Source organism: Cavia porcellus, unplaced genomic scaffold (genome assembly GCF_034190915.1).
Source record: "Cavia porcellus strain 051 isolate PalLab524CR breed Dunkin Hartley unplaced genomic scaffold, mCavPor4.1 scaffold_7, whole genome shotgun sequence".
NCBI lineage: Eukaryota > Metazoa > Chordata > Mammalia > Rodentia > Caviidae > Cavia > Cavia porcellus.
The window spans coordinates 51,272,371-51,560,728 of record NW_026947490.1 but is presented as its reverse complement, the minus strand read 5'-3'; the positions used below and the strand labels follow the sequence as shown (position 1 = coordinate 51,560,728).

Here is a 288,358-nt window from a genome sequence, read left to right as displayed (position 1 = left end):
ATTTACATTGCCACCAAAAGTGTGCAAAAGTTCCTTTGTGTCCATATTCCCATCAAGTTTTGATTTTTTAATAATACACATTCTAACTAGAGTGTGATGTGGCTCACTGCATTTCCTGAATGGATACTGACAATGAAATTTTTTTCCGCTTATGCTTTCCTCTTCAAATCATTTGCCCACTTTTAATTGGATTACTTGTGGTAAGGTGTTTTACAATTTTTGAATTCTATATAGATTCTGGATATATTCGCCATCTGTCAAGTGAATAGCAGACAATTATTTTCTCTCATTTTGCAAAAATATCAGGAAGTAAAAGAGCTGAGACATTTCCTTATTAAGGTGTTGTTATTGCCAATATTCCTGAATATTCTTACATACATTCTTTTGAAGAAGAGATAAAAATGTTATAACATTAAAATTTTATGAGAATATGCAGATTCTACATAGATCCTTGTATGAGAAAATTATTTTAATGAAGTAAATTTTCTTTTAATTTCATCAACAGATTCTGCTTAATTAATCTTTATATATTTATATGTCAATTAGTCCACCAAACTTAGCCCGCATTTATTCATTCAAATGTGTCTTCAGTTTGATTAAATTTGGACAGAAGGCATTTTGACAATGTTCAACAAATCTTTAGTTTCAAGTCACTGAAAGTGGATTTAATTGCCTTGTACTAGAAAAGGAAACATAGGTGGATTATTAGGCTTAGAACTTCATTTTGTACCTAGCATCTCTCAGGTCCCTTGGAGAACAACATTACTACCACTCTGTGCTCAATCCAGAGTCACGTATACCTGTTTTACATTGTTAATCATCAACCACACATGATCTCAGAAATTTGTAGAAATATAATGTTTTAAAAAGACATAATAATTCATTTTTGGATAGTGTTTTTGAGAAGCAATTAGGCTATAATAAACTACATATATTTAAAATGTACAATTTGACTTATGTGATCATAAAAATATTTACTAAAATCATATAAATGGACCTTTTTGCACCTTATATGCCCCTTCTCATTCCTATTTTATCCCTTCTTATCCTCATATAACCATGGATCTACTGTCATTACAGGTTATTATGCACAGTTTGTTTAAATAATCGTATTATATGTTATCTGCTTTTGTACTCATTATGATTATATTGAAATTATTTAATGCTGCATGTGTCATTTTGTATTGCTGCATATTCATTATTTCTTATCACTGAGTTGCATACTATTGTTTGATTATACCACAATTTGTTCATTCATTTTTTATGGCAGTTTGAGTTTTTCCACGTTATGGGTATTAAAAATAAGCATTTCTGTGAATGCTAGTGGAAAATCTTTAAGAACATATATATTATTTTCTTTCTTTTTCTTTTTTTTTTTTTTTTTTGTCTTTTTCATTTTTATCGGTACCAGGGATCGAACTCACGACTGCCTGCTTGCAAGGCAGGCGCTTATGCCGCTGAGCTAAATCTCCAGCCCCATATGTATTATTTTCTGTAGATCAAATATCCCAGAGTGGAATGACTAGATCATATGGCATGTATTTGCTTGACTTTGCATTAAAACAAACAAACAGAACTGTTGACATGTATAAATTCATGTTCCTAACAGCAGTGCATGAAAGTTCTACTTCTCCCTTAGTCATTTTAATACAAATATAGTGTACGTCACTAAGGCTTTTGTTTATGTTTACCCAATGAATAATGATGCCAAATATTTTTAAATGTCCTTAGTTTCTTCTTTAGCAAAGTATTTTCAAATATGTTGGTCATTTTTCTATTCATTTTGAAAATCTTTCATGTAGTTGAATTTTGAAAGTTTTCTGTATTTTGTATTTAAGTCCTTAATCATATATACGTTTTGCAAATAATTTGTTCATATTGTGGCTTTCCATTTCATATTCCCTTATACAAAGAGAAAACTTGCATTTTAATGAATTCTGTTTAATCAATTTGCTCTTGTATTGGTGTGATTCAAGTGTTATTTTGAAGGAATATTTTCTTATCCAATGTTTCTAAATTTTCTATAGGCAATCTTACAGAATGATTACAGATTAATTGAATTCTGAATCTATAGATTAGTTTGGAGAGAACAGGAATCTTAGTAAAATTGATTCTTTCAACCCATTACTATATTGTAATTCTTTTACTTAGATTTTCCTTAATGTTGCTCAACCATAGCTTTTAGCATATAGATTTTTTGTCAGATTTAGCATGTGTATTTTCTCAGATTTATCCTTTAAAGTCTGGATATTTTTATAAATGACATGCAATAATTTCTGATTTTTCACTGTGGATATTTAGAGTACAGGTGATTTTTGCATAGTGATCTTAAAAGTTGCAACACTGTTTATTTCAATCATTAGTTCTAGTAGTTTTCACAATAGATGTCATTGAGTTTTCTAATTTTATCTTTCTAATGTAGTTTTTTTCTTGTCTTATACCATTGGCTAGAACTTAAAATACAATGTTAAATATATATAGTGAGAGCAGATATTCTTACCATTGACCTATCTTTGAGGAAAATATTCAGCTTTTGACCATTCAATTTGTTAACTGTAGGTTACTAAAAAGTAGTGAAAGTTTGTGCACCTGTGTTTATGATGGATATCAGTCAACTAGCTTCTCATTTTGCAATGTTTTTGGTTTTATATTGCTTTGATATCAGGGTAATATTATTGTTAAATGAGTCAGGGATTGTTATAGTTTAAGTTTAGAATGTCACATGCAGTCAAAGGAAAAATTTTGGAGAGTGATTGGGTCACAGATGTATTATACTCACTGGAGATTGATCCACCATGAGTGCAGGGTCTGAGTGTGCTGGTGGGAAGCATTGACTGGTGGGGGGAAACAAGTCTCTGGGGTCACTAAAAGGATGCATCTCTTTCCCTACTCACTCTGCTTCTCGGCTACTGTAACATGAGAAACTTTACTGTGTGGCAGGACCCTCTACTATGTCCTTCCTGCTTTGGGCCAGCAGACTGTAGACTGAATCATCTAAATACTTGTATCAAAAGAGACCTCCCTTCCTTTAAATTGTAGGTGTCAGGCGTAATATCTGACAAGGAAGAAAATGACTAAGAATGGGAGACATTTTCATCTCTTAAACTCTCTGGAACTTTTTGTATAGAGTTGCCAGATATTGTGTATTTTACCTTGTTAGATATATTAGCATATATATACATCTCAGATAATCTTAATTCTTGTTATTGTCATCCTCATGTTTTTAGATAAATAATATGCATTACAAATAGGTGGAATGGCTTGCCTAGAGTCATGTATTCATAAATGATGGATCCAAGATGGAAGACTGACCCCAGAATTCACGCTCTGAACTCTGTAATATCCTTTTTCCAAGAAAGCAAAATTTCCAAGTCCATCTAACACCTAAGGTTTTAAATAGTGCAATATTGTCTTTCCCAGAATGATACAATGCCATAAAGACTAGTCACAGAAATATTTCTTTTTTTAAAGAGAAAAAAATGAAATAAAACTAATGATAAAATAGAGTTTCAAAACAGGAAAATAAGAGAGTTACAACAATTAATACATTGTGTATTGTTGTATTCCTGGTAGTTATTCAGAGTACAAGTTATAGACCTGAAATCTTGTACAAACAATACTAGCACAAACTTTTCTTTTCAATGCACTAAAAGAAACTAGTTGTATAACTATCTGAACTCTGTGTGTGTGTGTGTGTGTGTGTATTTTGGAGTGCAGGTACCAGAAATTGAACTCAGGACCTTGCACTTACCAGAAAGGTGCTGTGTCACTGAGCTAAATTTCTAGCCCATATTATATATATATATATATATATATATATATATATATATATATAATTTTTAGCCCATATAATATATATATATATATATATAATTATATATTATATATATATTATAAATATATATATATATAATTTCTAGCCCATATAATATATATATAATTATATATTTATATATATATATATATATATAAAATTATATATATATATAATTTTTTTCCTTTCCTTCTTTTCCCCTTCCTATTCCCCCCAATCCAAACATGGGCATCTGAGATGAACACACTTCACAGATAAAGAAACACAAATGGCAAATAAATACCTGAAAAAAATGTTTCAAATCATTGGTCATTCAAGAGATGCAAATTAAAACAACACTGACATTCCATCTCACTCCAAAAAGAATGGTTATCATCAAGAAATTACCTGATAACAAATGCTGGTAGGGCTGTGGGGAAAAAGGAACCCTTCCCCACTATTGGAGGGAGTGTTGACTGGTGCAGCCACTGGTGCAATGTGGAAATCATTACAGAGATTCTTAAAAACTAGGCTTAGAGGTTCATACCTTGCTTTTCACTGACTTCTTATCTCCTCCCTCATACTTTTCATTCATTATATTGAAGTTGGGAAGAGCTCCTTTGAGGTTAACATTACACATTTTTTGAAGATTAACTATGTTCTGTGCTTACGCTGTCTGTCATGTAAGTCATAGGCAGATACTGAAGTAATTAATAGTTTTGCTTTCTATATATTTTTCTTGTAAATGAGATCTCTTTGGAGAGGGAGGCATCTGTTAAGTTCAACTGCTATGTTTCCTCCTTTTATTTCTGAATACACTAGATTTCTACCCACAGGCTTTACTCCAAAGTGATCTTTAGATAGATAAAAACTGGAACAGTGTCATGTTACTCAGCTGTCATTCTCATGGACACCATGGTCTAGCTTTGGCAACTGAATTCCTGCTATGCTCCTTTATTGATAAGGAATTTTTTTTGGATTTCCTTTAAAAATACACCTGATTTTGCCAATCTCATTCCACTTTTCACAGACCATCCACTTTTAGGATTGGAAATCTCAGAAGTAACAACCAATCCCATAGAAGACATTGGATAATGTTGTGAATGGAGTCCTCTCTGTGGTACACATTTCTGTGCTGGTGGTTCACCATCTTCTCAGACACTTCCAGATGCCAAGTGTTTGCTTAGTGCTTGGCATTTGAAAGTCTTTGGCTTTATCAGCCTGACCTTCACATAATTATATGCCTGAATTGATACTTGCAGCTTGTGCCAAGCTTTCTTTTGGTTACTTTTCTTTTGTCGCTGAGACAAAATACAAGACATTAAATTAAGAAAGAAGGGTTTATTTACCTCACAGTTTATGGAGGTTTCAGTCCATAGTCTGCTGGGTCCCAGGTAGGGTGGCATGGCAGAGGAGCAATGGTTCTTGGCAGCTGGAAGACTGCAAAAGCAGCAAGACCAAAAAGGGAGGAACACCAGAGAAGACTCTTTCTGTCGTTTATAAGTAGGCTATCTACCCCAGGGTGGGTGTAACACCCATTCCCACACCCAGCGTTGGACCAATTGGACCAAGAATGAGTCACAAACTCTATAAGCCTGCCACCATGACTGCATGAAACTTTCAGGGGACATCTAGCCACAAACCATAACAGGTCATAACATTTGTGTTATGAAAGTGTAATTCTATTGACTATAAGATATTTAATCATGTGTTATACAGGCTGAGATTACAATGATCTTTTGTCTATTAGTTGATAACCCAAGAAAGTTAGCAGTGTGGTTCAAAGTTTGAAAGCCCAAGACTCTAAGGTGTAGATTCCAGTATAAGCCTATTTGTTTGAGAACCAAGAGCACCTAGGGAAAGAGAAGAAACATCCCAGCTCCAGGGTTACTCAGAGTTCTTTTAGCATTCTTTCACCATTTTCTGCTATTTAGGTCTGGAAAGAACTAGACAGTGACCCTCTGCGAACACATACATCCTTTTCTTTACTCAGTCTATCAATTAATGTCTTCTGGAAACCTCACAAATACAACCAGGAAAAGGTTTTTAAACAGCTATCTGGACATAATGTGCTTCAGCCAATTTGACATATAAAGTGATTCAGCACAATGTGACCCTAAATGGCTTTGAATAGAAAGGTGTAAACAGCCTTAAGGTATAGCTTGGTTCATATATAGTAAATGGATCCAGAATATAGAAGTAAAATGTATTCCTCAAAATTAGAATATCAATTGCTTAATTTTCTTTTCAACTGCCACCTTTAAATTATAGTGTAAAACTTACTATTTTTAGAAAGGTACTTCTGGTTGACATTCATGTATTCAGATTACCACTGACTTCCAGGCACAAAGCTTGTAAGAAATCAGTTCATGCTTGTTGATTCGTACGTACACATGCTCATCCTTCCTTCTAGCCAGACTCATCAGAGGTAAGAACCTGCAAGACTCAGTGTGCCTAGAATAGAGCTCTGAGCACAGGAGGACTCACATAACATTCACTCTTATAATTCCTGTATTTTCCACTTTACTAATTGACTGATGTTTTTTCCCTTCTGAGCAATTTCTTCCCTAAGACTATTTAGTGTCATGATTTTTAGGAACCGATATTTGCAATTGCTTTAATCATCCCAGTCAATCCTCTAAATTGTTCAAAAGATGAGTTGAACTTTAGGTGATATTATTTTCTAGAGAGAACTTTAGTCTCTTTTAATATCATATCCCAGGAAAAATATGCCATGCCATTTCAGACAGATCTCAAACTTCCTGTTTATCCCTCCTCTAGGGTGCCAGCTTCTCTGCAGAATGAAATGTCTCCAAATCGCTGAGACTGTAATTTCCATGACAGTGTCGTCCATCTCATTTCTTGCCTGTCCTTTCAGTTTTATGAAGGTTACAGACACTCTTCCTGGGTGTTTGTCAAATTGTTTATCTATCCTGGAACCAGCTACCCATGTTCCGCTCAGAATATTTTATGCAGATTCCTCTTTCTCTTGTTGCCGGGCACCTCTGGAAGCCTGCAAGCACTAAGTCAGGAAGAGCAGCATCTTTGATGACTGCTTTATTCGTTTTTAACCGTATTCACTCATGCAAGATTCTGCTGCTTACTGGTGGGGTTCAGAATGACGCTGTGTCAACAAACTGGAGCATTTCCTGTTTGGTCATGAGTTTACTGTGTTTTTCTGTCTCTCTCCAGTTCAGTGCACACAGTGATCTGAGGTTGCACTTCACCAATATTCAAACCTGTTGTTTGCCTGAGGAGACCACACATATATTCATATATCCTCCCTCTCTCCCACTCTTAGAAGATATTTTGTAAGACTTAGACATTGTTTTACCTATCAAATCTTTCCAGATGTTTACAAAAATGTGAATTTACACAGTTATTTAGTGATGTATGCACTGGACAAAGGGTTATTGAACTTTAATGTGTACCAGCCATTTCATTTGGTGGTAGAAACCAAAAGATAAATAAAAAAACATTTTTGATCATTAGTTTTGTTTGAGAAAATTCATATGGCAGCAAAAGAAAAAAAAAAGATTTTCTAGTGAATGAGACTCGATCTTTTAAAAAAAATCTTTATGGCTAAGAAAGATAAGCTTAATATTTCATATTTAACAGCAATTCTTCCATTTCCAGAAAGGAGAGAGTCAAATTCTCTGAAAGTAACTGCTCTCTTGTGTTTGAGTAAATGTCATTATGCATTTTGGACATGCAGGGTTAAAGCTGTGCTATTATTTAGAAAAGTAAAAATCCAAAATCCAGGCTAAAACATTCTCATACAAAAATTCATATTCTTGTAAGCAATAGAACTATCTTCATTGCGGTAGAGCTACATGCCTGCAAAATATAGGTAACCTTTCTTTTAACTCAGAGTAAAAATAAGATTGGGATTTTTCCCGTCTTTTGGACAGTAGAAATAGACTTCTTCATAGGGGACCATATTTAACAACCAGTCATACTATAGATCAGTGACAGGGTTTTGTTGTTCTTGGTGGTGGTTTTGTTTTGTTTTCCTTTATTTGAATTTCCTTTCCATTATTCCACTCTATTCATCAAATTTTGACCATTGACAAGTGTTAAGAAGAATCCCTTTAGTTTGTGGTTTGAAACCTTAAGGAATGGAAGTATGTTCTCATTTGGTTAAAACAGATCATGAAGAGGCGCATCATGTCATTAAGGAATGGCTTCAGGTGATCTTAGGAGCTGGGCAGGGGCTGGTTGCCTGTTCATCCTATAAGATTAAGCACCTGCAAAACTCCTGCAAAAAGCAGCTGGATCTGTGCAGCATGAAAATATTCCTCAGAAATGCCCTGAGATATTTAGGGAGCTCAAAACATAAAGGATTTGGGGCCACATGCCAGTAGTTAGCAGACTGCTATTGTTTGGAAAATGAAAGAAAATACAACCATTTCAGAAGAAAGGTCTGGAAAACTATGGATATTTTTGGTACAGTGTATTTAAAGGTATTTCAACTACCTTGTGCATTGTAGGTAGGTCACAAATATATTACAACAAAGTATTTTTTGATGCATTTCTGGACCCAAATGCAAGCAGAGGGAAACCTTAAAGGCTAAAATCAAACAAACAAACAAACAAACAAATAAACAAAAACTGAGAACCATAATTGTTTTTGGAACACAGTGAGATGAAGCTACAAAGGGTAGCAAAGAGTGATGAGCAATAGCAAAAACAAGCCAGCGTTTCAGGTGCTGGGATTATAAGAGGAAGTCTTGGACCCATCTCAAAATGAGGCAATTGAATCCGGTACTAAAATGCCTTCCAGATCAGCAGTCTTTACGCTCTCAGGAGAAGGCAATACAATTGATCTCCATATGAAAATATCTATTTAGACCTTCACAGTTCTTCCAGACCATATTCAGTGATATGAGCGCATAATAAAGGTATCTAAAGCGCAAAGAAGCAAAATACCATGAAAGTCATCAGAATATTTGTGTGTATTTAAAAAAGTAATAAAAAATGTAAGACAAAAAGTTCATAAAACCAGACAAGAAAGTATACTAATTCAGAAGCAGTATTAGAGCTTTCAATATATATAGCTTTATAAAATTAAAAATGACATAAATTAGACAAAATTATTCAAATTACTGAATTTTTAAAAAACAAATTTAGCAAGTTTGATTTAATGGGCATATTAAAACCTTACATGTAATGAAAGTAAAAAGCATTTATGAAATATATAAAGTTTTTAATAGGTATTAGATGATAAATCAGTTTGACAAATATACAGGAAGTGGTCATAGGAATTTTTTTCTTTCACAACAATGTAATTAAGAAAGGAATAACAAAAGACACAAGTAAAAATCCCTATGTTTGAAAATAAATTGCAAAATATTTCAAATTAGTTTGTGGGTTAAAGAAGAAATGACATTAGAAATTAAATTATAAGAACTAACTTAAATTATAAGAATCAAATAATAAAAACCTTTTGTATAATAAAAATATAAAAGTTGGGAAGGATTTCAAAGTGATACATCAAATTATACATACAAGCTAGTGATTATTAGCAAGAAGGGAAAATAATGTGTGTGCTAAGTTTCTGAGTTATGAGGTTCAGGAAACAATTATAGAATAGGCAAAGAAAAGAGAACAAAGGATAAAATAAAGTTAAGTGCAGAAATAAATGAAATAGAATAATATAATACAGAGACAAGCAAATCAGACAAGCCACTGGCATTACTAATAAAAAAATTGTGCAAGAAATGCCACCAAATTTTCATGGACTCCTGATTTTAAAAAGTGTCTTCAAAAGAATTTAAGGCTTGCCCTCTTCACTGATCTTAGCCATTTTAAATAAAAATGTGCACATTTAGTTTAAAACTAGATACAACTGTAACTTTTATAAATTACTTAACAAAAGGGTAATTTTCAATCTGCAATGCTACAAGTATCGCATGGCTATACCATCCTACTTGCAGTGTATTGGATATTCTCATTTTTCATTATAGAAACAACAACTAATATTACACTACATTACTTTATTACTACTAAGTTTGAACATTTTATCTGTTTAGAATTTTTCTTCCTTTTGAAAATTGCCTGATTTATAGAAATACATGTTAAGACTCATGCATGTGTAGGACCTATAAACAGTTTATGAGAACTGATCATATGACACATGATGAAATGAACAAATACTTTGAAGAAAAAAGACACTAGAGTACCCAGTGCAGATCCCGTAGTGTCATGATGTGAAATCCAGCAATACTATTATTCTTTGTTCAGAGTGATTGTAGCCTGCTTTGGCTTGTTTAAGGATAACATAAATGAAGATATGGATAACTGCATGTATGTTTAAGTGTACAGGATTGATAACCATATTACTAAAGTTTTTATGGGATAGTTAAACAGAACTGTTTGCAGTCTCGCTGTTTGAATACTCACTTTATATGTTCCACTTTCGTATCTTGAACAACTATTTGTAAGAGGACAGTATGTAAACATCAACTAGTGATTTCTTACAGTTTATTTTTTCTTTGAAAGTATGTATCGTTTCTACCCATTTTCTGTTTTGTTTAGTCTTTCTTTAAATAAAATTTAAAAAAAAAGAAAGAAAATGTTCTCCCTGCCAATTAATAAAAAGATTATTATGTATATTAAGATTGCAAAAGGTGCAATACAAAATCTAGCAACAATTTGTGAAAACAACAAAATAAAACATGCAGCAAGGTAATGTAGACATAGTCTTTCTTAAGCTGGCAAATGATGCTTATAAAAAGGACCATAAATTTTAAATTGAAGCATTAGAAATCTTCTCTCAAAATTAAATCAGGAACAAAATATGGATTGATAGTTTACAAAAGGCCTTAACCGGCAAAATAATGGAAATATAAATGTAAAAAACATAAATAGTTGAGATTTTTTGTTTGTTTTTGAGACAAAGTTTCACTATATAATTCAGACTAACTTTAAACTCAGTATGGAGCCATGGATGGCCTCAAATTCATGGCAATCTTCCTGAATCAGCCTCTCAATTGCCTGGATTACAGGCACATAATCCAATTACAGGCACTGGTGGCAATGGATTCATGACCATGAAATTCACAGTTATTATAATATTTCTTTTCATTTTGAAGAAACTGGCATGGGAGTATGGTGAAATAAACTTTCAAAGCTCACCTACAATGTCAAATGCTTCCTAAATGTTTTAATTGCTATGAAATAGTACTAAATATAATGCTATTTTTCTCACATCCAAAATTCATGGATTCAAGAATCAAGGCATGTACACCTACATGCCATAGGTGTACACAACCTATTATATTATATTATATTATATTTGAACTTCAGTCTCATCCTCAAGATAAGTCACTTGTGCATGAAATTTTTAAAAAACCCTCAAAAACTTGAAATGCAAAACTCTTCTTGTTTCAAGTATGTCCAATCTCTTTAAAAATAAAAAGGTCAGTGCATAACGGTACACATCTGCAATCCTACCATTTTAGGAGGCTGAGGCAGGAGGGTCACAAAAAGGCAACTGGAGATGTGGCTCAGTGTGAAAGCTGCGAGTTCAACCCCTAGTACTGGAAAACAAAACAAGAGAAAACAAAACCAAAATTTTTCTGCAGTGAAACTCCTAAAAATCAACCGTGTTGCAAGGATGTTATTCCCTCTTAGTAGTTAGGATCAGTCACCTGAATATTAGCCATCCCCTTATTTGTTAATTTAGGGACCTAAAGAACATGGAATTGCCAGGTGGCAGTTGCAAGGTTCCTGTGCAGTGGGTACATTCTTGTGTTCCTTGGTAGATACGTACTTCTTTTTGAAACTCAGATCTCTAGTCCAGAAAAATTGAAGGCCTTAGGCATAGGAAGCAAAACTTTTGTTAGCGAATTAAGAGAGGTAACAGTGGAAGTAGCTATTCACAATTTTATAAACAGCTTGATTATTGAATCCATGAATTTTAGATATGAGAAAAATAGCATCATATATTAAGTACTATTTCATAGCAATTAAAACATTTAGGAAACATTTGACATTGTAGGTGAGCCTTTGAAAGTTTATTTCACCATACTCCAGTGCCAGTTTCTTCAAAATGAAAAGAAATATTATCATAACTGTGAATTTCATGGTCATAAATCCATTGCCACAATTTGTATGCAATGAAGTGAATTCCTTGTTTGGAAACAATGCAATATGGAATATTATACAATGGAAAAATATCCTCTAAGTACATAAGGGGTAGATTTGGAAGGTGGACTGTAGGCAGGGTGAGAAAACCCCTATGTAGAGCAAACTCTTATTTTAATAAAGGCAAAGTTCTACCCTTTAATAACCTTACACCAGATAAACAGTTTATTTCCTAGGTTCTGTTACCATGTTAAGTGATCAGTGTTGATCTTTGACACTGGTAGATTAGACACTCATCAGAGGCTATAGCCAAGTGACCTTGTTAAATGACATCCTTTGATGGTGAGTTAGTATATAACTTTCATTATTGCTATCATGCCCACTTTATTCATGAGCCTCTTCGACAACAATAGAAGTAGCTGAAAAAGTACTGATATTCACAAAGAGGGCATTCAGTCAATATGATTATTAGCATCCTCTACTAACTCACTGTGTGTGGTAAGCATTCACATGGATTGGAAGACTATTCATAAGACATGTATCCATTTTACACACACACACACACACACACACACACACACACACACACACACACATGCCCTCCTTGTCAAGGATTTTCAGTTGCATTCTTTCTGTGATTCTGATCAATCAGCTAAATCATTGGACCACTAACCATGAAAGGGTGTGGACTAATAACTATAGTCATTTCTTCTTCCAAGCAATATGAATAATCAGGTCTTTTGTATAAAGTTCTGCTTGATGAAGAATTTGCTTTCACCTTTGTTCTCCTTGGTATCCTAAAAAGGAACTACAGTCCTGTTTCAGACATGTTGTTTGTATCATGCAGAACTACCAATAAACAGGGCCTAATGTTTTTTTTTTTTTTCCTTCTTCCTTGTTAGTCAACTCTTGATACCAGGATAAACAATCTCTAGTAAAGCACAGGTACAATTCGACAGAGAGAAGAGAGTATGGAGCAAGAGTCAGGCATGGATATTTGTGACACTTTCTCATGAAATTTATTCATACATTAGAATGCCCTCCAGCTCAATTACGTAATATCAATTTTACTTGATAATGGACATCAGCTGTGCATGCTCAGTTTTATGGCTGGTGTATCAAATAAAATGTACTTCATGATGTGTGTCTCAAGTTGCAGGGTAACTTTGTGGCCCATGGTTAAAGTGGTTGATCTGTACTAAAGGCCAGAAGTGAGCCAAAAATCATTTCTTAAAATAAGACTAGTTATTCATAAATGACACTAACTTGCTGCAGAATCTGGATTTGTGCTATAATTTGTGTTGGAAGTGGTTTTTAAGACCTCGATACACTGCCATTTCAAGCACAATTATATCTGCTTTATCACACAGCCAGAGTATAAGAATGTCTGGGCAATCTGACCCTGTTGGAAGGTATTTTCTTACTCTGAATTCCTTTGAAACTTAGCAGATTTCATGTCTCTTTGTCATAGTGATACAGAATGGTATATCTAAATGAGTTTTACTCAAGAGCCCATTGCAGGAAGAGTTGGATACAAGGATTAGCCTATGTTCCTGGAAGGAATATTTCGGTATGTCCCAGATCACTAAACTCCTGCAAACTCTAGTGGAGCATGACAATTCTGAACCAGAGAACCAGAGAAATTCATAATTTTCAACATCATGTCCTCAATCTTTTCTGGGAATAGATATCAAGACATGAGGAGGAAAATAAGTTGTTAAGCAACAATAAGAGACTAATGTGCCTAAAATTGGAACATAACAAACAAAAATATTAAAAACAGGATGAAGTGTGATAAGACCTGAAAAATTCAACTTAAAAAATTAAAAATGAGCAAAGTAGCTATGAAACATTGTTAGTTTGACTAGAAATAAGCGTTTGCAATTACAATAAAAATCTTTCTTGAACTAAAAAAATCACAATGTACAGTTTAGCAAGGGTCAATTAATATATGAAAAAAATTCTGACACAGAATGTTTCACTCTAGGACTAAATTTAGTAAGCTATTAGCCAAAGAAAAATCTCCAAACCATAAACATGAAAAAATTCATGGAATATTGCTTTCATAAATAATATGCAAACTGCTATAGGATGAGAATAATCCAACCAAGAGAGGAGGGGCAGAAATATATAATGTGAGCACTAATCACATACAATTGTAGATGCACAATTAAATCAAGGGTAAGAAAAAGATTAAATAGAGCAAAATAATTACAGTTAATAGATGGGAGTTGTGATGGTTAATTTTGATTTTCACTGTGGTTTTGGATTAAAAGATTTCTAGGGAAAAGATTGGATTATGAAGATGCTAATCTCACCAACCAGGATAACCAATAATGAGTTCATAGCTCAGAGGGTAATTAGGAATTTGGGCTTAATAAAGAAATTAAGTTATTAAGGGCTTTATGCTGAAAGTTATAACTTTTCTCTGGTTCTTTTCATCTCTTTTCCTTGGCTACCATGAGGTGAACAGCATTCCTCTACCATATACTGCTGCTGTGATGTTTTTACCTCATAACAGGCCTCAAAGCAATTAAATGAGATGACCATGAACTGAAATCATGAGCCAAAATAAATTTCTCCTTAAATCTTTGTATGTCAAATGTCTGTCCTAATAAGAGGAAGCTGTCTAATCCAAGAGCCAAAGAAAACTATGCATGACAAATGAGTAATAGACTATATAAGTAAAAAGATAATGAGTGGAACAGAGCCACTACAAAAATGTACAGCCTTAATTATAACTATTAGAACTAAAAGCAAATCTTAAGTATGAAAAAAGAGACATAGGAATTAAATTGAGCAGAGAAGCCAAACTAGTTCGTGATTTAGTAAATAAAATGTCTACACAATAATCATCATAAAAATAATGAGAAAATTTGAGACTGAATATTTTAAGCTCATCAATAAGACTAGATGAACTTCCCTGTTGAAAGGAAAATACTTTTAATTTGTTGACAAACAAAATAAAATTTAAATTGTATACAGATATACCTAAAATAAAATAATTCAGAACACCTAAAACTAAGAGGAAATGCAAAAATAATTGGAGAGAATATGAAAGCAAATTTCATCATATTATTATCAGACAAAGGAAACTACTGACTGAAAAATAGCTAAAGTTACAATTTTCAACAACTAACAGTAATTACTACAAAAATTTCCATTCCATACCATTGCAAGAGCCTAAAGCAGAAAATGCATGAGATTTAAGGAAAAATCAAAAGAAACATATTAATTTAAAAAAGGACCTGAATGCCACTGTCAGTCTAACACAAGTCAAGTGGATGATAAAACCACTTGAAAATATTAAACACATAAATGACTTCAAGTGGACCTTATGGATGTGAGTGACTGTATGTATATGAAGCTCTACAAAAACAGAACATACCTTTATCTCATTTGCATTTAGAAAAATCAGAAGAATTTATTACAAGAGAAAACTGCTAATATCCATGAAACAAAAAATATTATAAATGATTACTTGCTATCACAATGCACAAAATTAAAAAAAAAACCTTCACAAACTATGAGTTAAATAAACTTTTCCTCCTTTAATTTTGAGTGTCAGATATCTTGTCTCAAAAATGAGAGAAAAGTAAGCAGCACAAAATTTGGTACCAGAGCAGTGAGGTCATCGCTGTGACTATATCTGACCATCTGGCTTTATCGAGAATGGCCTTTGAGAATGGCTTGTGGGAAGAGTTTGGGAAAGCACAGAGATGTCAGCTGAAAAAATAGAGCTGGGATGGTGTAGGTTCTTCTACATAGAGATTCTTGTCAGAGTTCTGGAGACCTGAGGTTGATAGAAATCCTACTGGTAACGACCAGCATTGGCAGATTTCTACTGGAGAGGACTGCATTGGCTGTTGAGACTCAAGATGAAGTGTGTCATGGGTTCATTAGAAAGTTTGTCTGCATTTTGTACATGTCCAGAGACTGCCTGACTCTGAGATTAAGGGTAGTAGACTAATTAAACTGGCTCAAGAAATTTCATGGCAGTTGAACATTTAGGCAGTGACATGGCTACTGCTAGGGGATGTTAACCAGAATTATGTTGATAATCAAGAGCAGAGAGCTCATCAGAATGATTTAAAATATTCTGAGCTGACCAGAAAGAAGGATCTAATAAACCTGTGAGCTGCAAAACTGGAGCAGAGGAGATATTGATTGCTGAGAAGGAAAAAGAGTATAGAAGAGATGTCATGAGGGCATTACAAGAAGCACCAGGACTCAACTCTTTGCAGCCTCAAAATTGCAAAATGAAAGACTACTTTGAGGAGACAGTCACTTCCAGAATGGTTGCAGCCTAGAAAATTTGTTTCTCAGAACTGGATTCAGAGTGCTCAGTGATCCAGGCAGTTGACCCCTATAACCAAGAGACACAGAAGCCTGATTACTGCTCTAGCTGGAGCAGACCTTTATATCACCCATGTGGCACTGGTTTTAGGTGTAAGCAGAATACATGAGTCATGGGATTAAGAAGGCTTCCACCCAGATTTCAGAAGAAGGCTTAGTATTCCAGGCAGTGTGCCTTTGAGAGAGCACTGTGTGAAGCCAAAGATACAGTGGAGACCCCAGAAGTTTGGAAAAGCCAGGAATGTGGATAATCTAAGAAAAGTTGCAAGGAGGGAGCAAAGTAGGCTCAAGAGAGAAATCATGGGAGCTACCACCACTAGGAGTGCTATAGGGGAGGAGCCACCCAAGTCTTTTGGAGCACACAACTTGACGCAGATTGCTTCAGATATTACACATGGAATTATTGGATTCAATGGTTTACTCTGCTGGATTTTGGACTTCTTTGGTTTCATTCCTTTGTGTCCCTTTGTTTTTAATTTTTGGAATGAAAGGGTTTATTTTGTGCCATTGAATGTTGGAAATAATTAGCTTTTTTTTTTTTTTCATTTGTATAGGAACTCACAGCTAAGAGTATGCCTTACATTGTGGAGGAGACATGAGACTTGGACTTTCCAATAAGGCTGAAACTATTAGGACTTTGGAAACTCTTAGAGATGGAATAAATTCCTTTTGCATAAAGGAATGTGTTGGAGTCTTTAGATGACCAGGCGTGGAATGTTATGGTTTGTGTCTTGATAACCCCACAGAACCTCATGCAGTCATGGGAGGTAGGTGTTTTTTTTTTTTTTTTTTTGTTTTGTTTTTTTGATAGTTGAATCTAGAATTTGTGTCTGATTTTTAGTGCAATGCTACGGTTAAAGATTGCTGGGTCAATACATTGGATTGGCACCATTCTAATGTCAGAAGTCTGGTTAACATAAAAAAGGGGCAGAAAGAGTTTGTTTCCACATTTGTTCTTGTTGCTTTTGCTGTCTTTGATGGTCATAAATATTCCCCTACTGTGCCACCCAGTCTTGGTGTCAGTTGATTATGGACTTAAATCTTCACAAACTGTGAACTAAATAAACCTTTCCTTCTTTGACTTTGAGTGTTGGGTATTTTGTTCCAGCAATTAAAGAACAGTAACCAAGACAGTACTCAAAACTAGAGAAAAACAATGAGGACAACCTAACAGAGCACAAAAGAATGACCACATCTACCATTTTGAATGAAAGTAAAAAATAAAGAAATAGACTTCAGAAAAATAATTCAATGAGAGGTGTCATGGTTTACGTCAGTAGCCTCCAAGCTTCATGCAATTGGACCAAATCCAGCATTTGTGATTGGTTCATTGTCTAGCACTCAGATTGTGGTGGAAGTGTTTCACTCACCCCGGGGTGGAGCCAGGATATGATGTAATGATAGGAAGAAGATGTGTCGCTGTCTCTTGCTGGTTCACACCGTTCAGTTTGCAGTTCCCATGAACCTTCGCCCCACCATGCCATCCTGCCTTGGAGCCAACTGAGTATGGACTGAAACCTCCAAGAACTGTAAGAAATAAACCCTGCCTTCACTTTGTGTGTTGGGTGTTTTGTCCCAGAAACAAGAGGAAAAAGTAACTAAGATTAGCAGGAATCCATAAATGCCTTTAGTATTATCTCTCAGTGTAAGTGGTCTTCACTTCCTAATCCAAAATCACAGATTGGCAGATTGGATCAAGAAGCAAAAACCAAATATATTTGCCTAGAAAAGACACATCTTATTATTTAAAGAAACACATTCACTGAGGGGGGAAAATAGAAGATGATATTTTATGCAACAACATCCAGAAAGAAAACAGGAGAAGCTATTCTATTTTCAATGAAAATGGACTTCAAGTCAAAACTGACTGGAAGAGACAAAGGTCATTATATACTGGTAAATGAAATAATTCCATTTTGTATTTTTAAATTTTGTTAGCATGTGTTGTAGTATGTGAAGTTTAAATTCATCTTGGGGAGTGGGTACATGTATGTAACACCGTTTGTTTCTTTTCAAATCTCCTTTCCCTTCCCACCCACCTCAGTGCCTGCATCACCAGATCACATTATCACTCTTGATGTTACTATTATTCTTAGCTCATGCTTATAATGTATAGTGTTTACATTCATTTGATACCTGTGCATGATGTATTTTAATTCTTTATACACGATTTTAAATATATATACACCAAATACCAATATACTCAGTTTCATAAAACAAACTATTGTACATAAGAGGTCTGATAAACAGCAACATAATCACAGTTGGAGGCTTCAGAAAACTACTCTCACATATAGATGGATCAATCAAACAGAACAATAACAACAGCAACAAAAAATCAGAATTGAATCACACGATCAAAAAATACTTAAAAGTTATCTTCTAAAGTAAAGTTTTCTGAAGAATATTTTTTCAAACAGAATACACATTTTTCTTAGCAGTGCACAGAAGATTCCCCTAAATGGATCACACATTGGCAATAAAATTTAAATAAATGAGAAAGAATTGAAAAAGTCACATATATTCCTTCAGATCATAGGACAATAAAGAGACACTAGCAAAGGAAATCACAGAAACTATGCAAACATATGGAGACTAAACATACACTTTTGAATAATCAGTGTGTCACAAAGAAATAAAGCAAGATGTTAAAATGTTCCTGAATCAAACGGCAATGCCACTACAACACAGAAAAGATTATGAGGATTACTTTCCTATTAGGAAAGTTTAGGCTGTGAATGCCCTCCTTAGAAAAATAGAGCAAATCCAAGTAAATAAGAAAATGATGCACCTCAAATTCACAGAAAATAAGAGCATTCCAAATCCAAAACATGTGTGAGGAATAATAATTTAAATATCAAAGTCGATATTAGTGAAATTGAGACAAAAAATCGTACAAAGATCAATGAGTCAAAGAGTTCTCGGAAAAGATCAATAAAATTGATAAAACCTATGCTAAATATACAAAAAGGACAGAAAGAAAACATCCATATAAATGCAATTAGAAGTGAAAGGGGAAAATCATAATGCACTCTAAAAAACAATAAAAAATAGAGTGTTCTGGAAGAGGAGATTGAAGATGACATTAGAAAATGTAATCACATCACCTATTCTTGTATAGTCAGAACTACTGTTGACAAAATGGCCAATTTTTCAAAGCTGATGTAGATACAATGCAATTTCAATCAAAATTCTCTCAGCTTTTGTCACAAAATCATAAAAAATTGTAAAATTTATATGTAATCAGAAAAATCTCCAGAAGAAAAGCAATCAATTGTAACAAGAGAAAATCAGTGGCATGACAATCCCAGACTTTGAGTTATGCTACAAAGATACAGGAGCAAAAACAGTGTGTTATTGGCAGAATAACAGATATAGAGACCAATGGAATAAAGTAGAGGATGTAGAAACATCCCAAGTGCCTACAGCCATCTGATTTTTGCAAAAGAGACAATACTTATTCAAGAGAAAAGAGAGTCTCTTTAACAAATGATCCAGGAATAGTGGTTATCCACATGCAAAAGAATAAAAACTAGATTCATATCATTAATCCCACACTAAGATTAAGTCAAACTGGATTAAAGATTTATATATAAAAAGAGAAACACTAAATCTGCAAGAAGAAACTACTGTAAAACTCCTGATGACCTAGACGCAAGCAAGGACTTCCTTAATAGAATTCCAACTGCACAAGATATAATATCAAGAATCAACAAATGATATTAAATCAAATTAAAAGCATCTTCACAGAAAAGGAAACAAAATAAACAGGCACTGTACAAGATGGAAAGAAATTTCCCAGTTTTTCCTCAGACAGCGGATTATATCTAGAATATGTAAAGAATTGAAAAGTATTAGGCCACCAAAAAATAAAAAAACTCAATAAAAATTGGCAGTTGAAATGAATAGATACTTCTCAGAAGATGAAATGCAAATGGACAATAAATACCTGAAAAAATATTCAGCATCTTTTCATCAGATGCAAATACTAGGCAAAAATGGAACTACAAATCAAAACAAAACAATGTCTAACTTACTCTAGTAAGAATGGTCATTATCAAAGAAAAAGGACTCAAAAACCAACAAATGCAGAAAAAAATACAGTCTTCCCCATTCTTTGTTGGAATATAAACTAGCATATCATATGGAAATAAACATAGAAATGCCTCACTACACTAAAAATAGAAATTCCATTTGACTCAGCTATTCTTCTGGTTAGCTACTTGAAATATCTGTTCATCATATTACATTGATGCATGCCTACCCAGGTTTTTAGTACCAACACACACGACTGGTAAATCAAGGATGTGGCTTGTGTGTCCATTAACAGGTGAATGGATAAAGAAACAATGTAATCATGCTACAAGGGAGAAAGCCCAAAATGAGAAAATGAAAAGTTTGCAAAGAGAAGCAGCTATTAATATCTGGTAAAAGTTTTGTCTCATTCATTAAGAATATTTGTCTGCAATAAAGGGAACCTAAAAAATTAGAAGCTTGTTTGTACTTTGTTAATATAGTTGATTTTCTAGGAAAATATTCCAAACCTGGCTGTGTTAGAGGTAGGAAACTTAGAAAACTATTTTCCACATAAAAAAACAGAGAATACTATCAAGTAGCTATTCTACCAAAAGCAAAAACAAACAGAAACAAATATACAAATAAAGCCTGAGGTTCAGATAGTTTCAAAATAATTCTATCCAAACTTTAGCTTGCTCCAATGCAACACACACGATTTTAAAATACACACAATAATACTTATATAACTAACTGAGTAAATGTGACTAAATAAAAGAATATTGTAGAACACTACAAATTTGACATTCATGTAACAATCGCAAATAAAGTGTTAGTGATGAGACTTCAACACCAAAATTTATATATGCTTTGTAGTATAACTTTAAGACCAGGATTGATTTTGCTATTCCGGGTCTCTTGTGGTTCACCATGAATTGTAGGATTGTTTTCTCTAGTTCTATGAAGAATGATGATAGAATTTTTATTGATGGAAACAGCATGAATAAAAATACACATGAATATCAATGGAACAGAGTAGAGGATGCAGACACAACCCTAAGAATGTTCAACTATTTGTTCTCCGATAAACGGGCCCAATACATACCCTGGAGGACAGATAGCCTCTTTAGTAAGTGGCTTTGAGGAAAAATGGCCATCCATCGGCAGAAGATTGAATGTAGACCCATATTACTCACTATTAACTGAAATAAAAATGGACCAAAGAATTAAATATGAAACCATTTAGTTGAGTTAAACATTTAAGTTAAATACTTCACTTTTTGGAAAATATAATACATAAAAGCCTTGATATTATATAAGGACTCTCAGCAGGACCACAGTTGCATAAGAAATAGTACTGAAAATTAATAAATGAGATATTACTAGATTAAAAACTACACAATAAAAGAAACAATCAACAAAATGAAAATGTCTACAGAATGGGAGAAAAAAATGGTCAGTTATTCCTTAGAGCAAAGCCTGCCACCTAGACCGTATAAAGAACACACAGATACACACACACACACAGAGAGAGAGAGAGAGAGAGAGAGAGAGAGAGAGAGAGAGAGAGACAGAGAGACAGAGACAGAGACAGAGAGACAGAGAGAGAATCTGCAAATTTAAACACTCAGTGAAAAAATGGGCAAGATGCATGGACGTTTCACAGAAGAAGGACAGGTAGCCAATAAATGCATGAAGAAATGTTTAACATCATTGGTCACTAGAGAATGCAAGTACAAACATCAGTGGGATTTCATTTTACCCTCAGAAGGAATGGCCATCATTAAGAAGTGAAATAATAACAGGTGCTAGTGAGGCGGTGGGCAAAAAGGAACTTTGTACATTGTTGTTGGGAGTGTAAAATAGTACAGCCACTGTGGAAATCAGTACAGAAATTCCTCAAAAAGCTAAAACTAGGAATTCCATTGAACTCAGCTATCCTTTTCTATGTATCATCCCAGAACAGTTAAAGTGATACATGTATGCACGTTTATTACAGCACAATCCATACTAGCTAAATCTTGCAAGAAGCTTCCATTCATTAGCTGATGAAAGAATAAAGAAAACGTGGTATTTATACATAGTGAAGTACTCCTCTACTACAAAGAAGGATAAAGTTATTTGTAGGAAATGGAAGCATCTTAAAACGATTATGCTAAAAGAAATAAATCAAGCAATCAAGTTTAAATATTGCATGGTTTCTTTTATATGACAAGTCAAGTTGTAAATAAAGAGCAAAACAAAAGATAGGTATTAGGAAGAAGGGAAATAGATCTTTCTCAAGTGGACAGGGAATAGTGGTGGAGGAAGTGGGGAGAGGTAGAAAAGGGGATGCAAAAAAGGAATTATCATGGGTTATATGCATGTACCACCTCCACATAAGGACATTATGCACTGAAAACATATTTGAATAAAAAGTAAGCAACAAATTAAAATATAATACTTCATAGATGAATGAAATTTAAACACAAAATATAAACATAGTTTAGCATTAGGATATTTAGCAGATACTATCTTAGAAGAAAAAAATCATTGTTATCCTCCAAAGATAAGGCTTTAGAGTAATTCAACATTTTTCTTACAAAGATGTTTGAAGAAATGGTCCTGGATAGATATGTAATTAATAATAAAGTCAGCATGTTAATAGGAATACAGTAGGAACATTCACATTTGTATAAGGAAAAATGCAAATATGATCACTATCTGTATTATTAAGTAAGTGTGTGTTGGGACACTTGCAGTAATAAAGGGAAAATCATTAAGAGTGTAAAACTTCTAAGGATAGAGAAACTCTATTTATTTGCAGATAATTTGATATTCCCTGGAGATTGGGGAACAGGGAACTAGATCTTGATAATCAATGATAAATCTTATCTTTGATTATCAATGATAAATCTTAACAAAAACCAAAAAAATGAGTGAGATATGAAAATATAAACTTATATGTAAAAGTTAGAAGTTATCATGGAAGAGAAAATTCTCATTTAAAATAGGAAAATTTAAAATATTAAAATGATTTAGAAATGTTTCTTAAGAAACATTTCTTTAAAAAAGTATTCCTATGTTTTATTAAAAACCATTGAAACATCCTTGAACAGACAAATGAAAGATAATTCTTTCTTGCTTGAATAAAATATCTAAGCTCTCTCAGAATGTCAGTCACCCTTAAGTTTCAGATGACCCCAATATGGAATACCACACTTATGAAACTACATAGCTAATATTAAAATATATATAGAAAATAGACACCCAATGATTTCTTGAGAACTCTGAAAAGGAAGAGATGTCAGGTACTAAATATTATATAAAATCTTAATAATTAAACTTAATAATCAACTGGCCTATCTATTCATAGTCAATGACTTAGAAGATACAGAAAGTGTTTGTGAACAGAAATAAGTGCTTAGGGCCTTCAGAATATGCTAAATGTAATAGCTCTATCAATGGAGAAAAGTCAGAATTTTTTCATAACTGTTTTAGCATGCTTGAATATCTGCTCTAAAGAAATTGTATGGAGAGCTGGGAATATAGCTCAGCAGCATAAGCCCCTGTCCAGCAAGTGCAAGGTCCTGAGTTTTTGCCAGTACTCCCAAAAATAATTTAAAAAATTGTATAGAGGTGTTCATCACACTACACACAAGAATAGGCTTTAAGGAGATTATATCACAATTTTAAAAGTGAAAATATAATAAACTAATAAGTAAGAGGTAAATTCTTTTATAACTAAGTAGAAGAGATGCTAACGAGGTGTAATGGTTGATACATTATGTCAATTTGAGAATTCTAGAAGCTTAAAGAAGTAATTGATCAGCTCTACATCTTTGGGCGTAGAGGACATGCCCTTACCACTCTGGAACACTGTTCACTGTGTCAATTTGAGAAGTTTAATTAAGTGATTCAGCAGGCAATCGGGGTCCCTGATTTGTACATATCTTCCATCTGTGCAAGAGGAGGGCATGGAGATGGTGTGGATGTAAAAGAACCCCCACCCACGGCAGGTAGCCTGCATACAACAACAGGAAATGAGGAAGGATTGATTGCTGGTTCTTAAGAGGATCTCTAGTCTTCTCCTTTAGCTTTGACATCCTCTCCTGGCTTCCAGTGCAAACTATTTGTCTTCCACCTGAGACTCTTCAGCCTTCTATCGAAGACTCCTCGGTCTCCTGATGTGAACTTACATGGAACACTGCGGTGAGCTCCAGAATTTGGACTGAATCCTCTAGCCTTCAGCATGCAGACACCCTCTGCATGTTTCGTTATCCAACTCTGGCTGATCATCATAAGCCAATCTTGTAATTTCTTAAATATTTGTATATCTTGTATTATATTTCTTTCTCTAGTAAACCCTAACTGATACACTGGTATTTAAAATCAAAATGCAACTGCATAAAAGATTAATAAATTTGAGTACATGTGAACAAATGTGAAGAAAAAACTGTAAATAACTAGAAAACATTCTAAAAATGCCAGTAGGCAAGTCAGAAATTGAGAAGACATTTGTGTAATCTAGACTATGACTATAGGGTCAATATCATATATGCTAATCATGTATATTATATATATATATATATATCTTTATTATATTATACTATATATATATCATATATATATATATATATCTTTATTATATTATACTATATATATCATATATATATATATATATATATATATATATATATCTTTAGAAAATAGGTCTATTAGATTTTTACTGCTATTAGCAAACATTTGAGAAAATCTATTTAGAGGAAGAGATGTTTTTTCGGTTCAGTTTCAAAGATTTCAGTACTTGGTCAGCTCATCTCACAGTAGCAGCTTTATGCCATAAAGGCATCATGGAAAATTCTTACCTTGTGGTGGCTTGGAAACGACACAGAAGGCTGCAGAGATCCAGAAAGAAGGGTACCACTGACTAGATATTGTCCTCTGTCTAGGTCACAACCTTATGATCCATCCAAACACAGCCAGAAATGTATTTCCATAATCTCCTGGGAAACTCTCATACCAAAGAAGTCTATAATAATGATTAACTGTCACTCTGGAAGCATATGCGTGTGTACATGTGTGTGTGCACGTTTGTTAATTTCTGTCTTGTTGACCAATTTTAGATAGAAATTTTTGATATTTTTCTTCTGACTGTTACTGGGAAAAATACACTTCAAATGTATTTATACCTTTTATTTTTAAAAGAAAATGTCTTTTATTAAATGTATTTTAAAAACTAAAAGTAGTTAAGGGGAAAAAAGCCATTTGATTAAATAGAAAAGGTAGCTGGGTAGTGTAAGCATTAGGTGTTTTATTTATGTCTTAAATTCCCATACAGCTTTTAAGGAAACTAAATCTTAACAAGTTTTTACTAATTTACTGGATGCCAATTATGTTTTCTATCTTCATCTTAAGTGTAATGCATTGATAACTGGTGGTCAATTTAAACATGAGCTGAACTGAATCAGCATGGTTCACTCTTCAGGAGACCTGGAGAGGAAGGGTAGCATTATGGGTTCTCCTAAGTGTTGCTGTTGGGAGTTGTTGATTCTCCTTGAGGAGCTTGCATGCTGGCACCCCTGATATGAACTAGGCGGTTATCGAAGGAGCTTGGGACCTTGTTGCTGATGGTGGCCATGGTTCACTTTGGAAAAGCTTTGGTCCTTAATTTGGGCATCTCTTCTTGGATCAGGAAGAGAAGATGTGTGATGTTTAACCTCCAGCAGAAGTTGGCTGCTCTAGCTTCTTGATATATACTTGGCTGTTCTCATTGTTGGGGCAACTTGGGACCTCATTGTTGCTAAGAATGACTGTGGTAATCTTTAGCGAAGCCCTAGTCCTTATTTTGAGTGTCACTTCTTGGCTCTAATACATAATACTTGGCCTGCTGGCACAGATCCTTCTTCAGTTGGCATAGACTTTCAGGTTCCATGGCTGACCCTTGGACCTTCCCAGTGCAGATCTATGGGGTGGACTTTCATGTGTCATTATAGTGGGTTCTAGGTTTTCAGCTGAACCCATGTAGGTTATTGCCTTGGGATTCAGGCCCTGGACTAAATATTCTAGGTCTTTAGTATTATGGACAGACTTTCTGCACTTTCTTGGGTGGGACCACTATAAATAATACTATAAGTTTGGGTGCTGTATGTAATTTCTCTCCTTGCAACCCCTGACTGTAACAATGAGAAATCAGGAAAGAGGCAAAAAAAAGTGTTAAAATAATGTGAGTAATATCTCAGGGGATAGAATGCCAGTATCATTTGCTGAGACAACATAATAGGCTATAAAATCTGTCCTTTACGACCCTATCCCAACTTATCTTGAAAGCCAACAATATCCTCACAAACCCAATGTCCAGCACTATAAAAGTTTGTATGAATCCAGAGAGTTTGTGAATTATCTCACTTGGGTAACTTTTGTGATCCTAGTAACAGTGTTTAGTCTACAGGAACATAGCTGAGAGCCCCACTGTTATGATTTGCATCTTGATGTCCCCCCAAGGCCTCATGCAGTTATAGGTGGGGTTTTTTCAGTGGTATCTTAATCTGGATTATGTGATGCTGAGATTACGGGTGTCTGATTACTAAATCAGTCCACTGATTGATTTGCTACCACCCTAATTCTGGTAGCCTGGAGATAATATAAGGGACAGAAAGAGCTTTGTCTTTTCCCTCTCTTTCTTGCTTTTGCTATTGTCTACTTGCCATGCACTGATTTGCTCCTGTGTTGCCTCTTGGCCATGCCACTCTGCCTTGGAATCAGCTGATTATGGATGGAAAATTCTGCAAACCATGAGTTAAATAAACATTTTCCTGTTTAACTTTAGGTGTCAGGTATTTTGTCTCAGCAATGAGAGAAAAGTAATTAAGACAGTCACTGTCACTTCTAGATTGTTCCACCTCTACCTAACTGCATGTCAATTTCTCACTTAAGATATTTTTACTTTCTCTGGTCTCTAGGGCTCACCATTTATGCTTTTAAATTTAGTCACCTTATTGCTGTCATTATTTATGAGTATGATTTGTCTAGGACAACTGAAAACTACAATTGTGTGGGGCACAATACTTGACCCTAATAAAGGCTTCACAAATGCTCATTGGATGGTAATTGTAAGTAAATATTCTCAAATGCTATACAATTTATAACACTTTCATGAACAAACCTTATGAGTTCATTTCAATAGTTTCAGTAGTTCTTATATGTCTCCTAATGAGGAAAACAAATGCTTACATTGGAGTCTACCTGTAACTGTAATTCCTTCCAAATATTTAGGAACAGATGGGTGGCTACTGCCGCCATCCCACTTACACACACAGTTTCCTCAGTAAACTCAGCCCTGTGGGATTCCAGAAAACATCAGGCTTAAAGAGGAGGTTCAGTGAGCAACTAAAACTAAATTAGTTGTGGTGCTTAGGGTGAGTTTTCAACTTGGTTTTTTTGGGGACCCATTCTGGTAATGCACACTTTGGAGTGTATCTAGATGGATCATAGAGGCATCGCCTTGGGTCTCTGTCTGGTCCTGAGCCCTTCTGCTTCATCTCTGTTCACTGTGACCAGTGGCCAACTAAGGGTCTTAGCTTTGCCGCTCTCTTCCTCCTTGATGTTTCTCTCCTAGAGCCATGGACTGCATCTGTGAAACAGATTAAATATCTTTTCCCTTAACTTTTGGGTATCAGATACAGGGTGAAGGGTTGGAAACCTGATGAATAAACTAGTTAACTGACTGATAAACCATTTCAATCATAAATACATTAAAGACATCATATGATGTGCTTTGCATCTTATTATTTTCATTACTCTCATTCTACACATGTGATTATTGAGCTACAGAAAAGTTAATGAACTGGTTAAGAGTCCGACTTGGTAGTTCAACCCAACCGGATCTTCAAGATCCGGTTGTCAACCATTCCTCCTCTTCTTCCTCTCAAAATTAAACTTAATTTTGTCTCATGACTCCCTTCAAAATCCAGAAATATTTGTTTCCAATTTAATGGGCTAGATTTTTATAAAATATTTGTCATTACATGCCAAATTTCTAAACAATCCTATTGCTGATTACACAGTACAGAATAGTTATTCTAGTCTCTCACCATTAAAAACACCATGGGAAAGAGAAAAAGCAGAATGAGACTGTTCAATAATTTAGAATTTCAAACTGCTCTCCCAGCACAATGTCAGGCAGTGCCCTTGGGGGTGTGACATCATCATATCTGCCACCTCCACTAAGCACAAGATTAGACTTTCAATAGTCTAAGTCTTTAACAGGCCAAGGAAAAAGAGTACTAAGACCTCATGATCTCATTTCAACACATATGCCAGCAAGTGATAAAAACCCGAGAAGTGAAATAGAGAACTATCAATTGATAAAGAAATGAAATTGTCTCTAAATGCTATGTCTTTCAAAGTTTTCCAGGATACATCCCTGTGTCTTTCAAGACAGCCTTCCCTTCTCTAAAGACAGGGTCAGTCAAGGGCAGGCATTCATTTATCTCAGAGGTGGCAGAAGTGTATAACTTAAGAACACCCCACTTGAAAATGACAGTCATCGGGAGGTCCCTTTTATGATAGCTCCTTCTTTCAGGCTGATAATAGAGCGGAACCTGGTAAGGGCCACTCCGTGCCATGAATCAAATCGTACTTCACAAAAGTCATCTCCTATTGATGTTCTGCTTCTCATTTATATTGATCAGTGAGCATTTGTTTGCCAAGATAAAACTAAAAGAGATTGCCTGGATGCCCTGTGACATTTTCAAGGGGGAAATGCATTTTTCCCCTGCATTCTTTATATGACTGTGTTTCAGAAAGAGGGAGTTACAAATCTTCTAGTTCAGAGATGTCTGGGATGGAATGAGGAAGATAATGTTCTTAGGTCACTTCTTGTTTCCCCAGGGCCATTTTTATGAAGTTAGGGTAGTATCATTTTTTTAAAATGAAATCAGGGCCATCTATTCATCCAATTCAGTGAGGTCTAGGATTGGGATATTTGGAACCAAACACACAGGAAGAATAGGTGGGTTTCAGAACTTAATATTGTACAACAGTTACGAATGAAAGACTCACTTTACATAGTGAAAATCTTTGCCTGTCTACTGTGTCCACACATGTACACATAGAACTGTTTATCTTTCTCCAGAGAGAGAGCTGGGCAGCAGTTTGTTGTGCAGTAGCTACTGAAGCTGAGTAGAAGACTGAAATTTGACTTGGGGAAAATACTATTTTTTTCAGTGCATAAAACAATCCATCTAATCTGCTGTATTCAAATGTTGGTAATCCATACACCAGTTATATCTCAACAAAGTTCCTTTCATAAACGATTTATCAAAATCAAGTATTTGCTTTAATTACAAAGAGGTTACTTTAAGAAAGAAGCTAAAAGTCATGGATTAATGCATTCAGAAATGAAGGTTCAAATAAAATGCCCATTAAACAACAGTTCTTGTATTTCATCTTGACAATAAAATGTAAAAGGGCATTGAGAAATTGACCTTTGTGGTAGTATTGTATGACAACAGTTTCCTCCAATTGATTTTAGTGATACTTCGGGTCACACACAATTTTTTATGACCACCTGAAGAGGCTAGGAATCAACCTCAGTAACCAAATTGAGAAGAACAAGATGCTACTTTGAAGGTCATCACTAATGTTCTGGTTATGAAAATCTATGACCTTTTCTATATTTTCACGATTTCTGCATTTTCTTAGTATCTGAAACTAAATATAACTCTTTACCCAAAGGCCCTTTGTTTCACTTATGTTCCTTGATAATATATTTTTCTCTTGATATTCAAACATTTGTTTTCTCTTTGTCTCCTCCCAATTAAAACTGAGATTTTTCTAACATTCACTCTGTAGCTTCCTTTTATTTCTGCAAGTTTTCATGCAGTGATTTTATTAGTTCCCTTAAGTAAATATGTGTATTGATTGGCTTTCTAGTCATTTGAGTCATAATGTTAAATGCCTACAATTTAAAGGATTTTATTTGAACCTTCATTTCTGAACGCATTAATCCATAACTTTCAGCTTCTTTCTTAAAGTAACCTCTTTGTAATTAAAGCAATTAAAGGTTTAATCTGGCTCTCAGCTTCAGGAGATTCCATCATGGCAGTGTCTAAGGGGAATGGGCAAGGGACACCTAAGAGATGTGATACCTAAGACCACGCCTCCATGATCCTTCCAGACACTCTTAGAATTGTACCTTGCTAATTCTCTAAGTGTTGCTTAACCCGATGTATTTGATATATGAAGATTAATAGACGTAATGCCTAGTTTTACTACAAATAGTCACAAATGGCTTTCAGACAATGTTAAGAAAGCTGAAAATACTGAGTTCAAATGTATGTATACAGGCAAGCAACAAGATTTCAAAATATTGAAGCAAGATGATTTGGTGGTTAATATATGTCTGAATGAAGTCTGAAGCTAATGAAAAGTGTAGCAATAACATAAAGAAAGAAGATATTATGTTTTAATGATAAAGAATATTATGCCTATACCAGCTCTCTTGTTACTTCTTTAAAAAGTAATTTGTTTCCCAAAGTTTTCTTCAATATCACAAAATTCAAAAATTAGGCAATCAAAGTTAAAATATAAATTCATTTTGACCCAGCTACAACTGTCCTGGGTATCTTCCTGAAAGAGTTAAGGTGACTGTGCTATAGTAATACACACACACACACACACACACACACACACACACGCACGCACGCACGCACAGTGCACAATACACAAATTATATAAGCATCCAACAAGTACTTCAACAGATGAATAAGTGAGGAAAACCACATATGCACACACTCACACACAGATTATTACTTGGTTGTAAAGAAGGATCAATTTCAGTCATTTGTAGGAAAATGGATGTTTTTTGTGACCACAGTGACATTTGAAATACATCAGTCACAGGAGGTTAAATGTTGCATGGTTTCTCTTACACGAGAAACTCAATTTTAAATCTTTTAAATAGTAAAGAAATACAGTAAGAAACAAAGAAGTAACTTTGTGGAGGTGAGAAGGGGATTCAGAGAATGGGAAAGAGGGGAAGGCATAGAGAGAAAGGGACTAGAAGAGGGCATAAAATGACCAAAATGTAATATACATAAGTACCAATTTTAAAAGATAAATATAATTATTTTATATCACGACACAAACAACTAGTAGAAAACTCCACAGTTATTTAATATTGATGGATTTTCTTCTGTAAAAAGATAAAATAAAATTTCATAGGAAAATAATAAGAGAATAATAATAGTTAATACATTACATGTTGTTATCTTTAAAGTAGTTGCTCAGGGTACAAAATATGGGCACAAAAATTCTATAATCAGTATTACCTTAATTTTTAATAAATTAATGATACTGATATTATAGTTGACTTACTTTTTTTTCTCTTTTTTTCCTACAGTTCTTTTCCCCTTCACCTACCCTAATTCTTTTTTCCTTTTGAAAAATGTATGCTAATTTTACAGTAACTGTTGTGCATTTTAGAACTTATTTACTCTTTCAGTTTCTCATAGCAGGGAAACAATATGATGTTTATACATGTGAGTCTGATTTATTTCATTTATGAGTATGACCTCAAATTGCATCCATTTACCTATAAAGGTCTCAAGTTTATTCTTCTTAATAGCTCAATAGTACACATTGTATAAAAATATCACAACTTTTTTATTCATTCCTCGGTTGATGGGCACTTGGGTTGTTTGCACATTTTAGCTAATAAAAAGTGTGCTGCTATAAACATGAGTGTATATATATATCACTGTGGTATGAGGTTTAAGTTCTTCTGGGAGGATACCCAGAAAGGGAATAGCTGGTTGGAATCAGACCTTTAATCCTAGTTTTTGAGGAATCTCCACACTGATTTCCACAGCAGTTGTGCCAATCTACACACCCACCACCAGTGGAGAAGGGTTCCTTTGCTCCCATGGCCCTTCCAAAACCTATGTTCTCAAGATTTCTACCTACTTTCTCTTCCAGTAGATTTAGTGTTTCTGTTTTAATGTTTAGATCTTTGATCCATTTTGACTTTAGCTTAGTTCATGGTGATAGGCATAGGTCTAGTTTTAGTCTTTGGCATGTAGAGAGCCAATTTTTCCAACACCACTTATTAGAGAGTTTCTTCCAGAAAATATGTCTGGATACTTTGTCAAAGATAAGGAGACTAAGTGCATTTGTAGTTGTGTCTACATCTTCTAATATGTTCCATCAGTCCTCAGTTCTGTTTTTGCCAGTACCATGCTAAGTTTATCTCAGTAGATTCGTAGTATAACTCCAAGTCAGGGATTGTGATGCTTTCTGCTTGCCTTTGTTGCCCAGGATTGCCTTTGTTATTATAGGTCTCTCCTGGTTCTAGATGAATTTTAGAGATGCTTTTCTCTAGTTCTATGAGGAATGCTAATGATATCTTGATTGGGAGTGCATTGAATCTGCATAGCAATTGTGGGAGTTTGGCCATTTTCATTATGTTGGCTCTTCCTATCCATGAGCAAGAGATATCTTTCCTTTTTCTGATAAGCTCTTCAATCTCCTTTTTCAGAGTACTACAATTTTCAATGCAGATTCTTTACTTCTTTTATTAGACAGATTCCTAAGTATTTCATTTATTTGGATGCTGTTATGTTCCTTGATTTTTCTCTCAGTAGGTTTATTCTTTGTGTATAAAAATGCTACTGATTTTTTAGCATTGACTTAGTTTTCAGCTCTACTATTGAATTTGGTTATTAAATCTAGAAATCTTTTATTGGCATTTTGGGGGTCTTCTATTAGAGTACCATGTCTTCTGTTAATAATGATAATTAAATTTCTTTCTTTCCTATTCTTATTCCTTTTATTTCTTTCTTTTATCTAATTTCTCTGCATAATGCTTTCAGAACTATCTTGAAAAGGAGTGATGATAGTGGATATCCTTGTCTTTTACCTGATTTTAGAGTGAAAGCTTTTAGTTTTCATTCATTTAATATGGTGTTGGCTATTGATTGTCTTAGATAACTTTTATAAGATTGAGGAAAGACCATTAATTCTGATTTTCTGTGGAGTTCTAATCATGAATGAGTGTAGAACTTGTCAGAAGATTTTTCTTCATCTATTGAGATGATCATGTAATATTTGTCTTTGACTATGTTGATATGTGATATTACATTTATTGATTCGCACATGTTGAACCATCCCTGCATTCCTGGGATGGATTCCCCTTGGTCGTGGTGTGTAACTTCTTGGTGCTTTGCTACATTGTGTTTAGTAGTATTTTATTGAGAATTTTTGCGTCTATGTTCATTAGGGAGATTGGCCTCTAGTTTTCTTTTTTTTGTTTGTGAATTTCTATAGTTTTGGTATCAGCATAATACTTGCCTCCAGGAATTAGGGAGTATTTTTTCTCTTTCAATTGCATTAAAGACTTTGAGAAGTATTGGTACTAAATCCTCTGTAAATTTCTTCTAGAATTCAGCTATGGATCAATCCAAAAGGACCTGGGAATTTCTTTGTTGGTAAGTTTTTAATTACATTTTCAATTTCAATGATTATATTGGATTATTCATAATTTTTATAACTTCTTGATTCAACTGCAGTAATTCATACATATTTATGAATCTGTCCATTTCTTCTGTGTTTTCCTTCCTTTGAGAGTAAAGTTTTCCAAAGTAGGTATTGATCTTCTGAACTTCTACGTGATCTGTAGTGATTTCACCCTTTTTATTCTTCATTGCATGAATTTTAATCTATTTTTCCTTTTTTGATAACATTGTCTAAGGGTTTATCAATTGTATTTATTATTTCAAAGAATCAATTGTTCAATTCATTAATTATTGTTTTAGACTCCACTGCATTAACTTCTGCTGTGGTCTTTATAATTTCGTTCATTGTATGAATTTTGGGTTTAACTTACTTTTCTTTTTCTAGAAGCTTGATGTGCAGCATTAGGTTCTTTGTGCTTATTCTGTTTCCTGATGTGAGAATCCATTGCTATCAATTTCCTCCTTAGGTCTGCTTTCTTTGTGTCCCACAAGTGCTGTTATGCTGTATCTGCATTTTCATTTGATTGCAGATATTGTTTAATTTCTTCTTTAATTTCATCTGTGATTCATTGGCTGTCCAGGAGAGTTTTATTTAATTTTCATTTGTTTATGGAGGTTTTCTAGCTTCTTTCTTTCTTTCTTTTTTTTTTTTTTTTTTTGGTACTGGGGATTGAACTCATGACCTCACGCTTACCAGGCAGGCATTTAAGCTGCTGAGTTAAATCTCTGGCCCTATAGTTTCTTTTGCCATTGTTTCCCAATTTCATTGCACTATGGTCAGATAATATACGAGTGATAATTTCAATTCTTTTGAATTTATTTAAGCATATTCTAGGGGCTATTATATGCTCTTATTTTAGAGAACATCCTATGTGCTATGAGACAGAAAATGTATTCTGACATTGTGTGGAACACTCTGCAAACATCTATTAAGTCTGTTTGTTTACAGGTGTGGCTCAGTTGTGGTATTTCTTTGCTGATTTTTTGTCTGCTTGATCTGTTTATTTGTGGCAGTGGGGAATTAAGGTCCCCATTATAATTGTGTTAGTGTTCATTTAATTTTTTTATGTCTGCTAATATTTGTCTTACATTGTTGGGTATTCCTGGTTTGGGGCATATATATTTATGATTGTTCTGTCCTTTTCATGAAGCTTTCCCCTAACAAGTATGTAGTGATCTTCTGTATCTATTTAGATTATTCTTGATTTGATGTTCACACTGTCTGCAAACAGGATAGCTACCCCTTCTGTTTTCTTAGTTTGTGTTACATGCACTACTGTTTTTCATCCTTTGACTTCCAGTCTATGAGCTTCTTTCTGAGTTACATGTGTTTCTTGTATACAACATATTGTTGGATTTCGTTTCTTGACCTATTCTGCCAGCCAGTCTCTCTCTGTCTCTCTCTGTCTCTCTCTCTCTCTCTCTCACTCTCTTTCTTTCTTTCTTTCTTTCTTTCTTTCTTTCTTTTTGGTGAATTAAGTCTATTTACATTGATGGTTATAAATGATATATATTGGCTTATTTTTGTCATGTTATTTTCCTGTTGTTGGTTCCTTACTTGTCCCCTCTGTTTAATTGTTTGTCCTGCTTGGTAGTTTTTATTTTTTCTATAGTTGTGCTTTCTTGGAATTGTGCTCATTTATATCTTTGTCTAGAATATCTTTCAGTACCCTTTGAAGTGTTGGTTTTGTGGTCATGAATTTCTTCAGTTGTTCTTTGTCATGGCAGTATCTTATTTTTCCATTAAATTTGAAAGATAGCTTTGCAGTTGCATCAATCTGAGTTGCAATTTGCTTTCTTTCATGACTTGAAATACTTCACTCCAATCTCTTCTTGACTTGAGGAATTACACTGAGAAGTTTTCTGTGATTCTGATGGACTTTTCTTTATAGGTCATCTATTTTGTTTTCTCTAGCTGCTGTTAGTATTCTGTTCTTGTGTGGAATTTCTGGGATTTTGATTATTATGTCTGAGTGTGGATTAATTTTGGATATGTTTAATTGGGATCTATATGCTTCACTACTCAGTACATCAGATTCCTTTCCCATGCTTGGGAAACTTTCTGATATTACTTCTGCAAGTAATTTTTAATGCCATTTTGTTGACTCTTGCTTTTTAATTGACACCAATTAACCTTTTATCCTTTTTCTTTGCATTTTCTGACAGCTGCTGGATTGTTATTTTCAGATCTCTTGTTATTTTCAACAGATCTTCCTTTCATGCTCAGTAGACATGATCTTGTCTCTAAGGTCTGAATGTCTGTCTTCAGTTTTACTCAAGCAGTTTTACCAGCTTTCAGTGGAATTTTTAATTTCCTGGGTATCTGTTTGAATCTGTTATATGTATTCTATTTTTTCCTCCATTGATCCTTCAGTTTCCATTTCCATTCTCTTACTATGAACATCTATTTTTTTAAAATCTATCCGTACTCTAGAGTTGCTGAGAAATTCCTTCATGAATGTTGACTTTTTTTTAACCTGTGAGATAATTTCCGATCTGATTTCCTGTGTAGCTTCATGGATTTGTTTCTTTCCTTCAGTTGCTATCATTTCAGAAATATCAAGTGTGTTTCTTCCATTTTCCTCTATCTCATTGTCTCCTGGATTTGTTCTGGATGGGCTGGAGGTGTGAGGTTGCATTTTGCTTCTGTGTCTTTTCATTCTCTATTTCAATGTTTTTGTTTTGTTTTCGGTGTTTATCCTTTTAAGATTTTGTAGTAGGTAGTTTTATCACTAGTATCAAAGCCTCTCTTAGCAAACTTTGTTCTGAAGGAGTATCTTCAGTGTGTATTGTAGGAGGTTCTTTGCTTGTGTCTGTCCCAAGATCCTACTTTCCTAGTTAATTCAGAATATGATGTTGATGTCTGTTTTGCTCAGTCCTCAGACCTTGGTGACCAGGTGTGGTGAGGTTTTTTAACTCCAGAACTTCCCAGCATTGTTATAGAAATGAGAGCAACTAATAAAAACAGATATGAGATCCCAGCTAACAAATATAATTAGCACTAACAATAATATCGAGCACAGTTTAGAAACTGATAAACTGTGGTAACTATTAATTTTGTACCTTTAACCATGGAAGCAAAATCTACAGTAATATAACAGAATTAATTGTAAATTAGGAACTTATATGCAAAGTGTTTTCCCTGGTAGAGTGGTTTTTACCCTGTGGTGGAGAAATTTAAGAAGTAGGTGGGCAGGACAGAGATAACTAAAAAGAAATATAAAAAGTGGAAGCTAGGCTGAAGGATGATCACACAAACTTTGGGAAAGTAGAGAAGAGGACAGAAGTGAAAGAATGAAGTAGTCAGCAAGGGATTGTTGAAGTTGGTCAGAAAAATTAGACTATTCACTCCTATGAAAATATTACTAAGTTTAAAGAGGTAAATTGAGGAAAGGAGGTAAAAAATGAATAGAACAAGAATATAGGTAAAAGACCAAAAAAAAAAAAAAAAAAAAAAAAAAGGAATGGGAAACAAATCAGAAAAAAAGGGAAAAAATAAAATTAAATTAAAAACCCACATTCTTCTGGTGTCCACCAAGAGTTCAAAACTACTGATAAATCTGACAAGCCTGAAGGAGAGTTTGTGCTGGATTTGAGGCTGTTCTTGGCCTCCAGATGTGGGGGCCTGGGACCAGTGTCTTCTGCCAGTACTTTCTGTATGTCCCTCTGTTGCCTCTCTCTCCTTACCCTGTTGCTTTTGGTGGCATCTCTCTCAGTTGCTGCAATGTTTTCAGACAGAGACAGGGAGCTGTTCCCAGTCCCGTGCAACTTTGGCTCCTCCTGGTCCTCTGTTCTTTCACTGGCAAATCTCTGTCCTCTCTGGTCATGTGTTGAAGGATATGATGGCAGGCGGGGATATGGTCTGGTCCCTGATGATCCTCTTGTAGTCCCAGGCTGTTGAGTCCCCATTCTTATGCCTCTCCCATGGTGGGGTGCTAACTCTGCATTCAGTTGCTTTACAAGTTCCTTTGCCACTGTTACCCACTTCTGTCCGCATCTGTAAATTCCTCAGGTGAGACGGGAGAGTTCTTTGGGGTGCCTTTCCTCTCCTGCCCCCAGGGCTGCACAGTTCTAAACTGTAAGGCTGTTTAATTTCCCTCACTACTCTATCCACAGGTCATGGCAGGAAGGTTTAGCTGTCCTATTTCCTCTGCACACACTCCTGTAGTTTTTAATTTTATTATTGATGGTTCCAGTTAGTATTCTAGTGCACAAAAGGAACAGAAAGAAAAGAAAACAGAAAAAGAATAGAAATACAAAGAGAGGAAAAGATGGAAAGGGAAAAACAACAACAAAAAAGAAAAACTGGCTTACTGCTGGGGAGTATATTGAAAATATGTATCTGCTCTTGTGTTGAACAGGCTTCTTCTGACTTAGGTTACCTAGAGCTATCTGACTATTATCTATCCAGCTGTCTTTAGGACATTATCCCTGTTTGTATGTATTTATTATATAATTAATTAATAATTTTATTCAAATATTTTAATATACAATATTTTCTGATTTCTCTAGTTTTACTTGGATGTCATGGTTTAGATTTTTAAAAACATTTTCTGAAACCTAATTATGGCAAAGCATTTTCTGGGGGAAATCTTTCATATTGCAATACTTTCAGTATTGTTATTTAAACTTCAACTATTATATGCCCCTTTTATATTTCATCTTTCTAACATTTACTCATATTTATATGACTTTCCATTCACTCATTAATTTATAGGAATTAGGTGTCTGTATATGTTTTAGGTGATGGGCCAGGTAGAATAATACTCCTCCTGTCAAGAAGTTTGGTCTATGGAGTGGAGAAGCAAATAAATTGATAGAATGTGGTGCCATGAGGGATAAATCAAAGTCAACTGGAGTGATACATGAGGCTCAAAAAACTGTGTCATTTAAATAAGTGCACAACAGAAAAGTTAAGTGTCTTTCCTAGGTCAAGGGACATTGGAGCTGGTTTTGAAAAATTTAAATTAGAGTTTAGTGAAATTAAGCAGTCTGGAGTTTACTGGGGCATTTTGTGTGGAGCATGCCCCATGTGCAAAAATTTGAGACTTAAAACTCATGCTTATACTTTTGAATAGCTGGAGGAGAAAGTAGTTATTGAAAATCTGCAGGAGAAAGTTTAGAGAGGAAAGCTTGAACCACACTGTGAATGACCCCACCCTTGACAACTATGCTACAGATGCCATCTTTCTCTTGTCAGTTGTTGGGAGCCGTGGTATGATTTAAAACAGAGGAGTGGTATAGATCTTAAAGGTAAGCATTCTGCAAAGATCAATCTGATGGACTTGTGTGGAATAGGTTACAAGCAGACAAAACAAAGACAGAGAAGTTCATTCGATTAACGTGGTATTAATTGAAAAAATGTGCTGAGATCCTGCATTCAGGTTATGAGAGCAAAATGGAGAAGGACAGACTTGAGGGTCAGTTAACTGGCAGAGTTAAGAGTGTTGAAGAGTAACTGGATTTAGGAGTTGAAAGAGTGGAAGAAGGAGGAAATTCTGTGATGAATTTCATCTTTCCAATGTGTATGATTGGATGTGCTATGACTACCTATGGAAATCGATGTATCTAAATGAGTATCTGGAAGCCCACTCAGCATTAGAGTTAACGGGAGACCTAGCCAGCAGATATTACATTAGAAGTCACTAACACATCTATGACAAGTTAAGTCATGAGATGAGATAAAGTCACACAAAGAATGTACACAGAATGAAATAAGATGCAGAGTTGGACCTCACAAATCTTATAACGTTTTAGGATTAGTTGAAGAAAACGTAAGTCATGACAGATAGGAAGGAAGGATGAGATGGAAGAAAGGAACAAAGAAGAAAGAGAAAAAAATCTAGAAAGGAAAATTTTCCCCTCAAAATGTCAGCTATAAAATATAAAAATGAAATAGCTTATAGCTAAAATTAGTGGGCAGTTTTGGCCAAGACAAGAATATTACAGTTGCAAAATAACTTTTTGCAACTTATTTAAATCACAAAAGTGAATTTACAATGTCAAACCTAATGGACACTATCTTCACTATGTAGTCAAAATTGGAAATACCAATATTGCTGCATATCAACATGATATGCTTTATAGTCTAATAAACTGAGAGCCACACCATAGCATTCTGTACTGTAGTTGCAGAAATATGTAACCTGAATCTTCAATGGAGACCTTTCCAAAGACCTGAATGGGGGACTTTCTCTAGAACAGTTAGTACATACTCTTTATATATAAACATCGACGAAAGCAAAATGCTGAGCAAACATTCTCTAATAAATGGGTCTATAGAAAGTTTATAATTACAATTTATAGACAATGACAACAGCACGCTGTAATTATTCATGTATTCAACTCCTAGACTAGGGAAATAAAATGGTTCCAAAGGTGTTAATTCATAAAAGTTTAATATAGAAATTGGCTGAGATAAAATTTTTACTTGGATTTTTTGAACTTCATAATAATTCTGTAGTTACATAGGTCAGTGATATATTGGGAAATCCACACTAAATTATTTAGGAGCAAACAAACATGTCATTTGAGTGAATTTTAAATGATTCATAAAAATAAAGGAATGATAGATGATATATAGATAAATAATGATAAAACAGAGTGTCTATAATATTAAAAAATCACTGTATCTCTGTAAAGGCCTGCGGAAATTTCTTGTACTGATTTTTCTGTTTTGCTATTTTCCTCCAAGTGTGAACTTGCAATAAAATAAAAATACCTCAAAATATGCAATAAAATGTTGATTCACTAATAATGAGTCAAAGTATTTTTATTTAGTTTAGTAATGATGCCCTTTCTTTTCCCCATTTCTCCTAGGCTCAGTTCATCCTTTTAACTGCTTTCTCTATTCTCATGTATTCTCTCTCAATTTTGGCTTTTGTGCCAAAGCAGGGCCATATGGAAGTTAAGAAGGAGAACTCTAGATCTGGACAATCAGGTGTGTGTTTATCATCTTGGACAAGACATTTAATACCTCTTCTCATTTGTGGTTGTTGTTTAATGTACAAAACAGGAGCAGTAGAAATACATTAATGATATAGTTATTATGAAGTTCTTAAAACATTGCCTCATATATGGTAAGCACTCTTTAATTTAAATCCTTAGTATGTGGTTTTCTTTTTTCTACTTTCTTTCATTTCTTCTCAACAAATATGCTGATGGAGGGAGACAAGCTTCTCATGCCTTGGGTACAAAATTTATTTCCTACTAATGAGCTCAAAAAGTTATAAAATTTGTTAATATAGTTCTAACTCTGAAAATGTTATTAGTTTAAATATGTCAGGAGACTACGTATAAAAGTTTATCCCTTTGTAAGATACCAAAATTAAATGATGTCTGCTTTGAATTTTTCTCTGTATCAAAAAGAAATATAAATGACACTTGCATAAATATGCTTAAAAAGGATATACATTTTAAAACTTGAAACTGTAGTTAGTGAGCATAAGAAAGCAAATATTGCAGCTATGTTCAGGGAAATAATTCAATGCCACAATGTTAATAGTTTGTATTTATGCTGTGACTTGAATGAATTTACTAAGGAGACCCAAGGAACTGGAATAAAAACGTTTCAACTAGGCTTTGGGATTGAGGGACTCACTAGACAATGTCACTAGTTAGTGACATGAAAACCAAAATGAACAAGTTTGAGTGTTAGGAAGATAAAACTTTTTTTTTTTTAATTGGTACCGGGGATCAAACTCATGACAGTGCACTTGCAAGGCAGGCACTTATGCCCGCTGAGCTAACTCCCCAGCCCCAAAACTTCCTTGAGTTTGTGTTATTTGACCATAGTTCAAATGATATCCACGTTCTTAAACCTGTGGGATTGAATCCAGAGACTTATAATGCCCACCAAACATTCTACCACTGAGCCATATCTGCAGCCCAGTGTTTGCTTTTTTGACAAATGTATCTGAAAGTAAATTAGTATATACTATTGTTAATTCTGTGATAATTTAATTTAACATCCTTGTGTGAGTATGTAAAAGTTAACAGATATGGCTGGTTTAGGAGGAAAACAAAAAGTAACAACTCACCATGTGTTGGGGGCCCTGGCCGGGTGATATGAGGCCTGTAGGAAAGAGTGAAGCCTGAGCTAGATTACCCCTCCCACCGAGTGTGCCAAGATGGCGCTTATATCCTGCTTCCTGCTTAGTAAACAACACACCCTGTAAGACAGTCCGCCCAGCAACAACTGCCGTTAGCCAATCAGCTTGCCTTGCCTACTTTAATATGATTGGACACTGTATCCGTATATATACTGGTGCCACCCTTGGGGAGAGGCAGAATAGGAAGGAGATATAGGAGAGAATAGAGTAAGAGAGAAGAAGCGCAGAGAGAAGCACGCAAGGAGCCGCGGAGGGCGGACCAGAGGAGGCTTCCCTCGGGCGGGATCGGGGATCCCGGAGCAGGCTGTACGGAGAGAGAGAATAAACGGAAAGGTTGTCCGCCAACAACTCTTGTCGTGTGCTTTTCCTGCCGGCCGGGACCGACACCGACAATTGGTGGCCCGTACGGGGAACTGATCACCCCCGAGACGAGGCGGACAACGCTCCAGTAATGCACTGCAGGACAGGTGAGTAGGGGATAAACCTGGGCTCTGGGTGGCGCGCACCTACAGGGCTTTTTAGACTCCCCTCAGGCTCACGTGTACGTGGCAGACTAGCCTCACACGGTGAGAACAAACTTCTCAGTGACAGGCATGGGCAACTTACCCACTAAGAGTTCCAAGTCACTGGTAAGAGCAGTGAAAGACCTGCTCAAGATTTCAGGCATATCAATAAGTTCCAAGACACTTGCAGAATTCCTCCAACAAATAGATGAGGCGGCACCCTGGTTCCTGCCGACGGGACATTTGTCCCTGCCTTGTTGGGAGAAATTGGGTAAAGATTTAGAACGAGCAGAAGCGGAGTGCCGGCTTCCACTTTCGGTTCGGCCGCTCTGGGAGATGATTCATTCCTGCCTCAAAGGGGAGAGGAACGGGGCTAAAGATAGCGCGGACGGGCTCTCTCGGGCCCGCCGAGCTTTTGAGGGGGCCCGCTCGGAGTCCTCCCGGGAGGGGTCCATCGCAGGGAGCGTGCGAGGGCGCTCGCGAGAGCGAGGCAAGAGAGAGGCGCCCCCTGCCTCGGATTCCTCAGACTCAGATACCTCGGAGGGCGAGGACAATGAGGTAAGTGACTCCCCTAATCCCTTCGCAGCTTTACGTAGAGATCTAGTCAAGATGCAGACAGACCTAAAAAAGGGAAAAGAACTCTTGAGCACTCCCCAACGGAAGGTCATAGAGCCTTCCGCGCCACCCTGGGGGGTCCCAAACGCCAGTTCCTATGGTGAGATGGCAGCCTGGGGCCCACCTCCGTTGCCACCCCCATGGAGGGAGTGGCCTGGACCGTTGTCACATGCAGAGCCGCCATCTTATTTGCCTGGCGACCCGCCATCTTGTGCCCTAAAGGCTGGTCGGCCATGTTGTAAAGAGGCGCCATTTTGTGATAGGGAGAGACAGTCATCTCACAGGGAGACACCGTCTTGTGAGAGAATACCAAGGTCCCAAGAAAAGTACTTTCGTAGATGGACATTTAAGATGGAACAAATCCCCCATGGGGCAAATGAGTACGAACAATGTGGGTTCTATCCGGTACACCTGGCGCAAGGCCAGGGACCCAATTACTGGGAACCGCTGGAGATTAAGCAAATTAAGGAGCTCAAAACTGCGGTTGCCACGTTTGGCCCTACTGCTCCTTACACTATAACAATGTTGGAAAATCTGTCCGCCGGTGGTTTCCTGACACCCAGTGATTGGACCCAGTTGGCTAAAGCCTGCCTGGCCCCCGGGGCTTTTCTGGACTGGCGCGCCTGGTATACTGAGTTTGCTGCCGAGCAGGCCGAGAGAAATGCGGCTAGGGGCCATAGGGGACAAAATGAGGACATGCTTATGGGTAAGGGTCAATATGCCCAAGATCAAACCAGATTCCCTCCAGGTGTATATGAGCAAATACACAACATAGGTATTCGTGCCTGGAAGCAGGTAAACAACACAGGAGCGGCCTCACAATGCCTCTCTAAAATTGTTCAGGGCAACGCAGAACCTTTTGTGGATTTTGTGGCCAGAATGCAGGAGGCAGCCGATAGACTCTTTTCAGATCCGATTGCTGCTGCTCCTCTTGTTAAACAGTTGATCTTTGAGCAGTGCACCAAGGACTGCAGGGCAGCCATAGCGCCCCACAAGGGTAAAGACATAGAAGCTTGGATCAAGATTTGCAGAGAAATAGGAGGGCCACTGTCCAACTCAGGCGTGGCTGCCCTTTTAGCTGCCGCTTTACGACAGACAAGGCCTCAGAAGGCTAATGACCCTGGTAAGCCCAGGGGATGCTTCCAGTGTGGGGATCCTAACCACATAAGAAAAAACTGCCCCAAGACTGGACGGGGGGAATTTATACCCAGAAGACAGGAATCAGACAAACAAACGGGGACCTGCGAAAGGTGCGGTAAAGGTTCTCACAAAGCAAAAGATTGCAGATCAGTTTTTGATGCCCAGGGAAACCGTATTAGTGGCAGGGAGATTCCGGAGCCAAAAAACGGCCAGAGGGGGCCCTCCCTACGGATGGGCCCCCACCCCCTAGACAGGACAGCACAAGGTGGCAGCCCCCCACAAGGGCTACCCCTGGGTCAGCAGGCGTGGACCTCTGTGTCGCCTCCAGACTCCTATTAACACCCGATATGGGCGTTCAGGTGGTCGGGACCACCTTCAAAGGACCGCTACCTGAAAAGTCAGTTGGTTTAGTGATTGGACGGTCCTCCACAGCCCTCCGGGGCCTTACCGTGATCCCTGGAGTTATAGACTCAGACTACACAGGAAACATTAAGATTATGGTCCAATCTCATGTAGGGACCATGGTGATTAATGAGGGGGATAAGATAGCACAACTTTTATTGCTCCCCAGTCTCCATGAGAGATTCCAGTCTAGACAACGGGTTAGAAGGGATCAGGGTTTTGGCTCCTCTGGAGAAATTTTTGAAGGACTTCATATGACTCTTGATAAAAGACCCATGCTCTCGCTCAGGGTTAATGGTAAAAAAATAACAGGACTCCTGGATACAGGGGCAGACCGCTCCATTGTCTCCAAGAAAGACTGGCCTTCTAGCTGGCCCACCAATACAGCTGATAACACACTCCAGGGGTTGGGGATGGTGGCTGCCCCCCAGGTTAGTGCCGTGACCCTGCCTTGGTGTGATGAGGAAGGTCACCAAGGACATTTTCAACCTTTTGTTCTACAGCTGCCGATATCCTTGTGGGGAAGAGACATCCTCACTCAGATGGATGTCACTCTTACATCCACCTGTTCTCCCCAAGCTAAAGGCATACTTAGAAATCAGGGATATGTCCCTGGCAAGGGCTTGGGCTCTGCCCTGCAGGGCCGGACATCTCCCGTATCTGTAGAAAAAAAGAAAGATAGACATGGGCTGGGTTTTTCCTAGGGGCCACTGAGAAAGTTCTCCTGCCCACTCCAATTAAGATCACTTGGAAATCCCAAAATCCGGTTTGGGTACCTCAGTGGCCCCTACCCAGGGAGAAGCTTTTAGCATTAACCGAGATAGTCAAAACCCAGTTTCAGGCAGGGCACATAAAGCCATCAACCTCCCCTTGGAATACCCCTGTTTTTGTTATTAGAAAGAAATCAGGTAAGTGGAGGCTGCTCCATGATCTAAGGGCAGTCAACGCGCAGATGCAACCCCTGGGGGCAATCCAGAGGGGGCTGCCAGCTCTCTCGGCCATCCCTCAGTCCTGGCCAGTTTATGTTATAGATCTTAGAGACTGTTTCTTCTCAATCCCCCTGCATCCAGAGGACACCCATAGATTCGCCTTTACCCTACCCACCATTAACCAAGAAAGTCCTGATCAGAGGTACGAGTGGGTCACATTACCCCAGGGTATGGCCAACAGTCCCACCATGTGTCAGATTTACCTTGATTCTCTACTGGCCCCCCTACGCGAGGCCTTCCCCAGAGTTAGGTGTATCCATTACATGGATGATCTGCTGATCAGTGCAAAAGATGTAAATAGGTTAGAGGATATGCTAGGCCAACTGGTCAAGGCCCTGAGAAAGGCCAATTTACATATTGCCCCTGACAAGATTCAGGGAGGAGACATAGTAACCTACTTGGGTACCAAAGTCTCCCCTACATCGATTTCTCCACAGAAGGTAACCATCAGAACAGATAATCTTACAACCCTAAATGACATGCAAAAGTTATTGGGAGATATAAATTGGATCAGACCTTACTTGCACATCCCTAATTCGGACTTAAAGCCCCTGTTTGATCTCCTGAGAGGAGATCCGGATATTGCCTCCCCTAGAGAGTTCACCCCAGAAGCCAGAGTTGCTCTAAAAAAGATAGAAGAGGCCCTAAGCAAAGCTACATTACAGAGAATTGACCCAGAACAGCCTTTTGAGGTCTGCTTGTTGCAGACCAGTTCTCAGCCCACGGCAGTGATTTGGCAGAAAGGACCACTTCTGTGGGTGCACCCTAAGGTTTCACCTGCCAAGATTATTGAACATTACCCGGAAACAGTTGCTTCCCTGGCTCTGGAGGCACATGGTAGAGCCATTCAGCATTTTGGCTCCACGCCTCACGCTATTCGGGTGCCTTATACCGCTTCTCAAATAAAAATCCTGACTGCTTGCATAGATACTTGGGCCATCCTGAGATGTGTTTTTCTTGGGGAGATAGACAATCAGTTCCCCAAGGACCCTATACTACAGTTTGTTACTCAACATCCGGTGATATTTCCAAAAATCACCGCCCCTGCACCCCTTACTCCTGCAACAACGGTCTATACTGATGGGTCAAAAACCGGGATAGGGGCCTATGTGGTTTCAGGTATGCCTCCGATCAGCATACAATTTGAACCAGATCAACCACAAGTGGTAGAGTTACAAATTGTACAAACCGTCCTCGAGAAGTTCCCAGGAGCCCTTAATATTGTTTCTGATTCAAAATATGTGATCAATGCCATACAGGTCCTTGAGACTGCAGGCCCAATTAAGCCAACCTCCAAAGTGACTAATTTGTTTCTGTCTATCCAGACATTGCTCATAAATAGACACAACAAAATATACATCACTCACATAAGAGCACATACACGCCTACCAGGGCCCATGGTACAGGGCAATGCGGCTGCTGACGCGGCCACTCGCCCGTTGTGGATTTTCAATATGTTATCTCCAATAGAGCAAGCCCGTCAGTTCCATGACAAATTCCATGTCAACGCCAGGACGCTAGCCAAACAGTACCACATCTCCAGGGCTGACGCGCGGGACATCGTGCGACTGTGCGGCTCATGCACCACATACACGCCTGCCGTATCAAAGGGGGTTAACCCCAGGGGGTTGATCTCTGGCGATACTTGGCAAATGGATGTCACACACATGACAGAATTTGGATCTCTTAAATATGTCCATGTCTCCACGGACACCTGTTCTCATATTATATTCGCGACTGCGGAGACAGGCGAAAAGGTGTCTAATGTGATAAACCATTGCTTGGCGGCCTGGGCCGCATGGGACAAACCAAAAATATTAAAAACTGATAATGGACCAGCCTATATAGGCAAAGCCTTTAATGAGTTCTGCAAAAAAATGGGGGTTCAATTAAAACATGGTATTCCATACAATCCCCAAGGTCAAGGAATCATTGAAAGGGCTCATAGAAGCCTTAAAGAAATTCTACAAAAACAAAAAGGGGGAGTAAGCCAGGGCCTGCCCCCAAAGGCACGGCTCTCCATGGCACTATTCACATACAATTTTTTGAACCTGAACAACAACAACCACTCCCCGGCTATGGAACATTGTAATCCATCTCCTAGCAATAGGGGATGGGTGAAATGGAAAGATGTCCTGACGGGACAATGGATGGGCCCGGATCCAGTAGTCAGCTGGAACCGAGGTGCGGTTTGTGTTTTCCCACAGGAACCAGGAAGAGAACCATTGTGGGTTCCAGAACGGCTGACGCGCGTAGCGAATCCAACGGAGCGCAATGCAGGGGACACTCCAAAACTCAACGGCAACGAACAGCCCGGTCAAGATCGGTCCGACCAGGATACTGCTGCTCGACCGAGCGATACCGTATGACTTCTGGAGCACAATAATGATTATGCTCTCTATAGTAATTGGTTCTCTTTTAGGGTACGGCGCAGCCAGAATGGCTAGGCCACGCCGCCTCCCGGCAACCCCTTTCCTCCTGGCTCTGATGCTCACCACCACCACTGAAATAGGAGCAGACCTGGTATGGGCGGCAATACACCATCCGCCAGCGCTGGCCATGATTTCTACTACAGCCCCCTCTCTCCCAAAGCTGTACGCAAAAAGCTGCTCCGCCAGATTGCCCTGCATACCAGATATACCGCTAACCATCAAACCCATACGTTTTGACCTCCCCATCACTAATGATGTGGTCATCTTTTCCACTGTTAGCTACCCCTCATGTCATCTGGGATCATGCATAGGCTTCCTGCCCTTTTTTATAAAATGGCACGACACCTCCCTGACGGTAAAGTTGTCCGCCCCGTTTCTGTATCCGCCTGAATGTTCGGGTAAACACGCTAGCCAACTAGCCTGTAGACCCCGTGCAGCCATGCACACCCGTCCCGATTTTCCCACATGCCCGTACCGTGTATCCCCAAGCCGTAAAAGACAGATGGTGGATCTGTCACAACTTTCGTGGCAGCCCTGCACTGTCGATGGCGTGGGAGTTACTTATCTAAACATGTCTTGGTGGTCCCGGTTCTCTCTTCCACGCAGTACAGACATACTCACTGTGACTGGGTGGGAGTCACAGCAACACCAATATTTTGATGGCGCTGTGACTTGGTGGGAGCCCTACAAGGAAATAAGCAACAATTTGGCAACAAGTTTCCCCTTCCCCCTTAATGAAAATTGGTTATGCCTCTCCACGGGAGCCTGCATGGACTTAAGACCTGTGCTTGCTATTAACGCCTCTGCCTCTAATGGAACCACCAATGTCACCCTTAACTCTGAGGCCGCATGTGTAAAACCGCCCTACTTATGGGTGTTCTCTGTTGACATCACCTTCAAGTGCAGTAACCAATCTTGTTTTACAGGGAACTGCTGGAATGGGTCTTTCCCGTATGCTATGCTGGCTCTTCGACCCCCACTGATGTGGGTTCCCTTTAACGAATCTGTTTGGGTTCATCCCGTCTACCAACAGGACCAGCTACCCATGCTCAGGCATAAGAGGGATTTTGGGATCACAGCGGCCTTGGCAGCACTGTTCGTGACTCTGACTGCAACGGCTGTGACGGCTGCCGTTGCTCTGACTCAGTCCACGCTGACGGCGCAGGCCTTTGCCAATCTTACAGACACCACCTCCTTGGCGCTGAGGGAACAGCAAGAAGTTAACCTCCTCCAGCACAACGCCATAATGGCACTACAGCAACAGATCGACCTAATTGCCCAAGAAGTCCAAGGACTTTGGGAGGTGGCTAACAATTTGTGTGACGCCAGATGGGCATTCACCCAGTTATGCGTTACCCCCATTCAGGTCAACCGTTCGGCCTACAAGCAATTTCAGGATTATGTTCTCACCACCTACAATTCCTCCTTTTGGAATGCTAGCGTGCGCCTAGATATGACCATCCGGCAGCTAGATCAGATAGAAGTACCTATACTTACAGCCTCCTTTTTTGATGATGTCCTAGGCCAGATAGGCTCTTTCTTCAAACCCTCATCACTTCTTGTGTATGGGATCATTCTTGTTCTCATGGTTGTCGCTCTCGTGACCCTCAGGTGCCTGCGGTCGATAAGGACGACCCAAAAGACACATATGGCACTGATGATATTGCTGGCCCAGAGTCAAGGGGATTCCACTCCTAGTGCTTTCTGGGCTCAGGCCAGGAAGGCACGACTCCAATGGTGATTACTTAGTTCCTCAGTGTCACTCGGCGGACCCCTTCGTATCTCCCCCAAACATCAGCTCTAAGAGTTGAGTGGACAAGCCAATGACGGGTAAGACGGGAGAAGTTCTCCTGATCAACCTAAGACAGGCTCCACTCCGATATACTTGGCCTGTAAGGCCGAGGGTCCCTCCGGGAGTAAAGTTAATGGCATTGAGATGCGAGACCAAGGGTACTGCACTGCCATCCGCCTCAAAGGTTGGGGGGAAGACAGGAATGAATGTCTATATGCATCCAGGTTCGGTTCACAAAAGCCTGGCCCTGCAAAAAAATGAACCACTCACCTTGAGCATGGTCCTGGGCCAAGGATATGCACAAAACAAGGTGATGCACAGCAGGTTATAGACCTCTACATTCTCTCATGCCTCGGCCTACAAAGTAGGCCCACTCCTAGACACCTTAAATGGACCCACAGACCACTCTATCTTAATAAATAAAGAAGGGGGAGATGTTGGGGGCCCTGGCCGGGTGATATGAGGCCTGTAGGAAAGAGTGAAGCCTGAGCTAGATTACCCCTCCCACCGAGTGTGCCAAGATGGCGCTTATATCCTGCTTCCTGCTTAGTAAACAACACACCCTGTAAGACAGTCCGCCCAGCAACAACTGCCGTTAGCCAATCAGCTTGCCTTGCCTACTTTAATATGATTGGACACTGTATCCGTATATATACTGGTGCCACCCTTGGGGAGAGGCAGAATAGGAAGGAGATATAGGAGAGAATAGAGTAAGAGAGAAGAAGCGCAGAGAGAAGCACGCAAGGAGCCGCGGAGGGCGGACCAGAGGAGGCTTCCCTCGGGCGGGATCGGGGATCCCGGAGCAGGCTGTACGGAGAGAGAGAATAAACGGAAAGGTTGTCCGCCAACAACTCTTGTCGTGTGCTTTTCCTGCCGGCCGGGACCGACACCGACAACCATGATAGCTCGTATAATGTCTCCAACTCGTACTAGTTGTTTTGAGTGGACTGGACTCTTAGTGACCCAACTACATCCCCTTCTTTAATGTCCAGCACTTGAGTTCAGGAAGGGATCCAAGTCACAAACTGACCCTATTACATAGACCATTAATTAAAGAGGCTATCAACTATCCTCGTCTTCAAAATAAATACTAGAATATAATGGATTTGTGACACTGTCAAAGCAGGTGTCCGGAGCTCCCTATCTGCTGAGACAGTTGGCTCCAGAAGCTGTTACTTCCTCCCACCTTGGGTTTAGACTTCAGTGCCAGAGGATGGAGAGCCCCAGGCTGTGTTGGCCTCGTAGAGCAGCAATATCAATGATCTCTACTGTTTTATTAGGTTTATCAAACAGCAGTCTATCTGGTCTGCTGGCCAGGATGTGCTGATCTGTTATCATAACTCTCCCCCACTTTATCTCACAACAGTGATCTCCAAATAGCATCCCGCAGTCATGCTTAAAATATGACTGACATTCCATTAAAGAGACCCAAGTACAATGGACATAGGCGATGGTTTGATTCCCCTTAAGTAGTAATAAAATCAAGTTCTGGGCTTTTTTCTCCTTGCTAGGAAAGCAACCATTACATTTGATAATTTTTGTGTAGGAAAAGAAAATACATTACTGGCATTTTTGAGTATATCTTATGTTTCAAAAACTACTTTATATTTTTACTATATTTTACAAATGGGTTGAGTTGAACTAGTATTAATATCTATTTTTCTCATGAAATTACAGTGTTAATCAATTAACCCACTCAAGTGAGGACAGTTAGGGTGAATTACAGTGGCTTTATTATATTTAATACTATAATGTCCAGCAAGTTATTCAACTAGCATATTGTTCATGGACATGCTGAGTTTTCTGGTGCAACAAATTTCTTTCTTAAATATATAAAATATCTAGTCATAGATAATGTTCAGCATAACTGCCAACTTTATCAAATGCTAAATTTAAGGCAAATGGAAAGAGGATTTAAAGTACATGGTAGTTTGCTAGTTTCTTCTCTTCAGGTTTTTATTTTCTATGGGATTATGTGAAAAATCTAGAAAAAAACCAACTAGCAACCATCATTATCAATCCATTCATGAGATTTTCCTTTAGATATAACTTCTAAACATCACAAAATAACACATGACACATCTTTTTTATTTCCTCTAAAGAAGGCTTTTTTATTCCTTCTCAGCAGATTTGCTTGTTCCTTTGGTAGTATTAATTTGGTTCTCCTGCTGGGGATGGTGGAGCATACCTGTAATCCTAGCACTTGGGAGGCTGAGGCAGGAGGATCACTATGAGTCTGAGGCCGGTTGGCGCTACATAATGAGACCTTGTATCACAACTAAGTAACTAACTAACTAACTAACTAACTAACCAACTCACTCAATAACTAACTAACTAACTAAATAAATTTGCTGCTCCTGTATCCCTGTCTTAACACATGTGACACACTGTCTTATAAAAAGCTATAGGGAGAATTTTTCTTCTCCACTAGACTCTGAAATCCTTGACAATGTTTAGCTTTGAGTTCCAGAAAGTTAATGTGATGACTTGGCAAAAAGTAGCTAATCAGATGCAGCCTAAAACATCTTTGTTGAATTTAATAGGATAGATATCAAGATGAAATCTCAATTTTGCCCGTGAAAGCAGTATAGCAGAAATTGGGTGCCAAAGTAATTGGGAAAAAGACCTTTCTCAGTGCCTTCCAATCTCCAAGCTGTGTAGAATTCGCAAGGGGAAGAATGTAGGCCTTTAGAAGATTTAGAAAGCAATTAATTCTTCTTTACCTTTTAAAAATTAAAGAAATTAAGCAGAGAAAAGGTTTTGAAGGACATTTCTCCAGAGAATACCTGTAATTGGACCCCCATGAGGTTGGGGTGTGCTAGTCGAGGGCTACTCCTTCATCTGACATAGTGCAGCATCAGGTTAAGCAACAGGAAAAGGTGGCGAGCAAACTACCTAGAAAGAGCAACCACATGCCTCAGATTTTCCAGGACAGTTCTCATGTCAAATAGCCTGTCTTGCTGCCCCGTAACTACAGCCATGCCTTCAGACCACATGTTACTATATAGTCGCTCTACCTAAGCATGATTCAGATCCTTTAGAAGGGTATAAGACCTTCTGATTTCATGTCTGAGAAACTTGAGAGAGATGATTAACAAGAACACAGTTTGCCAAATCCGAAAACGTTAGGTCTTTAAGAGATATTTCTTCTTACTCAAAGAGGTTTAGAATATTTGGGGACATCTCTTTGCTTGGACAATCACCCTAAAGTTCCACTGAGTCTGAAGTAATTTAAATATATATTTGCTTTTATTAGAATCAATCAAAACTAAAAATAGAATAGTAGCATGAGGTGGATGACTGAAAATGTGCCAGGCAACTCAAAGCAAGTCCTATGGCTGCAGATGAGGAAGCTGGACCAACACCCGTTCGGTTCTTCATTTTAACTTGATCCACACACTCTCACCCCACCATCACTATTCTCTTGCTCCATGGCTGCTCTGTAGGGCAAGGATAAACTGACTGTGGCCAGTTTCTTTCACCTCTAGTTTCCAAGTCCAATTATCTTCCAGTCAGGTCTTCGTTTTGAGAAACATGGGCAGGAACAAGTTTGATGTCCAAACAACTTTATGAGAGACTCCCATTCTACAGATGAGATGATTAAGGTAGGATTGTAGAGATTTAGGAACTTTTTCACATCTAACTGGATAGAGAACACTTCTAAAGTTCGTCTGATCTAGTTCCAGAGCCAACAGTACTACTGAGCACTAGTGCTGCTCCCTCTGTAAGTATGAAACTCAAGGTTTTGTAAAAGTACAAATGTCTTTCTCTAACTTGATGTTGAATCCTCAGGAACAGCATCTGCCTGGATACAACTGAGTGAAGATAGAGATGGTCACGTATCTTAAATATCCGAGGGGAGGCTGTATGGTCTATACCCAGAGACCGTGGTCCAAGGAGTGGTTTTGCTTCCTGATTATTGAACTAGTCTCTGCAAGTATATCGATTATACTTTTTTGCAGATGTCATTCTAAATCTCTGATTACAATTTAATTTGATCTGTTCAATGAATTTTTATGGAGCTAGTATGCATGCGGTAGTAGTATTGCCTATTTTAACAAGTAACAATAGAGAACAACCAGCTAGGTTTAAAATTCAAGCAAATGAAGCACAAGTGTTTCCCAAATTTTGCATGGGTACTGTAAATTTTATATGGTGACTCTAGGCATTATTTTCTACCCTTTGTGTTATGATGTCACAAAAATGAGAAATTTGATTGTCATTTTTATTTGAAGGTGGACTCAGACAGTTTGTTAATCCAGACAGCTTGAAAGAATACTCTTTTCTTTATTTTAATTTGGATTCACTCCTAGTATCAGCTGTCACTTTTTTTTTTTTTCTAGACTGAAGAGATTACCACCAGCTTATTACCTGGGGAGGGTATTTTGCTAGTTGTTAAAAGGAATTAGCCTACTGGACAGCCCTCCAGCCAGAAATCATTAAAATCATAGACCTTTGTTTCTAGCACAGGCACTTAAGACTTTCAATGTTTTCCCGAGTCTTATTTAGAAAATTAATTATTTAGAAATATTAAATGGGTCGGGAATGGCCAATTTAAAATGATTAAGTGGTCACTAATTAAGAATCAACTTTATGTCCAGAAGAGACTTCTGTCCAGATGCGTGTTATGACAATTTGGCTCTGTAAATACCAACTCATTAAAAGAAGACTCCGCATCATCCCTCCTGCCTCATCTCATGTAATATTTTCACTCTTCACCAGCCACTCATTACACCCACTACCACATATGCACACACACACACACACACACACACACACACACACACACGGAAACACAGAAAACACACATGCTCATAGATGTAACCTTACACACATCTAGACGCAAGCATAAACACTTGTGTACTGATACACACATGCAAATACACACATATACCACCACATTCACACAGAAACACACATGCACTGACACACTCAAAGGGAAATACACCTGAAAACAAACGTGCACCGACACAGACACAGACACACACATGAGATGGATCAGTTGGTGGGGTGGACTGACACGATTTTGCTTAGAAAAAGGCATATGTGGGTCTGGCAGTCAATACTTATCTTACCCCAACATTCCCCTGCCAAACTTCCCCTCTCCACGTCTGGCTCCAGATGTACCCAGTATACCTGAGGCACCGGCTGTGTTTTATGAAGTCTAAAATTTTCAACGGTTGTGTCTTTCCATGCAAACTCATTAGGCACTATTTACACCCGCTGCAGCTGCAAAGAGAGAGGTTCTGAACTCTGGCATTCTACAGTGGGCTTTGTTTCTCATTTACATTTGCATATTAAAGTGTTTGCCTGAAATAGGCTATTGAAATTAATTCAGGATTAATTGGTGTCTTTATCTCATTAGGACAATCTAATTTAAGGATGATGAAATTGTTTAGCCTCCCGTTTGCATAATTAGATTGCTTTGAATTGCTGTCATTATTGGCTCTTTAGCATCATCTGTAGGCCTCAAACAGACAAGAGCTTCAACCTCATAAAGACCAATCATGTGTTACAGCAGAGGGCTGTTAACCCCTTTTAACCCAAACTCACTTGGATTAGCAGTCACAGTAGACAGGCCTTGGTCCCTGGGAGCCCAGAGTGCCTTACTCTTTGAGTTCTTGATATTCAGATCGTTAAATTTCTCCACATTCATGCATTGGTCACAGACATAGTTACAGCCTCACTTCTGTGATCCAAAATGTCCAGCTGAATCGCTCTCTCCTGGGAGTATCATGCTTCCTACTTTTGTGACCTCCATTTCTATAAGATTCTCTCTTTCTGCCTCCTGGGCTAATTGGAAACTTATTTGAGACATAAAAATGTGACAGTGTTCTTAAATTCTCTGAGAGGATATTGAGCTTCTGCTAGGCCCTGTACTCTGGTCTCAATGCTCAGCACTGGGTATTCTTTTAATTTCAAAGAAACTAGAGAATAAATGAGACACAGGGAGCCATCTGACTAACAGTCATTGAATTATTGTTCATTGAGCACTGAGCCTGTGTTATCGAGCACCTTCTATGTGTCTGATGCTCTGCAAGGCAATGGGACATCTTTGTGAAATAAGCCACAAGCTGGATCTGCAGTCTGTGTGGTGAACAAGGGAACATAAACTAAGTGACCAAGAACTTAGTTCTGGCATCAGCCAACTGCTTTGAGAAACCACCAACCTTCAGCCAACTTGGATTTCTCTATTTAATGTCATTAATAAAGTTCTGTGCTACATGTGTGGTTCTCATCCTAGGTTATGTGATACCACTGAGCTTTTGAAAAATATCTGTGCCTAGTTCCACACCCTCAGTGATTTAAATCACAGTCTCTTACTGTATGAGAAAGGTATGGTGGTCCACTGTTTTTTCAAATATTATTTGAACTTGAGACACTGAAAGCCAGTATTCTAAGTGTTGACTAAGCTTGATTCTAGGAATGATAGCCAACAAAAAAGCATTTTTTCTTTGTGCTATACTCCTAATTAGAATGATTGCTGGAACACAAAATTTAAATTTAATTTCTTCAGGTATTACGGAGAACTCAAATTATAGAATAATAAGAATTTTTGTATTTTTACAAAAATATGGATTTTAAAATTTTTGTATTTTTACCCCAAAATTAAAAGTTTACATTAAGAATTGTGACTACAAACATTAAAGATTTAAATTAAGAACAGCAGGTTCAATACAACATAAAATAATAATGACAAATGCAGCACAGTAAAACATTTGGTATTTTTTTTCCTGAAAAATTAAAGTGGTTTATAGAATTCTTACTGGATTTAAAGATGCTTGATTCTCAAGATAGTTAAATGTCTCTTGTTTCCTCCATAGCTCTGTTAGTCATACAACAGTAACCCAACGGGTTGGTCTTCCCAGATAATGAAGTGAATCCTAATCATGCCATTGAGAGAAAATACAATAGAAAATAAAATTATATACCAGGTAGCAACATGGGCCTTCCCACTGAAAGGACTCTTTGTGAGACCCTTAAGTGATCACCTCCTAACCAATGTTATGACAGAGAAAGGCAGTTATTGCTTTCCTGGTTTTATAAGAGAGACAACTGAAACTTTGAAGAGGAACAGCTACCAGGAAGGACTGTAACATTTGATATTTAAAAATCTGTTTTGCCTTCCACTGAATTTCGCTTTAAATGTAGACTGGCTTTATATCTAAGGGGCTGGATTTTCAGATATATATCTACTATGTCCATTCAGTAAGTTCTTGGTTTCCTATAGAAGATCAGCTCCATAACCAAGTAGACACCTGGATTTGAGTAACAAACTGAGTTTGGATTATTTGTTTAACTTTCATTATTTCAGTTGCTTAGATTTAAAAATGAAACAAATGTGCAAAATTCCAAATGACCCCAAAGAATATTCCATCTAGAAATGCACACTGAAACGCTTGGTGAAAATTACTGCATTCCAGGGTTTTAAACACGCTTAATGTTACAATGGAAATAACTTGGTTTGGAACACCAAGCCTCCCCCTCCGCATGAATATGTACACAGAATCAAACCACAGATCTAAATGTGAACGTAAGAATTATACACAGATATGCCCTTTTCTCTCATCACAACATAGAGAAAACAACTTGGTAACAGCCAACTTTGCAACAAGCAAAGGGCAGAAAACTGCCCATCCAAGAGCGGACATAAATCCGCACACTGGAAATCTAAGCAGCAGAATATAGCTGCAAAATAGATGAAAATGACTAGTCAGTTATTCAGGTTGAAAAACATAATTGCTTCCCCTAATGAGTGACTTCCGTTTGGAACACCAAGCCCCCCAGGTGAACATGGAGAGCGAAGTGGACCACTGGCTTCTCTGGGTTTGGAAGAGAGCTCGAGACTGCTTCTGAGTCAATTCACGTTTGGCAACATCTGGTTATGTCTCATCACATTGCAAATTTATGACCCTGGAAACAACATGTTGATGTTGATGATCCTTTGCAAAGAGAAGCCTCAACTATAAACTTATGACCAGAGCCGTGGCAAGGGGCCGTGGCTGTTTTCTCTGAGCTGACAACTCTCTGGCTTGGGTCAAACAGATAAAGGCTTGGACTGCTGACCCTTCCTTAGCAATGTCATGGATGAATACTGGATGAAGAGGACCGGCTGACAAAAGAGCACGAGGTTAGGAGGAAGGACACCCTGACTTCTCCCCAGGAAAAACTTAGGGAGAGCTACCAGTGGCCAACTCACAGAAAGCAAGCCATGAAGATGAGCTGACACAAAGCATGTCTGGAATGCTTATTAAACCACACAATGGAAGACACATCAAATTACAAAGCGATCTGTTCTCAGGAGATGATCTGGGTTTGCTCTTTTAATTGTTTGTCATAGCACATATGTGTAGTACATAATAATGACATTTGTAGGGGAAGTTGGTACATGTATGTAACACAGCCTAACTCTTTTCCCTCCCTGCCTACCCTTTACCTCTGTCTCTTGGTTCTCTTTCCTTTCACAAAAGATCTACTTCTTGGTTTCCCATTATCTATTTTTTTTTATTTTACTGTTCAATTTATTTATTTATATTTTGGGGTTTTTATATCAAAGAAACCGTGTGATATTTAAGCTTAGTAAGCTTTGACAAGAGATGAGAGAATAAAGAAAGTGTATTATTTACAATGAAGTACTATTCTGCCAGAAAGAAGGATGCACCTGAGCTACTTATGGGAGAATGGATGAATCTGGACACCATGATGTTAAGTGAATTTGCTTTACCATAAAGCTGCATCTCAGAGAATCACAGGCAAGCAATTGTATGTGTGTGCCCGCTACAGTTACTTTAAACTTCTCAGCACTGTTGTTTTATAAGCTGAGATAGGCCAACTCTTCAGTAGTGTCTTAAAAATCAGAGTAAAAGGAATAGTTTTCCCAGGAACAATTCTTTTTCAGAAATTTATGCTCTCAAATGACACTCTAGAATAAAAATTTGTTATTTTAATTATACTCTAAAATATATCTCTATTTTTGCTTGACAACCTAGGCAATGGAAAAGTGATTTCATTTTTGTAGTGTTACAGAAAAATGTCCTATTTTTAAGACTGCTAGTGAAAGATGGTGATGTAAAATATTGAGTCCACACCGTTTTCTGAAATTAACCCCCAAGAAATCCCCAAAAAGATTTACATGGATTTTTTTTCTTTTTATTATATTTTCTGTGGTACGTTATAGATATAGGCCATTGTGTACAATTTAAGCAGAATTTTTTGGTGAGAAGAATATTCCTTCACATCACAGGGATATATGTGTGCCCAAGTTTATAGCAGCACAATAAATCTTGGAAAAAACTCAAATAACCATCAACTGTGGAATGGATAAAAAAAGATGTGGCATTCTTATACAGTGGAATACTACTCAGCTACAAAAAAGGACAAACTTGAGGCTTTTATAGGTAAATGGATGCAGCTTGAGACCATACTCGTAATGGAATAAATCAGATATGTATGTATAAACTAGTGTAAAACACTGAAAGAGCATCCAAAAGGTACAACAACTATTGTGAAAGTTAAAGGGGAAGAAACTGTTAGGAGAAAAGAAAGAAGGGAAAAGGTTTCATATATATACATAACAGATAATCATGCTACTAATCTGTTAGTTAATAAAAAAGAATGGCTTATGCTCTTATTGTTTGAGCATTTATTCATGCTTGTATCTTGTAATCTGTGCACTACTTTGTCATCATCTACTTTGAAAATAACAAAACACAATATATTAACCATTGTTAATCTCCTATTATTTGTTTTGAAATTCTCTATCATCATTTTTTGTTTTTTTTCCTAAAAAAGAATATTCAATTTCTAAAAACACAAGAAGATTATCAGCTAAATGGAATGAAATTTGTCAAACTGAGATATATTGCCAATGAACACGAACTATTCAGCTAGGATGCGTATTTGTCTGTGATAACTTAGACTTGAAGATTCAAATAATGACAGTTTATTGGAAATAATGAGAAACAAATATGCAGTCAGTGTGAGCACAGGAGATGTAGGAGACATTCCGTGAACAACCTAAACTGTGGAAATACCCTCACATTTTCTGTGTATCCTGCCACCCTTTACCATAACAAAAAAACACCAATTAAACAGGAGAGCTGGTTGAGAAACAACTCCACAGCTGCTGGCTATAGTTGACTCCATGGATATACAAATAGAATAATGTATTTTGCAGAGCATCATATAGTGTTCTTGCAAGGGTATTCCATTCATTTTAAGAAAAGAACTTAGAAATCTCAGAAGAGTTATTCACATAGCATTGAAAATACAGAAGTTTAGCCGGGTGTGTGGCACATTCCTGTAATCCTGGCACTCGGGAGGCTGAGGCAGGAGAATTGTTCACAAGTTCGAGACCAGCCTGGGCTACAAAATAAGCTGAAGGCCAGCCTGAACTGCATAGTGAGACCCCGTCTCAAAAAGATAAAAAGAAAGAAAGAAAATACAGAAGTTTTCTTTAGTTTTTTAAAAGTATTTTTCTTGAATTAAGGAGTGTTGGTTTCTCTTGCTCTTTTTCTCAAGTCATGTCTCCTAGATAGCTTAGACGAAGCTCTCCTTTGTAGAGAAGATTAATACGCAAACATTTCCAATAATAGTCATATGCAAACAATTGTTTTAAACCAAAGAAAGAAATATAAGTGAATTGGAGTCACCTTTTATTAGAAGAATTATGCAAGAAAACGTATTTCTTATAGAGAAGCAAATTACAGAGTATTGTCTCATTCAAAGAAGAATTGTAGATATCTAAGCTAAAATGCAAGACAACAGATATCCTTAAAAATTCCCTTGCCTGAGGAAAAGAAAGAGGTGGGAGGATGACCAAGGAGAGGGAGAGAGAGAGGGAAAGAGAGGAGGAGATGAAAGAAGACAGGAGGCAGGCAAGGAGGAAGACAGGGGAACAAAGGAAGGAGGAAGGAAAGACTGTTTTGTCATAAACCAAAGAAACACACATTAGAAGCATTCAGAATTAGAATAAACTTTAAAAGGCAACATTATGTAAAAAGTCAACGTTTTGAACTATGACTTTTTAAAATACAAAAGAATAATGATTTACAAATGATTTTTTTGTTTGTTTGTTTTGAAGACATGGTGGTTTAGGCTGGTCTCACATCTCAACTTTCTCCAACTTGTGATCTTCCTGCCTCAGCCTCCAGGTGCTGGGATTACAGACGTGCACCATCGTGCCTGGCACAAATGCTATTTTTAGGAGAGAGAAAATGAAGAACCAGTATTTTTTACATCATTGGTTTTTGTGAATTAAAGAACTGAAAAACTGAATTTGAAAAGTTCCTGAACTTTATGATTCAAAGACCGTAAAAGAGACCTAACATCAAAGTAGAAGAACTATACAATAAAACTTTAAAATCTCCAAATTTAGTAATATATTGAATAAATGCAGCAGAACATGTGATGGTGGCACAGGAGAAGCAATCACTACTCACCATCATTATTACTAACTCTTTACAGCAAGTAAGTGATGGAAGCAGTTTTCAAATTCAGATATTCTAGCTTACAAGATTTATAGAAAGTCTATCTGAAATTCAAATTCATTTTATGCCTAAACTCTAATCGCCTACAGTTCACTACAATCCTTCAATAAAATCTGTATAATTAGCAGCCCTGATTAATGTTTTGTCAAGAAGGAAGCAAAATGGCTGTAATCTCAGGATTTCAAGCAAATGGAGCATAAAAATGGGTAGAGTCCTCAGTATAGAAGTAAAGAATGGGTACTAGGAGAATACTGTGAAAAACCTGTGACAGCCAACTAGAAATCCCAGAACAAGTAGGCCATGTTCTTGAAATATAGGAAGCACCAAAATGGACTCAAGAAAAAAACTGATCACGATTGGTCCTAAGTAGGGAGGATGAATTATTGAAAATCTCAAACAATGTCCAAGCTAAGAAATGTCTTAATTATGATTTCTATCAATTATTTAAAGATGAGTTAGTATCAACTGCTTACAGTCTCTTCTTAAAACTAGAAGTTAATGTAACAAAATCAGCCACCACTATAAAAGAAAATTACAAATCATTATTTCTTTTGAACCTATATACCACAATTCTCAAGAAATTCCAGGCCAGGTGAGGGTGGTAGCATCTAAAATAGATTATGTCCTGAGGCCAAGTAGACTAATCCAAGAAAGACAAGATTGGTTTAATATCCAAAATGTAGTCAGTGTCATAACATGTATCAAATACGGTTCAAAATCAACAAAATTATCTGAATAGGGGCAAGAAAAATACAAAAATTGGAAACTTTTTCATGATGCAGTACTCAAAAAATAGGAATATAAGAGAATTATCTAAAGGACACCTATGAGAATCTTACAGTTAGGAGTTAGGAGTTTTCTCCTACCATAAGGTTGGTTAAGCACTGCGGGTCTGTGTGTTCCCCCAGATTCTGGCAGATGGACTCTTGTGGAGACACCTGGGTCATGAGAGTGGACGGTGATGAGATTCGTGTCCTCCCCTCCTCCGGACCGAAAGGAGAGAATGTGTTTCCTCTACACTCTCTGCCATGGAGGAAACAAGAAAATGATCTATCTGCAAGGAAGAGGCCTTATCAGACAGGACATCTGCTGGCCCTTTGACATGGATTTTCCAGCTCCTAGAACTGGGAGCAAGTAATGTTTGATGTTCAAGCCACCCAGTGTACGGTGTTCTGCTTTAATATCAGGGACCAAGAAAATAACCAATAAATATATTTGCTTTGAAATTTTGGCCCAGCATTATTGGATCTTCTAGGGGACGGGCACACAAGAAAAGAGAGGAGGAAGGGAGAAACAGAAGGAAAAAGGAAAGGAAGGAGGAGAGGAGAGGGGAGGAGAGGAAAAGGAGCATCAGTGTTGGAAAAGAATATGGGAAGCATTTTTATTCATACATGGCATGGTCTGGAACATGAAAACAATGTAAGAATCCACAAAAGGTAATTAGAGTTAATAAATTAGTTTATCAAAATTCTAGGATACAAAACCAATAGAGAAAAGTCATCTATGTTTTCAAATGATCAATAAAAAATTCAAAATTTAAAAATTAAAAAAATCAAGAATTCAATTTACAACAACACCAAATGAATAAATGCTAATTTTAGACAGAGTAATGTAGAACTTGTACACTGAAAATCAAAATCCACTTTGAAATAAATAAAGGAAGACCTATGTAATGGAATGGTATCTTGTGTTCATGGAATATTAAGATAAAAAATATTATCAGAATTGACCTACTTGAAATCTCACAGTTTCTTAATTAATTAATTAATTTTTATTTATATGGATCCACATACATTATGAATACATTCACTGTGAGTAGTTGGTGCATTTACCTAGCAAATATTAATTTTTACATCTTCTTCCTCTCTATCTTTCCTCCCTCCTTCAATTTTTTTGTCCCCTTCTCGTTTATGAAAGATTTATTTCTGTAGTTCATATTGACTGTAATTTATTTTGCTTTTTGATTTATTTATACTTTAGGCTTTTTGTAAAAGAGAAACCATACAATCTTTAAGCTTGCATGTCTGATTTATTTCACTTCACGTAACCCTACCTTTCCAGAATCAGCAATACAACTAAGTTTCATATGAAAACACAGAAGATGTAGTAGAATCAAAACATCTTTGGAAAAAGAGGAGAATTGTTGCATATTTCCCAATCTACAACAAACTACAATAAATAAAAGACAGTGTGCCACTTGCATAAGGAAATAGATCAAAAGTTACAGAATTGAGTGTAAAAATAAAGCCCTCAATTTAAAAACAAATTTTTTTCAGCAAAGTTATTGAGACAATTCATTGGGGAAAAGGAAAATTTGCAACAAATGGTGCTTGAAGTGGATGTCTGTATACAAAATAACTAATCTTTTCCCTTTACCTTGTACCATAAACAATAATTAACTCAAATGAATCATAGATCTAAATGTAAGAAAAGAACTATAAAATTCATAGAAGAGATAATAAATCTTTATTATGTTGGGTTAAGCAATAATTTTTTCAAGAATGACAGCAAATATATAATTGCTGAAGGTAAAATAGTAAATAAGAGTTCAAAAAAACCTAAAAACTTGTGTGTGCTAAAGGACATAATTAAAGATTCAGAAGAAAAATTTGCAAACAATGTATCTGACACAAATAACTTACGTTCAGTATATATAAAGAACATCAGAGAATTTAACAATAAAAAGCAAGCAATGTAACAAAAATAGCTAAAGGATTTGAATGTAAATTTAATGAAAATATAAAAGTAGCTAATAAACTCACGAAAAGATTATATATCATTGATCCTTGGGGAAATGAAAATAAAAACCAGGATATTATACTACTGCAAGCCCACTACAAAAGACACAACAACTTATTCACTGATTGACTTACATGCTGTATCCAACACTTAGCTATTTTAAATTGAGCTGCCCTAAACATGGGTGGAATGCAACCCTGTAACATGGTGTCATTCATTCTTTCAAGAAGATACCTAGAAATAGAATAGTTAGCTCACACAGCACTTCTATTTCTGGTTTTGTGAGGGAGCACCACACTGATTTCCACAGTAGTTATACTAGTTTACATTCCTACCAACAATGTAGAAGTTTCTTTTTCTCGCATCCTCAACAGTATATGTTATTATTAGATATTTTTGATAACAAACATTCTTTCTGTTGTTCTTGAAAAATCAGTGCAGTTTTCATTGGCATTTCCCTCACGGTCAGCAATGGTGAGTACATTTTCATGTGTTTATTGGCCATCCGTTCTTTTGGAAGTGTCCATTTCGGGTGCCCATTTTTTATTGGGTCTTTTAGTTTTTGGAGGGGTCTCTGTCTCATTCTGTAAATTATATCTTCACTCTGTTGGTTGTTTCCTTTGTTGTGAAAAAGTAGTATTTCAGGCAATGCCATTAGTTACTTCATGGTGTTATTTCTTGTACCCCTGGTGCTCTGCTCAGAAAGTCCTTGGCTATGCCTGTGTGTTTGAGTTGTACCTCTTTTGTCTTTCAGCAGATTAAGTGTTTCTGTTTTAATATTTAGATCTTTGATCCATTTTTACTTGAGTGCATGGTGATATATACGGGTCGAGACTCAGTCTTTAGCATGTGGATATCCAATTTCCCCAGCACTATTTATTTATTTTTAAATTTTATTTAAAAGGAAAAAAAGAAAAAAAAAGCAGAACAAAACAAAACAGTGTAAGGGTACAAGTAATTCAGAACTACAAAAACACAAAACAAAACAAAACAAAACAAAAAAACAGTATGCTATCACCAGTTAATAGATTACTCGCTATCATCTTAGAAGTGGTGTTTCAGGTCACAAGATCAAAGCACACAAAACGAACATTCAAACAGTGAGACTGCAAACAGTTGTGTTCAGTAATCCAATCCAAAATATCAATATGGTCTTCTATGTAACACACCTAAACACCCTTGCTGTTGTATCCTTCAGGGCACTTTTCTTTCCTTCTCTTTATTACAACGAAATTTACACATTTTGGGTTTTATTGCTCCCTTAGATCTTATTACTTTTTTTTGTAAGAGAATAAAATCAAGCACGATAAAACAAAGCTGTCAGTCAAAACCAAGGATAGACATAGCACGTGATGTAAAAACAGAGTACAAGGTTATCAACAATGGTTACCATAATGCCTCTTGTATCCTTAAGAAGATTTGTCTATCTCTTTAAGTATTATAAAGTTGAACAAAACAGTAGAGAACAAGACCAATAAAACCTAAACTTTGTAAATCTTACAGAACCTCAAAAGAGGATAATAGTCAAAGCAGAATGGGCATCATAGTGAATCTTATTGCCTTCAAAGTAGTTGCCTATATTCTGATACTTGATACTTTCATACAGAGCAGAATAGAGTCTAATCAGTCAAAACAAGATAACGGGGGTATTACAGGACTTCCAGTTGATAGGAAATCAAAAAAGTTACTATAATATATCCTGCTAGATTTTTTATTTTTCCCCTTAGTTTAAAAAAGAAATTTAAAAAATTAAATAATTTTTTAAAGAATAAGGGAGAGGATGAGATAAAAGGGGGCATACCAACATAACAATACAGGTTAAAGCATGACACTTTCAGCAACCTAGTGCTTCACCACCAAATAACCCGACTTAATAGTAGTTACCATAGTGTCTTTTTCCTTGAAATATTTGAATATAATTTCATATGCTATAGCATCAAACATATCAAGACTGTGTAACACCATTCAAGTGGGTGAATGCATTGTAGAGTATTTAGAACCAGCTAACAGAAAAAATGATCAATGGTTTCTATATTGTCTCTTTGCCTATAACAATTTTTGTTTATACTACCACATACGATAAAATCCAGCAAGCTACAACATGATAAAATCAATGGAGACAGAAGAGCCATAGTTTGGTGCGGCTTCAAAACAAGATGATATTAAATCAGCACTAGCTATTATGATGTCTTGTTTTCTTCAAAATAGCTGTTCATTGCATCACAGGCCATAATATAAAATAGCCCAAAATCAAGCCATTCCAATTAATGAGTGAAAACTTTATAAGGCTTCAAGGCCACATCATGGGGAATCATGGTTACCACAAACTTTTACATATTTGAATCATTTCCTACACTAGGGAAACTATTCGGTGTTCATAGATGCGAGTTTGATTTAGTTCACTTATGAGTATGGTTTCAAGCACTATTTATTAATGACATTGTTCCTCCAGTGTGCTTTTGGTTCCTTCAACAGATGAAAAAATAAGAAAAATTTATTTATGCACAATGGAGTGCTGTGTTGCCACAAAGAAGATGGGCTTACAGTTTTCACAGGTAAATGGATGCAACTTGAGAACATATTAAGTGAAATAAGCCAGACCCACAAGGACAAATATCTCTTAGTTTCTCTTTTATGAGAAAAACACGCCAGAGAGAGAGAGAGAGAGAGAGAGAGAGAGAGAGAGAGAGAGAGAGAGAATAGATGACGGATAAATTGGAAGCAGAGAAAAATTCAGTACTTCAAATTACATATTCCAATATTTCAAAAGTAATTCAACATATATGCTAATTTGTTTCGTTTATTCTTCCAGCTTAATTTAATTCATTAAAAAGAAAGTTTTTGTCATCTTTTTATTTCCTTTTCAGTTTCTATCTTGCTCTCTAAGTAACTACTTTGAAGATAATGATACATACTGTTATTTTCTTATAATTTTGTTATAAAATTTTATTTTGTTTCCTACAGAAGATATAACAAGAAGTCTTGACAATGATGTGACAATTTCGAACTTTTACACATTGATGGTACTGATGCAAAATAGTAGTTTCGAAAATTTTTGACAGATTTTTACTGAGGTAAACATTCATTATCATGTGATATAGCCATTCAACTAGAAGCCATATACACAAAAGAAATGAAAATATATATCCACACAAAAATGTGTATAATGACATTATTGACAATAGCCAAGAAGTGGAAATAATCTAAATGTCCATCAATAGATATCTCTGATGGATGCCCAACACGAAAAATCAGGGTAAGGAGTCATCATTCATAATGAATGGATAAATAAATTATGCATATCTAAATAGTGGACCTGGAATGTATCATGCTAAGTAAGGAAAAAATAATCACAAAAAAGATGTGATAAGCCACATGTGATAAGATTGTATTTTTATGAAATGTGAGGAACATAGAAATGTATAGATACAAAAAATAGATTCATATTTATCTATATCTGGGGCAAGAGTGGGATAAAGGGGATGGTGGATGGGCATAATGTGTGTGTAATTATTTCTGAATTGTTGAACATATGTTGAAATTAGTGCTGATGAATATAATAGAAACTATTGGACTTTATGCATTACATAGGAAAATTAACATATTCTATAACATGAAATATAGACCAATTGAATTAATAAAAGGAAGGAAGAAAAGAAAGAAGGGAGATCAAACAAATAGGCAATGAAAGATAACAAACTTAAGCACAAAGATGAAGAAATATAAACTGGTAATACCTGCATATAAAGATAACAAACTATTTTTGTGAATTAAAATGTAACTATGTTAAAATGCTCTTTTTCATTGATTTTATCAAAAATATAAAGGTTTAGTGATGTTCTATTTGTAGTATTGGAAATATAGATCAGAGCAAACATTTTAAAAAGTAATTTGAGTAGGTAGATAAGACATAGCATGATATAGATATAAAAATATCTTATATTTGAAAGCATATATATAATGACCTAACAGTTGTTTTTAGAGCCTTATCCAAATATCTTCAAACAAGCAAATTTACAAGAATATTTAATGCATTATTTTTGGTATCATAACAATGTAATTTAATGATGGAAATCAATAGAGTTTAAATTAATAATATTTCCATACATTAAAACGTAGCACAAATTCAGAATTACAGCAGGGAAAGCAAATTGCATTGGAGAAGCATATGTATCTTATGAAATAAAAAATAAAATTATATTGGAGTGTACAATTATTTTATGTATAGAAAATGCTTAAAATATGTACACATAATACTTCAAAAGGGTATTTGTGGGAAAGTTATGGAAATCTTTCTTTCTACATATATATCCAAACTTGCAACTGCTCATGGTAAAGATTTTATTAAAATGCCTGAAATGTGCACAGGGACATATTGATTTGAAATCACTTTCTTGAAATGTAAGTGATACTCCATAGTTTTGAGATCCATGAGGTGGAATTTTTTATTTATATTCTTCATATCTCCAACATTCAGTCTTACAATTTGTGTTCAGTTATATCAAAGAGGAAACATAGCTCCACAGTTATTGATAACTCAGGATCCTTTTGTCTTTCTGCTCTCCCATAATAGCAAGTTTCATCTTCAAGCTCACTGCTTGATCTAAGGTGGAGCCTGGAGCTCTATTTTTCTCAGTTTTGCACTCTTTTATTGAAAATGCATTTGTTTGGAATTGAGCGCTAATAATCATTCTCATGATAAAATTACAACTGGGTAATTTCTATTGTAATTAAATTTCCAGGGTTAAAAATTACGTTATTTCTGATCTTTTTCACCATCGCTGTATCATCTCTCCTGACTTTTGTAATAAAATAAAACAGAAAAATAATTTTCTTTCTTTTAATTTTTTTTTAAATTTTAAAATGACAAAAGGACAAAATAATAATATGGAATTTCAAAATAACATAATAGATTAGCAATAGTTAATATATTGTGTATTATTGTCTTCAAAGTAGTTGCTCAGATTACAAGATTTAGGCATGATGAAATGATCAAACAATGAAACCACAAATCATTCTTTTCAAAGAGGCTCTATTACGTCAAGTGAAATCCATATATTTTTCTGCTATTCAACAATGTACCTGGTCTATTGGCTCCCTTAAAATTCCCATCCACAAACATGTTGTCTTTCTATATTCTCACATCTACAATGTGGGTATCTTATAGCAAAACATTGAGGTTTGACATTTGGCTCATCATTTCTGATATTCACATCTGGCAGCATTATGCAGTGACAGGTCTTTCATAATTTGTTTTGAATCCACTCTGGTAATGTTAATTGTAAGTGATGAACTTTGTGTGTTGTGCAGACATAATGGGCAATTCTATATGACTGATACTTCGCATCTCACTCTATACTAATGGCACTAATTGTAATAATCAGTGATTATGTCAGTTAAAGGCAGGGCTCATGGCAACCCATGACAGCAGTGAAAGCCCTGACACCATTTTGAGCAGAACTTGGAACAAGCATTTGCAAAGACAAGAGACCAAATTGACTACCAGGTAATTATTTTCCTACATTTGTTTATCTTAAAAGTTTCTTCTATTTTTGAGTTCTGTGTTGCATATTGTCCTTAATGTCAATAGCTTTCACGGTTTACTTTTCTATTATAATGTTGTTTATATAAATGTAGACTTTCCAAACAATGTAGAGACTTCAGTGCTTATTAAAAGAAAGCTATCTTTGAAAAGATAACTATAAATAGAATTGTCCCTTGAAGTAAAGACAAGTTAAGCCTAAGGAAAGTGACAGATAACTATACACTTGCCAGGGGAACATCTGGATTGGATGACTTGTGAGACTTACTGTCTATTTTCTTGTCAAAATTCTTGGGTGTACACAAGCTTCTGCTGTGCCCCAATGCAGGCAATTCTTACAGGGATATTGAATTTGTGTTCCATTTACAAGTCGCTCTAACTCCAAAGGTATAAACTATTTCCACGAAAGAGCACTACTTGTTGTTTGAGTAGAGGATGAAAAGTACTCATGGATGCACAACAAGGTGAGAACACAAAGTGAACAGCAGCAGAATCAACAACAGAGAAAGAACTCATGCTTACTGGATGAAACTTCTCTTGACGGACACTATGTTTCCATCAACAGAAAAATCACATGGGAACTGAAGCTGTACGTTCTTAAATACTTAGTCACATGGAACTTTACCAAGTGCATTCCTTTCTTTAAATTCTTTAAACCTCAATTTAATTTTGAAGTCGTGCACTTCAGAGATCTTTCTTTGATCCCTTCTGGGATGCCTGTCCATCTCTCACTTGTGTGTTTCCACAACATCCTGCACTTGTGTTTATCACTGTCCATGAAAGCAGTCTCTTCACTTAATTGCCTTGACTGCTTTCTAGACCCTTAACATAGTGATCTTATTTTATTAACATTTTTACCCTGGATCCCGTAGCATAACATTGGGTTTGTAAGCAGTACTTAGTAAACGCTGAATAAGTGAATGAATAAGGAAGTAGCACAGAGACTAATAAAACAAGGTCATTATGTGGAAGAAGCAACCGCACTGGATGTCTGCAGGGAAAGATATGAAAATTTCTACACTGCACAGTCTCTCAGCACTCATTGTCACCTGCCGTAGTGTGGTTTTCCAGGTGGATGCACAGGATTTCAATTGCTTTTCCTGGGTTGGCCTGATTTTGCACTGTACTAAAGATTCACTGTATTATTGCACAGTTCTCTTTGAAAGGTTAATGAAACTCTGTAATTATAAAAGGCTTGCAAATCTCTACAAAAAGTACAATTTAAAAGTAAATGATTATTACACACTTTATTATTTCCTGTAATCGATATTCAGCCTGGAGCAGATAACAGCACAATCCTTGAGTTTCTTGAATTTATTCTTAGAATTTTTAAGAATGAAGATCTTAGAAATTAACAGGTTGGTAACTACATACTGATACATGTTTAGCAAGCAGTTTCACTCTGTTTTGAGAATTATTTTATATAAAATAATAACATACAAATATATGTTTAAATACATATGTGCATTAAAATATCTCTAAAGAGTATTACTAGCATTCTTAATAATCTGTTAGTTTATCTTCTACTTCCTAGCCTTGTTTCTAGAGTAAAATTCATTTTATAATAATTATAATAATATCTAGTGTTGTTGAACATCTATTATCTGGTAGGTACTCTGGTGAAATCATTAAATGAATTATCTTGCTTAATGATCACCAACTCCATAACTTGGGCATCATTCCTACTTTATAAGTGAGCAAACTACAGCTTGAAGAAGCATGTTAACTTTCCCAAGGTCAATAAATGACAGAGACAGGATTTGAACTCAGCCTGTATTTCTGCTTATACAAGTCATATTTACTGGAAGAGGAAATGAGACAATCAACACAATTTGCCTTGCTATAATCATGTTTCACTCATAAAGCAACTATGGCACAGTGAAAAAATGATAAACTGAGGATAATAAGCCTGAGATACATCTAGAACCATTTTTTAAATTTTAAGTAATGTGAACTGGGACCACATAAGCTTTTGAGTGCCTTGAAATCTTAAATCCTAATGCTTCAAAGTTCAGGAAACTTGGATTCTTGAGCATTTCATAAGCCTAATTAGAAGCGCTCTAATTCGATAATACACATGGAGTAGACATTACTCTCACTTAGTAATAATCACATTTGGAACATCATTATACCTGTCAACTAAGTAGGGCTTTCTGGACTCATGACCACATGCCTCAATAACTTTATAAGTTGCTTCCAATTTTTAAATGAACTATTTTCTGTGGACTATAGACGGAGCAATATAGATAAAAACAGACTGTAGGAGTGTAGGAGACAGGGAGAGGAGGAAAGATAGCAAACCAAACAGGGGGACAACTACTCTGGCGCATATAAGCTCTGAAATTGGTCCTCTTGAAGTGTTCATCACTCCGCAGTCTTTATAATATTTCAGACTTTAATTTAATGTATAGAATATGTGGCTATCAATCTGTTTTAGCTTTCTCATTTTAAATATGCTATAAATTTATATGCACAATTTTGTCTAGGTTTACATTTATTTTTACATATTTATCATAATTATGTTTGTAAGATATTTTTGTTTTAATACAGCTATGGAGATTTGTATATTTCATTTGAAAATAAATAAATTAAATAGTTTAAAGATTTTCAGGTCTTTTTTGCAAATACATAACGGGCACCAAGAAGTTCCAGAGTAGGTAGTGGGTTTGGGATGAGGAAAAAAGGGAAAATACAGAAAACAGTGCTTTGGAGGAACATTCTGTTTTAACAACTGAAAGAAAAACATATGAATACTTTCATTAGGAATAGATCTGCCTGTTTCTCATCAGTAGACGTATGTGTGAAAATGTACAAGCATCGGGTGGATCTCTGGAGTGAGCACAGCATAGCATCGGTCTGTTTGTGACTCTCCATTGAGGATGTAAAAATGTGTCACCCCAGAAGGAAGCACAAAATGAATTTCTGCAATAGAAACTCGAAAATTAAAAAGACTGATGTGTTAATTGGCGAGATGTATTTAGAGGTCAATGAGAAAATCGTTTTGGTCACACAGATGTAGTATATGGACAAACAGCTGAATGAATAACTATGCTCTTCTATTTCACAATAAGCAAGTTGGATGTAGTTAACACATTTCTACTATTCTAGACTCAACTAGACCAGCGAAGTGCATGCATGTGTGTTGTGCCACAGTATCATGGAAGGGGCTTGGGTGTTTTCCAGGTGAGTATGAAAGGCAACCCACATTTTTTCACAGCATTAGAGTGAATTCATTAAAATGAAAACCAAGGGTATGGCGTTTAGTGCTAAAGGTAGGAATAAGGAGTGAGTCTCCTTTATCTTAAGGTCTTTTTTTAAAAAAAATAATGACCTGAGCAATTTTAGACAGTACTAGGAAGCAAGTTGATAGAATAAATAATTACAAGGATAAAAGACACCTCTGATGAGAGAAATATTCCTCTGGTTTTTCAAATCTTTTACTCTTCAGAGAAGGAACATTGAATGGAAAAAGTACAGATAATTGTTCTGGAAAAGACAAAATTTAGAAACAGCAACTATTTCAAATTTAAGACTCAATAAAAGAGAAATGAGTTTAGTTTGGGATAAAAAGTAGAACTAGGATAAAATATGTAATATACAGGAAGGCAGATTTTGTTTTCTGATTAGGAAGACTTTAATTAACATTTTCCAATATTGAAGTAGGCTAGCAAATGAACTGGGGAAAGTTGTGCAGTGGATTGTGCTGGAGCAGAATCTCTTTGATCATGTATGCATATGCTAATTAAAGGAAGGGTAAATTACTGGGAAGTTTGTTTTGGAATCTGATCTCTGTGTCTTTTTTATCTTAAGACTCTAAACATGAAAGACCCAGGGTCTGTGATTGCCTTAGAAACAATGTGTAACATGACCTACATTCCTCACGACTCCTTATCCTGGCGCAGAGCTGTTGTTAATGGATCCTGTAGAGAAATGGAATTCTATAGGGGACATCAGAAGACACGAGCAAACAGCAATGGCAATACATGCAAAATTGGTGTAATCATAAATATGCATAAACCTTTTGTGTGTCTAAACTCTATTTTTCAAGGTCTTGTTCAAAAATTACTCTTTATTTACTTAGTTTGTTGGTACAATTTAGGTATTTGCAATGATCACATTGATCTTAGGGAATTTGTACCTGTACGTGATATACTTAGATTTATCTTCCTTTATGTTTTTTGTTTTTTGTTGTTGTTTTTTTCCTTAAGAAGCATCCTTTACAGGAACATTCCCTCAAGTTTCAGCAGCTAGGCACTGTAAGCACCCCATCAGGCAATGCCATTTAAACTGATCCTTTAAATATTTCCATTCTCATTTCCTGAAAACCTGAAGACTACTTGAGATTTCAAGTTCTAACATGCATAAAAATTGTTTTAAAAGCTCCGTAGTTAATTTATCTGATCTCCAAATTACATTCTCTCATTTTTACTTTTCTTCCTCTCAATCATCTCAGTTCTTAGATCCTTGATGATAGTGATTCCACTAAATCTCCTTCCACTAAATACTCAATCTTGTTGTTTGGGTATAATTAAGTTTCCAGGTTGCTTAGGAAACTAAACCTATGAAGCAGCTGCAAGGGTTTTACAATGAGGTCCCATTCCAATTCAGCTTCTTTGTCAGAGGTTAAACAGATGATATATATTATTCCAGAGGAAATAATCTTATAAATGATGTAATTGATTGAAAATATATGTTGCAATATAATAATACAGGAAATCATTATTTTTTATTTGTTTGCTTATTTTTGGAGACTTGCTGGAGGAAAAGAAGGCTTTGTTGCTGTTAGAACTACATATTCCAGGAGGTAACAAGCCATTGTATCAGATGCAGGCAGCATTAGGGACCTGGCTGGGGAAGAGATAGGAACTGTGTTTGCAGAACTGCCAGCATCTCCAGACAGGCAAATGAAAACCACCTGCCAGAGCAATGATACCCAGGAGCCTTTCTCAGGCCAGGCAGCCAGCATCAATTGTTCCTAGAAAATGAAGGAAAGAAAAGAGTTCAGTGTCACAGAAATTAAAATGGCTCAAGAGACAAACAGCACGAGGATACCAGATTTAGCTGGGGCCTTAGCAGAGCTGTCAGACTTTTGTGGATGCTTTGCATGTTTTATATTATAATTCAAAATATTTGTTAAAGGTGGGTATTTATATCTGGCTAAAGTTATATCATTTATCCTCAAGTATTTTCATATCACTAACTGTCATTTGTGCTATTTGTATATGTATACATTAATTTATTCAATGAACATACGTTTATTAAACACCAAAGATGTGATGAACATCAGGTTTAGAGTGATACAGTGGAATTATTCAGAGGTAATGTGACTTGGAAGAACAAAGGGTTAATTCTGTATGATTTGTAGCCTATGTTACAAAGATCTTCTAAGTCACTAGGATAACAAGGAGTGATATAAATACTTAAACAACAGAAATCATATATTTCCATTTTATACAAAATTCATTTTATTTCTGCACATTGGGAAAGAAGTAGAAGAGCCAAATAAAAACGATTTTTCTTCTTGTTAAAAAAAGACGTGGAAGATCTAAGAGTGAGACTCACATCGACACATGAGAACTGTTACTCTAATCTGGTGGTGAGACATGAATGGTAGGAACAAGAGAAATGCAGAGAAGCAGACATATTTGAGCAAAAATTTGTAGGCACATTTGGTAGGATTTGGTGCTTAGGCATGGACAGTGAGTAAGAAAGAGGTGGTAATGTTCAAGCTAAGCTTGTGACATATGTAATTTGTATGGTGTTAGCACCATCTTTTGAGATAGCAAAATATTGGAGGCCAAACAGACTATGGAAAATTTATTGAATACCAGCTGTGGCCCATATGTGCTTTAGCCACTGGAGATACAGTGAAGAACAATCAAGATCACGAAGTGGGCCCAAAGTAACTTATTATCAAATTGAGGAAGCAGAAGGAAACGAACTGTCAAAAGCATAAATATGCTAATGATGTGATGGTAAATTGTTGAAGTCATAAGTGGGAAGTGGAAAAAAGATTGACAAGAATGAAAAGAACAAGGTTATGGGAGTGATTGAAGTTAGAGAATATAAATATTGGGCGGACCAGCAAGTATTTTCTAAGATGTTTGTGCTGGTGAAGTTTGATTATGTTAACATGTTTGAGTTGAGAGCCATCCAGGGAAATGGCAGAGCACATTAATAGGTGTGTCTGAGAACTGCGTCAGGTACCGGGCCTCTTTCTCCCTGGGTATGCTCCCTGGCTGCTTTTCAAGTCTTCACAAGCTAAGCAAATTTTCTCTGCCATGTTCTTCCACCATGAGGTCCTATCTTGGAGCTGGCTGGCCATGGACTGAATATTTAAACCATGGACTCAGTTAAATTTCTCATCTTTAAATTGTGGATATTAGGTTTTGTGTCCCAGAGACATAGAAGTTGAATGAAAGTGTTTAATTCACTCACCGATAAGAAGGCAGTGACCTTGGAAAGATGTGAGAATCATGCATTCTAGGCAGAGGAACTAGTAATTGTGGAGCCTGTAAGGCAGGGCTGAATTTGACTTGTTCCAGAGATAAAAGGATCTATGTGATTAAAGTATGCTGAGCAGGTGGGTTCAGGGAACGGCTAGTCATGAGATACCACAAAGTGAGCAAAAACTCACCTATGGGAACTTGAAAGCTTCAGCAAATAATTTTAATTTTATTCTGACACAATTGAGAATACAATTTTTAAGCAGTAAAACTATGACCTGACTTCTATTTGACTGCTCTGTAAAAATGATTGGATTTTAGCAGTTAAAAAGCAGGTCACCAAGAAGAAGAATGTAATTACAGAGGCCCAGATCACTGATAGGCATAATGGTGATGATATAGGGTTGTTTCCTCATTGGCACTATCATTTTATTTTCAAAAAATTAGGAGAAAAATTATCAAATGAGGATAAGGAATGAGAGTTAATGGAGAGTAGAGAAAAGAAAAGAAGAGCAATATTTTATTGCTTGCATGCAAGTGAAAAGTAGATATGCTGTTGGGTTTATCCAGATTTAAAATTTTATTAATCTCACCTGAAGAAGTAAAAGGATCATGAAAGAATCAATTAAAATATTTGATTATATAATATTGTATCATAGAATCAGCATGAAGAAATGACAGACAATGAAAAATGACCAAAGATTACAGCTCTTCAGACGAGTAATAAATCATTGGACTGGGTCTACTCAAGTGAGCTATAAGCAAAGTAGAGAGGAGAAAACAAACAGAGAGGAGGAGAGAGACAGAGACAAAGACAGACAGAGACAGAGAGACAGAGACAGAGAGAGAAGAAAAGGGAGAGGAAAAGTGAGAGTGAGATAGACCTAGAATGGAAGTCTCAGAGGAGGTGGAATTGGTGATGGCATGGACGTGCATAAGTGAGATGGGTTGAAAACCTGACCAAGAAAATGAAAAACCTGGAAACAGGATGAACAATTTAATTAAGTGCTTATTGAAATGACCAGTATTCATGACAGGATCAGGAGCAGAAAAAAATTCCTCCAAACTGTAAATTAATTAGTGATTGAAATGTGGTTAACTAGGACCTTAGCTAAAGAGAGAGAGTATAGTTTGATTACATGAACTTCAACTTATCATGGAAGTTTGCAAAAGGATAGGAGAGTATTTTGCTAGAGCATGCAACTTTACAATGTCCTTCCCATATAAAATTCATTTATTAAAGCATTGAGACGCTGAAAATATTTAATGTAAGTTTGGAAGTCAAGGAATTAAGATGATGACATGGATTACATTTAAATGTTCCCCAAAGGCATTTATGGTGGGGTTGAGGGGTGATTGGCTTATGACGTTGTGATACTCATGAGTGGATTGTGGTCTAATGATGAATGTATAGCTAAATGTGATATTTGGATGTGAATCCCTGTCCAAGAGGCAGACAAATACATGTGTCCCCTGCATCCCTTGATGTGTCGCTGCTTCATGTCTGCCACCCCACGAACAACCCTTTCTACCATTCTCCTCTGACATGTCACCCTGCCTTGGAACCAGCCAATATGGACTGAAACACCTACAAAGTGTGACCTCGTAGGATATAGGTAACCAGGTGCATAACCTGGAAGTGTAAACTTTTCTTCCTGCCTCTGCCTTTCTTTCTTTGCTTCTTGGTTGCTTATGATGAGAGCAAGTTTCTCATGCCAGGCCCTTTCACCATACAGTAGAGCATACAGTAGAGCCAGCCTGAAATGATGACTGGAATTGGGAAAAATTTGTGGTATTCAGATATCGTATCTTGAGATGGAAAAAATGACTCAGAGTGTAACAAATAGGATAATTCTTGAATTGATGGAAGCTGAATATTTGGGGGTGGTGCTGAGCATTTTGAGGGATACTATGCTTTAGGGAAAGCAGAACAATAAGAAGAAAGAATAAAGAAGAATGATAAGCTTCTAAAAGGGTAGGAGAGGTGCCACAAGCAATGCTTCAGAATCCAAGCGAAAAACCGTCTATGCTCTATTTTGAATCTATCAAAAGAAGTGAGCATATCTTATTCAAACCTACTACCCAAATATCTATCACAGTGGAATATACAGACATTAAAGATATCTTTTAAAATTGATTTCTACATCAAAACTACATTTTAGAGAAACAGATTAATGGGATTAAAATTAAGCACATGAAAAAAGCTTCATAAACAATTTATAGAGGCGAGATAAAGAGCTTAATCTTTGTGGTGCTATGTTTGACAGGAAAATAGATATCCAGAAAGAAATGTCAGAAATATTTCCAAGGAAATAGGACTGAATTGACTTGATGTGTGTAGCACGGATTAAGGGTTATGGGCGGAGTGGCAGGTATAAGAATCAATGGAGTGCAGAGATAGATACATTATCTTGAAAAAAATATTCAGATGTCTTCCAGAATGAGGGGAGAAGGAGGGTCATCATGGACTCTTTCTTCAACAATAAGAGTTTCACTGCAGAAAATGATTTAAATATAACCCCACAAACATAATCTTTTAAATTCTTTGCATAATTGTCCTAAGCACATACAATCAATGGAAATATTTATTTAACAAAATCTACTGAATGTAAGAAAAAGAAACAGGGTTTCATTTGAGACAAGACCCACCTTCCCTCTAAACTATACTAAGAGAACTCCTCTCCAGATATGTATGTGGTCAAAAACTGGAGATGCCTCTTCTCAGCTCCAAATCTAGGAGCACACCTTATCCTAGGAAGGGCAAGGTACCAGTGCCTTATTTCACTCAGTGATAAAGGAAGTATTTTCTGGAGAGGTAAAACAAAGAGAATGGCTTTTCTCCCTCTCTTCCTAGGTTCTACATAGGCAGAAAATCAGGTGGGAGAGACAGATCTTATTGACAAGGAGATCCACAGCTCTGCCTGAAAAAGACACCATTAGAAAAAATCACGGAGAATCCTACATGTAAAGCACTACTGAAAACAGTGGGTGTATTACTGGAGAATAATTAAGAGAATTCTCGTAACTTTGTGGTAAAATTAGTAGCAATCACAAGGTCAGAGCAAGGGATGTTAACTGAAGTGAATCAGGGAAAAAGCCAAGGTAAGGCCTCTTGGACTCACGGTGACCTTGATGGGTGAGAAGAATATGCTCAGAGCGGAGACAATCACAGGACAGGAGAGACATTGAAGAAGCATTTATCCAGTTGAATATAGAACCATCAACAAAAGGCAAATGCTTCACTGATTCTAGGTAATGAAGTACATCCTCTGAGCAAACTCTGGTTTGAATAGCAAGCTACTCAAACCAAGGGTGCACTTCTAGGAAGTCAACTGCAAAATAAAATCCCACACATCTCCAAGAGTTAGCAAGACTTTGTATATGCCAAAGTCTGTGTTGCATCTGGAATGTTCTCAGAAAGAAAATACAAGATAGTAGTTCCTGGCTAATAATAGGGAAAAATGTGAACTTGGTAAAGTAGAAAAGCTATCTCAGAGTCATGTACACATCCAATGTTAAAAAATGAAATCTAATAGACTACATAATTAAGCACAATTTTTATACAGTAACTGATTTATACTGTACCAGACAAAACCTCTCAGTAGTCACACTAAAAGGAAAAAAAGCAACAAGAAAAAGAGAAAAAGGAAGAAAAGAATATTAAATAGGGATATCAGGGCCTGACTACCATAATGAAACTTTTTCAAGTCACTAAACAAATGACTAAATGGCAAGCAAATAATATTAGATCTGGAAAAGGATGGGAGCCCTGGATCTTGACACAATATGTATCTCAAGCAAAATGCCCAGTTCTAAACAAAGAATTAAAGTACACACGCAAAAAAATATGACCATACTCAGAAATCATATCAGGCGATAGGTGCTTCCTTGAATAAGGCAAGCAACTGAAGTTAGTAAAGACTTCTAGAAGACTCTCTGTCTGTCTCTGTTTCTGTCTCTCTGTCTTTCTGTCTCATCCTTAGAGAGCTAGAAAACAAAAGGAAACTATGAATAAGAAATTGAAGGAAAGTATGGTGTATGTATCTTTTCAGGCAGATAATCAATAAAGAAATAGAAATAATTATATACAAACAGATGGAAATTCTAGAATTGAAGTGTACAATAACTGACACAATGCCTGAGAAATGTGAATTATTATTAAATGCACTCAAAGCCAAATGAATTGAGTAGGAAGAAGAAAAATAGAAAGAGGGAGTAAAGAAAGACATATTCAAAGAGAAGACATCTGAAAATTTCCCAAAGTTTATGAAAAACAATAATTTATACACCTAAATTTTTCAGAAACTCAAGTGTGATAAATGCATAGAAATCTTCATGCAGACACATCAGAATCAAAATTTTGAAAGCAAAAATCACAGAGAAAATCTAGAGGGTAGGGAGACAAAAACAACATATCACAGACAAGAGAACCTAAATAAGATTAAAAGAAGTCTTCCTGCAGGAAACAGTGGAAATCAGAAGTAATATAATGATGTACTGAAAACAATGAAAGTGAAAACTGTCTACTAAATACTTGCAGAAAATTGTCTTTCAAAAGTTAATGCAGAATAAGCATATTTCAGATGTCTAAACCTGAATTTGGTCTTAGTATACTTTACATAAGAGAAAGATCTTCAAGATGACAGCTAGTGTTATCAGATAGCAATTTAAATGCTCCTGCCTGATAATGTTGGTAAAACAACTATGTAGGTAATTATACAATTTACTATACCAATAAGGTACAGTAGGCTTTAGTAATAATACAAAATAAATGAACCCTGCAGACATACACAAAACAGACTATCAGCAATAGCGGAAAAATATTCTATAAACATTCATCCATTCTTTAGGATGGATCACATGTTAAGTCACAAAGAGAGTCTTCTAAAAACTTAAGTTAAGGGGGCTGGGGATTTAGCTCAGCGGCATAAGTGCCTGCCTTGCAAGCAGGCAGTCGTGAGTTCAATCCCCGGTACCGATAAAAAGGAAAAAGACAAAAAAAAAAAAAAAAAAAAAAAAAAAAAAAAAAAAAACTTAAGTTAAAATCATATCAAATATATTTTTCAACCACAATTGTATGAGGCACCTATTAAAAATAGAATACTACAAAATTCACCTTTCACATTTCTGAATATATATATATATATATATATATATAAATGAAATATAACCAGTATCACTATGTTCATTGCATAGTTTTATTCATAGTAACCAAGACAGGGAAGCAAACTAAGTCTGGCAACAGATAAATTGATAAAAAAATAAGTAACAATATATATATAATACAATATATACATATATATTCAATATAATAAGAGGAAGAAATCCTTTAATATGAGAAAAACGGGGGAAGTAATGAACATTAAGGCAAATGAAATAATCTACATGTTGGAAAGATGAGTATATGGACTTAGTAATGGAATCTACAAAAACTGAATAATAATAGTAGTGGATGATAGAATGGTGTTTGCCAAGGGTCCAGGGATAGTGAAATGGAGAAATGTTGAAAAAATGGCATAATTTCATGTGATATTTCTTCACTTAATATTGTTGTGCTTATACAAATTTAATGTATTAAGTAGATGAACAAAAATGGGTGAGTGGAAGCATAGCTAGATTATAGTAAAGAATAATGCCATTGGTTACTGAAGTTTATAGGAAACAATGAAGAGAATCAGAAAAGATAAATAAGGAATTTAACAAATCCTACAATTGTGTACTTGTATCCTGTCATTTTCAGTGAAAAGTCTACATTTATAAGAAGTAATAATTATGAATTTTTATGATTGGATTGGAACATACACAAATATCTATCTATCTATCTATCTATAAAATAGTAGCCCTAATAACATCCTATAAAAAGTAGGAAAATACCTATGGAGAAGTAACCTTTCTTTCACTACAATGTTTGTGTAAGTTGGACATTGATTTTGATAAATTAAGATGTATAATGTAAACCCTTGAGAAACTGCAATATTACTAAAAGCATTAAATTATTGTACTAGAAGATAACCACCTAATATCAGACAATGCAAGAAAAATGAGGAAGAGCAATAGCAGCATGCACTATAGAAAACAATAATAAAGCTCCATAAGTAAAATTCAACCACAATGATAGTAACATAAAATGGAAATGAACTAATAAAATCGTATGACAGAGTAATCAGATTGGACAAAAAAAGAATGAGATGCAACTATTTTCTGTCTTCAAGGAACATCTTTCAAATACAAAGATGTACATAATTTAACAGTAAAGAGACAGATAAATATATACAATATGAAAACTATAAGCTTTCTAGAGCTCTGTGGATATTCTAATGATGCACAAAATGGACTTAAAACTTTTACAGAGGTTAAGAGGGATAATAACTTTGTAATAAAAGTTTCAATTAATCAACAAGACATGATGTTATACATATGTACACTTCATAACAGAATCCAAAGCAAGACAAACCAAACCAAACCAAAACAAGAAAAAAAAAAACCCAAGAAAACACTGATTAAATTGTAGAGAAGAATAGAAAATTTGCAACATTGATGGGGTCCTAATTGTCCCACTACAGTCTTGCTGCAACAAGTAGGCAGATATTTGACAGGCAAAAGAAATGACCAACTCTATTAACCAGATTTAATAGATGTTAATAGGACAACACACACAAAAACAGTAAGATACATACTATTTATTTTCTTTCAGTTCACAATAATATTGTCTAAATTTGAACTTTTACTAAACTATAAAATAAATGTTCATATACTGAAGGAACTGAAATCATAAAATATATATTCTTCAACAAAAATAGAACAAAATTAGAAAATCTAGGAGTTGCAAAAATATATAGAAATTGTGTTAAAGAAATTATAGGGCAAATTAGAAAACACCCTCAGACACAGGAGAAACAGAATACATTATACTAAATCTTAAGAGAATCAGCTGAAGCAATGCTCAAAGTACATTATAATGCAAATGTCTGCACTGCAATAGAAAGAAATGTTCATATCAATAACTTAATCTAATTTAAGGCACAGGAATGTATAGCTAGCTAAACTGAGAGCAAGCAGAGACAGGAAATGATGAAAATTATAACAGAAGTAAATATAACATAGAAACAATGGAGGAAATCCATGAAACAACAGGATGGTTCATTGAAAAGTTCAACAGAATTGATAAACCTTTAGCTGTATTGATCAAGAAGGAAGAAAGAAATTGCCACACCTAGGAATAAACCAAGGGGACATCAGTACCGATATTACCATGGTAGAGTATAAACATATACTATGGGAAGGGAGGTGGCAGACTAAAATCCAGCATCATATCACAATATGTCTAGAACTTTGATTGGCTACACTGGGAAAGCAATAAACTTAGTGAAGAGAAATAGAAGCAAAGTGCTGGGAATTAAATTACTGACAGGAAAACCAGAAATCATAGACAAACTGGAGAAACTGATACAATGCAGATAAAGAAGGAGGCAGTCTGGAGCGTTAACCCATGGAGGGAGACTGTCTCCACTGGCTAAGGGTAAACACAGAAAGGGTCAGCAACCCCAGAGAAAAACAGACCAGGTCAGCAATGGTAACCTCAAGAAAATGCCATGGCTTCTGTTAACTGCAAAAACAGCTTCTTATTCTGAAAGTAAGTCCTCTCACATGGCAGGATGGAGTTGGAGCAGAAATGTGCTGCAGTGCCCGCCATTTTTAAGAGTGATTAACCAGGAGCCATTTTGAGAAGAGTTAATTGTTTCAGACTGAGGGACTTTGGAAATCAGCAACCATAGAAAAACCTTCAGGTTATTCTTCAGGTTTTCTGGGTCACCCTACTGCAGTGACTAGGATGGAGATAGCCACAGAGACATCTCCAGAGAGGGTCTGGGCTATGAATAGACCCTCTGAGAAGTTTAAGCAGTGGTAATTTCAGGAAGTCGTGCTCTCTGTGGTGAGAAGCCAGGCTGGTTCCATGTAGTTTTCAGAAGCATCTGGTTCTAAAAGTCCTGGCATTAATTCCATCTGACTGCTTGAGCATCAGTCCTGCTGCCTACATGCAAAACAGACCTCTGTGATCTGTTTGTTTCCCTACCTGCCAGTGTGATCGGGGGAATCACCTTGGATTGGATGGTTACCACAACCTCGGATGTAAGACAGATGACCCTTTGGAAAATGGTGGATCACCTCACAAATCCACAGGTTGCAAAGCTAGGCAGAGAAAGCAGTATGTAGGGAGGCACAGACAGCTGTGGAAACTGGGAGTTTCTGATGTAAGTACAGCCACTGGGTACACACCCTCGACTGGCCATGCCTCAGCAGGAAAAGTGAGGCAAGACTCAGCACTTGCACACCCACAAAGAGCATGGAAATGATAGAGGAGGATTTAGTAGTTACTCTCTGTATCCCCCAAATCTGGTAGATTCCAGTACTAAAGGCCCTAGAGAGCAACTACTCCTTCAAACACAAAGAAAACTATTGAATCATTTATGTTTTATTTTTTCCTACATTTATTAAACTGTTATTAGTACATGCATGCAGTACATAATGATTACATTGACTGTAGGAATCAATACATATGAAAAGTGAAGATTTTAATTCATTTTTTTCTCTTTCTTTCCACCTCACTTTTATTTTGCCAGCATCAGATTCGTATTTTTATCTTATAAAACTTCGTAAAGTTAATCATCAAATATGCAGACTAAAACCAAGGCAAATAGGTCAAAAACTTGTAAGACAGTTGTGCTGAGTTAGGGTGTGCTTTTTGTAATCCATGCTGGATTACAGTAATTCTGTCTCTGTCTCTGTCTCTGTCTCTGTCTCTCTCTCTCTCTCTCTTTGGTCTTTTTGAGATAGAGTTTCACCATGCAGTTGAGGCATGACCTGACTTGTAGCCCAGGCTAACCTCAAACTCATGGCAGTTCTCCTTCCTCAACCTAACAAGAGCTGGGATTACCAGGGTGTGCCACACCCTTGCCATGGAGTAACTCTTTTCTCTCTTTTTCTATTATTTCATATTGTACTTATATATTAAGTTTCTTATATTTGAGAAGCTTTGTTATATTTAAGCTTCTTGCTTGATTTATTTCACTTAATATTATGGTCTCAAGGTCCATCCATTTTCCAACAAATGACCACAATTTATCTTTCTTTATGGAAGACGGGTACTCCACTGTAGATAAACACCACATTTTCTTTATTCATTTATCTGTAACTGGACATACAGATTGTTTCCAAGATTTAACTGTTATGAATTGTGTGCTATACACATGGCTATGCATACGTCACTGTGGTATTATAACTTTAATTCTTTGGGAAAGATACCTATCTGACTCAAATGGAAATTCTAGTTTTTTGTTTTTTTTTTTTTTTTTTTTGAGCAATGTCCTTACTGAATTCCAGAGTGATTACATCAGTTTACACTTCAACCAAGGAAGATTTCCCTTTTTCCACAAGCCTGCCAGCATTTGTTATTGGTTGATTTCTTGATGGTAGCCATTTATTCTAGAGTGAGATGGAATTTCGGTATTATTTTCACTTGCATTTCTCAAATGGTATACTTTTTCATATATTCTACATTTTTTCATATATTTAGTCACTGATTGTGTTTCTTCATCTGTGATGTATCTATGCATTTCAGGTGCCCATTTATTAATTAGATTTCTTTTTCTTAATTGGGTCTTTAAACTTAGAGTACCTAATTTTTTTAGTCCCTTATATATCTATATATTACTCCATTGTCTGAGGAGTAATTGGCCAAATGTTTTTCCATTTTGTAGGCTCTCTGTTCACGCTTTTGGTAGCTTTCTTTATTATGGAGATGATTTTTAATTTGGTGAATTTGTCGATTCTTGATATTATTTCTTGCACACCCTGAGTTTTGCTGAGAAAGTCTTTGCTTATCCCTATGTCTTCAAGAGTTTTACATATTTCGTCTTCTAGCAGATTAAATGTTTCTATTCTCATGTTTAGATCTTTAATCCATTTTTATTTTAGTTGCTACATGGTAAGAGACATGGTTCTGGACTCTGACTTTAGCATGTAGAAAGCCAACTTTTCCAGTACAGGAGAAAATGTCTATCTTTCTCAAGCAAAGGAGTTTGTCCCCTTTGTCAGTGATAAGGTAGATGAATGGGCTTGGAGTTGGTTTTGTGTCTTCTATTCTGTTACATTGATCCACAAGGTTTTCCTCTAACAATATCAGTATAGCTTTGTCATATAACTTGAAGTGTAGAATTATGATGCTCCAGCCTTGCCCTTGTTGCCAAGAGCTGCTTTTGCTATTCTAAGTTACTTTTGGTTCCATGTGAACTTTAGGATTGCTTCTTGGATTGCTACTCTCAATATTAATGGTCTCAGTTCCCAAATCAAAAGACACAGATAGGCATAATGGATCAAGAAAAAGCCCAAAAATATGTAATATACAAAAATATTTAATTAAAAATATACATATTAAAATTCAAAGTATGACAATAATAGTTTATGCAATGGGAACTAGGAAATAAATGGGAATACCTATCCTAATTTCAAAGTAGATTTAAAGCAAAGACTGATCAGAAGAGACAAAGAAGGTCACTACATATTGGTTAAAGACAAATTCAGTAGAAATAGTTAATAATTATAAACATATACACACCAAATACAAGCACCCTAACGTTATAAAACAAACACTAATGGATATGAAAAATAAGATAAATAAATATACAATTGTAATGAGGGAACTTTATACTCCACTGTCTTAAATGAACAGATCATTTAGGCAAAAATCAAAAAAGAAATATCAAAGTTAAACCAAGACTTTGGACACATGTACTTAGTAGTTCTCTACAGAGTGTTCCATCCAATAGTAACAGATTACACACTCTCAGCACCACAAGTGACTTTCTCAAATACTGTCTCATAAAGCATACTTAGGTAAGAGAAAAATAACTGCAATTATCTCACCCATATTATTGGTTCCTAGTTCAATGAAACTAGAAATCAATGGCAAAAGACACCGTGGAAACTATTCAAATACACTAAAATTAAATAACAATCTCTTCAATAATTAATGGGTCACAGCAAAAATTAAATAAGAAATTTGACTGTTTCTACAATCAACTACAATGCAAGTATGATGTGATTACCTAAGGGACACAATGAAAGCAATCCTAAGTGAGAAGTTTATAATGATGAATTCCCACCTGAGAAAAACAGAATGAGCTCAAATAAATAACCTAATGATGTGCCTTGAGGAAGGAAATTATAAAGGTCATGGCAGAAATTATTGAAATTGATAATGAAAAATAGAATTAATGAATCAAAAGAGTGGGTTTTTTGAAAGACTGAAGTAAACAGATAAGCCCTTATAATAAGGATAGAAAAGATAAAAACCCAAGCAATTAAAAATGAAAAAGTCAAAAGTCACAATTAATTCTGCCAAAACCCAGAAATATTATTGGTAACTACTTTGATAACCTTCACTCTAATAAAATGAAAATTCAGGAGAAATTAATGTTTTCTCTAGTTCTGCAAGGAATATTACTGACATTTTCAGTGGGACTGGATTAACTCTGTAACGATTTTGAAAGTGTGGGTGTTTTGATTATATTTGTTCTGTCTACCCAAGAACAGAGGATATCTTTCCATTTTGTAATATTCTTTTTAATTTCCTTTTACAGAGTACTATAGTTTTCGTCATAGAGGTCTCCCATTTCCTTGGTTAGATGAATTCCTAGGTGTTTTATTTTTCTTAATCCTACTGTGAAAGGTATTTTTCCTTATTTTCTCTCCCTGAGTTTGTTATAGTTGCTATTGAGTTTTGAGTATTGATTTTGTGTCCTATTATGCTACTGAAGTTGATTATTAGTTCAAGGAATCTGTTGATGGAGTTTTGGGGGTCTTCAATGTAGAGGACCATGTAATTTGCAAATAGTGAAAATTTGATTTCTTCCCTCACTGTTTATAATCTTTTTATTTCTTTCTCTTATCCAATTGCTCTATATAACATTTTGAGAACTATATCTAACAGAAGTGGTAATGTGGACATCTTTGTTCCTGATTTTAGAGGTGAATATTTCAGATTCTTTTCATTTAGTACGATGTTGGTCATTGGTTTGTCATAGATGGCTTTCATCAGATTGAGGTAAAGATGTTGTATCCCTTTTTTTCTTCAGGGTTATTACCATAAATGAATTTTGAGTTCTAGTGACTTTTTAGGATTTTGGTTTTATTTCTTTGTTTCTTTTGAAAGACTGAAGTAAACAGATAAGCCCTTCATATTTTCCTTTCTTTCCTCTTCATTTAATTCTTTTTTCTCTATCTATGCTGTATTATTTTTATTTCATTCTATTGATTTTTATACTTTAATTAGATATTTTATTTCATGTCTCTGCTTTTCCTCACTCTTTATCAAATTTTATTTTTTTATTTCACTTTTCACAGCCTATTTTATTGCCACTAATGTTTTATTAACTTTTAGATATTTAGTTTTCTCTATGCTATTATTATTGAAATTTTTGCTGTTGTTAATGGTGATATATAGGTATTCATGATCAACCTAGGAACATGATTTAAATAGAGAAAAATGGAATGATTTTTCTCTATTATCAGGAAGAAGCAAAGGGTGTCTATTCTATCCACTCTTGTTCAATGTAGAACCCTAAACTTTAGCACAATCAGGAAATAGTAAAGAATAAAAATACATGCATATGAAATGACAGACTAAACTATCACTATTTATAGTAACAAGAACATTTATATTAAAGACCCAAAAAACTCCACCAAAAGAATCCTAGAACTAACAAAAATATTCAGCAAGGCAGCAGGCATTGAAATCAATACACAAATATGAAAAGATAATAAACTGACTGAGAAACAAATTACAGAAATGTTACCATTCACAATAGCTTCAAAAACTAAATAAATGGGAATAAAACTCGTGAATAAGTGAATAATCTAATGAGAACTGTAGTTCTGTGAAAAGGGAGGATGAAGAGGATGACAGAAAATGGAAAGCTATTCTTTATTACTGAATATGCAGAACCAGTATTGTCAAAATGGCCATACTATACAGTGATACATAAATTTGTGATAGTTAACTGATTACATCAATTTGAGTAAGAAATGCTCAACTAAATTGGACGAGCATAGTTCTTGGTGTGGCTGAAGAGATTTACTGAAGACAGAAAACCCACTCTGGATCTGAGTGGCACCATGACAGGTTTGTCACCTGAATGGAATAAAACAGAAATGAAGAAGGAAGGCTCATATTTATTTTTTCAAAGAAGCTCCAGTCTTTACTTTTACAGTGGCCATGGTCCCGTGACTACCAGCTCGGACTCTTCAGACTTCCTTCACAGAATCTTTGGTCTCCTGATCCTGACTTGCACTGGGTACTACAGTGAACCCAAACCTTTGAACTTTGACTGGATCCTTCAGATCTGCAGATGCAGACAGCCCTATTTCACTCCTCCATGCATGACTCTCAGGGAAGTCACTATAAGTCTACTGTTAACATTTATATATCTGTTTCTTCAGTGAACATTGACTGATACAAGATTTAATGCAACCCCCATCAAAAATATGAATAGCATTAGTTATAGAACTAGAAAATAGAATCCTAAAGTTCACATGAAACCACAAGTGATTAAGAATAGCAATGAGAGCAATTCATGAGCCACCAAAATCCCAAATTTCAAAGTACGGTACAAAGCTACACTGATAAAAGCAGCACAATATTGGTACCAAAGAGAGATGTGAAAGAATAGACCAGAATGAGGAATGGAATTAAATCCCCAGGCACATTCAGCCAACTGATCTTCAACAACAGGGTCAAAAATACACCGAAGGAAAGATACTCTTTTAAACAAATGGTACTGAAAAAAAAATGCCTATCCACATCAAAAGATTAAATTTAGAGCCTTTATCTCTCAAAATGTACTAGACCAAAATGAAAATGGATAAGACCTAAATGTGATCTAAGACCTAAATGTTGAAACAGAAGCAGTCTTCTAGAGGGTAAGTGTAATTCTTGAAGACATAGGCACAGGCAAGGACTTTTTAAAGAGCACAATACATTTCATGAAAATTATAAACTCAAACATTATGTATGAATACAGGCAAACTTTGCTCAATTTGATATGGACATTTATAAAATTCAAAGCTGACATCAATATTTAGTGGCCAGATATTTTACTTGTATTCCCAGGAATTACACAAGGTTGTCTTAAACAAGAATAATAGAAATTTGTAATTATATATACTAGAAAGAAAGAAAACAGAAGACATGACTATGTATATGGGGAAATCTGAGAATTTAATGTTTCCTGGAATTAATTAATAATTTCGCTGATATGATATACATACCTATCAATCCATCTAGCTATATCCCAGTTGTGAATCTAGACATAAGTAAAATTTCATAAATAAAATCAAGAAAAAACATTTAATTTATAGTAACAAATTAAGAATCGGATGAATAAAATGAAATCTGGCAGATGCCCACTGGGAAGAGTTCAGGGAAAAGGGTATGGATTGTGTCCCTTAACTCACACAATACAGAAAAATTAACTAGAAATGGATCACAGATTTTTTTATAGAAAACAGATAAAATAAAATTTCATAAGAAGATGATAGAATAACAATAGTCAATATTTTGCATAATATTATCTTTACAGTAGGTACTCTGAGTCTAAGACATGGGCATAAAAAATTCTCCAACTGATATTACTGTAGACCATTTTTAATGAACTAACAGACACTGACAGTATGACTAACATGCATTTTTCTCTCTTTTCCTTACCTTTCTTTCCCACACCCCCATCCTAGTTTTTCTTTTTTAACAGTGTCATCTCATTTCACAAAATCTATTATACTTGTAGACCTTATTTACTCTTCTGTTTCTCACATCAGGGGAACAATATGATGTTTATACATGTAAATCTGATGTATTTCACTAGTGAGTATGGTCTCAAGTTGCATCCATTTACCTATGAAAGTCTCAGGTTTATCCTTCTTCATAGTTCAGTATTATGCCATTGCATAAAACTGCCACATGTTTTTATCCATTCCTTGGTTTCTGAGCATTTGGGTTGTTTCCATGACTTAGGTTTTACAAATTGTGCTGCTGAAAACGTTGGTGCACATTTATAGTTTGGGTACGGTACTATGAATTCTTCTGGGAAGATACCCAGAAGGGGAGTAAATGGATGGAGTGGGGCCTGCAGTTTTGAGGAATCCCCGTCCTGCTTTCCACAGTGCTGCAGTCTGCACTCCCAGCGACAGTGGAGAAGGACTCCTTTTTCAGTACAGCCTCTCCAGCATTTTTACAGATTGATTTTTTTGGTGATAGTCATTATTCCTGGGATATTATTTTTAGGAGACCTTACCTTTTGTGATCACTAACTGTGGACCCGTGCTCAGGTTCTGAAATTCATCTTCAGTCTCACTGAAGCGGTTTTGCCAACTTTCAATGGAAATTTTAATATCTTAAGTATGTTTTAAACTTTTTCATACATTCTGTTACTTTCCTATATTGACAATTCATGGTTTCCATTCTTTTGATATTACCATCTTTTTCTGTGTATATCTACTGTAGGTTTGCTGACGAATTCCTTTATGAACACTGACATTTTTTTTTTTTTACCAGTGAGATCATTTCTGATCTAATTTTCTCTGTAGCATCCTCATTTGTTTCTTTCTTCTTTTTTTGGCTGCAATCTTTTCAGAAATTTCAGGTATGTGACTTCTATTTTCCTCTATCTTCTTGTTTCCTGCACTTGTTCTTGGTGGCCTGGAAGTCTGAGATTGAATCTTGCTTCTTTGTCTTGTCATTTTGTATTCCAAAATTTTTTATGTTGTTATCTTTGTTGATCCTTGTAAATCTTTTTTTGTAGTAGTTAACTATGATACTAGTATCAGGTCTCTGTAAGTAAAGTCTGTTCCTCAGGGATGTCTTCTGTGTGTAGGAGGTTCTTGACTTTTGTCCCAAGATCCTACCTTCCTAGTTAATTAGAAGTGAGATGTTGGTATCCCTTTGGCTCTGTCCCGTTCTTTGTGGCTAGGCTGTGGTGAGTCTATTATCCCAGGGCTTCCCTGTATTGTTACAGAAGGGACAGCAACTGATCACAATAGACATGACATCCTAACCAAGGTAGTATAATAAGCAACAACAATAACATCAAGCAGTTCAAAAATTGAGAAACTATTGTAGCTATTATTTTTGTGCTTTAAAACATAAGGGCAAAATCTGCAGTTATATAACAGAACTGATCATAAATTGAGAGCTTGTATGTAATGCGTTTCCCCCTGGGGTGGGGAGATTTAAGAAGGATGGCGAATAAAACCAGGATAACTTAAATGAAAGCAGAAGCACAGCTGCAGAACAAAGGATGATCATGTACACTTTGACAGACTGGAGGAGTGGACAGAAGAGAGAGAATGAGGGAGTAAGCAAGGGATTATCTGAACTTGGTCTCTGGGGTTGGGGCTGGAATCTGTTTTCTGTGGCTGCAGTTCTCCCCAGCTGTTTAGAAAGAAGAAACAAAGATAAGAAAAAAGAAATGAGATAAGAAAAAGAATAAAGAAAAAGAGAAAGGAAAAGGGAGAGAGAGAGAGAATGAAAGAGAGAGAGAGAGAGAGAGAGAGAGAGAGAGAGAGAGAATGAAAGAGAGAGAGAGAGAGAGAGAGAGAGAGAGAGAGAGAGAGCAGCCCCACCAGCCTGATCCTCTTCTGTGTGTCTTTGTCCCCATGCACGGCGCTGGCTCACCTAGCTTACCACCTGCTGCTTCACATTGCTATTGATTTTTGACTGTTCCACACTGCCAGTCCTACCTGTCCAGCCTGTGCACGCTGGTCTGGGCTCTACTGTGTCGGTAGTGTTTTCTGTCATCTCTGGCTCTTCTGGCACAGTTCACCTGGCTCACAGCAGCAATGGCAGTGGGAGGAGGGGAGGGCCTCTGCCCACAGTTTGTAATGCAACAATTACAATAAAACATTTGGAAGAAAATATATGATTAAATATGCATGGCTTCAGATGAGACAAGTATTTCTTGTATATGAAAACCAAAAAAAGTAACCACAAAGGAAAATATGGCTAAGATGGGCCATATCACAATTTAAAGCTTTTGAACTGGAGGGCATAAACTCAATAAACTGAAAAGATAACATTTGAAAATAATATACTGATAAGGAATGGGCAGATACATGAATATATATAGAACTCTTAGAACTCAATAATTAAAAGTCAGATAATTCCAAAATATGTGAAGAATTTGAAAAATATTTTAAAGAGGATATGCAAATTCCAATGTGATAAAAAGAAGTTATACAAAAATCTTATGCAATATTCTCACTATGTTTTGTATCAGATACATTTTAATCAAACAACAATGAAACAACTCTTCCCATTCATTGTGATGGTTGCTATTAAAAAGCAAACAAAATCTACAAAAGAATCTCAGAGAATTGTCAATATTACTAAGGATGTAGAGAAATCAGTATCTTCATACATTACTATTCAAAATGTAAAATGATATATTCACTTTGGAATAACTTGGCTATTCTTCAAAATGTTGAACGTATTACCAGATGTGATATTTAATTTTACATGTCAACTTGACTCTGCCAGGATGTGAATGTGTATCTGGTAAACATTAATTCTGGGTGTATCTGTGAAATATTCCTAGAGTATATTAGTGTTTGTACTATTAGGCTAAGTAAAGCCCAGATTTCTGTAAGCCTCATCCACCTACTGATGTCCAGCTTTCTCTCCGACTGCATGAAATGACATGTCAGTCTTCTCCTGTCACTGAAAGTAGGACCTAAAATATCATTAGTGATCCTGGTGCTCTGGACTTTGAACCCAGTCTGGAATTTATACCATGAGATTTTCTTGGCATCCAAATGTAAAAGACAGGTTGTGGGATATCTCAGCCTCTACCATATGTACCTCACTTCTTATATTAAACTAGTTTAATCTCTTTGTCTTTGTTTTAATTTACTTATCAATTCAAACACTAATATACTCTAGAAGAACCTTCAAAGACACACTTGGAAATGCTATCTACCGTTCTGAATCTACTAGCAGAGAGGGAGGGAGAGAAGGAGGGAGATGGAGAGGGAGAGGGAGAAGAAGAAGAAGAAGAAGAGAGAGAGAGAGAGAGAGAGAGAGAGAGAGAGAGAGAGAGAGAATTCAATGCTGATTTAAGAGTCAGTGGTAGAAAGGGATACTGTGTGGAATCTTTGACCAACCCTGATAGGAGAATCATCATGGGAAACCTTAGGAGTTTTGTAGAAATATTTGTTCTTCCCTACAGGTAACCATACTCCTTTTGAGAGCTCCTCATCTGTGACTGTCCCTTAGTAATAACTTAATGTTTACCTTTGGTCACTAAGTAGCCATGAGAATTGGTATTCCTTGAAATCATGATGCAAATGATATGTGGCCTGCCAAAAAAAGTCAGTCATGTGCCATGGTACTTTATTATCAAGTCAAATGCAGATGGTATATATAGAGTTGGGCCCAAGAAGGCTTTGGAAGTACACGTATTACATGATAAAGTACCAAGATGTTCATGGTTCTGATGACTGTTCCTCTGTGTTTTCTCTTCCAGGCTGCACTTATGTCTCATGAGAAGTTGACATAGGAATAAAATATTCAGCATTTACGTATTATTTTGAACAGTATGTAGGCATTGCCTGAGAGTGGACAGCTATAGCAGTACATTCACTTTCTGGGTCAGGCCAAAGGGCACTTACAAAGAATACCTTACAGTGGGATAAAGTTTTGGTAAGTGCATCTACCTTCTCACTTTTCTGAGAATGAGAGATGACAAGATAAAAAGTTATATATAGATTTGTGGATTGTGATTAATTACTTAGCTGGACAATCAGGAATTTGAATGAAATATAATTAGGAAATTATTCACAGAGGGGCATGTGGATAAGTCTCTGTGTCCATAAGAAGTATGAAGGTATTTGGAGGATTTTTCATAATCAAGTGGAGATGGTCACTCATGCTGACTCATTGTGTGGATGTAATTCAGCTTCTTGGTAGTCAACCCTTTCATTGCCCCATGGATTTGTGAATAAGGTGTCCGCGATGGCATGAATGGTGTTTATCCACAGATGGTGGGAGAGATGGATGGACTTCTACCCAGTAAGGCTGACTAGGTTTTAGCTACTGCTGAGGGCTTCATTTTAAGCAACAGAGACCAAAACCCTTGGTCCCCTAAATGGCTCTGTTCCCCAACATGATCAGCCAACAAGTTGTTGATATGTTCATTTTTCTCTCACTGCAATAGAGCTTTACTCTGGATACAGATTTTCCTCCCAGTGTATAGTTCTTTAGACAGAACTATTATTCAGGGCCTTGCAGAATGCCTTATTGATCATCCTCATCTTCCACACAGCACTGCTTCTTGGCAAGACACTTCACCACAAGGGAAGTGCAGCAAGGAGCTCCTGCTCATTCACTGGTCTAATCACATCCTCTACCTTCTAGAAACACCTGGCTTAATGGAGTGATAGAATGGCTTTTGAAAGCTGTAGTTACAGCATCACATGGATGATAATGCCAGGAAGCCTGGGGCAATATTTTTCAGAAAGCTACATATGCTTTGAGTCCATGCCCAATATATGGTTCTGTTTCTCCTATTACTAGGATTAACCTGTCCACAGAATCAAGGGGTAAAACTAAGGGTTATACTGTTCACTATCACCCCTAAGGATGCTTTATCACATTATTTTCTTCCTGTCTCCACAACTTCTTGCTCTGCTGGCTTACGCATCTTACTAGCAAAGAGAGGACCATTTCCATTAGGAGATATAACAATGACTCAGTTGGCCTAGAAATTAGGATGGTTACCCGGACAAATTTTGGGTTGCTGATACATCCAAACCAAGAAAGATAGTTACTATGGTAGGTGGAGGAAGTTCCCTACCATGGGGAAATTGGACTGCTTCTCCACAAAGAAGGTAAGGAATTACATATTTGGAATACTAAGGATCCCTTGGGGCATCTCTTAGTATTATCAAACCCTGGGATGAGGTCAGTGGAAACTTTAGAAAACCTAATGCAGGTGAGACCACTAGTTGCCCAAACCATTTGGAAAGAAGGTTTGAAGCTTTCGTTATAGTACCAAGTATACAATCGCAATGGGCTTTGAGACTTGTGGAAGGCAAAGCAAACACACAATGAACAGTAGAAGCTGATAGATATAGACAGAATTGTCATGGATATTTCCTCCTTATTTGGTTTTGAATATTATGTATGCCTTTCTAATCCACTGATTCTGTTTCTTTGGAAAAACTTACTACTATCTTAGACTTCTCACTCCTAAATGTAAAAACCAAGAAACTTGAAAATATATTTCCACACAAAGGTTTGTGTAACATTGTCTATTGTGGCATCTTTCATAATAGTCAAAAGTGGAAATAATCTAAATGTGTTTCAAGCAATGACTAGATGAATAAAATTAATCTCCAAATGATGAAATATTGTTCAGCAATAAAGAGGAATGAAGAACATATAGAAAATGAAAAACTGATGAACCTTGAAACATTATACTTCATGAAGGAAATCAGTCACAAAAATGTCACACTGTTTTGTGATTTTATTGCTATGAAATGTACACAGTAGGCAAATCTGTAGAGACTGAAGATAGCTGTCTATGGTGGTCTAAAGCAGAGGGGAAAGGTAGGAATGGGGAGAAAATGTTATTGTACAGAACCTTCTTTTGGAGTGATGAAACTGTTCTAAACAGATTATGGTGATGATTCCACATAATACTATTGCATTTTACATTCTAATGTTTAAATGTAATGCAATGTGAGTTATATTTCAGTAGATGAGATGAGATATGTAAGGGAATTTTAAAGACTGGCAATTTGGCTGATGATGAAAGGAGAGGCTTCAAGGTGAGTAATGAGAAAAGCAATTGGAATTTTAGGAAGCGGCCTCAGTAGGTAGCACGTGAAATTCTCTCTGATGGTGTCAGTGCTCCGCCCAATGAATAACGAGCCAATGAAGGCTTTGAGCAGAAGAGCAAAGGTAGTCCAAATGGTGCTATAAGAGATTAATTCTGGCATTGTAGGGATTTTAGTTTAGAGAGACATCTTTCTTACATTTGAAAACACCATCGTTATGGGCCAAAATTATTCTTCATATTTTGTCAATGTAGCCTTTCTACAGGAACCAACCTAACTGGTTTGCCATTTCTCATATTTAAACTGTAGCTATCTTTCCTTATTCAATTCACCCTCTTACTGGAAATCATTATTCCTTGACCTCTACTAATATTTTCAGGCCCAGTTGGAAACACATTTCTCTAGAAATTTCTTTGAGTGCTTCCCATTCAACTCTGATCATTTATCTACATCTCTCAATATATAGTATGCTGCATTCATCATGTACAGCGTTGGTTCCCTTGCATATAATTGTGACATGAATATACATATACATATACATATACATATACATATACATATACATTTATATCCAGTACATAAATGGATAAGCATTTGTACATATAGTTAAATATGCACATTATGGTTTTGAATTTTGCTGAATGTGTTCTCAGTAACCATAATATATTATTGAATGTCTAAATAGCTACTCAAAACTTTTCTGGCTAATAAACTCCTTAAGGAACTTTATATATTTTCTTTTTGGTATGGGATCAAACTCATGACCTTGCACTTGCAAGGCAGGTGCTTACATCACTGAGCTAAATCTCCAGGCCCCTGGGAACTTTATATATTTTCAGCATACCCTTGAAGAATAAATTTTCCCCATCCCCATTCATATTCTGAAATTTTAACCTCTAGTGTGATGGATTAAGAAGTGGGACATTTGGAAGGTGATTACACCATTAGAATGGAACCCTTATAAACAGAAATGGGTGATCTCTCTCTCAGAAAGACAGAGAAATCTGCAGTCTGTAAATCAAAAATAGACTTTCATTAGATACTAGATCTGCTAATTCTTTGATCTTAGACTCCTGTATATCCAGTTCTGTGGGGAATAGAATGTTTCTTTTAGCACCCAATTTATAATATTGTTATAGCAGCCCCAAAAGATTAAGTCACTTTCTTTCAAGTCATTTGGCCAAATCTCACTGCTTTTCCATGACTTTTAATGCCTATGTTCTTGGTTTTCAGAATATGTGATGTATAATATACACTTCCCAGTTGGTCACATTGTTACAATAATATCAAAATGCATTGTTTTAACTTTCTCACTTCTGACACTTTATGACTAGTGTTATAAATCAATTATAGTGGCTTGGTGATGACATGAACTTCCTGCAAGAGAAAAGTATCATGTCACTGTGACTTCACTGCAGGTTGTGACTTCTAAAAGCAAATATTAGACATAGGAATGTTCTCACTCAACATCTTGTTCCGTAAATGTGTGTCACAGCTTATTCATTGCTGCTTGGTTTCATTAATAGGCAGTTTCAACTTGCAATTTGGCCCAAGGAGAAGGATCAGCATGAGTCAGAAGTACAGCCATTGTGGCTTCTGAAGTGCATGAGATGTTTAAAAGATGGGTTTGCTTTGTAAGAAAGCGCATCTGGCTGACTTCATTAAGACCCACTGTAATGATGCCCAAACGCAAGTGGAATAAATAAAAGCTGCACATTAAAAAAAAATCTCATGGAGAGACACAAACTGTCATATTTCTCTTTTTGACCAAGAAATGAAAATTAAATGATTTTATCATTAATTCTATGTCCATTATCATGATTACCAGGAAGAGCATTTGATTTCACTTCAAAATGCACTTACGTTAAACTTATGGAACTTTAGCTTAATATTCTGACCCTTACTATGTGCTTACTGCGGAACAAACTGTACAAGCTTTATGACCTTTAGTTCCAATCGCGTTAGTAAATATTTAAAAAGATCAAATGATGGACAATTGATATACAATGTAAAAGTTCTATAAATTTATTTTACAAGGTGAAGAATGTCAAATTAAACATCCAGAATAAAAAGGTATCTAAAAATAAGTGGTGAAATATTTTCTTGAGAGAAGCCTCGAACAATTTAATATTTATTTATTTATTTATTTTTGGATCATGAAGTAATTCTGTATGCAACACCTAAACTTAAATATTGAAATCTGTTACTAGGCCACTTGTTAAAAAACAACATTGGGGTGGGATGGGCATTTACCTCAGCAGTACAAGTGCCTGCCTGGCAAGGGCAAAGTTGTTAGTTAAACCCCTGGTACAAACTGAGAGAGAGAGAAGAGAGAGAGAGAGAGAGAGAGAGAGAGAGAGAGAGAGAGAGAGAGAAAGACAGAGAGACAGAGACACAGAGACAGAGAGACAGAGAGACAGAGAAAGAGAGAGAGAGGAAACATTGGAAAAGAACAACATTGGAAAAACATGCCTTTTTTTAGTCCTGGCGAGTAAGCTGGGCCCAAACTTGTGATCTTCCTGCCTCTGCCTTCTAAAGTGCTAAAGTTAGAGTTAAGCACCATCATGCTCAACAAGAAAGCAGTTTCTTTTCAAGTGCAATTAAAAAAATTCAATTGCCACAGATTTTGGAATTAATAGTGAATTGTAGCAAATGCTGAGGGAACAGATTAAGCTGTTCAGCTGCAAAGAATTCTTGTCAGAGATAGCAGTAATAGGTAACAGTTTGCGTCTCTGTTACCTTGTCAGAGGGAAATTCAACTGGCTAACAGTCTCTCCATATACATCCAGTCCACAGCAACAGGGGTTCCAGGGTAAAATCAAGCTACTTATACTCATGTGACTTGGATACTTGAATGAGAATGTAATATATACCAACGAATGGTAGGAGGGACGGGAAAACAGTAAAAATAAAGTAAATCTTTGAACTTACTGAGAAATGAAAAGTTTTATTAAGACGGAATCCTGATTACAGTGTGTCAGGATGGGATCCAGTTATGGAGTCTGAAGCCAAGTTAGGCAATGTACTGAGAGAGAAACCCAGCTGTATATATAGGGAAATACTAGTACATACTAATATTAATAATAATTAAGCAAACATTCACTGATTATTTAATAAGTGAAGAATACAATTCCTTATGATACATTATTTTACATACTTCCTACTTCAGATCTAGATCTAAGGCATATTTACCACCACCTTATCAATAAAAATTTGAAGCAAAATGGGTTCGAAAAACAACATTGTCAAAGTGAAACAAGGAATGTGCATCTTGGAATTGGGCTCTGGGGTTCTAGCTCTTAGGCATTCCGTTTTCCTGTCTTCAGTTTTATGATTGTGGAGAAAAGGACAGAGTCACCATAGTTGAGTTCATACTGGAAGATGTCAACATCCTCCCAGTGGCTGGAAATAAAGATGATAAGTGAGAAGTTTATTACTGACTTGAGAGAAGTCTGCATCTGAGATAGGAAAGCAATTTCTGTATCGGGTCTAAGATGTGATGAAAATGCAGAATCAGAGGATGGAAGTGAAAATTGGTTAGGTAGGAAGGTTGCAGGAGGAGGTATGCTCCAGGAAGGGGCTGAGACAGAGAGACAGGCATCTGTATCGGGTCTAAGATGTGATGAAAATGCAGAATCAGAGGATGGAAGTGAGAATTGGTTAGGTAGGAAGGTTGCAGGAGGACGTATGCTTCAGGAAGGGGCTGAGAAGAGAGACAGGCATCTGATGATGAGGTGAAGACTCAGGTAGCAGCGGGCATGGATAGCAATGTACAAGGGATGGATTAGGATAGGAAGCCCGGGACTCAAAAGACATGGATAGTGCCTGTTTAATAACTGCTGCTTGAAGTAAGAATTGGTTGTTTTGGGACGGTCTTAGCTGCAGGGGGAAAAGACAAACAGGACTCTATGCTATTTTCATTCACATCGCCTGCTGTGTCTTGATTAACACTTTTCTTGTTTGGAGACAGTTATGACTCTACGTGCCTACAAGCCTATATCTTCAGATATGTGCAGGAATCAAACATAGCCACATAACTAGAAATTCGTTCCCTCAAATTTTCCATGGTGCATGCTCCTTGGGGAACTGCCTGGTAATTTTGTAATTGTACAGAAATAACTGGGTGAGGTGGTGAACTCAGAAATTTCCCAAAATTTAACAATATACAATATATCATGCATTGAAAACTTCCCTTCCTGATGCTACATTCAGGATATTTTCACATTTCCTCAAAATGGGAAAACACACTCTTCAAATTTCCCTCTCCTCCCTCATAGAAAAAATTAGGAAGTGAACTGGAAGTAAACAAAATAATTCATCATGAAAGAGACACAACATTCTATTACTAACTGATACCAGATGATATGTGTTTTCTGGGGTGTGTATTTTAATAAATTTGGTAAAGTGGCTCAGGAAGTCTCTGGAATGTGTTGAACAACCTAAGTCACTAGATTCTAGAAATATCTTAGAGATTATCTCTACATAATCATTCATTTTGATTTAGGAAATATTTCTTTTCTATCTTTCCATGTTAAGCATTGGAGAAACAAAACAATTAAGACATGATCCCTACCGCACCTGCCATGATCACTCAATCTACTGTAACAGCAAAACTGTAAGTTTATTGTCTATCCCCACAATGACAACTATGACGTTTTGGAGGCTAAAACTCAGTGAAACTGTCCTTTTTAAAATTTACAGGAAGGAAAATGGAAAAATTGAAAGAGGGCATTTTACTAATGAATTTACTAATTTACTAATGAATCTACTAATGAATTAGCACTAATTTATAGATATTTGATATCAATATACAAGTCAAAACATCGACAAGTGGATAGATTTTAAAGAAGCATAATGGGTGGTTATACAGTAGTGATATTTAACTTTGTCAGAAACTACCAAAATTTTGCAGGGTGATTCTACCATATAGATTCCCATTAGCAGTTTATGAAGTTTATGAAGCTTCACATCTTACCAATATTTGATGTTATCAACCCTCAATTTTAGCCATTCTAAGGAGTGTACAATGATAAATCATTGTAGATTCAATTTTTAATTTTGATGGCTAATGATGTTAATGTTATTTTCAGGTGTTTGTTAATTCTTGATTTATTTTTCTTTTGAATCATTTTTCTAATGGAATAATATGTCTTTTTAAATGACTTCTAGGAATTCTTTATAAATTCTAGACACAAGCCACCTATTAGATACATGTATTGTTTATACTGTCATCTAGGTTGTGGTTTTTCTTTTTAGGTTTTATAATTACATATTTGATGAGAAGTTTTTAGATTGCACTGAAGTTCTAATTTCCACATTCCACATATGTGGGAGTCTCTTTTTTCATGTCCAGAACTGTCTTTCCCTACTCCAAGATTACAAAGATGTTATCTTACTTTCTTTTTATAAGTCTTGTAATTTTAGCGTCTTATTTATGATTACAATTGCGTGAATACAGAGTATGATGTTTTGATGTAAATATACACTGTGAAATGAATGACACCAGCTGATTAGCCCATAGCCCATTAGTCTCATAGTTACTTTTTCCATGTGTGTGAGAATAGTGTATTCTCTTAATAAAGTTTAAATTTACAGTCCTTAATTATTAACTAAAGTCATCATACCATACATTATATCTCCAGAACTTACTCATTGCATACCTGAAACTTTTAACATTTGACTAACATTCACTGACCTCTCCCTCTTCCCCCAGCTCCTAGTAACCACCATTCCACCATTTCCATGCATCTGTTTTAGAGTCCACGAATAAATGAGATTGTGTGGTGCTTGTTTTGTGTGACTGGATTGTGTTTCTCAACAAAATATCCCTCATTTAGAATGCTACAAATGACAGCACTGTCACTGTTTAAAAGTGAACCATAGTCCATTGTTTATATGCTCTTCGTGTCTTTGTCCACTCATATTTTGGTAAAAAAAATATTAGGTTGATTTCATAGTTCAGCTATTGCGAATAACGAAGCATGAACAAGTGAATATAGCCAGGCAGGTAACACTTCAACATACTGATTTCATTTCTTTTGAACACACACTCAGTTGTGGGATGACTAGGTCACAGGGCTGCTTTATTTCTAGCTTCTTAAATACCTTCCAATAACTTGTTATTTTCATAGACTGTCTACTTAGAGAAGCCAGCAGTCTTCAAGTTTCTCTCCCCATAGCCTCTGAGTGGCCTGCCTGATGTAGGCTGGGGTGCAATTTCTGCTGGAGTTCTCAAGCTGGTTGTGGGGTAAAGAGTTATAGGGGTTGACACGTAGGTCTATGGAGGGGACCTGGAGCCCAGGTCCTTGGAAACTGATATAGCACTGGGAGAGGCTTTATGTCTGCATCCAAAGGGGCTAGTCTTGTTCTGGGGTAACCCTGGAATTTAAGTTGCATGTGGATCTGCAAATGTAGACCTGGGTTGTGGTTTTTCATTAGTGAACTTGGAGGCCATGTCCACTGCAATAGGCCTATGCCTTGATTCTGTGGGTACTGGCTTGGTGTTTGAAACCTTAGGATATACTCTAGAATTAAGGTCCATGGGTATCAACCTAACACCAGGGTGGTGGTGGGTTCTTAGGTGCTGACCTGACTTTGGGGATATAAAATAGCATGATTTTAGGGTAAGCCTGAGGCCTGGAGCTGTATAGAATACCCTGGTGTTCAGCCAGTCATACTAGAGCCAGGGTGATTCTGGTCACCTGGCCTGGAGCGGGAGTCTGTGGATTCCGGGCTCTGAGGGCCAGGCTGGTAGTAGGTCAGGCCCAAAGGCTATGGATACAATGCCAGCCTAGAGTCTTGTGCCCTGGAGACTGAACTGATGCTAGTATTATATTTTCAGGTGGATAGCTTGGAGTATCCTAGACTTTAGAATAATTATGTGCATGTTAGAATCACCTTAATAAGTCACTTCTTGGACATTTTCAAACTTTTTAAATGAACTATTTATTTTAGATTTCTTAGATTTTAAGAAAAGTTGCAAAGTTAATAAAGTGAATAAAGTCTTTTAACATCATATATTTGCATGGAACTTTTGGCACAATTAATGAACCAATGATGATACATAATTTTAAAAGCTACAGTTCACATTTATTATTACTGCATTATAGTTTTTAATCTAGTAACCTCTTTGCTTTCCTCAGATCCTACCCAGTGTACCATGTTACATGTAGCCTTATCTCTTTAGTCTCCTTTGTGCTATGTCAGTTTCTCAGTCTTCCGTTGGTTTTGATGACCTTGACACTTGTGAGGAACACTGGACAAATATTTGATAAAATGCCCCCCAGCTGGGATTTATCTAATGTTTTACTTATGATTATATGGGTTTATGGGAAGATGATCACACAGTTAAAATGTTATTCTTTCAAACATATCAGTGGTGTATATTATCATCATAATTTTTCACTGTATTTATTATCCTTGATCACCTTGGGTGAGGTAATATTTGTTAATTTTCTTCCCTTTCTTTGCTGTTTCTTTGAAAGTCACTATACCGTCTTTGAAGGTCACTATGCACAACCAACATTTATCAAGGTAGAAGCAATGTTCTACCTTCTTGAGGTATCACGTCTACATGTGCTTCACATGGGAAATCTGTCTATTCTCTCACATTTATTTATTATGTGTGACTGAAAATTATAGTTAACGTCTAAATTTTAAAAATTTATTCTGTAGGTAAGTCTATGTTTTCTAAATATAACCGTGATTAGTTTCCGTCTCACATGCTCCTTTTATATAATGGGGACAATCCTTCCACTAACAGTTGAGATCTATATTTCATTCCCTAGTGTCTAGGCTAACTTGTGACTGGCAAGAATGACACTGTGTAACTTAAGAGATTAGCTAACAAGAGATGACAGTTTCTAGATCACTCCCTTGGGAACCTTCATTTTGAACCCAAGAGCTGCTATATAAATAATCTGATAGTCCTGAATTCACTGTTCTTTGAGGAGGTTCAACAAAGACGTTAGAGAGAGGCCCTACAGCTTCACGAAGAGAATCTTAGACTGCTCTCTAATGCTCTGTTCCATTCTTCTATTTTAGTCCCATCTCCACCTGCCTGAAATCACCTTTTCCAAGCCTCTCCCGCATGGCTGATCTCCAAACACAAAATAATAAAACTATTTTTAATGCTGTTAGCCACTAAGTTCTGGTTTGATTGTCTGAAACAAGTGAAAGAAAGTCCTGGAAACAAACATACTCGGTTAAACATAACAAGTGTTCTTAGTAAAGAAAGAGCAAAAGAAAGAAAATGGGAGGCACTGGAAGGCTCTTCCACATCTTCCACAAATTTATAGTACAGTGGTAAGATCACAGGTTGTGTACAAATAGTGGTACTTTGTTACGTTCTAAGGGAGTTAAGTGTATAGTTAGTGTATGAGTAAGGATATCTATTTACACTGGTAAATCAATGAAACCCTCCTTCAGAAAAGTAATAAAAGCAGCAGCAATAAAGTTTACTATTTAGTTATTAATTAGTGAATTAACACCTTAAATAATTTCGATAATGTTACACTCCAATAATGGCAACACTCTGAAGTAGCATCGTTATCTTTGAATTACAAATGAAGTTATGGAGCCTTACAAAAATTATACATTTAATAGATGGAAGAACTTTGTTCTTTGCTTCTTTTCTCTCTTCTTTCTTCTCTCCTCCTTTTGTTTTGATAAGAACAGTTACTATGAGATCTACCCTTTTAAAACTTTTAAGTGTAAAAGTACCACAACTGCATCTAGCTCTAGAATTTACTCACCTTGCAGTATCAGAATTTTATACTTACTAAAAAGCAACTGTCAGTTTCCTCCTTCATCTAGTCCCTGATGCTCACATTTTTCTGAGTTTGAGTATTATGGGTATTTTAAAATAAGATTTTCCATCCTTGGAAATTGTGAATAATGCCGTAATAAGTATGGGAGTATTCAAAGTATATTGTTGCTATTATAAATTATAATCATTTTATTTATAAATTGCAGTTTTTATTATTTTGTCTCATTCTCCACTTTTTTCATCACATCCCTTATTATGCTGTAGCACACTGTATTATTTATTTATTTTTATTATTTGTTTATTAGCTATCATCTATGTTCTTTCATTATAGTAGACGATATAGTAGATGATATCTACATGGAAAGTATGAGAATTTTTATTTGTTTTACCCATCATTGTAACCCAGAGCCCAGGACAGTGTAAAGTATGTATTTAACAATTCTATTTAATGAATAAATGAATGAATGGATGCATTACTAATTTCAAATACATGATTAAGAAAAGGGAAAGAGATAGAGTGGCAGATAGAGGACCAAGATTTGTTGTTTTCTTTATGGTTAGGTTCTCAAATATATTAATAATCTGAAGTAAAAGAGCCAGTACTTATGGACAGTTTGAAGACATGAGATACGGTGATCAATAACTGATATTTTTAGAGGAGTGGAAGAAGAGTTATGAAAAACTGGGGCATCTTAAAACTGAAAGGAGTAAATAGTTCCTATTTAGGTAAATTGTAAGTGGTTGCTCCAAGGTCAAATTGTTCATTTCATACTACATAAAGTCTCTGGATGAGATTATGTCAGAGACTATAGCTGTTGAATGAGGAGAGTGATGGGTTGGCAGAGAACTGGATGAACAGTGAGAGGAGTAGGAAGAATTACTGAGGAAAGCGTGAAAAGAGATCGAGCAGGTGTACATGGGCAGAAGACTGCCATAATTCTAGATTTTGGCTTAGTAGACCCAAACCAAGTCATCGCATGGCTTGCCTTTGGAATGGGCATGTCAGAGATGAAACTGAAGGAGCACAGACTCCTCACTGAGGACGGAAATTTGGTTTTCTCTGGTTGGGGCAAAGGAAGAAAATACGCACAAGGGAGTTGAACATATTCATGGCTTGATTGTAAAAACTTGTACTCTAACTTGATCATTAAAAAATAACAACCGAAGCTCTATCATGTCAAAACATCAGTTCCACAGCAGAGAGGTTGTTAACCTATCAAGAACAACTTTCCACTCATTTCTGGTTGTACTTAAACAAATTGTTCTGGTCAAGTCCTATCTCATTTACTAGCCAATAAGCTTTCTGAAAATCCCCACATTGTTGCCACCCTACTAATGAAAATCAGGTCACACAGTAAGCTGTCAAATACATCCATTCCCATGGAGATAAAGGACAGAGTATTTGAAACCAGGTTTGTCCCGCAACATCTGGGTAGCTACATTTTCTCTAGCTATGAGACTCAGCATTACACCAAGGATTTCAAGGATTGTTCCAGAGCCCCAAGGCCCAGTGCTGCTCATCCACAGAATGAGGCAAATCAAGTGTGCATAAACTCACCAGTGTAAGAGGCAAATGCGCATGGGTGAAAGATGCTCTGGTTTGCCTTTCAAAGTGAGTTTTCCCAAAAGAAGCAAGTCTGCCTATTCCCACCAGCAACTGCTCAGCCTGGCTCTAATTAGGAAAGCCCTGGGGTTTCTGTAGCAACTGTGCAAGACTTTCAGGGATACTCCAAGCTCTGCTAGGTTGCTAGGGAAACAACAGCAGGGGGCACTGGGGAAGCTGGGCTTGGTGGGCAGCTGCTTCTTGTGAGGTACTAGTTCCCTGGTGCCTCTGGGAAGAGCATTTCCTATTCCTAGGCTTTCAGTCTGGCAGATTTCACCAACCTTGGCATCACCGGTTACAAACAAAAAGAAAAAGAAAGGAAGAAAAAAAGATTTTTGAGCTTAGTATGAAGCTGGAAAAGCATTTTCTCTTCAATCATTTCTACCCCCTGCCACCAGCCAGAACTGTATATGTGCAGATAATTGGCAAATAATAATCATAAATAACTGAATGAAGGTGACTTTTCAGATTAAAAGGCAAAGGTTCCCTCTTGTGATGCGGGACACTTGAGATGCATCTGTCTAGAGACATCACTGGGGAAGACTTCGCAAAGTTTGAGAAATGTCTCCTGCTATTAACAGAGCAATATAGGAAAACTTAGACTGAAACAAGAAAGGCAATTAGTTTCCTGTTCAGAAACAAAGAGACATCTGTGCGAAGTATGCTAGCATATTCACAAGAGGCAGGTACTGTACATGAGGAATCTTTCCCGGCTGAGCACATCTGCCCTTCTTCACTTCCAGTTCAACAATGCCACCAGTTCTGAGAAGACCTGCTTACCTCAGCCTAAGGAAAACATAAAATAATTAATAACAAATTTCCATCCCTCTCAAGCAAAAGTAGGTGCAGCAGAGTCTCAGTATAGCATAATATTTTTTAAAAAATCAAAAAAGGCTTTTGGGATTCTCTGAACATCACAAATTAATCCTGAGGTCCAAAGATGCTAGAAACTTGCCCAAGTTACAGAATAGTTAGCCAAGAGTAATTAGGTCATTTTGTCTGACATTAATTATACCACTGCTGAAATCTATGTCTGTTCATCCTTTATATATATATATGTATGTATAACATATATGATATTTATGATATATATAATATAATTTATATATGTTCTTAATCTTCACAGTTTTCCATTAAAACAATATATTTTCTATTTAACAGGACAGGAAGTACAAAGAAACATTAATTAATACTCATGGCCTGACAACAGGTAAGGGACTTTACTAAGACGCCATGAAGGGCCCTAGCCATTTAGATGTTCATTTCCTAGGAGGACACTAGCTGGATTATGTAAACTCATTGCTGAATATTATCCAAAAGTTTAGCTCTCTCCAGTGTGCAGTCCTTGTTAAAGGATTATAGGTAGTAAATTTTTGATGGTAGTAAATATTATCTTGTCTCCCTCTTGATCCAATATTCCCATGTTTTGTGTGATTCTGCTTCAACATGTGGTCAGACAACACCACCCTTTTCTCTCACCTCTAAATGCCATCTTTTCTCACCTGTTGGACCAAATTCTATCTTCCTAACACTTCCATTAGAAATTTCTTGCTGTCTAGTCTTACTGTTTTAATTTCTAGGATTGCATGACTTTGCAGTTTTTTCTCCATAATATTTTTTCTTCTTGATTAAATAGGCTCATCTGTGATAACTTGTTCTCACTTGCTTGATCTTGGCATCATCCTCCCCAAGTTAACAATCAGGCCTTATGCAATTGATTGCTTGGGAGAAAAGAGATCTTTATGCAAACAAGCCTTAAAGGAAAACTACTCTGAACAGAATGCAAACGTATTGCTTACTGCTATTAGGCTGATATTCTATTAGGTCAGTAAAAATATTTATTCAAAAAATACTGTCAATCCTTTCCCCTATTCTAGGAATCTACCCACCATCAGTGCTTTGAAGTTCTCCTTGCTAAATGCAGCAGACACTGCAAGATTGGCAGTAAACATTCCAACTTTGGTAGCAGCTCATGCTATCCAGAGACCCTTTGGATTTTTTTGCTAGACTCATTCATACACCTGTAGTCGATTACTTCAGTTTGGCCTTACATTTCAAAAGGATACAAATTAGTATTCAAAATATCCATCTACTAAACATTAAACCATTTTTAAAACATCTGTGAGAGAAATTATCCAAGTAAAGCTGTTGCCGTATCTGCAGCTCTGACAATAAATGGATAATTTCCCTTCCCTTATCTATTTTTAGCTATGTTTCTACACAAAGATTTTTTTGTAATATAATTTATTTTGGCCAATGGCACATTAGCAAACATAAACAAGCAGGGGCATGAACAATCCTTGTGTATTGAGGATTGCCTTTTTTTTTTTTTTTTTTTTTTGCACTTAGAACCCTAACATGAGAAAGCCCATGCTTGCCTAGAAGGAATCAGCTGAACTGACCCAGAGAGAAGGGGTGATCCGATGATTCCTTAGAATCATATACTATTGTTTCAAGCCTTTGTGTCATGCAAATACTTATTATGCAGCATAAACTAACCGATACAGGTGAGAAAGAGGCAGTAATACATTCAAGATGAGGTCATGATCTGGCGTTCACTTAGCTTCCATTTCCATTTCCATGTTATTAAGCAAGATGGGAGGATTCAGAAACCTTCAAAGTGCCTACTGTAGAAAAGGCTGGAGAGTTGGCAGAGTGATATCCTGGACTAGGCAAGAGGGGACTTGTGTACCATGGAGGGCTGAAATATCAGAGCAAAAACAACATTATAGCTCAAGCAAAAGACAGAGAGATGCCCATAATTAAATGCATACACAGGGTGGGGGAGCTTTTGGACGTCTTTCCTAATAATATCTGTATTTTTCATGAGATAGGAAGCAACTTTATCAGCTGCGAATAAGATAGTGTGTGTGCCAAAAATTTCAAAAAAAGAGAACAAGATCTGGAACAATGTAAATGTGTACACAATACAGACTGAAAATATCATCTCCCTCCCAACATATGTTAAAATAGATTTACTGATCTCTTGCTATCTAAAAATAGTATGTATACTTGTAAAGTTGAATCTGTTAAAAATTGTTTGAAAAATTGTTCAAAATTAAAAGAAAACATTTAAAATTCAAAGGTAAGCAGGAAACAGTAGGGTATAGGACTATATATGTCAGGAATTACCACATTCAGGAATTTTTCATAAATGAATAAATCATCAGTGAATACATCACAAGATCAGCAGTAGTGTTCTCTGAAGATTCTATTAATGTTTAGATCTTTTTAATACTTTTTTGCATTTTCTAAATTTCTTACAGAGAAAATGCTAAAAAAAAAAAAAAAAGAAACGAAGTTATTTTGAAAACTAACAAACAATGGAAAACACAATTTCTTCCTTCCCTTCCTTTGCTTCCCAGGGCAGAGTTGAAATAGTGGAAATTTCCAGTAGTGGAGAAATTGTGGGGGGCCAATAATAGTGAATATAAAAAGTAGAACAATCACAGAAGTATAGAATCAGTTAATAAATACAGGAGTTTTGCTCTTAAAACTGTGCAGTCCTGGCTCATTCACTATCATTGGAAAATATTTATGTTCTATTCTCACAGGGATAGCAGTTCTTGTATATTTCCTTATCTTGATTTTATCTTTCCTAGCCAGAACCTTGCCTGCCAGTGAAGCCCTGTAAGTTTATGAACTCCTGTCCAGGAGCCCAGGTGGTAAGTTTGAATTCATTCACTCTCATGGGAAGAAACCTCTCCCTCATGCCCCCCTCTTAGTTGGAAGACACATTTTATGATGATCACTTCACTCTTCAGGTGAAACTCAGCTTTTACCCACAGATTTAATGGGTAGCAATAGCAGTCAAAACATGGTGTCCCTTCCCTCCAGAATAATATGACATAAGAGAAGAATGATATAATAAATACAGTGCTCTTGCAAAATCTTTCACTGGGAGAAATAGAGTTCACAATATATTGCAGTACACACACACACACAAACACGTATATGCATACATACATGAACAGGGAGGCTAAATGATCCACAAATAGTGATACTAAGCAGTATTAGTATATACACATTTTATGGTATGCAGATAAAATATATAAACTAGGTGCTCAACAATAAAGAGGTAGTCTGGTTATATGGATGTTGATTTCTATGCTAGGTATTTGGTACTAGGCAGGGACAGGGGAAGTACACTGTGAGAACAAATACTGAGCCTGCCAAAAGGAAATGATGAAAGATTCAGAGAGGCACCTCATACTTACAGAAATGTTGTTTCTCCTTTCTTTTGGATGAAGTAAATATGAGACATCTAATGACTGTTCAGTTATGAATCACAAAATAGCTATAGAAAAGGAAAGAGGGCGGGGGATATAATTCAGTGGCACAAGCACCTGCTGGGAAAATGCAAGGTCCTGAGTTCAATTCCTATACCAAAATAAATAAATAAATAAAATTTAAAAAAGAAAGAATAAAAACTAGTCAGTAAGAAATATTACGCTGTATTTGCCTAGTGTGAGAAAGGTTCTTATGCCATTTTAGTTTTTTACTAGTATATCTTTGCAGTACAAAGTGACATTTATTGTGAGGAGTAGACATATGTACATAATTCATTTTAACTGTTTTTAACACCCCCACTTTAATTCTCCCTCCATCTCTTATCTCACTCCCTTTTGCAAAAGCTCTATACTTTGAAAACTGTTGTAAGGAAAAACATGGGTGTTTTTAAATTAAATAATCCAGATGGCAATATTCTAAAATCTGAGTCTCCATGCCTTGAGCATTTAGGAATACTGATCAAAAGGGAAGGCTAAATTCAGCTAAAGGAATTAGCTGGGAACCATGTAGAAAAAGTTATTTGGAGAAAAATATCATATGCCTTTCTTTCTAATGTGTAGGGGCCAAATTGTTCTGACTCATTTGACTCTGTCTCATCTTTCTGCAGAACAGTCCTGTGATTCATCTCCCTCCAGTAAAAGATGCTGGAGATTGGCTCTGTGTCTGTTAATTGACTTTTCAGTGTTTCAATAGAAAGGTGATCATTACAAATTCTTTAAAACTACTTCTTTCATATTGCAAGCTGAACAGTGACATATATTATTACTGTTCAACAAAAACCTATTAGCCAAAAGAAAAAAAATTTAAAAAAAGAAGAAAGAGTCATTCTTCCACTCCTTTCGGAGTTCTCCAAAGCCTTCACATTATTCTGAGTGTGATAAATGGATGTGTCACCTGCCTGGGTGATAACAATCTCTGACCTTTCAAAGCTAGGATGAACCATTAGGGCAAATTATAAAAAAGGAAATTTTGGTATTGAAGCAGGGATTATCTTCTGGTGGATCTCAAATTCTCTATCCCCAATTTCTCCATGCTCTTCTCTCCCTCTTTCTGCTTTCTTAGCTTCTCAAACTTATAACCTGAATGAATGGGAAATTATGCTTGGTGATTTACAGGGCTTGCTTATATAAGCTGATAAATAATTCAAAAATTGCTAAGCCTCTTATCATGACCAGATGTACATATAGTAAAATACTTCAGAAAGTGAAGTGAGCAGATTCTTCTGGGGGTTTAACCAACTCAAAAGTCCTCATGAAGTGTATTATATGGTGAACAACTGTACATTAGAGTAAACCCACTGAATGTTATTGTCATTGAATTTTGAGCTTGTGAGAATGATTAGGCAGAATTAAGTCCAGATCTTTCAAATTTCATTGAAGATAGTGTCCAGTAGATGACAAACTTTATCAAATGTCACAAAGCTAACTGTCATCGAGCCAGGTTTCGTGATGCCAGCTGGTCTAGAGCTGCTGAATCTGTAGGAGCCTCTTATTAAACTGTTTCAAATAAATTTGATGGATTTTTTCCCAACATTTTTTTCTGAATACTAACAAATTGCTGATTGTTCACACGTGCATGGTCCTTTGTTAGTAGAAACTGAAATAATAAAAAGAATAGGATTTCTCCACACAGAGAATAATATTAAAATGGGAAAAAATCATTCAAAAAAACAACAAATGCATATGGAGCATGTGTCCGTTAAATGATAAGTATATTTCCTAATACTTTAATTTTTAAACATGTTAACTGATCTATTAATGTAACTGGACTAAAATGGAAGCAAACTATGATTACATATTATTGCTAATATTAGAAAAGAATTTTAGTATCATTCTGCGTATTTGTGAAGACCTAACTCGTGCATATTTAGCAAACATCCAAATATATGTTTTCTAGTTGTTTATTTCTTTTCATTATTTTATTAGATTTACAGTTGTCCATTGTCCAATTATTTATTTGTGAGAACATAGAGGGGACAGGTAGAGAGAAATATTAATGGAAAAATAAGTGACACAATTTAGATTTTGGAATGGAATAAGACCTAGTAAGTAAAGAAGCTATTTTAAAGTTTAGTTTTTGAAGACATTGATGCCCAGTTTTATTAAGTCATGATACTATTCTCCTGATAAAAAGAAAAATATATGAGGATGCTTTATAGGTTAATATTTTTAGCCAATAAAGTAGGTATTTACAACCTGTGAGCAATCTACCTTTCCAAATCTCTAGTCACTCTGCTTGCACATAATGTTCTGGTTAAAATTTATTTGTCATTTGACAGATATGCCATCTAGTTTCATATATTTCTCTGTACTTTTGCAACTGTATATTCAATTTGAAACGTCTTTCTTTCTCTTCCCCCCACCAACTGTTCCTTCTTAACATTTTATCTTAATATTTATGAGTACATATTAGCCATATGTGATAGTCATATATGCCCTAGAAAATTTGTACCTATCCATATCTTAATTCTCCTCCCTTCCCTTCAGCTGTTCTTCCCCGCAATATTTTGGGATTGAACTCAGAATCTTGTGCTTGCCAGGCAGGTGCTTATGCCACTGAGCTAAATTCCCATCCCTTTCCCCTCACTATTGAAAAAAGCTATGTTTCCATTTTTCCCTTCAATTCTCTTTTTAAAAATTCCTTTTCACCTCTTTCCCTTCCCACTCCCCTTTCTTTGTTCCCTTCCCTGTTTGAACATATCTTCCTACTTACAATATCTATTCTCCATTTTGCTGCTTAGTAACCCTTTGGGTTTCCCACACAGAAGAAACAATGTGTATTTAAACTTGTGTGTCTAATTTATTTCATTTAAGATTATGATCTTCAGGTGCATCCACTTACCTATAAATGACTCATTATCCTTCTTTATAGTAGCACTCCATTGTATTTAAAATCGCACATTTTCTTTATTTATTCGTCCATTGATAGGTGTATGCATATTCAAGATTTAGCTATTATTACTCTGTTGCTATAAACATGAGGAGTATATATATCTTCATGATAAAATGCTTTTTACTATTTCAGGAAGACACCTAGAAGGGGCACAGCTGGGTCAAATGGAACCTCTAGTTTTCCATTTTTGAAGCGTCTCCATACTGATTTCCAAGTGACTGTACCAATTTACCTGCTTACCAACAATGGAGAAGGGCTCCTTTTCCTGTGCCTCACAAGTATTTGTTATTGGTTGATTTCTAGATGATAGTTATTTTTTCTGGAGTGAGACAGACTCTCAATGCTGTTTTAATTTTTATTTCTCAAGTGACCAGTGATTTTGAACAATTTTCATATATTTATTTGCTCTTTGTACTTTATCTGTAAAGTATTTATTCATTTCAGATATCCATTTTTGGGTTGGGTCTTTAAATTTGAGATGGTCTAATTTTTTTAATTTTTTATATATTCTAGATTTTAGTCCTTTGTCTAAGATATAGCTAGTAAAAATTTTATCATACTGTAGGTTGTCTTTTCACTGTCTGTGGCTTTTGCTGTACAAAAGCTTTTCAATTTAATGTGATCCTAGTTGATTCTTGGTGTATTTCCCGTGTGATTGGGGTTTTGTTCAGAAACACCCTACACCTATGTCTTTGAGAGTTTTATTTCTTCTCCTTTACAGAAGATTAGGTGATTCTGTTTTTATATTTAGATATTTGATTCATTTAAGATTTATTTTAATTCATGATGAGAGATAAGAGTCTTGGTTCAGTCTTCAGCATATGGAAAGCCAATTTTACCAGCACCATTTACTAAAGAGTCTATCTTTCTTCAAGTAACGATGGTTGGTCCCTTTGTCAAAGGTAAGGTAACTGAGTGTGCTTGGAGTTTTTCTGCACCTTCTATTCTGTTCCACTGACCTTTGGGTCTATTTCTTTGACAATACTGTGCTGTTTTAGTCATGGTAGCTATGTAGCATAAGTTTAAATTGGGAACTGTGATGCCCCTTTCTTGCCTTTGCTGCCAGAATTTCTTTTGCTAGTCTAGATCTTTCTGATTTCATATGAATTTTAGGATTGTTTTCTCTAGTTCTTTGAGGTATGCTGATAGTATTTTGATTGGGATTTCGCTAAATCTATGTGACAATTTTGGAAACATGGCCATTTTCACTATATTACTCTGCCTATCCAAGAACAGGGGATATTTCTCTAATTTCTAATATCCTCTTCAATCTTTTTTAAGAGTACTATAGTTTTCATGGTATAGATATTTCACTTTCTTCATTAGATCAATTGCTAAGCATTTTTTTGGACACTATTGTGAAGAGTGTTGATTCCCTAAATTCTCTCTCAGTGAGCTTATTGTTTGTGTACAGGAAGGCTAATGACTTTTGAGTGCAGACTTTGTATCCTTGTACAAAATTTGTGTATTAATTTCAGGAATCATTTAGTGAAGTTTTTGGGATTTTCTATGAAGATTATCATGTTATCAGCAAATAATGATAATTTAACTTCTTTTCCTATCCATATCCCTTTTATTTCTTTCTCTGGTCTACTTCCTTGTCTAATGTTTCCAGAAGAGAAGCAGTGATAGTGGGCATCTTCTTCTTGTTCCTGATTTTATAGTGAAAGCTGCCAGTTTTTGACCACTTAATATGATGTTGGCAGGTAGCTTTTATCAGGTTGAGATGAAGACCTTCTAATTCAATTTTCATTAATGTTTTCATCTTTAATGGGTATTGGACTTTGTTAAATTTTTTTTACACATCTATTGGGATGATCATGAGGTTTCTGTTCTTGATTCTGTCAGTGTAGGGTATTATATTTATTGGTTTGTGTATGTTGAACTATTCCTAAATCCCTGGGATTAGTGATTTTGCACCTTTTACATCTATCAATGATAACAAACATCCCACTATGGCACACATACTATAGGTTCACCAACTCTTCCTGAGTTTAATCCTACTTGATCATGGAGTACTATCTGTTTGATAATTTACTGAATTCTTTTTTCCAGTATCTTACTGAGGGTTTTTGCACCTATGTTCAATAAGGAGATTGGCCTATGGTTCTCTTATTTTGGTTGGATCCTTCTCTGGTGTTTGTACCAAGGTAGTGCTTGCTTCCAGAAATAACTTTGGGAGTATTGCTTCCCTTTCAAATTTCATTAAAGAATTTAACATGTAAGTAGTAGTATTCGATTTTCTTGAAAGTTCTTGTAGAATTCAGCACTGAATCCATAAAGATGTTGGCTTTTCTTTGTTGGTAGAGTTCTTCTCTTATTTTCTCCTTTTCATGTTCAATTTCACTGACAGATTTTGAATTATTTAAACGTTTGTAACTTCTTGATTCAGTTTAGTAATTCATATGTAACTAGGAACCTATTTATTTCTTCTGGGTTTTCTATCTTACTTGAGTATAGGTTCTCTGAGTAGCTACTGACCAGCTTCTGGATTTCTGCAGGATCCATTAAGTAAATGCAAAGGAAGTAAAATTATCCCATGCATAATACCAGGTCATTGCACAATGGAATTGGTAATTGTTCCAAGAAACCACAAAAACTACATAAATAAATGAAAATTAAATAATAATCTCCTGAACAACCAATGGGTTACAGATGAATTTAAAGAAGAAATTAGACAATTTCTACAATTAAATTCAAAATGGCATACTGGAGATTATCATACACAATAAAAACAGCTCTATAAGGAAAATTTATCGCAGTGAATTACAATTGGGAAAACCAGAGCAAGCATAAATAAATAACCTAATGTTGAACATCAAGCTTCTAGGAAAAGAAGAGCAAGTTAAAACCAAAGCTCATATGAGGAAGAAAATTGTAAAGATCAGAGCATAAGTTAATGCAATTGAGAGAAAAAACAACACAAAGAATCAATGAATCCAAGAGTAGGTTCTTTCAAAGAGGAAGTAAAATAGACAAACCTTTAGCCAACATTATCAAGAAGAGAAAAAAGGAAAGAAAAGACCCAAATTAATGTAATTAGGAAACAAAAGGGTAAAATCATCCTAGGTTTTCTTCAAAACACAAGATATTATTCATTGTTTCTAGCCAGAATTAGTCCTATCCTGATCTATGTCCCCATGAAAACTTCCCCACCAAGTTTAAAATAATAGTATTTTAAATTATCTATTGATCAACTTATGTTATTATTAAGTGAGTTCTGTAAGGTTAGAGACATGTGCTGTTTTTCCTTGTGGCTCTAGTACATGCCTGACACATGGGTAATATATGTTTATTGGAAAGAATTTGTGTTTGCTCCTATTCCCTGCAAGAGAGTAGGGAACAGATTTCAGACCTCCTGATTGAAACTGGAGCCCGATTCTCATTATTGAACTGCACGGATTCCTTAACTCTCCAGCTTTCAGAGCGCTTCCTCACCCACCCCAGCTGGAGCAGTCATGCTCTAGTGACTCCAGATGGTTGCCCTGGGCCTTGGGCAGCTGGGTGGGGAATGCACCTTCCATCTGATTGCACTCACCATGGATGGGCAGGTGCCCTCTGTCAGGATGGCTGCAACCAGAAGCCAAATGGGTGGCTCTCTGAGGTAAAGGGAATGAACAAGAATTGCTGTGGTTCCAACTGACCTCACGTTTAAAAGACATTCTGTTACTGACCTTGAAATAAGGGGTCCTGTCTATGTGGGTCATTTATATTATCACCACCTAAGGTGTTGGCTTCTTGCTCAGATATACTTCCTTTCAATTCCATACCCAGCTTGAGAAATGTCATGAAGAACCAGGATTCCTTACTGAATCAGTTATCTGGAGTGCTACCAAATTCTCCTTAGGTGGTGGAAGTTTATAATGCCAGGCTATGTCCAGATGGGCAATTAAAGGTAAACAAAGGAAGTAGGTAGGCCAACCTCATCTAACCCAGGAGAACTCCCAGAAAAGCTGATCCAGCGCTTTCTAATCTGGACCTTTCCATAATGTATCTGATTTTTTCTCTACTTTGAAGCCACCAATATTCCCTTCTGGATACTAAAAAAAGAAAGAAAGGAAGGAAGCAAGAAAGAATAAAAACAACTTCTGAGCTGGTTTCCTGGCTTTTACTTTTGTCTCTCCTTCTGTTTTCTTCATAACAAAGCTGTTTCATTTCACCTTTTTTTTGTTAATACAAATCATCTCAGAACCTTCCTCTGTGTGTAACCTACTGATGGCTCCCCATTTCCTCCTGAGTAGATGTCAAAGCCCCTGTGATGTCAGAGGCACAAGGAGCTCTGTTTCCATCACTTCTTTGACTTCACCTTTGTTATTCTCCTCATTGTTACTGTTCCAGTCACATCAAACACTCTCACCAGAATCTTCTGGGCGTCCTGTCCCAGAATCTTCTCCCATGTCATTCATTGTTGCCTGGAGTATTTTTTTCCCAGATCTCTATCATTTAACTGCATAACTGACACCTCACCTCCAGCAAGCCTCATCTGACCATTCTTTATAAGACAGAATTATTCCTCATGCTGCCTCTGATTACTCTCCTTTCAATGCATTTGCTTCTAGTACTAACTGACATACATATATTACAGATATGCAGTCATTTTATTGTCTCTGAGTTCTATACGGAATATATGTCCCAGGATGGCAGGGTTACTTCTATGATTTGTTCAGTGCCATATTCTATCCTCAGTACCAGCCTGATAGAAAGTAAGCAATATTTTTGAATGAACACAAGATACTAGAGAGACTAATCATAATATCTGCTCTATACACAATTCTCCTTAATGGAAACAGTGTTTTCCATAGTCTTTACTAATGTAGACATTTTCCACATTCAGCATCAGCCCTGTTCTGTACCCCATAACTGTGTGGTGTCCACCTGCTGTGCTTTTATCTTACTTGATGGAGTTAGGGATAGATGTATTACCCAAGACCAATCCTCCTACTTGCTGCTCAGTGGTCTAGATGGAATAGCTCTGTCCTAAAGAGGATGACAGTGGTTAGATAAATATAGAGTCTGTGCCATAGGAATCTGGAGCAAAAAGCAAGAAAAGAGTTGATTGGATGGGAGTGAGATGATGTCATGAGAACAAATAAGAAGCTGGCTCCTGAGAACACCCATGACCAAGGCCTGAGGGCAAAGATTATTACTACTGAAAGAATATCCAGTGAGGAGTTTCTGTGAGGAGTTTCTGGGGTTTCCTAAATAGTAATGAGTGATTTCACAGTAAGTCTTCACAAGTTGAAGAATTTAGAACACATAGACGCCTTGCCTAAATAGAGCAAGTTAAGATTATTGGGCCAGACTTTCAACTGATTGTCAATACATCACACTAGCCTAGGCAGAAGATGCTTCCAGATTTAAGTTTCTTCATAAGACTATGCAAAATTGAGATTACTGTATGTCAGATACTGTGCTACTCATTTAAAATATGATTTTACTTAATAACACTGGAACATGTATACATAAAAATATCCTGAAAATATCACAAAAATATTACACAAATGTCCAAATCCCCATTTTTCTGTAACTGGACACTGACATAACCCTCCAATTGTCTTTCTCATTTTCATTCTTGTCCCAGTATATTCTATAACTTGACATATTGTCATGGTTTATGTTGGTGGCCCCCAGGCCTCAGGCATTTGCATGGTACATTTGTGATTGGTTTATTTTCTAGAACTTGGGTTGAAGGTGTGAGTGCTACACTGGCCTAGGGGTGGAGCCAGGATATAATGTAAGGGCAGGAAGAAGGTGTGTCTCTCTCTCCTGCTGGTTTCCTCCTTGCTGTTTGCAGCTGCCACAAACTGTGGCCCTGCCATGCCACTTTGCCTTGGAGCCAACTGAGCATAGACTAAAACCTCCAAAAACTATAAGAAATAAACCTTTTCTTTCTCAACTTGGTGCATCAGGTATTTTGTCTCAGCGATGAGTAAAAAGTAACTAAAACAGAATTTGGTATCGAGAGTGGGGTTAGAGTTATATTTACAGCAAATAGTCAAGCTAATCCAATCTTTTGCTCAAAACCTCCCAGAATGTTCTTATCCCAGATAGAATTAAATAGAGACACTCCTAGCCATGAGGCCCCTATTTCTCTAGTCCTGTTGTAGCTTTCTGCCGCTTCTCCTTAATTGCTTAATATTTCCACACTTCATCTCTTAACTCCCTGATTCCTTGAGCCCCTGAATATTGCACCAGCTCTGCCTGCTTTTTTCTCATGTCTGGGGTTTCTTAGGGAATCTTCTCAGTTATTCTGGTTTGCACTACCAGGTACAGTAGTACCCAGTCACATTTGGCTGTTGAGTACTTGAAATACGATAGATATGGATTGAGATGGGCTGCTAATGTGAGGATAAAATATACACTGAATTTCAAAGACTTAGTAAGAAAGAATCACAAAGTACACTGGTATTATTACATGTTAAAATGATGGTTTGGGGGATACATCAGGTTAAAAAAACATTAAATTTATTTTACTTTATAAATTTTGTGTAGGACAATTAGAGTTAGAGTTACACTGTGGCTTGCATCATATTTCTATTGCACAGCATGAACCTAAGCCCTGTGCCCTTTCTCCTTGGAATTTATGACAAGAACTTATTTTGCCTGCATATTTATTTCCTAACTCCACCCATCATAAAAATGATAGCTCTAGAAGGACTGGGATTTTGGACTCTTCACTGATAGAAGTCTGAAGCACTAGAATAGTGACTGGCATATAGTAGTAGATGCCAAATAAGATTCATGAACAATTAATAAATAAAGTTGTGGGGGGTTTGACTCCACTCTACTCTATGGATTCTATTCAGCTTAATTCTGCTGCCTTCAAATTAATATTAATTGTTTTATTTTTACTATTTTTTTGTCTTTTTCATTTTTATTGGTACCAGGGATTGAATTCATGACTGCCTGCTTGCAAGGCAGACGCTTATGCAGCTGAGCTAAATCCCCAGCCCTCAATTGTTTTATATTTTAACATCATTGTTTACTACAAGGACAAAGAATCAGCAAACCTTTCTGTGAATGGCCAGATGATTATAGTTTTAAGTTTGAGAGGCAGTGAGTTTTATTGAAAAAGGAGCCCTATGTGATATCTATGTAAGTGATCATAAATGCTTTCCAATAAACTTTTGCAAAAATTGGGATGGATCAGATTTATTTGTGCTCAGTAATTATCTAGCTTCTTGTACATATGATGCAAAGGTAATATTTAAATCACAGGACTTTTGAGTCAATTGGAGTGTATTTGCGTGTACCATTTTTAATGCAAAGTGCCATGGTAAAACAGAAATGAGTAAAATATGTTCTCAGTTCTTGAATGCTTGCATATTTGTTGCAAAAACTATACAAATAAATATGTATATAAAGCTTATTTTTCACATTCTCTGTATACACATGTGCATATATAAATATATATGTGTCATTATATATGTATATGTGTATGTATATGAATCTGGCTGTCTGGATATAGCATATGTACATACAAACATGTATATATATGTACGCATATATAAACAACCATAAATTTTGAGCATAACGATGACTCTTTTTGTACTCTCAAATGCTGGAAATACTGAGTTGGATACAGCCACACTACAGAGCCTAAGCATTCCACTGGCAAAATGGGGGGAAAATGAGTAGACAGACCTGAGAAGCTGGAAACAATACTGAACTTAAACAATGGTGGAAGAAGCTTTAAATTGTAATGAAATCTTTTGAACAGAGTGATTCGTTCTGCCTCCTACACAAAAGGAAATTTTCTTTGATGTTTGGTATAAACATTTGACTTTTTGAGCAAATATTTATTTCTGAAATATGTTAAGTCTGGCCTCACATGCCTTCCCTAGGACCAACCTAATATTTCCTTACAAAACAAGGATTAAGTAACAGAAATATATTTTCAGTTGACTGACTTAAGAGACTGGACTTGAATATTTTATTAAGTACCATAACTTGAGTGATTTAAACTTAGATCTCAGGGTGCCAAGATATCCTCAGCTCCTTGGAATGTAAAATTGTCCTGGATTTTCTAATAGGTCCTAATGAGTCTAAATGTATTCCAAATGAAACTGCAATTTCTCTGAAGATAAGATAAGATCCTACTATTTTAGAACTGACAATTCACTTTGTAATTTTATTGAATTACTGACCCAATTATTCAGTAGGTTTACCCATCTGGGTCCCAGGTAATATTTTACTTAACTTGTTGTTTGGTTTTTCTAAACATTCTTTTTCCATCAATTAGGAGCATGCCAGAGAGAAAGGAGATGGTAAGCAGCCCAGAGCAAACCTTACTATTAGCTCACTTTGCTTCACTGTTAAAGTGCAATCTCACTCTTCCTCTCTAAATTGCTCTCTTACAATATCTCGTTTGCTACTGATGGAGTATCACTCCTGTGGTTTTTCTAGAAAAAAAAGTGATTAGCAACTAGAGGACAACTGATTTATAGAAGTCTGTAGTGGACAGCCAGCCACTCAAAATTGGCATTACAACTATCACTTCCAGATGAATTTCTGAAGAGCAACTTAAGATAAACATTGAAGTCATGTTTGTTAGAGCATATATATGCAAAAGAAAAAAAAAAGAAAGAAGATAGAAAACAGTAAAAGAGGGAGATAAACAACTAATAGCACTTGTATAGTGTGTTATAATTTTCAAATTTATACATTGGGATTAGGGATTAGGTATGGGATGGGATGGGATTAGGATGGGATTAGGATAAAATGTTGTAATGAGTTATCCTAATTCTCATATAAGTTACTTCCATATAAAGTCATACAGGTCCATTGATAATTCTATTACAGTGAACAAAACGGTACACCTAGGCAAAAGGTGGCATAATAATTATGATTTAAACCAGTGGCCTTTACCAAAGTCTGTGATAAAGCTTAAGTCAACACCAAAAACACACTTCAGAGACTCTGTCTTGTAAACAATTTGCTAACCCTGAGAACTAAATTCTAGAGTATGGAACAATGAACTAGATTTCTATATGGGTTAGATATGGGGCAGGCAATAGATAACAGCACAGAGAAATATGTCTTATTCAGCTATCCTGCCCAGGGATAGAACCTAATTCTCCATCTGGCAATTTTCCTGATCATAGTCTATCTGTGTCCCTTATTTAAAGAAAAATCAAATCTGAAAATCACAAGAATTTAAGGAGAAATGTATCTTTATCATGCTGAAGCATAATCATCATTCTGGATGTTAGCAAAAATTAAAAAAGAGAAAATAGAGGAAAACAATAAGAAAAAAAGGAAGAAAATGAAATCCAGAACTTTTCAGTTATTGAAACATTCTCAGAATGAGGAGAGGAAAATTATAATTAAAAGATAGAGTCATTTTATTTTACTCCAATTCCTCTTCTGTTTCTAACAATGAGCTTTGTCATCTTCCCTGATCCCTGTTTTTGTTGTCTATTACCTGTTTCCCTTCATTTGTGTGTGTTCTTGGACTTGCTAAGGACCACACGGCAATACTTTTAATTCTTTTCCAAACTGCCTTTCTTGATAGGACCTCCAGTCCCTCACCCTACATCATATGGTTGTGGGTGGTGGGAAATCAGACTGAGATTTACTGAGTTCTATTTCACTACCTATTCTGTCAATCCTACTAACAGTTTACCATTTTGTTGCTTTAGATGAAAGTGGAGTGAAATAAAGTGGGGGAGAGAGAGAGAGAGACAGAGACAGAGACAGAGAGACAGAGAGACAGAGACACAGAGAGAGAAAAAGCCAGCAGCCTCTGTCCAAAAGAACAGAAGGAAAAACAGTACCTCTATATCAAGTTATTATCTTCCCTTTGCTCTATAACCCACATGAAATCCTTGTCCAAGAAAATAATCAGGTCTTTACAAGAAGTAATTTCAAGGCTTCCACAGGGTCTTTGTTAGCGAGGCGAGCACCCATTACTAGGTACATGGCTCTTCAAAGATTCCTATTCCCCTCTCTGTCAGGCTCAAGGGGGCCAGTGCAGAGGAGAGGAATAAATGATTGGCATTAATGTAGTTTACTTTGCAATGGAACATATCAGCGTGGCAGTGAGAGGTGAAGGCTTGCAAATTATAGGTTAATTTGGAAACTATTTCTCTTCCACCTTTACTATTAAGTGAGTGCTTTTGAAGCCAAGGGATTTCAAGGGCAAGCTAAGAGATTCTTGGTGTGCTGCTGGAGAAATGATTCAGTTCTTTATATGTTCTAGATATAAGTCCTTTGTTTGGGGGATAACTGGCTATGTTTTTCCCATTCTGTGAGTGTCTTTTTACTCTGTCAGTGATTTCTTTTGCTATGCAAAGCATTTTGGTAAGGTGACATCCCGTTTGTTGATTCATTTTCATATTTCCTGAGCAATCTGGATTTTGTTCATAAAGTCTTTGCCTACAACTAGGTCTTCCAAATTTCTATATGATTTCTCTTCCAGCAGATTTAGTGTTTCTGTTTTAACATTTAGATCTTCTTTGATCAATTTTGACTTTAGTCTAGTGCATGGTAATAGGCATGAGTCCAGTTTCAGTATGTGGAAAGCCAATTTTTTCCAGCACTATTTATTAAAGAGGTATCTTTATTCCAGTGAACATGTTTAACCCCTATGTCAAAGGTGACTGAATGTATTTGGAGTTGTGTCTGCATCTTTTATTCTGGTTCACTGATCATCAGGTCTGTTTTGTTTTGTTGTTGTTGTTTGTTTATCTTGTTTTGCCAATGTCAAGCTGATTTTATTACAGTAGCCTTGTAGTATAAATGACTGCAAATAGAGATCACACTCATAAGTGAAATAAATCAGACTCATATATGTAAACATCATATAGTCTCACCAATGTGAGAAGCTAATTGAGTAAATGGGACCCAAAATGTATAATAGGTATTGTGACTTGGGAAGAAATTGTTCAAAATAGAATAGAAACTGTGATGGGGAAAGGGGAAAGAAAGAAAAGGAAAAAAAAAAAATATATATATACATACAAAATAGTTAAGATAGTTATGCGGTTGCTTTCTCTTAGTTCATTGAAAAGAAAGGTTTGTGCTAATATTATTTGGACAATATCTCATGCTTATATCTTGTACCCTAACCACTCTGAAGATAACAATATGCAATGTATAATTTTGTTACTCTCCTATTATCTTGTTTTGAAATTCTGTTTTATTTTTTTATTCTCTTTAAAATAAAAAAGCAAGATAACTTTAACAATTAATTAAAACAAAATTTTATTACAAAATATTATTTCATGTGAATTAAAAGAATTTAACAACAAAAATATTTTTATTTACAAGGATTTATTTTTGCTGGGGGCAGACCTAAGTGACAGACATGGGCAAAATTCTCTGCTCCATGGAGCTTTAAAAGGTGCCTCACTGGTTGACCATGAAGTGAGAGAAAACAAGCACCATAAACTGATATAATTAATTTAGTCGTGTGTGAAGTCTAGGGTACACTCAGAGATCACTGTGACCACAAAATGTCAGAGGTGGTAAGGGATGACTAATTCCTCAATCTCATATCTACATATATGATTAGTAAATCTCTTAGATCAAATTTGTGATGATGCACAGAGAATTGCTTATGGGCCAGATATTCTTTTGCAATAAAACAATTCATACCCTCATCTAGATATAAAATTAAACCCTTGTATGCTATAAGGAAAGTGAGCTCTAGGCAGATGAAACAATTTTTCAAGGTAGGATTCTTTCTGTGCACAAAGGTCAGAATTATACTATCAGAAATCCTAAATTTCTGGCTGGACGAGGATGGTTAGGGATCCAAACTCATGAGGTTCATCCCTAAAGGCTGTAGAATACAGGTCTCATGGGAGACCTGCAAAACTGAGGGGAATCACTAAGCTATTTAAGCTAATCCCTGCATCTTAAATGCTTTAATTTCACAAAAGACAGCCCATTCCTAATATCCATCATGTTAATTAATAGGTTGCTAGTTTCACCAATAAAAATCGAATTTGACATCCAGCATGCTAATCAGCAAATGCTGGCTGTCTGATGAGACATGAATAACAGAGGGGATTGCAGTGGGCACTTGTAGAGTGAGTTCTGACTGCTGAGATGCTAGCTGTTTATCCTGGGGCTGGGAATTACTGCTGACCACCTTTAAGATTTAACCCTAATGTCACCTAAATATAGCATAGTCACCTAAGTATAGCATAGTCACCTGGACTATGCTATACTTAACATTCTAAAGTGAATTGTGAATCTCAAAATAGGTAGCTGGAGAGGTCACTGAAAAGGCTTCAAAGTATTAGCCTAAGCAGTGGAAAAAGAGTTTTAACTGACAAGAAGTTACAAATAATGATAAATACAGGTTTGGGTGAAAAATTTGAAAAAGCTACTAAATATCAAGTAAGGACTTTGAGTCAGAAGTAGATAAGCCTGAGGCTTTTAGTGGAAATAAAAATAGAGATAGGAAATTGGAACTTGTCAAACTCTTCATGGCAATTACTAATAAAACTATTAAACCCCTCAAGAAGTGACATTAATAACTAGACAAAAAGAAGAGATTTTGGAGACAAAACCACAAAACAGTTCGGCATGTGTAGTGGTTAAGATGGTGATGATGATCATGATATTATAAAGATGAAATTGACACAAACTCAACTTGTAATGATACCAATTGAACATGACATAAAGTAAACTTGATAGAGATGGTAACGGTACAAGCAAACACACATACAGTGTTTACCTCACCGGCCACACATACAGTGTTATGTCTTAGAATAAAGTAGTCCCTAGGAACCTCATGCATCTGGAAGATGATTGAATTATGAGACTTGTAGTTAACTTGCCGTGGAGGTAGGATCTGGTCTCAAGTGACCGGTATCTCAGAGTGTGACCTGGAATCCTGTATCTCCAAGCTCTGCCCCTGCCTTAGTCTCTGTGCCTCCAGGAGGACATGAGCTGTGCAACTTTCCTCCTTCTAGGGCTTTCCACCATGCTGCTGACAGCTCAATGACTGTGATGTCTGAAAATCTCAGCCAAAATAAACCTCTTCTTCTTAAAATTGCAGGTGTTGGGTATATTGTCCCAGTGGTGAGAAAAATGCTTAGGACAACTGGACATTATTTTAAATGCCTTCAATGTATAAATATATTTAATTAGAAAGACATTCCTCAGATGCTAGTATTAACCCCATTTTACAGACAAAGAAAAAAGAAAGATTATGTACTGTTCACAGGTTGAGTGAGCTCATAATTAGTAAGATGAAGAGAAATTAACAAAGAGAAGAAAGGTACTTGCAGCAGTGAGAAAAGAGAGCCAAGGCAGATTCAGATCATGGGGCTACGAAGAAAAAAAGCAATTAGTGAATGACTGAAAACTTTAGTGTGAAATGATGTTAATTGAGTCAAAATAATGTAGAGGCATAGCCGTTGGTGACATTCCTAAGATTATTTTTGCTAAAGCAGAGTAATAATGATCAAACTGGATTGAGTTGACTCAAGAAATAAATAGAGGAACAAAGACAGAAAATACAGCAAATTGTTTTTAAGGAGATTTTTCTGGGAAGGAGGTGAAATCAGGCAGTGCTGGAGGGTAGAAGTGGAATATTTGCATACTGAATACATGAGTGGGAAATCTTGATGGCCCAGAAAAGGGCAGAAAATCGAGAATTAGTGACATTTTAGTCATAGAGAAATTGAGAGCCAGAGAACAAATGGAGGATTTGGCTTTATACAGGGACTGAGGAAATTTATGTGCTTAATGTGCTTTGAAGAAAAGAATATGTGGATACATAGGAAATTGACAGGCTCCATTTGGAAATTGACAGACTCCATTTGGTGGTGGGAGATTTTATTCTATCACTTTTTTTCTCAGTGAAATGAGAAGTAATGTCACCAGCTGAAAATGGGATGAGAGAAGTCTTGGTGGTATTACCCTGGAAGGAAATAGGAAGCATTAATTAAGAAAAGTAAAAGTGCACTAACTAAAGAAATACAGGAGATCCATGTAGGTTTAATGGTCTGCCTCAGGTTGTGGTCAAATGGTGGCCACGAACTGAAAAGAAAGTATCATTTGAGATTGTAGGAATTGTTAAAAGGTGACGCTTCATCAAAAACAAAAAAATTAAAAATAACCAGCAGATTCAGAAAGCTAAAATGAGGGGCCAGTTCAAATTACAAACTTTCACAATAAGTGGCTGTAACTGATGAGGTTTTGCGGAGGACTAATTGTGGCCCCTAATGGGCCAAAACATCAGCTTGGAGATATTCTATGATCTGCTCCAAGAGCGGCCCTGGAAATATCAAATAGGCTCAATAGTAACAATTTGGGCGTGGAGCAAACCTTCAGGGGGTCAAGAGGAAGGGAGAACTCTCACCTCAGGAAAAACCTGTCCAGATGCCAGGGACTGAGGCTGAAACATTGCACTCAGGGAAGTATGATTATTAAAACCATTTCAGAGATAATCTACCGTTGTTCATCTGCTCATAAAGTGCCTTCCAAATGGAAGAAAATTTCATAGTCCATGCAGGAGCTTTGTCTTTGCCTTCAGTTTCTCCCCAAGGTTGAAACAGTTATTGTCAAGCTGGTGCAGGAGAGGAAATATTACACAAGAAAAATAAAAGGATACAAGAGGAAAAGAAGAGGACACAGTGATCTCCTGCCACTTTTACCAGAGACTAGCCATGAACAGAGAGTAGACCCGAAGGTCAGTACATTCAAAAAATGTATGTAAGTTAATAATATTGTGTTTCCTTCAGTAATGAATTAGGGTAATAATTCATACTTTGGCCAACAAGTAGTCTTTGGAATAAATTTTTGTGAGTTAGTCTCCATGTGTTTCTTTTCCTTCTTCTGTTGTTCTACTAGAATCAATAATAATGTTTTGTTTTCAATTTAGGTCATATTTCAAAAAGCAATCAAAACTACATTATTTCCCATTATCATGGAAATTAACAAAATTGTTTTCTAGCATGTTTCTTTCATATTAATGACACATGGTTGTGAGGAGCTAGTTTATACTCCTCCCACAACTACTGCTTCACTTTCATATTAAACAAAATACCCGTATTTTAGGTTTTTGGATTTGGAAATATTTGCATGGAGTTCTCAAGTAGAGTGTCCCCAATTTGAAAATCTGAAATTTAAAATGTTCCCAAACTTCAAATGTTGAAGAGCAAACACGACTCTTTGACATCTGATTCCAGCATTTAGCAGAAGGATGCTCGATCTGTAATGTCCAAGAGGTACCACTTGACTTCATAATTTTTGGATGTTTCTTGTAGTTGGAATGCCTTTGTCATTAATGCAATACAGCTTTGATGATAAGAGTCTCTGCACCACACTGGATCTTCACAAGCCCAACTGTGTCACTTTGAATCACGTCGCTAGAGCTTTCTCTTTTTACTATATCTTATAACAGACACAGTTATTCTTTTATTTATTTTTTTTGTTTATTACATGGCACTATTTTAATTATTTGCAGGGGAAAATATTCAATTGCAGTACTACAAAGACCACTGTGCTTCATTCTATAATGATTGAAATAATCCACTCAGATCACATTAACTAATAGAGGGTTATATACAAGGCACCAACTCTAGAGGTGATGAATCTGCTATCTAATAAGACCCAGTGTACAGAAGACCACCTTCATCTTTTCTATTTGCTCTTCTAGTTTTCAACCACCATGGTATAATCACTATTGTTATAGCTGCAATGTAGCAGGATGTAGTAAAGCTGTGTTCCCAGCTCATCTTATTATTAGTTTTGATATTTATTGCTATTACCACTCTTTTATCACTCTATCCTGTTTCCAAAAACCACTCCTGAGACCTTGACCCATTTTTGAGAGGAACAGAAAAAAATACAAAAGAACTGCATGTTTAACAGAAGTATTAGCATGCAGATAACAAAGAAAATTTTGTTTGGAATGTATTCTAATCTGTTAAGTACATATCTTTGGGGGTGAACTCACCAATGCAGTCCTGGAATAGACGTTTGGCTTTTAAAATCTGTGTCTAAGAACGCTGCCAAATGTCATGAAAAATCATGACTTTACATTTCAGATTTGTAAAATGTAAATAAAAATAAATTAAGTACTTATTCTATCCAAATGCAAGCCACTTTCTAGATACCATCAAGGATAAATAGACATAATTTACAGTTTATGGACCATTAATTTATATCACATATCCTGAAGAATAACTATTTGTCCTTTTGAAGCATGTGTGCACATGTATATGTTTGTGTGGTGAATGCAGGTGGGTAGATTGGTATATATATATATGAGACAGAGGAAAAACTGACATTTACTTATTGGCCCATAGATAAAAACCTGTGCTTATAATTCTCACTGGTGAGAAAACTTCCAAGATAGCAGGATTTGGTGTATCATCTCCCACTTAAATATTTTTGGGACACAGACAAAAAATTTAAAATGTACTGTCCTTTCAGAGGCACTAAGGTACAACTTTAGGTATAATTTAGGTTTAGAAAGCCACAAGCACTCTTTCAGTCTGTATGAAAATACATATATATGGCTTTACCTCTCATATGATTTTTATGATTTTTGCCCATTTCCATGGTCTCTCTCCTGGAACTTAACCTGTGAACTAGATTCTTTGCTTTTGTCTTACTACAGTGTATTTCCAACACAAAAGTCAAGTCATCCCGTTAGAATGTAGATCAGATCATTCCCTTTCTCTGTTTACAACAAAAGTCCTTACAAGATCTTATAGAAGCCCACAGGGGCGACTCAACTGCCCTCCACTATATCACCCACCCTTCTATACTTTACTCACTGGCTGGAGCTACAATAGTTTCCAAGAATATTTCAGAAATTTTCCTGGCTCAATCCCATTGCATTTTCATTGATACATTGTAGAATAGTCATTGCTTCCTTTGTTTGGTTATGTGTTTCATTTTTTCACCTGGTTGTGGTCTTGACTCAAATGATACCTTCATAGTATGGCCGTTCTTAAACACCTTATTACAAATTAATGCCTTCCTTGCACCCCTCTATTAATTTCTTACTAACTTGATTCCATACAATCCATTTCCACTGGATATATCAAGTATTTGGATTATTTATTTTTTTCTCAGTCTCCCTCACAACATAAACCCCAGGAGGTACAGATTTGCTTGGTTTTTATTGCTCTATCACCAAGCCATGATCATTATTGGCATAAAGTAAGCATTTAATGAATATCTATTGGACAACTAATGAAATGTATTGATAGAGGCAGAATGGATCCTGGAATGAGCTCAACCTCCCAGAATAGGAGGTAGAGCTCTCCAGAAAGGCTGAACATGCATCTGGTGACATTAGAAGATAAAGAAAAGAAGAAGGTTCTTTTTACAGACCAGAAAGTCAGTCTGGTAACTGAACCATACACATGAAGTGTTTAACCTTGGGCACTTCCCCCCCCGGACTGTAAATGTTATATACGAGCTGCCAGTTTTACTGTCTTGTTTCATGTGATGTAATTCCCTTTAGTTTTACGCAAACGCAATAAAGTCAATAAACTGAAGCTCGGCATGGTAGTCTTGTGAAGTTCAACATTCTGCCTCGGTGCTCAACGCTCCATGTGGAGGGGCAGACCTGTGCCAGGGAGGAGTGTGTGCTATGCTTTGAAATCCACGAGCAGCAGCTCCTGAGCAGTGACCAAGCAGTGTCTTAGTAGTTATCAGGTCACAGCCTGAAGGTGACATGGGACAATCGCCCCTCCTTCCTAAAGATACCAGCTGGAGGTGACTTTTCTAGGAAAGGGAAAAACTATTTTTCAAGACACAGGTGGGTGAGGAAACGACTCTTAAAAGCTGAAATCACTCAAGTTTCTTCTGTCTATTAATCCTAGATCCACCTTTTTATATGTATATAATTCCTTGATCTTCTGCATGCAACTCATATTTAGCTTGAATGTTTCTGGACACTAGTTTCTTAAACTACAATGTGGCCACCTTCATCTATCTTATTACACGTTCGTTCCAAATACTCCTGACTCCTTGGATTTCACATTAATCCGAGCACATGAGATGCGAAGTTCAATAATTGTTCTCAGCATTTCTGCTTTCATTTTCTTGGAAGTTATACTAATAAAAGACAAGTAAGAGATGAGAAGAAGATATATATAAATACAGATATATATTTATTTATTCTATGCAGACTCTTATTTCTATTCACAATTCCACAGCCAACAGTAAAATGTTTCCCTAAAGAAAACCAGACAAATATGGATACTTTTTCTCCCTCCCTAATGTTTTACATGACTAAGATCATTTAAATCATTTAAGAAATGAGGAAAAGAAAAAAATAGTTTATATTGGTTTGCAGTAACATATGATATTTTTCAGCTAGAATTGAAAGCAACTCTAGTTTTTTTTTAAGTGCTCTTAACTCAATGTTGGTTTAGTTTCAACTAGTAGAGTGCAAAGGTTGGGTAGGGATAGCTTTGGAAATACTGTCCAGCCAGCTCCGGGAAGGCACACAATATTGCAAGTGTTCCATTGGCGTGTTGTTTCCTTCCCCTACAATAATTGCCTTTCTTTTAGATTTCAGTGTTTCTCTTTTGTGTTTACGATAACAGAGGGATGCTTTATTGCATTTCACCAGGCTGGTTGCCATGGTGATCAGCAGTTGCTGTATGCTGTAAAAATAACCCTCCTTCCTTGATAGATTTCACTTGAGTGAAAATAACCCTTAAAAATAGGTTGAAATTTACATACTAACTCTTCCAGCAGGTTCAAGGGGGAAGAAAGAATGAATTACATCACGATTTGACAAGCTATTAGGCTAGTGGCTGCTGGATGAGATTTGAGCAGAGATGTCAGCTGGACCCCATTGTGAAACCAACAAATTTCATTTAAAACCATCAAATATACTTCTTTTCCATTACGTCTTTCTTCATCAGTGTTGCATGATGACGAAAAAGGGATATTAGAGAACATTCAAACTTCTGTAGGAAGGAGTAATAGCAGGAACTGGTTCTTCATAGAAAACATAACAGGTTGGCTCAGAGTAGAGTAAAATTATTCAGTCTCTTCTGAGAACTCTGTTCCCAAAAATGTAAATGGGAAGCTATTTCAGAAGATGTCAGTAGGATGCTCTATGGTCAAATATATTTGAAAAATACACTGAATGCAACATATTCTCAGTTTGATGTTTTAGAGACATTAAATATCAAAAATCCACTTTTCTATATTCAATAGACATTTCAGCCTTATTTAAGCTTGAGTATCTTGCCAAATAATAATTAAAAGAATCTCATTCTAGGAAACTATACAGATCCTTCTAATTATTCTTTCCTATGGTTTTACAAGATTTCATGAAGATGGCTTAGTGGAAAATCAAATTCTTTTGACATGTCATTTTAAAAAAAGTTTCCCAAGGAAAAGCAAAAACAACCATAGTGTACGTGGAAGTTGTAAAGTTAGTATAGATAATCTAGATAATGATATATTGGGTAAAATACTTGCCAAGTTAGATTCAGGACAATTAACATTGAAAGTGAAATTCATTTCAGAACACAATCAGAATTTTCTTCTCATTATAGTAATCTGAGTTGAATTAAGAAGAAAGTATCAATAATACATGTCCATAAATATCTTTGATTCTTAAATAATTTTATCTAAATGATTCATATATATGCTCATATATTTTATCTGTATCTTCCTCCTACTGTATGAAATAATGTTGGTCTTCTGTGGATACATTTTCCTATCTGGAATCATCTCTTGGTTTATATATCTCATGTTGTTATTGTATGCAATCTGTTTTTACAAATTCTAAATCAAATTGTAACCATTTATTTTGCTATCTATTTTCCACTAATTTCTAGAGTCTAGGGTCTTCTTGAGATCTTAGCCAAGCTTCTAGGTAAGCTTAAATCTTCACAGATGGACACTAGTTCACTTGTTTATCAAGTTATTGATAATTGCATATCAATTTATACTGGTGTGCCCAAAATGTGCCACACTATTCGTTAGCTTTGACTTCATATCTTTCACGCCTCTGAAAGAGTCATGTCCTGATCATGTCTGTACACTTGAGAATTGATGAGTTGATAGGAAGTAAACATGTGCCTTCTCTATACAGCAAAAGATAGAACACATCGTAACACTTTACACATATAAACATTAAGAAATGTATTTGAGTATATTACATATATGTATTTGAGTATATCATACAATGTATTATGAAATATACTCAAATACATTTCTTAATGTTATCCTTGATGCTACCTCTTCATACCACACACAAAAGTCAAGAGATGCACCATGTGAAAGTCTAAAAGGAAAACATAAATACATATTTTTGCAACCTTAAAATTGGTAAACATTTCTCATGCAGTATATAAAAAGCAAAAAACCCACATAACTCTGGCTTTACTGAAGTGAAAATATTCTGTCCATCACAGTACACCATTCAGAAAACAAGTATATGACATGCAATATTGGGAAAATATATTTGGAAAGCGTATCTGACAAATAACTTATATGGAGATTTTTAAACTACTACAAATTCATAATTAATTATTTCAAAAATTGACAAGATACTTTGATTTGCACTTTGTAGGAGTGAACAGAGCAATGGCCAGAATGATTGTGGAATGTTCCTCAATATTATTCATTGTCCAGAATGTGTGAATTAATTCCTCAATCTGATACAATTACACATTTATTAAAATGACTAAAATTGGAAAGACTAACAAGCCTAAATGTTGGCATGATGTGAAACAACTGGAACTCTTATATGCTATTGTTGGGATTGTTAAATAGTTGTCCACTTGCAAAACAGATAGTTTCTACACAATTGACCATCTGCTTAGCCCACGATCCAGCAGCTCTTTTCCCAGGAAGAATAATAATAGTAACACACACACACACACACACACACACACACACAGAATAAAACTTGAGCAAGAATTTTCATATCATATTTATATACAATAGTTGAAAGAAACCTGAAGCAATCTACGTCTACAGGTGAATATTGAAAAGGATATGGATTGTTTTTGAAGTTGCGCTAATGATGCACCTGATAGCACTGATGAAGCTTAGTAAGCTAATCGTGTGGAATGAAGCCAGGTAGAAAACAAGGTATACACTGCCATTACATTTACATTAATAGGTAGAATGCACAAAACTTGGCTAGAGGGACAAAAATAAGAACAGTGACTAATTCTGAAACAAAAGGCACTGATAGGAAAGGCACTCATGAAAATTTTGTGCACTTTTGTTTGGGTATCTGTTCAAAGATGTAGACTCCTTTATCACTGCTGTCAGTCAGAATTCATGAACCACAGAAACTGGAGAAATAACCCATAATAGGCAGTGTACACTCTTTAGAGTCTCCTTTGCCCAATTAGTATGAGGTGAAAAATCAATAGTAGGAACCTTACCAGTGGTCATAATTTGGGAGCTCTCCTGTTCATTTTTGAATGATTGCCTTTTGACCTCGGGAAGGCAGCAACAGACAAAGCAGTGAAGTTTTTAACTTCCCATTTCTTGCTTTCATCATCTGAATGTTGTTATTTATAATGTATTGAAGCACAAAGGGTCTCTTTCCTAATGTACTTTTTGCTTGAGGAAGGCACAAGGATTAAGAGAAAGAGGAACAGATAAAGCCTTAATTTCGGTGTCAGATCTGGAAGAAATACTCTTTTCAAAACATAAAAGGTGAGAACCACATTTTTAACATTTTTCTAATTTAAAAATTTTTTTTTAATCAGTACCAGGAATCGAACTCAAGACCGCCTGCTTGCAAGGCAGGTGATTATGCCACTGAGCTAAGCCCCTCATTTTTCTAATTTTTATGTAGGTTTAAATAGAGAAGATGAAACTTTACTGAACAACATACTGTCATTTTCTGTGCTAACAAGGTAGTGTAATACTCTGTAATTTTGACACCCTTTTTATTTAGAAATTTAATTGCAGAAGAGAGCAAAATAATTATATCTGACCCTCCTAATGACAAGGACCATGCCAGATTCATTTCTTCAATCATCCCTGAAAGAATAGTGAATAATCGAGTGAAGATTTAGCATTAGTGTTTCCATGAACGTGAGGTGTGGTGAAAAAAGAAAAATTACTGTGGGAATTCACATTGTGCAAATAAAATGTATTTATATTCCTGTCTAGAGTCTAATGAGATTTAATGAACAAATGTTGATGAAATATTTAAAGGTCCTTGTGTTGAAAATGCTGTAGATCTGGTCATCACTGCTGTTGAATTTTAAAGGGAAAAAAAGATTGTATGAACAGCAAGTGTTTAAAACAAGATGACTATTAGGAAAAAAAAACTTCAACATGCATTTCCATTTATATTCAGGGTTTTCACTTGCCTCCATGTTGTTACTATTTCAGTTTCCTTGCTTTTGATTTTTCCCTCCAGAAAGAAAGAGATAATGAACAAAGACAATATAACTTTTTTATTTATTTTTTAAAAATTTTTTGATGTGTGTCTATGAAGTGCATAGTTTGTTTTCTTTTGAATGAAGATTCCTGTGTATACTTTGAGATTGTGCTTGGGGAGAAAGAAAGCCTTTGTAATCAAAGGCAAAGACAGCACATTTAAGCATTTAATGCTTGCATCTTGATGATTTCATTATTGACTTCTATTAAGCTCTCTCTGGGCTAAGAACCAAACTCCCCCACAGATCTACAAAGCTTGATAGCTGGATCTATTTGCTATTAAGTTTAAATCCTCATTTCTCCCCATGACACACTTACTGGCTTGGGATGACTTCCCACTGGTCCTGTGGAGGAATCTGCAGTCCCAGTGTATTTCTAGCCCTCTACTTCCCCAACCCCAGCCACAAATACTTGGCTATATCTCCTCACTGACATATTCTCATCGCATTTTCCTTCTGTCTCTTTTTCTCTGTCTCTCTCTCCTACTACAGTCCCTTTCCCCCCAGCCCTGAAGGCCATTCTCAGAACCAAATTCTTCTTGCAAGGTGAGTTCAACCATCAGGAGTAAAGTAATGAGCTTATGATTAAAAGTACACCTTGATAGTGGAATATCCATCAATCTGTCATAGAAATCTTATCTCTGGTACTAGTCTCATCAATCTGACCTTTCAATTACTATCTTCAGTTCATGACTCCAAGTGCATATACCTCCAAGATAGAGTACGAGATCCACAACTCTTTGGTGCCCACAATACTAGGTGCAACTAGATGTCTCCTTTGTGTAATCTGTATTTTCCTTTTAATATATAATTTCGCTAGAGTCAAATTTGGTCATTTTTACTTGCTTTTTAAAGGTAACTTTAGTTGGTAATGTGTATAGACTCTTCAGAGACATGGCTTTAACACAATGAAATTTTATTTCTGTTCTGATGATGATCGAAGAGGAAATGCTTGGTTGGCAAACAATTCTTTTCCACGTGAAGATTCAAATACTCAGGTAGCTTCTATCTTGCACTTCTGTCAGTCTACCCAGACTCTGTATTAACTTAGACGATCAGGACAGAAAGCAGGCAGATGACTGAACTGTTTTTCAAAGAACTTTGCCCACATGTAACACATATCATATTCCTTCATATTCATGAAGTGAAAACTGGGCGATTATGTCTCAGTCTGTGCAGCGTTATCCTACTCATAATGTGTTACCATGGAAGGAGAAGAAAAACATTTGGTGAGTTCCCAGCGATATCCCCATCTATAATTTATAAACCTACTTAACTTTATTTAATGCTTATTCATTGCTTTATTTAAGTAAAGTGTATTGCACATTACTTCCAGGTTTCAAGGACCTTCTCAGTTAGCCTAGGTTAAGAGAACACGATGGGAAAATGTTTCCTGTGTATCAGCATCCCATTCTTGCCCTTATCATCCCCATGCTTTCAATGGTCTGCATGTTTCTACATCTCCATTTCCTTTTCACTCGAACAGTAAAAAAGGAGTGGATCAATTCTGAAGTCTTTTCCACAGCTACAAACTCATGTTTCCATGTATCTCAGCATCAATAGTTGTTCTTCTAAAAGCAGAGAGTAAAAAGAACATTTGTGTATCCTAATTACTGTCTAACTTTGGAATCTTCAGAGGTAGCAGATAAGATGTCTTTCCCCTAGAGAGTAGAAATGGAAACACTACTTATAATAAATTGAGAAATCTACTCTTTCATAAGAATGAGTAAGAATATTTATGCAACCAACATATTTCACAACCCATCAAACACATCAAGTGAAGTTTTATGAGAATGTATGGACCAATACTGTTGCAAAGAGACCCTTTTGGTCATCATGTTTTGCCCAGAAGCTGGTCTGCACGCTGAGCACTGCCTTCAGACCCCAATGCACAAACATGCACAGACATTCTGCCCTAGGACGGGGCATGCTGCTAACGGACTAACTCTGTTGTTGCATCTGACCACCAGCTTCCCAGCACAACAGTTAGTTCCATAAAATGCCCATTAGTCCTACAGATGCCTACAGAATGTCTATTTTTTCATAGGATGTTAAACATGACAACAGTTCACAGCTAGATTCAGAGGTGCATTAAAGCAATAGGGCTCAGGTGAGGAGTAGAGAAGAGGCCAACGTTACTGATGAAAAGCAATTAGGAGTTCCGAGTAAGATTACTCTTATTGCTTTAGATAAAAGGAAGCAATGCTCAGGAGACCACAGAATAGATTCCGGAAGTGCATGGGAATTCTGTGTTGGCTAACAGGAGAGACTACCAAGCTAGGAGCCGGCAGATTCCTATGGTTCTCCAGCCTTCATTTTATGTATGAACATTGTTTGAAAGGTGCTTAGGAGGACTGCAGATGAATAACTCTTTTATGTTGAATAATTCTTATTGAGATGCTCTGAAAAAAGAAAAACAGAAGACATTTACCAATTTAGGAGGATTAAAATGTAAAGGATCCTAAAGAGTTTTTAAACAGTGTGAATTTTGTGTTTATTTTATGTGATATGAGAGAAAATATCAATAGAAATTAGTAAATTAGAAAATTAGTAATGTTGATCAACTGATGTTGAGTAGGAGAGGGCTATGAGAGGGTTTTGGCTAAGGATAATAAGCTAGTGATTTTTGCTTTTACTGCCAACCTCAAAAACAGTGAGGTCAAAGAAATTATCCAATACCAAATAATAACAACAGTCATCTTCAAAAAAAAAAAAACCCTATTATACAAGCTCTATAATGGTTCTCCATATAATTTATGCACTTAGTTGTCATAATATCCCTAAGCTGTTATAATATTTCTTAGACATTATTACAAAGAAATTAAACTGCACATCATCATAAAAATTTTCTGAGATCAAAATTTAAACACCAGTGTAAATCTCATATACTTATCACACCTTTGCTGTATTTCCTAGCATTGTTTCCATATTTTGTTTCATCCAGTAAAAGTGAGTCTCCTTTTTTATGAAGAAGAATTAGCCAAGCAGATATACAAAACATTTGAATGTTGAATTTGAAGAATGTAAAACTAAAATTAATATCTTCTATATAGTATACCCATAAATTAGCAGTTAATATACTCTACAATGATTAAGGAAGCTCTGTAAATTTGTATTGGAGAGTCATGTCAGATCTGAAAGACTTTGTTTCTTACAAAATAGAAACTGAATGCAAAATTTACTATTTCTTGATCAAAAATTAGGTCAAAATGATACCTGACTTTAGATAATGCTTATTTCCTTAGATTTTATTCTACATTGCTTGTCTTTCTACTAATAAGTAAATATTTCTGTGACTTTAAATTAAATTATTTTTAGAGAAAAATCATACTTTTTGAAAGTTGTATGTCTCATTATTTCCTTGACATTTGCACATGAAATAAAAATATAATATTAAAAGAATTGAGTACTATTGAATCTATAGTATATTTCCACCAGATTTATAAGCAAGCAACCTCCAATTTTAGTTCTGCAAACCAAAATGTATTCAGTTACAGAACAACATTTCTTTATTAGATTCATTTTCTAGGTCTCATCATCTCACAGAAATTTCAGCACTTCATTGAACCTCATAAAGTTGGAATTCTTAAGTGTTCATTCCAGAACAGCATTCTTAGTCTTTTTTCCTTTTTCCAGTGTCCCATCCCCATGAAGAAAAATTAAAATAAATTTAAATTCTCCATAAAAGAAAGTCCTTGCTGAAGAATGTGATTTTTTCTGGCTGAACTGAGCTTTAAAAAGGTTACAAATCATAAAATAGCTAAAATCATAAAATACCACTTTGAGGCCCCAAAACCTAATTTTTGTCTGCCTGGTTGGGATATTATTGCCACCAATGAGAATATATAATCTTGTCCAGTATCCTCATTTTAGAAATGTGAAATTAGAGGCAAGAACAGGTCCTGAGACACTAGATGACCGACAGGACCATATGTAGGATCTGAGGTTTTCGGCTCTCATGCCAGAATTCTTCCCCACCCCTACTTGTGTGCTCTGTGCAGGTGCATAGAAGGTGCACGAAGGAGCAGGGTACAGCTATAGGTGTTCTGAACCCCTCTCCTCCTACATACCATCCAAGCGGACATGTGTGAGTTGAGACAGAGGCACTGTGCACCCTCTTTTCAAACCTAAATTTCACCCACCAACTTGCAAACAGGAAATCCTTCATGAGGTGCAGCTGTGGATCAAACTATTGGGCTCAGGCCCCCATTTACTTTGAAATTCACCTGCAAATGACTGATTTTTCTGGGTTGCACCAACAAAGAATCTGCAGATTCAATATTTACTGTTGAGAGTGAAAGTAGTTATTAAAACCTTTTGTCCATTCTAAGAATACAGACTCAGAAAAGCAAAATTGCTGATAGGAAACGAGAACTGAAATGAATTTTCTTTACTAAATGAAAGTGTCTCCATTAAAGGGCACTTGACTGAAAAGGTAATATTTGCAGTGGCCCAATTTTGAGTAAGAGTTGAGAAGAGGTAGCCAGGTACAGAAGCATTGCATATACCTCTACTTATATGTCCTGGTAGTCCAGCACTCTCTAAGGCAAAGTTATCTGTTACAGATTATATCCAGCATGAACCAAAGGTTCATGTGTGCAATGTCTGGGCTTTAGAAAGGTGATTCGGTCATGGCAGTACTATAGCCAGCAGTGATTTAATCCACTGAAAAGTTCAGAGCAGGATATGGTCTTAGGAGATGCAGTCTGATTGGAAAAGTTGAGTCATTGGTACCATGACCTGGGAGGGTTTATTTCTCTCCCCAGGCTGTTCTCTTTGCTCTGTGCTTCTTGAATGCCATGACATGAACAACTTCCACCAGACCTTCCACCATGCTTTTCCTGCCTAAAATCTCTAAATCTGTGAGTCAAACAAATGAACAAACAATAACAACAAAAAAACCTCTCTCCTTCTTTACATTGCTGTGTGTCATACTGTCTCCAAAAAAAAAAGCCATTGAAACAATATTAAATGAGATAAAAGCAAAACAAGATTAGTACTTAAAGCATGATGCTTACAGCCAAGAAAGATCCTGAAGAGTGCTGGGATTTTGAAAAATGAACTATTTGTACATTAGGCTCAGTAATTTAGTGCTGCCTTGCCACTCCCAGAGGAGTTTTCCTCTCATGTTTTTACATCAAATAACTTTGAACAGCACATATACAAATTTCATGAAATGAAATAACTCTTCTTTGCAAAGAGATCTCAGAATTTTCATTTGTTAACTGAAAGTAGCAGCTCCAGACTATTGAAGCCTTGGTGAGAGCTTTGCTGCTTCCCCAGGACATTGTTATCAGGATGTTGGGGGAGGGCGTGTAAAGAGGTCTTGCACCACGCTTCAAGGTAGATTTGTTCTAATCCATGTTGGGATGGAAGAGGAAAGATGCAACATGAAAGGAAAAAGGAAGAGCTTCTTTCTGATTTTTGAGGCTCTGTTAATGACATCACCAGTGTACAGTAGGATGTGGAAATGCAGATACCCCATAGGTGCAGATATGAGCATAAAAAAGAAACAGAAACCTAATTGTATACACACACCAACTGAGAAAGGATGACTGGACCGTGTCAACAATTAAAAATTCAGCATTTCCTTCTTATGACAGGTTTCTTTTATAGCATTAAGGAGCTATTCTTTACCCTCTGATTTCACATATGAAACATTCTTTAGTGATGTCTCACCTATCAAATATTGTGAGCAATTTGCTTGTTTCTTAACTCTTGTGGCTTTATTTTTCTCAGGTACCTATGTACTTTAGAGATGGTGCTAGAGAAACCTGTACTTAGACTACACGATGTCTAGAATCCTAAATCATAGTTTTGTATTAATTCAGGAGATTGTCATGATAATTTATTTACTTCCTCAGTCCCAGGTGAACATCATTGGAAACAAAGGAAATTAGAGAACTAGGGTCATTTTCCTTCAGATGCATAAGTGCCTTACAAATGTTATAATTTTCTATGTGTTTCATTACACATAGAAAACTGAGGAGCTCTGGTCTTTACCATTGAAACTACATGGTCTCCTGGTATCATCAAGATTTCTGGAGAGCAGCTGTTCTGTTTGTCTCCAGAACAAAATGGTTGCTCATGGGTAGGACGATGGGACTGAACTTGATGATGTTACGTGTGTCTCGTGCATCCAATCTAGGCTGGGAGATTAGAGGCCATTTGACACCCTGTAAGACACATGCACAATAATATTTACATTAACACAGACGCTGGAAATTCAAGAAGCTTTGTTCTATCAGAAGGAAGAAAACACTTCAAAGTCAATTCTTTAAGACTCTATTGGTGATGTTCAACCACAAACAAGCTGTGGTAAAATGTAAGCATTTGGCAATGCCTTTTATCTGCTTCTCCACCTAAATGAAAACATTTTAGAATGGGGCTACCTTTCAGGCCTCATTGAATGCTCCTAACATTAGGTCATCTAGAAAAGAATGCTAAACTGGAAAGAGAGTTTAAACCTCAATACTTCTGTTTTTTGTTTCTTTTTTTAGGAAAACTCAAAATCAGTAATTATGGACCAGGATTTTTAAGCCAGAAAAAAAGAGATGATCTTCTCACAACATAAAAACATTCTAAAATTAGTTATAAGTATATTTAAAAATAGATACAACTAATTGAAACATGATTAATTTGCAAGTCCTCAGGCACATGTTTCAAAAACTAAGATGCATCTGCACTTCTGCCCTTTGTGTTTGAAATAAGGTGTGTGGCCTAGAAACGTGTTTACATATAAAATGTAAAGATGCAAAAGGAACAGCTGTTGGGACCAAAGCTAAGAAGTCCCATGCAGCACAAGCAACAAACGCTCCCTTCCGCAGCAGGGTGAAACTGCATGCATTGCCTTTACCTGAGAAACTGACGCCCAACTGTGAATATGACTGACATCTAAAGCAGTGAAGAGGATGCACAGCAAAAAGCAGGTGTGTTCAATAAAAGTTAGAAAACCCAGAGCGCAGCCTGAGCTCATTTTAAAATCAATGTGGAAGAAACAAAACTTTGAATTGTATATACCAAAGGCACAGAAGTCTTTATTTTTCTTCTTGGGAGAAATCTGAAATTTACTCATACTGTTGGTTAAGAAGCTAGAAATCATACCCACAGTCTCAAGAAAAGAGACAAGGTGAGGTTAGAGACATTTATGCTCATCGGTGAGACAAAATACCTGATGCCCAAGTTGGGAAAGGAAAGGTTTATTTCTTACAGTTTTTGGAGGTTTCAGTCCACACTCAGTTGGCTCCCAGGCAGGCAGGCATGGCTCGGCTGCTGTTCATGGCTGTTGCAAACAGCAAACAGGAACTGGCAAAGAGCAAGAGACACCTTCTTCCTGCCATTACATCACATCCTGGCTCCACCCCTAGGTGGGTGGAGCACTGACATCATCAATCCAAGCAGTAGACAATGAACCAATCACAAATGCACAATGCAAACTCATGAGGCCTGGGGGACACAGACATAAACCATGACAGACATCTCTGCAAAGTCCTAAATTTTGAAAGTGATATCTCAAGGGAAATATCTGTTCCACTTTGACTATGGCCAGAACATAAAAGTAAAGTTAAATGGATCAGTAAATGGCCTGAAGGTCTTCTGTGAGGCTGAAATTCACCCTGTTTTCTTCATTCCTTTACTACTGTATAAAAAGATTCCATGACCACACGCATGCACACACATTTACAAAGACCATTTCCACATGGCCTGATCATTTTAAAACAGCTATTTGGGAAGCTCTAATCCGATAGAAATTCAGGCAAGAGTCAACATAATCACTCAACATTCTCCTGAAGGCCAGAGCAGCAGTAGTGGGGATTTTATGCTAATTGCACCCATAATCCCATGCTAATTTATTTTATCAAATTAAAGCAAATGCTACTCTTTGACCCCAGGGACCTTCTATTTTTTCTCTTGGTCCCTGCTGTAAGCTAGAATCTGTTTAGTAGAAGAGTTTGCCAAGAATATAAATTAATAAAACAGGATTAAAAGGAGATATGATTATAACCAATTCTTTAATCCCAGTGAATAATTAATGATAATGATTCATGATTTGCCTGAAATCTTCTCGTATTTGAATAATAAATAGGTTTAAAATAAACTTCAGTGAAAACCCAACGAGTCAAAATTCTGGCTAGTGGAACCCTTCTTATAGGAGCGTCTGAGTTACTGAGGCAGAATCTGAGGAGGCCTCCTTGGACTCATGTTTACATTTGTATTTCAGGGTGGGAGATTCATACCACTATCCACAAAAGTTTACTGTGATTTTTTAGACACATTAATTATCAAGAATACATCTTGAAATTTTGCCACCATCCTCAGATACCTTGCTCTATATTGAATTTAGGTTCTAGTTCTACAAAATAATTAGTAAAAAGATATAGTAAAGTCAAAAAGCTAAGTCTCAGATTGGTCTTCTCATACATATATGTTCAAAAATTAAGAAAAAAGAGAGTGGTACTTTGTTCAAACACTGTTCTGGGTTGTAAAGAAATAATTGTAAAAGGAGTATTAAGACTTTTTCTTCATAGGGTTTACATTCCAGTGTTCTCAAAGTGGATCTTTTTCTTTGTCTCATAATAGTTGTCCAGCAACACATACACAGTATAACAGGCTGAAGATAATGCAAATAGATTAAGTACAATAGATTGCCTCTATGACAACTAGCATTTCCACTCATTACTGAATAAACCTTCTTATATAAAACTATTGCCTGGGTTAATAAGTAGCTTCTTTCATTGGCTCCCTGTTGCTTTCAGAATATTGCCTGTGCTTTGTCCTCTGAAATCTATCTGTCTATCTATCTATCATCTATCTATCTATCTATCTATCTATCTATCTATCTATCTATCTATCTACAAGGGCCATCAAAGGACAAAAAGAATAGCAAGTGAGGTTGATTTCATGACCATCTTCATTTTGATAACTTTCTAATCATTGGAACAAAATACCTGAGACCCACAATATGTTGCTGCACAGTTTTGGTGAATTCAGTCCGGTATCTCCTGGCTCCAAGATAGAAACAGCATGGTAGAACAGCATTAGCAGAGTCATTAATTCATAGCACCCAGGAAGCAGAGAGAGAGAGAGAGAGAGAGAGAGAGAGAGAGAGAGAGAGAGAGGAAGAATTGAGGATAAATATACACAATTCCAGGTCATACTGCCAGTGACCCACCTCCTTGAAATTCCCACTCCTGAAAAGCACATTTAGCTACAAATCTACTGATGATTATAGTGCCCCATGATCTAATCACCTTCCAAATATCTAAGACTTTTGGACAGGATTTTAGATCTAAACCATAATGCTCTCATTTCTCTAACAAACTAATTGTTTCTGATGCTTTCAAACTTTCTAATTTATGCTATAGTTCTTCAGTGAAAACTGCATTTAAGTGTTTCACACTACTGCTTCTAAAAAATCCACCTGCAACACTTAGTGCTTTATCATAAACAACATAACTTAGAAAGCTTCAAACATGATTCTTCATTGGATTTCCCTAATTCCAGCATAAAGATGACATCAGATAAAATTAGTGTACAAAACACATTATGGGTTTCAATATAGAAGTGCTTGAGAAGTAAAATTTAAAACATTAGATTCATATATGTACGTGCAGATTTTCTGTAAATAAGACAGCCACCAATGTAAACTGTTGCAGGTAAAGTATGTGGCATACTTAATGCTACAAGAAGTGTTTTTCTGGTGTAATGTAATTTAGCCAAATGGCTACCAAATTATGTAGTTTCAAGCACAATGCTGTAAACTCTGTCCTCTACTGACACAAAAGTTACAATCCTAGAAAACTCAGTACTAAAATCTTATTATTATAGTAACACAGCATTTTACATGTCACATGGAAATTTTTTAAAATGAAGATACTTTAAGGTACATTTTTCACTATGTGAATGGCATATAGAACACAAGATTTTCCTTTGTTGTATTGTGGTTTCAGATCTCTGCTCCCTAATTTTGAGTCTTTTTCTACAACTACTGTGACAAGTCAAAACTTTTCACACATTTCTAAATACCTGGGGGAAGCAGCATTCTTTCTTTGGCAATGCTGCTGCAGGAGATTTTTGCAATTGATCTCCTTGGAAATTTGTAAAGAAGGAAAATTTCTTTGAAAATTTGATCAAAGTCTTAAAATTTTGCAATTAGACTGTCAACTATGCTGCAATTAGTGGTTTAGGCCAACTATTACGGCCAGACAGAGTAGGGTAAACACGGAAAATGGGTCTTTCTTTGATAGTTCAGATTAGCAGTCGTTTCATTCTGTTGTCACAAGACAACATATCTGAACATATTCCCAGTACAGAATGGAAATGTTGCACTTTTAAAAACGATTCCAAAAATTGCATTCATTTATTCTCTTGCCAAATATCTATGAAAACTACTGTGGGATGCTGCAGATTAGCAAAAAAGTGGAACTGCTGGTTCTCATCTCATAGAATGTTCCTGAGGAATTTTGTCTCTTCATGAGAAAAGGGTGAAAGTTATAAATCTTTGAATTCTGTTTTTATTGAAACCATATATCCTTTACCTGTGCATCTCTTCATCACTTGCTTAATGCTATGTCCTTCATAATTTGTGATGCTGAATCATGCATTATGCTACCTGTGAATACTATTTAAGTGACTCCCTTTATTGCTCTAGCTGGAAAAAAAATCCTTATTTGATATACCAACAAACGCTTTAAATAATTTTTAAAATTTATTATTCACAAACTTATAACATAAAAACATACCTTATAACTTCCTGTCTTCTCTTGAAGGCTTTAGACAGGTATTCATTGCCTTGTTAGAAAGATTTTTCACTACAGACTCTATTTCTGCTTTCTACGCACCATCAAGAAGGAAAGAAATGTAAACAGAGCAAAAAGTAATAAATTCATTCATGGAATATCCACCCCTTGTCCAATGTCGCCAGCTGAATAATGGTTTCCAACTATATCAAGTCCTCCATTACCAGAACTAGCTACTGGTATGTTATACCACAAAACAAACTTGGCACATACAATTATATCATGATCTCAATATACGGGCATTTTTCTTGATTATCCAGGTCAGCCCTAAGAAGAATACCAATATTTTTGTAGGAGGATTCAGAGGATAAATCTAAGAAGAAAAGGCAGGGTGACCATGGCAGCAGAGATTGGGTGATGTGACCACAAAACCAGAATTACGAGAGTCACTAGCAGCAGATTTCATACATTCTCCACTAGAGCTTTTGTGGGAAGCATGGATTTACTGACGCCTCCATTGCAGCCCAGTGAAACCCATCTTGGACTTCTAGTCTCCAGACTGATAGAAAATGAATTTCTGTTGTTTTGAGCCACCAAGTTCATGGTGATTTTTTGCAATAATGCATTTTGGCCAATGCATCTAATGTTCTAATGACTGACAGAAGAGAGCACAGAGCTACTTTTTTTGATTTGAGGCAAAGCAGTACAGTGTTTGGAAGGGCTCATTGCAATTAAGTACAAAATGTCTTGAGAATGATCAGCGAATATAAACAAAATAATCCATGGAGTTTTTCTTGAAACAGCAAAGATACTGCAGGGAAGTGTCTGGGTGTGGGGTTCACAGAGTAAAATGTGTCTGCATTGCCTCCATCTCCCAGTGGGTCTACAGACCAGGGACAGATCTATTGCCCAAACACAGAGGGGCCAGAGCTGATGCAAAGCCCCTCATGAGTTGGAAAAACTCATTCCTCAGAAATGAACAACTGGTGGCCCACATACTGGTTCCTTTTGCCTTCCGTTCCATGGGAGTGCCACTAAAAATCACTGTGACATACCTTCTTTGCAGTCAAAGCCCACGTCATACTGAAAAAACAAAACAAAACATAAACATCTTCTTTAAAAAAGGGTACTTCTTTGTTATATCATAATTCTGGAGTTAGTTCCCAGACATAAGCCCTTGATACAACTCCCCTTACACATGAACCTGGGATCTCTTTGTGACAACTAGTGAACCAACATGGGGAATAAAGAGAGTTCTCCAAATGGAATGGAGCTGGCTTGGGTTCCATCCTGGGTTTAGTCCATCATTTATCAATGGCATCGTTGTCCATGGCTGGACCCCATCAGGGCAAGAGAACTCAGCAATCTTCTAGGAAAGAATCCAAAACTATAGATTTGGGGATCCTGAGATGCAAGGCTTAGGGCAGAGACTCTGCTCATTTGAGTGTAAAGTACCCAGATGAATTCATTAATGTCCTAAAGAAGTAACGAATGTTGCAATGGGGCAAGTTGTATTTTAAATGTTTATTAAAATTTCCAGTTCTTTAGTTTACACTAAACTGAAAATGAATGTGTCCACAGCATGATTCCTTCAGAAAAGCCTAATTCAATTTGGATCTTTAATCTGTGGATCCGTATTAATTACTGAGGGTTTAATAAAATCTAAATAGCTAAAATTTAGAGCTTCTTAGAACTTTTTATGCAATGCAACAACAAATTAATTTCTAATCCTAATTATTTAATCAAATGTTCGTTTAAAACATTTTGCACTTATAACACTTTGTTAAACTCTTTGTTTAGAATGAGGGAGATATTAAAGTCACACCTTGCTTTCAAGGAACTTATATCTATGTAGAGAAAGAAAAGAAAGATGATTGAAATAATGAGAAGGTTAATATCCATCCTTGACTACAACCAGGAATTATTTCATAATTTAATATGTTAACATGTAAATAATTTGTTTGTGTGTGTCGAAGCAGTTTAATTTATAAAGCCAATCAGTCAAAAGATGAAAATGTAAAAGAATCTCTTAAACATTGCTAGTCTATTAGCTAATTTTGGCTTTAAATTAGCTGGCATCTTAGTCTAGCCTTGGAAGTGAAATGCAATGTATATTTAATCAACAATTTTGTGTATTATAAAAAAAAAGCACAGCACTTAAATCCATTTAACAACCACACCAGAAGAAGCTGATGAGATCTTTTAGCATGTGAAAACTTGCTATTGCCAATCCCCACGCTGTTCCAGAAAAGTACTGTGTATCTTAAAACTGCCAAACGCAGGAAGTAACTACTCGGTAAATTTTTTATTTTATACACTCAAAAAGCAATGGGCTCTGAGTACCCTCCTTTACCTGAGAGATAAGACACTGATCATTTTGCTGACTCTCTCAGCTGGAAGGGAGCCAGGATAATAATGGCTATCTGAGGATCTTCAAAGATTTAATCTTGGAGATGAGTTCTTTGCAGGGCTCAATTCCTTTTGCTTTGCCAACCTGTCTACTTTCTGAAATGGCCGTTAGTGTAAAGCTGCCTGACAGAAGTGTACACCCTCAGAAAGCCAAGTTACAGAGCTGCATTTCTGTGCAGCTCACTCCACTTACTGGAGGAGGCCACGGTGCTGCTTAGGATCAGGAGCTCTGCTGCCTGGGTTCCTGCAGCGAGCCCAGACTTTATGCTGATTCAGCCATGTTGCAAAACAAATATACGGACACTGCAGAGGACAAGGAGGAGGACAGGAAGTGCAGAGACTCATTAAAAGTACCTCTAGAATCAGAGGTCCAGTTGAAGGTATAATCCATTCAATATCTTTTCATGCATTCTTTGCTCATTCATTGATGCTTATTAGGTACATACTACATGGTAGGCCTCCTTCTAAATGCTAGGAAACAGAAAAGAAGAATGTAAAGTATTTCCCCTTCATAGAGCAATTTCTAGTGAGAAAAGTTATATATTAAGCAAAAATAAAACATATATGAAATATGTCAATGGGTGGTAAGTACTATGAGCAGCAATATAACAAAGCTAGAGTTAAGACTAAATTGCTACGGTATAGAAATTCAGATGGGTGTAGTAACACATATCTGTAGTCCTAGAATTCCAGAACACTGAGGAAGGAAGCCCTCAAATTCAAGCCCAGCCTGGGCAATTTAAGTGATTTAGTGAGATCCTGTCTCAGAAAAACCAAACCATCAATCAAACAAACAAACAAAAAAGCTAAAAGGGGTGCGGACTTGGAATGTAGTTTCCAAAACCATGAGCTCAATCCCTTGAAGAAAGAATTTTAACAGTGTTATGGTTTGTATCAGAATTTCCTCAAAGGCCTTTTGCACTAACAAGCAGGTTTTGGGAAGAGGATTGGACCATGAGGGTGCTCTAGCTGACTTGTTAGGATGTCGGATCTGGTTAGAAAGGATGGGTTACTGGGGTCATGATCTGGAAGGGTTTATTTCCCTTCCCAGCTCCGCCATTTTCTCTCTGCCTCTTGGTTGCTATTAGGTGAACAGCTTTTCACCACCAGTCCCTTCCATCGTGCTTTCTTACATCGGATCTGACCAAATATGGACTAAAATTATGGGCCAAAGTAAACATCTCTTCCCTTAAATTGTGATTGTCAAGTACTGTATTGTGTCCCAGCAACAAAAAAGTAACTGAGACACACAGTTAATGAAAAGGAATCTGAAGAGCTTGGAGATACATCACAAAAAGCTTTGCAGGCCTTGATAAGGTTTAGGAATGAATTCTCACCAGAGATAGCATAATGGGCGGGGAGGAGAAGAATCCAGAGGCAATGTTGGCCAGAAGTGGAGCAATAGGAACAGCTGTGAAAACAGCAAATCACCTTTCTCTATGCGAAATGCATTGGCCTGTGGGCATCAAAACAGGAGGAGAAATCTATTTCCTAATACTATCTTTCCACTGTGGATATGATATGCTTTCCAGAAAGAGATTTTACTTCTTCAGGTTTATGTTGTCGTTATCAGGAACAAGTATTGAAATGTTCTTTTAACTGCCACCATCGTTCAAGAAAAAGATTACTGAAAGTACTTTAGCCTACAGTATTTACAGCAATTCTTCCCACCACTTACCATTTTATTTATACTAATGAAAAAGCACTTCAATTCATTTGTATAGGTTGCTCTTTTTAAGAGACTGGGAATAATGAGTACGTGATACAGCTATATGAAAATGACTTATTTCATTATTCTTCTAACAGTTGTTCCTGGCAGCAGGAATTTAAAATGCAGGCTGAAGTTCAGCTTAATTCAGTCACAATTTATGTAGTTTTCCTTGTTAATGAATCCCTTTCTCCATTATTATCTAGGCAGTTTCCAAGTAGTGAAAAATTAAACTTTTAATGCTTATTTTCAATGTAACACTAACAAATAAGGCTCTTCCTACTTCTAAGTTTAACAAGACACAGAAACCAGACTTTCAGGAAATAAACAATTTTCTTCCATTTTGGTCCTTTCATTGAACCCATTTGGCAAAGGCTCAAGCCCAGTTGAACTTCACTGTCTACCTTACATCATTCTAAATGCGGTGTGGCAAGTGCTGTGGAAAAAAATAAATTAAATGACCTGTGGATTGGAGCCACTACTGGGCCTTTGCAACCTCTTTTACTCTTTGGCTCTTTCCTATTTTCTCACATATTAATATTCCATCTCTTTTGCATTTTTCATTGGTATTTGCCATTCCTTCATTTTCATTTCTCATGGCTTCTGCTTCACAGTCCCACAAAATTGCTTTCTTTGAGTTCATCCGTTGTATCTTGTTCCTAAATCGAATGAACACCTGCCATAGATATATGATATTTTAAATTATTTGGATTTTTGCTCCTCACAGTATATTTCTCCAGATAGCAGCATCCTTTTCTGAGAATTTGAAATGCAGATTTGGAGGATCCAGAATTTCAGAGAACTGTTTTAGCCAACTCTATTTGTTATTCTTATGCATTTTATAAAGATGTGATTGGAAAATATAGTGAGTGCTTAAATAAAAATCTAAAAATTCTTTACAGTAAAAGATACATTGCTATTAATTACCACAAGATATTCCCTTTTGCTTCAAACCCACTTATGCTATGATTCTATCTACTTTCTGAAGCAGTTCTGGGAGTCCTCTTTCATGAGTTTCTTTCTGTGGCTGCCTTAATATCCTGCCTTCATAGGAAATGTTATGACTCATTTGTTTCGCTTAACATTGTATTTCCCAGGTGCATCCATTTTCCTACAAATATCTCAAATTTGTCCTTTACAAAAGAATAATATTTGATTACATACAGTTACATTTTCTTTATCCAATTGTCTGTTGATAGGTATACAAGTTACTATGTGAGTAAGGCAAAGTGTAAAAAATGAGTACAACAAAAGATGGAGACAAGAAAATAGAGCTCTTATAAATGGGAAGGGGTCCCAGAGAAGGTGAGTGTGAGGAGAGGGAAGAGGAAAGTTACATCACCCGTATAATGCATCACCCATATAATTTTATATTATAATATTTATATATGTAAATATTATATTTACATATGCAAATATTATGTGTCATAAACAAGAGCTATCAATAACAATATCAACAAGAATGAACACGGGGAAAGGAGAATTTGGAGGAGGAAGAGTGGAGGGAAAGAAAGGGAAGGGGATTCAAAAAAGGAACCGAGGTGTATTAGGTACATGGGCTCACCCTCCGAGATGATTGTGAACTGTATGTCCTGCAAACATGAACTAATAAAAAAATAAAACATAAAAAATGTTATGTCAATTTCTGTCAATAGAAACATTAAGGTGTACTTTTCTCTGTCTTATTCACTGGATCTGATTCTGTGTGTCTTGGTTAATTTTCTCTCTTGTTAGGACAAAGCACCCAACACCCAAAATGAAGAAAAGAAAGGTTTATTTAGCTTAGAGTTTCTGGATGTTTCAGTCTGTATTCAGATGGCTCCAAGGCAGGGAGGCATGGCACAGGGGTAACACTTCATGGCAGCAGCTAGCAAAAGCAGCCAGAGCGAAAAGGAGGGAAAACAAGCCTCTTCTCCGCCCTCTCAATGCTCCTCCAGGGCAAGTGCAGCACTCACAAAAATGTCTGTGCCCTCCTCTTGCACATGAGGCTATTGATAAAGTAAAAATTCTGCCGTCTCTTAGTTAAATTTCTAAACTTCCCAAGTTGACACAAGGTATCAACCATAACATTGTGTAACTTCTGGCTCTTCTCCAGAGTCAAAATGACTGTGAAAAGTTAATGTTTTGAAACAATTCAGGACATTGATGCAATCACTACTGTGCACCTAAACACACTCAGGAAAGAACATTTCCACAACTGCTCCCCAAAATGGAAAGAACCATAAGGTGAGTGTGTTCAAAGTGAAAGAGGAGTCCTCTGAGGGGGATCATTGTCAATGTCTTTTATTATAACATTTTAAAATTTAAACATTAATTTTTGTGATCACACCTCATAGTTTGGGAAACAGTGATCTCATGAAATTCAAAGTAGTAATTCTCCTAAATCCCATACATATGGTCAACATAATTTATCCAACCTGGGCACTGTCACAGTCTGGAGACCCTTGCAGTTCTTGCATTTTTACCTGGGAAGGAAGGCCAGTGTTGATGTGTAAGATATGGTATTAGTGTCTCCCTCTGCGTCATATTTGACTTTATCATCCCTGCCAAGGAAAAGTTTCTGGACTACACTAATTTAAAAGAGGCAAGTTACATCCAGGGTACTGGCCAACTGGGATGCAGATATCAATCAATGCAATCTTGCACCAGTCAAGAATTTTGTTTGTTCATTGTGTTCCTTTTCTTTGTTTCCTTGTTTTTGAAACAGAGACAACTTTATTTTTCATGGGTCAATAGCTCTCCAAGACTGTCATTAGTAATGGTATACATCTTCATAGATTAACAGTTCCGGCAGGTGCTTTTTGTAGATGGTGCCAATTTGCAAAGGAGAAAACAACAAGAACAACAAAAATATATTCCCTGTCTTCTTAGAAAAGCACAGACTCAATCTAGCAAGTGCCTCAAAAAACAAAACAAAACAAAACAAAACAAAACAAAACAAAAAACACTAAAGGATCTGATCCAGAAAGAAAAACAGGGCAAATGTTTATGAAACTTCTAAAGATACACTCAAAGAAGAGTATATGGATTGGGTTAACAAATATTCCAGGGTGGCATATGATACCTAATATTTTGGTTCAGCAAGTGAATCATGTGGTATAGCTAGCATAATACTTAGGAAAATAAAATCCTTTTATGATCAGGTGACTTTTTATCTAAATTTAAACATATTTGGTGGGTCTTCCTTTCTTTTTTAAGGCAAACTAATCATCTTCTTTGAGAAATTCTTCATGCAATGTTTTCAACCTTTGTATTTCTTTATCTTTCATCGGTGCTCAATACAGGCCTGGGCTGCTTAATGCTGCCCTTCCCTGGAGAATGCTGACTCCATGAAGGCACAGAGCAACTCTGTGTGATGGTTGAGAAGTTTATGCTGTGTTTTATCTCCAGAGGCTGGTCCTTTCTCCATTCTGAGGGATAGATCTTGAATTGCATTCTCTTGTTCAGAAATTTTATTTTGTTTCCTTAGCCCTGCAGATTATACAATTATTACCCGTTCTACTTCCATGAAATTGTACAGATATTCCACAAAGTGAGTGGTACAAGAATTTGAGGCAAAAAGATTGGAGAATGGAAGACAATGTTTAAGTACAGATGAATAGCAATGCAAATACTTTGCTTATTTGTTATCTTGCTAATATTAAAATAGATCTGGAGAAATTTTTTTTTATTTTCAGATGAAAACAGTGATAGAGAAGTTAGATAACTAATCATTACAGTTTTCAAAATAGAACTCATGTTTTGTAACATTCAGATTCCAATTATTATTCTACTATATGATGTTTTCTTATGCAAACAAATGCAAGAATAAGGGTTTTTAAAAATATTTTTTCATTATATGGAGTCAAATGTGCCCCTGCAGCAGACGGTAACACCATTTTGACAGGATCAGAGCCCTATTTAGTAGGAAGCAAGAGTTGGAGCTGCAGTCCTCATTATGCTTTTGAATACAAATAACTTACTTTTGCATCTTCTGCTTCCTGGTTGTTTCCTTCCTTATTTTCTATAATGTCGGCCCTTGCAGTTTTAAGAAAGGACAAAAATATTCACCTATTTTTTTTAAAATAAAGTAACTGAGAGGATATTCTAAGCCTGTGGATTTGTGTGCTCTTGGAAAAAAACTTCACCTAATTCAAATACAATACATGGCATCTTAAGATAGAATTTTTGAGGACTCTCTTCTCGTAAAGAAAACTTTAAGTGAATCCTTCTGCAGATAAATCTAAAGGTCTGTCCTCTATTAATTTCCACTGCAGGAAATCACTGATGAACATATGTACGCACATGTCTTTCCAAGCTTGGGATGATGGGGCTTTTGATCACTCTTCACTACATTTTTGATCTGTCTTTCTGACCGTAAAGATCCAATGTATCTCCTCTGTTCCTCCACTGTTCCTGAGACTGCATTGGATTTTTTTTTATTTAAAAATGAAGACGTGTGTATTAGACTGAAGCATTCTACAAATGGACCAGTAAATACTATATTTCATTGCAGCCATGCTACAAAATTTCAGCAACTATATTATAAGATTGATTTGTACAGAAAAGAAAACGGAAATTCTGAGAGCATCTCTACCTCTCTCTGATGTTAAGTAGAAAAGCCGGAACTGAAGTCTCTGTTCGTGTGACTTCAGATTTGCTCTGTCTAGGAGAACAGACAGTTTGAAAGCAAGCAAGCAAGCAAACAAACAAACAAAGAAATCAACAACAACAAAACCCCTGCAATAATAGTTGAGCAGAACAAAAGCCCAACTCGAATAAGGAATAGAGTTCTAAGATTTTAGAAGAGTACTTAAATTCTGTAGTTAAAAAGAAAAAAGATACAGAAAGTAATTTCAGAGAGTAGAGGAAAAGAGAAAAGTTTATGGTTCTCTTAGCTTGAGGATTTGAAGAGCTGTTAGTAAATTTTATTGTTTTAATTTGAGAGTGAATCAGCATTGCCTTGGGCACCACAGCTGTCACCATCCACAGGAGAAAATCACAAGATCAGATCCATCAGATAACTTTGGAAAAAAGACAATTTAATTATTTCTCCCTCCCTTTCTCTCCTCCTTCTCCATTTATCCCCATCCCTTCCATCCTGTGACAGAATTTATCTAGTAAATGTGGAAAACTAGAGACTCTTGATGGTTAATTTTAATATGTCAACTTATTTGGACTAGTGAGTGTTCAGATACCTGATCAGATATTATTTTTATGCATGTCTGAGACAGTTTTTCTGGGTCAAATAAATATTCTAATCAGCAGAGCTCATGCAGATGATCTTGCGTTTAGCAAGATCAACAATGTGCACAGGAATCACTCAATGCTTTGAAAACTTGAACAGAACAAAAAGACAGAGCAAGTGTGAATTTGCTCTCCACTTGGGCTTAGACATCCATCTTGTCCTTTCAGACATCAGAGCTCCTGGCTCTCAGGTCTTTGATTTGGGCCACTGGCTTTCCTGGGCTACCGCCTTGCAGATAGCAGATGATGGGATTCTCAGCCTCCTTAAGTATGACAGCCAATCTCTCACTCCCACATTTTACATACTATATCTCTCTGGTCTTTTGGCCTTTTGTCTGTGGGAGAACTTTAATGAATACAGTGGTGACATGACATAGTAAAATGATACTGTCAGCTATTCTAGATAGTAAGAACAAAAGATTTCTTCACCATTTATTTAGGGCTTATTAACCTATTGTTTTCTGTGATACCATTAATTTGTTTATTTTTCTTTATAAGATAATAATGCTATGCTGTGTTACAACATGCTATCACATCTGGATTAAAAACATTTATTCTTTTATTTAAAATGTAAATTTCACTTGACATCCTATATTTTTTCTGGCAATCCTATCTCATATCTAATTTCTGAATTAATGGATAACAACAGTTTTGCATTTTGACCAGCTTAAGAATTAGCATCGTTTTTGAATAAATAAACCCTTTTAGAGATTTTGCCAAGTTTTCCAAAGTCTCTGGCTGCATAGTGCTGCTTGTTGTCACCACCAATGTAAATCTAAAACTTTTTAGCAAGGCCAAAATTGAGAGAGAGCGAGGAAGACGCAGGCAGAGAATTAATAATAGAGAAATAAAAGAAATGCCTGACATTGGTGATCTCAGTAGTCGAGCTGGACTGAAAATTTTGAGGAAAGATGGTGAGGATAGGTCTGACTTAGATGAGATCAGGAACCAAGTCATCCAATTTGTGAGCAGTGCATCGCAGCAGGAGTCCAGCTGGTGGTGATGGTGTCACTGCTTGCTAGGTAAGTGGTCAAAGGAAAATCGAGTTATTTAGAGGGGAGGATCAGATACCAGCCACAGCTGAGGGTGGAGTGATGACATCCAGTCCTTGGAGAAAGACGAACTGTAAAAGAAGAAGTGTCAGATTTAGTGATGAGACAGAGGAAAGAATACTTGAATTAAGCTCCAAAAATGGAAAGCAGATGCCAGGTATTCAGGGGAAAAGAGTGAGGGAAAAGACTCTTTTCTTTAAAACCTCTAGATATATTTAAGAATCAAATGTAAAGAGAATAGAACAAAATACAAGCATACATAGTATTAATAAAGTTTCTCCAGAAAAAAATTGAGCTATTTGTGCATCTATTATTTAAAAAAAAAATGGTTTACACAGTTGTGGCGGCTGAGTAATCCCCCCAAACTGCAGTTGTTAATTTAGAGACCCAGGACATGAAGTCACGAAGTTCAAGTCCGAGGCAGTCCAAAGCAAGAAAAGACAAGATCCCTGTCCCAGGTTTAGACAGTCAGGCACGGAGAGCAATCTTTTGATTATTCTCTCTTTTGTTTTATTCAGACCTGTGGTGGTTTTGGTGAGCAACACCCTGTGTCTGGGAGGGCAATTTGCTCTACTCGTCTACTGGTACAAATGTGGCTTTCAGCTAGGAACACACAGACACAACAAGAGTAATGTTCAGCCAAAAACTGTCACTCTGTGGCTTGGTAATTTGACACAAAGTTAACCCTCATTTGCATTATATCGATTTGCAAAGACCATAAACTATTTCAAACATGAATTCAATAAAGGGAATCTTTGAAGAAATTATGCCAGCTAGGTGAAACTACAAGCCTTTCTATCTCCCTAAACATAACAAATAAATTTAAAGAACATTTGTTTAATGAGTAAAACAATTCAAGATGTATCTGGCAAAATATAGTATTTTATTTTTACAAACGTACCTACAAACGTTCTACAAACGTATTTGTAGAAACGTTAAAAACATCAAGAAAAACAGGTACTTAACTAGAAAAACAATAAAGCAAATAATTTATACAAAAATAAATAAATATGATTTAAAGTAATACAAAAATGACACAAAGGCTTCTATGCTATGTGTGGGAACTAACCTTATGCTGTGGAATCACCAATTAGCCATGCAGTAGATACAGATTTATAAGTGGAACAAATTTTAAAATAAAAATAACATAAATATCTTAAAATATGGGTTCATTTAAGTAAGTTAGATGCACCTAAAGAATGCAATGTTAGGTCGGGACGAGTAAGTCCAGTGGAGGCAGGGAACCCCATCCCAGCCGGCAGAACTCTCTTCTACGCCTGGGGGCCAGGTCCTGGCTTTCTGTTAGTATCAGTGAGTCAGGAGAGGGCAGGGAATTCTATCCCAGCCTGACTGACCTCTCTCCCTCACTTGAAACAACACTTGAAGCTTGAAAATATAGGAAAATGACAAAACAAAAGACCAAATTGCAACTTCTAACATCCAGCCCATCCCAAGAAAGTCTAGGAGCCATGTGCATAGAATAAAATATATACCACATACCTGAAATCATAGTAACTGAAGTAAAGAAGGAACTCAGGAAGCCTTAAAGGAATTCAAACTAGAAATAATTTCTCAGGTAAAAGAAGAAATCATAAAAGAAATGAAGGAGATGCTGAACATATCTAAAGGAGACACAGTTAAAAAATTGGAGGAACTAAACAAAAAGATAGAATCCCTGGATGAACAATATAAGAAAGAAACAGAATATATAAAGCAGATGCAAAGAGTTATACAGGAATCAAAAACTCCATCAAAAGTTGTAAAAACCACCTCAATGAATGTGAAGATAGAATTTCAGACCTCGAAGACAAGATTACAGCCAGTGAATAGGAAAGGAAAGATCTTTTAAAAATAAAATAAAAAGGAAAGATCTTTTAAGAAATCAGGAAATAACAATTCAACACCTGCAAGATGACACAAAGAAGAGCAACTTAAGGTTTACAGGGATAAATGAAAAAGAAGGGGACAACATAAAGGATGTCAAGAGCATATTTAGAGAAGTAATAGCTGAAAATTTCCCAAACATGAGATTGGAAACTGATATCAAGATCAATGAAGCATATAGAACTCCAAATAGCCATAAATAAAATAAAACTGCACCCAGACATATAATAATGGTCATCCCAGAAATCGAATGAAAGAATAGAATATTAAAAGCTGTCAGAGAGAAAAGACAGATCACTTATAAAGGAAAACCTATCAGAATCACAGCAGACTTGTCAGCACAAACAATAAAGTCAAGAAGAGCATGGAGTGAAGTATTTCAGATCCTAAAGGAAAATGATCTCCAACCTATACTGATGTACCCTGCAAAAATGTCCTTCAAAATGGATAGAGAAATAAGATACTTCCATGACAAAGAGCAGCTGAAACACTACATGACCACCAAGCCAACCCTGCAAAGAATACTGAAAGACAGCCTAGACACATTTAGGAAAAAGCCACTAATCAAAGCAGACAATTAAACAGAACTGAAAGATAAAGATGCAACAGTAGAAAGATAACACATCAACAATAAACCAATATATATATAACAGTTATAACCATTAATGTAAATGGTCTCAATGAACCAATTAAAAGAAACAGACTGGCAGAATGGATCAAGAAACAAAATCCAACCATATGTTGTCTACAAGAAACCCATCTAACCCAAAAGAATACACACAGACTGAAAGTCAAAGGATGGAAAACAATACTTCATGCAGCAGGAACCCCCAAAAAAGTGGGGGTGGCTATTCTGTTTGCAGACAATGTGAACTTCAAGCCAATAATGATCAGAAGGGATAAAGAAGGTCACTACATACTGGTTAGGGGAAAACTCCAAGAGGAAGAGATAACTATCTTAAATATATATGCACCAAATACCAGAGCACCCAGTTATATAAAACAAGTACTAACAGAAATGAAAAGCCAAGTTAACAGTAACACAATTCTAACAGGAAATCTTAACACACCACTGACACCAATGGGCTAATGAACCAGACAGAAAATCAGCAAAGAAATAAAAGAACTGAATTGCACATGTGAACAAATGGACTTAATAGACATATACAGAGTATTCCACCCAACAACAACAGAATAAACATTCTTCTCAGCAGTGCATGGGTCATTTTCTAAAATAGACCATATATTAATTCACAAAACATATCTAAATAAATGCAAAAGGGTTGAAATCACCCCTTGCATGCTATTGGATCATAGCACTATGAAATTAGAAATTAATGATAAAAGATACTACAAAATTCCCACAAAAACATGGAAACTGAATAACACACTCTTGAGTAATCAGTGCGTCACAGAGGAAATCAAAGAAGAAATTAAACACTACCTACAAGAAAATGAAAACACAAATACAACTTACCAGAATTTGTGGGATGCAATGAAAGCTGTCCTCAGAGGAAAATTTATTGCACTGAGTTCCCACATCAGAAAAACAGAACGAATACAAATAAATAACCTGATGTTACACCTCAAACATCTAGAAAAAGAAGAGTAAGTCAAGCCCAAAGCCAAAAGAAGAGAAGAAATTATAAAAATCAGAGCAGAAATCAATGCAATAGAGACTAAAAAAAAATCCAAAAAATCAATGAATCAAAGAGTTGCTTCTTTGAAAGAATAAATGCAATTGACAAGCCCCTAGCCAATTCTATTAAAAAATGGGAAGAAAAAGCTCAAATTCTTGCAATAAGGAATGAAAGAGGAGAAATCACTACAAACCTTATAGAAATACAGAAAATCATCAACACCTATTTCGAAAACCTCTACTCTCAAAGGTTTGATAACATAGAAGAAATAGATAGATTCTTACAAACATACAAAGTACCAAAGCTAGGTCATGAAGATGTAAAACTACTGAATAACCCAATTTCTATTAATGAAATCAAAAACATAATTAAATCCTTACCTACAAAGAAGAGCCCAGGCCCAGACGGATTCACTGCAGAATTCTACAAGAAATACAAAGAAGACCTAATGCCAACATTCCTCAAACTCTTTAATGAAATCGAAAGGGAAGCAACCCTTCCTAAAATGTTCCTAGAAGCAAATATTCCTCTAGTACCAACACCTGAAAAGGACCCAGCTGAAAAAGAGACCAACAGACCAATCTCCCTAATGAACACAGATGCAAAAATCCTCAATAAAATATTGGCAAATAGGATGTAGGAAATCATCAAGAAGATTATACACCATGACCAAGTGAGATTCATCCCGGGCATGCAGGGATGGTTCAATATACATAAATAATAAATGTAATACACCATATCAATAGAGTGAAAAGAACCAAATGATCATTTCTATAGATGCAGAAAAGGCTTTTGATAAGGTCCAACATTCATTTATGATAAGAACTGTGCAGAAAATTGGAATAGGTCTTTACCTCAATATAATAAAGGCCGTCTATGACAAAACAACAGCCAATATCATACTAAATGGTCAAAAATTGAAGGCCTTTACTTTAAAACCAGGCACAAGACAAGGATGTCTCTTATCACCGCTCCTATTTAATATAGTACTGGAAATACTAGCCAGAGCAATTAGACAAGAGAGAGAAATAAAAGGCATAAAGATAGAAAAAGAAGAAGTTAAGCTATCATTATTTGCAGATGACATGATACTCTATATAGAAGATCCCCAAAACTCCATTGAAGACTGCTAGACATAATAAATAAATTCAGTAATGTAGCTGGATATAAAATCAATACTCAAAAATCAATAGCATTCCTATACACTAACAACAAAGTCACAGAAAGAGAAATAAGAGAAGCCACACCCTTCACACTAGCAACCAAAAAAAATGAAATATCTAGGAATTACTCTCACAAAGGAAGTGAAAGACCTGTACAGGGAAAATTATAATAAACTGAAAAATGAAATTGAAGATGATCTCAGAAAATGGAAAACATCCCTTGTCATGGATAGGAAGAATAAATATTGTGAAAATGGCCATTCTCCCAAAACTTTTATACAGATTCAATGTAATCCCGATAAAAATACCATCAACATACCTCATAGAACTTGAGAAATCACTCTTAAAATTCATCTGGAGCGAGAAGAGACCTAGAATAGCAAGGACAGTTCTAAGCAGCAAAGGCAAGGCAGGAGGTATCACAATCCCTTACTTGAAGTTATACTACAAAGCAACTGTAGTAAAATCAACATGGTACTGGAACCAAAACAGAGCTGAAGATCAGTGGAATAGATTAGAAATATGACCACAACTACCAACACACTCAACCACCTTATCTTTGATAAAGGGGCCAAACAGGTTGACTGGAAGAACAACAGTCTCTTTAATAAATGGTGTTGGAAAAACTGGCTCTCCACGTGCTTAAAACTAAAACTAGCCTTATACCTATTACCATATGCTAAACTAAAATCTAAATGGATCAAATATCTGAATATTAAAACAGAAACACTAAATCTGTTGGAAGACAAATTAGGTAAAAATCTTGAAGACATATGGGTAGGTAGAAAATTCTTGAACAGGAATCAAACCACACAGGAAATACTTCCCAGAATCAATAACTGGGATTATCTCTTATTTAAAAGTTTCTGCATGTCAAAATAAATCTCCAGAATAGTGAATAGAAAACCTAAAAACTGGGAAAAAATCTTAGTGAACTGTCCCTCAGACAAAGGACTTCTGTCTAAAACATAAAAAGGTTAAAAAATCAGACCCCTGAAATTCAAAGACCCAATCCAAATTGGGCATCTGAGATGAATACACACTTCTCAGATGAAGAAATACAAATGACAAATAAATATATGAAAAAATGTCATCATTAGTCATTAGAAAAATGCAACTTAACACAACACTGAGATTCCATGTCACTCAGAAAGAATGGCTAGGATCAAGAAAACTACCAACAACAAATTCTGGAGAGGCTGTGGGGAAAAAAAGAACTCTCCTGCACTGTTGGTGGGAGTGTAGACTGGTGCAACCACTGTGGAGATCTTTCTGTAGTCTCCTCAAAAAGCTGGGATTGAAAGTCCCATTTGTTCCAGCTATTCCACTCCTAGGCATATTCCCAGAAGAACTGAAAGCATCATACCACAGTGATATATGTGCACCCATGTTTATAGCAGCACAATTTGTAATAGCCAGATCTTGGAAACAACCTAAGTGTCCATCAACTAAGGAGTGGATAAAAAAGTTGTGGTATTTTTATAAAATGGAGTACTACTCAGCTATCAAGAATGATCACATTGAGATATTTATAAATAAATGGACACAACTTGAGACCATACTCATAAGTGAAATATATCAAACTCACATCTAATATCATATAGTCTCCCTAGTGTAAGAAATGGTAAGAGTACATAAGAGTTTATGGTAATCATGATTCCCCATTGCATTGCTTTGAAGCCTTATAATGTTTGCATTCATTAGTTGGAATGGTTTTATCCTGGTTTGTTTGATTTTATTATCTGTGATGGTATGAACAGCTATTTTTAAGATAAGAAGACATTAGAATAGCCAGTGCTGATTTAATATCATCTTATTCTGAAGTCCTACCATGCTTTTGTTCTTTTGTTTCCATTGGTTGCATCATATTATATCTTGTTGGATTTTATTATGTGTGATAGTATAAACAAATTGTCTATGGAAAATGAGATAATATAGTAGCTATTGTTCATTCTATTTTATTTGGTTCTGAATGCCCTGTAGTGCTTTCATTCTTTTAAATGCTTTTATACTGTTTTGTAATGTTTGATACTATCATCTATGAAGTTATGCTCAACTACTTCAAAGAAAGAGACATTATGGTAGTCACTGTTAATTATAGATTGTCTTGTGGTGAAATGCTGTGTTACTTGCATTGTTCTGATCTGATCTGCTTTGTTATGCCCTTTTTTATCTTAGTCTCTTTAAAATAAAAAAATATTTTAAAAAACCAAATAACTTAGGTGCATAGTATGACATGGATTTAGTATACTGGCGAAGGTAGTCTGAAATGTTTCTATTAGATCAGATACACTCAGTGAAGTTCTTGAGCAGACAGTGATATGACCGTAACAATACATTTGATAATCCAGCAAAAACATATGAAATAGATCTGTGGACCAAGGATGAGCTTCAGTACATTACATAATGGCTTCCAAAGAGTGAATTAAAATGAAACGCTGGGTAATAATCAAAAATGCACATGTGAGAGGATTTTGTATAGGGAAATCAATTCTGTCCACTGACTATCCTCAGTGGCCCAGGAAGAATGATATCCAAGAATACCCAAGATTTTCTTAAAGATCTAAGAGATCTGATGATAATAAAAGAGGATATAAAAAATGAAGAAGAAATGCTTTATTTAAAGAGTCTCAAACACTACACAAAGGTATAAATAATAGGTACAAGCTCTGCGGTTAGGCTGATCCACATTTAAATTCTAGGTCATCCATGTAATTACTGAGTGGTTCTGGATAATCAGACTTTCAAAACTCACCTATGAAATGGGAGCCAAAAGAAAATATATTTCAGATGTTGTTGTGAGAATTAAATTATGCAATTATTAAAGAAGAGCACCTACGAAGTGTTGCATATTGTTGCAATATGGAACACCAACAATGAAGATGATGATGGTGGGTTAGCTTTTTCAGCTCAAAAAACTGACAAAATCTGAAATGATATTGATGCATATGTGACTTCATCTCCAAATTTTTTTAAAATCACTGAATTTGATTTCTATGAAAAACAGAAAGTAGAACTTACAAAATCAAATGCAGTTTACCCAACTTTCTTGTAGTGACTTCCATATACTGCATTACAAAGTTGTAGTCTAATACATACTATCAATAATATGTTTATTTCTCTTGGTTTATTCAGTATTTTTAATCCTTGTATTTGATTGAAAATATTCTAGAAATGTTCTATATTAATTCAGTATAACATGAAAAGCCTAGAATAAGAACCCTAATTCCCTTCTCAAATACAGTACCAGCCTCCAACATATTAGTGAAAAGCAGGCTCCATGTGGATTTCCTGTGGACCAGCCTCTAACTAGTTTGTGATGGAAAAACGTCCTCAACATACAATTTTTCTCTCCTGCTCATTGGTTCTGTGGTTCTAGTGAATACAGCTCATTGATGTCCAGGACCACAGAGAATTAAAGATCTTGCATATCTTAGATGGCTTTTTTCATTGTGTTTTTAAAATGATGTACATTAAAAGAAAGCACAGAGCAGCCTGGCTAAGTCCATGGGCTATTTTGAAGAGTGTGAGTATAGTACTCAGTTGGACAATATTTCAAAGACTACAACCTGAAGCGAAATATCTTTTCGTATAATGTCTATGAAGCCAGCCAATAGGGTGAAATCCTGAGTTTCAAATCCATCGAAAATGAACCAGACACTCCCCTAGCAGTTTTTACTTAGAGATTGAAAAATTTGATAGAGATTCTTCATTTTTCATACTTGGATTCTTTAAGAAATATTTACTAAACTATGTAGTCACTCTTTACCTAACAGAAGAATCCAAAAGTTTTTCCTAACGAATTGACCGCTCCCGGCTAAAGATACCTGACTGGTACAGTATCTGCCTGGCAAGCATGAAGTCCTGAGTTCAATTTCTCACACACATGCACGCATGCAACCTACTCCCAGGCTAAACCTAAGGTGAATAATCAATCACTTCTTGGCCTGTTGGCTAAGATCCTGTGTAGTACTTAAGGCAGAAGAGATTTTGAGAATTGTTCTTTTCTCATGGTGTCTTCTGGCTGCCCCAAATCAATTTATTTCTCATTATCAGTGACTCTTGGCATAATAATTCTGGCTTAAATTGTTTCATTTTCCCTATGTATTTGTTGATTACCTCACTTAGTAGTTTTACAACAATTTTTATGTGAGACTCCTTCCCTAAAATTTAACACTGGCATCTCTGACAGCAACCAAATTTGAAAAATAGAGGAATACAATACATGGATGTGTGGAAAAATAAGCTTCTCAGGCACTCAAATGTTAAGAATCCCGAATCAAACGGAAAATAAAAGTTCACTGCGGTGATCCCACTGTTCTGTGACATGTTTTATGTTTTTTGCAGTATTCACCAGTAAGCTTTCTCTTGGTAGAAATCAAAGAGATAGAGGGAAAATGTGCAGAATTGCAAATGAAAAGCAAAAGGTGGCGCATCTTTTGGCAGGCTTCTTGGACTGAGAAGCCACATGTCAAAGCTGGGGCTTTCCAATGCATCAAGAATTAGGGATGCTGAGATTCCAGAAAGAAGGTAGGAGTGGACAACTAATCCTGGAAATTTGTGCCAATTTTCCATGGAGATTAAACTAATAGTCATCTTTAGAATCTACCAAAAAACAGCTGAAATTTTGAACTGATATTTCAGTAGTTTCATGGTAAGGAGGTATCTAAACTTAGGGATCAAGATCTGACAATCTGATAAGCTCTGGAAAACATAGTTGGGACGCTATTGGAGCTGCATCACAGGAATGGAGTGAATAGAAAAGTGGACTGAATCTTACATAAACTAAAATCCAGAGTTTGGTCAGTCCATTTCCTTGCCAGGAATGAGTGAATTGGGTCTACCTTGCAGACTTACAGAGGATGAATAAATCAGTTCTGGAGATAATACATGACAAAACACCCATCCAAGTTCTCATAAAGAATGTCCAGCACTCAATAAGAATTTATAGGCATACAATGAATTAGAACAAAAACAGAAAGTGTAGACAAAGGAAAGCAAAGCACATGTGTTTAGCTACTGTATTTATCAGACACAGAAATTAAGATAAAATAATTAGCATGTTCAAGATAAATGATTAGGTGGTTAACTTGTGGAAAGAATAGATTCTGTGAAAAGTATGGAATATTTACTCACTGCAAATATTTATTTAATATATGAATTTATTAGATTATACATAGATAAAGAGAAGACAGATGAGTTAGGTCATGGATCATTAGAAGTATCCAGATGAAAGTGAAGAGGAAAATGAGAGAAAATGCAGCAAACCACAAAGTATAAAAAGCATGAGAACTGGTGAAAAGACCTGGCACAAATGTGAGCTTCCACAAAGCAAGAATTGAGCAAATGAGTAAAAAACAGTTACATCGTAGTGAATTGACTGAACAACAAAGAACAAAAGAAAAATTTTAAAACAAAGAAAAACAAAAGACCCACTAGATTCAAAGTATGAAGCATAAATATTCCTTCCTCAATAGAAATGGTTCAAGCCAGATGACAGTGAAATGGCACCCTTAAAGTCCTTCGGGGATAAAATAACAGTGCAAACTATACCTCTGTACTTGAAAAAATTATCCTACAAAATGAAGGAAAAATAAAGGAATGTCTGATTAAACAAAAGTGAATTTGTTGTCAACCAACCAAAGCACTAAAAAATGTAGCAATGAAAGTGATTTGCATGAAAGAAAAATCATCCCAAAAGAAACATGGAAAAAATTAAATAGGGAAAATTTTAAACTAAGTATTTTTCTAAGTCTCAAATAAACTAAAACAACAATAATACTGTCTTATTAGGTTAATACATATTTCAGATGAATATTCAAAACAGTAACACCAAAGGGAGAAGTTACCTGGGATCAGTGTGTTCAGTGTTCTCACTGAGAGTTGCCAAAGTTACTGATAGACTAATTACGTGTCACATGTGAATATTATAATGTGAAGCATAGCTTATAAAACAAAATATAACTGCCAAAAAGAAAGCAGAATAGAATAATTTTTAGAACTGGGTATTTAAAAAAAAAGTAAAAATAACCAGAATATATGTTGCAAATAGATAGTAGTTCAGATTTTAAAATGATACATTTAAATCCAAATATGGATCAAGTGTTCCATTTGAAAGATAAAACTTGTAGAGGATAAAATTTAATAATATAAAATCTAGATAAATGTATGGAAAATCAAAAAAAGGAGAAATCTGGAAACAAAGAGTGCTTTAAAACATCTGAAATTATTCGATAGTAACAAACTAATGGTCTAAATTATCCACTTGTAAAATAAAGATTTTTTTCAAACTGGGAAGAAATAAAAATGCTATCACTATATTTTTACCCCTTAGAACTGTACCTTAAATATAAATACACAGAACTTGTACAAGTAAAACAACAAGAAAAGATAACTACACTAAATACATGACACTAAACAAATACACTAAACAAATGACATCATATGTAATATTCACACCGGACAGGTGTTTTCAGCCAAGAAGCATTGCTAAAAATAAAGATATATCATAACAATAAAATGCTCAATCCTTCAGTATAATGTAATTACAAATTTGTGTGTTCATGGTTTCAAAGCAAAATTAACAAATTTAAAAGGAACTAGACAAATAACAATTTTGGAGTGTAGTTCTAGCCTGAGTTTCAGTACACAAGTACACAGAGTTGTAGAATAATTGATTGATGTGACTGAAAAGTTTTGCCTAATGAATACACTAAGGCATTTTGTATAACAACTACAAAAAAACACATTCTTTCAAGTTGACATGAAATAGTTTCCCCAATAACGTATACTAAGGCATAAAACAAATTTCAGCATACTTCAGAAGAGTAATTTCATTCCAAATCCCTGATTATAGTGGAATAAAACCATATACCACAATTTCTAAAAATTTCAACTAAATAGTGCCTAAAATGTTATATAGTTTGAATTGATATATTGTTTAAATAGAGAAATTCTGAAAATAAGTGACAAATTTTCTAACTCAAAAGGTTAGAAATAGAATAACATATCAATCTAAATGAAGCAGAAAATAGGATGAAATGATTGAGACTCATACATTTTTAAAAAATGAAATGCTTTTTTTTAATGGACAAAGCTAAAAGCTTAATTCTGTCATTAACTAAATGAAACAATTGTACATAAATAAAAACAATTTGAAACAGATTAAATATAAGAAATAAAAAATAGAAAAATGCTAGAGATTCTTTTATACATGACAAAGATAAAAGAAGATATAATGAAAAGTTAATAATAAATTATTTTAAAAATATAATGTAGTTGAAAAAATACAATGTAGTCGAGCCAACAGAACAAAGAATAGATGATTAAAAATTTTTATAGTTATTAAAGAAATTGAATATGCAATTAAATTCTTTTTTAAGCCTTGAGGTCCAAGTGGCTTCAACTGTGAATTCTAACAAACATTTAAAATACAAATAATCACAATCTTATTTTCATTTTCTAAGACTATTTATTTCATACATTGGAAAGATTCAATAATAAAAGCAGAAAAATATTCTCAAGAATCAAAGCATTAAAAAAGTCAAGTTTTAAAAATAAGGTCATCATAATTTTATTACTAAAATCTGACAAGGACTTTGTAAAAGGAGAAGCTAAATAAAACTTAAAATAAACTGTCCACCAATTTTATTTTTGCTGAATTTGTCCCGCCTGAATTCTTGAAAGCATTATAAAAAAGAAAAAAAAAAATGACGTAAAGAAAATGTATAAAAATTGGAAAGAAAGAAACAAAAGTATTATTTATTAATAGCAGACAACAGGACTGATTGGAAATCCAAAAGAATTATCATTAAATCTGAAATAGAGAATTGAAGAAAGAATATCCCAGAATATATCAATATGCAAACAGCAATTATAATTCAATATATTGATTAAAACATAAAAGTAAGACTTAAACAATGTCATTTATAATAACTTTTAAAAACCGAGATAATAAAATTGCATGTAACACGTGATAAATAAGACAATAACACACAACATGCATAAACCAATTTTGCCAGGCATAAAGTAAGATGTGAAATAGTTTTGGGGAACTAATGTGTGTGGACACTGGAAGCTTTGTCGGATATTAAGACCTATAAAATAATTTTACTTTAAGTACCGCAGAGAAGTAGGAAAAAGGACAGTCTAGTCAAACAAAAAGAAAGTCAGAATGAAATTCCCCTTCCACAGTCACTTGCTTCCTGCTTTGTGCAGTGATCTTTTAGTGTAGCGGGGAAATGAGAACAATTTAAATTAAGCTTACACAGCTGACCAAGTGTAGGATATTTTGTAATATAAAAGAACTAAAGAAGAATTTTATTCTTTACCTCATGGCTTATACTAAATATGACTACCTGGAAGCCTAAAATCTAAGGGAAAATGTCTACTTAAGGATAGCATAAGAGGATATCTTTGTGACCTTGGGGTAGACATTTTCTTTAGAGAAATAAAGTACACAAATCAAAATCATAATGTAAAAGACTGAAAATTGGATCGTATTAAATTAAGAACTTATTTATGTAGGAAATACCACTGCTTCAATTAATGTCATCAAGTTTCTATGTTTTCCTCTGGTGGTATCTTAGTCACTTTCTTTGGGACAAAATACACGATGTTCACAACTTAAAGGAGAAAAGATTTATTTTAACTTATCATCTCAGCCCACTGTTGGCTGCTCCAAGGAAAGATGACGTGTTAGAAGGACAGGGTAGAGGAAATCTGTCCAATCCATGGTGGCCAGGAAGCACAGAGAAAAGGGAGGAGCAGAAATGTTATGGTTGATGTATTGTGCCTACTTGGGAAGTTTAAGAGATTCAGCAGGGAGCCGAGATCCTTACTTTGTAAACGTCCTGAACCTGTGCAAGAGGAGGGCATGGAGATGGCGTGTTACATTAGCCCAGAGAGGAAAGGCTTGTTCTCCCCTTTTTTGCATTTGCTTTGCTGTCTTCTACCACCTTGAAGTGTTCCTTGTGCCATGCTCCCTTGCTGCAGAGCCAGTTGATTATGAATTGAAACCTCCACAGAGTGTGAGCTAATAAACCTTTCCTTTCTTTGGGCATCTGGTATTTTGTCTTAACAATGAGCGAAAAATGAGATAAGGGACAAGAAGATACCCTTCCAGGTCACACCTCCAGAGATAGACCTCTGACCACCCATGCCTTCTAACAGCACATTGATCACATCATTGGATAAATCCACCCATGAGTATTGTAGGCCCTGAGCCCATCACCCTCCAAACACATGAGACTTTGGGGGGACATGTTAGATACAAACTGCAATAAAGGGTTTTGTAATTTTAGGGTTAACATTTTTATTCATTTTTAATTTATGGTTGTGTATGACATAAAATGACAATTGGATTTTATTGTTTTGTGTGTGGCTATAAAATTTGTTCAAAAGTATTTTTAAAGAATATTATCTTTTCTCTATTGTGTACTCTTGGTGCCTCTACTGACAGTCAAGTATATATGCTTGAGTTTCTTTCTGTGCAGTATTGTACCATTGCTCTATGCTTCTGTTTTTATTCTAGCCCCGTAAAGTTTTAATTACTGTTTTTGGATATGACACCAAGAACAAAAACAATATCAAACTCACATTTGTAAATACCATATAGTCTTCCTAGTGTAAGAAATGGTAAGAATACATAAGATACAAAAAACTCAATAATTACAGTAAAAGGATAAGAATCTGCTTAAAGGAGGGAAAATAGTATTTCAGGGAAAATGAGGAAAAAGGAAAAGGACGAGAAAAGAAAAAATTATATAAACACCCAGGATAGCTAAGATGATTGCAGTACAAACTCTGTAAGTTCTTAGAAAAAAATAGTTAACTTTCATAGGATTGGAACAATTGTGCATATTATTGTCAGTGATCTGAGGAACTCTTGAAGATCATTATGTAAAATAACAACCCTAGTTATGCTCAGATCACCGTGTTTTGAAGGCCTGTACTGCTAGTGTTCTGCTTTCTTTGCTATTGTCCACTATATGTCTTTTGCGTTTTGTATTTTTCTAGGAAATTGTTTTGTTTTGTCTTGGTTTGTTCTGTTTTTCCCTCTAATACAGAAACGATAGGTATACTTGTAGAGACTCATGCATGCATAGAACTTCTAAAAAGTTTATGAAAGTCAGTAATATAATGCATGATGAAATGAACACCTACTTTGAAGAAAATGAGACACTAAGGTACCCCGTGCTGATTCTGTAGCATCATTATGTGAAATCCAGCAATACTATTATTCTTTGTTCAGGGTGATTTCAGTCAGTTTTGTTTTGTTTAATTTTAACATACATGAAGGTATGGACAGCTATTTTGAAGAGAATGAGAGACCTTTTGGCAGCCATTGTTGACGTCCTTATTGTCTGGTCTTGAAGACCTAAAGTGTCTTCATCGTCCTGTTCTATACTATTTTTGTTTTATATGAATCCATTGTGTGTGAAGATATGGACCACTATTTGGAAGAAAACAAGAGACAATATGATAGACAGTGAAGATCTCTGGTTGTATTGCTTTGTAATCTGTGTCTCTTACATTGTTATGATCTGTTACGTTCTGTTTAATTTTACCCTCTTTAAAAATAAAAAAAAAAGAGTAGAAACAACAGACACAAAAAATAAAAAAGGTTAACTAGATAGAAGAAAATCTTCCTGCAAAGCAAAGGAAACAGTGACCATAATGCAAAGCAGCCTATAACATGGGAGAATTTATTTACAAACCATGTATCTTATAAAAAGTTAATGTGCAAAATACTTAAGCAACTCCTACAGCTCAATAGCAAAAAAAAAAATAATAATAATGATTTTGAAATGGGGAGATGAGTTTAATAAACATGCAAAAGAAGATAAAGTAAATTTCCAATGAATATATCACTCTTAATGTCACTAATCATTGGGAAAATGCAAATCAAAACCCAAACCACAATGAGGTGTAACTTCATACCTGCTAGGATAATTATTCAAAATTATATATAATCAGTACTGCTAAAGGTATACAGAACTTGTACCTTTGTGCATTGTTAGTCGGGGCATAAATTAGTACAACAATTGTGGAAAGTAGTATGGATATACCCCAAAAATTGAAAACAAGACTGTCATATGATCAAGCTATTCCACTTCTATTTATATCCAAAAAAACAGAGGCAATTCACATGGTGATGTTTGCATTTCCATGTGCATTGCAGTATAATTCAAGCTAACCAAGATATGAGAAGAATTTAAACATCCATTGACCAATGTTGTAGTCAGGGGTTGCACACAAAGAACAACTAGGATTAGAACATGGAGTTTATAATATTTTTATAATGGTCACTGAAATTTAACAAAGGAAAATACAGGAAATCTATCCGCAACACCAAAGACATAGATTATTTAGTCAAGAGCCTAAACCCCATGGCAGTGTCCCATATGAGCCCAGATAAAAACCCAGAGCTCAGGACAATGCCTCCCATGAGTCCAACTGGAGGTCCACAGCCTACAAGAAGGACTCACGCCAGTCTCTTTTACGGATTCGTGCCGGGAAGACCCAAGGGTCAGCAGTGGAAGCTAGAAAGTCTATGCCAGCAGGATGAAGGAGCTGTGCTAGTGGATGAGGGTTCTATGCTGGAGCTGAGAAGTCACACTCACAATAAAGACCAGGGCTATCCTGAAACGCACCACAGCTGTCCTCAGCTACATAGAGGCCCTGAGCTTCTGCAATGACAAGCACAGTCGGGTACATGCCAGGAAGCAGCATAACGAGTTCATCCTGGAGACCAAGTGGCGCACGTCTTCCCCTCCGGAGCCAGGAAGCAATGCTTGATGTGAGGACCAAAACTTCTCCAGAAGAACCAACAGCTCAGACAGCAACTTGTAGGAGAACCCACAATGCCTCCTTAATGCCTCAACCCTCAACACCTCCCTTCTTCTCCACCTATTTATCCTGGCAACCCTCCTCACGTGGAGCATCTTCACTCAATGCATGCTGATGTAATCCAGCTGGCATTAAGTTGACCACCAGTTCTCAATCCATAACAACCAATGAAAGGATAAAGAAAGATATTACATACATATACAATGAAGTATTATTGAACCTCATCAATCAAAATTCTACTAAGAAAAATGAACAATCATAGAAAGACATATGTGCATGATTCTGCTCAGACAGAATATCTCAAATAGTCAACTTCACAGGAATAGGGCTAATGATGTGGTTTTCAGGGATAATTAGAGAAGCGAAAGGAAAGTTATTGCAAAATAAGTATAAAACTTTAAATATATAATATGAAAAAGTTCTAGAGATTCAATATACACAATTGTATCTATAGTTTTGGTTTTGTTTTGGTACCAGGAATTGAACTCACAACTATCTGTTTGCCGGGTGGGTGCTATTCCACTGAGCTGTATCCCTTGGCTGTACTTGTAGTTAACGATGTGCATTTTAATATTTGTTAAAAGAGTGTTTTAACCACAAGTTTTAAAAATCACTGTTAAGAGAGAGGGCTTCAGCAGTATGTGCTTTTAATCTCAATACTGTGGGAAACTACATCAAGAGGATGACAAGAGGCAGTCCAGGCTGGGCTATGTAGCAAGGTTCTTTTCAAAAATTTAAAATAAATAAATAAAAAGGTTTGGGGTATTAGCTCACTGCAAAGGTCGTGGAGTGTAGCTGAGGTATGCAGGGGGGAGCCGGGGGTGGGGGGGGAGAAAGAAAGGAGGAGAAGAAGGAGGACAAGGAGACAAAGACAAGGAAAAGAAGAAGAGGAAGGAAAAAGAGAAGATGAAGAGAAAGAAGGAGAAGAAAAGGAAGAAGAAATTAAAGAGTGCGGAGTGAGAGGAGGAAGAAATTGAGAAAAATGTAGCTCAAAATTCTGTCAGTAATGGAAGGGACAAACTACCAGTTGTATATTTATACATTGTATAAATTTATACAATATTGTGTTATGATGAGAGAACACATACAACATTGCTTCTGGGAAGAAGGGTGACCTTTCCGAATCAAAGAAGCCAGGCCTAATGGAAGCTGTATGTTCCATCTCAGAAAGGCCCAAGGAAGTAGAGGTGATCCCTGCCGGGACAAAACATGGGAGAAGGTGGGCAGCGTGCTGCTGCGTCATGGGTGGCAGGTGCACGGTTCCGAGTGTGCGCTTGTAAAATTTCTCCACTTGTTCATTTATGGTTTGCTCATTTTTCAGTATATGTTTCACTTAGTAAGATATTTAACTTCAAATATTAAACTTATTATAAGAGGTAAAATACAGAGATTCTAATATGTATAAAATATTAAAATCATATGCAAGCTGTCTGTTGCTATAATGAGGTCCTTTCAATGTGTTTGTCCATTTTTCCTCCAAATAACAGATTTTTCTCTGTATTTTCCCACTCGCTGTTTCTCTGGGGAAATTTTCCCATACTGTAAGTTAATACTCACTAAAATACAATTTCTAATAAATACCTAACATTGCATTTTTTTATTTAAAGAGAAAACAAGCAGTAAAAGGGTACAAGTAATACAGAATTTCAAGAAAAAATATACAGTAAGAAATCACCAGTTAATAGGTTACATATTATTTTCCCAGAAACAGTTGTCCAAATTACAAAATTAAAGCATATAAAGTGGACATTCATACAGTGATACTGGAGACAGTTCCGTTCAATGATCCAACAAAAGCTCAGTAATATGGTTTTCCATCCTACACACTTGAACATACCTTCCTTTCCTCTCTTTTTTATAATAACAATTAGACCTTTTGGGTTTTATTATTCCCACAGTTCTTATTACTTTTTTTGAAGAGAATAAAACCAAACATGACTAAGCAAAACAGAGTCAGAACAGAAGGGTGGGCATAGTACATGATGCAAAAATATAATACCAGGTGATCAAAAGTGGTTACCATTGTGCCTCTTGCTATTTTCAAACTGAGTTGCCTATATCATCAGGTATAATAGAATTGATCAAAACAGTACAGAACAAAACCAATAAAACCTACACTGGAGACCTTACAGGACTTCAAAGAAAAGATAATAGTCAAACCATAATGGGCATCATAGTATATCTTATTGCCTTCAAAGTGGTTGCCTATACCCTCAAACTTGATACTATCAAACAAAATAGAATATAGAATAATCAGAACAAGATGGGGAGAGCAATACTGGGGTTCAAATCAGGTTAATAGGAAAACAAAAAAGTTACTATAGTATGTCCCGCTATTTTTTAATTTAGTTTCCCCTTAATTAAAAAAATGAGAGAAAATAGATTAATTTAAAAAATGGGGAGGGAGTTTGAAATAAGAGAGGACATTGTAATAGAACAACGCAGGTCAGAACCAAACAATTTAAGCATCATTGTGTTTCACCACCAGATAATCTAACATAATAGTAGTCACCATAGTGCCTCTTTCCTTGAATTATTTGAGTGTAACTTCATATGCCATAGCATCAAGCATATCAAGACAGTGTGAAGCCATTATAAAGAATGCAAGAATTACAGGGTATTTAGAACCAGCTAATAGAAAACGAACAACGGTTTCTATTTGCATATGAAGAATTTTATTTATACTATAGCATATAGTGAAATATAGTAATAAACAACACGTTAAAACCAGTAGAAAGCGATGTACCACAGCTTGATAGGACTTAAAACAAGATGATATTAAATCAGCACTAGTTTTATGTTGTGTTGTTTTCTTCAAAATAGCTATTCGTACTATCACAGATGCTATAATCGAACAACCCAGGTTAAATATTGCAATTAATGAGTGAAAATACTATATGACTTCAAACCAATATGAATGGGAATCATGATTACCACATACTTTTATTTATTCTTATCATTTCTTACACTAGGGAAACTATTCGGTATTCACACATGTGAGTTTGACTTATTTCACTTATGAGTATGGTCTCAAGCTGCGTCCATTTATTTATAAACGTCTCAATGTGATCATCCTTTATAGCTGAGTAGTACTCCATTGTATAAAAATAACACAACTTTTTATCCATTCTTCATTTGATGGACACTTAGGTTGTTTTCAAGATCTGGCTATTACAAATTGTGCTGCTATAAACATGGGTGCACATACATCACTGTGGTATGATGCTTTCAGTTCTTCTGGGAATATGCCTAGAAGTATAGCTGGGTTAAATGGGGTTTCCAGTCCCAGTTTTCTGAGAAATCTCCAGACTGACCTCCACAATGGTTGCACTATTCTACACTCTCACCAACAGTGCAGGAGAGTTCCTTTTTCCCCACAGCCTCTCCAGCATTTGTTGCTGGTGGTTTTCTTGATCTTGGCCATTCTTTCAGGAGTGAGATGAAATCTCGGTGTGGTTTTAGTTTACATTTCTCTAATGACTAATGATGATGAACATTTTTTCATATATTTATTTGCCATTTGTATTTGTTCATCTAAGAATTTTTTATTCATCTCAGATGCCAACTTTTGGATTGGGTCTTTGAATTATGTGGTCTGATTTTTTTTTTAATTCTTTATATGTTTTAGACAGAAATCCTTTGTCTGAGGGGCAGTTCAGTAAGATTTTTTTCCCAGTTTGTGGGTTTTCTTTTCACTATGCTGGAGATTTCTTTTGACATGCAGAAACTTTTTAATAAAAGGTGATCCCTCAGTTATTGATCCCTCCCAGTTTTTGACTCTGGGAAGTATTTCCCATGCGATTTGAGTCCTATTCATGAATTCTCTACCTACTCCTATATCTTCAGGGTTTTTACCCAATTTGTCTTCCAATAGATTTAGTGTTTCTGTTTTAATATTTAGATATTTGATCCATTTAGATTTTATTTCAGTACACGGTGATAGGCATGGGTCTAGTTTTAGTTTTTGGCATATGGAGAGCCAGTTTTTCCAACACAATTTATTAAAGATACTGTTGTTCTCCCAGTGAACATGTTTGGCCCCTTTATCAAAGATAAGGTGGTTGAGTGTGTTTGTAGTTGTGGTTGTATCTTCTGATCTATTCCACTGATCTTCAGCTCTGTTTTGGTTCCAGTACCATGTTGATTTTACTACGGTTGCTTTGTAGTATAACTTCAAGTCAGGGATTGTGATGCCTCCTGCTTTGCCTTTGCTGCCTTGCTATTCTAGGTCTCTTCTCACTCCAGATGAATTTTAAGAGTGATTTCTAGAGTTCTATGAGGTATGTTGATGGTATTTTTATCGGGATTGCATTGAATGTGTATAAAAGTTTTAAGAGAATGGACATTTTCACAATATTTATTCTTCCTATCCATGAGCAAGGGATGTTTTTCCATTTTCTGAGATCATATTCAATTTCATTTTTCAGTGTATTATAATTTTCCCTGTACAGGTCTTTCACTTCTTTCATGAGAGTAATTCCTAGATATTTCTTTTTTTTTTTTTTTGGTTGCTAGTGTGAAAGATGTGGTTTCTCTTATTTGTCTCTCTGTGATTTTGTTGTTATTGTATAGAAATGCTATTGATTTTTGAGTACCGATTTTGTATTCAGCTAGATTGCTGAATTTATTTATTATATCTAGGAGTCTTTCAATAGAGTTTTGGGGGTCTTCTGTGTAGAGTATCATGTCATCTGCAAATAATGATAATTTAATTTCCTCTTTTCCTGTCTTTACCCCTTTTATTTCTCTCTCTTGTCTGATTGCTCTGGCTAGTACTTCTAGCACCATGTTAGATAGAAGCAGTGATAAGGGACATCCTCGTCTTGCGCCTGATTTTAAGGCAAAGGCTTTCAGTTTTTGGTCATTTAATATGATGCTGGCTGTTGGTTTGTCTTAGATGGCATTTATCATATTGAAGCAATTACCATCTATTCCAATTTTTCTGTAAGGTTCTTATGAATGAATGTTGGACCTTATCAAAAGCTTTTTCTGCATCTTTAGAAATGATCATGTGATTCTTATTTTTGCCTTTATTAATATGGTGGATTACATTTATTGATTTACATATGTTAAACCATCCTTGCATGCCTGGGATGAATCCCACTTGGTCGTGGTGTATAATCATCTTGGTGATTTGCTGCATTCTATTTGCCAGTATTTTATTGAGGATTTTTGCCTCTGTGTTCATTAGGGAGATTGGTCTGTAGTTCTCTTTGTCAGTTGGGTCTTTCTCAGGTTTTGGTACCAGAGTAATATTTGCTTCCAGGAATGACTTAGAGAGAATTGCTTCCCTTTCGATTTCATTGAAGAGTTTGAGGAGTGTTGGCATTAAGTCTTCTTTGTATTTCTTGTAGAATTCTGCAGTGAATCCGTCTGGTCCTGGGGTCTCTTTGTAGGTAAGGATTTAATTCTATTTTCAATTTCATTAATAGAAATTGGATTATTCAGCAGTTTTACATCCTCTTGACCCAGCTTTGATAGTTCATATGTTTCTAGGAATCTGTCCATTTCTTCTGTGTTATCAAACCTATGAGAGGTAAAGGTTTTTGAAATAGATGCTAATGAACTTCTGTATTTCCACAGAGTCTGTAGTGACTTCACCTTTTTCATTCCTTATTGCATGAATTTGAGCTTTTTCTTTTCCTTTTTTTAAAGAAGGTTGGCTAGGGGCTTACCAATTTTATTTATTCTTCAAAAAAACCAACTCTTTGATTCATAGATTCTTTGTATTGTTTTCTTAGTCTCTATTGCATTAATTTCTGCTTGGATTTTTATAAATCCCTCCCTTCTTTTGGCTTTGGGCTTGACTTGCTCTTCTTCTTCTAGATGTTTGAGGTGTCGCATCAGGTTGTTTATTTGTATTTGTTCTGTTTTCCTGATGTGGGAACTCAGTGCAGTAAATTTTCCTTTGAGGACTGCTTTCATTGCATCCCACAGACTCTGGTAAGTTGTCTTTGTATTTTCATTTGCTTTTAGGTATTGTTTAATTTCTTCTTTAATTTCCCCTGTGACCCAGTGATTCCTCGAGTGTATTATTCAACTTCCATCTGTTTGTGGGGTTTTTGTAGTTTCTTTTATCATTAATTTCTAGTTTCATGGCACTATGATCTGATAACATGCATGTGATAGTTTCAATTCTTTTGCATTTATTTAAATATGGTCTGTGAGCCAGTGTATGATCTATTTTAGAAAATGTCCCATGTGCTGCTGAGAAGAACGGATATTCTGATGTTGTTGGATGAAACACTCTGTGTGTCTATCAAGTCCATTTGTTCACAGTTGTGATTCAGTTCTGTTATTTCTTTGCTCATTTTCTGTCTGGTTAATCTGTCCCTTGGTGTCAATGGAGTGTTAAGGTCTCCTGTTGTAACTGTGTTATTGCTAATTTGATTTTTCATTTCTATTAATTCTTGCTTTGTATAACTGGGTGCTCTGGAATTTGGTATATATATATTTAAAACAGTTATCTCTTCCTCTTGAAAGTTTTCCCCTGACCAGTATTTAATGACCTTATTTATCTCTTTTGATCATTCTTGGTTTGAAGTTCAAATTGTCTGCAAACAGAATACCTAGCCTTGTTTTTTTTTTCAGTTCTTGTTGCATGAAGGATTGTTTTCCATCCTTTGACTTTCAGTCTGTGAGTTTCCTTTTGGTTTAGATGGGTTTCTTGTAGATAACCTATGGTTGGATGTTGTTTTCTTGATCCATTCTGTCATGCTGTTTCTTTTAATTGGTGCATTGAGACCATTTACATTAATGGTTATAACTGTTATACGTTGGCTTATTGTTGACATGTTATCTTTCTGCTGTTGCTTCTTTATCTTTCTATTCTGTTTATTTGTCTACTTTGCTTAGTCATGTTTTCCTATGTGTATCTAGACAGTCTTTCATTGTCCTTTGCAGGGTTGGCTTGGTGATCATGAAGTTCCTCAGATGTTCTTTGTCATAGAAGTATCTTATTTCTCCATCCATTTTGAAGGACAATTTTGCAGGGTATATCAGTCTGGGTTGAAAATCATTTTCCTTTAGGATATGAAATACTTCACTCCATGCTCTTCTTGACTGCATTGCTTATGTTGAGAAGTCTGCTGTAATTCTGATAGGTTTTCCTTTATAGGTGATCTGTTTTTTCTCTCTAAAAGCTTTTAATATTCTATTCTTGTGTTGGATTTCTGGGATGGTGATTATTATATGTCTAGGTGTAGTTTTATTTTGGTTATGGCTATTTCAAATCCTATATGCTTCACTAATCCTAATGTCAATTTCCATTCTCCTGGTTGGGAAATTTTCACCTATTACTTCTGTAAATCGCCTCTTGATATCATTTGTATTGTCCCCTTCTTTTTCATTTATCCCTACCAACCTTATGTTGTTTTTCTTTGCATCATCTTGCAGCTGTTGAATTGTTATTTCCTGATTCCATGTTATTTTTAAAAGATCTTTCCTTTCCTGTTCATTAGCTGCAATCTTGTCTTTGAGGTCTGAAATTCTATCCTCACTTTTGTTAAGGTGTTTTTTGACAACTTTCAATGGAATTTTTGATTTCCTGTATATCTCTTTGAATCTGCTTCATGTATTCTGTTTGTTTCTTATATTGTTCATCCAGGGATTCTATCTTTTTGTTTTGTTGTTCTAATTTTTTAGCTGTGTCTTCTTTAGATGTATTCAGCATCTCTTTCATTACTTTTATCATTTTTTCTTTTACCTGGGAAATTATTTGTATTTTGAATTCATTTGACATCCTGGAGTTGCTTTTTTATTTCAGTTGCTATTATTTCAGGTGTTTCAGGTATATGGCATATGTTTTCTTCTATGTACATGGCTCCTAGGCTTTCTTGGGATGGGCTGGATATTTGAGATTGCATTTTGGTCTTTCATTTCATTATTTTCCTATGTTTCTATGTTTCAAGTGTTGTTCCAAGGCTTCCCCTGAGTATGTTAGAAATTGTTTCCTATGGCCTGGGCTCTGGGATTGAATGGAGATTGCTGAGCATGGTCCAGTCAGGTCCTCAGGCTCTCCTGTGCCACCTCCAGTATTCCAGGAAGGGGGGGGGGCACCTAATCACTGTGAATGATGGTCTAAACCTCTCCCCGGGCAAGGACCAATGCTCTGAAACTCACTTCATGTGCTCTCAAGTCCCCTGATTGAAGAAGGTCACTGGGCGTAATCTAGTTGGCCACAAAACCTCCCTGGGCTAATCTAGTGTGGCTGGAAGCTGGGTGAGTCCTTGACCACTTGGAGCGATGACCTTAAAGTTTCCAGGGGCTCGGGCTGGTGTGCAGGACTCACTCCAGCTGGTGGCTAAGTTTCCCAGATTGAAAGAAGGTCACTGGGCATGGCCCAGACAGGCCTGAAACATGCGGACCCCATCCTAGTGTCACCTAAGTTATTTGAAAAGAGTATTTTTTATTTCAAAAATGAAATGAATAACTTCACAGATCAAAAACTATACTTTTCAATTATTTTGGTCAACATATTCAGATCAAGAAAAATACATTTTGGAATTGAGAGTATAACTTAGTAGTAGAGGACTTACTTAGCATGTGTGAGGCCTTGAGTTTTGTCTTCAGCATAAATAAATCAATAAATGAATAACACAAAATATTCAGCTACCCCAGGAGATTTATCTATGAAGCCTATTTTAAGGCCATCTACATTTTTCCTGCTATAGTATTAACTTGTTTTTATAGTTTTTTATTTTATATTTTTCCTTTTAAACTTTTCCAACCAAAAATATGTATAGCAATACTGAAAATTTTAGCTTTATAATGTAATATCTTTGTTGCCTTTACATTTGCAGATTATTTTGCTGTCCTTTACATTAGTTTTAATGTATCTGTTGGAGAATTCAGCCCAAAATGTTGAGAGGTTTCTATAGTCTAAATTTTGCTAACTATGTACAATTCAGGTTGGGTAGGTTCCTCTATCCTTGACATTTCCTGAAAATTGACAGTTGAATCCAGAGACTATATAAGATTTAGATTTTTTTATTTGGCATTATTACAGAATTTGGAAAGATTGTAAAAAGCAGCAAATATCTGTCATTATGTATGTATGTATATATATATATATATATATATATATATATATATACATGTGAATTATATGTAATTGTATATTATTTTACAAGTATTATATGATTATATAACAAATATACATTGCTTATTTATTCATCACTTGACAGACATTGAGTAATCCACATTTCAATTCTTGTGACTAATTCTTTGGTAACACTCATGTACATGTTTTTACATAGATATACTGTAATTTCTCTTGAGTATATATCTAGAAGTTAGATTATTGGATTATATGACAGCTGTAAATTTAGTCATTTAGAAATTGCCACTATTTTCCAAAATGTCTCTACTACTTCTTTTCCCCACAGCCTTTCCATTTTTTATCAGTGGTGCACAAGGGTTCCAGTTTCTCCACACCTTTGATAATAAAAGTTGTCATCTGAGATCATTATTCTAGCCATCTTAGTAGATGTAGATGTGGAGTACTATTTCATTGTGGTTTTGATTGATATTTCACTGATGAATAATGATGTTGAGATTCTTTTTATGTATTTATTGGCCATTTGTGTATCTTTCTTAAAGAATTTCCACTTACTTCTTTTATCCATTTTACTTGATCATTTGCATTTTTATTGAATTATAAGCATATTAAAATATATTATGGGTTCACATCTTCTATCACATGAATATTTACAAATAGTTTCTTCATTCCATGGAGAATTTTAATTTTCTGGCAGTGTATTTTGAATCACAAAAGTATTTTATTTTGATTAAGTCTGATTCATTTATTTTGTTGCTGTGGTTATTGTGGCTGTGTAAACTTTTGCTATTTTAGCTAAGAATCTTTTGCCAAGTTTAGTCACGGAATCATATCCCTTTGTTTTTATCTAAGAGTTTTTTAATTTTAACTTTTGCACATAGGTCACTGATCCATTTATAATAACTTTGTATATGATGTGAAGTGAGGATCAAAGTTCACTATTTCATGTATCTATTCAGTCATCACAGCACCATTTTAAGAAAAGATTATTCATCCTCCATTGGATGATCTTATAACTCTCATGTAATAGCTGTTGGACATAAGAATATAGATTTAGTAGTATAATTATCTTAGTTATCTTGTGTATATATATTTATATAAATGTTATACACACACACACACACACACACATTCTCTTTCCTTCCTTCTTTCTCTTTTCCTCCATTTCAGTTGTTCTTTTCTTGTGAATAATTTCTTCCCCTTTCACAATATCTATCATATGCTTTGGATTCTATGTATTCTTTCAGTTTGTTACCCTAGGTAGACAGTAGGATGTTGACACATGGAAGTCATATTTGTTTAACTTATGAGTATGGTCTGAAGTTGCATCCATTTGCCTGTAAAAGTCTTAGGTTCATCCTTCTTTATTGCTGAGTAGCACTCCACCGTATAAAAATACTACATCTTTTTTATCCATTCCTCAGTTGATAAGCATTTGGGTTGTATCCAAGAGTTTGCTATTAGAAATTGTACTGCTAAAAAAATAAAGTGTGCTGCTATAAACATGGGTGAATATATATTGTTGTGGTATGACTTTTTAATTCTTCTGAGAAAATATCCAAAAGATGGATAGCTGGATTGAATGGCATTTCTAATCCTAGTTCTTTGAAGAATCTCCACACTGATTTTCAGTGATTGTACACTCTATACTCCCACCAACTGAAGTGAGGTATTCCTTTTTCCCCACAGCCTTTCCAGCATGTGTTATTGCTTGATTTATTGATGACAGCCATCTTTTGGGGGGATGAGATGGAATCTCAGTGTTTTTTAAAATTTGAATCTCTCAAAGGAAGAGCCATGTTGAACAGTTTTTCATGCATTTATCTGTCATTTGCATTTGTTCATCTGATAAGTGCATATTCATCTTAGATGCCCATTTTTGAATTGGGTCTTTGAATTTGGGAGGCTTGATTTTTTCAATTCTTTATATGTTCTATATAGAAGTCCTTTGACTTGAGGGACAGTTGGGTAGAATTTTTCCCCAATTTGAGTTTTTTTTCACTCTGTTGATGATTTCTTTTGATGTGCAAAATTTTTTAATAAGCTAAAACCATAGTTGTGGATTCCCTGATATAATCCATGTAGTTTGGTTCTTGTTCATGAACTCTCTGCCTACTCTTATGTCTTCAAGATTTCTACCTCCTTTTTATTCCAGGAAATTTAGTGTTTCTATTTCAATATCTAGATCTCTGATCCATTTTGACTTCAGTACATGGTTCAGTACATGGTGATAAACATGGATCTAGTTTTAGTCTTCAACATGTGGAAAATCAGTTTTCTTGCACCATTTATTGAAGAGGCTTTCTTCTAATGAATATATTTGGCCTCCTTTTCAAAGATAAATTGACTGAGTGTGTTTGTAGTTGTGTCTGCATCTTCTAATCTGTTCTACTGATCCTCAGGTCTGTTTGTTTGTTTTTGTCATTGCCATGCTTATTGTACCACAGTAGCTTTATAGTATGATTTCAGGTCAGGGATTGTGCTACCTCTTACCCTACCTTAGTTTCCTAAGATTTCCTTTGCTATGCTGCATACCTTCTGTTTCCAAATGAATTTGAGGAATGTTTTTTCTAGACTTGTGAAGTATTCCAATGGTATTTTGATCATTACTGCATTAAATTTATTTAATAGTTTTGGGAGTATGATCATTTTCAAGTGGTGGTTCTTTCTATCCATGATCTTTTTCTAATATCTGTTTGAGTTCATTTATTCAGAATTCTGTAATTTTCAATCTGTAGATCTTTTACTTCCTTTGTTAGGTTGATTTGTAAGTATTTTATTTTTGTGCTATCGTGAAGGCTGTGGTTTCCCTAGTTTGTCTCAGGTATTTTGTTGTTTGTGTATAGGAAAGCTATAGATTTTTGAGTGTTGACTTTGAGTCTGAATTTGTTATTAAATATAGAGGTTTTTGGTATCTTCCATGTAGAGTATATATTATCTATGAATCATGATAGTTTAACTTCTTCTTTTCCCTATCTTTATTCCTTCTACTTCTCTCTCTTGTCTAATTTCCCTGGCTAATGTTTCCAGAACTATCATGTACCTGATTTTTAAAGTGAAAATTTCCAGTTTGTGTTCATTTAGGATGACAATGGCTGTTGGTTTGTCATAGATAGCTTTAATCATATTGAAGTAAAGACTATTATCTTTCTTTAGGGTTTTATCAGGAATGAGTGATGAGAAAGCTTTTTTTGCATGTATTGAGATAATCTTGTGATTTATGTCTTTGAGTCTGTTCATGTGGTGTATTTCATTGATTGATTTGCATATATTGAACCAACCCTGAATTCCTGGGATGAATCCTACTGGGTCATGATGTATAATCTTCTAGATGATTTGCTGCATTTTGTGTGCTAGTATTTTATGGAGAATTTTTGCATCTATGTTCATTAAGGAAATTAGTTCATAGTTCTCTTTTTTGTTTGGGTCTTTTTCTGGCTTTGGTATCAGGGTAATTGTTGCCTCTAGGAATGAATTAGGGAGAATTTCATGTCTTTCAATTTAATTGAAGAGTTTGAGGAGTATTGGCATCAAACCTTCTCAAATTTTTTGTAGAATTCAGCTGTGAATCCATCAGGAAAAGGGCTTTTCTTGGTTAGTAAGTTTTTAATTACATTTTCAACTTCACTATTTAATATTGGGTTATTTACAATCTTTATATCTCGGTTTAGCTTTAGTAATTCATACATTTCTAGGAAGTTTTCTATTTCTTCTGTTATGGTAGTAAAGATTTTCAAAGTGGCTATTGTTTATCTTTTGAATTTCCACAAGATCCATAGTCATTTCACCATTTTCATTCCTCATTGCATGAATTTGAGTTTTTTCTTTCCTTTTTTTTTTCTGATAAGATTAGCTAGGTTTTTATCAATTGTATTTATTATTTTAAGAACCAACTATTTGTATTCTTTTCTAAGTCTCAATTGTGTTAATTTCTGTTCTGATACTTATAGTTTTCTCCCTTGTGTGGGCCTTTGGTTTGACTTGTACTTCTTTTTCTAGAAGACTGAGGCGCAGAATAAGGTTATTTACTTATACTCATTTTCTTGATTTTATAATTGTCTCAAAATGTATCTCTACTTCTATTATTTGATACTATTATAATTTGCATTATTTTATTAATTTCATTTTTATATTGTGCATTTTGAATGTATAGAAATAAAACTGATTTGTATAATGAACTTGTGTCCTACAATCTTAATGAAATGTTTCTCTAGCTTTAGTAACTTTCTAGTGCACTTCTCTAGAATTTATAAATATGTGACCCATCACCTTTGAATAGAGTTTTGCTTCTTCCTTTTCAATCTGGCTGTCTTTCCTTATTTCTTTCTTTTGTCTATTTTTCATGGACAGTACCTCCAGCAAAAGTTGAATAGAAATGTTGAAAGGATACATTCCTATTTTATTCTTGATATTACAGTGAAATAATTCAATCTATCACATTTTTATCCATATTCATAAAAGATATTGGTATGTAATTTTCTTTTTTCATGGTATCTTCACCAAGTTTTGTATTATGGTAATATTGTACAATAAAAAGTAATGAGAAATCCTTCCTTTTCTGTCTTTTGAAGAAGTGGTGAAACACTGGGGTCATTTCTTCAAATATTTGGAAAAAAACAATTGTGAAGTCATTTGTTGTAGGCTTGTCTTTGTATTTTTTTAATTTAGAAATTAAATTTCCACTTATTACAGGCTCACTTAGATTCCTTATTTCTCCTTGAGTTAATTTTAGTAGTTTGTGTCTTTCTGTAAGCACTCTCACTCTTATTACTACAGAACTAGGCTTTTGGATGGCAGTTGGAGTGATTTCTCACTTTTTTTTTTTTTTTTTTTTTTGAGACAGGGTCTCACTATGCAGTTGAGACTGACCTTAAACTCACTTTGTAGCCCAGGTTGGCCTCAAACTCACGAACTCACTGCAGTTCCTTCTCAGCCTTCTGATGACTGGGATTACAGGTATGTGCCACCACGCCCAACAAGGGAGAGCTGGTGTTCAGATGGCACAGCTCAATCAATATTTCTGGTAATATCTATTTCAATTGGCAGCTGCTGTTGTGTGTGTACTTGAAAAATATTTTGAGTATTGTCCATAATTTACAAACATACCATAGATACACACAGACACCCTGCTCTTTTCCAGTCATGCTTATTTTTCATCTCTTTGCAATATATTAAATATGAAGTAAAAGCTCCTTGAATGTGATAAGTTGCCAAAGAATGTGCTACACTAACTGACAAAGCATGAGTAAATGACCATCAAAATATAATGAATCTGAAAGATCTTGACCACCTGGAAGATATAATATCCCAACTGATATTTTTTTCTCTACATTTTAGTTCTTATTACTAAGTAGTCTTAATAAGGGAAATATAGCTACTCTCTTAGCAGATATGATGCCAGTCTGAGATGTTAGTTAAAGGAGAGATTGACTCTAAAATCTTCCCTTATGTAATGTTTAATGAATGTAATATATATTCCTAACACACAGTCTATTCCTCATCCCCCAACTTTCAATTTTATGGTCCAACTGATGAAAGCCAAATTAAAGGAGACCATCACCACAAATGCAGCTTTAATTCTTTTATTAATTTTAATCATAAGCAACCTTTCCATTGAAGCTATAATGCATTATGAATGTGTTCACAGAGAGGGGATAATAGGGTGCTGATGACATTTCTTGAACCTGTTTTTTTTTTATTATTATTATGGTTTAGGATCAACTTGTTCAAACAGAAAAGCGCAGAGACTGATTAAATATCAGGGTTGGACTATAATGAAAGAAAAGTCCACAGCAAATATGTGGTGATTGTTTTAAATGAAATATGTGGGAGGGTGGATTTCAGCTGATAGCTCGGCAGTTACCAGCTATACTCCTACTCCTGACAGAGGCTGCCATGTGGCTTTGCATTTGGTTTGCAAAATGGAGCTGAATTCAACAAGGCCATGTTGGCTGGCTCATGAGCCAAGCACCACATGCGTCTGTCTTTGGCATCTGACAATATTGTTATTAGTCCCACAAGTTGAGGGATAGAAGTTGCTGATGATAACTTCTGCTTTGGAAAGGTGTATTATTAACTCGTTAAAGTCCTAAAAGTTCTCGGGCTCTTTAAATAGAAGAGGAAGTATAAAATGGGATGAAAAACAATTTTTCTCAAAATTAAGAATTTCCAGGATTTCAGTGTATAGCATTAGTGAAGAGTGGGTTATTTGATCTTTGAAGTTCCACCCCAAGTTCACCGTTACAGTTAAGTTAAAAGTCTTGAAAGTCGTCTCATTTTGGAGTATTTATTTTTCTAATGCCATTTAACATTGCTCTGGATGCAACCATTATGTATCTTTATCTGTTTTTGTGCTTTATACCCAGACTGGTCTGTGTTTATACCGTCTAACAAACGTAAAAGCAATGCCTAACAAATACACCTTTTATGACCAATGCTGCGGGTTTTTCACTTAGACACACTGCTGAATCTTCCCTTTTTACATCTTTCCATTTCTCTAGGCCAGTGGTGGTGAACCTATGGCACACAACCTAAAACCAGCTGTTTGCATTGTTGAAACCTCTAAAAGGTTTTCCATCACTACTAGGCTTTTCCTGTTACATGCTTTCTATGTTTTGGATTTGAGAGAGATTAAATAAAGAACATAAGAAAGTCATTTAAAATATCAAAGGAAACTTGCTTACTAAAAGGTATCTCTAAAAATCCAATAAAAAAGGAAAAGAAAAGAGCTGACTGGGTAAGTAAATTCTCACAAAAATTTGAATACTGTCGACTGAAAACTTGGGGGGATCAGTGAGTGTGTAATAAACTGGAAAGAAGAATAGAAACTAGCCCCACTTTTGCTGTTACCATATTCCTGAATCTGTACTATGTCTTTTACAGGTACGATCCTGTCCAGACATTTGACTTGCCCTTCCTAGCTTCAAATCAGGAGCAAAGGCAGGTTACTAAAGAGGAGGGACTCCCACACCAAGAACCAGGTTTCAAGATCAGCTTCTACTTCTCATGGTGTTGTTTATCAAGTTATTTTGTTATTTTAGCTTCCATATTCCCATGTAGAATATAAAAATAATAATGCTCTTCATCCAAGATCCTTTCAAATTTCAGGGTCTTTCATTCCATAACACTCTGTAACCCCAATAAGGTGTATTTCTTTGTGACTGTTTAGAAACAGTTTTAAAATGTTTTGTAATGAGAGGCTCCCCAGATGACTTAATAAAAGTTACTTGTAGTAGAGATCCTTTTGTTTGTCTGCATGTTATCCTTTCTTTGGGACTATTGTCTCTAACTCCATATGGCCCTAGTTGGATACAAGGACTCATATGCCTCAGCCAAGGCCAATCCTACGGTCACACTTCCCTGGAGCCAGTGACTGGTTTAAGGGGAGCATGGAAACCAGTCATAGTCTTTCCAAATACTTTTATGAATTGAAAGGACTGTCCTTCTTTTGCATGCTATAGCCTTAGTGCTGCTTTGTCTTCCCAGTGTGTGGAAAAAAACAGGAATCGACACTTTAACAAGACAAAATGAGGCAGCTATAGAAAGAGACACAGAAAGGATTTCAGGAGAAGAGACAGAGAAAGATAGAGAGAGACAGACAGACAGACAGACAGACAGACAGACAGAGACAGAGACACAGAGACAGACAGAGACAGACGAGAGCAGCAGGTTGTTAAAACCATAAGCTCAACCAGCTTCACCGTTTGACAAACAAGTTTCATGAATATATAAGTTGTCTTTATCCTGTCTCTTCCCCACTTCTTCTTTTTGGCAAAGTTGTATATTTAAATTGGTTTTAATTGGTTTTCTCACTTTCTTTTGGAACCATTCTTTAGGGCCCTAGCAATAGACCCATTCTGCAGACAATGACAACATTAAAAATGTTATCCATGCAATGTGCTTCGGTGGGGGTGAAGCACAGACCCCATCCCAGTTCAACCTTCTGCTTTCGAATGGAATAGTAACAAAAGCCTGCATGTATGTAGTTCCTTCTAAGTTATGAAGCAATTTTTCATAAAATCTTATTCAGTTCTTATTAGAACACTGAATATTTGCATTTCCATTTGTCAGATAAAGAGCTGGAAACTCATAAGCAGATATTTTTCCTCAGTCCTGTTATGAGGAAGCAGTAACATCCCAAGCACAAGATGCTTTCCTCCAGTCTTGCATTTTAGAGATGAGTAAGACGTAGGGACAGGAGATCATCTTCCTAGACTCTTCACTTTTCAGATTAGCAGGAGTTAAATTCAAGGCCGTAATGAAAATTTAAAATAATTTATTATGTTATCCCAGCCAACTTCCTATTTCTAATTGATTTTTCTTTTGTTGCTTCTCCAGTTTGTGAACACTGCTCAAACCAAATGTTTAAAAAACTTTCTCCTTGAAGATTTAATGACTCCAAATCTGTATTTGATTACTTGATTCCACTGGGGCTTGGACTTGAGCAATGGCCAAGCTAGAAGAGCAAGAAGAAATCGTGCCGGTCATGCATTATGTATTGCTGCTACTGGATTTGGGCCGAGACGAGCCTATGACGTCTTCACCGGGCATGGCATTTGCTTTGGGCTGTTTGCTTTGTTTGAACATACTGTCTTTCGAGTGTGAGGGGTTTAACTAGTGAGTCAACCACATGCAACTCCCCACACTATAAATTCCAGGAAAAGTCAAGGAGATTTAGTTTCTGGATTTGATCTTTAAATGGCCGATAGATTTCATCATTCTGTAAAGGCAGTTAAAATCCCCCCTCTTTCCCATTTTGTTCCACATAACTCTTCGGCAGAGCACTGGGAGAACCAATGGCATGATGGTAATAAATGTTTAAGGAACTCATTTACAGAAAACGTATTTAAACTAGCTGGAGTAAAATTGGGCATGTCTGCATTTCAAAAGAATTAATTGTGTGATCATAGATTGCTCATTTCAATTCTCCATTCTCAAGAAATGGATGAAACATCAGTATCTGAGTCTCTTCTGAAATTCAGTAAAATTGTAACAACTGAAACTTTTTGTTCTATTTCTAAGGTAATTTTTGCGGTCGACAATGAGGTTTTGATCTTTTGTTCTTATGCTACTTACTGATTTTTAATTTGGTTTTCTAAACAGAGTCTAGACATAGATATTTTCAGATTAGGTGAAAACATAAGTTTGAGAATGATATACATATTCAAATTCTTGTTTAAACTGATTCTTTGTAAGCAGATCATTCAAGTTATATGATATATATGTACATATGTCTGAATTTTAACTTTCCAGAGAAATCAAGAACTCTTTCTGAGTCAGATTTGGAGAAATCATGTTGGAGTCAGGGCATGATTCTCTTTGAGAACACTGATTCTACAGCATCAATGAAATACTGGTGGAGTTACACTTAGAATAACCCCAGGTTTCTACTAAAATCTCTCACCTCACATTTTCTGGAAACAGTAGATATAACTATCAGTGCAAAACAAATTATTGTGGAAATCAGAAACTATCTTTTCTTTATATATACCTCTCCTATACTATGGCATCTTACAATGTAATATCACTATATAGAGAAAAACTGATTTTAATAAAAAGATAATCTATAAAATTTGAGAAGTAGAAATAAACTTTAATTTTTTGAATTCTAGCCATATCTCACTGGTATCAAAGCAAAAACACGTAAGGACCCTCTTGAGTATTAAATATTTCAAGATTCAGTATTCTTCATAATCTGACCATGCAAGCCATGTTTTGTCTAAATTCCAGTAATTTCCATTTAAATATTGCTACATCACTTATTTAACACTATAATGTGATTTCCCACTGATACAGCTTTTGTTTATCTCCTGATTATAAAGAAATTGCCATGTATTAAAGTGTTAGCCAAATCAGTTCCCTCATAATGCCATACCACATGCTTCTATCTAGAATTCATTCTTCCTTCCTTTCCTTTATAACAGTTCATTGTTACCACTCTTGTGGCATTTAGTAAGTGGTTTGTAAAATGGCTAATGTCGGTGAGGCTGAAAAATAGAATTATATCTACTTGAAAGAATACCAGTATGTCAAAAATCAGAATTTATAAAATAGATTCCCAGGAAATGATTATTTTCATAACAAGAAAATTCTTAAGTTGACAAAATAATTTTCTGTGAAATTAACTGAAATTATAAAAAATTCTAATGTACTGAATATTGTCTAATTTACCAAGATTAGATAACTCCATTTTGCAAGAGCATATACCTATTATATAAACTGAGGTTGTAAATAGTGAAATTCATTTTAGTTCATGACAGTTTCAGACTTGGAACCCAAGTGATGATATAATCATTGGATCATTCATTTTAAATATTTATGAGTATGGTAAATTGTCAAACTAATGAGTTCTGATTTCCTACCTGAGAAGAGAATCTTGGGTTCCCCCACCCAGTTCTTCTAGATACTTTGAGCACAGATCACATTAAACTTTAGTCACCTCTAAAATTATCAGGAGTCTCACTTAGAGAATATTAACAAGAACTTTGCTGGGAAAAGGGAAATATTTTAGTTATTTTGAAGAGGAGAGAGGATACAAGACAGACCTTCACATGCTTCAGGTAAATCATGCAGAATTTAGATACTAAATTTATCTTTTATTCTTCCATTCTTACTCTTTTTCCTTTCCTTTCTGAACCTCAGAAAACTAAATTTTAGTCTCTCGTCCTCTGATTTATAAGTAGATGTAAATATGCGCCTGTGGGTGAAAGACTGGAAGGCGAGTAGAAGACCAAATCCAGGGGGTAATGTTTCCCGTCTCTCTACTTTGTACAGTGTCTCTGGTCATGGCTGTCTCTGCCTTCTCCATACACACTGGAAAGTAATTCTTCTACGATCTTAGGTTCTGCCAGCCATGCACACCCCAGCTCCAGGTTTGTTCAATGACTCTCAATTCCTCAGTCTCGTATCATCATCTGTAGGAGTTGAGCCTCTTTTTTCAGGGGGGACAGTGATTTCCTGCACGAAATTGTCTTTCTGCTGTCTCAATTCTTTCATCACCTCTATAACCAATTTCCTGCATTAAATCTCATGTTTGAAGTTTATGTTCATTACTTCTTCTGTGATTAAACTCTAAGGCTTTCAGTTCTGAAACTCATCTCTTCACAGAGAACAGTAAAAGAAAAAGATAAAGTCTTTGCTCCTCTAGATGCATTTATGTGCCTGGTACAATTCTCCTTTATTCCAAATTCTTTGGGCCAAAAGTGTTTCATGTTTGAGTCTGAGGGATTTTGAAATACTCAAATATGTATGATGAGCTATCTTGGGGATGGGATCCAGCTCTACACAGAAAATTCATTTATATTTCATCTACATTTTATACACATAGCCTGGAGGTAATTTTATGCAATGCTTTCAGTGCACCTGTGTTTCAACTGTGATCTGTCACACAAGGTCAGGTGTGGGATTTCCTACTTGTGGCAGTGTGTTTTTACTCAAAAATTTGGGGTTTTGTAACTCTTTCGTATTTCAAGACTAAGAATGCTCAGTCAAAGAACATGCACAACAATTTGCATTATGTCCATTTTCCTTATGGTAAAACTATAAATCGAGAGTTCAAATAATATAAAAATTAAGTAGGGTGACAGAGTTCACATCTAGTTCTTTTTTAAGCTGTTATGCAGATGGACATAAGATTGTTCTTTTGGTGTAAGAAACCCAAAGTACAATCATAACTACTTCCAAGTGGGGTTGTTCGTAACTCTGAATTGGAAGATGTTTCACAATCTTCCCTTCTTTCCTCCAGAATTAACTCATGGCTATCGATGCACCATTAGTAACAGAATATTTTGTTATGAAAAATTGTTGAAGAAAACTCAGATTCAATTTGAAAACCCTCTGCAATTTCAACGTTAATGTGAAATAGGGCGGGTTCGTGCAGTGTTATCATTAGTAACCTTAAGCCTTAACTTCGAGGGAGTCTAAAAAATATTATCCCAAATTATGGCATCTTGGAAACTAAAAAAACAGAGGAACAGAAAGATCCCTGTTCTCTTGCCCTCTTTCCTTCCCTTAAGTAGACCATCTAATCTAGGAAGGTAACTCCCTGACCTTCTCTCCCTCTTCCTCTCAAAGCCTTCGTGTCACAGGTAAACTGCCCTAAACCCAGAGGCAGAGAATGGAACATGGGAATGTCAAGAAGTGCAAGAATAAACAGGTTTTGTTAAATTCTCCTGGCAAATTACCATCAGCTCATCCCCTTCTGACCTTCAGCCACACCTCTTCCTGCCTCTTCCTGAAAAGGCACAAATTTCCCCTTTCCTTTGTGTCTTTATTTCTGAAAACTCCTGTATAGCACAAAACATTAAATAAATGTGTACACTCTCCTCTTGTCAATCTAGGTTTGGTTATGGAGACTTCAACCATGAACCTTTTCTTGGATGAAGAAAAGATATTGCTTCTTCTTCTCTTCATATTTGATTTTTCTGCTTTGGAGATGCAGATACATTGGGGAGAATTAAAATCAAAACAGCAGCACCTGAGTTTTGACTCAGACTATCTTTCCAGTATTATGCATGGGTTCTGCTATTTGCCTTAAGTATTGACATTTCACATATTCATTTATTCTATGAATGTTTTCTGAAGACATTTCTATGTGAGTTTTTTAGTTAGATATTACCAAGATTCATTTGACCAAAATGAACAGAACAATGTCCTAAAAATATATAGATACATAAGACCTTTCTTTCTTCTTGGAAACCAAGATCTATCCATACATTCAGCACCTGATTTTGCCTCTTTGGCATAGGTTTGGAGCCATTTATTGAGATTAGAAGGCACTCTTTTATGTGCCAGTTACCTCCTCTTTTATTCATTGTTTCCTTATTAGTAGCCCTATCTTATCATCTACGGGTCTATTGGGTCTGAAACTCTCTTTACTAGAATACCATTTGTGCTATCCTTCTCCATGTTCTTTAGATCTGACTCCTCTCTTGCAGTACACATATGCACATTCACACCCACTCCCTGTAAGTACAATTATTTCTGTCCAAGTCAGAAGTTGAGTAATTATAGCCATGAAGCCCACAGATAGGAACAAAGGATAAGAAAGAGAAAAAATTAAAATAAAATTAAAATAAATGACCTTATTCTTTTAAGAATAAGGAAAAAGTGTGTGGCTGTGATTATGTGGAAAACCCAAGGCAGTCTAAAGAAGACTGCATGTAAGAATGCATGAGCTACCTGAATTGATTAAGAATTTTTCCCTGTGGCCCTGGACAATGGGTTATGAGTGAGAGCTCAATACAATGAAATCTTTACAGGAATGTAACTTTGAGAAAACAGAATTGCAGCCCTGTGAGTTCAGTGACTTTCTGTGCTGTAGATGTGTGAAGGATATCACTGATTGATGTCCATTTGGTGATATTGTTAATTGAAGAGATTTAAGTACTCACTGAGTCATTGGACCCTCAAAACATAAGGTCTCTCCTATTTAGACTCTAATCGAAGACTTGTTATGTGTGTATGTTAGATAAGAGCTTATTTTCCTCATCGATTCTTTATCTTCCAAGCATGTGCTGTGTAATTCTAGACTGTAGTTTTATTCTGAAAAACTGCATTCTGATGATCTTTAGTATCCATCTGGAGCCAAGTATGTCAGAAGAAAAAGAAAAAAAGAATGACAAAAGAGATAAGAAATTTCTAGTAAGCTCAACTTCCTTCTTCACAGTCTCATAAGGGATTCTGAAGGTCAAATCCCCACATCTCTTGGCAAGTAAGTTGGTGCCAATAGCCCGTGTGGAAATCTTTCGTGACAAAAACAAAAAGACTTGGTGCTTAAAGAAAATAATCAGCTTTGCCTAAATTACTGCTAGGGAAGCTGCATCCCCTAGGGCTGGTGGATAATATGGTTACCTGTTGGAATGGAAACAGCTCACTTGTGTGTCACATAGCTGGAAGGTTTGCAGGCCTAAGCATCTAAACTCTTACCTTACATGTGTCTGCAGTGCTTGGGCCACTGCCACCCTCTCCCCTGCCCCCAGCTTCCATTTTCTTACTCTGATTTTCACTTGGTATTTATCAGAGACAACAGGAAATGTTTCCTGTCCTTACCTCTTTGTGCAGGCTTTTTGGCATTGTCTTTCTTTTGCTACTACCAACAGGCTAAATCATAAGACCGTGTACAGATTCTGCTTTATATATAACTCTACTGCATGTATACTGTATTCTGGGACCTAGGAAATCTCTCAGTTAGTTAGGTTTTTGTTTTGGCTTTTCTCCCCTGTGCTTAGAATATTCTCCACTCAATAATCTTCATATGCCTAATATGTGCCTATTCTTTAAGACTCAGCTCATCTACCACCTGGAGACCTCTGTGTATGAAATTATTATAGGCCATGCATATGACAGCAACACCAGCATCAGTGAGAAGATGTGTCCTGCAGAGCAAAGTTGATGTTAAGATGTCATTTCAGAACAGGACCAACTGATAGAAGATGGCAAAATTCAAAGGGGCACTGGTTGCTTTATAATCATAAAGAGCAAGATAAGTAGAAACATTTGTAAGAAATGAGAAACTTACAATCTAGAACATAAATGCAACATCCCTAGGGGCAAGATAAATAGCCAACAAGAATATATATATATATATATATATATATATATATATATATTCATTTATAAAGTAGAGTGATGTGTATCAGCAAGACTCTGAGGAAAACTATCACAATAAAATTTTAGTCCCTTGCCTAGTTTCTAGATATGAGAGTTTTCAGGCTAGAGACCCACTAACTAGAGGATAAACAGAGCTCCTAAAAAGCTGTAAACTCATGAGAAGAGTATACTGCAATCATTCCTGTGTCCCTCATTTGGTACCACCAGAATAACAACAGATCTATGGCCATTGACTTAGGGGAATATACACTGTAAATTACTAAAATATTTTAAGGATCTGTAAACATACATTGCAAAATCATATTGATCCCTCGGGCCTTCAAATATTATTGTATCCCTTCTCTTTAAGCTAGAGCCATGAGGGCTAGATAATAAGGGTAGCCCTAGTTTAGGCATGAATTAAAGAGAATCACAAACCTACTATTTGTTATCCCTCCCCTTTTTTCTTTGAATATACATAGGGTTAAATATACAAGGTGTGTATCAAAGCCCTCTTATTGGCTTTTTTGCTATAAGTCTGAAATCTACAGTCCTTGGGAAAACCAGTGGAAGCCTCTGAAATCGTTTTCACCCTAAACCAAGAAGGGAAATTAAAAGTCACTAAAACTGGGTGTGGTACTGCATGCCTATAATCTTAGCATTCTGGGAAGCTAAAACAGGAAGATCACAAGTTTGATCCCAGCCTGGGCAACATAGCAATTTAACTAGACCCTGATTCAAAACAAAAAATAAAGATAGGGCTGGAAATGTAGTAACACAAACCTAGAAAGGTTACTACAGAGATGACTGTCAGCAAGTCTTGTCTGTGATTTATACTCTCGCTGTGCAGACCATTTGAGGTCTCGGAGCCTGCAGTACTTGAGGAATGAAGGGTGGAAAAGGTACCGTGTGGCATTTGTGGCAACCTACAGGAATGGATAAGTAGAGGGAAGACTCTCAAACTACCCACATGTACCCACTGAAGCACATTTACCACAGAAAGGACACTAAACTGTTTCCAGAATGACTCAGGCAGAAGTCAAGCCAGCATCTATTACCAACCCTACCAACAGCAATGTCACAGGTATGTAGAAGGAATGGCCATGGTAGGTAAAGGGCAGGTATAGTGAAGAATGTAGGTTTCCAATTATCAAGGCAGGATTATGAAATGATACTTCCAGCAATTGCTCAAGTTAACAGCAATAGAAATTTTCTAAAACCTTTGCATAGCGTCCTCTCTTAAGGGGTAACCAGCCACTTGGTAGCAAATTGACCATCCTTTTCCCTGTCCCCAGAGAAGTGATTAATGTAATTTATCTAGACTAGAATCAATACCTATTCTTGATATGAATTTTCACATCCTATTTGCAGGGTTCCAAGCAGCACTACAAGCAGAGGACTTCTAAAATCATGGAATCCCAAAAATCACCACACTGAACCCAGATAAGACAAAGCAGGTGTGGCTTCAGGCACCCAAGCAAGAGTCGCATTGCCACTGCCTCTTACCACAACAGGCAGCAGCTGCCATCAGTTAGAATAAGAAAAATATCTTCCCTTCACATCTATCTCTAACGCTGTGCAGAAAGCTCACATCTGAAGCCATACTCCTGCTGTTCAATTTTAGTAAATACTGTTCTATCATGAGGTTTTAGTTAGTATAAAGGAAAGTGATTTGGCATTGAAATTATATACTTGAAGCTACAATGAACATCGTGTAGAATCTTTCTCCTTCAAGCCATAGTCTTCTTGGATTGTCTCTGCACTAATCATCATCTCTGAAAAATTTACAAGAGAACTGCCTGCATACTTTTCACAAAGGTTATTCTTATCTACTCTCTGCTTTTAATAACAGTATATTTCTGCATAATTACTTGGATAAGCTACTAGTGGTTGCATCTTTAAATATACTCTGGCTGATAGACCATGTTCAACCCATTCCCTGTTTTGTAAATAAAGTTTTATTGGAACACAGAGTTATTGATTTCCTTATTGTCTATGGCTACTTTCATGTTGGAGTAGTAGAGCTGAGTAGTATGCCAGAGAATGTATAGCCCTGGAAAACCTAAAAATATTTATTATCTGGCTATTTGAAGAAAAAATTGTCAAGCTTTGCTGTGAGCCAACAACTGAAGAGAACTTCTTTTGGATTTGGTGATTTTCAGCAACAATTCTAGGGATGGGCTTCTGTTTTAGATAGGATATAGAAACTACTTTACTCAGCCTCTCCATCCTTTTGTCAAACTGTTATGTCCCTTTTCTAAAAATAGAAATATTATTTAGAGATAATATGATCTGGAAATGTAGTTTTTTCTGTAGATTTAATTTTTGTCTTATTTATTTTTTATTGGTACATGATTGCAGCGTATAATGTTTACACAAACTCATGACACAATATAATTCCTTCTATCATTATTTTCCCTCTTGATCCCCTCCCATTTGTGAGCTATCTCCCTGTTTCCTGTTATCTACATTTTATTTTGCTCTTCATTTATAATTTGAGTTTCTCATTTAAGATAAACGTTTTATATTTCAAGCCTCTAAAGTACAACATGCAAAGATGGGTGACAAATATTAGAAGGCTGGAGGTGTTATAATAAAGGGGCTTCATATTTAGAGCAGTAGTTTTCTTGAGGTGTCCAAAGTCTCTGGTCTTCAACTCATGACGTTCTTTCCATCTTCTCATTACTCCTGCAGTAGTGTCTGTCCTCTAAAATCAGAGGCACCCACGCCTCTCTTTGGAGTGTTTGCAAGGATTCATTGGCTAATTTTGTCATTGTGCTCTGAAGATTGAAGCTCATTATGTCCTTGTTAAGCGTTATTGATTAAACAGGCCTTATGCTCTCTCTTCACAGTCTTTCCACTAATTACACGCATGTTTCATTTTTCTAAGTGAACATCAATGTCACAGAGTTTTCCCATGGAAAAGCTGAGAGCCCAGCACTATCTCTCCTAGAACAAATAGATTTTTCATTGAAATCAACATATCTTTCTGAATCGAATAGGTTTTCATGGGACCAATAAATTTCTTCAAAAACAATGCATTTTTATTACAACATATTTTTGTTCAAACCAATACTTTTTGACAACCAGATATTAATGACCTGGCCAGAACTATAAATTTACCCCAAACTACGTGTTTCTCAGCAGAAAATAATTTTTCTTATACAAACACATTTTTATTTGAATCAATCCTTTTCTGAAATCAGATATATTTCTGCAAGGGACACTGGGAACCTCTTTACTAAGAAATGTCATTTTGTTTAAAGGAACATGGCCTGGGTTTTGAACTTTCCTACGGTCTTATCTTAAATATCTTATTCAAAAGTGTGATATAAACTATGAGGAAGCTACTGCTTTATTTAGCCAAGCAGAAATGCACAGATATCAGTAGACAGCCCTTATTGAGCCTCAAATAAACACATCTCAACTTCTATCTAGTGTCAGGGCAGACACCAGCCAGGTGTACTTTGTTTTTCTGAGTGTAGAAGAGACAAAGATCACACTGCCTTGAAGTTGCTGTGCAAGCACACTAATAGGAGCACATTGGCCACAGTACAAAGTTCTTCTCACCAATGCCTGTAATGCTTTTTCTTAGCAGTTACTCGCTAAGTTTATAGTTTCTCTGTATTTAACTGAATTGTAGGAGAAAGGTAGTTTAAGGAAGAATACTATTACTGCCAATATTTCTTCCTCGTCAGCCTTGCCTGGAAGCAGGTCCTCCAAACACATTCAGATTCTAATCCTTCTTATGTGGAGGTCAGGTGTAAGAAATATAAAAGTTAATTCCAAGGCTATAAGAAATTTTTGATTGCAGAAAGGTAAATAGTTTGAAGAATTCCTTTAAAGGTTCACTAATTATATATAATTATAAGTAATATATTTCCAGTGTTTTTAATTATTATTTTATGCCTTTCCTTTGCATTTGTATGCCCAGTTGACTATCTTAATCCCTCAACAAAGATTCATCAATTCTTGGCCATCTAGAGACTGCCATCTTTATCTCAACTACAGTGAATTTATGGTACCTGTGATTTTTGCTACCAGTAAGAGCACTTTCATTTTTCTGTTCCTCACTCATTTTCATGAAATAATAAAAGGAAAGCACAAAGGGAATGTTCAAATAATTACACTATGCATTTCCAGACAAAGGTAGCTATACAGCTAACACTGAACTCTCAGCTGGCAGATTGTATAGTCATTCAAACTAGTCAAAAAAGAGTTCAGTTTAAATGTATATGAGACAATTTAGGATTAACAATGTGTGAGATAAGAATAATTGTATTATAAAAATGTAAAGACTTCACTGAATAGAAAGAATAGCATTGAAAACCAAACACATAGGCTCTTATTAATAAGAATAATCACAATTGTTAAGCATTTACTTTGAGCAAATCACTATGATCTAAGCACTTCACATAGGTGTTTTTATTTCTATTTTATGAGAAATCTAAGAGATAGATATTCTTATACCTGTAGTTATCTACAGAAACAAAACCCATAAATATCCAAAGAACCTATTTGCCCAAGCTCATGGGGCGAACATGCTCCTTGGTTTTATTTTTTGCATAGTTATTTACAGCTGCCCCACCTACCTCCTTGGTCTGTAAAGAGACTTAGAGATTGGCATGGCTGGAACATTCTGAAGAGATGTGTTAGAAACACATAAAGTAATGCAACTTCCTTTCTCAAACATGGGTGAATTTTTTTTTCACATTTTAAATTGCTTTCTCTGTGAAAATGTTCACGTGGAACTGAATGTGTCTTATTGGCCATAGAGAAACATGTGCATTAGTAAAGGAGTTTAATTCAGACATAGAAGTTGGAGCCTAGACTACATGATATAGATGGTTATGAAGTAAATAAATGAGCAATTGTAGTGACCATATCATATATTTACAGGATGCTCTTATTTTAAGTGAAAAAAAATTTTTTGATGATTTTTTATAGTACTTGATATTGAACCCAAGGCCTGCACAGTGAGCTACATATTCAAGCACCACTCTTTACACACACAAATCCTTTTTCAATTTCTTATTTTGAAACAGAATCTTGCTAAGTTACTGAATTGCTAACATCCCCAGTGCCATTTCACCATACAGACGTCAAGTAAAAAAATAGCAGAATAGAATATCTAGGTTAAAATACAAACACATACAACATTCATTGCATAAAGCGTTTTAAAATTTTTCATCTTGGTTTTTCCTGTAACCCATCAGGAGCGCTGGTCATCTGCTCTATTTTACAGGTCCACATCAAGATTAACAAGAAGATTTCACATTTCCAAGACTAGTGCTTTTCACAGGCACCTTTCCTGTAGAGGTAAAACCTGATATGAGAATACCAAACCCTGCAAGTTTCCTCACAGAGGTCCATGTCAAGGCAAGATGAGGAGACAAAGTCCCAGAATATGACCTTGGCCCTGGGGTGTCTCCAGAAGTTCCAGGACTTTGAGGCTGAGCACGATTTTCTAGGTGTTCCTGTGTTCACCATCAGATCCTGCCTTTGGGCACAGCTCAGGGGTAGGTTGAGCATAGGAAGAAATGTTACAGTACGTGAGGCTAAGGAGGAACTATCAGGCCAATTTCAAGTACATAATCACTTGTTCCTTATGAAAATAGCCCTCACTTTTAAATTAAATTGAATTGGAGGAATACCAATATGTGTATGTGTAGCACCTGTGATACACTGAGGTTATAACATGCTCAGGGTAAACTAGCATAAGACTCAATTCTCTGGACCTCAGTTTTCTTATCTATAAAATGAATGGAAATAAGTTGATCCATTTTCAGAGGTGCTGTGTGTTTTACCCTGTGACATGATCATCACTTCCTGATATTAAGCTAAATTTGGTGGTCCCAAGGTTGTTATGTCAGCAGCACAGATGTTTGTCTATGGTTCAAAGAGAAGCAGAGAGAAGCTAATACTGGCTAAGATTAGACACTGGGTCTCCATAAGCCAAGTCCTAAGTGTTTTTTACCACAACCCAACAGTTCCCACTCGTAATGCCTCATACGGATCATCCTTGTTGAGACCTGGACAGTTCAACCACTTATCCAGTACTAGTTTAGGACAGGCACACACTGTGGGACCCTCAGCTAGGCTATCATGTGCTTCTGGCCCAGAAAACTCAACCCCAAGAGAAGCCACATATTTTAGATTTTCTTTTGCTGCTGGGCTTCCACCTCCCATCTGAGGCTGGTCCCACAGAGATGATATTCATGATCTCTCATAGACAGCTGGCTCAGGTCTTCCTATCATTCATTTTCCTTGTCACAGATCTCGTGGTAGTATGTGCCACATGTTTTCTAGGTTTGATAAGCAGTCAGTTTGGAAAAATTTTCCCGAAAAGCACTTCATTTTGTCCCAGCGGGGAAAAGGATGTTGAGCTTCATACAGGGCACAAGCTGGCAGCCCAACTTCCCTTGTGCTCTGTTAAGAAAAACCAAGACTGGAGGCTGAATGGAGTAAAAATCAAAACTTATTAGATGAGTTTGCAGAGAGCAAAGAAGTTTAGAAAACAATGACAGAAAAAAAAAGAAAAACATACGGTATTTCAAAGGATAGCAAAGAAACAGGCAGGAGTTTAGAGAGGAGGGAGTCTCCAATTTACAATTGAAATGCAGCCAATGCAGATGGAAATTCAAGTTTAAAGAAAAAGTACTGAGCCCTTCTGGATTTTTCTGTGCATTTCTTTTATTCACCTGACTGTCACAGTCGGGGACTTCTACAATGTATGTGGGTAGCACAACAACTTTTCCTACTTTTTAGACAGAGAATAACTGCATAGATAAGATGATAGAGAGAGGTCTTCATATCAGCATCAAACGTAAGACATGCAGTCACTGTGATATGTTCAGACTGGATCATTATTCATGCATTAATTCATTCCTTTAAATAATAAATTTGAGCACTTATTATATTCAAGGAACTTTATAGGAACTGTGTTTTATCCTTGTACTGACAGCTTATAAGCTATTTGGGAAAATGAGACATCAAATTGCAGCATAAATTTAGAGGAATTTCACAGAGGGATTTAACCTTAAGTACAAAATGAGTGGTATAAACAATAATTGCTGTGAGTTCATGAGAAGATTATACTTTGGATTGATTAGGGAAGGCTATGTTGGAGAGGTGAGCTAGCTTTAATGAATGGGTAGGCATTTTAAAAAAGAGCGGAGACAATCTGAGACATGGGAAACATGTCAAAAGTGCAGAGGAAGACTGAGCATGCCTTAAATGAGTAATGAGCAAGCCAGTTTAACGGAAGGTGGCTGCTTTCAGCGCGAGCTAGTTGAAAGAGGCCTTGGAAAGGTAGATTGTGGTTAGATTAGGGAAAATGTGGACATCATGCTAAGGAAGAAATTCTGCTCATGGAAACAACCACGTAGGAAGAGGATTTTAAAATGAACACATGCTGAGAATGAATAATGCTGAGGTGGGGCAGATGATAGACCTTAGGGGTAGACACTCATTAGCAGGCTTTTGTGATGATCCAGACAGAAGGATTAGCATGGTAGAATTGGGAAAATAGAAAATAATTGCTCACTAGTGCATTATAGAGGGGGAAATAGACAGTTTTGGTGACCTGCATATGGAGCAAGAAGGGAATAAAAGATACTTCTAAGGTTTTGAATATGTGAGTTTAGTCACTCACAGAAGATTTTGAAGACTGAAAATATAAAAGGATCTGTTGCTGTGTAAGAGAAGGAAGGCATGATTAGAGAAGACCATTGCACTGAATTCTAAACAGATTCATTGTGATATTATCTCCAGTCTGCTTAACCTCATGTCAAAGACCTGCAGTGTTTGATTCTTCTACTTTCATTTCTCCTTCCCCCTCCTAGCAGGGCTTTTCAATAGCGGCAGGGAATTTGGAAAATTCTTAAGCCTAGGTTATATTCCAGGCGACTAAATTAAAATCTAAGGAAGTGGGATCCAAACATTTGTAGTTTTTTAAAGTGCTTTAGGGTACGACCATTGTGTCACTAACTCAGCTACTGCCTTTGCTGAGACAAAATACCTGACACGCTCAAGTTAAAGGAGGAGAGGTTCATTTTTCCTCTTAGTTTTCAGAGTTTTTGGTCCACAGCTGGATGGTCCCAAGCCAGTGCAGCACGACAGAGGGACATCACAGAGGATATAGCACACAGGGAAGAGGCAGCAGGCAGTGAGAACTTTTTTTTTTCTCTGGTATCGGAAATTAAACTCACAGACTCCTGCTTGCCAGGAAGGCGCTGTGCCACTGAGCTATATCCCCGGCTAGCTTGCCTTCTTTTTGCCCCTTTATATTCCATCAAGGAATCATACACGTGTAACCATGCCCTTGTAATTCCTGTAGCACACCCTAATCCTGCGTTACACACTCATAATCCAGCCAGCTCACAGAAGTACATCTCATAAAATGTATTACGAGTAAATAAGTTTTGGGGGGACATCTAGATGCAAGCTATAAAATAGATAAGGTGAAGAGCACTGTCTTATAAAAATTGGTAGCATGTTATTTTCCATATTTCTTCCCCAGAGAAAAAGAAACTATTTTTAAACAAAAAACTTGTCCATAGAATGATTGAAGTTGCAATTTTATTTATTTATTTATGCAAAAAATGTTTACTGGAGATTTGCCATGTGTCAGGATTAATAGCAGTATTCACGGTACAATGGTGAACAAGTCCAAAGATAAAAATAAAAACGTCCTTCTTTTTTAAAGTTTACATAACAATTATTAGAGATAAATAATTAATAATATATATATAAGTATTAGAAAATTGTGTCATTGAGAAAAATAATTCTGGAAAAAGAGATGGCAAGTAATTCAGACAGGTTGGACTCTAAATGGTAGGCATTTATAATGGTGGTGATAGTTGACAGGCATGGACTTAATGCAAGCCATTAACCTAGAATAGCATCCTCAAGAGGAAGAATGTGTGCTGGAGCTGTGAGATAAAGTGCACACCTGGGTTGCTCTAGAAACTCAGTCAGAGTGAGGGAAGAAATAGGGGAATAGATGAAGTTAAAAGAGGGAAAAAGAGGCATGGGAGGTCGTAAGGTAAGGTATATTAAAGACCTGGGCTTTCTTCCTTGTTATGGTTTAGACCTGAATGTCCCTCAAAGCCTCAAGAGATCAGAAGCTGAGATTTTAGAGGGTGATTGGATCATGGGGGCACTACATTCATCGGTGTATTAATCCACAGAAGAATTCATAACTGAATGGGCTGTTGGAAGGTTTAAGTAGACAGTGGAGAAGAACCTGGAGAAATGACCTGGGAGGGTGAATCTTCCTCCGCAGGGCCTGTCTTCTCTGCCAGATTCTTCTACCATCCCCTTGCTGGCTTGGAGTCAGCCAAAATACAGACTGAATACTCTATAAGCCATGAGCTTAAATAAACATCTCTGTTTTTAAAGTGTGGTTATTATGTTGCAGCAATGGGAAAGTGACTGACACAGTACTCATGAGATGGGAGACTTTGGAGGATACTGAGCAGAGTTTTGCCGTGATTCAACTTTAGTGTCAAAAAATAAATGATTTTTACACCCAAAATAGACCACTGAGAAGTATGAGTGACACTTTTTATTGTTGTTGTTTTTGTTCTGGGAATCGAACTAAGGACCTTCCTTGTACTTATCAGGCAGGCTCTGTGTCACTGAGCTATATTCCCAACACAGAATGAGCAATTCTTCAGCTTCTAATCACAATTCATTTGTTACTGTAAGATAATAACAACAGCTATGAAACAGGAACTCTGTTCTGTCTCTTTGCTTTAGAGTAGTTTTCTTAATGTTTGTCCATCTGCTAAAGCTTATCTCAGATATCCACACCTACAGAAATTGATTCAGAATTGGGCAGACCTAATGTCAATCTTTGTGTCTTTAAACTTTTCTAATTCTTTTTTTTTTTTTTTAGTTTGGATATTTCCAGTGTGTGTTACATCTTTATTGCACAGTATGCTTTCTCTGTGCTTTTCCTATCCCACCATTTTCTCTTTCTTTTTTCTCCAAATCTGCCCTCCATTTGTACCTTATCTCACTGCTTGGCTAAGTATCCAAACCACCTAACTGGTCAGGTCTTTGTTTCTTCTCCATTTCTCAAGCATGTACCTAAGTCCCAAGCTTTGTGATGCTGTCTCTTAAACAGTTTTAGAGCAGGGTGACTTTTCTCCTTCATTACTGTTTCCTACCCAAAGTCTTTTTTGTCTCTCATTTATATTAAGGCAAAACTTCTAACTCTTCAGCTCACCGCAATTCAACCCTGTATCAATAGTTGCAGGCAAGATAATTTTTCTTCTGGAATCAAAAAGCAGTCATGTCAGTTGCCTGCCTATGTGGTTCCACAAGACCACTGGGATAAAGCACACAATTTGAATATAATATAAAAGACGTTCCATGATTTCTCCCTTCATTACTGGTTCAGGTACACATCTCACCCTACCTCTGCACACTCTATACCTTGATGGTACTAAATGCACTTCTACTGTCAGAGTATTCATGATGTCACTGTTTTGTCAACTTTCCTTTCTCTGCCATTCCCTCTTTTTCCCCAGATTTACTTCTGGCCTTTTTTTTTTTAGTCAACTGTCTCCTCTAATTTCAGTTTTGATGAATTTCTATAACAAAGCCTTCAATAATCCTATCAGTCTGAGTTAAATGTTCCTTCCCTGGGCTTCCCCCTCATAATGACAATTATATTACTTACCACTCATTCTCATTAACACATGAGATTCACAAACACAAAAAAGTTAATTCTTTTCAACAGATCATCCTCACCAAAATACCTGAAACATAGTATATGCTCAATAAATGATGTAGGAGTCTCTATGGAATAAATTCTCTATAATTATATTACAAGTAACTCGGAGGCAGACACTGAGAATGACACAAATTTGTTTCCTGCACACTAAACATTTACCAAAGAAACAAGTGCAGACAATATTTACTCAATTTTCATTTCAGTGCCCATGAAAAAGCCAGTAGGAAAACAAATCCTATAGTTGTAATCTTTACTGTTGGAAAGAAAAAAAAAAAGAAATTCAGGTCAGACAAAAATAAAAAAAACCAAAAAAACCAAAAAAAAAAAAAAAAACACATTTTTGACTGACCTGAATTTTTTTTTTTTAGGTCAGTCAAGATTGATCTAAGTGTTAATCTCTTTCACAGTACAGTATATCACTAATCTGACAAATAGGAAGTTACCATCATGGGCACAAACATACAGACAACAGAATACAACAAATAAAAAATGGCATGGAGACCTTGACCATGAGATCTTAGCTGGGCTGACTTACATGTGAAAACTGAACTCCAAGGTCTGCTCTACTATAGTAATTCCACATATTTCCTCAGTTTAAATTTACCATTCTTAAGTGTTCCTAAAATTTAATATCTACACTAGGGCCATTATTTCTCCTACCAGGCGACTGAGATGAAATTCTGATTCTTTTATGTCTTGAGATTAAACACCTTCCACAGTACAAGAGGGAAATCTAAACGGTTTGCATTTTCTTATATTTTGCTTCTGGCTCCTTTGACACCCCCAAAATGCCAGGCAGTCAGGACAGGGAAGCTCTGCACCAGCAGGGCCTAGGGCATTGCTTTTGTTCATTCTCCTAGGGGAGGACGTTTCAGGCATGTAACCACGCCCTCTGAGACATAGGAGTGAATTAAAAGTGGATTTAGAGAGCACCAACTAGTGATAAACTGCCAGTCCTGAAAGGAATAAATTCACTGTGTTAGGCTGCTGAGGGCGGGACTGGAAAAGGAGTAAAATTTACCATATACTGACAAATAAGTGTGCCATTTCTTTATTCTTATTAAACTACAAATAATGCATAAAGCAAGACTAAAGAACTTGCTTAAAAATCTTAAGTTGTATTGTCAAGTAAAAGTACAGAATTACTATCACACCACAGAAAGAGCACTCTGGGAGCTTAATTCTAACTTAATGCAGGGCACACACTCCTAGAAGCTCATGGAGAAGAGGCTCGTGGGGAGTCACTTAATCTGAGGAGCCCCTGGACCTGAGTCTCCTCGGCAGCACTTGACCTTGGAGTTGTCTAGCCTGTGCTCTTATAAGTAAGTAGCATAGTTACTGATGCCCAAGAACAGGAGAGACTTTTGAGAGTGGTCACAAAGAACCTGTTTTCCTCCCCATCGGCCTGGCAGCCTTGTACCAGCAAGACTTTTACTGGGCTTTCTTAGGACTCAGAATATGACAAATAAGCAAGAAACACACTCTGGGGTCTGTATTCCATTGAGCCCAAAATTCTCTGGACTGTGAAACCCAAAGCTATTGGATGTGAAAACTCACCAGCATTGTCTTCCAGGAATCCTGTTTAGGCCTGGAAAAGGGTAAAGCAGCATCATCCTTGCATTCCAGATCTCCTGCTGACACCACTCATTTTGCTTGTCTTTCCAAGTAACTCACATTTGTTTTTTAAAGTTTCTTATTTACTTATTTTTAACTGACAATTCTATAGATTGTGGATATATTTTGAAATAGCATGATGGTTAGATTGAGCAATGAACATTACTCAGGCATTAGCTCATCTTTGTAATTTTTATGAAAACTCTTTCAGTCTTCTCTTAGCAGTTTTCAATAACATGATGCAGTATTATTAATTACAGCCACCGTGTTAAAAATCTCTTGAACTTAATCTTCTGCCTAAATGAAAGTTTGTGTCCTTTGAAATTCATGTCCAAACACACCCATCCTTCAAAGTGTATTTCTTGAAACATATCTCTTGACTAGCATTATGCTAAGGGTTCTTCCCTCTTGAAATATATTATTAAGATTCTGTCGTTATCCTATTTAATCTTCCTGTATTTTGTGGAGTGGCTCTTCTTGTATCCTTAATTTTAGAGACACAGCATTACGATCTTGATTATGACTCGTCTTTCTAGTAGGTGGTGTGTAAGTTACTACTAGTTGGTAGATTGTGGATTTATTGCTTGTTTGTATTTTTGATTTTTCCTTTATCAAAATAAGACCCATTTCTCAACATATTTTGCTTATTTTTATCACAAAAACATAGGACTCCAAAATCTCATGTTTTCTGTGGTGAGAATGAATGTACCACTTAACTTTATAATTTGTCTGTATTTCAAATTTGCTGTCATTAAATGTTTTCTCATTTTTAATGGAGTGTATTTCATATGACCATGAATTAAAGTGTTTGTCCATGACTTCAATTTTCTTTCTGTACATGAAGAGAGAAGTTAGAGAAGTTTTCCACACCTAAATAAATAAGTAAATAAATAAAAAGCCCTGCGATTTCACCCTGTGTCTTCTTCAATCTTTCTGATTTTCAGGACCAAAGGAGTCCTGTATCTTTCTCCTAAAAAGGCCACATTACGCTCAGCTCTTTTGCACCTACCATTACATAGAATTTACATTGCATTAGCTATTTTAAGAAACTCAGAGATGACTTGCAATATACTGAAGTATCTTATTTTTAATGCAAATATTACTCCACTCCACATAAAGGGGTTAAGTATCCATATATTTTGACATCCATAGGATAGGGTAGGTGGATCCGGGAGCCTATCTCTTGCAATGTGCTACGACTTTACTGGGACAACTCAACTAGCAGTCATCATCCCTTCTGTATTCTTCCAGTGGCACAAATCATAGGGTCCAGGGATAATATCATTTATTAATTTTTTACTGTGTGTCTTACTAGTTATGTGATCTTGAGAAAGCCTTAACTTCTCAAGACTTCATGACTTTCTTAAAAAAATAGGAGAAGGCACACTTAACACATACGGTTGCTGTTAAACTGAAACTCAGACGAGCCTAGTAATGTAAAGTCCATATGTGCCTCTGACTTGTAATAAGTTTTCAAAAAGTAAGTATGCTTTAGAGTCCAAATAAAGCCCAGGTCCAGCTTGTTCTTGCTGGGAGAAAATACAGTAATACACAGTAGACAGTCTACCCAGGTACCTAACAAGCCAGTAGACAAAACACACAAGAAACAAAGGAGTCAAGCTTTGCAGAAAAAAACATATATTTTAATGCATATTAGACATTGTGAGGAAAAGTAGAAAACTGATAGGATTTGCTAGCCTTATTTTATGTTGAATCAGAGATGTGCAAGTGTAGACTCAACAGCATCCTTTTAAATTTGCACATCTACGAGTCTTCAATCTGCTTAGCAGACAGGATAGAAACCTTTCCTGCAGGGCAAACTTGAATACCCATGTTCAAGAAATGGTTCCAGCTGATCAGGTTCCCCCTTGCAAAGTGTGAGAGGGCAACCTTAAGCAGTCTTGGTCTTTCGACTTCTCAGATAAAACTGCCAACATCAATTGAGTGCCTACTACTTGTCACCTGTTTCCACGCATAATTTTTATTCTGATTTCAACAGGATTTCTGCCTTAGCCTATGAGAACACTGAGGATTCAAAAGCATGGACCACCCAGCCACCAAAGTGAAGGAGGGGAATTTGCAATCTCCCCTTTCTGATTCAATCCCAGATGCTTAAACCTTGTTACCAACAATCTCACTTTTATTCCAGATAACTATTTCCAAAGCAATCAGTCTTAGTGTAGTTTAAAGTGAATCGTGTTTTTAGACTGCTTCTTCCATCACACAAAGGAAGAAAAAAGCAACAAATCAAATGAAGTCACAGGATGGAAACAGTAGGAAAAGATTGTATAATTTAGGAAAAAAAATGCAAAATGAGACAACAAAGCTAACTAACCCCAGCCACAAAGGATTGTTACCATGAAGTAAATAATATGGGCTGTGCAGTGTTCCTTGGAGGAAGGGGCTTTGTGAATAACCCAGGCTGCTTTCCTCTTGAAAAGAGAATTAAATAAGTGTTGATTATTTGTTTAACTAGCACAACGTGACCTTTATAGCCAGTGATATTTTTTTTTCTTTCGGTAAAAGGCAAGGCCCCGGGGATAACGGGGCACCTCCAACATGTGGAGCTTCCCAGAATTTGCATTGTGGGGTCCACAGAAAAGCATCTTGGTGCCAGACGGCCTCGCCCAGGCCAGCACGCGAAGTGCATGGGATAAGCAAAGGGCTGGGTGCCATGGCATTTGTTTTCCATTGAGTAGGAATAGAGATTCTGACATGAATGATTAATCACCACACTGCAGACGCTGACGAACACAGGAAAGCGTCCACGCGGACTGGATGGTGCACGCAATCTATTCCAAACAGCTGCTGGGTGTTCCTGTCCCTTCCGCTCGCCCTGTGCTTCCCTTTGGTTCCTTACTTCTGTTCCTCTCCAAATTCTTTCATTCTTTACTAATTTATTCTCTCTCTCTCTCTCTCTCTCTCTCTCTCTCTCTCTCTCTCTCTCTGTCTCTTCTTATTTTCAGTTATTTCCTTTCATTCTCAGCCCATCTTTATTGACTTGGATTCTCTCTTTCTGTTTTCCTTTCCATCACTAGTCCTCTTTTGTATTACACCCTGAGGAACAAGGGGCTTCATAGTGAGGGTGCAGGAGAACACACTTGAATCTTTTGTAGGAAAATTAGATGCATTTTGAGAGCATGATGTGAAATTAAATGAATCAGACACAAAAGTTTCAGTATTACTTTGTGCCTCTCATATGAGAAACCCCAAGTATAAATGCTTTAAATAACAAAATATAAGATAAATGATAGGAAGCAGGGAGGTAGACTTGGAGGAGATGGGACTGGGATCTGAGAATGGGAAGAGATAGAAGGGAGAGGAAGGGAAGACTAAGAATGAAAGTGTGGTAAATGCACAGTATGAATGTGTATCTTTCCATAAAATGTATTTATTATTTATTGAAAGTATAAAAACATCTGAAAGCAATGAACCAAATTACTGCTTCTCTCCTCACATCTCTGTTGACTATGTAGCCTTCATGTGACCGAGGTTAAAAAACAGAAACAGAATTCTACAAAGCCACACCCTATATGTGATGTTACATAAAAAACACAAAAGTAGGAAGCAGATTTGCATGTCTAGATGCCTGGAAACCTGAAGGCTTTGACTAATTCTGCTTTTATGAGTGGATTTGGAAGGAGACTGTTTCTTCCATGTTTGCTATATCTTGTTAATCTACTGCTTTAAAATAATACATTTCTTTGAATCATTTGCAGTTTAGAAAATTTTTTTGAGTTTATAAAATTGTCTGCTGTCATTTCTTTGAAAAGATAATACTTACATGTTATTAGTCTTGATAATCTACTGTTTAACTTTAGAATATTATTTTTCTTTTAATCATTAGAATATTATATTTATTATAAATTTAAAAATAATACCTTTGCAAATGTATGTAATGATGGCTCAGAGCAAGAACCTTGGAACTGCATTCTCTCTCTTAATTCCTAGCTTAGCCTTCTTTGGGGTCACCCTAAACCTGTGGTCTTCAGCCTTTAGCGTGCCCAGAATCACTGGGAGACCTTGTACGTAATGCTGCTTCCCCCCCCCCCCGAGTTTCTGACTCAGAAAGTGTAGGACCAAAGTAAAAAATTTGCATTTCTGATAAGTTTCCAGCTGCTTCTGATGCTTTTTGTCTAAGAATTTCACCTTGAGAGCAATTTACATAAATGACTTCCTTGGCTGTTGTGTTCTTGACTCCTTTTGTGTTTATAAAAGCAGGTATGGTCTGTGACCTAGGATTTACAGTTTAAAAAATTTGAGAGGACTCTTAGAGAGAGAGGAAATGCTTCTCCAAAACTGACCAAATATCAGAAAATAGTAAGACCTAGCTGAAAAAGTCATCTAAGATAAAGCTCTCAACTGACAATTTCTTCCAGACATCTGAAATCGTTTTACCCCATTCATAGCGATTGACAGTTTTCTCTTCCCTTTTGTGTACCTAATGAATATTCTCATCTCAGATTTTTCTTTATTGCTCCATCATGACCAAGATCGCTATCCATATTTAAATGTAACCAGCCTGTCTTAGAGATACCTGCCTAAACTTTTCAAGTGACATTTAAAAGTGAACAAAACAAAACAACATCAAAATACTTGAGTAGCCAAGCCAAACAAATTAAAAAGCAGAAGAGACTTTCACCTACCCAAAATCCAACATAACTGCTTCTGACCAAGTGCCTTCTTGGCAGGTTGAAGCCAATTATCAGTTGAGATTGAAACAGGATGTCATTTGTTATATAGCTTTGAACTATTCAAATTACATTTTACTATAGTTACATGATAAAATCAGAGATACTAACAATAATTGTTGGAAGCCAGGGGTGTTGGTGCATGCCCGTAATCCAAGAACTCTGGGAGGCTGAAGTAAGAGGATCAGAAGTTGTGGCCCAGCCTGGTTAATTTAGTTACTCAATGAAACCCTGTCTCAAAATTAGAAAAGAAAAACAAATGAGTTGGTGATGTAACTCAGTATACAGATCTCCTATTCCTAGTACTACATAATACTACTATCACTAAAGTCATAGCAATAATGATTGTTGAAAAAAGTAAATGGCAGTGAATAAACAGTCCACAGGCACTTGAATCACACTGGCCCTTCCAGGTGTTTGTTCCTATGACTCTTAGAATTCTTTTCTGCAAATCCAGATGTGACTTTCTGTATAACTGGTAGTAACTGTAGAAGACCCAAATGATCCAATTAGCAAGAAAATGAAATACTTGTAGTATTACGCTTTCCGAAGGAGAGAATTTGCAAATGCTCTTAAGTCCTTGAAACAAATGTCATGACTGTCTTCACAAAGGAACTGGATTCTTATAAATTCATAACAGGAATTGGGAGTATACTTCTTTCTTCTTTCTTGTGAGTTCTAAATATAGGGCTGAGCACAGTGACTTTGAAACCATTCCAGTGGGAGAAACTGTCTCAAGGCATTTGAAAAATCTGCTCCAAGTGTAAGTGGAAGGGAGCTTGGAGGACCACTGCCTTTATGAAGGGAACACCATCCGAAATCTGGTGGATTGGTGACTGCTGTTATCCACGTGGTCTTGAAAACGAGAGCTTTCACATTTAGCTAACGTATGGAAGCCTGAAAAACTTGGGAAATATCAAAGCTTAACATTTTTCCAGTAACATTAATTCACTTATCCTGTACATTATTTGTTTTAGATTAAGCTGTTATAGTAGCTTTTGATAGAGTAGGAGAAATGTAGCTGCTTGTATGTGACAGAGTCTAAGTCTTTGTATCTCCTAAGTGTTAGTCATAGCATAATTTTCTATGTGAGTGTTTAATTAACACAACATTTTGCATATCATTTCCACTGTAATTTTTGTTTTAAAAGAAGTATGACTGGATTTAATAATGCTGCATTTAAATATTCTACATGGATACTGGGGTGAACACAGTGAAGAAGCAACCATGTGAAATAACAGTGCAGGTCACCATCTTCTTGTTGCTATGGATTTGGAAGGTTCTTTCTAACTGAGGGAATCTAGATAGATGGGAAGAAAGGGTAGAGCACGACACCATCATTTCTCTCTTCCCTGATGTTAATCACCCATTAAGATTCTCTTTCTTATATGGTGCTCATAGAACTTCCAGAAACTTCCAGGGTTGAAGCCCACTGGCTGGAGATGGCTTCTCCATCTTTGTGCACCACACCTTTGCTCCTGGTTACAACCCAGTCCTATAATATCCCTTATTATTGGTCGGTGTCTCACTGTTGCAACAAGACCATCATGAATAAATGGGATAATCTGAGGCTGGGTGACAATTAAATCACAGCAGAAAGTCATAGGAATTTGGAGTTTCACAAAAACTCTCAATGCAACCTTCCTCATATTTACAGTCAGCGTGTTATGGTGAATAGATAAAACTGACTTATGTGTACATGAAACTGACTTTAACATTATTTTGCTTTGTTTCCTGTATCTTTACCATTCTCTAATCTCCATCCATACACAAAGGAATTCCTGGAAGGGAACCTCAATATGTAGAAAAGTTTAGATTACTTTTCTTTATGGTGTGTTGTGCACAAAGGAGTCTACTGCACTCCATAATCTGTAGCCTCCCAATGTATTCCAATCATGTGAGCATAAAACGGATTTTTAACATTCTCCTTAAAGTCAAAGTTTGGTGTAGCAATAAAAATTTATTTTGAACAAATCCTAACGTATGGTTCAGTGTAACAGAGTTGAATCTTACTTTGGGAATCAGGGCCTGAATATCTGCCATCGACTGACATGACAGAAAAGAAAACCAGGATCTCTAATACATACAGTCAAATCTTTCTGCACAGACTGCAGCGTCTTGGAGCCTAAGAAGGGCACTTGTGTTAGACTGAGTCCCATTCAGGCTAAGATTGCCTGACAGCTGAGATCTCTGAGGGAAATGCTGTCAGGATGCTCACTAGCCCTTTGTCAGGACAAATGTAGACATACGACTTAGGAAAGATGGTCCAAATGCTTCAATAAAATCTGGAAGGATGTACAATCTGTAATTACAGGACAGTCCTGATCTTGTTAGTCATAGATGTGGGCCAACTTATTAGCGGTTTGGAATTCTCAGTGCATTTCCTCCCACACAAACATATAATTTGAAAGGAGAAAAGACTCAGTTAAATCAAGAAAAAATCATTTTAATTTTCAAAGCAAACTTTGATTTAAGATGGCCAATCCTCTTTGCGGACTCCAAAGGAAGAGACACAAAGAGACAACATTAGTTTTCTGTGTATGCTCTAGAAAACTGGGCTGAAGACCTCCCTTTTTCAAGCAGGTGCAGCAATGAATGAATTTGTCCACCAAAGACTCCCTCTCTTTCTATGTATGTTTTCCTGCAAACACTGTGGGAACTAAGTTTTTAATCTCAGGATCCCTTGCATGTGGCATAAAGCCAAGTGCAGAGTAGATGCTAGAGTGCATGTATGAATAAATCATGTGTGCATAGGTCACTTAGTGACCTCATTTCTCTACTCCATTTTACGTATATACGTATAATTGGATGTCTTTGTGTGTGTGCACATTATTTGGGAGCAGAGGAACAGACCAACACATTAAAGTTTGCATGGTCATGCATTTATTATTCAACACAGCATTTTATTGAAAGCAACAAAGTCAAATACTGCTTTTATTTTATTCCAACAGATTCGAGATTTTACTTTTTTAATTTGTTTGATTTTCAGAAATTAATTTACATTTACTTGATATTATATTTTAGTAACATGCTGACATGTATACTCATATATAAAATATATATTAGTAATATAAATGGAAAAATATGTCCATGAAGCCCTATATAAAATAATAGGACTGTAACAATAGTACCCCAATTCTGCCCATTATACTCCAAAGTCCACTGCCAGGAAAGAACGAATTTCAACATTTTAGCAGTTTCTTTTGGAGCTGAGTTCTATAGTGTAATCAGCTCCTGCTAATTTCTCAGCTTTTCATTTTTTGACCTTACTTTTTGACTTTCAAGGAAGTGAAACGAGGGTTGAATTCATTTTCTGTGTGTTCACTACTCACATTCAGATCAGCCACTCTCCATCTTCCCCATGGCAATCACAATTTCTTAGTGGGATCTATATGCAATGTTTGTGATTAGCATTGTGTAATTATTGTTTATTACAGACTTCACTGAGACTACATTTCTTTCTTCTGTCATATTTTGAGTCCCCCCCCAAATTAATGATCACTTCTTGATATTTATCCACGACCTTAGAACCAATTTGTAGTGAAACACAAACTACCTCCCAAAGAGTAACACACAGAGAGAACCCTATGCTCTGATTTGTCTTGCCCTGTTTGTTGGAAGATGCTCTTACTCAAGCATGTCCCCCTGGGCTCCCAAGCAAGCACTGCTCTCCAGACCAGTCACAGAGGGATTGCCCTGAGATGATTGCGTTTGCCCTGTGTTTGATCTCCATTTCCCCGGTCCCAGTTCCCATGTCATCCTTCTTAGTTCTCTTCTTGTGTGGTGGTAGAGAACCATCTAATCCTGAAAAACACATTCCCAGGGAAAAAGAAGACGTGGACATCTTGTGTTCCTCACTGTGTGATTAGTTTAAGTGAACAAAATTATAGATGGAAATCAAAAGGCATCTCTCTTTTGATTTTTAAACTGGATTCTGACTTTTAGTGTTTCTATGAGAGAAACTGCCTCTTTAAATTCCAATCCTTTATATGTCTTATTTTTCCTCTCTACAAAGTTTCTGTGTAGCTCCTGGTGTTCTCTGTTCACGGTGATGGGTTTGATGGGCATATCTTTCCACCCATTGGTGTAACTTTGTATTGAGATATTTTAATGTTGATATATATTTTTGTAATATGGGAAAATAAACTCACATTTTGGTAATATCCTCTTCTCTATTTTTTAGTTTGAATTGGTTCTGTGCATTCATCCTCAATGTTCACTATTTCTTTTGGATTTTCATTGCTTTGCCATTTTTCTTATTTTCATAGCATTTTTAAGGACTTAACACTCTGCAAGTTCCCATAGGTTCTATCTTGATTTCACTCATAATTCACTTGGACATTAGTTGCAGTATTTTTCTATGCTCTGGGGTTTTGCATTTTCTCTCTCTCTTTCTTTCTTTCTTTCTTTCTTTCTTTCTTTCTTTCTTTCTTTCTTTCCTCCTTTCCTTCTCTCTCTCTCTCTCTCTCTTTCTCTCTCTCTCTCTCTCTCTCTCTTTTCCAGGTTGTATATATTTATCTCTAATTTTCATTTTAAGTATGGTAACCAATGTCAGGTGACTCTTAGCTAACCCATTTATGTTTGAGTAAGGCACTAAAAATCTGGAAGATAACACTGGTATATCAATAGCCTGAACAAACAGATTATTGGGTGGGGACATTTTGAATACTACCAAAATGGAGATCTTATCTCAAAAATTCTCTCTCTGTGTCTCTCCTTTCTCTACATCTCTTGGTAAGACTTAGTTTCCTTGAATGAATACCCATTTCTGTCTTAACAAGGTACTTGAAAATAACACAATATTCATCTCTATAAATAATTTATTGCTATTGCTTAATTTTACTCATACTTTATATTACTCTTTTATACTTCACGGCAGACATATATGAAATATACTTATAACATCTTTGCATGTTTCTTTTGGAAGTAAGGATGGTTAACATCTCAAATGGAAAACTGAGAAATGAATTTCACAATTTGTCACAGAAATTTAACTCCCCAAAAATGCTGTTCCTAAGATAGGAACAGCCAGGTTTCTGCAGGAGATAACTGGCTGCTTTTGCTCTCCATGGTTTCTTATTTGATTCATGAGGGTTAATGTGAAGCAATCTTGGTGAGAGTCTTCAAATAACTGAAATGTAAGGGACATTCTGGGGTCAGGCTTTAATTTGTGTAGCTTTATTAATTGTTGAAACACCAATTTCTTTCTTAGTTCCCTGATGTTGGGGGCTGCTGGCAGAAGAAACAAACAAACAAAAATTTGGCATTTTCTTCAGTGCATGGAACTCTACAAAATCTGGAAGTCAAGACTACTCAAAGTTCTAATTCTAGTAATTTATTAAATGGAACTGGCCTCATGACCTCAAAGAGGAGCACTCTGATTAAAAAGGAAAGAAAAAACACAAGCAGTGCTCTCCTTCCTCACCCTTAACAGCTGGTCTGAAATGGGTGTCTGTCATTCCTGCCTTCGCTAAGGCATCAGGTAATGCGAGCGGGGAAAGGATAACTTTCTATAACACTTAACTGTCAGAATGCTTAAAAAATTGACCATGGAGTATTGTCACTAGCAAGAACGTTTTCGTGGAATGTGATAAGCAAGTGTATATATATTAATGCATACCTACAGCAGAATGGTCATCAACAAGGTGCTAGCTTACAGCAGACATGGATGAAATTATTCACGCAATTTCTAGTGCCAGTAAGGGAAAAGTATCTGTATCTGTCACTTCAAAGCACTAATCCTTGTACTTTTATTCCAATGAGGAGCACTTTAAGTTGGTCAAAATGATTTAAGAAAATCACAAGAAAAACTGAAAAATAGTCTTCCCAGATCATTTCTGAACACAAACACACACACACACACACACACACACACACACACACACACACACACATAACCATACAAACAGAGAAATAAGTTAAGGAATAAATAGCATGGGAATTAACAAGTAAACTAACAGCTCATTTTGACACTTCTTTGATATAGTTGATATTTATTAACAAACAGGGCAAATGAAGGGTGACCTCAAAATGATTTTGTGCAGAAGGATCTACTTCAGAGCTTCTTTTTCTAAGTGTCTTATTTTGACTTTTGCTTGATGGTTTTTATATTACCTACTGAATCAATTATAAAAGAGTTAGGGTTGAGGCAAGAGGAATATAGGCAGCTCCTGCCAGGTGAAAATCAATTAGAAAAAGAAAATAAAGTCTTTGAATTAATAATTTAGGGAACTGGAAAAATGGGAGTTCATTTGCAACAATTTTCTTTTTTGTGGCTTTGGAAACACATGATGTTCAGTGATTGGTGGGCTGCAACCAAGGAACCAGTAAAAATCAATGCTTTTCCTGGAAGGCTACCTGGTGAGCAGCAGTGCTACTTTGGTGAACAAAGGGAATCCCTGGCTTCTTTTGGGCTTACACCAGAAGTCCCAAGTCTTTCAAATGTCATCACTAAGAAAGTTAAGTGAGACAATGGCAGGAAAATGTTTGTGTGTAGGAGATGCAAGAAGCATACACGGAATTACCAACATTTTATTTATCACAATAGACATTTTAAGCAGAACAAAATCACTATTCTATCATTCATGCCTTTCATATGAGAAGTAATGCTACCAAGTCCAAATGGAGAGATTTAAATTCTAAAACAATACATTTTAAAAGTGTCTTCCTTTGGGTAGCTCAAAATAAATATATACAATAAACATATTTGTGCATGAATATACTTACATAAAATGTATATATAAAATACAAACACTGGGATTTGTACACATATTATGCATTTTTTTAAACTGTGTGATCTTCGGATTTCAATGATGCATTGATGGATACTGAAGGAAAGCCTATGAACCCCAAATCCAGACATTGCCTGAAGTGTCTGTGTACCTGGAAGTCTCTTATTTTCCCCAATAGAGCTAAGTATTGGAGACCAAAGATAGCTTAGAAATTAATTTGTTAAAATTTCTGTTTTGCAGTAATCGAGTGAAGGCTTGTACTTATGTGGAGTGTCACAGCTACTCAAAGGCTGGCTGAGATAGGCCAGTTCTCCTCTGTTGCAATCAGCAGTATCGCAATACACTGTGTGATGTCACCTATCATAACCTCTCTTGCCTGGGTTGCTAAACTTTGGGCACAGCTGTGTAATGCATGGAAGCACTTAAGGAAAGACTTCTTTAAACTGAAAGAATTTCATTTCCAAAAAGTATTTATTGAATATCTACTCAGAGCGTGCCCCAGTGGGTGAGAAAAAGACTTCTCAAATTGTGTACAAGTAATCTGTTCTGCAGGAGAGATTAAGTGGATGAAAATAAACCCAAAACCAAGCAGGAATATAGGATTTAACATTTCATGAGCAGGCACAAACAACAAATATGCACTGAGCCTGAAGGGAAGGTTATGGTTATATGTTTCTAAGGAACATTTACAGAAAGCAACGTTGCCATGTGTAATTTGGCTTTTGGGTTTAGAATTTGTGCCTAAGAAATAAAGATTGAACCCTGATAGAACTCTTCCAGATCTTTGAATAGCACCTTCTATGATTTTAGTTCTTACAAGACAAAACTCAGAAGTGGAGAGAGTTTCAAAGAAAGCAGGAGGTGAGCAATGACACATATAAGTCTCATTCTTGTTAATGCTGCAACCTTCACTATTAAATATGCTCTTGACCTTGTGGGACAAAGTCTAGAAGCAAATTTCTCATTTGCTGGCCTCTCCCTGGGCCTTCTGCGACATACTGTCGCTCAGACAAGTACTGTTCTTAATGGGTTTATGAGAAAGGCTTGGCCTGCCTTTCCATCTGCACCTTCTGCTGGCTCCCTCCGAAAGCGCTAGTGTGCCATACGACATTCCCTTGAATTATTTAGATTGGTAAATCTTTCTGCATCTCACATCTTTAGTCCATCTGTTAGCCGGAGCTTTGCCTTTATAGGAAGTGTCCTTTATGCATGCTGGCATCTGTCAGCAGTACACTTCCCTCTTTTATTCATGATCTTCGATGGGAGAGGGTACAAGCTGCAGAAACACCGCGTGCCTGGTATGCATTTCATTTTAATGGAAGATTACATGACTGGGGTGCTGGTTTATTACCTTGCTCCACATGCATCCATTCATCACCTGGCAGCCCCTCACCCAGCTTGTTCAGAGGTGCTGGCCCTCCTGCAGCCTCTTGCTCCCCGCTTTACACAGGAAGTGGGTTTGATGAGACAGAGTGCACCGCTCCTCTAACAAAGGATAAAGGGTCAGGAGCAAAAACATATATATAATGAAAAACCAAGGCCAGGGGGAAGGGAAGGTCCTGACCTTAGGTCCATACCCAGATAACAGCTGTGGAATTTTTTATGCAAAGCACCAGACACATTATAGACCAAATATTACTGTGTACATCACATAGTAACTGAACATTTTTTCCTAAAAAGTCGTGCTTTTAATCTTACAATTTTTTAAAAGTTTTTTTTTTCCTGGAATAACTAAATCATACAGAGATCTTCCTCTCAATTTTTTAAAATGCTGAACAAGCTTTTGCAATAATCCAAATTATAATTTAAATGCAGTCTGGTGGTGAGTTATTCTACTTTTTTGTTGACCAAAATAATCTATATAAGAAAATTCCAAATAAGCTGATCATGTGTCCTGATTGCCTTAAATATTCATGGTCTATGTCTATTTTACATGGATCAATACTTACCTATTAATTTTATCACCCTTCCCCTCACAAAAGTGTGCTGTGATGTGCATGATAATTATGGTCCCTTGATGTTAAATTCTGTGGATGATTACTCTCTGACTGACCTTTGCTAATATGATTTTGGTGCCCACATTAGTAAGAGTGCCCACTTTCCCACTGCTACCACACCATCCTGCTTTAGTATATAAATGATCGGAAGGCACCTGAAAAGGTAGGAGCCCACAATATCTATACTGAAAGGTATGTTTGCCTTCTAATCATGTGGTTTGTTGCCATGTAGCATTTATTCATTCATGTAATAAATGCATACTGAGTGTCTACTATGTATTATATGCTTTTCAAGATGCTGGATAAATGTGAGTAACACAAATGTCTTTCCTTTTTGAGACTTCCATTCGTGGAATGTTTCTAAGGCTATATTCTGATTGAGAACCAATTAGAGTATATTATCAATATTTACACTGATAAAGGATATACAGTGTTCTCAGGTCACAGAGCATGCAGATTTTGCTTCAGTGGAATAGATAAGTTAGCAAAAGATGAAGATAAGAGCAACGAGAACCAGCTCTAGTGTGAGAATGCTGCAAACAGACTCCTCCTACATGTGGACGTTGAAGAAAGTCCACTGTATAGAAAGACGAAAACTGAGGTCCCGACATTTACTATGGGCACCAAAGGAAAACCCGAGAGGTGATAGAAATAGATATGAACTTATCTTGGGAGCACAAGTGAAGATTACGAGATACTGTATTGAAATAAAACATAGGAAGAATAAAAAATCTAGACTTTTGGTAAGTAATCAAATGAGAAGTAGGGATTTGTGATTAAAATATAATGAATATTTTTCAGTTTTATCTTCTAATTCTTCCTTTGAATTTTCTATTTTTACTGTTGTATTTTTAATTTTTAAAAGCTCTTTCTTGGTTACGTACTCTTCATTTTCTTAATATCATCCTAAGTTTTATTAATGCAGAGTTGTTTCTTACCTGTCTGAGGATATTGACTATAATTGGTCCATTAAACCTTTTTAATAATTGCCTTTGATTCCTATGAATCTGTTAGCATACTGTTGGTTTTTACCCTGTCTCTCTTTAGTTACATTTCATAAAATTTAAGATGACCTTTGTCAGTCTATGTGACAATTAAGTTACATTGTCCATTTGGTTGGCTTGAGAGTCCCCTGGGGGATTAGCAAGACACACTTCTTGTATGTCCAGGTGGACCATAGATCTGTAACCCTGGGTACTACACTCCTCTCTGGTAATGGTCTTCTACTCTAGACACCATAGAATGTGCAGTTTTGTTCCACTGTGTCCTTCCTCCGTGATGTTCCTGCACTGCAACCACCTGATGATGCACTGAAACCTCTGAAAAATAAGCAAAAACACAGCCTTCCTCTTTTAAGTTGTATAGTTGGGAATTTTGTTTATTTACAAATGAGAGTTATTAGATGTTCTGTGTACCTGGGAAGGACTTGATGACGACTGTGATTCACAGTATGGAGAATCAACAGGGACCATCAATTTTTACGGCAAGATCCACAAATGTTAGTTTCTATACATTTCTCCTCTTTGACAATTAGTTTCTAAAGGGAGACCGTCCAGTCTCTGCCTGAGGATTCAAACTGTCTACTCTGTGGAGAGTAAAGGAATTGGGAGGTCTGGAGGGACCCATGGTTCAGAGCGAGTACTTCCACTTAATCCCCTTTCTTAGTGAGCCATGTCCTCCTTTCTTTGATAAGCCATACATTTCCTTTCCTAGAAACCATTTCATTTTCTTCAAAGAGTAAAGTTTCTTATCTCCTTCCAGGTTGGAGAAGAAAGCAATCACATAGAAAAGAAGGATGGGAGAGGACGTGAGCAATGCACTGGTCTTTACTTTTACTTTGAAGAAATCTTTCTATTTTCATACCTTCAGATCTCCACCTTCAGGAGTAAGGAATGTCTCCAATTTCCAAGACTTTCTATGATTCTAAAGTTTCAGTTGATTGGCTTCTTCATTATGCCACACGGAAAACTAGGGTTTGTGTATTTACACTCTGCTGAGTGAATTACAAAGTATTTCATCTGCTTTCTCTTTCCAACATATTGTGCATGTTTTTTATCTACTATCACATGTTTTCTCTCTTTGAGTTTAGAGATCTATATTTTATTTTTAAAAAATCTATGTCATCTTATTGACATTTCAGGATGGAGAAGATATAGTAGAAATTTGTGATCTGCTTTCTAGCTTAACTGGATTTTCTCCTCTCTTTTCCAGAAAAAAGATTTCTGGTTACTTTTGTAAGTCTTCAGATGAAAAGATAATCAAACTCTCTTGCTATGCTGAATGCCCTTGTGCAGTATAATCCAATGCTTTTTGCCTTGTTTAAACTCGCACTATAGTAAATGGGAGTATTAGATCAATAGATGTAAGAATTTTTTTAAAATTTTACACAGTAAAGTGACAGTAAAGAAGCAATATATTATATATTTTTGGTGATTAAAATGGTGATGGTATCATCAAGACTTTGGTTTAAATAATCCATAAATTTGCCAGAAATTGTTGCAAAAAAAGACTACTGTTCCTTATTTGTCTTGTTAAATGAAACCCTAACTCAGTACATTGGCTTAGCCCTCTGGACAGGAAATATAAAAAAGAAGAGCATTGCGTGTCTCTCACTTTACCAACAGTCCATGTGAGCAGCCTGACTATGTAATGGAGAAATCTTGGTGCACTGGGAAGTCTAGACAATGGGTAGCCCTCAGCCCTGGACATCAGGGTTTCCCTCCTGGGCTTCCAGACCAAACAGGTGCCTGCTGTAGTACCTCAGAAAGACCAACAGCTTTGTTTGTCCCTCTGCTGCCATTATATTGAAATTCCTAATCATTTTTTAATAAGAAGACCAGTGTTTTCATTTTGTGCTGAGCTACGTAGATTATGTAGTCAGTCCTGCTGAATGTAGTATGTAAACACCTTATAGACAGGAAAGCCTACCTTACCCTGGTCTTCACATTGGGAGGAAACAGGCTGATCACAGAAGTTATCAAAGCTTAGAGACTTTCAATAACAGGGCAACAGAAGATACTGTGTAGATTGCCATCGCATGTATTCAGATTTCAGGCAGGCAAGTTAAATGTGGCAAGGCACTAGTATAGCAGGCAAGTAGAAAGGGAGTGTTTTATCTAAAGTTATTCAAAATTCAATTTAGAAACATTACCGCACTGGACAGGAAATAGCAGCTAATCACTAGTTTCCAACTCATGCTTGTCTCCAGCATACTATTGCAGATACACGGCATCCTCCAGGCTACGGGGTCATCTTGAACAGTTTGTTCAGAACCACGAATTTTCTCAAACCAGATGAAGCTGTTGGCTTCAATTTTAGAAGCTATCCTTCCATTGCTTCCCAAAGATATAAATGTATATTTTACACATAGGACACATATTTGGCACTAGACTTTGTGTTGAATCCTCCTGTTTTCCTTTCCTTTGAGCAGTCTCACCCTTGTCATTCATACTATATTTGATATTTTCTGTAATCTGATTAGATAATTGTGGAAAAGGCATCATTCCCTGAGCAGATGGGCTGAACATTTAGGGTGGGTTCTGTAGCATAGTAAATGAGGGCACTGTAGCAAGCATGGAGGAAACCAAATAGAAATGTGTGTGTGTGTGTGTGTGTGTGTGTGTGTGTGTGTGTGTACACGCACACTCATCAAACACAAGATTCACTAAAACAGGTAGAAAATGAGGCTCAGTTCTGACAGTCATTGGAAGAGACTCTTAAGGTAGAGAAGAGTTATAAATTTAGCGGCTAAACATTTTATCTTTAATTTCTGAGTTATATATAACCTGTATGACAGAGCCAGAGGTGGTGGCACATACCCATAATCCCAGCATTCAGGAGGCTGAGGCAAGAGGATTACCATGAGTGTGAGACTAGTCTGTCTACATAGCAACACTCTGACTTCAAAAACAAACGAATAAATCATATGACATTAGTTAATATGTAACTGCTCCTCCAACTTTCAACTGATTTGCTAGGCCCCTCTCAGAATATTTAAATACAGACATCCATCAAAATTAAGATATTGTACCATGATCTTTGGTCCCTCAGAAATGAGTAAACAAACAAAGCATTATGACCTGCCTGGAAAGGAGGTTTCTCTCTGCATAAATATGTAAGATATTGAAGGAATAGGGGAAAAAAAAAAGAAGAACCAGAATCAAATTAGTCTTCTATGTGTATCATGGAGATTAGCATGGATCACTTCCTTCTTTGTAAATGTAATCTTAATAGCTTCTTTATAAACATTTTGCAGCAATTAGTGGAAATAAAGTTTCCTCCCTCTCTCCAGAATTTGGAGTGCACTGATCATCTATAGAACACAGACTAGTAAACTCCAGTTTAGAAATGTGACCAACAATGACCTTTCTCTGACAAAAGAAAGAGAGAATCTATGAGGAAAAATGCCACTGTCCATCATTTCTTTTCCAATAAATACCTCTGATCTGAGAATACGTAATCTCCCTAAAAATAAATAATTCTCAAAAAAATTAGAATGTCAGCTGTTTTTGGATAAGGACAGAAGATAAGAAAAAATAAATGTCATAATCCTTTGGATTCTTTAAAGCTCAAAAATAAATGATTTGAATTTCTAAGGTAAAAGTAGGAGTCCGATGAAATTACTTGGGTAATTTGTAAGGGATACGAAAACGAACCATAACCAAACCATAACCAAACAAAGGTCCATAATCTTTTGAGATAGTAAAAAACTAATATACACTTGTACATTTGTTTCAGTCAAGTTTTACCCTGCTAAAAATTAGCAAGATGTAGTTCATCATGTTAACTAGAATATGTTTAGTATTATGTGCTAGGCACTAAATTAAGCATAATATTTTGCATCCTTTATTTTATTTGGCTGGTAACACTTTGAGATTAATATTACATTTATCATATTACTGAAAAGAATAATGAAATTAACAAATGCTAGGCAACTTGCTTAACAAGTTAACAGTTTGCCTGGCTTTATTGTTTTGTATCTGTTTTATTTCAACTGCTAAACTGGTCTTTTTGAAGACCAAGATTGTATCTTAGCTTCCTGCGTTAGTTTGCAGTTTAGTCCCTGAAGTACAAGTAAAAATAAAACGAAAATAAAAGTGAAACCCACCTGAAGCCATAATGCCAGCCAATGAAAAGTAATTTTATGTACATAAATCTAATTTACACCCATCTGTTCAAATTCGCGTAGCTATATGGGAGAAGACATATCTGATTTCCCTAAACAGTGACTTCTATTGTGTTCTGTCTTGCAACTATGGCCGGAAGAACACCTCAGCTGTGAAACTGAGTTCACAATTCTCTCATTGATTCTCTATTTTCTATCTCTTCTATCTATCTATCTATCTATCTATCTATCTATCTATCTATCATCTATCTGTCTATTTTTAAGTGATTCAGAGGAAGTAGATTTCTTGCAGGAGATCTTGTCATGCAGGAGATCTTGTTATGCAGAAGCTGAGATATGCTTGTGTTTTATTAGATGCTGATGGTGTTAGACTTAAAGTTGACACCAAGGCCTAATTAAACATTATGCCAGTGCACATAATCTGCAAATTAAGACACAACACATTACAGAACCCAGTCTAGGATAAGTTAAAAAGGAAGCTGTCAAGTGCCTTAAATACAAATTCTGAATTTAAAATGCAAATGGGTTGAAGCTTTCTTTACTTTCAAATTAGAACAAAAAAAAAATTAAGTGGAGTAGAGTTTTCTTTCCTTTTTATTTTTCACTAATCACTGATGTTGACTCTACATGCAACCATAATGCATCATAGCAGTGCTAGAAATGGGAAGCAGAAGCAGTCTGCAGCTAACAGTTCTCTTTTGGCTCCTCAATGCTGAATGAAAAGCAGAAAGCAAGCTGAACTCCATCAGTGCTGACAAGTCAACATATGTATTGAAAAAGAAAAATCCTTTTCAGACTGAGACAGGCAGGACCACTGGCACGCTTTCGAACCACACAGCTGTGGAAACATGCTACACCTGATATCATCAAGTTGAGGTAGGTGGAGTGCTGAGAAAAGCCAGAAAGGTGGGGACATCAAAGCTGTGAGCCAGGAATAAGGCAGAGTATATTCCTTGCGACAAACTGAATAGTAAGAGAGCAGATCACAGGAAAAAATGATGCAAGAAGTCCCTAGATTTGGTCATCTGGTCTGCATTTCTGAATTCCATCTCTTCCCCAACTTCCATCAACATCAATTATGTTTGAGTGGGGGCAACAGCCAATCAGAGAGTGGGGTGAGATTCTATCTTATTACTCATGGATGTAATTACTCTCTACATTTATCATTTCTCAATCCCTTCCTATTTTCCTTTCAAATTTTGCTATCACTTAGCAAATAACAAAACTTCCCTATGTGCATCCTGTGAGAAAATAAACTCAAATAAAAAGTTCTTTTCTGAAAGAGACTGCATTTGAGAAGAAAAAGAAGAGCCAGTCCTACCCATTACCAGCATCCCTTCAAATGATCACTGCTTCAATAGAGAGGGGAACAAATAGAATCTCCGCTAGCATAGAGACAAAGTGTGTCTGGGGAAGTTTAGAGAAGAAATATCTATGGAAACCCGACAAAGGTACCTATTTGGTTTGGAACTGAAAATAAAACTGGACTTTATGATTGTGGGACCTGGAAGAGGTAAAATATAAACTTCAGTAATACTGTGAAAAAGAACAATTAAAAAAGTATTTAGAAGAATTTAAAAGGTTAATGTGAAATATGCTATAGCCATGAGGTATGATCTAAATACTGTTTCTGGTGAATATTTAAATAAAAAATTTAGACACATTGTCATTGAGGACACAAAAGATACAATATCCTTCCTCTCTAAATTCACTTATTCCATTTTTCTTGATAATGTAATATTTTCTGTAATAAGGGTTTTTAAAAAAATTCATTCACTGCATTTTTCAATCATCTCTTATATTCTAGTCAATCAAAAGAAAAATAGCTTCATCACATTGTTTTCTGAATTTCTTTGACTATAGCTTATTCAAAGAGATTTTGTACAGTTTCTGAAGGAGTAATATGTCAGTATTGATTACTTTCAATTTTTAATCACTTTGATTTTAGTAAATAAAACAGACTTTGGAGGCAGGGATCTGACTGAATAATTAACCCAGCAATATGGTTGCTTTGAGAAATCCTTGTCATTGTATCATTAAAATTGTCCAAAGTTGCAACTTCTTTAGAAAGACTTCCATAGACTTTAGATTGATTATTACATTATGCTAATAATCAATTTATTTGTTTCTATTAAGTTCAGTATTCAACACTTGTGTAACAGTCAAATAAGTACATAAAGTGTGTATAAGAATACTGTCAGGCTTCTGCATACACACACACAGTCACACACACACACACACACACACACACACACACACACACATTCTTCTCTGCACCTAAGGAAGTGAGTGTTTTGGTGAAGGGAAGGATATGTACACATAAAAAACTGTAGAGCAATAACACATTTTATAATAAAAGATTAGACTGGATATAGTTCAATGCTGAAAACCATGGTAAAGTGAAAGTTGTATAGATAGGAGAAATGGCAAAAATCAAAACTGGAAAAGCATAGGTGAAATTAAAACTTTTAAAATATATAAACACTACAATCTTAAAGATAATCTGTTTATGTAGTTTGAGATTCAAAATAAAAATGGCAACAATTTATCAAAAATTGTAGTTTTGTAAAATTTGTCAGTTTGTTCTTTTGGACATTGTCACGTTTTTAAAAACTTACTGTTAAATTATTTAATTTTCCTAAGTTTGTTTTGTGGGAAAATACAATTTTAAAACTCATTGTGATCTTAATGGTGGATTAAATACACTACACTAAGTTATACAATTGTTGGAAAGTTGTAGAAATGAATTTTTGCTAAGTGAAATAATTAAACAGTAATTGCTTAATAATGTCAAATTATTTTCTGTGGTGTACAATCATTAATTACACACAAAGATTTGAGTAGTTTATTGTTTTTTGGCAACTACAACAATTAAGTAAATTATTTAACAGCACGCAATTAATTGTTTTCTTCAACGGTTAAATGATAACTGATAGAAAGGTAACAGATGAATTCAGTTTTTACACTCAGTAAGTAAGCAATACTAAATAGAATACCAATTCATTTTAAATCAAGAATGGAAGTAAATTATATATTTATTGTTATACAACAATGTATTTTGCTAAATTAACTTTTTTTCAAGAATGTGCTATACTACAACTTTGTGCCTTTAAAAATGTTTTCGAGGGAAAAAATATTGAAAGATACAACAACCTCCTGACCCGACCATAGTAAAGGTCTTTCCTTGCCCTATAGGAATACACAAAAGAATATGTGTCCTGCAATCCTATGTGAATCTAAGGAGGTTAAGTACTAGTAGTCATAAGCATCTAGTGCTGACTAAGTGGGACAGGCTGAGACACAATTTCTTTAAAAATTTCCAGTCCCATAGCTGGGTATGGTGGTGCACACCTGTAATCCCAGTATTGCAGAGGCTGAGGCTGAGTTTGAGACCAGCCTGGGTTACAAAGTGAGCTCAAAGCCAACCTGAACTGTACAGCAAGACCCTGTTTCATAAACAAATAAATTCCAGTCCCAAGAGATTATTTCCCAAAAAGGAAATTCTCCTTTTATTCTATGCTGGGAAGATGTCATCTTTTCTTCTTTGACAATTTCACCTTTACTTACAGAACCACATAGAGAATCATAAACATTAGAGTTGAAAGAGACTGAAAAATCATCAAGTTGAATTATCTTGCAAGTGCAAATAGGATTTCCCCTTTGTGTGGACAGAGCATTGCAGTGGGGTTCATACGCCCAAGCTCCCCCAGCAGTTGAGATGATACAGCAATACGATTCTCACTGCAATAAGAGATATTAATAATCTCTAATATCAAAAGCAGCAAGTGCTGTTTTCATACAGCAGTTGAGAGAGGCATTCTAGAGGAGAGGGTAGCAAAAAGAATGGGGAGGCAGTGAAGGACACTAAAACTGGAATAAAAGAAAATGAACAGCTCTGTGTTGATGGAGCCCATTTTTATCACAAGACGAAACTGACTCTCTAGATAGATACATAGATAGATATAGATAGGTAAGCAGATAGATGGGAACAGAGAGTCAGAGAAAGATGACAGAGCTTTGGACTGGATGTTGCATCCTTTACAAATTCATGTTATCAGAAAGACTCTGAGGTGACAATGGGAGTCTTTGGAAAGTTATTAAGCTTACATTAAAACTGAGAATAAAATCCCAATAACATAAATAGGGTCAGGGCTCACCTTCTCTCTCTGCCTCGTTAAAGACACAAGAAGTTCACCATTTGAAAACTTGAAAGAGTGTCCTCGTAAGATACTGATCCTGAATGTCTCAGGTTTCAGAACTGTGAAAATAAATGTTTTCTTAAAGTTAATTTAAGGTTTTTTTTTTTTTATTGCATTTTAAGCTAAGAAACAACAGACAGAAAGACACATGACATAATGGGTAGATGGATGCATGGATGGGTGTGTGGATGGATAAATCATTTTTTGAGTCTTTGAATGGTCTTTGATAAAGCACTCTCTGTTCATGCATAATCTCATAGTACCTGCTATTTTCAGGCCAAAAACTTCATGTCGTGTAAGATTAAATTAAATTTGGTTGTTGGGCTTGATTTTTTAATTACTATTTTACTATAAGACTAAACCTTTTCTTGATGAGAAATCCAAATAAAAGTGATCTTCCCTAATCAGCCAGTGCCTGTCTACCCAGGTCTATTCACTACAAGCACAGACTATGTGGTTGTTAGGGTGGGCTGTCAACTTTACAGGCATAGAGATTCTGGCAGGAGCATTGTACATTAGGGTATGTCTAGCTGGGATTATGTCTAGCTGGGACAGGGAACCACCACTGTGTTGGGGTCTATGTTTGTTCCTTGGGACCTTCCTCTTAGGCAGTGTTTACCTGCTTTATTTTCTGGTCACTACTAACTGAGCAGTTTTACACCCTTGTACCCTTCCATCATGATGTTCTAGACATGGTCCCTGCTGGTATGAACTGAATTCCCTGATGTTGTGAGCAAAATTAAATCTCTTCTTCTTTAAATCGATGACCTCAGGCATTGTTTCCCAGAAATGGCAAAACTCAATAGTGTAGACTATTGACAACATTTTACTATGTTTTTAGAACTTTAGAGGGTAAGAGAGACTGTCAACCAGTTGTAGAAAAAATTATAAAGAAAATATCATCAATAGGTAACATGCTGTAATTTGATATTGGTTTGGCTTTCATTCTACACGAGGACCTACAGATCTAGTGGTCACATTCTGTTTTTTCAATATTTGTATAATATTTTATTGGGTATCAGGAACATTATTTAACTTCTCTATATATGATGAATGCTTAAGTATTGTCAACCTTTTACAGTATAAACTTGTTGAAGAATTCAGAATCTCAGATGAAAAGCCAGTAGTACACAGATTATTTCAGTGAATATAGACCAAGTTGTCATAATAAACATAATCCTAGACATTTAAGGTTAATAATTGAACTAGATTAATTTTTGAACTTTTATTCAAAAACAATGACTCTACCTCCTGTCTATAAACATTATCACAGATAGTTTGTGACTTTGGCAATCCTCTGACTCTTAAATCCCTCCTGGAAAGTGATAATAAATCACACCCAATCACAGACACACCTGTTTCCCCAGTTCTTAGCAATATCGTCTCATTGATACTGAAAAGTTAATTAGGAAGAGCTTTCGTGCATTCAATGGACAATGGCACTGACATTTTTTTTTGGAAGTCATGCAGCATTACTTAGTGGATGAAATTTTAAAAATCATTCTTACTTCTTGGTTTTTACACTTTGAAATTAAGGTTTCATATCTAATTCTTTTGTTTTTAAATTTAAACTTAAAATTTCATTGAAATTTCACCTGCTCATTTCATCTTTCACTGAAGAACTCGAGCTTTATTTTGTAAATACAAAGTGATTAATTATAGCATTTTATAATGATAAAATGGCTGGGGATTTAGCTTGGTGGCATAAGTGTCTGCCTGCCTTGCACAAGGTTGTGAGTTCGATCCCTGGTAACCCCCCCCCAAGGAAAAGAAAAGCATCATAATGATAAAATGAGTGGCTTAGGAAAGAACTGGCAAGAATTTAAAGCCAAGAAATAATTTTATTAAAATCCAAGAAGAAATGACAGCGAACCTGAAATAAACAAGGCCATTTAACATGGAAAGGCATAGGAATTGCTGAGATATTTTCAGAATGAAACAATCAGAAAGCCATTGGAGAACTGAATAGAAGAAGAAAAAGGGCACACTGACTTTTTTTTTTTTTAAAAAAGCCCTTTCTTTTTTTTTCAAGGGTGGGAAATGATGTTCTTTATCTGTGAATGTGTCACTCTCATAAGAGAGCTTGATGCCATGAGTCCCTGTAAAACCCCTCAGCTTCCATTAAACAAAGTGCTCTTCTTAAATGCCTTCCTTGTAAGACCTGGCTGCCCTACCCCAAGCCATTAGTGGGAACAGAACGTTAATAAGGAGGGACTGTGGTATCTCTAAGAGAGGCTGACCTCCTGCAGCGGAAGCAGGGCACCCATTATAGTGTAATGATAAATCACAAGCTTTTCCTTCCATCATTTTCCCAGAAGACTCTTCTCTGAATGCATAAACATAATGGAGGGAGGAAGGAAAAAATATGCAACAGATGAAGAGAAAGGTGAAAAAAGAAAGAGGGGGCAGGCAGACACTCAGTGAACTCCCAGTGGGATTTAAAATAATAAATGCACCACATGCGTCCATGTATTTGCATACAGTAAAATGTTAACATAACCTTGAAAGGAAAACTCTGCACAGCAAAAATATATTATTGACCTATTAGGTGCAATGGGCTCACTCTGAGAATTATAAATGCAGTGACATCTCTAAGGAGTTACAACTTAGTAACTATTACAGTCCTTTTCTCTTAGCTCCTGCAGTGTAAAGGCAAACTACACCTATGAGCAGGGGGTAGCATAAGTAATCAGTAAGTTGACACCAGTTCTTATTATTTACTGTGTTTAGACTTTCATCTGTTTCTGTGATAACTTCATCTTCAACAGAAATAGACTTCCTAGGGAGACATTTTAACTGGATTTTCCACTCTTTTTAAAAAAATTTATTAAAAAGGAAAAAGAGAAAAAACAAAACAAAACAAAGCAGTGTAAGGGTACAAGTAATACAGAACTACAAAAAAAAAAAAAAAAACAGTAAGAAATCACCAGTTAATAGATTACACATTATCATCTTAGAGATAGTTGCTCAAGTCACAGTACCAAAGCATACAAAGTGGACATTCAAACAGTGAGACTGCAAACAGTTGTGTTCAATGATCCAACCAAAAACATTAATATGGTCAGCTATTTAACACCCCTAAATACACTTGCAGTTGTATCCTTTAGTTTTTTTCCTGTCTTTTTTACAACAAAATTTACACATTTTGGATTTTATTACTCCATAGTTCTTATTACTTTTTTTTGGAAGAGAATAAAGTCAAATATGGCAAAGCACAGCTGTCAGTCAAAACCAAGGATAGATATAGCACACGATGTAAAACAGGGTACAAGGTTATCAATAATGGTTACCATAATGCCTCTTGCTTCCTTAAAAAGAATTGTCTATCTCATTAGGTATTATAAAGTTGAACAAAACAGTAGAGAACAAGATCAATAAAACCTAAACCTTACAGGACTTCCAAAGAAGATAATAGTCAAACCAGAATGGGCATCATAGTGAATCTTATTGCCTTGAAAGTAGTTGTCTATACCTCAAACTTGATACTATTATACAGAACGGAACAGAGTCTAATCAGTCAAAACAAGATAGTGGGAGTATTACAGGACTTCAAATCAAGTTAATAGGAAATCAAAAAGTTACTATAATATATCCTGCTAATTTTTTTTGATTTTTCCCCTTAATTAAAAAATCATAAAAAATAACTAAATAATTTTTTTAATGAATAAGGGAGAAATTGAGGTAAAAGAGGACATAACAACATAATAATACAGGTCAAAGCATGACAGTTTCAGCAACCTAGTGCTTCACCACCAAATAACTCGACTTAATAGTAGTTACTATAATGTCTTTTTCCTTGAAATATTTGAATATAACTTCATATACTATAGCTTCAAATATATCAAGTCAGTGTAAAACCATTCAAGTGGATGAAAGCATTGTAGGGTATTTAGAACCAGCTAACAGAAAACGAACAATGGTTTCTATATTATCTCTTTGCCTATAACAAGTTTTGTTTATACTATCACATATAATAAAATCCAGCAAGATACATCATGATAAAATCAATGGAGACAGAAGAGCCATAGTTTGGTGAGGCTTCAAAACAAAATGATAGTAAATCAGCACTAGCTATTATGATGACTTATTTTCTTCAAAATAGCTGTTCATTTTATCACAGGCAATAATATCAAGCAGCCCAGAATAAAGCCGTTCCGATTAATAAGTGAAAACTTTATAAGACTTCAAGGCCACATAATGGGGAATCATGAATGCCACATACTTTTATATATTTGAATCACTACTTACATTAGGGAAACTATTTGGTATTCACACATGCACGATTGATTTATTTCACTTATGCATATGGTCTCAAGCTGTGCCCATTTATTGATAAATATCTCAATGTGATCCTTCTTTATAGCTGAGTAATACTCCATTGTATAGAAATACCACTACTTTTTCATCCATTCCTCAGTTGATGGACACTTGGGTTGTTTCCAAGATCTGGTGATTAAAAATTGTGCTGCTATAAACATAGGTGCACGTATATCACTGTGGTATGATGCTTTCAGTTCTTCTGGGAATATGCCTAGAAGTGGAATAGCTGGAACAAATGGGACTTCCAATCCCAGCTTTTTGAGAAATCTCCAGACTGACCTCCACAGTGGTTGTACCAGTCTACACTCCCACCAACAGAGTTCCTTTTTCCCCACAGCCTCTCCAGCTTTTGTTGTTGTTGGTTTTCTTGATCCTGGCCATTCTTTCAAGAGTGAGATGGAATCTCAGTGTGGTTTTAATTTGCATTTCTCTAATGCCAATGATGATGAACATTTTTTCATCTATTTATTTGCCATTTGTATTTCTTCATCTTGATACATAGATCAAGAACTAACATTGAGAAGGTGTTGAGCATTTTGGTAGCCACTCACTAAGGTTTAGACAGTGCTATGTACAGACATAAGAGTAAATATCGCCAAAACCTGCCATTACATTAGCCACTACCCTATAGCTCTCAGGTGACTTTTATCTCTAGAACTTAGAAAGTACCCACCAACCAATGAAGCTACATTTAGGGTTCTTGGAAGTTAGTTTTTCATTTAAAGTAGAAGTAACATAAAAGTGTGTTGGAAATGACAAAGTCCTGATCTAGAGTGTACAATATAAGACTTTATAGTTTGTCTACATGATTCAATGAACTCACAGTGGGTGCATCATTTATTTGGATGGTCTCTAATCTGACTAGGATTTCAGACTCTATCTTTCATCTCTTCTATTCTGACTCAGATACTAAGAGATTTGTCTAAACTAAATGCATCCATATTTGAAATATTGTGCATTACCAATATCTGACTTTTGACATGACTTTCAAGTTCTTTACATTATTTATATCTCTGTCTAATTCTAATGGCCAAAATTCTTGTAGTCTAATTATATTTTCATAGAAATAGCCCAGATTAATCTGAACAACTAAAATGAACCATCCCAAATCTGCTAGTATAAGGGGTGTCGGACAATAGAATCAAAGATGATCTGATGGTGCTTAGCTTCTTACATCTCTGTGTGCATCTCTATTTGCCCTTCTAACTAGCTGTGTCAAAATCAATGAGTACCAAAAATTATTTTCTCATAGGAAATAGTGCAACTGGAAATAATTCTTAAAGTCCCCAGAACTTTCACATTTCATTGGGCTAATGCAGTATTAGCCTTTTACTGGGCTCACACAAGCCTTTTGGGCTTAATGGTATCGCTTTTCATCTTTCTGGGAGCCACGATTAGCATTGAAAATGCACAAAGGTATGAGACAGCAACAAAGAATATGTGGAGATTCAGCACTGGCCTTGAGTTACTTGGAGACTGAATAAAGTGTCAAAATCTGACAAGCATTGAGTTTGGTTACACTCGATTTGTAATCGAGATCCAGATGAAGCTAGGAAGTGTGACTTGACCTCCGGCTGCTGAAATGAAGAGGTACATGACAGAGGCTAAACCACCACATCATGTTACCATTCCTCTTGCATATCCTGGCCAGGGTCACCTTTCAGGGCTAGATATGTTAACTAAGTTTGTCTAATCAGAAAGGATTTCAAGATTGTTTTGGAGCTGCTGGGACAAAGTTATCTTTTTCCTTCTGTGGGTGTGGATGGGGAAGAGTCCAGCTGTTGACAGCTTTCTTGATGGACAGGCTTAGAATGCAGCCCACAGCAAGTCAGGAATAGAAAAGAAATGGGAAATAATTGGCCTTGGACCAATATTGGGACTTGGCACCAAGCACTAACCCTGTTTCTGGAAATTTTATTTGTGTAAGGCATTATATTAAATTTGAACTCAGTTTGAGTCAGAATTTCTATTACTTACAACCAAATGAATTATTAAGTAACTTGCTCCTGAAGGGTTATTTGTATCTCTGGCCTCAAAACGCATTCTGGTGAAGATTTTCATAAATCTAGTATAAGATTTGTAAATATTAAATGCATTTCCAATGTACTTAACATCAAGCAGAAAAGAAACTGATACAGAAGAGAGCATAGTCACAAATTACCTATCAATATTTTTCTCTATTGATGTTTAGCTAACTTTGAAATTCTCTAACATATTAAATGAACCTATTGCAAATATATCAACTTTTTATAATTCATCCAAAAATTGTTTTCCATGCTCTACCTCTTAATTTTACTTCTCCATGATTGGTTTGTGTTTTGGGTTCCATAGCTCTTTTTATGACAGGTATTTATGACAGGTGCCAGCATTCCCTCTTTGTTCCAGTAATAATTACAGCTAGTACTGCTTGCCTGGTAAAAGACCAGATCATCCTTGGCTTGAGCTAAGAAATAGTGCCTCCCAGACTACTGATTTATGCCTCTGATTTTTCAAACATTCTCTAGCAGTGCTTCCCATCAATAGCTACTTTACATGTTGCAAAGTATCCATTGCTTCCTAATCACCTGGACGATTTTCCCTTAGCTATGTTGCTAACATCTATTTTTCTGACCGTATCCAGTTCAGTTAGTCAGGTGTTTTTGAGTTATCACGATTTTTATCCTTTTTCTGATTTATTAGCAGACTGCTTTCTCTCTAGTATGCCTTTTTTCCCTAATATATTTGTGAAAGACTCTTTGACCCCAGCTGTCCCAAATGTTTTACTGTGCTTGAAGGCCAAGGCTTTTGCAATGGGTGCAGTTTTATGAATCTCAAGATGGGCTTTGCTTTTAAAAGCTGCCCTTTCGGTTCATTTAAATAAAATGTCTCCAGCTGTGTTTACACTGCAAAACCATTTGTAACCATCTCCTCCACTTTGGACCTGAACATTTTTTATTCACAGACCTCTAGATTATAGCTACAGTGGCTCATGTTGTTGTCCTTTTTATGAACCCACAATAGCACTGATTTTAAATATCATCAGTCATTATGCCCATTTCTGAGACTTTCCTTTTAACCTGATCATTGATATCAAAACCCTGACTTCACAAGCAGCGTCTCCTTTGTAACCGACTCTTCCTCTCTCAGACCCAGATGGTTCCTCCCATCACCAGCATTTAAAAGCTTATGGCGCCCAGTAAGTAGCTCACTTGGTCTACACAAAGGACATGACATCATCAGAGACCCTCACAACTGCCCGAAAGGCCCTCTAGCAAATCATGGAGTAAAGAATTTGGCTCAAAAGTGCTAAAAAGAAAAGACAACCATGCTTCCTTTGAAAAATTGTATTTTCAATATAGCAATGGCACAAATTAACAGAGTCTATTCATAGGTAAGCTGTTTGCGTATTTGATTTTTTCTCTGCTGGTTTGCTTTATCATCCATTTAATTTTTCTGTTCAACCCCTGATCCCACCTCTAGATTAGTTTTATAAAGATAAAGCATAGTCATTTGAATACTTTCCTTTCACCTGCTAGAGCGGGGCTACATAAATGTGATTCTGACAGCCACTGCAGTGCTTTGATTGTATTTTCCTTTGTAGTAATAGTGCTCACCATTCTAGAAATTTTCCTCCAACTCTGCTAGAACAGCCATCTATTATTCCAGCCAGTATTTTACTATACATTATCGAGCATCAGTACACAGTGTTAGGCAAACTTTGTGCAGACAGGAAGAACTAAGATCTGTGACTAAAAGACTAGGAAAGAAAACTTAAGAAGTAGTTTGTCACTAGGGTAATAAATAGAATCATATATGACATGGGACTAAATCATATTAAATGGGTCTTATGATATTAAGAGATAATGGTTTTCAAATAGTAGAATCAATGATTCACAAGTGCCCTGTCCAAAGTGGTTTAGAGCCTGGACTACCTCAGTGGAAGATCTCAGTGTGATCTTTGCACCATGGCATCAGTTTATCTGAGGATTGACACCATTTAAATTACTATACATTCTTCAACAATTCCCTGCAAAATGTACTGGGGTGTTCAGTGTTCTAACTGCCTATACAGTAAGAGAGCATGTGCTATTGGAGTAGCACTTCCTGCTGTAGGGGTCATTGCTTATATCAGGCACTGTTTGATGCTTTCATGTCAAGAAACAGCAGAATAACAGAATTGTGTTTATCCTTTATTCATAATTATCTGTTAATTTTGCAAGATGTTCTTAACCATAAATGGAATTTCTTGCCCATTTGTGTTTTAGAAAAATGGTCATCATTGCCTGCAGTTCTTAAATAATTTGGTGCTATCTTTATCTTGTAATCTCTCTCTCTCTCTCTGTGTCTCTGTCTCTGTCTCTCTCTCTCCCCGCCTCCATCAACAGATCCTGGTGTTATTACTTAAACTGACCATCAATCAATAAATCATTCGGTTGTTAATAAATAAATAACAATAAATAATTATAAATAATAACTATTTATTATAAATAATAAACAAACAATTATATAAGGTATTATCTTATTGATTCTGCCATAGTTAGAATGAAAACTGAAGTTAACAGTGAGTTGGTTATTGGTCTTTATTTTTGTTTTTGTTTTGGTGTTCAGGGTATATAAGATTTCTAAATTTTAATATTCGGTAGTGCTAATAATAATTCAAAAGCAAACTGTGTCCTAAATTTTCTCATGTCAATTTCTGAGTTTTGCAAAATGGAGCAGGATCATGTAAAATACTAATATTAGGAGGAACTAGATAAAGAGTACATGAAAATACTTTATACAGTTTTTGTAGCTCTTCTGTTGACCTAAAATTACACATACAAAAAAAGTTGTTCTTAAGATAATCACGTGGTCTATGCAAAAGAGAGAATGAAAAGACATACAACTGTGGTGTCCCCTTTATTTAAATGATTTAATATGTTTCATTTTTTCAAAGTTATAAATTAATGATCAAGGAGATTAGTTGATCAGTCTCTAGCTATCAGTAGTGTATGTATAGGACATATTTATATTTTAAAATTACAATCAAAGTAAGGCAAAGAAATAAAAGTAACAACAGACTAGAAAACTAAAGTGTGTCTTCCCTTCCTTTTTATCTCAAACAAATTCTCTAAAAGAACTTTGGTTCTTGAATGAGATAAAGATTCATAAAAATGGATCACCAGAAGCCATGATACTGGAGTTGAGGATATAGCTCATCAGTGCAACATCTGCCTGGCAAGTGCAAGGTCCTGAGTTCAAGTCCCATACCAAAAAAAAAAAAAAAAAAATCCCCGTACCTGACCCAGAATCTTCAGCACATTTTGCCCTTGGAGCATCTGCAAATGGTTTCTAGGCATCAGTGTGCACTTCCAGTTCTGCTGCCTGCTGCAGGCCACTTAGTAAGAACAACACTCGATGGAAATCTGATTTGATCCCACCTTGGCAAATGGTGGTGCTCCAAAAAATGATAATGAATGAATAAATTAGATTGAGAAATGAGCTGGACACAGAGGCTGAGACTAAAATGCTCTGCAGCCTGCACTTCCTGACACTATTCCTGACCCAGGCCTAACCCCTGAGAAATGTCTAACTGCTACTATCACGCACTCCTCACTATGACCCTCATCTGGGAACTGGATTTGCTTTGCCCATGAACTTCCCAAGAGGCAAATCTTTTTCCAAAAAAGGATAATCATATTCTGAGATCAGAATGGAGAATCCCCCATGAGCTTGGTTCTAGTCTTGAATTAGAAAATGCCAGTGGTAATTTGAAAGTTTGATTCCATGTGAGCAACAGGTTTGATCCTTATATACACATTAATGAAGGGCGGTGACAATGCACGGGAGTGAATGAAGAAATTGTTTTGGAAACCACAACACCCAAAGAGCTATCTGGACCAGTTTCTAGGCATCTTTGCAGTTCAAGAAGAAGCTATTAGAGAAGCTAATTCTGCAATGATTTATGATCATTTTCTTTTCTGTCATTTCTTTCTAAATAGCTAATACTTTGAAGATGGTCTTCTTTGTATGACCAACAGCAAGAATCTCTCTGACTTTGTACAGCAAAAATAAAGAAACAACAAAACAAGTGAGCAGTTGAGAATAAGGAATGACGATCATACTCATTTGAAGGAAATACAGTGATGCACTTACTAAGCAGGTATTTTTGTGACCTACCAAAAAATTCTGTGATCTACCATAAATAACTTCTGTGATCCACCACAAAGAAGGATGTTCAGAAAGACTTTAAAGGTGTAGACTTCTTGCCTCCAAAACCTAGTTACATAATTAAAAATGTGTTCCTTTTGCCCTAAAGTATTCTAATTTGTTTAAATGCCCATTGCTCCTACAAGAAGTAGCATATTAAGCTCATAAAGTCTCTAGTGTGGATCAGTTTAGCAAACTAATTTTTGGAGGATGTGTGATGAAAAGAAAACAAGACAGAAAGAAATGCCAATTTTTTCCTGATAGAAGTAGCTTATTAAACTTATGAAGCCATGAGTGTGGATATGTTTAATAAATTATTTTTTGAAGGATGTGCAAAGAAAAGAAAATTAGAGTGAGAAAGAAGACGTAAAGATCTCTCTCTCTCTTTCTCTCTCTCTCTGTCTCTCTCTGTCTCTCTCTCTCTCTCTCTGTCTCTCTCTCTCATACTGAGGAATGAACAGAGGGCCATTACCACTAAACTACTTCCCTAGTCTTTTTATTGTGAAACAGGGCCTCACTAGGTTGGTAATTACCAGGGATGGAAGTTGTTGTCTTTCTGCCTCAGCTGCCCAAGGCGCTGGAAATACAAGGCAGACACCACCATACCTTGTTAAGAAAACTCTTTGAAGTGCCTTTTACTCATTTTCTTTTTAATCTTCACATGATCCCAGCTTCATTTTTCCAAGGAAGGAGTGAAAACTCACACACACTCAACAAATTGCTAAAGAATACTTGCCGGGTATCTGGAGAATTTGGGTCTAAATCTGACTCCCAAGTTTGCTGTGTTCCTGGCAGGGCAAGCTTGAAGTATAGCAGTGTGACCCAGAGGAGTAGACAGTGGGGGCCAAAGGTGGGACCTTGAGGGAGTGTACCAGGGAAATGACAGTGGCTGCTTGCAACTGTGGTGGCTGGCTTCTGGACTTACAGGTTTTAAGAATTTTTTTTCAACCCAATAAGGAGGTAAATTAGTACAGTAGCTCCAGGGCTCTGGGTTCAGAGCAAGATCTAGATTTGAACATGTGTTCTGCTTACTAAATGTGTGACATTGAAACAGTTTTTTCTATCTTTTTTTATTTTTTTTTTTGTTTCCATATAGCCAAAGTAAGAATATTTATTGAACCTTATTCACAGAATAATTGTGATGGGGGCTGGGGATTTAGCTCAGTGTCATAAGTGCCTGCCTGGCAAGCATGAGGTTGTAAGTTCGATCCCTGGTACCAAAACAAAACAAAACAAGAATTACTGTGATGATTAAATAAAACACTTCATATAAACTACTTAACACTGAGAAAGAAAAAATGCACCACTGGTGTTGCAGTTACCATTTTTCCAGACACAAGCAAGGGAGTGGTAGGCTGTATGGACAGAGTCTTCTCAGGAAAGAAAACACCACAGATTCTTGATTTTTAGGACCATGACACTGGTTTCTATGGTGATATTTGAAACTTTCTTCTGTATGTGTGCATATGTGTGTATGATTTCTCCCTTCCCATATGGGGCTTCTCATCAAACTCATAACAGTTCTGCCACCTCCTTTCTCTGAATGTGAAGCAGAAAAACACTCTTTACTGCAATTTTCTCAAAGAAGAGGTGCAGAATGAGACAGAGAAAAAGGAGGTGTCTGGAGGGGCTGCCTGATCTGTAAGCAAGTTGATGTCAATTTACGCCTCTTCCTTCAGGATGGTCAAATGTTTCAGAGGCTTTTGGACATTCCTCACTGGTGTGTCTGAGGGTACGGATAGAATGTGTCAGTAAAGGCCAAACAGAAACAAGAAGCTTCCCAAAAGACACTAAATTCATTATTGCCTGAAAAACTAAAAATAAGTGGCACATTGGAAGAGCACCTTGCCCTGTCTCTCAGAAAGCTCACTGGGACATAAATGGCCATATTATCCAGTAAGAAATGCAGGTATTCCAAGAATTGTTGTTTTATATTAAGGTGAATAAGGGAGAAAAAGGAGACTCATCCTAAAGACCTGAATGTTGCCAGGGAGAATGGATTGGGTTGAGGGTGGCTAACAAGAGGAGGGGATGGAAAAAGGGGTCTGAAGCACAAACACTACAAAGCTGGAACACCCAGGAGAATCCCAACCCCTTTAGCTTGTAATAAGTCAGCTTTTGTTAGGTTGGCTTTTGAGTATTAAGCACTCAGTTCATCTCCATTGATTTGTAATGAGGCTGGGAGGCTCACAAAGCCTTAATCAAGCCAGGATCCCTTTGAAATGAACTCTTCTGCTAAGAAAGCTGGCAGATAGCATCTGTGGGTGAACTGTTGGAGAGAGCTCATTGCTTCCATTGTGAGCCTTACACCATGGAAGAGAATGGGGTGGGGGCTTCATTAGTCTGATAAAAAAAACAGGACAACTTTTCATTAGAGGGATGCACAGATCCATTCTCTTGGCTCTCCTCCTTTACATTAAAAAAGCATTATCTACTTCCAGCTTATAGGAATCATTACTCCTCACAAACACCAGGCTTGGAGGTGGTGAGGTACAGTGTGAGCTAAACCAGCCATTCTGGAGTGGAACTGAGGACCTGGGAGAGTTTTTAAAGCAACTACACTGAATTAACCAGAGGCCAAACTTCCCATCCCCATGAAATTAAGATCCACAGATAATCTGCTCTTTTGTTTTCTCCTGTTAAATGAGAAATGGAGTAGAACTTTTTGCCACGAAGGGCTATTTTCTCAAGGGTTCATGCTCCTGGATTCTGGAGAAATTCTAATTCTGCTGTCTTATGATCTCTGCTAAAATAAAATGCTTCAGCAAATTAACTCATGCTTAACTCATTAACTCTTTCTGCATGTTTTGCTATGAAATTGTAGATAATGTTTATAAGATCTTACAATTTAAATTGATTTGATGTGGAATCATTGATGAGGTGTCTTTCTTTAATATGTACTCCTACTTTAACGTTAGTGGTAGTTTTTCAACTTTGTCTTTTACTGATGGCCACTTACTTTTTTTTCTGTTACTTTCAATACTCTCAACACACACTGTCTACCAATCTGAGAAAGTTAAACACTGTCTAACGTGTCCTATCAATATAGTAACAACTCCTGCATTTTCTCCCATAGTCTTTTGTTTCTAATGATCCATGTTTAACACTGAATTTTTTCACAGGCCTCTCTTTGACATCATGTAATGTGTTACCCTCATATTTCCTCTAGACTATTAATAACAATATATACTTTATCACTGTGATATGCTACAAGCTTGTCAAGATAACTTTATCCAAAATAAAGAATACCCAGAGCAACTGGATGATGAATTATAGAGAAATTTTAATGCTATTGTATTTGATGATCTCTGTTTTGGTGAAATGTCTTTAAGCAAATTAACTCACATTCATGAAAAATAATTTTAATTTTCATTTAAAAATTATATTACAACTGTCATAGTTTAGATCTAGGATATCCCCTAACAGCTTCAAATGCTCAGAGGTAGGATTCTGGATGTGATTATATCATGGAGGCATAATACGCATCAGTGGATTGACCCATGGTTCATGAGTTCATAGCTAATTGTGCTGGTAGGAGGTAGGGATGAGCTGGAGGAGGTGGGTCCCTCAGACAGATCCTTCTGGAGGTCAAATGTCCCTCCGCGAGTCCTTATTCTTCTTTCTGCTTCCTAGTTACCATGAAGTAAAGAGCTTTCTTCCAACTTATGCTACCCCTATGTGTTTCTGCCTTGAACCCAGTGGGTCATGGAACTGAATCTCCCCAAAAGTGAGCCAAACCAAATCTCTTCTCATTTAAATTCTAGGTACGGAATATTTTGTCCCAGTGATGGCAAAGGTACAAAAACCAAAACCTTCACATAAGGTTCTCAATGCAGTCATAAAAAACTCAAATGTTAAGTTTCCTCTGTTGTTCCATACCAAACAAATAACTTTTTGTTAAACTAAGAGCATCTCTTGCTGCCTAACAAAAAGATTTAGGTTGGACTTGAAAGGCTGGCCATCTGTGCACATGGCCAAGGCTTAACTGCATTTCCTGTCTCACCTGAGGCAAGAGCCTGACTCGATCTGAGACTTCCTGATGTCATAGTCTATGCCTCTGAGTACGTTTGGCCAGTGCCTCGGTATTTATGAGGTCTACAGAAATGGAAAAGCGCCTGACCTTCTGTTAGTGAATTTTAGCATCACCAGAGAGGTAGGCATTGCTTTTCATCTGACATGTTTGTATCAAGACCCCTGATGCAGTGTCTTAAGATCTGACCTGCATGGCCCAGCATTTGTCAATGTTGTGTGCTGAAGTATTTATATAACTGACTACTATTTTCAACTGTCATGATGATGGTGGTTATGATGGCGGAGTTGGGACTATCTGATCCATTCCTTTCTTTCCTTCCATATTTCAAATTCCTGACTCTAATATAACAAAGACTGAGATGCTAAATTCTGCACAATTTCTACAGGCAGAGATCAGGTGTTGTAGCACATTCAGGCAAAGCTATCGAAGGGGCAGCGCATTAACTGAAGATGTCATCTCGGGACATCTCCCTGAGATAGGCATTGGGATCTCCCAGGCCCAGAATTAGCACATGTGAAATACACTGTTCTCCAAACTGCAACGTGGTAAGATGAGAAACAGATATTATCTTTTTCTTCAGGGATGTCTGAATTTCCTAGACAAAGGCCTAATTTTATTTTTAAAAGTACAGGCATTGGGACACTGCCAGGTGTATGCAGGTAATAGCACATTTGATAAAAGGGAGAAATTGATTGTGTTTTTCAGCTTGTGTAAATATCTGTAAAGTCTATCAGTTTCTACTCTGCATTTTCACCTGAGTCAGGGGTAGTGATGTTTATATCCAAAGAAAATAACAGAATCCTGATCCTTTTCTAAACTTGTCCGAGCTGGTACTGCTACAAGTTCTTCCTGTAAAGTCTGAGTTGTTCTTCAGCACAAAGTGTGGGCCTGATTTGGAAGAAGTTAAAAGATTTTGCATCCTCTGTCTGAGAACACTGCATGGTTCAAGTCTACATGGCACAAGCTTTTTGGTCTAAATGTTAATTTTCTTGTTTCAATCAGTAGTTAACTTTTTCTCTTTTATGTAGCTAGTACTAAGTGGTTTGAGTTATTTTGTTCTTTTCAGTGATAAATCTAATTGAGTCACAGCCTTGAAAACAACCTCTGGCTTGATACTTATCTCAAGAGAGATGGAACACAGTGTAGAAGTTGTACGAAGGATATTAAATTGAGGAATTATGGATTATACCTTTTATTGTATTTCTTTGTTTTTAGGATCACTGTGAAAGAAGACAAATTCAGCAATGTTCAGCAATTCAACAACAACTGAGGGCATCGCAAACAGGAATAGGTGAGTTCTGGTGTGGGACTTTCTGAGGTCACATGTAACTATAGCTTTTTAAGACAGTAACCACAGAATAAATAAAATTATTACAGTCCTGGAGGTTGAAAGCCTGTCAAATAACTCTGGTTCTAATACTGGTATGACTGCATTAATATTAATTATTTCAGGGAAGTTGTTTCAGTGAATGTGAAATCTCATACACTGATTTGGTCTTTAGCACAGGGTTAGCAGAGCTGGAAAAACATCAAAAGCAGTAAAGAGATGTCTAAGAATAGTGTGATGGTTTTTCAAGGACCTTCCAGTTTGGACACAGAGATCTGGGGAACATGGACCTTAGCCATGTGCAATGTGGAAACATTTCACCAAAGGGTATAAGGAAGATAAGGATGACACTACGAGACTCTTCCAGCTAGATGTCCATCGATGCTGTGATTATTCTGCTAAAATTATAAGAAAAGGAAAAGGAGGAGATCGCAAGAAACTGCTAAATCAGAGTTCAGAGTTTGGAACTCAAAAGATCATTTACATAAATTGATAGATTTTACTTCTCTACTATAAGCAGAAAGTTGTCTCTCCACACACCCAAATCTTGTGTATTCAAGAGCTTCTATAAGTGTTAAGGAGTGAAGATGTGAAGGAAGAAAAAAAATAACTGAGCAATGTACACATTGCAAAAGATCCTCAGAAAAAGGAAGGCTCCTTAAGACTTTATAGGGAGATTTTTACCCTACTGATGGGTATGGAAGGTGGGTTGGGAGTAAACGGACACAGAAGCTCAGATATAGTGTTTGCAGTTTACTCAGAAGCAGGAACGTGAAAAGAACAACATGAGACCCGAGAACAGATATAGCAGGAGTTGAGAGCAAGCGATGGGTGGAGGTGGTAAGAATGTACGGTGGGCTGTGTCCTCTCCCAGGTCTAGGTGCTTTCAGGATGGTGGTGTCATCGGGTGCTCCCAGAGGTGGTCAGGCCGTGAGGGCTTCTCCCTCCTTTAGGGCTCATTCCGTGTTTGGCTAGCTTGCCCTTTGCTTCCTGCTATGCCATGACACATTCTCTCTCCCTTTCAGAGGACACAGCAGTATGACTCTGTCTTGGCAGCAGATAGCAGCCTCATCAAGCAAGGAACTGAGTAGAGCTGTCTTCTTGGATTTACTGGTAGAACTGAAAAAACACATCTCTGCTCTTTATACTCAGTCCACATATTTTATGCTAGTGGCACAAATGGGCTGAAGCATAATTCTTATAGCTTCAAGACAAAGTGAACAAAGACATGAAAGGAACCATGCCCCACATACTTGGTAAAAGTGGGAAAACAGGGTTATTTGGGAAAGTTGATAGGCAGATTTGGTGACGTGGAATAGAAATTAATCTACTTTATCTTATATAAGAAAAAGTTGAGAAGAATGGTTTTACTATACTTCAGATGAAAGGGAATGAGAGAGGTGAAGGAGGTAATGATTACTCATATTTGCAGGATAGAAAATCTATAACATCTCCACTAGATACATTAGAGCATGTTTACTCTTTCCGTTTGGTGAATACTTTTCACTGCTTCTCTCCTTCTGGCGTCTAAGATTATAGCATGTCTCAGTCACTTTCCATCCATGATGTCGGATACCCACGGTTTAGAGAATAGGTTTATTTTGGCTCACAGTTGTTAGAGAATTCAATCTATATCTGAGTGACTCCAAGGCAGGAAGGGGATGTCTGAAGGGTCTGGCTGCCAAGAAGCGGAGAGCAAAAGGAGGAGTCAGAGAGAAAGATGCGCCCTTCCAGGTCACCACTCCAGTGATCCACGGCCTCTGACCAGATCCTGCCTCCCAAGAACGCATCCAGTTCTCAGCTCTATTGTGGATTAATCCACTGACAGGTAGAGCACCCATGATCCATCCACTTTCTAAAAGCTCGGCTTCTGAATACGTAAGCTTTTTTGAAGGCCAGTCTAGATCTAAGCCATAACAATATTTTACAAAAGCCTCTGAATCTCTCTTGTTGGTCTTATACTTTCTGTTTTGAGCTCATCTGTTTTTTCCATTTCTTCTCAGGCATCACCCTCTGAATCATCCCACGGCCTTAACTACTCTTTATGTGTTCTTCGGATTGATTGTCTGCTTCTAGGTGGACTACTTCCTGCTTCATCCTCTATCCAGCATTGCTCGGTTACCTTCCAATGGACCTAGGGGAAAGTCACATTGTCCTGTCTGTGCTTCCCACATTGCTAGCTGACCCATCGGGGGACTACACTTATGTCAGAGAGGTTGAGGCATGAAAAGCATCTTTTGTTACTAATTTTCAATAACACATATATACTTTTGTCCTTATCTCCCTACATCTTTAATTATAATCAGAGTTCCTAATGCTAACTGCTGACTATCTTGGTACTTAATTGAACATGGTTTTGTGTGCATTTAGAAGAATATAAAGAATGGGAAATCTGAGAGTGATCATCTGACACTTTTATTGGTTTCCTTGGAACTGGGAAGACAGTGGCAGTTGCTTTGTCTTCTTCTGGAAGATAGTGGTCCTTCAAAGAGAGAGGAAGGTACCATTGACTTGTCAATTCACCCAAAATGGTGGCTGGAAGATGGACCCTCTTTAATAAGAGTAGCTATGGATACTATAAATGCTTAATTTCATGATAAGAAGTATCTTACCTATATTAGAACTTAATTATAAGAGTTTCACAGGACGTGTGCTGGTTGTATATAAATGAATAAGGTGACTATACAGGATCACAATTTTTCCATCTGAACAATTTAAGTCCTTAACAATGAAAACTGAAAGTAAGTAATTGTTTCATTTGTTTGCATAACACTAAGGAACACTATGTGAAACTTAGAAACCTTTCAGGATGTGACCTTTTATTTAAAAAAATAGGTTACATTAATAAGAAGGAATGTTCTTTTAAGCAATAGGAAGAAAATCACATTTACATAGGAATTCCACAAAAAGAATTTTGGAGTCAGATTGAGCTGACCTCCAACTTAGCCACTCACAGGCTAGAAAGCCACAGATAAGTTATTCAATCTCCCTGACCTTCAGTTTCTACAGTCATCAAATGAAAATGATTATATTTCTCAATTCTCTATTAAGGAGGCTATGACCAAGACCTTAAACTCTAAAATATAGTTACATCAATGGGATAGAATCCACAAAATTCACTCCCATATATAGCATTCTTTAGGGAGTGAATTCTGATGTAGCTACAAGTCCATGTATCAACAGGCTGCACCTCTTTTTCCTGCTCGTTTAGTGGCTGACAGGGAGGCAGGCCTGATGAGTTTGCTTCATGCCTCTTTTTTCTTTGCTCCATCCTGGTCTGCAGAGCCTTTCAGGAGTGAAAGCATTTCTAATCAGGAGGCTTTTTCATACTCACTTAATCAGTTGCAGGGGAACAGAGGGAAAAAAAAAAGAAGAAATCAATAGGAAGTATTTGTACCAGCTCAGCTGCATTTATATTACAATACCTTATTCCTTCTGCTTTAAAGTCTGTCTTACACTGCAACTCCTCTTTCTGTTCAGTGAGAGATGCTTAACACGGAGACTAGAATGCAGTAAATACTCAATCAGCACTGGAAAATTTTATGTCATCATTATTAGTATCCATTAGCTTGGTTTTTTGTCAGTAGGAGCCACAATAAATAGGTCTTTGTTGAATAAAAGTCCAACATCTCTGACCACAGGCATATCTCTTCATAAGAAAGGGGCATGGAAATCCCTCCGGCTTTGGTTGTCACTGATCTCATAAAGGCCATTTGTGAAGGATCTGAATGTTGCTAGAAGTAGATATTTTAAGAGGAGTTGGTCCTGAGCAGCCTTTCCTTCCTCTGGATATATATGAAAAAGAAAATCTTTAAAACCTTGAAGCTAAATGTCTGTTACTAACAGCGCAATTTTCCAATCAAATAGACACTGCTCAGATCCACAAGCCACTGTGCTTCCCTAAGAATCAGAAAGTGATCTGATACATTGGACCATGCATAGCAGTTAGTGCCAGAGTCCCAGGCACAAGGGCCAGTCAATGAGTGGATCACTGCTCAGTCTGTGATGTGTATCCTTTCTTGCACTTTACACCTAACTGAAAAGGAGCATTCACTTTCCTAGTAACTCCTGGGACACAGTTCCTGGGAACAGGATACTCAGGTTATCAGGGGCTGGCAATTTTCTCACTAACTTCCCACTTGAGCTTTTTCAAGGCCCAAGGGGATACCTCTGGAACACGAAGATAGGGAAGTTAGAACTTAAAGCTTCCTGTTAGGAGCAAGTACCAGGTGCAGCCAGGGCTACCCTGTGGGATTCATCACTGCCACAGAGAGTACTGTTCCCAAGCTGACTGGCTTCTTCCCAGCCCAGCATGGGTCAGTTTGAGGAACCCAAGATCACTGTCTGCAAGGAAAAGATTGAGAGGTCTGGGCTGGTGCAGACAGCAGCTGTGCCCCAGTGAGTGTGAGCGCTGGGTCTCCATGGGAGACGGGCCACAAGGGAAGTGCCTGGAGTCCAAGGTTGTCAATCAGGCATCCTCTACTAAAGCAGACTGTGAGCAGCACCAGAGAGTGCCTGAGTCCCTTTGGTGAATGAGGCAATAAATACATCACTGTACCATGAAATGGCCTCTGGGTGGCTATAGAAGACTTAATTATTGATTAATCTTCATTAATTAATGAATTTGAACAAGAGTGCTGCTAAATAGGAATATGAAAAACCAGTGTTCTGTGAGAATAGAGAAGGGAGATAATGCTGTGCTCCCAAGGCATGATAAGAGCCTGGAGCGCTTCCCTAGAAAGGATGAGTCACTTTCTTGTCCCAGAAGGCGGCCACCAGGGATGACGAGTAATTCTGGGTGTTACAATTGTTCCATGATTGGTTATAAAGTAATGTAGGTAGTAATGCTTCCTTTCACGGGTGAGGACCCCAAAAGATAAACAATTTAAAATGTGAAATAAAAGAGAGATGTTAGGACTGAGAGAGAGAGGGATGCTGTGGAGATGGGAGGGGATCTACAGAAGGCGGGAGAAGGGTGGAGTGGGCCAGAAAAAGTGAAAACATTCATTTTCAGTGCTTGAGTATAAATACCTTACTTGAGTACTACAAATACATATTAATTTAAAAATTAAAACTAAAAAAGGGGGCCAATAAAGAGAAGAATAGGAAGCAAACAAAGAAATACGAGAACGCTATAGAAGGGCAGGAGAAAGAGCTACTCAGTTCAATTTTTATTTACTAGCTACTATTTACCCAAGGGTTGGGGGTTAACTGGTAAAATAGAATTATCCTGCCTTTCAGTGGTTCACGACTTAATAGGGGAATCAGAAGATGTCAATGTAAGTGTCAATACTCAACATACTCATACTCAACATTGTCTAGAAAATTCTGAAAATACAGGATTAGGATGAGGGCTCACTAATGTAATAATCTAAACTTAGCATGTGCACCTTCAAGTGCAAAAAGGCCCTGAGGTACAGCAGTAATAAGGCGCATCTTCCTCGAACTCCTGCTTTTCCAGGGCTCCACAGGTAGCACAGGCTCCCATCAGGGCACTACAGCAGGTAAATGTTAGCTTTATTACTTACTGGCTGCAGGCTCCATGAGTACTCCTTCACCCCATGACCTTTAGTTTCCTTGTCTGTTTAATGAAGATAATGATACCTTCCTTATAGGGTTGTTGTGAAAAGGAGGCATGATTGTTTGGAAAGTGCAGAGGTCTCTGACATGTAGGAATCATTTATAAATAGTCTAAGTGTCATTTATAAATAGTAGTAATTACAGTGACTGTTCTCTTTGGCAGTGTAAATTGTAATCCTTTTATCATATGACAGCCATGCTCAAAAACCTTCAATAGTCATTAATGATCATAGGAAAAGAGCTGTAATATGAGGAGAATAAAGGAGTTTCTACCTGCCGAGAAAGACAAGCTAGAATGCGGCCTAAGACAAGGGATCTTGTCTGTGGACTTGAATTCAATCATTGCCATTTACTTACTGTGTGACCTTGGATGAATTGCTTAACCTTTCTGGCTAGAGTCTTGGTTTTCTTATCCATTAGATGATGATAATGATAACACCTGTCTCAGGGTTGTCATGAGAATTATACAGAAAGCACTTAGCACAGAACCTGGCACTTAAATATTCTTAAAAGTTAAATGTGAAAATCATTATTTACAGTATTGTTATTAGAAGGGGTCGTGAATAAATTCCTTTGGGGTAAAATAGTCTACTACCTGCTTTAGAAGCAATTCCTTATTCTTTTGCGAGTGTTTCTGCTTTCCCTTACCCCCTCCCCAACACACACACACACACACACACACACACACACACACACACACGGAGGCACCAAACGCAGGTCACACTGAAGTGCCCTCATGAACACTTACACATAGAAAGGCTTTTCTTAATTTCAACTGCAAAGGTCGGAGCAAGCCCAGCCCTCTGAGAATCTCAGCAGCATTGTAGGCACTTCTTTATTCTGAAAGAAAAACAGCAATGCACCATTCTGGAATATGTTGCCAGATGTTTGTACTTTTCTTGGTAGACACCATAAGATTAAATCAGATGGCTTTCCTACATTTGGGGGTCCTAGGATTTAAAAAGACCAAGCATGCCTCTGTTCTATGTAATCTGAATATAAGGCTGATTGTCTTAAAAGCTACAAAGCCTGTAGACAATGCAGAGCAGAGGACCTCAGAGGAGAGAGAGCTTGCATCTGAGTGAAAACGTGACTGTTTTAGGGGGAAAGTGTCATCATGGAAGGATAAGTAGGATTTTAATGAAGCAAGCGGATAAGCAAAGCTATTCTGAGCTCAAGTAATAACACCTGCATAAGTGTTAAAAAACATAAGAACAGAGAATATTCTATAAAATACATTTGTAATTTTTAATTACTGGTTTTCATACATATGTGTATTAATTATTTTTATAGATTCTTTGTTTAATCTGAATAAATGTTCCTGCTCCTGTGACACAAACAATTCCATTAGAAAAGTTTTTCTCGCTCACAGGTGAAATGAGGGATACAGAGCACCTTTCTCATTTTCTATGGGAAGCCATGCTGTGGAGGACCATGGGAGCGGGCATCTGCAGTTGGCCCCGGAGAAAAGTCGCTCCAAAGAATTCCTGAGAAAGAGCTGTCTTAGCATAGCACCAAGATTCTTCAGCATGCGATTCATAATAGTATAGTTCAATTTAAAAATAAGGAAAAGGTAAAATGAAAGTAAATCACAACAAAACAAAAAGATAAAAGAAGGAAACAAAAACATCTCAACACAAGGAATACTTGTCCTGATTCCATGGAAGGCTAAACAAACAGCTAGTGATGACAGTTTCCTGGAGTGGAAGGAGCTGGGGGAATACTGTTTTCTAGGATTTAGGTGGGCTCCCCCGGAGAAGAGAAATCACCATCACCAAGAACTACCTTCTCCCATTTCCTAACCCCTTCCCCTTGTGTAGTCTGGAATGCTTGGGTAAAAAGCAATAAGTAGCCAGAAAGAGTCCAAACCAGCAAAACAAATGGAAACCAGATTCTCTGAGGGAAAAACACAATCAGCAACACAGCATGCAGCAGTGGGAGAAACCTGGAAAGCAGAAATGCTAAAAGCGAGTTGAGCGAGGCTCTTACTAAAGGAAATTAGATGCGAGCTGCCAGGTGATACAGCAGCTGAAAGGTCAGTGCTATTTTGGGCTGAATATGAAGAGGCTTCAAGGCATCTCAGGACAAAAAATAAAAATGCATGAACTCGAGAGGGTTCAGAGAAAGGGAACAGCATCGATTAAAGAACGATTGTGCTGAAAGATACAGGGTGTGAGCAAGCCAGGGACAGCCAAGGAGCTTGGTGCCAACTGTATATTAATAGCACTTTGTGGTGACAAAGCACTCAGCACTATGTTTATTTTTTGTCCCTCACGTGATTGTTCTCTCCTTTTAAAATGCATCCAGCAGCCCTTTATTGACCACCTGCTTTGTGCCTTTTATTGTGCTGTTGAATCAAAGTTAAATAAACTCCACCTCTGGAAAGTTACAGCCAAAGAGAAACCCTAACAAGCAGTAAGTGGAAAGGCACAGGGCAAGCCTCAGCAGGTGACAGGAGCACTCCAGGAAGGGACTCATCGCTGTGCTTTTAGAGGGAAGTGCAGGTTTGAAAAGACAGCAGTCTTAGCTGGAAGCTGTGGGATGAATTGGCTTCTCAAAGGAGAATAGGTGAGGTGAGGGATAGGGAAGACATTCCAGACAGCAAGAAGATCACATGCATAGACTGGGGTTCATGGCTCCAAGCAATCAGAAAAATAAGGGAAATCGCAAAAAACAGATCACAAAATAAGCCATATATTTATTAGTCAATGTTGGAGCATGCTGATCAATTTATACCTTACCTACAAATACCCCTAAAGGTCTACAATAAAACTCTGTGCAAGATGTTATGAGAAATACACAAGTATTGGTGGAAAGGCACAGTTGCTGACCTGAAGGAGCTTTGCAATCAACCAGTAAACATTTGCTGACGTCAGTTCTGCTGTGTCCCAGCTAGGAAAGTAGGGAGTAAGAAGATTCATATTGGTGGGAAAAATCCTTTATAAGCCTTGAACTGAGGTGTACTCTAAGGTTCAATTATGAAATTTGTTAATTTAAAAAAGAATACAAGATGGATATTATAATGAAGGAGATGGGCGGGAGAGAGGGAGAAAGAAAGCAAGAGAGAGAGAGAGAAAGAGAGGGAGAGAGAAAGGAAGAGAGACAGGGAGAGAGAGAGAGAGAGAGAGAGGGAGAGAGAGGAGTATATGTGTAAGATTTTGTTCCACATAATCTTTTTTTATGTGTTTGGTTGTGCTGGTGATTGAACCCATGGCCTTTGCATTGAGCTACAAACTCAATACTTTTTATTTTGCATATTTTAGCTTTGAGACAGGATCTCACCAAATTGTTGTTATCCAACCAGCTATGGTCTTCCTGTATCAACCTTTCATAATGCTGCGATTACAAGTGTGCACCCCACATCCAACTCCAAGTATATTTAAACCAAACTTTTCCAAATCTTAGTTGCTTTTAAAAAACTCTCTAGATAGATAGATAGACAGACAGACAGATAGATAGATAGATAGATAGATAGATAGATAGATCGATCTCAGGGAGGCAATCAAACTGCAAAAATTAAGAACAGAAAGTATGAAAGTATGCTAGGGATATGATGATTAACTCACAGCATTGTGCTGGCAATATTCAGAATGAATTGGAAGGGAAAATTTTAAACCAAGCCTGAATATCATCACAATTCTGTATTTCTCACAAATTGCGCACCTTAAAATATGTGTGTGTTTGCAAACACACCTGGTTAATTATCTGTCCAGACACAATCTTGGAATGATTAGAAAGCAAAGAAAGACTGTCTTATCCTAAAATGTCATCTTCTGTAATATGCCCAAGGGTCTTCTACGCCATCATTAGAAGTTCATTCCTCTCAGTTAAGATTTCTAGTCTCCTGGGATCGCCTATCACAATGGAAACACTCTGGAAGAGGTACTACATTAAGATATCATCAATTACTAACAATGTATTATACTCTTGAGATTACTTTTGAGCCATCATAGTCAAGATATTTTAGGTTATCCAGTGGTGAAAACATTCCCACAATCTTAGTTTCTTTTTAACAAAACACAATTTTTTCACTCATAACCCAAGTCCCCACACATCTAGGCCTCTCTCCAGGGCAGCTGCCCTCCACCTGTGGGCTCAGCGTTATAGGCTGCTTTGATCCTATCAACACGTGTTCCCATGATCAGAACAGCAACGAGAGGGCCACTGGGGGAGTCATGCACTGGCAATTAAATGCTCCTACAAGCAAGTGACATGCACCACTGCCATCACATCTGACTGGACAAAGCAAGTTGCCTGGTTCACTTATCTTCAAGGGAGGCAGGAAAAATGCTCAGAAGAAGAACTGGATATTGATTGAGTATAACATGCACAATGCATTGATTAAAGAAGAAACTCAAGGACAAAAGAAATGAAGCTGAAGTTGGAGAGGTTTTTTCATAGGGTATTGGGATGTTATCATCCTCAGAAAATCAGCATTCTAACATTACTGATTTACCATGAATTAACCAATGGAAAGGATACTGGGGAAGGTATTTCTCTACGTGCCAGAACAGGAGTTAGGTTAAAATGAAGAGGCAGGAATTGGGATAGAGATAATTCAAGCAAAGGGATAGGACACTAAAGATAGGAAGCCATGTCTGGGGGCTGGGAGAGAGCCCTCTGAGAAGTCACAGCAACGAGGATAACGGATCTGCTTTGCACTTCTCTCATTGTAGGATTCTGTGGTGATGGAGGGCAGGTGGATGCTTCTCAGAAGGGAAAACATCTCCAGGAAGGGTGGAAATAAGTGATCTTCCTGAGGACTGCCAGGCTTGTGATTGAGTTCCCCAGGTCAGGGGGACCCATGACTGCTGAGCCCTCAGTCTCTGCTCTCATGGCCAGGTCTAGGCATCTCTGCCAGCCTCGCACCACCCCTACACCCATCCTTTATCCCTAGTGGTGGTGGGTTGTACTTATTGAGAGCTGCTCATGCTTTTTACCTTAACTTTTTATTTTGGAAAGCCTTCTGATTTACAGAAACAGTCAAAGAAATACTATAGAGTTATCATGTATCTTACCCCTGGTTTCGCCATATCATGGTACATGATATCATTGTTCTAATTAGTAAGTGGTACAAGTCTTGATACATTATCATTATTATCAGCTTGTTTATGGAAACTAAAAAACACAACTTTACATATGATCTAGAGATTAGTAATGACCATGTGTGTATGTATAAGTGAAACAGAAAGGACTACAAGAGTGAAATGTTACATTAGAAGGACAAAACCGCCAGGTGTGACAGTGTATACCTGTAATCCCAGGCCTCTGAGAGGCTGAGACAGGAGGATCACAGGTTCACCAGATGGAAGCAAGATAGAGCAACTTACTGACTTGGAAATACTCTGTCTCAAAAAACAAACAAACAAACAAACAAACAAAAAAAAAACAAAACTCAGTATAAAAGCCCTCATACTGTGGTGTCAGACAACAGTTGAAATTGTATAGAAAAGAAAGCAGTCAATGGTTTGGATTACAAAGACTCAATCCATGAATTAAACCTAGGTCTGATTTCAGCTCTTGCAGATAGCCAAGAAACAGTTATGAGACAGGTATGTTTGAAAGTACCCCAATTCCCAGTACCACCACAAACAAACAAACAATAAAAAACCCAGAGCCTTTCAGCAAATTTATTTCCCATAGGCAAACAAAACAATAAAATCACATTTGAAAAGGGCCACAAGGGCCAAACTCTGAACTTCACTTGTGCACTAAAGTTCAAATTTAATGAGAATACAGTCAGCAGGTCTATCAAAAGATTGAGTCCAAGACACCTAAAAAAAGAATAATAAAAAACAAGAAAATATCTGGTCTCTGAGAAGGACTATGTGAGACTGTGCATCTCAGCAGGCAGCTGCTGTTGATTCTGGAGACTTTTGGGCTACACTTCCCGGGTCTCTCATGTTAGTTAACAGTGGATGATTCAGCAGCTCCCTTGGTCACACAGACAAGGTCTCAGCCACTCATGTGTGAGATGGTTTTAGGTGGGTCTCTGTGTTGTTTCAGCCTCTAAACTTCAGCTGTCTCCAGGAACACCCAGATGTCTACAGAACTTAACTCTTACTTCTGTAACTTTCTCCTGATACCTCCATCTGCTTGATCAAAGAGGGAATGGGCCTTGAAAGTCTCACCAGGGGGCCAGGCTTTGTCCCCTACCTATGGATGCCACTTAGAGGTACTATTTCAAAACCAGACAGATCTCCTATTTCTTGGAAGTTACAAACTTCTCTCCCTTTCTTGACTATGAGCACTTACACTTTCAAACATACCTGCTACCATGTCTGACCTGTTTCTAGGCTGCCTGTAACAGCTGAAATCAGACCTAGGTTACTTTATTCATGGGGTCCCTGTAATCTAAACTGTGGATTGCTTTCTTTTCTGTGCACGTTTTACTGTTGTCCGATATCACAGTATGAGTATTGAGCATTACAAGCTTATTCAGGGTCATCCCACAGCAGTAAGGTCAGAACAAAGACTGAGTGGGGGTGGATGTGTGTGTTAAGAGGTAGTGAATCATAAAAGGATCTAGGGGGCAGGAGAGCAACAGTTAGAGAAGAGCATTGGTAGGGAGAAACCTGGGGTGTGGACAAGGTTTGGAGTTAAGAGAAAAAGAAGGCATCCTCCAAAGATCTGGTGACCATATTATTTTATAGAATCTCTACTGAAACAAAAAGGATGCTGGAAAGTTATCATGCTGTTATGGTTTAGATCTAAAATCCCCCCCTCCCAAGGCCTCATGTGTTTGGAAGGACTACAGTTGACTCGCTGAAGTGGAGGTGGGTAACTGAGGGTGTGACCAGAGAGCAAGTATTCTCATCCCCTCCTCCTACGTTTCTCTCTGCTTCCTGGGTCTTGTGGGTTGAGCATACTTTCTTCCACCAACCCCCACCCTCTGCCATCCTGTTTCTGCTAAAGGTCAGCCAACCATAGCATGAAACTGTGAGCCAAAATAAACCTCTCCTCCTTGAAATTCCAGGTGTCACATAGCCACTGCAAAGTGACTAATGTGCAGACTGAGGGGAACAGAAATAAGCAATGATCAGTAAAGCCAAAAACTTGAAGAGAACAGTCTGCCTTTTCCTGAAGCTGGAGATATGAGTCACTGCCAGTGACTCAGCCTCTGTCCCTGACGTCCAAATGGCTGCTTTAAAGCATGAGACCCACCTGTTTCCTGGGTTTGTGTCATCTAGTTTTTGGCACAAACCACAAGATTACTAGCTTTAAACTTTCATCTTTGATTTTCAATTTTCAGTCATGTTCAAGGTTTCTGTTTCATTAATGAAAAAATATGAGAGCCCTCCAGTGGCCAAAAATAAAACCTATAAATTCATACCACTTTGAAGGAAAGCCTCTTTAGCCTTGTTAAAAAATAACAATAATAATACAACAAAAAATCAATTTTTAAAAAAAGTGAAGCAAGAAAAACAAAAGAGAACAAGTGTCATTTCCATATCTCAAGGAATGAGAATTGTGTCAATTAAGGTACACTTTTATTTTTCCTTTGACTCACAAAAAAATTGAGTACTTCTTAACATTGCTACAGAGAAACACAACATTGGAAATAAAATCGGCTGAAACCTTATAACACAATGGAAAAGAGAAGTCTCTTGGTATACTGTTTTAAATAGGTTTGTTATATAAAATAAAGCAGCATCAAAGAAGAATTCAAATGCATTATGGTCCAGTTAAAGAACACATGCAAAGAATAGGGTTCCTCTGTTTGAAGACACTGCTCTGTAGCCATGAGGAACCGCCTTTAAATTCCAATGAGTATTTATATAGATATATGGCTAGACTGTTTACTTTTGCTCCCCCTGGCTTATCTATGCGGTACACTTTCTCTTATCCATGCTAATGGAGGGGATCAGTAGTGCAGATAATTGAAAGGTTGTGTGCCAACAAACAGTTTTGTGGTTGCTGCCAAAAACTCCCTAGTGTTGCATGGTTAATGAAAAGCCAGGCAATGAATGGTAGGCTCTCATCTCCTAGCATCCCCAGCATAATACTAACAACCATTATGTATTGAGCCTTCAGGACATACCAGATAAAACATTTTAAATCCAGTTACTCTGTTAGGCCTCACCTACCATCCGATTAAAGTGGAATAATTTCCCCTCATTTGTGGGTAAAGTAACTGAGGCCCAGAAGATCAAACCACTTCTGATGGTCACTCTTTTATTTTAAGTGGTAAAATTGATTTTTGAAATTAATTTTTAAAAATAAAAGTTCATACATGCAGCCATCTTTCTTCTCAACCTTCAAATGCCATAGTGTATTAACTCATGGTTGGGGGAAATTTTTTTCAAATATACGATTTGGAAGTATGTTGGGAGCATTGGTCTTCCTCTCCCTAAAGGGAAAGGTCTTCCTCTTCCTAAAGTATTTCCAGGCTAGGTTTACTCATAAGATTTCTGAATTTGAGTTTCTTCTAAAATTTTCAATTGGCTTCTGGAAAAAGGATGGACCTGAGTTTTCACATGCAGTAGGTATATTTAATTGAATCGTACTAAGATTCTCTGCAAAATTGGGGCTTAGTAACAGCTCCCTTTTCTAATTTATTTCACTTTTAGAACCCTGCTCAGTCTTGATTCTTTCTTTACAGCCACTTCTAATTTTTATCTTTGCGGTGTCTTCCTCTAGCCATCTTGTAATTTTTATCTTTGCGGTGTCTTCCTCTAGCCTTTGCTTTCTTGTTGGTGTAAATTAAATATTCTTTACATAACTTTACTTTCACTCGACATGTTAGTAACTTGCAGGATTCAATATTTGGATCTCACCCCAATGTCCTATCACCACATTTTCAGCTTTAAGCTAATTGTTTCCATCTGAATATCATGATGACACCTCTCACTCATGAATTTTGAGTGTGCTGCATAGGTTGCTCAGAAATTTATATTATTCCTGAACAAAGCACTTAGCATTTAGCAACACTTTCGAGGTGATGTATATTACTAGTATGATCATTACCAAGCAGTGGATGAATACCTGTACAAAATTCAAACCTCTCACCAAGAGAATATTTGTTGTCTGCCTCTGGCTTCCTATCAGTCTTCATGTTTGTCTCCTCACTTCCTCCATTCTGACCCCTTCATCATCTGCCCTCAAATACTCTATATTTAGCTCTTAATTTTCCACCTGTAAGGGTAGATAATCTTTTGGTTCCTTGACTCTAGTTCTGTGCACATTGTTTCCTTCAATTGTTTTTAACCATGTAACTTTCACTCATCTTTTAAAACTCACTCCAAGTACTTTCACTTTTCATCCAGGTCTTCTGGGCATAGTATCACTTTTCTCTGTGATTCTTAGCACCATGTAATTCATGATTTGTATTTTAAGTAAAAATTGATCAGATTGTCTATCGCTTGTACTATGAGGCATTTGAGGTGATGGGCTGGGATATATGACTGTTTTGTTCTGCTTTGATTTTAATCAAACACTGTGTTAACAGCTAGTTGGAGCTTGATCAAAATAGTTGATGCAGGATGTATATCTTGGAATATCATATTACAGGCCATGTTTTGGACAGTCAGAATTAACTAACTTAATCTCACCCAGATGCCCAAGGAGGATGCAGAGGAAGCTGCACTTCTCAAATCAAGTAGCATTTAGAGTAAAATATAAAAGGGAATTTCATAAGCAAACTCTAAATTGAAAGGGAGAGAGAACTAGAGTGTGACTGAGAAGTTCAGAAATCAGTTAGGACAAATAATCAAAATTTAAATGAGATAAAGATGACAGAAAAGATTAGCACTCCTCTTTTTTCCCACTAATTCAAATGACATTCCTTTCTCTCATTTTTCATCTCAATCATTCTTTGAACTCTCTGTCCAACTTCTCAGTCTCCAGTTTCCCAGTCTGACAACATTTCCACTCTGCCCCTTCTTAGTGTTCATTTATTGTGCTGTTCTGATTAGGAACAGATACACTTGAGCAACCGCAGGTTTGAAGAGACCCAGGGTTAGCAGCGGCCATAGGAAGCAGGAGGAGGAAGCCAGGGAGAATGCAGTGTTAACCTCTGTGGAAATGGGAATTACAGCAGTGCTGGCCCCCAGGAAAAGTGGACCCGAAGTCTGTTTACATGAAGGCACCCTGGGAGACTCCTGCAGCGGGAGCTCCCAAGCTCTTCTTACTGTGAGCTCCCACCCTGAAAAAGGCCAGGCTACTTAGCAGGGATCCAATCATTACTATCACAGAAACAATGATTTCTTATATACTTATGTTTTCTGTGTCATAACTCCTACTTGTACGTATTCTATCTTTGGATTTCTAAATGTTGTCTCTCTAGCTTGACTTACCATGTTCTTGTTGGAAGAAATAGCTTATTATACTCCATCGTTTCCTTCTATAACAGTGGTTTTTAGCCAAATCTGATTAAACATCTAACATTTACACTGAACATCTTACAAAACTCCCTCTGCTATCCTGAAATTTGTAAAAATGCCTTATAAAAATAAAATCAATAATGTTCTAAGCATAGCAAAAAGCAAAAAAGAAAACTAAATTTAAAATATACTAACTACTTAAATATAATTAATTAATTTAAAATAATACCTAATGCAATATGTAAATGCACAGGTGACCTTCATTAGGAAATGACATAAAGTAGCAAGGTAGTTACAATTGAACCTGGAAGGATGTGGCATCTACTATTGTAGATTGACAGTGTGTTATATTGATAACTAAAATGCCATGAGCAACATTATTGTTCATGATGATAATATTTTCCAAAAAGGTAAACAATTCTGAGTACTATGTAATTTTAAAAAGTATAGATTTTCTTAATTAAATAAGTAGGCATAGTCCTAGAAACCAGGTGCATTATAATTGTATATTTATTTTATACTTTGCCAGACTTAAATCCTAGGCAAAGAAAATGATAAGCATTTATTTTTCTAATGGCCTAGATATACTGGAGGAGATTCAGATGATGACCTTCCATTGTATGAGTTTCTTCTGGACATTGCAATTCATCCAGCCATGTGGGACCCACTGGTTGAATGATATAAGAGCTTTCTAGCCATTATCCAAGAAGACCCATTGTATATTTCTAAAGTTTCACCTGCAGAATAAGTTGAAAATAGCTCTTTTATATGAAGGGATTCCCGATTTTTTACAGCAATTTACTATATGGTAGAGTGCATTTTCCTACCTATGTGACCCTTACATATGGTCATGTGACTATGTTCTGATCAGTGAACTTGAACACTAATTTTGAATTTGCCCCTAAAGGAAAGAGTGTTGCTTGTTCTTCCATGTTCTTCTGTGGCTTGAATGAAAGTTGTGGAAAATACATTTTTACCATTTTATAAGGGTATTATTTTATAGATGGAAAGAAACTGACTTTAGGGTGACATCGGGCACATCTGATCCTTCATCTTGCATCGCTTCATTTTTCTCTCTCACTTCAGCTACAGATTCAGTGAAAAGTTACAGTAACATATGACTCACTTCATTTTCTGTCACTGAGCTTCTCTGATCATTTGATGAGATGGGGCTTGTGCAGGGTGGATGGACAGAGGCCTAATGATTTGAAAACCAGATAGAATGTGCTTAGCCAGGACACAATGCAGCTGGAAATATAGAGCTTTTCATACTCTTGGACAAAACTCTTAACCAACTGGGAATGGAAAACATTGGAAAAATTTTCTCATTTAAACTCTTTTGAATGAACAATTAGCTGTTAGCTCCCTTAGATCTTATTAAATGCTACGAATAATTTGAAGAAAGGAACAAGATTGAAACAAGAAGATGTCCATCTCAATGAGTAAAACAACTCTCATGCAGCCACTACTCAAGGAACCCTCAGGATTCTAACTAGAATTTAATTATAAGATTATAATTATAGGAATACAAAGCATATAGGCTATGTAGCCACAACAGATCTCTTCTGCTAGAGACAAGAATTGAGAGGAAAGAAGTGGGATAGAGATATTTACATGAATGAGTGCAAATCATGACTCTTTCTAGGGCCTGAAATATCTGTAACAGCAGCAGTACCATGGCACTGGATGGAAATCAGCCTCCATTTATTGGGCAACTACATAAATGCATTCACTATAATGAATAGTACAAAGAATCATTAGTGTCTTCAAACTCTGCCTCTGCACATTCTCACTGAGCAAACACTAGGATCAGACCTTAGATCTTTGAAGTGGGAAAGAATAGTTCATATTTCAGAAAAATAGCGTATTAAACCAATGTAATTTTAGTGCTTAGTATATATAAGCAAATAAAATATTGATCTTAAAGGAATTAAGAATTTGGGGAGAGGGACAAAATATATGATGACATAAACACTGTAGCTATTTCCCAAATGCATAATTGAGATGTTTATACTTAGAAGCTATCAAAATATACTGATTTTTTGTGCTTACTTTGACAATGCATACAGAAAATACACTGGTTTTCTCACCTGTGAGCATTAGAATCCATTATGGTAAATGAGATTAATGAAATCTCTTGAAACAGCCTCTCCAACACCACCTTGCCATTATAGTAAAATGGAAACAGTAATTTATCCTTAAAAGAGTTGTAAAAATTGGAGTCATTCTCCAAGTCATCAGTGTTACAGGACTGTGGTTCTTATTTGGTTCAACTTTAGAATTCCTGCAAAATCAGGTGTCATAATCAGAAGCAAACAACTGTGAAAGACTATAAACTTAATCAGTAGCTCCAGCAGCAGCTACTGTGCCATATGTGGCATCTTCACTGAAACTGACATGAGATATCCTATTAATCTGGCAAATATGCTATATCTACCAAAGCTGTTTGTGTTTGTGTGAAGATGCCTCAGAAATCCAGCACATCCAGTCTTTCCTACATAGTGGCCTGGATTATCTTGACATTTCTCAGCCTATTACAATGCTAACTGCAGCTGGTAGACAAAAATTGACAAATACTTGGTCTGGATATTCTAATAAGACAAATATATGCCAGAAGCATAGGAGATAAATCACCCAAAATTTAAAAGTTTCAAAGACCTGTCACTTTGGTAAAGGTTTTAGGGAGACAGTCACCTGGGATATGAATGAACTTCCCTTTGCATAGCTCACTCTTGATGTTTCTGCTATGCTTTGAATGCCCCCCTCCAAGATTCACACTGAAACCGAATTGCCATGATAAAAGCACTAACAGGTGGAACTTTTAAGCTGTGGTCAGGTCATGCGAGTTCTGTTCCCATGAATGGACAAATGCTATCGTGGGGTGGTGTAATTATTGCAGGAGTGGGATATGGATAACAAGACAAGCTTGGCCCCTACTCATTCTTGTTTTCCTTGTAATATGAGGCAGTACAAAACCTGCCGCCAGAGGCTAGCATCATGCTCTTGGATACCTCACCTATAAGCCAAGCAAACTTCTACTATTCCTGGTTTTCCAAGTCTGAGGAATTCTGTGATAGCTGCAGAAAATGGACTGAAACAACTCCTTTGGGTATTGAGGATAGCACATGTCATGTTTTGGAATAGTCTTTGCCTAAATTATTGAATGACTCACAAGCTGTCAGTTTGAGCAGGGAAGACTCATCCCCAGAATTCTGGAGCAGGGTCATACCTATTGTAGCCAAGGTTTGCTCTTTATTATGCCTGGTCACCATGGTAAACAAACTATTTCAACAACCATTATGTAGCAAATGCTAAGAGAAACTGTACATAGAGACCACTTGGAAATAAATTGTGGTTACCAAGCAAGCAACCTATGTCAATTGAATCATCAGACAAGGATAAGAGAAATCTTTAATGTTTGTAGAAGGGAGAGATTTTCATGTCAAAGTCTCTTGTTCAGCTGCAGCAATGAGATTGTAGATTATTTCAATAACACGTGTTTATTAAGCGTCTTCCGAAGGTTGTGGTTAACCAGGTCCTACTTCCTGGGAGATTCACTGACAGCTCGGCCTTCCTGTATACATAACAAACCTGCACAGTGTAGAAGTAGACTGCATCACAGGCCTCTGGTGTCCCAACCCACATTATAGATGTGCTTCTAGCCATCACTTTTCTTTTTTTTTAAGTAACGTCTTCAACCAACCTTATGCTGGTGTTGGCTGGGTTTCCCTCAAGAATGCTCTGAATGTCTTTTATTTCCATCCTATCGCTCTCTTAACATTGAAGCATTAACAGAAATCTGCATTCCTGCAAGATGCAACATACAGTGTCTTCTAACAAGTTGGAGAGTAAACAACCTTAGGAACAATGCTGAAATGATGAGAAGTGGACTCTGTAGATAATACTCTCACCTCCCATTCTTCAATGGAACAATTCCCATCAGCATTCCAAAGTATTTTAAGAGATTCCGGTGAAATCAAGGGCTTATTGTTCAATGACGTGCCCTTGTAATGTTTTTTCCTTCTTCATTGTATGTACTAAATCAACTAGCCCAAAATATATCTTTGTCTTGGGTATGTGTTTGGGAGAACACAGATTAAGACATCAGCTCTGGGTTACTAACATTAGGTCTGACGTAAAAGAAACAAACATTTAATGCATATGTGTAATCACAATTTTGCTCAATGTATATTCAAATAATACACCCCTTTTTCAATATGACTCCTACTCTGCTTATTTCTACCTTGATATATCTTTTTGGTTTTAAGTTCCATATCTAACAGTTCTCATATTGTATTTTAAATTCCAGAAAGAAAGTCTGTGATTAACGTATCATTTCACACAAGCAAATCCATAAGGTAGGTATGGGTTAACTGATCTGACAGAAAAAAAAAAAAATAATGGATAAGTTAAGCATATCTAGAAAGACAGTTGGCATATGGTAATAAACACAGGCTGTTCCTTCAGCAAAAACATGAGTGAGACCATTTTTTCCTTTAACGATCTGTAGCCTGACCAGTCTTATGACTCTATGAAGTAAGTTGGAATTCTAAGCCTGTGAGTTTTCCCCAGATTCCTCTTGTTTTCTTTCTTTTGTCCTTATTTCTAGTGCTAAAGAATCACCCTATACTTGTTATTTCTGGTAGATGACCACAGATTTCTTTCTTTCTTTCTTTCTTTTTTTTTTTTTTTTTTTTTTTGTAAATTTCTTCCACAGAACTTCCACTCATCCACGTCCCTGTCATATTGTACCAGTTTTTAGAACACTACAATAAGTAAGGTTTTCATTTTAATTATTATTTTCCCCTGTTCAAATATGTCCTGTAGACATTTTTTCACCCATATATTAACTCTAAACTGTAAACCAATAATTAAGGACATTTAATAACTATATCTTGAAATATAAGATTCTTTCAGGACAAAGACTATATCATCTGCTTCTCTAATTCCTGAAGTACCAGCAGAAATTTAGGCAAACAAACACGTATCTACTGAGTAGATATTCAATAAATATTAAATTCAATCAATGGCTCTGAAACATTCTTTTATCATCTTATGTACTTAAGAAATTTTCTATTTTGAAAAAATAAATCTCCTCAGATGATAAATTAATCCAGAGAAAGTAAAAAGGTTTTATAGCAAAAAGGGAAAAAATTAAGTATCAACCAAAACTTGAGGAGAAAAAAGTATATTGCCTACTAGCATAAGTTATGTCAAGACGAAAAATGGGAATGCAAGAGTTATTCTTGCCATTTTATCCAAGTAAAGGACTAATTTGAATTGTTATCTGGTCCATTGTATTAATTCTTGTGTAATTAACAATTAACATGTAAAAAAAATCATGAATATTTTCAACATGGAAAAACATATATATTTTCCATAGGAAAAAAATTAATTATTCAGCATTAACTCAATTTTACCTCCTATAGCTTTTTGTTATAATATTTTTAAATGTCTTCCTTTTAAAAATAAAGATCATTAAAAAGTTAGTTTTATATATAATTAAATTTGACATTTGGTTGTTGTACAGTTGATTAAGGGAAAGAGAATTTAACTAATTTCTGTAGTAGTAATTAGCACAGGGATGGGGAGATAGCTCAGTGGCAAACATACATGACTGGCAAGCACAATTCCTGGCACCAAATAATAATAATTAATAATAATAATAATAATAATAATAATAATTAGGACAGTTATATGTGTGATCAAGTCAGATAGAGAAGCAAGTTCCCAGTGGCTTAATGGTTTGGAAGTATCCAATTGTTTTTTGTTTGAGTCACAGGCCTTTTCAGATTTTGTGGAAAGATAAAAATATCCTCTCTTGGTGAAGAAAAAAAATTTATCTATAACGTGTTATATACAAATTTTGAAAGTGATGGGGTCATAGACACCCCTCTGAAATCCATCCACCAATCCCTGAGGGTCTTGGATTTTCTGACTTAAGTAAAAAGCCAAAACTACATTATTATCTTAGGGAATATGTCTATACATTCTCCCAATGTCACAAAACCCTATCATGGGTCTATTTAGACACCACTAAGTCCTGAGTGAAGAGATAATGAAGCCATCCATATTCCTTTCCCGCAAGAAGCTTTAAGAAGTGGTACCCAAAGACTAAAGAGAACACTTGTGTGATGAATTGGTCTGAACAAGATGATCAAGTACCCTGTAGTTCAAGGTAAAATAATCAAGTCAGATTGCTTGAGATTGAACACTCTCCATCCTTTGAGAACTAATAGGATTATAGAGAAGTTATGTAAGCACCCATGTCCAGGTTCCTGTTTTGTATTTTGCAGGTGATAGTATATGCCACTTGTAGGGCTCTAGTGAAGCTAGCATTTGACGTGTTCTAACGAACATTCTCAGTGAGCGCAACTGTGCAACAGAGCAAATGACATACCTACGAGCACACGGGCAGTGCCCACAGTCAGACAGTCAACTGCCCTTATTCTTACTTGGTTTCCTCTCTATAATACCAGATGGATTTCCAAATGAAAATTCAAGTATTTGGTTTATCCAGTGAAGTACACATCCTTTTAATATGACAAGAATTATCTTGGATGAACAAAGAGCAGTTTTTATTTCCTAAGGGCATAATGCTATAGTTTGCAATCTAAGAAGAAAGTCATCAAAATCATTACCATGTCAGGAGAGCACTACGGGCTGTTTACCTGACTATCTCTAATAATGTTAGCTTAAAAATGAATCCATATCCTTAAGTTATATCAATGCATGAAGGATAATTTTCATATAATGTCAAATATCGTGTCTTTAGCAGTTCTAATGTAGGTTTCAATTCCTAGAATAGCATTTCTCAAAAATTTTCCTTGATAAGCCAAACTACAATTTTAGTCATGCATCTTGCTTCATTACCTTAAATCCTGGTTTTAAAAATGGAGTGAATCAATGTATATAGGTAATTTGTCACAGTGCCTGATTTAATAGGATCCCTACTACTAATAATACCAATAACAACAATACTAATATTCTCATAATACAGCTACGATTGCAATAATTGAGTTATTAATACACACACATGAAATGTTTGCAGCCACAGTGAGTGAGCCAGGCTTGAGCTCCATTCAGAGGAGACAAAGAGTGTAATTGATGGCTGTTATGGAGAACTCATTCCCCTGAAAAATATTCCCTTACTTTTTGCTTTATTTTTGGAATTCCACAATCAGAATGTTAGCCATGAACATGTATTTAATACACCAGTATTTAATATGCTAGTATACTTTCCTTAACACATATTTAATATGTTAGTATTTAATATACTAGTACACTTTTCTTAACTCTGCTACAGAATACTAACAATTTCTGTAATATCGGTACTTTTTCCCCTAAATATGGAAAACGCCCACCAAAGAAATTTAATCAGGATTGCAAACAGATGACTAAATATGCAGGGGATCTTGGGAAGGAATGTTAGGAATTCAGGCACACTGACACAGGAAGAGCACGCGGGGTGTGCCCTTCCACACTGCCTTTCCCCAGGCTTCTGACCTCCAGCCTTTTAATACATTCTACCCCACTCTGCCACATCCCTTTCTCCCTCTGGATCCTCTCATTCACTGCAGAGCTGGCTGTGTATTGGCCTGAGGACCTCAAACTTCCCAAACCCCATTCTGAGAGGCTGCATGCTGTGTATACCTGCCTGCAAGGTCATTCCACTTGGGAAAGTCTTCCATGAGCCTTTTAGAGACTGTTAGTGACCACAAAATAGCTCCACTGTACCAGCACCAGTGCCCCTTTCAGGATCCCATTACACAATACACTTCTCTGTTGTAGTGTTCACGAACATTATCTGTAATATCTTCGCTGGTCCATCTTATTACTGAGGAAGTGTGGGAGTGTCTCTCTTTCATTTAGTCACCTATCATTCAGCAAATGTATGATTCACATTTAGATCCCAGGAAACAAAACTATGAGTATGATTGGTCAGAGAAGGTTAACATTTCTTGAATAAATACACAATAAATGAATAAGTATAAATAAATGAATGACTAAAATAAAGAGGTTACAAACTCTGGAGATACATTTCTAATTCACAAGTATACCTGGGATTGGTCCTGGTGGCTGAGGACCAGAAACTGCCATCAGAGGCAAATGTATGACTGTCCCTCTTCCGGAACATTGTGTAGCAAGGTTCAGGAAAAGGCAGTGTGATGAGAGAGAGATTAAGCAGTTTGATAACATCAGTCTCCAATCACCATTTCTCTTGGTGAACTAAATGATGAATGTGGTCCTGTCAGGCATCTATCGAAATCCGGGAGAACCTGTCTTCTCACTTCCAGGATAGTTCTTCTCCTGTATCTCAGAGCAAAAACAAGGAAATACACTTCAGAGTTAACTTTATCTCAGCCAGTCCAGAGTCTGCTTTTGTTTCTTGGAATTTCCTACTAAAAGGCTATATTGTTGTTCTTCTCACTTCTTAGGTAGCTGGAAGTGGATTGAAATGCTATTCAGCTAGATTATCAATACTTAGTGGAACAGAAAGAAATAGGCCTGGAAGCTATTCTAACAAGCAGTTTTGCAAGGCAGAGCCACTAGTTCTCATTTGAAGCAATATCAGAAAATGAACCAGGGGCAAAAGATTGCTCTCAGGTCTGCAGTAGACTCTTATAGGCAGAAGGAACAGCACTGGCTTTTCCAAAAGAAATTTCATTCGGTAGCCAACACTGGTGATTTTGAAATAAAAGAATCATTAAAATCAGATGGAAACTTTGTACTTAACTGAATCCTCTTTTTGTTTTAAAAAGAATTTTAAAAAATAAAAATGATACAGAATTTCAAAATAAGGTGATGTGAAATTAACAATGGTTATCATATGCATATTTTTTGTCTTCAAAATACCATGTAAAATTGATCAAACAAATAAGTACGAATTGTTTTAACTATCTCATATATATATATATATATATATATATATTTCCCCTTCCTTCCTTTCTCCTTTTCCCCATCCCATTTGTTCTTTCCTTTTGAGTAGTTTCTTTCCCTTTCCCAGTATCTATTGTACCTTCTGGATCTTATTCACTTGTTCAGTTCCTTACATTAGTGAGACAATACGAAGTTTACACATGCAAGTTAATTTATTTCACTGATGCGTGTGATCTCTAGCTGTATTCATTTACCTATAAAAGCCTAGAGTTTATATTTCGTTATAGCTAAGTAGTATTTCCTTGTACAAAGACACCACATTTTATTTATCCATTCTTCAGTTGATGGGCATTTGGATCATTTCCAAAATTTCGTTATGAATTGTGCTGTTATAAACATGAGTGCACTTACATCCCTGTGGTATGATGTTTTCAGTTTTTCTAGGAAAATACCCAGAAGGGGAATAGCTGGGTCAAATGGGACCTCTGATCCTATTAATTGAATCTTTTAATGGTACAGATGCTGATATCAAGAGCTAGAGATACGGACTGACTTGTTTATGATTGTAGAAACCTGTTGGCTGATCTCTCTTTCTCATTCTTTCTCTTTATTTTCATTTATTTTAAACTACACAACATATTCTTCAGAAAATTGCTATTTTCAGGCATATACCAAGCTCACACATTCCTTCAGGATCCTCACTGCTAGGGGTTGGGTCTAGGGTATTTGCACATTTATGTCTCTAGACTTTTCTTTATTTTCTTTAAATTGTCTTCTTTTCCCCTTTGAAACAGAGTCTTGATAAACTGCAAAGTTGCCCAGGCTGAGTTTAACTTTGTTATCCTCTTGCCTCATCTTCCCAGAGTGATGGAATAACAGGTGTGCACCACCACATTCGGGCTTGTTGGGCATTTATGAAAATTATGCTCAACACCAATGGAGCACCCAAGGGTGGTTTAGACATTCACTCCGTCCTCATGAAGCAAACAGTCTGATCTACAGAAGGATAATATGACGACTTCAAAAATGATCTGTAGAACTGAAACAGTAAAAGAAAGCACTTCTTAGGGACACAAACTCTGAATTTGCCATTGTGCTCTACAATATAAACTGACTTTTCAGTTATTGTGGTAACCATCCTTACAGGCATCCAGGGAAGCGCCTTGCTGAATGGTAAGCAGAATGCAAATTTGATCACTGATCTTGAATGTTGCATTTTATAACTATCATCCACTATTTCTCCAGGGGTCCCCGACTTCATGTACCCAAGTCCCAGTTTAAATCTCTTGCTATTATTGCTATGTAGAGGAAACTGTTCTCGAAATGACTGGAAATGAAGTCTCATGTGTGCCCACAGCAGAATTTGGTATCACAGGAATGATTATGAGTTTCAGTGAGACACTGAAAGTTTGTGGTCCTCAGGCCAAACTTGGTTTGAAGACTATGCATTTTGTTTGATATGTCTGATGCTTATCTATCTACTGGCTTAAATTTTAACCAATTGTAATATGTCTGAATACTGAGTAATCATAGCTAGTTATTTAAATGTCCAGACTTCCCCCAAACCTAGAACTTCTCATACTGGACCATTGTTTCTACGTAGCAATGATCACTGGGAAATTAGTAGCCATTAGTGCTTTGTAGACAGAGGTTGTACTTTTTAGTTTACTTCAGTATTCTTGGCTTAATACTATTTCACAAAGCAGAAGTCCAGTGTAAGACACCGTTGATCATGTGTCACCCATCACTTCATCAGTTTATACTAACATCTAACTTTTTAGCTATTTGATTAGTTTAGAAAACATTTACTTTTTCTTTTACCTTGGCTTACAACTGGTTACTGTGCAATATTTACAAATTGCTTGCCTACAATGAGTAATTATACCCATTTCTTAGCTGAAGGTACTCTATCTTGCGTAGGTAGAATAATATGTCTAAGGTATATGGATGCCTTCAAATTAACATGCCAAGGACTTTATATATGACATATTCACTAACAGCCATGGCAGGAGATGCTATACTTGTAAGAAAAAGAAGTACACCTTTGTCTCTCAGTTCTTAAATTCATATCCTGCTGTTAAAATAAGCCTGCATTAATATACTAAAGCAGTAACTTGGGCTACATTGAAATACCAACATTAGCTTTAATATTAATACAGAATAAACTAGATTTTCTAATTGATAATATTTTTATTGCAATTGTTAGGATTTTAAATTAAATTCCACCATTAAATTTAAGAAATGTAAGTGCCCTTCTATACAAACTGCTTCCTTTTTTTCTACAGATAAAGGGACAAAAATTTAAAGAATTAACATGTTTATCACAGCCATAAAGACAGTGCTAGAGTTGAAATGAGAACTCAGGTCTCTCAATGATAGCAGAATTCTTCTTGCTCATTGTATTTTATTTTTTTCTCTGAGAGGGACTTAATTAGTTCAAAGAACATGCAAATGAATATAGAAGATATCAAATAAATTAAAGATGATTCTTATCTGCCTATAAAGCCTTTAAACTTTCTCTATGGAGCTACAAACTAAATTTCATTCATTAGAGAAAGCAGCACACAGGGTTGTATTTAGTGCTGTCTGTTATATGAAAGATATGATATGAATTATGTGATAGGTGATACTTGAAAAAATTCTCACTAAAATTCATAGACTCAGCTGCATGAAACTTTCATCGATTCTTTTCTTTGGGCTATCATATGAGGTAGAGCACACAGAGGTGATCATGTTTTATAGTGTGGGGCAGAAAGAACAAAATCCATGCACAGAAAGAACTGGACCATGAACACTCATCCACCTACAAGGAAAGAAAGAGCAGGATTTTCAGCCAAAGGAAGCATTTAAGTAGCATACAGAATACAGGGATGTGGGCAATAGTTTTGCTTTGATACCAGAAAGTACAATGTGAATGCAGTAAAAAATCCATCTATAAGAGAACTATCTCACACTGGGAGATGGGATCAACATGCCATATAACTGAGTTGATGAACGTGTTGACTACAATTATGCATTCCTTTTACTCTTGGAAATTGAAAGGTGATATAGGGAAGCCTACTGGTAGTGTGAGAGACAAGGGATTAGGAGGTTTATTCTGTGGCTCATGGTGCTATGGAATCATAGCAGAGCTCATGAGCTCTAATCAGGAGGAGAATGAAGATTTCCTCCAAGATTCTGGTGAAAGCTTAATTCAAGCATGCGGTAGTAGTCAGGGGTTTACCTTCCAACTTTAGGATGATAGGATGGAAGAGTTTTAAGTGAGGAAACCCTGGAAGAAGGAAACTATGGAAAACTACAGCAACACAAATGAGGTTGTGAAGAGTCACAGAAGGCTGAAAGTCAATAAACAAAAGTCCTCAAAGATTTATTAATCACTTCAGTATCACTTCCTGTAACCAGGTCCCATCAGCAAAGGGCAATGGACAGGTAATAATGTTCCAGCTCTGGACATGGTCACCTCACAACCTGAGATTGTCTAAGAATTTCATTATCACTGTCATTGGGAAATCCTGGGGACACCGGAACTGGAAAATATGATTACTATGATTTTATATTTTGGATGTGTGAAAAAATTCTCCAATTACTGGAAAGTTTACTGTACATACATTATAGCAAAATCCTGCAAACAGTCTGAGGAGCCATCAACAGATGATTGGATAATGACATATCTGCATGTCATGGAATACTACTTGGGTATAAACAAGGACAAATTTGCGACATTTGTAGGAAAATGGGTGCACCTGGAAAATAAAATGTTGAGTGAAACAGACACACAAACTTGCATACCATATGGTGTCCGTCATCTGAGTAAGGCAAAGCACAAATTGAGAAAAATAAAGGAAAGATTGAATGAGACAAGGGGAAGGACCTCTTGCAGATGGGAAGATGTCCAGGAGACCAAGGATGAGGAGTGCAGGAGATTAGATGAGGAAATAGGCTGAGTGAAGATATGCCTAATACCCTCAGTGAATGTGGGTACTATATGCCATAAACACAAACTAAGATTAACAATATGAAGAAGAATGAAAAATGGTGTAAGAAGAACTACAGAAGGGAGAGGGAGGAAAGTGGATTAAGATAAAAAATAAGCTATATTATGTGCACGCACAAGCTCCACAAGATGACTATAAATTGCATGGACTGCAAACACATGCTAAGAAAATAAAATAAAATAAATAAAATAATCCAAAGGCTATGAAAATCCAAGTTAAACATTGACTCATATCATTTTCTTTTAACAAGAAGTTATACATTTACATTCTCTCCTTCTTTTTCACTTATGTGATGCATCTGCCACTGATGTTACAGCCCTGTTTCTGAATGCATTAAAAAATTATACAGAAATATTAAGCATTTCAACCACTGTTCTTCATCTTTCAAAAAATAATTCTCTATATTGTTATGAAGGAAAATAATATTCAATGCTACCTCATTAGCTTTAGAGTTTTGCATTATAGTTTGGAAACATTAGGAGAACAAACAAAGAATGAAAACATAAGCACTTAGATATTGAATGGAATTCTACTCTCTAGAAGCAAAACTAATTGATCTTCTGCAGTTTCTATGTGCTTGATTCCACATGTTTCACAAAGCAGTGGCTACTGCTTTGTCTGAATTTGGAATATATGAGAAGACCATTTGATTTTAGCCTCACTCTGGGTTTCTTCCCTTCACACACAGCATTGAGAGAGAAACATACCTCAGTCATCTGCTGAGATTATCTACTTTCAATTTGTACATGACAAATCTCTCCGAGACAGGAAATGCTGGCTTGCTTTCGACACAATAATAAAAAACAATGCTTGCTCCCCACGTGGATGATAACTTACATAGTGTTTTCAAATCCACTGTCTCATCTCATTGTCACAGAATTCTTGTGGGCCCAGAGGGTAAGGATCACCATCTCCATTTTACAGTTACATTAACTGAGACACAGAGAGATGAGAGAACTAGCACAGAATCACACTCCAAGGAGTTAGACGAGAATCATACTTTAGAACCTTTCTCTCTGGGTGTGCAGTGGGTGTGTGTGCCTATGTGTATTTGTGTGTTTATATACATATACTCTGTGTTCTTCAACTTTACCCTTCTATCCTCAACAAATAACAAGAAGAATACTTTTTGCTTCAGCTACCCCAGGAAAGGTTTCTGATACACAAATCTTTGCTTTATGCACTAAAATTATGGATGCATTGACAAGAAATAAGATAGAAATCAAGGTAATTATTTCATTTAAGCTGAAGTCAATTGTGGGAAGCAGGGTCCACAGGATGAAGAGAAAAAGAAGTGGGTAGGGGGAGTTGAAGGCATTACATGGCCATGGAAACATTAAATAAAGTCGTGATGGAGAATTGTTGGATATTTTTCCCCTTCAGAGTGAAGCCTTCATAGTGCATTTTTGCTTTCTTGGTTGGAAGTCCCTGAACATCAATTCAATCCATTTCAACATGTATTTATTGAACACAAACCATGTGTTCAGTCATGAACACAGCACCATGGGGGACATAAAAGAAGAACGTATCATACAGTTTCTACAATATAAAGGAGCATGCAATCTTACAGACAGGAGGGGAGATGGGGCAATATACATGAAACAGTTGGAGACAAATCTAAATAAAATACATAACTATCCTGATCCAAAGCATGGCATTATATGGAACAAGCAACGGATGTGCTAGGGAATCACATAGAGGGGAGATTGTTATTCACAGGAATTTAGAGTGAAATCATTTGGAGACAGAGGGGCTGAAGACAGGTAAGAATGGGTTAAATCATTAGCAAATAACACTAACTAAAAGAGTCTAACCTGCTACCCAAAGCCAGAATCATCCACAAGGTTTAGATAGCGGGGCATTCATCTTCAACTTGAACAGTTCCATATGTACAGATTCTAGCTAACAGGAAAGACATCTGTTTCTGCCTTAGGGCTAGCTCATAAGCTTACTCCTGGAAAGCACTTCCCTTTGAGATTAATTCTGCTTTCCTCTTCCCCTCATTCTTTGGCCTTTGCTGTGCTGTGTGTCTTGGGAACCACTTTGGTATGATCCTAATTTGTCTTCTACGTGAGAAAACTTCCAGCATTTGAAGGAGGCTGCACATTTCTCCAGGTCTTCTTTCCAATCTGAACCCAGTTGTTAGGTCAAAATCTTTGATGTGGGACAAGGGAAAGAACAACTGAGGTATGGTCTGTAAAGACATTTTGTTTTCTATTGTTTTTAGACTGCGGTTCAGTGAGAACACGGAGATACTATAAGTTAGAAATGAGTGGAAAGATGTGTCTTATTTTTAGTTTTTTGCCTACATCAGACCAAGATGCTGCAATTTTCCCATTTTTTCCTTTCCTTTTTTTTTGTGATTCTTCCGTGCTCTTTGGGTGGAGGAAATAGAAGTCAACCTGAGCTAATAACATGAATGTATACCACTGTATCAGAATTTGGACTACATCCTTCCATTAAAAAAGAGCAGACACATTTCTAACACTGAATTTAATAACCCTGGAGATATCAGCCTGTGACTGTTGGTTCACAGTGATTCTCTGTGTGAAGGCACAAACACAGCTTTTTAGAGTCACTGCATGCTGTTCCTGGAATCACGGACTGTGACAACTGGAAAGGACCTCAGATTTTACTTGTCCCAACTCTTGTTTATGTGTAGATATACAGACTGATATATCCAGTGCTTTGCTTCAGAAATTGCAGAGCATACACTTGGTGTGAGTTCCTCACCTTCTTTCAATTTTTCTGTCTCATAAAGTTTCACAGTGTCCTATAAAGCCTGCAGAGATTGTTCTGAGGCCGATGATGTACCATCTTGTAAGCCATTCATATGATATGGTTACTCATAGCACTTGGGGTTATGTTTTTCAAATGATTTTGAGAAATCTTATTGAGTCACTACCAGCACTGAATTAGCAGGATGGGAGGTAGAAGGGTGGAGAAAGTCCTACACTGTTCAAAAGAATTGGACTGGACACCCGATCATTTCAACTTCAAAAAAGTTATTGGCCACCAAATATGAGCTATTACATAGAATCCAATACCAACAATAAAATATTCTAAAAATAAATTGAGCAATCATCCAATCCAAGTTTTAGATCTTACTTTTAGTTCAAAAGAATATGAGGATTACAGGAACTAGTTAAATGATATCAGAAGCAGTCAGATATCTTCCACCCTACCTTCTTTAATAGGCCAGCCAGTTATTAGAGAAAAAAATAAAATTAGAGGGAGATTACACAGTTCTGAATTAAGAAAAAAAATTGAGGATATTTAATATGTATTCAAACAAAATTGGTAAGTTTTGTTTACATTTGGATTGAATACACCATCTGTAAAATATATTTACTTTTTAGACAAACAGGATGACTATAATTATATGTGACCTGAGAGTGGCATTGAAAAATTTTTGTTGAATCTGTTGGTTCTAGTCCAATAGTTCCCCTTGATTTGAAAGGGATAGAGTATACTCCAAGACTCTCAATGCCTGAAATTACTGATGATACTGAACACTATATATGTTAAATTTTGCCCCATATTGTATATGCACACACAAATCTAATGCTTTTTCTGCGTTAATTTATCATATGATGTTACTTTACCTTGTACAATTTGAGATGCGATGGCAAAGCTTGCAGCATACCTTTTTCCTTCTTCCCAGTTTCACACACAAGAGAGTTGTTCTTTCAGTAGATCATCCTAATGATTTTTTTGGTTGTTATTGATGTTTCCTTATTAAGAACTTTTCATTTTCCCAATAAGGTATGTCCAGATTATCAGTCACTAATCTTGCACTTTGAATACATCATTAAGTAAAATAAAGGTTCTTGAGCATAAGCACAGTTATTTGATAGCTGAGGTGGCTTTGGAGTGATTTACCAGCATGTGGTTTATACAGCATGGATCTGCTCAACAAAAGGATGATTCACAGCCCACACAGAACCGAGCAATGAGAAACTACTACGTGATAGATGGAATGGCATGCAATGTAAACCTTATAAATTGTTTATATGTCTGAAATTTTCCATTTTATATTTTCAGACCATTGCTGACCATGGGAAACTGAAATCTTGAGAAGCAAATCCAGGGTTAAGGGGCAACCAGCATAATGGCATTTTCACTGTGTAAGGCAACGGTAGGTTTCAAATGCAAACAAAGTAAAGCATTTAGAAATGAAACAAGGTCAAGTATTTGATCTAAATTATCCCCCCCCCCCCCAAAAAAAAATAAGGTACGGGGAAGGGAGGCAGAAAGCACAGAAGAAACAAACAAAATGGTCAGAGCCAAGCTGGATGATTTCATTCAGATGCTCAGGAAGCTTAGAAATTTTCATAATAAAGACTTTAAAACTCAGTGCTGCAAAGAGGAGACATAAGGCTGCAGGTTTCATGCTTTAGCTCAGTGACACTTATCAAAGTGATTGAGAAGTGACATTACGAGCATTCTGAGGGCATGTGGAGTGATCCATGTTAATGGCTCTGGCTTCTGAGGAGTCAGGAGAACTTGTTCTTGATTAAAAATTGTGAGAATAGAAAATTCCTCTTTTAGGAAACATGTTGAATTTTCCTAGGAAAGGGAATTCCCATAATGATTATGCTAGACAAGTAGTTAGATATTATGGGGCCTGAAGGACAAAGTGGGGGGTATTCAAAATAGTACATGTTGCCTTTTAAGTAAAGAAACAAAGACTTCAATGTATGAAACATTTGTAATCTTTGGTTGGGTCTGATACCTAAAGCAATCCCACAGAGCACAAAGACATTTTAAGTTTACATATTGTACACAGTCCTTCTGATACCTGGCCATCCAATTACAGAGCAGGATACACAATGTACTCAGCTGCCATAACCCATGGCAACATCACGAAACAAAATGCTTTTTAACGATCTCCCTGCCTTGTACAGGGACCTGGTTTAAATTAAGAAATCTTTCATAAAGATCTTCCATAAGATTTTACGTAATTCAAGTTCCTGAGGAAAAACTGACCGTCTAAAATAGGACAGGAAAGCATATTGCAATTCCAATGCAGTTTTTAAGTACAATGACACTAAGTATCAAAATTATCCTAGTTCCTTAAACCCCAAGAATAAGTTTGTGCATATAAAAAAACATCAAAACTCAAAAAAATAAAAAACCCTCAGTGCAATGCTTTCATGATCCTGCCCAGATTCTTGTTTGAAAGCACTGTAGCTACTTTCTCATTAATTCCATTTAGACTTCTGCACAGCTGTCTAGGTGTCTTCACTGAATTCCTTCATTAAAGGCACACAGAACTGAAGACCAAGTAGTGAGGACCAGTTCTTTGCTGCATCAGGATCTATTTTTCCAGGGACAGTTACAGAAGATGATAATTTTTATTTCTTTTCTTATCACTTGTCTGATATATCTTAATCTCTTTGCATCAGTTTAAGAGTGAAAGCCTTAAACATAAAAAAGGAAGGAGAAAGCACTGTAGAAATGATACTTCTACCTGGAACCATTGACTATTTATCCCTTATTGTGCCCTCTATGCTCCCTCTCTGCAATGCCATTGTAAGGAGAACAAACCATGCAAATCGGATGAGCTCACGGTCATTGTAAAGGCTGTTGGAAAATGGCTTTGCCCATTGAGCCTCATTTCAATTTGTACCAACTTGAAGACTATTTTTTTCTTGCTTACACAGCCAATTCTGTTCAACTAGTTCTTACACCAACTGCCTATCTGACTGATGGCTGTTAGAAAAATGGGCCATCAACCAACAGGCACAAATCATTTCTCCCTTCTTGTCTGGTTTGAGATACCCATCTGCCTTTTGGGCAGGTAGGAAGTTCTCTATCTGCTGGATATTAATATTCACATAAAATCCACTTGTTTCATCTTTGAAAATTGACTAAGGGATCTTATTTCTCTGAGCCAAAAAATTAGCAGCGCTAATATTGACACTAAAATCCATCAAAGACCTTCATAGAATCACTTAATGGTGTCTTGATCATTCTGTCCTCTAGGCTGAAATCTTGGCTGCTCACATCCACTGACCAATAATAATTTACTATTGTTAAGCCAAAAAAAGAACAATCTTCATTCATTCGTTCACTCATGACTAAATTAAAGCTTTTGAGAACCAGGGATAGAGCTAGGTGTTGGTGTTGTAGTCAGAGTTTGTAGGGGAACAGATTTAACATAGGACTCATAATTTATAGGATTATTTTATGATAGTTACCCAAAAAGTCAAACGCAAAAGAGTGCAAAAGATCTGTGCATCTCCTGTCACTGTCCTACACAAATCCAGCTAAAGACCTACAGCCCATGTCAGTGTCCTGCACAGTGCAGCTGGAGGCCTAGAGCCCACAACAATGTCCCATGCAAGTCTGTATCAAGGGTCTGCACTGCGAAGATCTGAAGGTCAGTGGTGAAAGCTACAAAATCTGTACTAGTGTTCCGAATGATCTGTGCCATCAGGATGAGAGATCTGCCCTGGAGCCAGGAAGTTACTCTCAGTGATAGAGCTATTGCTCCCCCAAAGAGAACCGCAGCCATCCTAAGCAATAGCAAGGATCCAAGCTCTTTGAACAATGAGAGCTAGCTCCTTTCAGGAAAAGCAGTATGACAAGCTTCTCCAGGAGAATCAACAGCGCGCCATCTTCCCCTCCAGATCTCTTTTCATATTCTTGTCAACATAAAATTGGGTCTCCCCCATCCAGAACCCTGCTGATTCAGTTCATCTGGGTGTTCCAAGTTGACTGTTAAGTAATCCACCACAGTTAAGTAACAGGTGTGATCCCTACTAACACAGAACACACAATCTGGAAGAGAAGACAGGGTTGGAAAAGTAAGGACACTGTTTGATGTTTGACAAAAGTATGAGGTAAGAAAGATTTTCAAGTTAAAAATCTAAAAGAAAAAATTAGATGAATTAGGTCAGAAGTGCTTGAGGCATTTTTTGAGATAAGGAAACTGGTAGCAGAAGATGACAATATATAGGCTTACTCCCTAGAACAGTGCTCCCCAGACTCAAAATACCATTGAACTGGTGCACTAGAATAGGTTCTTAGAAAGCATTAAATGTGTTTTTGTTTTCAGTATGCAATATGTGAAGTAAATATAAATTATGGACATAATCTGGAACTTTTTGTCTTTGGGGAAGATTTTATCTGCCTGGCTTTTCTGGTGGGATTCAAAGGGATTAAGTATCAACTGTGTTTCCATTGATTTCTCCTAACTTTCACTTCTTGCACCATTCCCTGGAGGCTTGTATATACTACACCTTAATTCTATGAGAATATCAGAATGACCTACTTCACTAAGTTGACACTATCTTTAAAATTACTAACAATGTCATAAGCTATATCGGTAAGATTAGAGTTGTCAAAATAGCTAAATCTTAGAAGCAGTCTGCGTATTCATCCACACTTGGATAAGGAAAATGTATTATATATACACAATGAAGTACTATTTATCCATAAAAAGGATAAATTTAAGACAGACGTACCTAGAGGCCATCATGCTAAGTGAAACAAATCAGATACCGAAAACTTAATATTGCATGGTGTCTCCTATATGAGAAATGCAAATTATAAATACTTTAAAAAGCAAAATAAAAGGTGTTAGGCAACAGAAAAACTGCGTGAAAATGGGAATGAGATCTGCAAATATGGAAGATGGGAGGGAGGAGATAAAAAAGGAAATAAAAAATACCAAGAAGCAATGTGTATGTACCAACAATTCCCCACAAAGAATGATTTTGCTATGTATCTTAAACATAATATAATAAAAACAAGAATGGAGTTGGGTCTGGTGTGGTGGCGCATGCCTGTAATCCTAGCACTTGGGAGGCTGAAGCAGGAGGATTATTGTGAGTTTGAGACCAGCTTGAGCTACAAAATGAGCTCAGGCCTGGCCTGAACAGCGGGGTGAGACCCTGTCTCAGTAAATAAATAAATAAATATTAAAATTAAAAAATTAAAAAGAATGGAGTTGGAGTACATAAACCAGAACAGTCCCATAATAGTGTTTAAATGAAATAAAGGACATAAAACTGAACTAAAAGTTGGTAATTCAGTTTTTAAGGACAGCTCCCAACTAATTAGGGACAATAATCCTACCTTCAGTTGGTTCCGCCATTCTTATCACTCTTCCTCAGGGTCCCCACAAGGTTCAAAAACGCTGCCACAGCTCCTGCCATATTGACAGAGATTTGAGCAGCAGGAAGAGGAGGAGCAAATGCCGATGTCTGCCCATAGATTCAGCAGAGCAAGTCTTTCTTAAATAGACATTTCAGAGGATTTCATCATCTCACTAGCCATCACTACCCATGTCAGAGGAAGGAAAAGTAGCTTCAACTGATAAATTACTCATTCAATGAGGGTACATTTCCCCAAGGAATAAGGAATTCTCTTACTCAGGAGGAAAAGGAGAGTAACTCTTCTGTACAAAACAGGCATCCTCTATCGCAAGAGCTATCACTGGATGGTTACTCACCACATGCCAGCCCCTTTCTCAATTACTTAATAAAGTTGTATGCAATTTCACAAAATTATGTAAAGCAAGTATTGCTATCCCCATTTTGTAGGTAGCCAACACTAAGATTCCTAGGAGCCAGGATCATGCAGATGGCCTGGAGAAGGATTGTGGCAGGTACTTCCAGAGATATGCATACGAAAAGGCACATCTCTATTACTTCCCTTCATGCATATACATCTAAAGGCTCTCCATAGTCTACAAAGGTTCCATAGTGAAAGCCACTCTCTACTGCTCTTTTCTCTTCCTCCTCCTGTAGGAACTGTACCTCACTGCAGGAAGCACTAAGATCTGCTGTCTGGGTGTCTGTGTGGAGCCAGAGTGGAGACAAGTACCTTATCCTCAGGATATCCCTCTATAAGCCACAGGTGACTTCCGGCCTTCTTACCGTGCAGGGTGGCCTCTCCAGATCAAGTCTATCTGCACAGAAAGTTGCAGACAAGACCACGAAATCAGTGCTGTCCATCACCTGCATCAGGGCTGGCTACATCCAGCTGCTCCTTCTTTTGTGGCAGAAGAAACTCCACAAGAAACAGAAAGCAGTTCTGGTTTCCACAATTCCACAGGGCAAAAAATAGAGAACACGAGGAGGGGACAGAATAAACCTTTATAGACAAAGTTTTGAATTATACTTATTCCATGACCAATCTCTCCTAAGTTTAGCGGTCCTACAGTGAAATAATACTAACAATGCCAAATTGTCATTTGAAAATGATTCATATCTCGGTATTGTTTTCTTCACTGATGAACCATTCTTATGAGTCTAGATTATTGTTTAGTTTGATTCTTTTTACACAAGTGCTCTAACAATTTTAACTATGAACAATCAGAGACTAAGTGTATTTGCTCATGAGTTATATGTTCAGCTCCTGTATGTTTTTGTGCCGAGAAAAAAAAATCTACAAATGCAAGGATACATACAGATGGCTCCTGTTATCAAACACTTCTGCCAGTAATACAAACAGCAACTCTGGATTGTGTGTCAGAAAGAAAAACAAAACCTGAAAACCCCCACTATGCAAGAATCAGAACTGTCTGCAATCTGTCTGCAGGCTTCCTAGACATTTTGCTTATCTCAGTCTCTTTAAAGGTGACAGTAGATAGTTCATAGGTGTAAAATTATCCATTTTTTTCCTTTCCTTTTATCTTCCTGTTTCCACTCCATTTCCACCTTCCTTCTGTGGCACGTCTAATGTTAGCAGTACCAGCAGATAACATTTATTATCCACCTCCTAGGACGGTTGTCAAGTCTTAAATGAGATAGACCATATAAAGTGCTCAGTATAGATACATCACTCTTTCAAAAATAGCTGGTTTGTAAAAAACTAAAACATTCCTTTACAGGGAAGCTAATATTTTACTGAATGCACCAGGGCTGCTGTTTTCAAATCATGCTTCCTTGGTGTCTGGATTTTTTGAGAAGGTGTCATGGGGCAACTGGGGGTAGCAAAGAAAGAATTGTTGACATCTGGAGAAAGGTACATTTTTCTTGGAGATGCAGTTTGAAACAAACAAATAAATACACACATACACACACACACAAAGTCCTATACTCAAAAAATTTGCCATTCTAATGTAGGCTTTATGAACATAGTCCTTAATCTACATCAGTCACCTTAAGTTTCCCAGTAGCCAAGAGAGGACATAGTTGGGCCTCCAATGATATACTTTGAATGTATGTTTGAAAGAAGCCTAGGATGAAATCTTTGGGACACAGTACAGAACTCTTTCATTTTCTTTAGCACAATAAAGATTTAAATCAATTTTACAACCCTAATTTACCCATGTTGCTGTACTTTTTACCAGAAGAATAAATAAGCTAACCATTTATTTTCTAATTTCTTGAACAAATAGTTAATGAACTAATATAATATGTCATGACTGCAATATTGAAGATTTAGAGAAAGTCTAACCCTGGCCTCAAGCTGCTTCTAGCCAAAAGGAAATGTTCAAATATCACTATTAATGCACAGATATTCATGCAATAATTAAGGGTTAGCAATATACTCAACAGGAGATATTTGGTGCACCAAGAAAAATGGTGTATCAGAAAAATCTTCCCAGAAAGGAAAGAGTA

General features: G+C 36.4%; 1 protein-coding gene and 1 long non-coding RNA gene across 3 annotated transcripts; both read left to right on the top strand.

Moving 5' to 3' along the window:
- Positions 1 to 39,142: 39,142 nt before the first annotated feature.
- LOC106027426 (endogenous retrovirus group K member 24 Gag polyprotein-like) lies at positions 39,143 to 47,873 on the top strand. The gene is made up of 4 exons (XM_013151318.2): positions 39,143 to 39,164; positions 42,549 to 43,768; positions 43,916 to 44,096; positions 47,719 to 47,873. The coding sequence occupies exons 1-4, from the start codon at positions 39,143 to 39,145 to the stop codon at positions 47,871 to 47,873; spliced, it is 1,578 nt and encodes a 525-aa protein (XP_013006772.2).
- A 16,372-nt stretch (positions 47,874 to 64,245) lies between these two features.
- Positions 64,246 to 198,018, top strand: LOC106027434 (uncharacterized). 2 transcript variants are annotated; one of them, XR_010048835.1, is made up of 10 exons: positions 64,246 to 64,430; positions 94,517 to 94,692; positions 101,367 to 101,445; positions 108,362 to 108,410; positions 110,803 to 110,865; positions 137,230 to 137,283; positions 188,310 to 188,422; positions 189,967 to 190,202; positions 190,349 to 190,446; positions 191,804 to 198,018. It is a non-coding gene; the product is annotated as an uncharacterized LOC106027434 (long non-coding RNA). The 2 variants fall into 2 exon arrangements; XR_001201024.2 differs by lacking the exon at positions 137,230 to 137,283.
- Positions 198,019 to 288,358: the final 90,340 nt, after the last annotated feature.

Bases quoted from the DNA above. Each gene is read 5' to 3' on its own strand.
- LOC106027426 (XM_013151318.2), top strand. From the start codon at position 39,143: ATGGAGAAGGACAGACTTGAGG. The intron at 39,165-42,548 runs GTCAGTTAACTG...AGACACTTGCAG, and splicing joins GGAGAAGGACAGACTTGAGG to AATTCCTCCAACAAATAGAT. The intron at 43,769-43,915 runs GTAAACAACACA...CTTGTTAAACAG, and splicing joins GTATTCGTGCCTGGAAGCAG to TTGATCTTTGAGCAGTGCAC.